The sequence below is a fragment of the Magnolia sinica genome, chromosome 3, assembly GCF_029962835.1.
Source record: "Magnolia sinica isolate HGM2019 chromosome 3, MsV1, whole genome shotgun sequence".
NCBI lineage: Eukaryota > Viridiplantae > Streptophyta > Magnoliopsida > Magnoliales > Magnoliaceae > Magnolia > Magnolia sinica.
In genome coordinates this window covers 112064631-112352988 of record NC_080575.1, presented here as the reverse complement: position 1 = coordinate 112352988, position 288358 = coordinate 112064631, and the positions used below count along the sequence as shown (strand labels likewise).

Here is a 288358-nt window from a genome sequence, read left to right as displayed (position 1 = left end):
ACGAACGCGGCTGAGACAGAGGCAGCCGACACCAACTATCCTACAGAGGGAGAGTAGTGTGAGGTGCCACGACGCTCATATGGTCATACTAGTTGAAGGATGCCATACCGTAACCGCAGGGCATTCATTGTTAGGCACATGGATGAGCAGCACAGATGACTTACACGACTGGAGTGGCTTTCTGAGGCCATGAAGAAGGGTATCGAACAGGTCAAGCATAAGATTGACACCCTTATTGCCACAATCACCTACCGGCATGATGATTTCGCTCCGCCGGATTGCGGTCCGTCCAGCTAGACTGAATTTAGTCATGTCTGTTGCTTGTGCATCAAGTATCTTTTTGGGATGCCAAGCCTATCGGATATTATTTTCGAACTGTTTCTTTAGATAATGGCATGAATTTTACTTTGACTGATGCAGGGGACATTGATTTTAGTGCCCAAACTTGGAGTAATACATCTCCAATGACTTGTCATTAAAACTGTCCACCAAGTTTCTATAGATGTGGTATATGCAATACCCATGGATTGCATGCAGGAAGACTTGGGGAACCTCTTTCATTAGACCTTTATGTCGCTCGGATATAATGACAAGACCCTCCACAGACCCTAACACATTGTTAAGATGGGTAAGGAACCAATTCCAACTACTGTTATTCTCTAATTCCCCGATGTCAAACGCAACTACAAATATATGATTGTCCCCATCCAAGGTCATGGCAATGAATAGAACACCCTTGTATTTGCCCTTTAAGTATGTCCCGTCAATGGCCAATACCCTCCGCAATGATTTTTGAAAACTTCGAATATATTGTCCGAGAGCTACAAAACATCTCTCGAACCTGCAAGTCTGTTGGTTAACAAGTACGGCAGTAACTGTCCCTGGGTTGGCCCTCCTCAACTCATGCAAATACAAAGGGAGTTGATTGTAGGAGTCTTTGTAAGACCCCATCACGTGATTAATTGCAAGCTCCCTAGCTTTCCATGCCTTCCAATAACTGATGTGAATATTATATTTCTCTTGCATGGGGAAGATAATGTCACGTGGCCTCAACCCTAGGCGTTGTCCTCCGTAGTACCCCATTCTTGGCTCCCAGCGTCCATACGCCAGATTCCGATCCTGGGATCCTACAAGGAGGAATATTTTTTTTGTACATTTAACTCGTAATAAACACAACCACAAGATTACCCAATTCACAAAAGCAACATCAACATCACATATCCACTAATATAATCAGTTGAGTACAATGCTATAAGGAAATATATAAATCGAAAATCAAGCTCCAGAAGACCACTGCACGCTCCAAGCTCAACAATGCTACAACCTAACATCTCCTGCACGCATCTATCATGCATAAGCTTATAGAATGCTTAGAGGGTGGTGTAAGTGTGTGCACAAGATAAGTGCCAAGTATTCAATACAACGCCATCATCATACAAGGCCAGAAATACTGGTGATCTATAAATCGTACAATATCAGAATAAACAGATATACGAACAAGATCATGAATTATCAGAGTAAACAGAAATACTGACAAAGTCATAAATCACAAGATAACAGAGTAAGCGGAAATATTGGTAAGTGCATAAATTATACAATATTAAAATACACAATACAAATCAGTATAAAAATGAAGAGTCGTAGAGAGCCAAATATCAGATGCAGAGGATGCAATGCAATATACATTCCTGATAAGTAAAATGAATAGCGTCAACCATACCATATGCTGCGGATGTAATGCAACATGCAGTGCAAATGGAATGACTATGCTGGAGTGTGAAGTCGGTATGTAGTACATAGTATCACAAGCTATGGGGTCCATCACAATGGACTTCTATCCAAACTAGTCTCATACCTAATTTGGATGGTCAGACTCAATGTAGTAAACTCCTAATCTCAGGTTAGTCGCGCGCCCCAACCAAAATCTTGGCCATTACGAAGGTACACGTAACAAATAGTCGTGCACCACCAGCCCGAGTGGATAGTGAATGATGAATGAATGAATGAGTATGCAACTACTACTCACTAAGTCCACATATCAGTATGGTTCATCTCTGGGATCATCACCGGGGTTTAGTACACTCCAAATGGCATTGCCGCTCTCCCAGCCACACAGTCCAAGTGAGCGTAAGAAACCTCACTATCCGCCTGGCCAATAGTCTGTCAATACCTATCCGGCATGTCGATAGCGGACCCATTCACGAGCTGGTCAAACTCAGCCTAGTATTGCCCCCTACCCTCGGGCGGGTAAGGCCACACCCCCTCCCAACCGACCACGACACAGTGGGAGACGCGGCCTCCTGGTATTCAGCACTCGAGCGCTCATGTATCCACTCGGTCTCGACGTTGGGGCGTCTCCTGGCCACGGAAGTTTAGAGATTTTCACCCAGGGACATCTATGACGCCCGTATACTAGAATCAAACATTTTCGGTGTCCCATTTGGCCATCCACGATATGCCTATGGAGACTATGACCCTGATGTCGCTAGGGCGTATAGTAATCATAATGCGAGATGCATGAATATGACAATCCAGTTATGCATCAATCCTGCGCATACCGCGTGCTCATGTGAGATAACCTCCGCCTATCAGGGAGTCTCATAACAACATACTCAATGACATATGTAATGATCAACCACATCTCATAACAAACATGCAGATGATGCGTATGGGCAAGTATCATGATGTTATGCTGTCACATACTCATAATTGGTATCAACAACCGGCATCGACAATCGACCTCGACAATGTGGACATTTAACCAACATTACCCCCAAGGAATGGCCCTCATGGATCCTAACATATAGTGGACCCATGACCTCACACAAGGGCCAAATATAGAACACCATGGCCCTTACTCAAGAGCTTAATACATATTACGATAAGCCTCTCACATGGGCCTCATATACATCACAATAGACTCCATCGCCTAAACCTCAAATGCATCACAATGGACCTCAACTAAGGATCGCATATACATCTATATGTCTCGACAATCGGCCTCGGCAATCAAAATCGGCCTCAGTAATCAAAATTGGCCTCGACAATCGAAATCAGTAATCGCCCTCGATCGATAATCAGTCTCGATCGATATTCTGCAATCGGTCAAGATAGATCAAAATCGATAATCAACCTCGATCGATAATCAGCCTCGATCGATAATCAACAATCGGCCACAACAAATCAGAATCGGTAATCGACCTCGATCGGTAATCAGCCTCAATCGACAATCAACAATCAGTTGCGACAAATCAGAATCGATAATCGGCCTCGCTTAATAATCAGCCTCGATCGGCAATTAACAATCAGTTGCAACAAATCAGAATCGGTAATCGGCCTCGATCAATAATCAGCCTCGATCGACATTAGGCAATCGGCCGATCAAGGCCTAAGGGAAGGTCACAGTGTGGACATCTAAACAATATTGCTCCAAACGAGTAGCCCACATAGGGCCAAACATATATTAGGCCCATGACCTTACACAATGGTCTCATAAATCAAGTGGGTCGTATCACATGGGCCTAATGCACATCGCTATGGGCCGTATCATGTGAGCCAGAAATACATCTCGATGGGCCTCATCACATGAGCCGAAATATTTCACAATGGCCTCACTAAATGGGTCGGGAACACATCTCAATGGGCCACAACGTATGGGCCGAGTATATATCACAATGGGCCACGACCCATGGGCTGCAACCCGTGGGTCTCAAATACAAGTGGGCCACATTAATGGGGCCCATATATAAACCTCAGGTGGGCCCTGCTCATGGGCTTCAAATACATAATATGTGGGCCCTACCCATGGGTCTTATACGCATCAAATGGATCACGCGTCATAGGCCTAATACATGTCACAATAGGCCTTGCATCAATAGGCCGCACTAATGGGCCTCGTACTCATCAAGTGGGTTGTATCAAATGGGCAGCAGTAATGGGCCTCGAATACATCACAATGGGCCACGACAATCGAAATCGGTCAAAAATCAGAATCAACAAATCGGTCACGTCAACCGATCATGATAAACGGCCTCGATCACTAATCGGCAATCGGTCAAGTCAATCGAAATCGGCAATCGGTCACGACAATCAAAATCGGTAAATCGGTCACGACAATCGGGTTCGATCGCTAATCAATAATCGGCATCGATAATCAGTAGATAAACAAAGTGGGGTCCATAGGTGATCAATAGATCAACCATAGTATAAAGATCAGCACTCAGCCATGGTTTTATTAATTAGATAGCATGGAGCCATCCGTCTACGATGATTGGGGCCCACTTATTTGGGTTAACCCACTAAGGAAATGAAGAGAAAGGGCCTAACAAGGCCTAAGGGAAGGTCACAATGTGGACATCTAACCATCATTGCCCATCAATGTGGACATTAAACCAACATTGCTCCCAAGGAGTGGCCTACATAAGGAATTCATACACAATATAACGGCCACACATACATCACATTGGGCCTCGCTCATGGGCCTCACATATATTGCATCGGGTCGATTGAGTGGTCCGCTCAAATGGGCCAAACCAAATGGGCCGCTTTAAATGGACCGAGTCAAATGGGCTAAGTCAAATGGGCCAAATGTATTTCAAATCGGGCCCCACCCTTATGTAGTTTGAGATCCGACCTATTCATAATTAGCATAGAGATAGATGAAGTGAAAACCAATTATCCGCTTGGGTGGGGATCACTGTGGCTCAAAAAAAAAGTTTTAAACGGTGGATGTCACTATACCCCATTATTATTGCAAATGGTGGGGTCCACTTGAATTTTGGATCTCACTCATTTATCCCATGCCATGATATGACATCTCAAATGGTTGGACGGTTTGGATACAACACATGTATCAAGGTGGGCCCCACCGTCCAAACAGTGGACTATGTAGATAAAACACATACAACATTGGGGCCCACGCTACAGGGATGGATCTCATGCATTCAGAGTGGGTCCCACCATCAGAACAGTTGGGATGTACACGTACATCACGTGGGATCTGCAAAGCTTGGGATGTTCAAAGGAAGAGTAGCTACGTAGCTGCTAAACGTGCAGCATTTCTGCCGTTAAAGAGGGCAGTGGTGGGTCCCACGTAGGGCCCACCCCAACAAATATAAAATATAATATATTAATGTTATATTAAGTACAAGCATACAGCCTTTTTGCTGCCTTTAAAAGAAACAGAGGTGGTCCCACGTAGGGCCGACCCTTAAGTATATATAAAGTATATATTATATGCAATAAAGTAGCTGCGGTAGTGCAACTATACTACATTAAAGAGGGGAGTAAAGGTGTTCCCAGGTAGGGCCACCCTTCCTAGCTAACATATGATAATAGGTAATATTATAATATAATATAATAATATAATATTAATAAGATGCAACGTCCACCAGGCCCTGGATGGCCTGGACATGCACATACATCGAAGGAGGCCCCACACGAACGTGGGTCCCACCCCCAAGGATGATGGACGGCTGGATAAAACACGTACACTAGTGGGGCCCACCGTAATAGATGGATGACGTGGGTGGGTCCCCTGGACCCCACCGTCAGCACACGCCCGTGCCAATACACATGCTCCATGCTAGTCACCCCTGCAGGGATCAATACCAAGACCTCAAGTGTTGAAACGAAGTATCTCCACTCAGTCTGCCAGTTGAGCCATGGACCTGGGTGTGCACGTGCACCAAGGAGGGCCCCACACGGACGTGGTCCCACTGCCCAGATACCATGGACGGTTTGGATAGAACACATCCACCATGGTGTGGCCCCACACGTGGGGTGGAGGGCAAGGATGGGTCCATGGACCTCAATGTCCATGCACACAAGGATGGGTCCATGGACCTCAATGTCCATGCACACTCCCCTGTTAGCTACTCCCACTCTCAGCCACACTACACTGATAGTACACCCCATGTCAGTCTACACTTCACCGATAGCCAGCCTACGTATGCTGGACAGTGTGGATTACACACAGGCATCACAGTGGGTCCCACATGGACGTGGCCACCTGATTTTGGATCCAACTAATATTTGTGTTTCCTTTCATCCCGGCCTGTGTGACCGTCCGGTCGTGCAGGCCCCAAATAGGGATTAAGGTGGCCAAACAGTTGGATGGCATGAGTAAAATACGCTCATCTTAAGTGGGCCATAATCATGGAAAGAGAGAGAGAGAGAATTCGAGGATAACGAAGGGGCCCCGCCACTACGGGCCCCTCTTGCATATAATCATACATCAAAGTGGGTCCACATATATGGACCCTTAACTCAAAAGAAATGAATGAAAGACAAAATCTAAGATCACCCACCTTACTCTTCTTCTTCCCATATACTCCAATGCCTTTCGGAAGCTCTATCAATGGTGAAGATGACGATCTAGAAGTTGGATTGGTGGGGATATAAGGTGGGAGATGGTTGGACGTCCATGATTTTTTTGCCAAGGAGAATGAGGAAGAAGGAGTGAGGGAGAGGTGAAGGTTTCTAGGCAATTAATGATTTTGACTTTTAGGTAAAAGGGGAAGGGGTGGTTGCTTGCAAGGGGTTATGGCTAGGGTAGGGTAGGGTGATGTCACCCCTATGGTGACATCATAGTAATTATTTTTTTCTAGGGAAATACAACAACAAGGGTAGGTGGGTCCCATGATCAAGTGATCAATGACCTAAATAGTGCACGGGCCGAATCTCATAATCTGAGCGTCGCATTGACGCACAAGACGCGTCGTTGGAACCACGACGACGGCGCGGTCGCAATGACATAGGTCTCGTTTTGAGTCGGCTCGGGTTTACAGGATGTGACTCAAGAGCGTGCGCCAATGCTATCTACATGTCGCGGGTTGTCGAAATTCGACTAGGAGGGCCGTGGAAGTTATGGAATGATACGGGCTAGGATACGGGTCTTACATTATATTTCTCTTACATGGTGAAGATAATATCACGTGGTCTTAACCCTAGGCGTTGTTCAATGCGGCTAATAACCAGATCACACGCTAACTTACTGCTGGCTTACCGGTGATCGCTCTTCATCCAAGTCATGCCGCACCTATGTTTTGATGTATATCTCCGTATTTTGAATATACCTGTATCATTCACCCGAGATGCATGAACCCTCCATTCGCATGCATCTTCGAAGCACACCGTGGTAAATCTGCTTGAATTTGAGTATTTTACCCTATACTGGAAATTATTCCGAATTGCAAATTAGCTCAAAACATACTGGCACCGCCTCTTGTCCTTAAACGTTTGCCCAACAGCTATATCGGTCGATTCACATAACAAATCAGTGTATTCTAGTATTTTTACATTGGTGAGTGCATCATCATCAAACGACACGAGAACTTAACGAGTCATGAGGTTTGATGTTTCGAGCAGGTCTCGAAGCGGAATGTCACTTACACGCACAGATGGGATGGTAGATGATGATGGCAGATCTTCTATTGATGCTAACGGCGGTGTCTTGTATTCATAATTACTGTTAATGTCAAGTGCACCACTGACTTGGCTAGTCACGACATTTGATGTTTGCGACGGCTCGAGTAATTGATCATTGCATGCTACCACTTGTAGTGGAGAATGATTGTATTTGAATTCCACGCCATACTCCTTACTCACACTATCCACATATGTTGTGGTATTGATATGTTGCATTGTTTCGATGACTAACGGGATGAATTTATCCAAATGCTCAAATTGGTAAGACAAGAACTCTTTGACGTCATCGTCGTCTTCGATTTCAACTGGAGGCATTGATTCGTCAGTGCAAGGATTCAATACTTTCATCCTAATATCACAATCTTCTGGTCTACTCTTAATAATCTTGTAAATTCTAGATCGAAGCTCCTCGTACGTAGTCTTGAGACGTAGTGTCATTTGTTTTGATGTTCCACCCGTGTACGAGCATCGCTTGTTTTCAAATTCTAACTCCCCGCCAAAAGAGCACATGATTTTTGTAGCCATTATCTGAAAACCAATACAATGACACATTATCAATGAATCGTAAATCAATGGAACCATGCCATATGACAAAACTCGATTAAATAATGAAGGACCAACAGCTCAGTTTCTATTATAGATGAGGATGATAAAGAGCTTAAGGAAATGAACAATAAGCTACACATTTATATTTCAAAAAAACAACCAGATCTTATACGGATTAGGCCTTCATCATTAACGAATGGTTTCAAGTGGTGCTTGTTTAATTTTGTGACGCTATCTATCATACCATTCAGCAAGGGAAGCATTATCAGATTGAGCAGGGCACACATGAAATTTAGCAGGGCAACCTGAAATTGAGCATGACAAAATAGAAATTCAGCGGGGCAAACAAGAAATTCAGCGGGAGTAACATGAAATTCGACAGGGCAAACTAGAACTTCAGCGGGCAAACATGAAAATCAACAGGGTAAATCATCAATTTGAGTAGGGCAAACAAGAAATTCAGCAAGGCAAACTGAAAATTGAGCAGGGCAAACATGAAATTTAGCAGGGGTAACATGAAATTCAGTGGGGCAGACATGAAATTCTACAGGACAAACTAAAGATTGAGCGGGGCAAACATGAAATTCAGTGGGGCAAACAAGAAAATTAGCAGGTCAATCTGGAAATTGAGCAGGGCAAACATCAAATTCAGTGGGGAAACATCAAACTCAGCGTGGCAAACTAAAAAATCAGCGGGGTAAACATGAAATTCAGCAGGATAAACTAGACATTCAGCGGGGCAAACATGAAATTAAGTGGGGAAAAAAGTGATATTCAACGAGGCAAACATGAAAATTGAGTGGGACAAACTGAAAAATTCCACGGGAAAATCCGAAACCTTAGCACAGCAAGCATGAAATTGAATAGTGCAAATTGAAAATTGAGCGGAACAAACTATAAATTTAGCTATGCAAGCAAATATTAAATCAAGAGCACATAGCATGATATTGAGATGGGCAAACGATAAATCGAGCGAGCATATCATGATATTGATGTGGGCAAACGATATTTCGAGCGAGCATAGCGTGATATTGAGTTGGGTAAATATTTCTTCGAGCAAGCATAGCATGATATTGAGTGGGGCAAATATTAAATTGAGCGAGCATTGCATGGATATTGAATGGGCAACTGTAAATTGAGCGAGCATAGGATAATATTGAGCTAAGCAAACATTAAATTGAGCAATCCTAGCATTATATTTATCGAGGTAAAAATTAAATTGACCTTATCTGCCATGAAATTAAGCTGGGCAAACATTAAATTGAGCGATCTTAGCATGAAATTTATCGCGGCAAACGTTAAATTGACCTTATCTACCATGAAATTAAGCTGGGCAAACAGTAAATTGAGCGATCCTAGCATGACATTTATCGAGGCAAACATTAAATTGACATTATCTACCATGAAATTAAGTTGAGCAAACATTAAATTGAGCGATCCTAGCATCAAATTGAGCAGGTTAAACATGGAATTCAACGAGCCTAGCATGAGATCAAGTGAGCTCTAACATGGAATTGAGTGAGCTTCAAATTGAATTGAGCGAGTTTGACATAGATTCAATCGATCAACGCATAAAATTAATTAAGCCTAACGCATGAAATTGACAAAGCCTAACACATGGAATTGACCAAACTTCGCATGCAATGCAATACCATTGCACGAGTGTAGCATTTTTTTCAAGATCTGTACCTCCGACTGCCGCAGTACCAGTCAAATGCAGGTTGAAGAGAGGTGCTTTAGAGTGACGGAATATTTTGAACCTTTTCAAGGAGATGCAACCAGTTCGTGGGATTTCACATAACCCTAGCTAAGATGAAAAATGGCAAATGTAGAATGACGATATCTAGATGGATATCTAGATGCTTCACTGAGATTTCAGTCAGGAAAATGAGAAGAAAACCCTTCGTACTTCAGTTCTTCGTTCCAAGAGAGTGTAGGGCTGGAAGCACCTATTTTTTTTTCTGTTAAGGGTAGTGAAAGCAACGCTGAAAGCAATGCAGTGAAAAGAGTATGCAAAAAGGAGGGGTATTTTCGTCCTGAAATTCGGTCTCCGCACATGCAGGTCTAGCAAAACTAAGTTTGTATTCTTCCATAAAAACAGCTGGATAAAAGGTGGGGTCCACAGTCCTAAATTTCTCAACGTTACTTTGAATTACTTGTATGCTACATCTAAAATTTCCAAGTAGGTACCGGTATCAACCATCACACTCACACTCTTCCAGAATATCAAGAATCCTTATAGCCAAGAGATTGCTAGGACTCTTTGTTATTTTCATTTTTTTAACCTTTAAAAAACCATGTATAGAAAAGCCATGAGGCCATTTCATGGCAAGTCATTGCAGAATAAGCTTCTTCTTCTTCTGAAACTGCTGCACGCGAGGCCCACTGGGATGTGCTTAAGGCATCTAACCTGTCCATCACGGCCTCCCATCATAAAAGTTGGGCGCCCCAAATCCAGGATGGTTCAACCACATGAATCTGAAGGTTTTTTGTATATGGTGTGGCCAACGTAATTAACAATTGCATTAGCTTGATTTTTGGACATTTCATCATTACAGTAGGGCTTACATAATGCATTGTTAGATAAGTTTCTTTTGGATACATCGAAAATAAAAAATAGAAAAATAAAAATTATCACTAGGCTGAATCACATATAAAATACGCTGTCCTTAAAGCATGATTCGCCCCCTTATCAACTGCTGATGGGTTACAGGCGAATTGCTTTCAAGATAAGACAAGCCTTATCTGGATCCAGCGTGCAACAATCACGATAGGTCCACTATGGAACAATTTAATGCAGTAGATTTATTCTAGCAGACTTAGACGATGGAGATGATAACAGTATTCTAAAAATGAAGCTATGGACTGTATCTGATTTGATGGGAGAGATGGTGTGTTGAGATGATGAAATCGGACTAGAATAGTCCAGTTTATATAGGCCTCAGGTTTAGACCAGTTGCTGTGTGATATTCAATGGTCCAGAATGTTTAAAAAATATTTCTGGACGTTGTCCATTAATCCCAGACATTTCTGGTCACTAGATCTGTAGATCTGACCGTTGGATCATCATGGTCCCTCCGTTTTCAGACCGTTGTGGCTTTTAAGGTAGCCATCCGTTTAAGAAACAGCTGGACGTTTCAGATTTAAGATCCGATAGGTCTCAGTCACCTATAAAACTCAGGCTCATTTCTAACATTTCAGATCCACATCGCCCTAAGGCTCTGACCAGACCCATCGCACCGCAATCGCACCGTCTCGGGCAAGGTCGCGAGGGAGCGACCAATCTGCAACACGATGTGCACGTGAGAAGTGCAAAGTGCGCCATCTAGCGCCACTATAGCCACACTGCCTCACTGCTCACACCTGTGCCTGTGCCCGAGCCCGAGCGCGAGTGCGCGCGAGCGTGCGTGCGTGTGTTCCAGTGTGCACAACCCGTGTTTCATCTCCTCCAAAAAGCTCTACGTAAGAATACCCTTCTCAATATCTCATATAAACCAAAAAACTATTCTTTGCATTTTCGATGTGGGACAAAGCACACACACTGCACTTTTTAATTAAAAAATTTTAAAATGTATTTTGGTGACAAAATCTCGAAATTTTAAAAAATTTGAATTTTCATTTTTTATTATTTTTAAACCACTGATTTTCAACAATCCTCCACTGGTTTTTAAAATAATGAAAACTCTACCAGAATAATAACAGTTATTATGCATAAAGAAAGATATCTTGCAATTTGAATCTTTCCTTAGTGTAAGCATTTTAAAGTTATTTCAAAATTTTTAGTTGTCGCAGTATTGAACCAATTATTCCTTTATGATATAACCGAAAATACTACACACATAATAGCTTTGCGTTAGGTGTTCTTTTATAATCTCACTTAGTACTTTTAATGGTCATGTGCTTATCCTGTTTCATGAACGATCCCGAGATAACTCTAAGTCTCATGAGAAGCGGCACCACTTCTACATTCACATAGGTGAAATCCTTCCAGTGTTTCCATTTAAAACTCTTGTCCTGTTTGACTGGATTTCATTAAGAGTTTAATACTCATCCCTCTTTATAACGACCAGCATTATCATCCTGGATGAGGTTATCAATTTATTTAGTGCTGAAACTTTTCACTTATCAGTGAATTATTGTTACCCATTAAACCCAATATTTAGAGATTTTCTAATTTAGGGTTGGATTTCTTTCACTGGTGAAACTTTAAGTAAAGAGTTTCAACCTCATCCCTCTAGATGTTGTCCTCACTACCTCTCTCGTTAGAGGTTTAGTAAAAGGATCAGCCAAGTTATTACTTGACTTTACATATAAGATCGTAATGATTCCATCTTGAATCAATTGTCTTACATAGTCATGTCGCAAACTTATGTGCCTGGACTTCCCATTATAGGTACCACTATAGGCTCTTGCTAGAGTGGCTTCACTATCATAATGAAGTGAAACAGCCGGTATAGACTTCGTATAAAATGAGATTTCTAAAAAAAGATCTCTTAACCACTCAGCCTCTTTGCCTGTAGCAGCTAAAGCTATGAACTCAGATTCCATAGTTGAGTGCGTTATGCAAGTTTGTTTCTTAGATCCCCAAGATACAGCTGCACCTCATAGGGTGAATATCCACCCTGTAGTGGACTTGTTGTCCCCTGCACTCGATATCCAACTTGCATCGGTATATCCTTCCAACACTGCTAGAAATTCTGAGTAAAATAGCCCTAGTTCTTTGGTTTCTTTAAGATAACCAAGAACTCTACTAATTGCTTTCCAGTGTTCAACACTTGGATTACTTGTAAACCTACTTAGTTTACTCACAGCGTATGCTATATTCAGTCTTATGCATTGCATTGCATACATAAGACTACCTATAGCACTAGCATACTCTAGTTGTGCAACTGCTCTTCCACTGTTTTCTTTTAACTTGATACTTGGATCAAACGGGGTCTTTGCCTCTTTAATTTTCAAGTGATTAAACTTGTTTATTATTTTCTCAATATAATAAGACTGGCATAATATAAAACTCCAACTATGTTTTTTAACTTTGATACCTAATATGGTATCCACTTGTCCAAGATCTTTCATTTTGAAAACTGAAGAGAGAAACTTTTTGGTTTCAGTTACACTTTCCACTTTATTACTGATTATTAACATATCATCTACATACAAGCATATGATTACAATATAATCATTACATACTTTTGAATATATACATTTATCAGCAATATTGTGTTCAAAACCATAAGATAGAACTTTAGAATCAAATTTATCATGCCACTGTTTTGGTGCTTGCTTTAATCCATATAAAGACTTAACAAGTTTACATACTTTTCTTTCATTTCCTGGTAGAACAAACCCTTCTGGTTGCTCCATGTAAACCTCCTCATCGAGATCACCATTCAGGAATGTTGTCTTCACGTCCATTTGATGGATATGAAGATGATGTATGGATGCAAGAGCGAATAAGATCCTAATCGATGTTATTCGAGCTACTGATGAATAAGTGTCAAAATAATCAATTCATTCTTTCTGTCGAAAACCCTTAGCAACTAATCTTGCTTTAAAAGTTTGAATTGTACCATCTGTGTGATATTTTTTCTTAAATACCCACTTACAACCTATTGGTTTAGAACCTAAAGGTAGATCTACCAATTCTCATGTTTGGTTAGATGTTATAGAAACCATTTCATCATTAATGGCTTCTTTCCAAAAAGCGGAGTCTCTTGAAGACATAGCTTCACTAAAGGTTTTAGGTTCATCTTCTATAGTCAAAACCATAGGTATTTTCCTAATCACCTTCTCTCTATCACCCTCAACTAGATGAAAAGAGAGTTGTTAGGAGTCTATTTGATCAGGATCAAGACTCTTTTCTACTCTTGCTCTTTGACTCCTACAAGGTTCACTAGGAGTTTTCTCTTCTATTTGTGTTTCTTTTATATTTTCATTAGGAGATTGAATCTCAGCATTCTTTTCCTCAGCGAATACAGAATTCTCAAAGAACTCTACATCTCTAGACTCTATGATTACATTGGAGTCTAAGTCTAGAAGTCTATAGGCCTTACTATGTTATGCATATCCTATAAGGATGCACTTGATAGCTCTTGGTCCTAATTTAGCTCTTTTAGGTTCCGGAGTTCTGCAATATGCAAGACACCCCCACACTCTAAGATACCCTATGTTTGGTTTTCTTCCTTTCTATATTTCGTATGGAGAGGTCTTGGTTTTCTTAGATGGAATTTGGTTTAAAACATGACATGCAGCCAACAGTGCTTCTCCCCATAGGTTTAATGGCAACTGTGCTTGTATTAGATTGAGTTGACCATTTATACTAACGTCCTATTTTTTCTCTCTACTACACCATTTTGTTGTGGTGTATAAGGTGTTGTGCATTGATTGATTATGCTGTGTTCTTCACAATAGTTAAAAAATTCATTAGAGAAATATTCTCCTCCTCGGTCACTACGAAGGATTTTAATATTTTTATCTAATTGATTTTCTACTTCAATTTTATAGATCTTGAATGCATTAAATGCTTCATCTTTCGATTTTAAAATATATATATATATATATATATATATATATATATATATATATATATATATATGCATATCTCGAACAATCATCTATAAATATTATAAAGTACCTTTTACCTCCACGGGTAAGAACGCCATTTAGTTCACATATGTCAGTATGCATTAGGTCTAATATTTGAGACGATCTCTCAACGCTAGGGAATGGTTTCTTTATTATTTTAGACCGTATGCATACTTCACATTTATCTTTGTCACTATCATTGTATGATATTAGGTCGTTCTTAGCTATGAGTTTTATGGTACTGTAACCAATATGGGCTAGTCTACCATGCTATAACGTTACAGACTCAATCATGTAAGCAGAAGAATTCATTTCATTTAAAGAGAGTTTGATCATCCCATTACAAGCGTATCCCTTACCCACAAAGTTTTCATTCTTAGACAAGATCAGCTTACCTGATTCAAACACAACCCTAATCCCAGGCTTGCCTAAGAGATCCCCTGAGACAAGATTCCTTCTTATGTCTGAGACATGCAGTACGTTGGTCAGGATTACCTTCTTTCCAGAGGTAAAGAGTAATTTCATGGTTCCTTTGCTTACAACTTTCGATCGTCCTTCATTTTCCATTTGAACTTCTTGACCATTGGTCTCATTTTCATAGGTTTTGAAAGCAGATCGATCATTGCATACATGGACTATGGCACCTATATCATACCACCAACCAGGAATTTTCTCTTGAACTAGGTTCACTTCTGTGACCATGAGTACGATTTCATCGTCTACTGCATTAGCCTCTTTCTTAGCCTTTTTTCGGTCCCTACAGACTCGGGCGAAATGCCCGGTCTTGCTGCAGACATAGCAAGCTCTCTTAGGTTTGTCGTTTTTCTTCTTTGGGGTTTTCTTGAATTTTCCTTGATCTTTATTAGGTTTAAGGGAACCAGCTTTCTCATAGGTATTATTTTGGGATGTCTTTTCTACTGCGTTCACCTTGGATGAGGATGCACCATTAGCATCATTCTTTTTGTCTCGGTTACGAGATTCTTCTTCAATACGAAGATGCTTCTGGATTTGTTCTAGGGTGGACTCTTCGGATTTATGCAGTAGTTTCTTCTTGTAAACTTTCTAGCTCGGAGGCAACTTTACGATTATTGCTCCGACTTGAAAGGATTCAGGAAGATCGATTTTTATGACTTTTATTTTATTTACAATAAGCTGCAGTTCTTGGATTTGGACAAGCAGCGGTAGATTGTCTACCATTGTAAAATCGAAATACCTGGCAATTAGAAATTTCTATGTACCTTCCTCTTCAGCCTTGTATTTGTATTTCAGTGCGCTCCAAATTTCTTTCGCTGATGCGGTCCTCGTGTACAAATCATACAATCGATCAGAGAGAGCATTGAGGATGTGGCCACGACACAACAATTCATCTTCTTGTCTCTTGAGCCTAGCAACGATCTGTTTTAGAGTGTTAGTGTCCTTTACTTCAGGCAGAGGCTGGAGAGTCAGGTCCAAGATGTAGAAGATCTTCAGAGCGGTCAGCAGGAATTTTAGCTTGTCCTGCCATTTAGTGAAATTTGAACCATCAAATCGGTCCAATCGGATCAGATCCTGGTTCATCGTTTGATTGATGCAACACTTTTGGTGTCCATAATCACGCTTTAAGATTGTTAGAAAAGTTTTTTTTGGATACACCAAAAATAAAAAAATAGAAAAATAAAAATAATCACTAGGCTGAATCACGTATAAAATACGCTGTCCTTAAAGCGTGATTCGCCCCCTTATCAACTGCTGATGGGTTACAGGCGAATTACTTCCAAGATAAGACAAGCCTTATCTGGATCCAGCGTGCAACAATCACAATAGGTTCACTATGGAACAATTTAACGCAGTAGGTTTATTCTGGTAGACTTAGACGATGAAGATGATAACAGTATTCTAAAAATGAAGCTATGGACTGTATCTGATTTGATGGAAGAGATGATGTGTTGAGATGATAAAATCGGACTGGAATGGTCCAGTTTATATAGGCCTCAAGTTTAGACCCATTGCTGTGTGATATTCAATGGTCCAGAACGTTTGAAAAACGTTTCTGGTCGTTGTCCATTAATCCCAGACGTTTCTGGTCATTAGATCTATAGATCTGACCATTGGATCATCATGGCTCGTCCGTTTTCGGACCGTTGTGGCTTTTAAGGTAGCCATCCGTTTAAGAAACGGCTGGACGTTTCGGATTTAAGATCCGACCCTTCTCAGTCACCTATAAAACCCACGCTCATTTCCAACATTTCAGATCCACACCGCCCTAAGGCTCTGACCAGACCCATCGCACCGCAATCGCACCGTCTCGCGCAAGGTCGTGAGGGAGCGACCACTCTGCGACATGATGCGCACACGTGCGAAGTGTAAAGTGCACCATCTAACGCCACTACAGCCACACTACCCACGCCCACGCCCGTACCCGTGCCCGAGCGTGAGCGCGAGCGCGCCGCACGTGCGTGCATACGTGTGTTCCAGTGCGAACACGCAACCCGTGTTTCATCTCCTCCAAAAAGCTCCAAGTAAGAATACCCTTCTCAATATCTCATTTAAACCACAAAACTATTCTTGGCATTTCCGATGTGGGACAAAGCACACACACTGCACTTTTTAATTAAAAAATTTTAAAAAATATTTTGGTGGGAAAATTCTGAAATTTTGAAAATTTTGAATTTTCATTTTTTATTATTTTTAAACCACTGATTTTCAACATGCATAGGTTGGATGGCATATACAAAACACAGTGGGCCCACCTGAAAAATATTATTTATTTTTTTTAAAAAAAGCTTCATATATATGTGGTGGCCCACGTAATGGTTGATCGTCATGATTTATGAGGCTTCATATCTCCTTCTAAACAGGCTGGTTGTCATACGCATACTTAAGTGGGCCTAAGCACATCACTTGTACAAAAAGCATATTCCAAAAGAGTCTGCCTCAAAAGTCTTACATGCACCGTGATGCCAAATAAAAATAATAAATAAAAAACACGTGGACCTCACCACTAGGTGCATTTTAAATGACGTGTGGTTCACCTTATCTTTGATGGGTAGTGAGTGGGTGGCTCACCTACCCCTTATAAGTAGAAGCCTTCTAATCGAAATGGTACATACAAAAGGACTCGAGGGCTAGAGTAGAATCTCTCCATCTTCCACCATCTATCGATGGCGCCATCCATCCCCACAACATATGCAAAATTCACACTAGTATTGCTTATAGCAATTGTAGTGGGCCACTCCAACGCTGAAGGGAGGAGAATGAAGGAGACCAACATGGTGTTGTACTTGCAAGACTGGGTAGGTGGGCAGAATGTGACGGCCACTACGGTAGCTGGAATCAACGGCACCAAATCAGGCGTGCTAAGCTTCGGGACTATAACAGTGATCGACCATGCGCTAACTATAGGCATTGATAGCCGATCAATGCAGGTCGGACGAGCTCAAGGCATATATGTAGGTGCTGCGATGGATGGTAGCAGTCTACACTTTCTCTTCTCCATCGTCGTTACAAACGGCCAATACAAAGGCAGCACGCTAGAGATCCAAGGGCCGGATCCGATATTAGTAAAACAAAGGGAGGTGTCGGTGGTGTCGGGCACAGGCATGTTTCGCTACGGCAAAGGTTATGTCATTATAGAGCGGGTCTACTTCGACCCAATCACACTCAATGCAGTTCTCAAGTTCAATGTAACTGTACGGTACCCTGTTAGGTCCGACATGCATAAATAAATACAACAATATTAGTGAAAATAAGACTAAATTTCCCTTAAGGATATACAACTCTACTGCCTCTAAAATGATGGGCCACCTTTGAATCCCAACCCAACAAATTTTGAAGAGTGGCGATTCAATGGAGGAACTTGCATAAGGGGGTGGAAGACACATAATATAAATCTGGGCATAAGGCACACATGTCAAAGATACAGACCATTCATTAGGCGGGGAACACTATAAGCATGTGACAGACAAGAAATAATGTAGGTCTGCTAACTAAGCAACTCAATATTGATGAGAAAAATCAGCAAGCAGTTATAGAATAAGGTCCAAAAGTCCAATTTTAAAGTAGGTGTGGCTCACAGTAACCGGCCAATGCCATTGTATTTGGTACATTTAAGTGTTCTCAGTGTGCACGATGAATGGCTCAAATAGCTGATCTGTGTGTGCTGTATGCCCAGTTCTCTGATGAAGATTGACTTTCAGCACCCATTATGACTAGCTCTTTTTTCTTTTTTTCTTAGTACACGCTCACCCACACAACTACAACTACATGGGCACTCCAACCCATGCCCTGAGCAATGTGTTGGAACCCAACTGTTATCATTAGCTCACACATGCTTTCCACCCCTAGAGAAGAGGAATCACATGCTCAATGCGAGTGTGTGCAAAAGTGCACTTGGCCCTTTGTTATGATGGTGCTCAATATTCAGTCATCCAGACCATTGACTCGTTGAGCCCCACCCGTGGATGAAACAAGCACCAAAAGTAAAAGCACGGACTACCAATATTTTCATCAAGCCTCCGCCTCACACTAATGTACATGACACACGTGTGGAGATACTGGGATGGTTGGCCTGATAGACCTCCAAATTGACAGGCACTAGCTCAATATCTGCAGTACTCACTAAGACCTAACCATTAACAATAAATTAGAGACAACTTACAACTTTGTCAGACCCCTTTTCAGTTCATCAAAGTGGGGCCAACAGTTCAGAGATCCAGACACGGCTCTGATGGGCCTAGCAAGCCCATCAGATCGATGCTCTGGAGGACCAACTCATGATGCTGCTGCGGGCCAAACTGAATACTTTGATAAACCCACCCATGCTGGTTAGAATAGCTACACTGTCCCTGGTTTTTTTTATATACTAGTGTCAAAATTCACTTAAGACTTACCTCATAAAACAACAGCACAGGCAGACCCAAGCAATCCTTGCAGTCTAAAACCAAGAAAATCGCCAAAACACAAGCCAGATTAGATTTCTCCAAGTACGAAATAAAATCATCAGCACAAAATACCAGTAAAGAAGGAAAAAAAAAAAGACAAAAAGATAAAAGAAGGTGGCGTGAAGCAGCCTTATGTGTTCTTCTTGCTATCAGAGTGTGACAATCTCCGGTCAAGTGACTGCAGCTGGTTGCGAAGGTTTTGGTTGTCCTCCAGCAAACGGTCGTATTCAAGGAGGAAACCTTCAGACTGTTTCCTTAGAGCCATGGCATTAGCCTCTGCAGTCTTCGCCTCTTTGTCTCTTGTCTCGGCTTCTGATTCCAGCTGCTTAACCTTTGCCCGCAGACTGGAAACTTCTTCCTCGAATGCTTTCTCATCCAAGCCCCCGCCTTTTCCACTTTCGCTCTTATCCCTGTTCTGCTTCTTTGCAGCCTCCATGCTTTTCCGTGTCATACGCAATTCCCTCATATAATGATGTAGCCGGTCAATTACCAGTGCAAGGAACAAGCAGTAACCTACACAAAATCACCAAATTTTACTTGGGATACACATCTTACTTGGGATACACATCGGCAACAACAAAAGAGGAGCCATTGACTCAACAAGTGCAAGTACAGCTTAAAAATAAAATAAAATAAAAAAGGACTGAGAGAGACATAAATTTTAGCTTGAACTAAAAGGAAGGTATTTCGCACGCACAAATTCCTATGGGAACATTTTTTCAAGATCTGAACAACTCATCCAACAGACCACGCTGTATGCGAGACATGGCCAAAAATTGTAAAATTTCCACAATCCCAGCCACTCAATTAGCATAGGGCCCAAAAATGTGGGTGATCACAGTTCTACCTCAATTCAAGGGCTCAGGATCATCCAAGAGGCTGGAACTTTTGGGGCAAGGCCCATATTTGGTTTGGTCTGGAATTTTACACGTCAGCCTGGTGACCAATGGAAATGAGCAACTTGCTTTCAGTAAACTTTTGTTGAGCTGATGTGCAAATCCTAAATCATTCTCAGATAGAAAAAATCAGAAGTGGCTAATGTTAACAGAACAACAACCCACCCAATGTGTTCAGCAGTGGAATTTGTTCAACAAATAGATTTTCATGGAATCCTGCCGGGCTGCCCCTAATAGCAGGGACAAGGCTATAGTGATGAAATAGATTTTCATGGAAGTCCTCAGCAATCATCAAGTGCTAGCACACAACTTCAAACCATATCAGATGCAAAACAGGAACCGTGAAGACCAAGCCTTGCAAAAGTTCCTAAAGACTAAGTTTCTGAAACTCAAGAGACCAGTTTCCAAAATCTCAAGTCGTCAAGTTCACTTCCATATCAATATCTCTAACTATACTGCCTGAATTATCTCCAAAAGATTCGGTTATACTCCATGGCAGACCAGAACCCAGGTTCTCTTCCTATGATCAATATACCATACCTAATTCCATAATGCATGTCCATACTACCTGCTAGCTAGACCATCGGTCAGCTAATTTGCTTCCCCTTGAACATGTGATCCAAAAGTAAGCCAAAAACATCAAATGTTAGACAAATGCCGAAGAGGGAGAGATGGCACATTGATCCATCTAAACCATGTTAAGGGAACATTTGCATTGGAGTACATGAGAAAATATTCTACTACTACCACCAAAAAACAAAATCCATATTCATGAAGATGATGAGTGGTCAGCAGTCCTTCCCTAACCTCACCTAAGGGGAAAACAAATAGCAAGAACGCGCACATCAGTCCCACATCAGAGCAGCAAAGAGATCTCAGAAAACCTTGGCTAAGCAACACAAAAAACTCTTCTTCTTCTTTTGAAAGATGAAAATCTCTTATTGATATGCACAAGAAACAGCTAACTGTAGTCACCCTTCAACAATGTCAATAAAAATTTACTAAAGCACGTCTGATCACCCTCTCCAGTATCACCTCCACCTTGAAAGTTCCAAATATTTTTTTTGAAAGGTAACACTACCAGGGATTGAACCCTGGATCACTCATGCACACTATAGTCTCTACCAGCTCATCAAATGAGCGGGAGACAAATATTCTTATACAAATCCTCCAAAGAATTAATGTTGAAATGGGAACAAAATGTTCATCTCCAATAATACTAGTTGTTGGACCTTTCAGTGCAAAAACCAACAGCTCTCATGGCAACAAAGAAAGACACTCCAACCCAAGGTTAAACTCCCTCATTCACAACATTGATTAGTAAACTGCTGTGGCTGTGAAATCCCTAAAGGTGCACACTCATCCAAAAGTAGGAGTCATCAATTTTTCTCATAGGGCTCTCTGAATGTTGCCCCCTTGCCTTGTGATGATCACCCCAAAAAGTCCCACTGAAGGTGTTGAATGACTCGGCCCTTATCCTCCCCATGTGAGGATAAATTGCTCCCCGGACTCCTGTCATGAGGATAAACTACATCTTGCCACTATTTGCAACCAATGTCCCACCATCCTATCCAGCCTCTCCATACAAGGATAAACCATATTACATCCTCGTGCATGTTGCAAATTGCCCGGCAAGTGTATGCAACCCTGGAAATCATCAGTCTCCCTGTAAGAGGATTAAGTGCATCCAAGCATCATGGTAGTGACCCTTGTCCCAACAGCACATCGCACTCCACACAAATAATCTGCCTAAACTGCCTAATGATTGCAACAATCCCGCTAGATGTTTTATGCATCCTCCCTGCATGAGTATAAACTACACCATGCATTATGCACCCGTGTGTGAGGCACCTCGCCCAACCCCACTGGTACATTATCAACCTCCCTGCATGAAGATAAACTACATTATGCACCTGTGTGCAAGGCAACTTCCCTTGCAAGTACTTCTTCATCAACCTCATGGCGCAAGTATAAACTGCATCACATCCTGCCTGCTGAGTACCTTGCCCCAAAGGTTTGTGTCATCGACCTCCCTGTATGAGGATAAACTGCATCACATACTGGCGCATGTGATGCATCACCCAACAGGCAAAACTTGCAGTCTACCATCACCTAAGAAGTCCCACCGAGCATTTAGCACCGCTTGGCACTCAGCCTCCTCGCACGAGGATAAACTGCATTGAACACCTGTGTGCATGGAACACTACCCCATTGGTACACCTTCAGCCTCCTTGCATGAGGCTGAACTACATTGAACACCTATGTGTGTAGCACTTCAACCCCCAAGTACATCCTCAACCTCCCTGATCAGGGATAAACTACATTCAGCACGTGTGTGCATGACACTGCCTCACAGGTACCTCTATTAGCCTCCTTACCAGAAGGATAGAACTACCCTCCTACGTAAAGAGGAAACTGCACTAATGTCCCACCGGATGTATGGTGATTGACTCATCAACCTCCCAGCATAGGGATAAACTACATCCAATACTTCCCACCCTCCAAGCATGAGGATAATCTACATTTCAACCTCCCTAAACAATGTGAAATTGTTTGGGCCTCTCCCATTGGCGTGTTGAGGCCTTTTTGATAGCGTTGAAGCTCACCATGGGCCAAGGTTTGTGTCGAACCATGAAGCAAGTGTTGGACCTGCCATCTTCACATCAAATTAAGAAGCAGGCATTGAGATCATGCAGCAGGCGTCTACCCCAGAAATATCCCCAGCCTCCAACTTCAACTGCTCCCGGCGTAAAAAATGTAAACTACTATGGGCATCAACACCGTGTTTAGGAGTAGAGGGGTATTGTCCAGGGGACACATACATCACAATTTTCAGCCAATCACCACTTGTCACGTGTCCTATCAGAGCATTGAGAACACTACGTGTTCCTTAACCCCTTCAAATCTATATATACCCCATAGGGGGGTCACATTCAGGGGATAGTTGAATCAGCCCCTTTCTAGCTCCTTTCCCTACTGTCGTTCTGTGGTAAGAGTGGAGCCTCCTGGCCGCCCTACAAAATGTGTAGGAGTGCGCCAGCATCCCACACCCTCCTGGGTCTTGACACCCTCCCAGTGACCTATCGGTGCCAATCTGACTAATGGTTTGTACCATGGTCAAGAGCTCATGCTTTTGTGAGTGCCTTGCACCTAGTGTACTATTAGGTCACCAAATGACATCTCGACGCCGATCTGACTCATGGTTCAAACCACAGTCAAGAGCTAATGTTCACATTGCTGTGAATGCACCACACCCAGCATACTAGAAGGCACTCCGAGTGACCTCTTGATGCCAATATGACTCATGGTTGGAATCATTGTCAAGAGTTCACAGCTTTACACATGCACTGCACACAGAAAGTAGGAGTTCACACCCGACCACCAACACATGGCTAGCCAAGGCATCCTACAGCCCTCCAAGTGTCCTCTCGGTGCCAATTTGACCTATTGTTCATGCCATAGTCATAAGCCTATCCACTAAAAGTGCGCCACACCCAGCACATGGACTATCACATATGATCAGGCAACTCATAGCCATATAAGATCAGCGGTCCACCATGCTCTATATCTGATGGACATTGTTGCACTCAACAATCCATCTTCGGAAGTCCCAACCAGGTTACCGCTAATACCCATGGGCCATCTCCTCCATTGCTCTATTGGATCAACATCCAAGAGCATCAAACATTATCCCACCAACAGCTCATGACAAAATACAGCCAAACGATGATGGGGACATCACGCGCACATGCACACGCACGCCGCCCCCTACGCACATACATCAAGAGGAGGGCCCCACCGTCGATCTGGATCGATGACGACGTCCAGAGAAGGCCTCCTAGTTAGAAGACGGAGTTTTTGTTCGTTGGAGTGGGCCCGATAGTCAAGTAAAGCCCATCATGGAATCTCATGATCATGGCCCACTAGTCTGATTGATCTCATATCTTAGATTTTACTTAATAATATTATTTAGAATATCATGGACGGATTAGATTTCTTTAATTAGTTTTTATTTTGGTTTACTTCATTGCCAAGTAATAGGTTGCGTACATGGCGCGAGTTTGGGGTATAGGTTTTTTCTTATAAATAGGCACCCCTTGTACCTTTTTTACTCATTTTTACTCATTAAAGATTAATAAAAAATTCCTGCATTTTTTTTCTACTCCTCTGAGTTCCTGAGTTGTGGAAAAATTCAATTGGGTGCGAAGCCCTCCCTTCATCGAAGGGCTAACTACCGTGGTACGAAGCCACATTTATCCCAATCCGCCCCTATCGCCTATCATCCATACTTCTCACCTTCTACAGCCATCCTCGCCTCGAATCCATCAGTTTTTGCAACAGATCTTCTCCCTACAGCCAATTTCCAGAATCTGGCCCCGCAGGAGGGCTGAAACTTCGGCGGAGCACCACGTACAGCCCGTAGCTCGAATCGACCCGAAACTTGGGGGGTTTGGAGCCCACCCCTAGCCAACTAGAGCCAAAGAGTCGGTCTCCAAGTGTGGGACCTCTTCGCGCGTGCGGCCAAGCCCCTGCGCACGTGCGTCAGGCCTGGCCCGCTGTCCGCACGCGAGAACCGTCTTCCGGTTTAAGTTTTCTTCTTATTTTACCCTCTCATACCTGTTTTTTTATAAACCCTAATCCTAGATTGCATTATCCTTAATTTATTTGCCCATTTTCTCACCCTAGGATTCCTTGAATTAAAATTGGTGAATCCCTTGGATTAGGAACTGATTGTTGTGCATGTGTGGATGATTATTACTTATCTTTGAGCATCGTTTGGTTTATAATTTTTTACAGATCCAGCCCTAGCCTGTGTAGGCCTGAACCCGTGCAAATTCCCCTTGTTTGAATGCTTGAGCTATTGTGTAGGATGTGGAATTAATATGGATTGTTTTGAATTAGTATGAACTAAAGCCTGAGATCTTGCATATCATATTTAATTTTCATGTTTTACATCAAATTTGGTATCAGAGCTTAGGATTCTTATAGGGAATGCATCACATGTTTAGGGTTTAGTTTGTTTACGTCCATCATACATCAAGTCTCATCACATATAGCTATTTAGAGATCCATAAATCCTGATATTAGTTGCTGAAATTTCAGTTATCAGGAAGCCAGCGATTCACATTGCTATAACTTTCTGTTACTCCCTTATTTTGACAACTATATTGCTGGATTTTAGTAGCATTGCGTATTTTTTCTCATATAGAGTATCATAGGATCATTTAGTCCCGTCTAGTTGCATATAGTCGTAGTAGAAGGTCCTTAGGTTGAGTTAATAGTTGCATGCCTACACGTACGGGTCGTGGTTTTAGTTTGCACCCTACACTAAACATGGAGCAACTACAAGAATCAGTGGACAAGTTAACCCAGCAAGTTGATTCTTTGAATAAGCGCTTGGAACAACGTATAAATCAACGCCTTGACCAATTTAATGACTAACGCAAACCCCACCATTGGCGAAGATGTCCAATCTCAGGCAGGTGGTCAAGAGGTTAGACCGAGGACTGGAGGCGACCAAGGAGTTGGTCGTGGGCGCGCACCTGTGTACCCACCCCGCGAGGAACTTCATGACCAATATGACCCAGACGCGCAACTCCTCAAGGGAGTTAGAGTAGATGCCCCTACGTTTGATGGTCACTTAGACCCTAAAGACTTTTTAGATTGGTTGGCGGATATGGACCACTATTTTGAGTAGTATGACATGTCGGATGCTCGTCAAGTCCGATTCGCCAAGATGAAGCTTGTGGGTCAAGCAAAGAGGTAGATGCCCCTACGTTTGATGGCCACTTGGACCCTAAAGCCTTTTTAGATTGGTTGACGGATATGGACCACTATTTTGAGTGGTATGACATGTCGGATACTCGTCGAGTCCGATTCGGCAAGATGAAGCTTGTGGGTCAAACAAAGAGGTTTTGGACGACAGTAGAGCGAAAGAAAGAGCGAGAAAGCTCCCAATAATCCATTGGAGAGAGATGAAAGAAACGCTTAAAGATAAGTACCTTCTTTTCTCTTATCACTTCCGGTTAATTGAGGAATGACAGTCTCTTGGACAGGGTTCCATGAGTGTTGCTGAATACATTGAGAAGTTCGAAGAGTACTTAACCCGTTTTGAGGTTGATGAGGACCCCACCCTCACCCTTGCTCGATTTAAAATGGGCCTCCGTTCTGACATTAGAAGAGAATTGCTCGCCAAAGGCATAGACACTATTAAACAGTTGTATCAAGTAGTGTTAGAGGTTGAGCAATACCTCAAAGCATCTGTGGGAAGGCAGTTTGACTTTCACGATTCTAATGCTAAGGCCAACCCTTTTGGGGCTAAACCTAACACTGGATATCAAAACAAACCTTCCAACAGTTCTCAGTCCAAACCCAAGGATGATAAGGGTAAAGAGATTGTCGGGTCTAGCTCGCGTAGAAGTGGAGCAACTAAGTGTTTTAGGTGTCAGGGGTTTGGTCACTTTGCCCACCAGTGCGACACGAGAGAGGGCACCAAGGTGCTCCTTATTGATGGGCAAGTAGAAGTAGTGCCCCCAGAGAGTGACGGCGAGGAGGAAGAATATGAGCCAGTAGAAACCCCTAGTGATGAGGAAGAGGGAGCGCAAGAGTCTGCGACCCTCGCAGTTGTGCGTTGCGCCTTTGCTCAAGCCAAGAACACTGACGATTGGCGCCGCAACACGATCTTCTATACTTATACAAGATGTGGGGAAAAGAGCTGTAAGATTATCGTGGATAGTGGTAGTTGTGTCAACGTGGCATTAACTAGCACTGTGAGCCGTTTGGGCTTGAAGCTTGAAGCCCATCCTCAACCATATAGAGTGTCCTGGATTGATGAAACTTCCATTCCAGTCTCGCACCGTTGTCTGGTTTTTATTCAGTTTGGATCATATAAAGACACTTTAATGTGATGTTGTTCCCATGGATGTTGGCCATATCATTTTGGGTAGACCGTGGCTCTATGACAGGGATGTTAGCATATTTGATCGTTCAAATGTGTGTACATTCTGGTTCGAGGACAAGAAGGTCAAGCTAAATCCACTGCCACCGAAGAACACGACTGGAAAAGAGTCCGTCACACAGAGTGTTGCAAGCGGATCAAAAGAATTGAAGGAATCAAAGTCCAAGTCCAAACCACTCCATATTCTAAATGTCAAGGACTTTGAGCGAGAAACGGATGAGGATTCGATAATATACACCCTTATGGTTACGAAGTGTACCAGAGGCTAGTGCAGAGTCACTTGCTAAGGCCATTCAGGTAGTACATGAGTTTCGTGATGTCTTTCCTGATGATCTACCGAATGAGCTTCCCCCTATGAGGGACATACAGAATGCCATTGATTTAATCCCTGGGGCGACTCTACCAAACCTCTCGCATTACAGAATGAACCCAAAAGAGCACGCTAAGTTGAAGAGGCAGATTGGCGAGCTCCCAGAGAAGGGCTTCATTTGAGAGAGCATGAGCCCGTGTGTTGTGCCTGCCCTTCTTACACTTATGAAGGATGACACATGGAAGATGTGTGTTGATAGTAGGGTCATCAACAAAATCACAGTCAATTATCGGTTTCCCATACCGCGTCTTGGTGATATGCTGGATATGATGGTCAATGCTACTATCTTCTCAAAAATTGACCTCAAAAGTGGTTATCACCAAATCCGTGTACGCCCTAGTGATGAGTGGAAGACGGCCTTCAAGACGAAGGACGGGCTATACGAATGGCTAGTTATGCCTTTTGGCCTTTGAGTTAACTAACGCCCCAAGCACTTTCATGCATGTGATGACCCAAGTGTTGAAGCCCTTTATGGGAAAGTTCCTAGTCGTATACTTTGATGATATCTTGATTTATAGCATGACCAATGAGCAACACCTCAACCACTTGAGGCAAGTTTGTGGGATCCTTAAGGCTAAAAAGTTGTACGCCAACCTAAAGAAGTGTGCGTTTTTGTCTAGTAGTGTGATCTTCTTAGGTTTTATTGTGTCAGCTGAGGGCGTATTGGCGAATCCCGAGAAGGTCAAGGCCATCGTCAATTAGCCTGAACCCCGCAATATTCATGAGGTGCGTAACTTTCACGACTTAGCTACCTTCTATAGGCGGTTCATTCGAGGTTTCAGTTCCATCATGGCTCTCATCACGGACTGCATTTTTTTTTTAAAAAAAAAAAGGAGAGTTTCAATGGACTAAGGCAGCTTCAAAGGCCTTCAAGGAAATAAAGGTAAGAATGACCAAAGCTCCAGTCACGCGACTTCCAGATTTTTCAAAAGCTTTTGAAGTCGCATGTGACGCATCAGGAGTCGACATAGGAGGAGTACTTAGTCAGGAACGGCATTCTGTCGCCTTTTTTAGTGAGAAACCGAATCAGGCGAAACAAAGATATTCTACCTATGACAAGGAATTCTATGCGGTAGTGCAATCACTGCGCCATTAGCGTCATTACCTATTGCCGCAAGAATTCGTCTTATTCTCAGATCACAAGGCCTTGAGATATCTGAACTCTCGGAATAAATTAAACCCTAAACATGCCAAGTGGGTTCAATTTCTTCAACAGTATACTTTTGTGCTTAAGCACAAGGCCGATGTAGAGAATAAGCTGCCGACAGGTTGAGTCATCCAGTCGCATTACTCAATTCCATGAGTGTCAAAGTCACGAGCCTCGAGCGCATCAAAGAAGAATATTCTGAGTGTCTAGATTTTAGAGTTGTGTATGTGTTGTTGTTAGAGAGCCCTTCAGGAGCTAGCAGTGAATACTTGATTTTAGACGGGTACTTGTTTACGAGTGACCGCTTGTGCATACCACACACCTCCCTCCACAATTTTCTTATATGAGAGTTACATTTAGGAGGGGTTGCAAGTCATTTCGGTCGAGATAAGACCATTGCCCTAGTGGAAGATAGGTTTCATTGGCCAAGCCTCAAACGAGACGTGGCCAAAATTATAGGGCAATGTTGTACTTGTCAACTGGCAAAACAAAGGAAACAAAACATGGGATTATATACACCTTTGCCAGTCTCATTCATCCCTTGGCAAGACATCAGTATGGACTTCGTGCTTGGACTCCTCAAGACTATTCGAAAACACGATTCCATATTTGTTATCGTGGACCGTTTTTCTAAAATGGCCCATTTCGTTCCTTGTTCTAAGACTTCCGATGCATCTCATATTGCCAAGTTGTTCTTTAGTGAGGTCGTCAAACCGCATGGGTTACTAAAAACCATAGTGTCTGACCGTGACGTGCGATTCATGAGTTACTTTTGGAAGACACTATGGCACATGATGAATACTAGGCTCCAATTTTCTTCTGCCTACCACCCTCAAACCAATGGTCAGACTGAGGTGGTTAATAGGAGCCTGAGAAGTTTGCTCAAATGTTTAGTAGGGGAGCATACCAAGTCATGGGACGTCGTACTACCCATAGCCGAGTTTGCATTTAATAGTTCTGTCAATAGATCCACAGGTCTAAGTCCTTTTAAAGTCGTTACTAGTTATAAGCCTAGGAAGCCTATTGATCTTTTCCCTATGTCATTGTCCCATAGGCCATCAAAGTCTGCAGAGTCTTTTGCGCATCACATCCATGCATTGCATCAAGAAATCAAGCGAAAGATCAATACTAGTAATGAACATTACAAATTTTCTACAGACCAGCATAAACGTTTCAAGAACTTCAATGTAGGAGACTCTGTGATGGTCCGCATTAGGCCCGATCGGTATCCTCAGGGGGTCATTCGTAAATTACACGCACATAGCACCGGACCCTTCAAAATTATAAAACGAAACGGTCCCAGTGCGTATGTGGTAGATCTTCCACCTTCCATGGGAATTAGTTCTACATTCAATGTGGAGGATCTAATTGCTTTTCAGGGGACCCCTGATACTTTGTCCAACCCTTCGCTCACCCATCCTGATTCTCCAGATTTGTCCCTTGATACATGGCCTCTTCCTGACTTTTCTTCACAGCCTTTATCTCTCATATCTAACCTTCACACACCCAGAGAGGTAATAGAGGATATCTTAAACCATCAGATAGTTTCAACGTCGAACGGCAGGTTTCAGAAGTACCTGGTTAAGTGGAAGTCACGCCCAGCTTCAGACAGCACGTGGCTCACTGAGGAGGAGCTTCAGAGACTTGATCCTGACATCTTGGAGCGGTTCAGGAGTTTTGTTTCGCCAGTGGCGAAATCTTCGCAGCCGGGGAGAGTTGATGGGAACATCACGCGCACACGCACATCGCACCCCTAAGCACGTACGCTAGGAGAAGGGCCCCACCGTCGATCTGGATCGATGACGACGTCCAGGGAGGGCCTTCTAGTTAGAAGACGGAGTTTTGGTTCATTAGAGTGGGCCCGATAGTCAAGTAAAGCCCATCATGGGATCTCATGATGGTGGCCCACTAGTCTGATTGATTTCATATTTTAGGTTTTGCTTAATAATGTTATTTAAAATATCATGGACGGATTAGATTTCTTTAATTAGTTTTTATTTTAGTTTACTTCATCGCCAAGTAATAGGTTGTGCACATGGCGCGAGTTTGGGGTATAGGTTTTTTCTTATAAATAGGCACCCCTTGTACCTTTTTTACTCATTGAAGATTAATAAAAAATTCCTACATTTTTTTTACTCTTCTGAGTTCTTGAGTTATGGAAAAATCCAATTGGGTGCGAAGCCCTCCCTTCATCGAAGGACTAACTACCGTAGTGCAAAACCACATCTATCTCAATCCGCCCCCATCGCCTATCATCCATACTTCTCACCTTCTACAGCCATCCTCGCCTCGAATCCATCAGTTTTTGCAGCAGATCTTCTCCCTACAGCCAGTTTCCAGAATTTGGCCCTGCCGGAGAGCTGAAACTTCGGCGGAGCACCATGCACAGCCCGTAGTTCGGATCGACCCGAAACTTGGGGGGTTTGGATCCCACCCCTGGCCAACCAGAGCCAAGGAGTCGGTTTCTAGGTGTGGGACCCCCTCGCACGTGCGGCCAGGCCCCTACGCACGTGCGTCAGGCCTGGCCCGCTGTCCGCACGCGGGAACTGTCTTTCGGTTCAGGTTTTCTTCTTATTTTACCCTCTCATACCTGTTTTTTTTATAAACTCTAACGCTATATTGTATTATCCTTAATTTATTTGCCCATTTTCTCACCCTAGGGTACCTTGAATTGAAATTGGTGAATCCCTTGGATTAGGGACTGATTGTTGTGCATGTGTGGATGATTATTACTTATCTTTGAACATCGTTTGGTTTATAATTTTTTACAGATCCAGCCCTAGCCTGTGTAGGTCTGGACCCGTGCAGATTCTCATTGTTTGAATGCTTGAGCTTTTGTGTAAGATGTGGAATTAATATGGATTGTTTTGAATTAGTATGATCTAAAGCCTGAGATCTTGCATATCATATTTAATTTTCATGTTCTACATCAAACGAGATGCTTTCCACAGCTAGAGGCACTTAATACTTCATGTGGATAGGAGAGTCCCCAAGCTTCATAGCTAAATAGAGTCAATGTTTTAAATAGCTTATGCTGCGTGGCGTAGCTTAGACTTAGCACAATGTAGCTTGTGATTTAAATCAGTTCAAGCAACACAACAAGCCACGCTACCCACTATGTAGCCTCCTCTACACGCTACATGGCATCCACTACATGTTATAACAGTAAAAGCAATTAATGTCTACAATTGTCTATCACATTTTGCTATTTTTACTAAAAATTTATTAATGTTTTCATTGATTTTAGTGGAATGATATCAGCGACAGTATTAAATCAGTTAATACTGATTTAAATCAGTTCAATTTCCCCGGGAAGAAAAAAAAAAAGTATTACATCAGTCCGTTGCTTTTTTTAAAAAAGTTAACAAAAAGTATATTATAAACAAGCATCAAAAAAAAAAAAAAAAAAAAAACTGTACAGAGGAAGGGTGTGAAACCACCCAAACTAATTACATGATAAAAGAATAATCAATTTCCCCTCCCAAGCACGAAACCCATTCAATTACCAGGCCCCTTGCTTTGAAGACGACCCTCCCCATAGAGTGGCTCAAATTTCTAAAGCATCTCCCATTCCTTTCTTCCCAAATAGCCCAAACCTTGCCAAGAGACACAAATGCCAAAGGACTTTCAAATCCTCTGAGTTCCACCCTATGCCAAGACAAAAAGAAGAGATCAATGGAGTTTAGGCAAACCCATGTAACCCGGAATGTGGATAGGATGCCATTCCACAAAAAGGAGGTTGTGGAGCAATGCATAAAGGGATGACTAATCAATTCCAAATCAGCCATACACATTAGACAAACATTTGGGAGAAACATTCCCCGCTTCCAGAGGTTTTCCGCTATCAAAACTTTGCCCCGGCCTACCAACCATGCAAACGCCGCAACTTTCAAAGGAGCACCATATGACCTTGGTAGCAAACACGCCACTAGAGGGTTTCCCGATACCTCCGGCTTGAAGCATCTTATAGAAGGATCGAACCGAGAAGCAACCCTACTTGTCCAATGGCCAACACATCTTATCCTTTTCACCAATAGATGGATAGCAATGTGTAATATGATCCAACAAGGAGCTCAATTCCCCACCTCTTCTTCGGACATGAAGAGCCGACAAGGAGGGATCCAAACTACATTGTTTCTGCTTCGAAAGAAGCAACATCCCACCTTGTCTTCAGACATGAAGATGGATTTGTTGTTTGCGGTCCAACATTTTGCTCAAAGCCTCGACCACCACCACAAAAAGGAGAGGGGATAGGGGGTCTCCTTGTCTCAATCCACGCCGAGGTTTGAAAAAAGCCTTTAGGTGAACCATTGACTAGGACCAAGAATCTGGGTGACCTCATACTATAACGACCCTTTTTTTTACCATATAAGACCCTAACCTATTAAGAGTAATAATTTGATCTTGTATTTAATAACAAAAACCAAGAACTTAACCCAATGGTAGAGGTAGTCTCAGTGGTAGGAGAGGTCAGAGGCTAGAGTCTTAACCCCGCAGTATTTAACTTTTTGCAAAATTTTACAAAACCCCAGTGGAATCTTTTAAATCCAAGGCTCTCTCTATTTAAAGGGGGGAACTGCAGAAACCTTAAAACCCTAAAAACTTAAGAGGGGATAGGGGGTCTCCTTGTCTCAATCCACGCGAGGTTTGAAAAAAGCCTTTAGGTGAACCGTTGACTAGGACCAAGAATCTGGGTGACCTCATATTATAACGACACTTTTTTTAACCATATAAGACCCCGACCTATTAAGAGTAATAATTTGATTTTGTAATTAATAACAAAAACCAAGCACTTAACCCAATGGTAGAGGTAGTCTCAGTGGTAGGAGAGGTCAGAGGATCGAGTCTTAACCCTGCAGTATTTAACTTTTTGCAAAAATTTACAAAGCCCCAATGGAATCTTTTAAATCCAGGGCTCTTTCTCTATTTAAATGGGGGGAACCGCAGAAAATTTCTACAGAAACCTTACAACCCTAAAAACTTAAGAGCAGACAAAAAGAGAGAAGGTCTATGAAGAAGAAAACTTCGCCGATAAGTCCCTAACCGTCTTCCTTTCTAAAATTTTTTGCATTTTGGTTCTAAAAACCTAGATCTAAACAACGAACGAGGTGGATCAACCTCACATCCGTTGTTTTGATCTATGGAGAGATCTAAGAGGAAAGGAAGGAGGCTTTGCGCAGAATTAGTGTCACAGAGATCGAGTGGGCAATCCAGCCATGTCGGTCCAGATCTATCTGAATCAGAGAATTAGAAAGACTAAACAGTACCATGACCTTAATTCTGGAAGTGATCTGACTGGTAGATTGCCCACGGTGATCTATAGGTAGTGTTGTTAACGATAATATATTTTCTAGAATGGTTCCAATTAACGGTTGTAGATTCTGAATATTTCATATCCGAACGATCCATTGGTGTTTCCCAATTTATCGATGGAGAAATCATTGGATGGTTTAGACCTAACCCCTGTATTGCTTGAATCCCTAAAAGTCAAAGTTAGAGAAAAAACCCTAAAATTTACGGAAATTGGATTGTGTTTCGGAACCCAGCCAACTTCGGTCGATCGATCAAAGCGGGTGTTCGATCGATCAAAGCGGGTGTTCAATATGGCTAAAATGCATGTGATCAAATGGGTAATTGCATTAAAGGCTATTGCCCATTTCCCTAATAGTTTTTTTCAGAAAATTATCAATGTAAAATAATAAATAAATAAAAGTTTTCTCTAAAGGAATATAATTAGGGGTGTACACTGAGTTGAATCGAGTCAAGCTGGCCTCAGCTCGACTCGGCTCGGCCACTAGCTGACCCCAGCTCGAACTCGGCTTGGCTCAGTCCTCGAGCCTCACTAGCCAACTCGGCTCAATTCGGTCAGCAACTCGGGCCAGTTTGGGGCGAGTTCGAGCCAAAATCGAGCCTCTGCGGCATTTTCACAAATCACATGGCCCGAGTTGCTCGAACCCCCTTCGTGGGTCCCAAATCACATGGGCCGCCCACCTCGAGTGTGTCCCCGCATCCCACGGGCTACCCCACTCGAGCCCAGTGTGAAATGCGCATTAATTACCCCTGGTAAGGAGTCTCGAACACGAGACCTCCCCCGTGGGCCCCAAATCGCATGGGTCACCTACCCCAAGTGTGCCCCTGCATCCAACAGGCGACCCCACTCGAGCCCAGTGTGAAAATGCCCCTGCATTACAACTCCACTACTTTGAATGAATTCTCAATTCTACAAATCCTAGTCTTCCCACATATTCATCTAAACATACTCATTTCTACAACAACCTCTAGTCACGTAGCTTTCTAACTGCAAAACACTTACTTCACATAGCATAGCTGGTCCTTCTAAAATAGATATATGGATGATGTTCAAATGTTACATTTGTCCTATATTAATACATAAACAAATTATATTCAGGTTAACTTTCCTTGGTTCCACATTCCACAGAGTACCAAAAAAAAAAAAAAAAGACCTGACCCAAATCAAACCTTCATTCTTAAAGATATGATCGGCTTTAGTTGATTTTTCTTTTTCTTTTTTTCCTTCTTCTTTTGAAGATTGGCTTTAGTTGAATCTTATCGCCAACCAATTAAGATTGGATGTCTATGGAAAGTAAGGTCGCAGGTACCCTCCTTTATTCGTCAAGAAAGGAGTGGAGCCCACTTGCTTTGACTATTTAGAGGGGAACAGGTGACCCACAGCTCAATTGGATGGCTCCCAATTCCTCAATCTTAAGGTCGTCCGGACCAAAATCTAAAAGAGATTCACCAGGTGAAATCTCAATACAAGTGTTCCCACCAGATCATTCCCCAAATAAATCAAGAATCATCAAACTTCACCCTATCCTCTCAAGATTAATTTTAAGAATGTTGATTTCATTGTGAACTTGGCTAAAGACATTAGCTTTCGACAGCAGTGAGTCTGCATTGGTAGACAGTGTTGGATAAATTGGAACAATTCATCTCATAAAGCAGAAATGACCAGATTGCAGTTATCTTCCATTCTATTCATTTTGACAGACAAGACTCCAAATTGCAATTATGCTGTTCTTGTTGAATCAGGGGTTAACAGTACAAATCCCAAAGGTAATTCCAATTCGATCATTTCCTCTCCATCAAACGCAATTCCGTTCAATTCAATTCAATTCAACTACAGTGATTTTATTATTAACCTACAGTGATTTTATTATTAAACTTCCATCTGAAATCTAGGACTGTCCAAGATCTCACCATCGCTAAAACCCTAAAACGAAATGCAGATCATCCTGGACCTACCAATCTCTAAAACCCTAAAATCCATTCCTCATTCATTTCCAAAAGATTAAATCAACCGAAATCAGACAACCAGTTCCACACAATTCAGCTCCCAAAAAAGAAGTACAAAACAAGAAGTGGAAACATAAGCAGGAAAGCATGGAAATAATACCCATCAGCGACGCTTCTAGGAGATGCCTGCCCATGAGAATCTCATCCGTGGTGGTGACGGCGCCAGCTTCGTTGGATCGCTTCTGTATGTTCACAATGCTGTAGACGGTTGAAACGAACACGATGAAGACCGTGGCGGAGATCGTCTTCACCATCACGGGCCCGCGCCCGCGCTTGACCCGATCCAACCCCATGATCGCCAATTTCCGAAGCGGGGTCTTCACTAAGAGGAGCACGATCAGGGCCGCTTCGGCGAATAGGAGACTGAAAAGCAGATTAATCATCTCTTCTTCTTCTTCTTGATCTGATTCAACGACTAAGAGAGAGAGAGAGGGGGGGGGGAGGGAGAGAATTGTTAGAGAGTTTAAAAGTAGGGGTGATGAAGGATGGGAGAGGTTTTAAGGGTGGATGGGAGGTGGAAAGGTGTGGGGCCCACCGGGGTGGGGTTTGACCATTCTCTACCTTTTGAGAGGACAGAAAGGGGAGTGGAATTATGAGGAATGGTGGAGGAAGGGAGAGGAGAGAGATGAGAGGAAAAGGAGAAAATCAGCTGAGGATGTTTTCACGTTGGTTTTGCTGGGGTGGCGATCGACTTGTTTTCTTGGGACACTACACCATCTTGAATCGTTCCGCCGCTGGGGACCGAAGGATTTGAAAGGTGATTCGCGCGAGGATCGAAGATGTGATCTTGACGACACGTGCGATTCGCGCAAGGTTGCGCCCGTTGAACATGGGGAGCGGATTAGATGATACCCAAGTCCACCAGAGTGGGTGGGACCCCTGGCTGTGGGCTAACAGTGATATATGTGCCTTAAATCAACACCGTCCAACTGTTTTGAAAGCTCATTTTAGGGCATGATCGTAAAAATGAAGCAGATTCGAATCCTATGTGTACCATACCACAAGGAAACAGTAATGATTGAATCCCCACCATGTAAAAAATCATGGGGGCCACCGGAATGTTTATTTGTCATCCAACCTGTTGATAAGGTCACAAAGAGCTGGATGAAGAGACCACACAAATATCAGCTCGATCCAAAACTTTTGTGGCCCACAAGAAGTTTTTAATAATTGATTACCACTGTTAAGGTAGTATGGTCCACCTGAGATTTGGATCTGCTTCATTTTTTTTGGATCATGCCCTAAAATGGGTTTTCAATAAGGATAGACGGTGTGGATGTAGTCATATACATTACAGTGGACCCCACCCACCTCCGTATATCCGGGGTCTCAACTAATACGGATTAGCTACTGATTTGTTGAGTAGCCAGACTAAGTAACGTTATCAAGCTCGGGCGCCCACCATGATGTATGTGCAGTATCCATCAATCCATCCATTTGGAGAGATCGTCTTATGGCATGATACAAAGATTCAAAGCTGGAGTGGACCTTGGCACAAAAAACAGTGGAGAGAGTGACACCCACCATTGAAACCTGCCTAAGGTCTACCTTGATATTTATTTGAGATCCTACCTGTTAACAATATTTATTTGAGATCCTACCTGTTAATGTGTTAACGCAAACATGAAAGGAGTGAAAACACAAATATCATATGATCAAAAACTTTTGTAGCCCTTGAGGGCCTGTTTGGTTTTCCATAATCTAGGTAAATCGATATAAAGTAGTAATTATTACATTTTTTTCATTTGTTTGAAAATGAGCGACTAATTTCACCTAGAAAATTGGTCCAAAAATGTTGACTTAAATTTGTGGCCCCACCATAATGTATATAATATATCTGTGTCGTCTATCTACTTTATTAGAATATTTTGAAGCTTAATTCGAAAAAATTAGGAAGATCTAATGTCCAATTGGCCCACGTGAAAGGAAACGACTTAATTTGTCCACTGTTGAAAGTTGATTCATTTACTGGGCCCACATTGAGGTTTATTCACCATCTAACCCGTTCATAGGGTCACATGGACATGGATAAGTGAAAAATATAAATATAAGCCAGAACTAAAATTTCTAAAGGCCTCAACAAGTTTTTAATAGTAGGCATTCAATTCTCATAATTTCGTGTGGTGTGATTCACTTGACTTTTGGATTTGCCTAATGTTTGGGCTCATGCCTTAAATTCATTTGGCATAATGAATGGGCGGTGTGGATAAGCCACACACATTATGGTGGGCCCCATATTTATTTTACAAATTCCACGATTTAAGTGCTTAAAAAGTAATTAGTGAAGTCAGCATTGGGAAAGATGCAAGTAATTACCTTGGTAAATAATGATTACTTATTTACAAGGTAATTACACTTGAGCCAGAAAACCAAATAGCCCTAAAAGTTTTTAATGATCGGTATCACTCTCCCCATTGTTTTATGTGATGGGTACACTTCAGCGCATGATCTGAATCATTCTTTGGATCATGCCTTAAAATGATCTCTCCAAAATGAATGGACGGTGTGGATACAAAACATACATCATGATGGTGCTCAATAAACTTGGTGATGTCACTTCACTAGCAAGCCCCGTGTGTCACTACTCAATTGGCCAGCGGAGACATGAGTAGCCAGGACGCGGCACCTGGATGGTAATTCGTCTAGGCAGGGCTCTGTGGGGCCCATCATGATGTAAGTGTTTTATCCACTCTGTTCATTGTTTTTATCAGATCATTTTAAAGTATAATATTAAAAATGAAGCAGGTCCACAAATCTAGTGGACCACACCAAAGGAAGCTGCAGTGATAATCACACTCACCGTTGAAACCTTTCTAAGGGCTACCGTGATTTTTTTTACCATCCAACCTAATCATAAGGTCATCTAGACGTGTATGAAATGAAAACATAATATTAGCTTCATCGCGAAAACTTCTCCAGCTCCTAAGAAGTTTTAATGGTGGACGTTCAATCACCACCTTGTGGTCCACTTAATCGCCTATCTAAAATTTTTTGTCTCATATATTAAAATTATTTGAAAAAGCCGATGAACAGCATGGATAAAACACTTACGTCACAGTGGACCCCACAGAGCCCCGCCTGGATGGTCGGGCGGCATCCGAGTATCCAGACTCGTTATTGAAGTTACATCACAAGTTCAGTGGGGCCCACCATGATTGTATCCACGCCGTACATACATTTGGAGAGATCATTTTAGGGCATGATCCAAAGAATGAGATAGACCTAAGGTGGAGTGGACCCCACCACCCAAAATGGAGGGGAGAGTGATGCCCACCGTTGAAACTTTCCTAAGGTCCACCATGATGTTTATTTGAAATCCAAATTGTTCATATGTTAACGCAGACAAGAAAGAAGAGGGAAAAAAAAAATATCAGGTTGATTGAAAACTTTGTGGCCGTTGGAACTTTTTAATGGTGGCCGTCACTCTCCCCACTGTTTTCTGTAGTGGGGTCCACCTGAACTTTGGATCTGACTCGTTCTTTGGATCATGCTCCTAATATGATCTGTCCAAATGGACGACGGGTGTGGATACAGAACATACATCATGGTGGGCCCACAGAACTTGGTGACGTAACTTCAGTACAAGTCTACTCAACCCGTCAGTAGCTAATCCGCGTTCTGTCAGTAGCTAATCCGCGTCGCTCCTGATGATCATGTGGATCGCATGTGAGCCTGCATTAGCCGACAGGGGTAAGAAAACGCGGTTGGAATGGACGCGGATTGTGTACACGGGAAATTCTGTGGGATCCACGTTGATTCATGTGTCTTATCCATACCGTTCATCTGTTTTATCAACTGATTCTATGGTGTTAGACCAAACTTGAAGCATATTCAAAGCTCAAGTAAACCACACCAAAGCAAAGAGTAGAGATAATGAATTCACCATTGAAACCTTCCTAAGGCCGACAGTTATATTAATTTGACATCCAACCTATTAACAACGACAAAACACATGGATGAAGGTTTTTTTGAAAAAAAAACAAAAACAAATATCATCTAAAACTTCATTGGCCCCAGGGGAATTTTCAATGGTTGGCATTCACTTATCACTCTTTACCGTGGTGTGGTCTACTTAAGATATGGATATACTTCAATTTTTGGTTCATGCCTTCAAATGATATGAGAAAAATGGATGGGTGGCATGGATAAGAAACATGCATCAAAATGGATGGGTGGCATGTATAAGACACATACATGTGGATCTCCTAAAGTTTACTCAGTCAAGTCAGTTGGATTAAAAACATTACCCAATCGGCGCCGGTTGGAATAAAATAAGAGGGAGAATAAGAAGACCCACGGATGGCCAGCGGATTATGTGCGGCCCCGTCTCATCCAAGTTTGATGGACGGCGTGGATATAATGAGGAATGCACGGTGGACATGCATTAAAAACTTCTTAATCCCACTAATCCTCACTGTATGTTTATATATCAAAGTTACATTGGCCATGCAATGATGTATTTATTATATCCACACAGTTCATTTATTTGGCCAGATCATTTTAGAGCGCGGAATAAAAAATTAGTCACACCCAAAGCTCAAATGGACCACACCATAAATTGTAGGAGGGATAATGATTCTGATTATTGAAATATTCTTAAGCCCACCCAAACGTTTATTTACCATCTAATCTATTCACAAGGTTGCGCATACCTGAATGAAGAGCAAAAACAAGCATCATTTTGATTCAAAACTGATGTGACCTCAAAAGGGTTTCAATGGTAGACATTTGATCCCCACTGCTTTTTTTCAAGTGTGGTCCACTTATCTTTGGATCCGTCTTATTTTTAATATCAAGCCTTATGATCAGCTCGCCAAATTAAAGGACAGTTTGGATATAACACATATCTCATGATGAGATCTAACGTCAACCCACAAGCAAGGCAGGTGTGTGGGTACACCAGCCAATCCGCTTCCGGTAAAATAAATAAATAAATGAAAAGGTATATTCAAAAGAAAACATTAAGGATTGAACGTTTGCGCTTAAAACACTCGCAATGCAACTAAAGTTTTAGATCAAGCTACGATTTTTGTATTTTCAGTTCATTCCAATATGAATAACATTACAAACTGCAGTGTCAATGACATATAAGGGGCATTATGGACTAGGCAGGTTTCAACCGTAAGCATTTTCCATCCCACTTTTTCGTTATGGTGTGGCCCACTTTCAAATTTGGCTCATGTTCTAATATGATCCGAAAAATTGATGAATTGGTGAATTTCTACAACCATCATGATAGGCCCACCTAGCTTCTTGTAATCTGAGTGGTGATGGATGCGTTAGTAGGCCACCCTTAACTTCCAGGGGATGGTTTCCTGTGATTTTCCACCGCCGTTTTAAAGGTAATGTCGGCTCTTCAACCGTACACAGTAAATGGTCATACCCCTTCCCGACTATCCAAAATGCGGGGCACGATGTGTATGGGACGTGTTTCTCAAATTAAGCTTAGAAGAAATCCTAACATTGGCTATCATACATATGGTTAAAAGCAAAATAATAAGTGTGTGTGTGTGTGCGTGTGTGCGTGTGTTAAAAAAAAAAAAAAACAAAATAATGAGAGGTCCAGATTTGTGTAGAAAAATGAGACGATTACTAACTTACTATAGTATGTAATGTCAGTGTAACATTTTGGGAGTTTTATAAATAACTACCTAATTAAAATAAATATTACATTCCTGTCTTTCTTAAGAAAGGTTTTCAAACACCTTAACATACCAGAAATTGGATCGCCTACTAAGTTACTTAGTACGATATTATTGAGTAAACTCTGTTGGGACCACCATGAATGCATGTGGTTTAACCACACCATTCATTCGTTCTTCCAGATGATTTTAGGAGTTGAATCCAAAATTGATACATATCCAAATCTCAAGTGAACCATACCACAAGAAAAAGTAGAAGTATTGATTTCCACCATTGAAAACTTTCTAAGGCCCTAGTGATGTTTATTTGCCATCCAATTTGTTCATGAGATCACATAGACATGGATGAAGAGAAAACACAAATATCAGCTTAATCGAAAACTTCTTTGGCCCCCAATAATTTTTCAACGGTAGATGTTCAATTCACACTGTTTCCGGTGGTGTGCTCCACTTGAGGATTGGATGCACTCCATTTTTGGTTTAAGGCCCTAAAATTATCTATTAAAAGAGATGGACGGGGTGGATAAAATGTATGAATAACATTTGAGCCCTCAGGCATACTGAGTTACTCAGTACGCTATCCGCTTCCAACATTCCATCCCTTCTAGTTATTTCTTAACAGCAAGTGGGGTGGGTGTCGAAGCAAATGGGTGGCTACATAGGTGGGCCCCACTGTAATAGTCAGGGAAAATTCAACTTGATCATCCGTTGCATCACTTCATGTTAGGCCAAGCGCACAAAATCAATCCCATACATCATTCAGGTGGACTGCAGTGAATAAAGCAATAATCACTAGAGCTGGGCATCGGTCCGGTTCGGCCCAGATTGGGTCCAACTCGACCAGATTCGAAAATTCAATGGCCTGACTCGAACTCGATCTGATCCGGAACCGAGTCTGGGTTATCTGACTCGGGCCAATCCGATACATGGTTAGCCTAACCCAAACCGAGTCCAACTCGGTCAGGGAGCCGAGTCGGATCGGGTTCGGTAGGATTCGGATCATAGGAATTTAATCTAACTGTTTCATCTGGTATAGTCCACTCTAGCCTTTAATATATCTCCTTTTTATGCTCAAGGCCTAAAATGATATTTCAAAATGGATAAACGGCTTAAATAAAGCATATACATCAAGGTGGGCCCCACATGGCTCTGAAAAAACTATCTGTTACTGTATTCATGTTTTTACCGAACATATATATTAACGTGCACTGCACGAAAGCACATTGAGTGGTGACTTTTTTTTTTTTTTAATACAGTGAGTGGGGACTTGCTGTAACGACCTGAGCAAGTTATGTGGGTCTCATCATGGGGTATGTGTTATATCTAAACCGTCCATCCATTTGGCGAGCTTGTTATAAGGCTTGAGATGAAAAATAAGATAGATCTAACTATCAAGTCAACCACACAAAATATATAATGGTGAAAATCATTCGATGTTGTTACTTGTGGTGTGGTCCAGATGATCTTTGGATATTATTCATTTTTAGATAATACTCTACGATGATCTCTAAAAATATATGAACGGTGGAAATATAATAAATACATCACTATGGGACCCATATAACTTTAATCTCCTTTGAACTGTTCGTACAACTCGAAGCTCGAGGAGCGTCAGTCTCGCCCTCGCACGGAAACGGATTAGCTACTCCCCCTGCCACGGTGCCACCAGCCATTGGCTATTGGTCGGTGCTCTGTGCTTCATCCATGCCTTTCATCTATTTTTATAGATTATTTTATGATATGAAAAAAATAAATGAGATATATCTCAATCTCAAGTGGATCACATTACAGGAAACAGTGTTGAATAAACGTTGACCATTAAAAACGTTTTAGGGGCCATAAAAGTTTTGGATCTAGCTGATATTTATTTTTTCCCTTCATCTAGGTCTTTATGACCTAATCAACAGATTGGATGTCAAATAAACAGTACAGTGGACCTTAGGAGGATTTTAATGGTGGATATCCAATTATTATTGTTTTCCTGTGGTGTGGTCCACCTAAGATTTTCGTACCTTTTTTTTTTTTTTTTAATGAATCCATAAAATGATCTGTTAAAATGTATGAACGGAATGGATGAAACACATACATCATGGTGGTTCCCACAGAGCACTGACTAGGGGAGCAGCCAATCCGTCCCCTCGCACAAAACTAGCCAGTTAGCTTGAGGCTAGTGCAGTAGCTGGCGTGTGGTACTGACGGACCACGTGATCCACGTCCAACTTCCAAGAGGATGAGTTTCAGCGAGAACGGATTCGCTACTCCCTATTCGATGATCTGTGGCCCCACTGTGATGTATGTATTTCATCGATGTCGTTCATCCATTTTTACGGATCATTTTAAGGCTTGATACAAAATATTAGAGGGATAAAAATCTCAGGTAGACCACACCACAGGAAAACAATAATGATTAGATATCCTCTGTTAAAATCTTCTACAGGCTTCGGGTCGGGTTTGGTCGGTTCGGGCCGGATCCTTTCGGTTCGGGTATCCGGGTTGGATCGGTCCAGATCAACCTCTATCCAGACTCGACCCGAAATATGATCGGATCTGGGTTGACAGACTCAATCAGGTCGATCTAAGTCGTCAGTTCTGTTCGGAACGGTGCCGAGTCGGATCGGATCCACCGGATCGGGTCCAAAATGCCACCTCTAATAATCACCCTCCAAACTATGTTCTTTGACATGGCCTACTTGAATTATACTAGGACGGACTTTTCGATCTCATGCCTAAATTTTTGTGTACCATCTAATAGTTGAAGTGGATTTCAAATAATCATCATAGTAGGCCTGCAAAAATCAAGGGTGGACATGTCTTTCCTAACGATTTCTTTGATGTGGCCTACCTAAATCACAAGTCATCCTTATATTTTGTTTATAGGCCTAAATTAGGACCCGAGTTAAATTGAGTTGAGTTTGAGTTGGAATCTGAACCAAATTGAATCAACTGACTCGACTCTAAATTTTTTTGATCTCCAAAAAACAACTCGACTTGCTTGAACCCAGCTTCAAGCCAAGTTGAGTCGAGTTGATCGCGCTAACTCGGCTCAGCACTAGTAACCAGCAACTTTTAAACCATGGGTGTTCAATCACCGCTGTTTCCTATGATGTGGTCCACCAGTGATTTGGATCTATCTCATTTTTTTAGCTCATGTCCTAGAATTAGCTGAAAAACTGGTTGGATGACATGGATGAAACATATACATCATCTTAGGGTCCACGTAGCTTTTATGGCACCGACCAGCAAAGGGGTCACTATCGAATCCGAACAAGATGGGTTTGAAGGAGTGAAATGGAGGGAAAGGATTTCATGGATTCCATGTAGCCGACTGCAAGGGTAAATACTTACAAAAATTAAATCTTCCAAATCGTGGGCCATCGGTAGCAGTCATGATCCAAAAACACAAGATTGGAGTAGAACCATTAATTTTGTAAGGGTTGACTACTTTTCATTTTAACCGTTCATTAGATGTCGAGAAATTTATGACTGTGGGCCCCACCTTTTATCCATTGGATATTCTTGAAACAATACAAACTTAACATAAGCACTTAGACCTCTTCGTACAGATGACAAATTCCAAGATGAAAATACCCCTCCTTTTCACGGAAATGGATTGGGTACGCCTCCTGCCACCCGCCAATGGCGAATCGTCAGTGGTATGTGGGCCCCACCATGATGTTTGCTTTTCATCCATGCTGTCCATATATTTTTCCAGATCATTTTATGGTATGAGACCAAAAATGAGGTATATCCAAGTCTCAAGTGTACCACATTACAGGAAACAATGTTGAATAAGTGTCAACCATTAGAAACTCAGGTGGAGCCCACTGTGATGTTTGCGAGAAATCCTTCCCATCTAAGTTCATTCATAAGGTCACAAAGACCTGGATGAAGAGGAAAAACAAATTTCATAATGATCCAAAACTTCTGTAACCCCTAAAAAGGTTTCAATGGTAAACGTTCAATTCCCCACTGCCTTTTACAATGTGGTCCACTTGATAGTTAGATCTATCTTATTTTTCATCTCAAGCCTTAATATGAGCTTGCCAAATAGATGGACGGTTTGGATATAACACAGGCCTCATGATGGGACCCACAAAAGCAACACATAAAAAGAAAAAAGAAAAAAAATAATACAGATATTATATATATATATATATATATATATATATATATATATATATATATATATATATATATATATATATATATATTACTGGGAGAACTTTTTTTCCCTTACATTTTTCTCTAATACATAATTATATAAATATGTATATATAAGTATATAAAAATATTTTTTTATCTTTTAATTCATTTCTTTGTCCATGTATTCAACAAGCATATCTCCTAAACTAGAATGATTTGTTTTTTTACACACGCACACACACCTCCACACACTCACACTAGTGGAATTTCATCACCTATGGATACTCGAACGCTTGACCAGGTGTTGAAACTCCTAAGAGTCTACCACCCGGGCAAGAGTAAGGATCTAAACTAGAATGATTTGCTTAACGTACCATATATGATTTTGGGGTAGGAGAAGCCAATTTAGCGGACCAAGCATGAAATTCAGCGGGGCAAACATAAAAATGAGCGAGGCAAACATGAAATTCAACAAGGCAAACATGAAAATGAGCGGGCCAAACATGAAAATGAGCGAGACAAGCATGAAAAAGAGCGGGGCAAACATGAAAAAGAGCGGGGTAAACTAGAAAATCAGCGGGGGAAACATGAAAAGCAGCGGGGCAAACTAGAAAAACAGCGAGGCAAATTGAAATATGAGCGGGGCAAACTAGAAAATCAGCGGGGGCAAACTGAAATATGAGCGGGGGAAACATGAAAAGTAGCGGGCCAAACTAGAAAATCAGCGGGGGAAACATGAAAAGTAGCGGGGCAACCTAGAAAAACAGCGGGGCAAACTAGAAAATCAGCGGGAGAAACATTAAAAGCAGCGGGACAAACTAGAAAATCAATGAGGGAAACATGAAAAGCAGTGGGGCAAACTAGAAAAATAGCGGGGCAAACTGAAATACGAGTGAGACAAACTAGAAAATCAACGAGGGAAACATGAAAATTAGCGGGGGAAACATGAAAAGCAGTGGGGCAAACTAGAAAAACAGTGGGGCAAACTAGAAAATCAACGGGGGAAACATGAAAATCAGCGGAAAAAACATGAAAAGCAGCAGGGCAAACTAGAAAATCAGCGGGGGAAACATGAAAAACAGTGGGGTAAACTAGAAAAATAGCGGGGCAAATGAAATATGAGGGGGGTAGACTAGAAAATCAGCGGAGGAAACATGAAAAGCAGCGGGGCAAATTAGAAAATCAGCGGGGGAAACATGAAAAGCAGTGGGGCAAACTAGAAAAACAGCGGGGCAAACTGAAATATGAGCGGGGCAAACTAAAAAATCAGCGGGGGAAACATGAAAATCAGTGGGGAAAACATGAAAAGCAGTGGGGCAAACTAGAAAATCAATGGGGGAAACATGAAAAGCAGCGGGGAAAACATGACATGCTCTATTTAGTCTTTTTCTTCCCTCGTCAATATAACAAATCCATTATACACAAACTCAATTACAACAAGCTACCCACCAAGAAGTTCACAAAACCATGATCCCTATATCTTGGAATGCTAGCATGGAAAGCCCATTGTAGAACATCAATCCAAGCTGCAAATATGGACTTTTTTAACTGAGCCCACTTGAGGATTTACCAATTTTTTCAAAAGGAATCATAAGGTCCATGCCCAACTATGCAAGTTTGATGGATCTAACTGTGACAGCACCCCAAACTCACATAGATTTTAAAGTTGCTACCCTCAAACCTTAGACACTTCTTTAGTTGTACGTTGACCATTACATAGTTTTATGTCACTAATTAGAACATTAAGATTATCATATTGAAATTTTCTATACTACTCTTTCCAGAATGAGACTGAACAGACCTGTCTAAATCATGGATAAATGATGTGGATTCCTCACAAACATCACAGTGGGCCCCACCTAGCATCCGAACTTCCTCCAAAGGTCTCTCATAATCCGTGCTTGACCTCAAATCCCAAATCGTTCTCTCATCCCAAACCCTTAATTCTTGTTCTCCCTCTCGCTGCGTCTCAAAGCCCCGAAGCCCCAAACCCTCTTCTCTCTCTCTCTGTTGGCATTTTTCAGGTATTTTCTTATCATGAGCTTTGATTTGTTTTTATTCTCTCGAAATTAAGGGATTTTTCTTCGTGATCTTCAATTTTCAGCTGATAAAACCCTCCTCTCTCTCTCTCTGGTGAATTTTCTCTCATTTTCAAGTTTGCCCCGTTAATTTTCTAGTTTGCCCCCTCATATTTCAGTTTGCCCTGCTGATTTTCTAGTTTGCCTTGCTCATTTTCATGCTTGCCCCGCTCATTTTTCATGCTTGCCCCGCTCATTTTCATGTTTCCCCCGTTGATCGGCTGGTAGTCTACAAACCGTTTTCATGAAGAAACACGATGCCTTATGAATATCATCCCCAACTGCTTTCTCATGTTTCCCCTGCTAATTTTCTAGTTTCCCCCGCTCATTTCCATGTTTCCCCCGCTGATTTTCTAGTTTGTCTCGCTCATATTTCAGTTTGTCCCGCTGTTTTTCTAGTTTGCCCCGCTCATATTTCAGTTTGCCCCGCTATTTTTCTAGTTTGCCCCGCTCATACTTCAGTTTGCTCTGCTCATATTTCACTTTGCCCCGCTGTTTTTCTAGTTTTCCCCACTCATACTTCAGTTATGATGTATATCATACTTTAAGTTATGATGTATAGCATACTTTAAATTAAAGCGAGCTTAACATAAGAGGGAGCGAGGAAAACTAAATAGCATACTTTGGAATTTTTCTGCATAATCGCCGGAATTGTAAGTTATGATGTATAGCATACTTTATAATTTTGGTGGATGATGAAATGAACTTTATACTTTGTCCCACAGTATTTTCAGTTTGTCTCGTTATGCTCGTCGATCAAGTTCAATGCACATAAAACTCAATGCTTGACAATTGCTTTAAATCTTGAATTTCATGTTTGCCCGTTGAATTTCATGCTTGACCCGTTCTTTTTCATGCTTGCCCCACTCTTTTTCATGCTTGCCCCAGTCATTTTCATGCTTACCCTGCTCATTTTCATGTTTGCCCCGCTGAATTTCATGCTTGCCTCGTTCATTTTCATGCTTGCCCCACTCTTTTTCATGCTTACTCTGCTCTTTTTCAAAGAGCTTGAAACTGGTATGGATTCCTTCATTGTAGCTCGAATGCCACAAATCGTTCATGTCATTAGCTAGCGTTTGAACTACACAAACTTAACTTGAAAAGGCTAGTTATGTGCAAACCTTAGCATTTGGTTGAATATGTAGTTGTAGTCACTTTCCAAATTCACTCGGTGTTTGGAAGGACCTTGAGAAAGAAACCCAACTGAGAAGCTTTTTGTTACCTGAGTTTATACCTCAAATATCCCATTGTTCTAATTGTTTTAACCAATTGTAGAATCCATTAGAATATCAATTTTTGAAAATTTAACTCAAGGGCCAAATGCAGGGTTGAGAATACATGAATAAAGCTTCCATGGAACTTTCATTCTATAAACATGTCTGAGGATACATTTAAGACTATGTCATATAAGCCTTTTTAACGTGTATGGTAATCTATTTAGCCTTTTAAGCATGATAGGCTATACTTAGGTAACTGTTGCATTAGTTGTATACTCTGTACTGATATTTCTCTTTATGGTAGTGTAATAGTGCTTGAGGAGGTTGGTTGACTAAATTAACTTCACCTACCCCAAAATCATATGTGGTATGTTAAGTATATCATTCTAGTTTAGGAGATATGCTTGTTAAATAAATAGACAAAGAAATGAATTGTCACGCCCTGAAATTCGGTACCCGAGTTGGCCAGACCCAGGTCTGAATCCCAGGTCATGATTTAATATTAAACATTCACAACTATACTTAATCAATCTCATTACAATAACAACGTTCATCAAATATAACCTTTAACTATTACAGCCTAAACTCACTTCTAAATTCTTGTTATACATTTTTTTTTCCATCGGTACAAATAAAAGACAAGTAAATTGATGATTGGATCTTCACTCCACTTTGCCCTTGACTAAACTCTGATGCCCTGAAACACTGTTATTTTGGGTATGAGCACAACCGCTCGTGGGATCTTATCCAATCAAATATGAAATTTCTAGATTTATATTAAACGAATAAATAATAAAAGTACTTTCTCAAATTCCAAAACATGAATCAAAATATTAAATATTTCATATGACATGAATGCGATGCTGGAATCATAAGACGTACTGAATGCCACACTATCATGAATTCAATAATAAAATTAAATAATCATCACATCTTACAACACCGTACCTAGGTGTATGGCCACGTTGCATTAACGCCCACACACCGGTACCTCATGGTGAGGGACTCATTTATACGTTAGCTAGTCAGACTACTGCTCCAGTTATACCTCTGACGTATGTCCGCGCACACAATTGTACTCATACACCGTACACAAAGGAGACTCCGAAGGATCCAACGGGTTCTAGGGTCTTTCACCCAAGGGACACGATTGCCCTACTTGCTAGCTTTAGGGTATCTCACCCAAGGGACACGATTGCCCTACTTGCTGGCTTTAGGGTCTTTCACCCAAGGGACACGATTGCCCTACTTGCTAATACCACAATCATTTTCTCATTTTTCTTTCTTTTTCCATAATTTCGTAATCAGTATAGATGAATATATGTCATGAATTATTCCAAAATCAGTAGAGAAATAATTTAATTATTTAAATCCCGATACAACAATTCAAGTTTTATACAAATGTACAGAAATTCGATGCCGTAAAAATTCAATTCCTGAAATTTACTGAAACATCAAGCTATCTTCTTTGTCCTTTTAAAAAAAAAAAAAACCAAAATTTAGAATCAAATTAATTAATATTATTTTAAACCAATTAATTTAAATCAATTACTTTAACATAGATTTAAGGTCTAAATCTTAACACCAAATTTCAGAAATAAAAGTTAGATTAAAATCTAACTCTACAAGTTAATCAGATTCAGTGAATGCTAAAATTTAGAAAAGTAGATATTAGGTATAAAGGAATTTGACAATATTAATTTAAAGTCATTATGTCAAATAAATAAATTTTTTAAAATATATAAAATTAGAAAGTTCATAAATGGAGGAGAATCACCCACCTGATATTTGGACCGTCGATTTCTGGACTAGATCGTACGCCCACGACCTACTTAGCATCGCATGCTAGATCTGACCCACGCTTACGCTCTCAACGAGTTTCTCCCACTGAAACAGCACATAGCATTAACTTGCTGTCTACACTCGCTGGATGCGTGAGAAGTTGAGTTTCAGGACACTATCTACCAAAAGAAAATAACACATAAGTGGTCTATTTGATGAATGGTTTGGATTTTAGGTTAGTCTATTTAACCATGGCTATTTCCAATCACGGTTTTCTACTGTTCGTGTTGTTAGGTTGATATGGTATGTAAGATGAATCACTATTTTACAATCGAAAATATCAACAATGTAAATTTTTATTTCTAATTAATAATTCTACATATCATTTTGTTAAAACTTTAATAATTCAAATACTTAAATAAAATATTATTTTTACTATTATTTAATTTATGAATTACAATGAAATAATGTACAAGAAATTTTATTTAAATTCTAACTTTAATTAAATTAAATTTTTTTTACTTAAATAATGTTATATATTAGCATAAAAATATTTATTATTTTTATTCACTAAATTCTAAAATTAAAAATTTTATTTTATTTATCACATAAACTTAACAAATACACATACACACACACACACACACACACACACATATATATATATATTAAAATAACTTGATTATTTTATAATAAATTTTAATTTCTCTTTAATAATTCATTGAGAATGTATATTTAGGTTTAATCGATAAATTATTTAAATTTTAATTTAAATAAAAATTTTGAACTACAAGGAAAATAAATAAATAAATATATATATATATATATATATATATATTTTAAAGTTAAAAATATAATATTATACTTTATTAAAATTTTAATTTAATAAGGTTTTAAATATACATTAATCACTAGAATTTGAAAATACAGAAATCTAATCAATTTAGTTTCAATTCCAAAATTTTAAAAATTTTCTTAAACTTAAGTTCATTTAAATTTAATTTAATTAACTCTTCAAATTTTAAAATTAAAATTTGAATTTTAATCTTTACAGAACAAAAATTATTACACTGATTTCTATATTATAACATTAATAATGTAATTAAATTATTATTTGATAATTTAAAATTTATTATTATTATTATTTTTTTATCTAACTATTTAAATCTAAATTTAGAATTTTATTATTATTTATTTTTAAATCTAAATTGAATAAAGTTAAGGAAGATATTAATTTGGACTTTAGATACATTATTATTATATAAATTATTTGTTATAATATTATGTCAGTATGATTAACATTGTTTTATAATTGACTATCTAAATTAATAAATTTACTTTTGTTTGATACATTTAATATAATTATTATATTACTTTTATGTTAAATTGTTAATATCATCATTTACATAATTTTTTTAAAAAAAATAATAAATTATATTTATTACAACTTTTATATATTATCAAATAAACTTTTCTATTTTGTTACTTATAACATAATCATATAAATAATATTAAATACTTATGTATTAATTATGTAATATAATGTTATCCTATACATGTTTACTTTAATTATGTTATATATTTTGTCATTTTTTTTTGTAACCTACAATTATATTGTATTACTACTATATTATTATGAAACATAATATTTATATTTTAATATACCTTAATGATCTTATAAACCTTTTTATTTTATTATATATCTTATTATATATCATATTAATACTAATTACATATTACAATTATAAAATTTATGATTTGTTATTATTATTATATATTTTTATTTTATTTTCATAATCGTATTTGCTTATATATACTTATCAATCTTACATCACTTATATTCACAATTCTGCATAATGAATCATCAATACTTTAAATAGTTAATTATATGTTCTGTTTGTACTGTAAAATATTGTAAGATATTATAATTTATTTGAAATTTAATTTAATAAAAAAATTTTAACAGAACATTTAAGAATTAATAAAATAATTTTAAATAAACTATTTATTTAATTTTATAAATTTATTTAATTTTATTTGTATATAAATTATTTCAGTATTAAATATTTAAAAAAGAATAAAATAGAAATTCCTAAATAAGTAGATTCCCTACAAAAAAAATAAAATTAACTGACAATAATATTTCTACGAAAATTTAGATTAAATAAACATAATCATAACTGAAAATGATAAATTTCATGTTAAGATCACCTACTTTAAAGTCTGATGATCCGGCCCCGCTTTGATCTCTCTCTCTCTTGATTTACAGAGCTCTCTCTTTCCCTCACTCATTTTTTTTTAATGTGATTGATTCCTTCGATTCTTTCTCTTTTTTTTAATAAATGAATGTGTAATGGAATAGAGGAGTGGAAATTATGGGACGGTTTCATTTAGTGAGAGGTTTGATAGCCATTACCGTACAAAAAGGAAGGAAAAGTGGAGAAAGTGGATTAGTCGTGCGGAAGTATAACTTTTATTTTTTTATTTAATTTTTATTTTTTAAGATATGGTGGGTCCCACTAACAATAATTTAAATCTACTCCGTCCATCATCTCGGCCTGGCCAAGAGAAGATATAAGGCAAAAAATGAGGCTAATCCGAAACTCAGTTGAGCCACACACAAGCGGACGGTGGGGTTGGTTCCCACAAAAAATGGGTTGTTTTTTTATTTTTATTTTATTTTTTAACAACAATCTAGTGGTTAAGATCAGATTAATCTCAGTGCACAATCAATAGTTGATGTTGGCTAGATTTGGATTAATTAATAATTAAACAGTGATCTTAAGTATATGAGTTGAGAGAGTGTATTATAAATAAACTTATATATATATATATATATATATATATATATATATATATATATATATATATATATATATATATATTCTACCAAAATCATGTAATCATTAATGACATTAATTAATAGTTCACACAAGCAAAACGATCACACATCAACGGTCACAATTTACATGAGCTGATAGATGCATGTGTGCATGGGTGCGTGGATGTATGCATGGGTCTATGTGTGTATACTCCAATGAAGGCAATTGTACATACATTTATGTGTACGCACGTGTACCAAAATTCTGGGTCATTACATTCTACCACCCTTACAAGAATTTTGTCCCCAAAATTCAAGCACACCCACCAAAAGGGCTGATGAAGATACTCTTTATAATCAGTTGTGTGTCTAGATGTTTACTACATTCCATGTATAGTAGTTTCGTGTGAGTACAAGCGTGTATAAATTACTACACAAATTTGGGTTATTACATGAATTGTGAATTAACTTTTACTCGTAATCTTCATATGGTTAACTCTACTTGATAATCTCATAGTCACTTTCATGACAAACTACATAAATAATTGTGTTCTTTAATTTTCTCCATTGCTTTCACATTTTCAATCAACCGTATGATTGTGAGTTCATAATGGTTTCCTACCTATTCAAATAAACATGAAAATCAAAGCCAACAGTAAAACTTGGAGAAGAATGATATGATCGTTGACAAGATAATATGAATAGTACTCTCGGGTCTTGAGTTTATTCAACTGTGACGCATGGTTTGGTGACCCAGGCCAGTCATCTAATGGGTCATACCATGAACCAAAATTTTCTTAAAATTTTCCCTGTAAGTAAATCATTCTAGTTTAGGATTCTTACTCTTGCTCGAACATGAAATTTAGCGGGGCAAACTGAGCGAGACTCCACATTTCATGTTTCCCCCGATCAATTTCTTGTTTTCCCCGCTGAATTTCATGTTTTCCTCGCTGAATTTAATGTTTCCCTTGCTGAATTTCATGTTTGGCCCATTCAATTTCATCCTTGTCCCGCTCAATGTCAAGGTTCCCTCCTTCAATGTCTAGGTTCCCTCCCACATATGGGGTTTTAGTGTATATATATTCTGATGAAAATGGAGAAGTATTGAACATGATGTATTACAAATAAAACATCATTGTGGAGCGTAGCAAGCGTAATCGGATTGTGTACTGAGTTAGTCAGTACACTCCCATTGTACTAAGTAAACTCAGTTGGGCCCACATTGAATGTATGTAGTATATCCACGCCGTCCATCCGTTTTTCCATCTAATTTTAGCGGTTTAGCCCCAAATTAAAGCATATCAAAAGATCAAGTGGATCATACCATGGGAAACAATGGGCATAATGATTTCCACCGTTGAAACCATAGTGGGCCCAACAGTGATATTTGTTTGTTATCAAACCTATTCATAGGATCATATAGACATGGATTAATAGAAAAAACAATTATAAGCTTGATCCAAAACTTCTGTAGCCCCTAAGAAATGATTAGCAATAGAAGTTCAATTCAAAATTTTATTTAGTATGGTCCATTTGAACATTGGATACGTTTAGATTTATCGGCTCAAGCCATGAAATTATCTGTTAAGTTTGCCCCCCTGATTATCTAGTTTGCCCCGCTAAATTTCATGTTTGCCCCGCTCAATTTCATGTTTGCCTCACCGATTTCCTAGTTTGCCTCGCCGATTTCCTAGTTTGCCCCGCTGATTTTCTAGTTTCCCCCGCTGATTTTTTAGTTTCCCCCGCTCATTTTCATACTTGCCCCGTTGATTTTTATGTTTGCCCCACTGATTTTCTAGTTTGCCCCGCTGATTTTCTAATTTGCCCCGCTGATTTCCTAGTTTACCCCGCTGATTTTCTAGTTTGCTCTGCTGATTTTCTAGTTTCTCACGCTCAATTTCATGTTTGCCCCGCTGATTTTCATGTTTCCCCCGCTGATTTTCTAGTTTGCCCCGCTGATTTTCATGTTTGCCTTGCTCGATTTCATGTGTTGCCCCGCTGAATTTCTAGTTTGCCCTGCTCAATTTCATGTATGACTGAAAGTTGGGTGGGTTCAACCCGACTGCCCGTAACTGACCCGATATTAGGTTGGACTCGGACAAGATATATCGGGTCCAATCTCAAGCTTGGGCTATAGAAACACCAACCTGATAAAACTTAGGTTGGGCTTGGGTTGAGGTCTCAAGTTGCCTGACCCAACCCGAACCCGATTAATATATTAGTCACTTATAAATTATAATTGAGTGTGGATTGTTTGTGTAGAAGGTACACTAGTGATGTCGGGTCTCATTTGTCCACGTCATTTCCAAGGACTCAAGCTAACAAGATATGCCGGATTTCATTCTCCCAAATAGATTGCGTGATATGCTACATGACTTTTTAAAGGAGTAGTCCTATGTTTTAGCTTGGTTTTTTAAAGAAAAAAATGAAGTTCTTTATGATGAATAATCATGTATATAATTAATAAAATCATAGATACAAAAAATAAGTCATATATTGAAATATGATAAAATAATGTAATAACGAAAATATTAGCACGTATATACCCGACCAACCCAATCAACCCGTCGAGCCCTCTTAGGTTGGGCTTGAGTTGAGAATTCCCAACCTAAGATTGAGTTAGGTTGAGTCAAGGTTTAGGCATAGGAACCTTGGGTTGCGTTAAGGTTGAGCACCAACCCGAACCAACCCGCCTGACTTTCAGCCCTAATTTCATGTTTGCCTTGCTCAATTTCATGTTTTCCCCGTTAAATTTCTAGTTTTCACCGCTCAATTTCATATTTGCCTCGTTGAATTTCTAATTTGACCGCGAAGTGATTAAAATTGACCACGAATTGAATGAAATGGATTTTCGACCATCGGCCTGATGGAATCTTGAAAAATAACTAGGTTGGTTGGCTAAATTAGCTTCTCTTGCCCCAAAATCATATGTGGTACGGTAACTAAATCATTTTAGTTTAGGAGATATGCTTCTTAAATAAATAGACAAAGAAATGAATTAAAAGATAGAAAAATATTTTTATATATTTATATATACGTATTTACTTAATTATGTATTAGAGAAAAATATAAGGGAGAAAAAGTTCTCCTTGTCAAAAAAAAATAAAATTGCCGGACTGCCACGGCACTCCCGCAGGTTCGGCGGCACCGCAGCAGTCTGTTGAACTTTTTTTTTTTTTTTTTGTTATATTACTTTTGTGGGTCCTATCATGGTCTGTGTTATATCCAAACCATCCATCTATTTAGAGAGCTCATATTAAGGCTTGAGACTAAAAATAAGATAGATCTAACTATCAACTGGACCACACTGTAAAAGGCAATGGGGAATTGAACGTCTACCATTGAAACCCTTTTAGGGTTACAGAAGTTTTGGATCATTATCAAATTTGTTTTTCCTCTTCATCCAGGTCTTTGTGACCCTATGAAGGAACTTAGACGGAGAGGATTTCTAACAAACATCACAGTGGGCCTCACCTGAGTTCCCATCGCCGGACCGTCCGTCAGCGCTCGTCTCTGCACGCCAGCCAAAGGAAGGCAGGGGTATTTTCGTCCTCAAATTCGGTGTCCGTACGAGGAGGTCTAAGTGCGTATGTTAAGTTTGTATTGTTTCGTAAATACCACTGGATAAAAGGTGGGGTCCACAGTCGTAAATTTCTCTTAGATGTCGGCTAGCCGAGCAATTAGTACATCGGTTCAGTATCCACGATTTGAGTGGTTTACATGCATGCCACGTGTACGAAAGTACTTGCATGAGCTATTTGATACACAATCAAGGTAGAGGGCGCGGCTTTGGTGGATCCCGGGTGGGATCCCTGACAGTGGGGCCCACCGTGATGTATGTGCCTTATATCCAGGCCGTTCATCCACTTCGAAAACTCATTTTAGTATATGATTCCATAAACAAAGTAATCCAAATCTCAAGGGAACCATAATACAGGAATCAGTGGTAAACGACCATTAAAAATCTACCGTGGGTTACAAAGGATCAAGCTGATATTTTGGGAAACGGATTGGCTACTCCCCCTGACACCAGCCAATGGCTGGTGGTCGGTGCTCTGTGGGCCCCACCCATGATGTATATGCTTCATCCATGCCGTCCATCTATTTTTAAAGATTATTTACTGTACAATACCAAAAATGAGATATATCCCAATCTTAAGTGGACCACATTACAAGAAACACTGTTGAATGAGCGTCAACCATTAAAAAACATTTTGGGGCCATAAAAGATTTGGATCAAGTTGAATTTTGTTTTTTCCCTTCATCTGGGCTTGTATGACCTAATCAACATATTGGATGTCAAATAAACAGTACAGTGGGCCTTATGAGAATTTTAACGGTGGATATCCAATCACTATTGTTTTCATGTGGTGTGGTCCACTGAGATTTATATCCCTCTCATTTTCGGGCTAAAGCCATAAAATGATCTTTTAAAATGGATGAACGAAATGGATGAAACATATACATCTTGGTAGGACCCACAGAGCACCGACCATCAGTCACGGGGCTGGTGTCAAGGGGAGTAGCTAATCCGTTTCCGATATTTTGGTCGTCTCTGGACGCGGATTAGATACTGAGCAGCGAGAATAGCTACTGAAGTGACGTCACCAAGTTCTGTGGACCCCACCATGATGTATGTGTTGTATCCACAACATCCGTTCATTTAGAGATATTATTTAAAGGCATGACCCAGAGAACTAGGCAGATCCAAAGCTTTAGTGGACCCTACCAAAGAAAGCAGCAGGAAGATTGATGCCCACCGTTGAAACCTTCCTAAGGCCTACCATGCTGTTTTTTCGAAATAAGCTGTTCAAAAATTTAAAAAGACATTAAAGATGGGAAAAAACAATATCAGCTTGATCGAAAACTTTTGCGGCCTTATTAACGGTGGTGTCACTCTCTCTGCTGTTTTCTGTGGTGGGTCCACTGGAGCTTTGAATGCGACTCATTCTTTGGAAATTACCCTAAAGTGATCTCTCTAGATGGATGGACGGCGTGGATACAAAACATACATCATGGTGGGGCCACATAACTTGGTTACGTCACCTCAGTAGCAGTCTCGCTACTCAACCTGTCAGTAGCCAATCCGCTCCCCTTCATCCAGGTCTTCGTACTTTATCAACAGGTTGAATGGCCCATGAAGTTTTTAATGGTATAGATTCAATGATAAGTTTTCCTGTTGTATGATCCACCTAATATTTGAATCTGCTTCAATTTTTTAATCATACCCTAAGATGAGCTGTGAAAATGGATGGACGAGTGTAGATATAAGGCACATACATCACAGTAGACCCTGCAGTTTGGTGGATCTCCAAACCGCGCCCAAGGGTGGGAGAGCTAAACAGACACGTGGAATGCATGTAATAATCCCACCAAACACTCGACACAGTCCAAACGTATACGTGGAGGAATGCGTCCACTCACCCAACTATCATGCACGTGTAACGGACGTAAGCACAAGTAGTCCAATAAATGGGACCCACTTAATGTGGCACGCTCCCCTATATCAGATCTATTAGATGAGGATGACATCGACATCTGGTCCGCAGGCATTGCACTCGTGGGATGGGAAAATGGCGCGTGTCCGCTCCACGGAGAGCTTTTGAGCACTGGGAGTTCTTTGATACTCTGGCAGTATACGACGCTTGATACACAGGTACTGACCCAATTAACATTCAATATTGGGGTAACTGCCGCTAAGTCCTAGATTTAAAATCAGAATAATGGAGCAATCCTAACCTGTGATTCGTGGACACTCGTTTGTCGAAATGGGTCCATTAGATATTTTCGATTCTAACCGTCCACCAAATGTTTTGCCGGTCCGATCTCCGATAATGAAATGAGCGTGAATCTTTGTTCGTGATAAATCTAAACGGGGACCATAAATTAGACCAATTTGAATTAATTACATGCCAGTATGCAATTGTTGAGCAATTTTTAAGTGCCTGCGTATCATCTATCACTCCGCAAGAGTATCCAAGTGTCGTCTATCCTTGGCATTTGGCAAAGACAACAAAAATCACGAAAACGATGACTCTTAACATCACCGATCAGAGATAAGTGCTACACAAAGGTGAGTTGCAGACTGCTTTTTGTGAATCGCTCTTTTTAGTTCAGCTTTGCACGTATGGTGAGATCTTCGACCATTGATTTTCTCCTCTTCTTCTTCTGTTTAAAAAGAAAATTATATTTTTAATGTAGCCCATCCATCATGGGTCCTTATATATGAACAGTCTGGATCATCTCATGATAAGAAGCTCGCATCCGTCCATTCTTGGTTGCAGGAGTATGAATGTACATCCAAAGTGGTATTGATAACCGTCCACTATAACTGGACAGGTAGGTTGTTGCAAAAAATATTGATTTTAATAAAATATATTTCAATAATAAAATAATATATAATATATAAAATGTTGTTTTGAAAAATACCTTTCTGTGGGTTTTTTGGGAATAGTCTCATGTGGAAAAGGGAAGAGAAAAATCTGTGGTTTATATAAAGGATTTGGAATATTATAATATTTACCTACCTAGTCTGTGGACTATGGACCTTGCGTGTTCCAATGCGCTCGCGCTCGGGCACGGGCTCGATGCGAGGGCGTGGGCATGTGAGGCGGTGTGGCTGTAGAGGCGCTAATAGCGCACTTTGCACTTCGCACTTCGCATGTTAGCAAAGAGACTAAAGGACTGAGAGAGAAATCTCTTAGTATAAATAGAGGGACTGAGTCGCGGTGTGACTAAGTGGCTATGGCGGGTGACTGGTTAGCAGAGAGTCTAAAAGACTGGGAGAGAAATCTCTCAGTATAAATAGAGGGACTGTTGCAGCAGAATTTGTAACAGCTGAGCCATTAGTGCAGGGTTCAGCTGTAACTGCTGCATGACTAACCCAACAGTTAGAAAACGACTAGTTGTTGTCTCACAACAGTCAACATGCAGCAGATTAATGACCCATGCACAACAGTCAGAAAGCGGCCATAAAACGGCTAGTTTTCCAACAGCCAAAAATAGCTTAATGAAATTTAAGTCTCTGGACCATAACCCCCTAGCCACCATAGCCTATAAAAGGAGGGCCTGGATGGGTTTCCAAACCATCTCAACTCACTCCAACAAACCCATACGAACTGATACATCCACTCATATATTCTAGTGTTTCCAGCAACATAGTAAGGCTTAAACCTTAGCTTGAAGAACAGATCAGCGGTGTGGTCTAGGACGGTTCAACTAAACCAGTGACTGAAACTGACCTGTGCAGAAGTCGAAACTACTTTTTCTCTTTTTTTTCTTCTTCTTTTGGGATTTTTTTTTTTATACTGTAATACTACCAGAAAGTGTGTAATTGAGTTCCATTTGGTGGGCCTTCGTGTTTGCTGAACGCAGACCCACACCAAGCTCTTCGTATCCTAAAAGTTGTTTGCCTGTAACCTATCAGCATACTCAATTCACTTGAGTAGGGGCAAATAACGCTTTAAGGACAGCGTTTCAAACGTGCTTCAGCCTGTCCTGATTTCAGATTATTTTGTAATTTTTGGTTTTCACATTATACAGAAATAGATTAATCTATATAATTTCCAACATAGGCCATATTACTCCACACTCTATTGTATCAATAGTAAAAGAAAAGCTGGACTGTGAAAGAAACAGACGAGCTAACCACAGCTTTTGTATTCCCCATTAGACTTCAACGTGCGTTTGCCATCCATCATTAAATTCTGAAAACCCATACGCAGCATATGTCACATGCATGCTTCGAATGTAAACCGTCCAAATCATGGCCCCTAAGAAACAATGCTTAGGAAATGACGGTGTTGTACCCTATTTCTCGCTATCATGAGAAAGCTTGACATGTACCATTGCAAGAGGATTAAGAATGAATAGAAATATCTTTTAAAAGTTGGAGTGCTTTCTGTGAGATTATAGCTGACATAAATCTAATTATATATCTTAATGGATGGTTGATGGAATATTGTGGTTGATAAACAATAAATATTATCAATTTGTTTAAGATATAAAAGATAACCTAGGGCAACAAATTGTAGAAATGAAACCATCATAAAGAAAAATATAATAAAAGAAGAATTTAGAAAAGAGTAGAAGTTAAAAAGACTTTTGAATTGCTGTAAACATTGCAATAATAAAAGAACCTGAAAGATTTAACTACAGTAGAAATCTATAAATAGAAAAAAAATGTAACAAATAATGATTATCTTAAAAATCAATCAATCAACAATAATCAATCAAATATATCAATTTATCTTTTATCTTAACTCATTCGAGGATAATTTTTACCATAATCTTTATTGAAATTCAAGTTTATGCTTATGTACTGGATTTGTTATTTATCTAACATCAAGCGATTCTTCCAAAAGATGCATTTTTGCTATTGTTCCCAATGACTATTGGGAAATATTTTGCTTCTGGTTGATTTATCTAACACCAATGATTGTTTTATTATCATTCGATCGTAATAAACTTTTACACGTGGTTGAATAAGCAATCAATCTTATTATAATCTAATTATATATGTTTATCTTGGTGTTTGGGGTCAAAATTGTTTGGTTTGAATCGAGCCGCTATATCGATTCTGACACACCCAAACAATATATCTATTTATCTTAGCACTAGGGGTCAAAATTGTTTGGTTAAGGGACATAATGTATCGGTTTATCTTAGCGTTTGAGGTCAAAATTGTTTGATTTCGATCGAGACGCTATATCGATTCTGGCCTACTCAAACAATAGAAAAGAAACGAGGGACCAACAAATGTACGGTAAGTAACCATCACAATGAATCGGAAAGAAAACACAGCAAACTGACCAAATTCATCCATCAAAACCACAAAGATCAAGATCATCAAATCTATATACAGTTTTTCAACTGACGCGCTATCTACCAAAGTACCCAAGATTTGGACGATCCATATTAGTGTGCACGTGTCCCATGCATACCAAGAAGGAGTTTCCACAACTTTTTAAGTTCACTGACTCACATTGTAGACCAGCCCTTTCACCGAAGGATGCTGCTTTCCGTCCCAAAGGAATCCAAAAGAGGATAAAGTTCAAAGTGTGCCAATAAAGAATACGAATTTAAGAACTTGGAATTAGATAAAAGAAGATACAAAGCATCTGGGCCGTTCCTTGCCTTGAATTGCAAGGATCCCTCCCCTTTACAGCCCCACAGACCGTTTAAAACCGCAAATCCAATATCCATCCACAAGGAAAGAACCAATACCATGCTACAATTCCCATGTATAAGATATGGCATTGCCAAAGCTCATCTTTCATTCCCACTCAAAAACGATTCCTTGCTAAGGTCCTACTTTCTATTGATCTAATCATCTGCCAAGATCAGCACTTTCAGTTGTGTGTGCTAAATGGCTAATCAACAGTTAAAGCCCGTTGCAGGTGGCCTACTATTTCTCAACTTGTGTATGTACATCATCGTATGCGCCATTGGAGGGTGGGCCATCAACAACGCAATCGATCATGGTTTCATCATCGGTATGCTACGCTCATTACATCATTTTTAGTTTCTAGGGACTAAAATAGGATTTTGTTGGGTGTTAAAATTCAATTGCATTGCACGTTTTCTAGGGCCTGATTTTCATATGACTGGCACTTATGTAGTATTTGGGCCCACATAGACACAGTTCAGGCCCTGAACTGCATGCCATTGTTTCCATTCTCCCTTTATAAGTGGGCCACACCAGACCAGGCCAGGCTAAGCAAAATAAAATTTTGAGTAGAGACCTGCCGGGCCCACTAAAACCAGTTTAAAATCTGGACCGATGCTGAACCCCGATTCTAACATTGTGGTTGTCATGTTTGTTGCTATTTACGGCTATCAATGGGCGAGGATGGTCCATCAGGATTTCAGGACAAGCTCACCACATGATGTTTATGGGTTTAGTTCCTTAGGCCGTATGTCGAGTTCTATTTTTGCCCAAAACATAAATGGGCTAGGCCCTTGGCTGTATTTAATGACTTTTTCTAAGGCCATGATCTAGGCCATCTTACATCTGCGTGAGCCAGCCCATCAGTTTCAGGCCAACGGTCGACATCTATCCCAAAATTTAATGGGCTGGTCTTGGACTGATCTCAGTCTGGCTCAAGCCTGGCTCGACAACCCCAATTTTCTTTTCTACTGGTAGTGTCTTTGATGAAATGTAACCTGAGTTTTTGTTAATGCAGGCCCGGGGCTTACACTTCCAGCCCATTTTTCGCCAATTTTCTTTCCTATGGGAAATGCGGCCACTGGATTCTTCATATTGTTTGCGTTGATCGCTGGAGTGGTGGGGGCCGCTTCGGCCATCTCTGGATTAAACCACTACCGATCATGGAACACCAATAGCTTGCCATCAGCAGCATCATCGGCTATAATTGCATGGACTCTAACTCTCCTCGCAATGGGGTACTTTTTCCTTCCTCGTTTTTTTTTTTTTTTTTTTTTTTTTTTTTAAAATAAACTTGCTCCTAAGCTATATCTCATTCTTTTAAATTCACATGCAGTTTGGCATGCAAGGAAATTCAATTGGAAATTAGGAATGCACGTCTGGTAAGTGGCACGGCTGCCTTTTTAATTTTCTTTTCATCAATATATTTCTTTTTTTCTTGCCTGAGTAAAAGATAATTTGCATTATGTGTACAACCAACATAAAGCTTTTACCACAACTTTTAATAAAAAATTTAACTATATATATACATATTGAGATGGTTAATTTGAAAAAGAAATGGATTTGGTTGGTTTTGTAGAGGACGATGGAGGCGTTCTTGATTATTCTCTCGGCGACGCAGTTCATATACATTCTGGCTATTCATGGGGCGTGGTAACCGCGAAGATGAGATAAATTGGAATAGTATTTTGGAAAGTGGGAGGTATTCATATGCGTCTGGATTTTCAGTCTGTTGTGGATTTATGAATGCATGGGTTGGTTCTTGTGTAGCATTTTATTTGGATTTATGTGGTTTGTTTTATTGGATTTTTTTGTTCAATGTAATAAATGTAATTATTTATCAATTTAATGCGTGATTTTATTGCATTTGGTTTTTTCCATATTTCTTTCTCCTTCTTGATCGTGTCTTTTGGATGATATCAACCGTCTGGTTTTGTTGGACCACTGACTTTGGTACAGAGAGATTTAAAGGCTCTATTCTGATGTTTTAAAAGTTAAAACACAGATCTGACTGGACCTGCCGACTGGTTGGGACCAGAACCGGATGGCCTTTCCTGGCTGGGTCACAGCTGTTTTCGAGATATAAGTTACCATGACAATTGTGGATGAGCAGGGCCATTGATCCAATTGATGGCATCAAATGAATGGTGGAAGAAAGTTTCTCAGCAGATCAAATCAAATAGGTGAAATCAGATTGGCATATGGTCCATCCGCAATGTGTCCCACAAGGGAATCGTAATATTCTGAACAAACGATGATTTGGTCCTTAGATGAGTCCACTCAGAGACAAGTCATGTTGAGTCCTGCCTTTCCACTTATGCAGGCGCCTAAATAACACTTATACCAAAAGTATGTAAGACTAATATTCCGTATGTATTATATTTACTTTGTTTATCTACTGCGCCCTCTCAAATTCAAAAGTTGCGTGGCCACACTATTGGAAAAGAAAACAATGGAATTGGACTCACACCATTGAAATTTTCTTGGGTTCCGTTGGGATGTTGGCGTAACATCCACTAGGTCATGCGTCTAACATGAGCTCAGACAGGAGGAAAGCTCAATTCGCATGGGCGGTAGAAATAGTGGGCTTGAACTGTTACCATTGAAACTTTCTTGAGCTCGTGGAAGTTTCGGATGAGGCTGATGTTTGTGCTTTCCTTCAGTAATTGAACCTTGGTAACTGATCCGATGGTCAGGATCATCCAATATTTTGAATTTGGATATTCCCATAAAGGGTCACTAATTAGATGGCTTAGATTCAAATTCTTTCTTTGTGGATGTCACTCTGCCGTCTGAAAATTGCTCTAAGAATCCTACAGGAGTTGTCGAGAATTTTTTTAAATGGTGGTGACTCGTATCCGATTTTTTCTTTTCTTTTTTCAATTGAAAATTTTTACTCTTCACTGTCGATTTGATAGATACCAAGTGGACGGCCTTGATTGCTCGATTTGTGTGTCTTTCGAGCTCTACTCTATACAACTTCGATGGTGTTTGGTCGTCCATGTGTCCCACACACATGGAAGATCAATGACCCGAGCATCTTGCAAGTGCTGTTATCAGAGGGTGACTTATCGTGGATGAAGTAATCTTAAGAGAAGATGGAGATAAACAATCTGATTTTGCTCTTGAGAGTTTGACCACTCTTCTTTCTTTTTAACCATCCATTTAACAGCCTTCAACTGGATGGTAGGATTTTCTTGGTCAGTGTGATTGTAGAGTTTTTCTTCAGGCGTGGTGTGTGCCACAATTTCGAACCATCCATTTAACAGCCTTCAACTGGATGGTGGGATTTTCTTGGTCAGTGTGATTGTAGAGTTTTTCTTCGCGTGGTGTGTGCCACAATTTCGACGGTCTTGATAGTTGCACGTGACTGCCACATGTGACGAGGATGAGTCTATATTTTCAAAATAGTGGTTAGCTATCACATCGGCCGCTCACATGGATTAGGTGAGGCCCTTGACTCATGGAAGACGTTGCGGCCCTTACCCTGGGCCCACCTTGATGCACGTTGCAACATCCCATCTAATTAGCACGGTGTCCTCGGGCATCCACGTAGGATTGTCCACAGGACCATTCGTTTAAACCACTCACTATGGGTACCACAAGTTAATTAATCTAGGATTAGCTCATTAGAATAGGCCAGACGGGTCATGACAGGACTCGGTGTGGGCCGTCAAGCCAGATGGCTCGTCTGCACTTAGCAACAGCCCGTACGGGCTGTACCGCGACGTGAGAAAGTCAGAAAATTACAAAAATTCAGGGAATCATAAAACTTACTGGGCTTGGGGACCATCGTGGACCACCGAACCGGTGGACACCCAGAAGTGGGATCTGACATTGGCTAAATGCACCCCACCAATGCCAGGATCGGAATCTGGCACTTGCAAATGAAATCGAGATACCAGACTATCCAACCGTCGGATCTCTTTTACATTTATGGTGAAGGTCTAATGAATTTTCCTACACTCGTCCACAAACTCCGGGACCCGATCGAGGATCGGTGACCGTTGATCGCAAATTGGACCCGTATGACGAAACCCCAGATCCGATCGTCCCCAAATTTTGCATGGCCCTTCATCGGGTCATGGAGCAACTATCCTATGAATGTTATGGCCAGAGGGCTACCAGAACCGCTCCAATCACCGAAATGGCCCCAATAGGGTCATTTAAAGATCGGAACCGTTGACTCAAACCCCATAACCATTCATTCGTTTGTTCCCAAATTTTATATGGCCCCTCATTGGGTCATAGAGCACCTACCTACCAAATTTGGTGGCGGGAGGGGTGTTAGGGCTGCCCCTAAGCCAATATAGAGTCCTAGAGGGCCATTGTGGGCATTTAAAGAAACTTTAGGCCAAAGGGCCCCAGTTTAGGAAATAAAGCCCTAGCTCTCTCATAATTCCCTCCTTTACTACAACCACCAAGGAGTAGAGAGAGAGAGAGAGAGAGAGAGAGAGAGAGAGAGAGCAAATGAGCAAAGGAGAGAGAAGAGAGTGTGAATGAGAGTTAGGAGGACCTTAAATCAGGTGGGGTCCAACGAAATCAAACCCCACAACTCCCTACATCTTCTCCAAGAAGAACTCCTCATCCACGATCGCCATTTTCACTTCGTTAATCATCTAGGTAAGATCCATCGCCCATTTTCGTTAAAACCCATGTGATTGAGAAGGGATTTGCTTGAGTTTTAACACACAAATGTTGTTGTAGGGATTCCGGCCGATCAACCCCCAAAATCCACCCTCCTAGGTCGATTCTACTCCTTCTACAAATTCGAAGGTGCGGACTATTATTCTTAGGTGGCCTAGTACCAATTTTAGCACGAGCTTAGTGATTTTGATTGCTTGGATGTTATATTTGAAAGTTTAGGGAAATTCTAGGAATTGTATGTTTGTTGGAATTGTATGGATTTGCATATTTGTCTCTCTCATGATGTTGTTCGTGTTTCTCACATGATTTTGTATATGGATGATTACATGCTCATGCTGTGTTGATTTCTTTCATATATTGTTTCTTCATAGTATGTATGATTTCATTACCCTTGTGTATATGATTTTCTAAGATGGAGGAAGTGCTTAACTTCCTCACACACACCCACATCTCACATGCACTTGTTTCATGATATTATTAGCCTTGCTTGCTATGAGAATCTGAATTGTATGTGAGAAGTATGAGGACATAATGTTGTTTATGTTAGGTGATACATTGGTAGTCGGCATGCTATGAATCACTATGTGTACCCTTGGGTTGGTGAGGAATAGGAGGAGAGCGAAGGTGGTTCCGTTGGAAGGACCGCTTCGAGGCTAAACCCATGGGTTTGGGCGAGTGCACGTGGGCGACGGTAGTTAGACTACATGGGTTGCTTGCACCTGATACCGTTCCGTCACGTACTTGCCTGGACTCATGCGATCTAGTCTACGGGCTGACCAACCTTGTTTGTTAACCCTGTTTGCTCACATATGTATAAAACCTGATCCACCCTACAACCATTGTAGCTCATCAATAACCCACTTGAAACTGGTCCACAGCCTTGTAAGCCGGGCATAGTGAAAAGGGACGTTGTGTCCGAGCTGTCGCGCTGAGGTGTTACGCCTCCCCGTAGTGACCGCGAGAGATCCTTTTTCTCTCAGCACTCCTCACGTGCTTGAAGTCGGGGATGAGGAGCTCGAGGAGATCACGGACCGCGGGGTCTCGCCCTCACGCGTTGGGGGGTCTTAACCCCGCAACCAGTTTAGGGCATCGATACGTGGGGTGTATCAGATTCCCAAGCCTGCTGGATGAATGGACATAACTAATAACTCAGCCAACACGATCGCATTGCATCGCATTAGCTAAGGTGGCGACTCAAAAGTCGAGGTCGCTCTAAGGAAGTGTGGTCATACGCGATCGTTAGATAGAGTCACTCGAGGTAGCATTGTGGCGAGGGCATGCATCATATCACCCCGCATACATGCATTTTAATAAGTATTGCTAAGTGTTGATGATTGACTGTTTTTCATTAAGTTCATATTATAATTGATGCCTGTTATAACTTGAGACTAATAGCACCGACTGAGTTGATCACTCACTCCCACTCTCGGATGATGTTTTAAAACACCAACAAGACCCGTTCATAGATGTAGGTGACTCAGGGCTTGAGGAGCCTTGTGAGGCGAGCTTCGACGAGAAGGACGAGCTATCCTATTTTCAGTTGATGGACGACTCTCCATCGGCTTGATGGGCAGGATTGAGATTGCTGAGTAGTGGGCTCAGCCTTATTCTTTTTTTGGGCATAGTATTATTTTTTTTTTTGGTTGGACAACGCCTTGTGCGACCCATTTATATTTTTGGACTTGTATATATGATAGATTTCTTTCATTTCAGTAGATTTGTGTGGTTGTGCTTCATGTTCCAGGAAATTTCGGGCTGTGCATTTAAACCTGATTAAATGCATTAATGAAAATCGGTTATAAGTGACACTCGGGAACTTGAGAGTCGAGTGTATGCACGACCCCCGATTTCCAGGGCATTACACATGTATTCTCAATTTATGCCGTTTATTTGTTTTTTCATATCATTTTAGGACATTATTTGAAAAAACAAAGTAGATCTAATTTTCAGGTGAACCACACAGTAGAAAACAGTGGTGACTGAAGGTATTATCATTAAAAACTCTTTAAGTTGGGCCTTAATGTTCCGGTAGTATTCATTTGCCATCCAATCTGCCAATAATGGCACATAAGCCTGGATGAAGGGAAAAACAAATATCAGCTTAATCCAAAACTTTTATGGCCCATCAGTGGTCAATTACCACTATTTCCTATGATATGGTCCACCTGATAATTGGATCTGATTCATTTTTGAAATAATGTCCCAAAATGATTTAGAAAAATTGACGGACAGTATGGATACATAATACATGTATCAAGATAGGCCCCATGGTAAAGGCTCTCCCACAATCTGCCTAAAGAAGGAACTATGACTTTTCATAAATGTTTGAAAGGTACACCTCAGATATCAGGTGAAATTCAAATTGATAAGACATGTTTTGAAAGGAAAGCTTTGTAGCTCATATTACATGTGTTATAGGAAAATATGGGCTGACTTCTAAAGAGGCAGACTCGCCTCGACAAATTAAGTGGACAGGTCTAAGCAGGAACACCTCCGACCCCAGTTAAGGAAAGCGTGACTCGGCCAATTGGTCGGACTCGCCATAGTAGGTCGGACGACAAAGGCCAATGAATTAAATATCGGCTCGTCGATAACAGCTCATCTAACTCGGTCTGGTAGTAATCAGAGTTCAGCTCCCAAGTTCTTTTGTAAGCTTTCACATCAACCCGGAACCCGGAAGAAGCCATTACACATCCCATCCGTTGGCTCCGACTAGGATCAACTCACCCATGAGCTCGGATTGTCGCGAGTGAGACTTAGATTTCAGGGTCGGCTAGGATGAGAATATGGTCAACGATCACTTTGAGGAATTAACTCCAGTAGTGTACGTGAGGAGTTATTTCTGTCACACGATCGCAAGGTAATTGCCAATATTAGCACGAGCATCATTCAAGCCTAATGGCTGTAATTATGCCAAGTATGACGGACGCGATCATTACAAACAAAAGGTATAAACATGAGACATATCTACAGGAACATGTTCGCAATATCTGATACCTTAAACCTACGCTACACTACTTAGACCAGATTCCTAGCCTAACTTTAGCATCGGAGGGTCCCTTGCTTTAACCAAGGTTTCCTTTGTTGTTCTCTTGTGCAGGCTAACAGGGCTCGATTCAAGTGCTCAGAGCTCAGCAAAGAATGAACCAAATTTTACCATCAACAATATGTATTATAACCATGTTGTCTAGATCATTTTTCGAAATGAACCCAAAAATGGAGTAGACCTAAAGCTTAAGTAGACCAGGCTACAAAAAGCAATGAGGATTGAATGATAACCATCGAAAACTTATTAAGGGTTATAAAAGTTTTGAATCAAACTTAAATTTGTGTTTTCCCTTCATCCATGTTTACGTGACCTTACTAAAAGGTTGGATCTCAAATGATCATTATTGTGGGCCCTATGTAGGTGTCAATTATGAGTCATTATTTCCACTATTTCTATTAGTGTGGTCCACCTTAGTTTTAAATTTTCCTTAGCCCATGCCTTAAAACGATCTTGCATAATGAATAAATGGCATGGATAAAACATATACATCGTCATGACGTCCGTGGAATTTTACCACCTGTTATCTTACTGCTTCAGTTTTTCAAATCAAAACGTACCAAAGATGTTAATATTTTACATCCAATTTTACCAAGTAATGAATGCTAAATTTTGGACAAGTTTCATGTGAAATCAATATTTCCCTCTCAGATGATATTACACCGACTGAATTAATCTAGAACACTTTGTTCTATGTACGGCCGAAAACACCCAAGCCTGTGGGGTCCATCAAGTTTTACACGTAAAATCCACTTCACCTATCAGGTTCTCTGGTCGATCTTAGGCAGCTAGGGCCAAAAATCATCTATATGGATATCTCATATGAGCTACAGTACATGGAACAACCTGGATGACATGGCAACCTTAGGTTTGCCGGTGTAACTATCGAAGTGCGTATCTTTCATCAAACATGACAATGTTAATCAGGTGTGACTCACAAGACGAGAATATACAAAAACCCATCCTCATAGAAGCCTCGGGCGGGCTACCCTGTGTGAACTTAGCATTTTTAAGAGTAATTTTACATTTTTTTTTTCCCTATTAGTGTGGGCTCATATGAGTTTCTAATCAGTCCATTTTCTTTACTTATGTGGCCAAAATAATACTTTTTGCCTGATGCATGGAGTGGATTTTACATATACAATATACAATATTGTTGATATTTTAATAGTCTTATGGAATATTCCCGTCCATATCACATTGCCTCGTTTCTTGATAAATGCATCTCCACCGATTGTCTGACAAATGACGAGGGGTTTGGTTTCTGACATGTTTGACTAATTACACGGCATACTGCACTTCCCTCTGCACAGTATACGTTGCAAAAATGTCCGGTGATCACATCCATTAATATTGTGGGCCATATTTTGGATTGGATTTTGATAACATGTGGACCATTGGGGTCATTTGGCACCATGAATTTAGGGGATTCGAGGGTATTTCAAATTCATCAGTTATTTAACAAAGTTCATGAGAGGGTATTTCAAATCTTCTCCTTTAGAGCCCGTTTGGATCTTAAGTTACTTATGACACAAGTAACTTATCTTACTTTGTATTTATTAAAAAGATACATATGTTTGGTAAACAACTACTTATCACCTCATTCTTTCTTTCATTTCTCTCATGACTCTCTTCAACCACTTATGAAAATTAGAAAAGCTAAAAGAAAATATTAACTAAATTTAACTAAAATGATTAAGTACTTTTAAATAACAAAAATTATTTATAATTAATCATAAATTAAACTTATTTATCTATTGCTATAATAGAAAAAGTAACTTATTTGGTAATATCGAAACCGGCGGGTAGTGAGTTTTGCAATCTCTCTTTTGCTTCAATTATTTATTTATTTATTTTTTATTATTATTATTTTCAATTTCAAAGGTTGGAGAGTTGCACATGTAGTATATGTGTCGATAATCTATTAATACTAATCTATTTATCAACTTATTACTAAAATTACCTTAATAAAATGATCTAAGTAACTTAAAATTAGCTATGTAAATCAATGGTTAAAAAACGTTGGTTATTCAGTTCTGATCCTATGCTTGTGGCCAATTAAAGATTTAGAAATTTCTTTATTTTTAATTAAAGTATATATTCTAATAAACTTATTATAGCCATTTTGTCAAATGTTATATATATACATTATTTAATTAGGATTTTAAAGTTAATTTATTAATTAAATTTAAACTCCTCTTAATATTAACATAATTTAAGTGTGCGTGTATATATATATATACTCTAAATCCAGATTTCCAAACTCAACAGCAGAATCCAAATCCACACGGTATTCCAAATTCAGGTATTCCGAACCCACGGTGCCCCTGCGACGTGAGCTGAAGTAAGCGACGGCACCATACAAGATCTGCGTGGCCCATGTTGCGTGATATCCATTCTGTCCATAATTGCATCTCTTCATTTTCACTATACATAACAAAAATAAGCTAGATCCAAAGCTGATGTGGGCCACACCTTCAGAAAAATTTAAAATCACGACCAAGATCTTTGAATTTACTATGCGTGGCCCACCTAAGTTCTGACATGTTTTTATTTATTTATCTACGTCCTGGTGCGGATTATTTGATGGACTGGGTAGCATGTAAACAACATAGGGGCCCTTGAAAGGTTTCCATGACGGGCGTTACCGTCCCCACTGTTTTATGTAGTGTGACCCACATGAGTCTTGCATCCGAATGTTTTTGAATCTCAGGTCCTAACCTGAGTTGTCTTAAATGATAGAAAGGAGCCGATATCGTCCCTTCCAGCAAAAGGTGGTCCAGAAAAATCCGGTCCCTGTCCTCACATCGACCGGACACAAACAATGAATAATAATAATCCATCGATAATGCATTTCATCCCGTGCACGGAATCGTCTACAGCCCGTCATACGCCGCTCCGTAAAATATTTAAGCTCTGATGGTCCCACAATATATTTTATATGAAAATCCACTCGTCCATCAGGTAAGAAACCTTATTTTTACCGTAAATACAAAATATCGTACGGATCAAAAACTCTGATGGGCCATAAGAACATAAAAATGTGGAATTGCACCCAAAACATCAAAGTTCACATGGTATGGCCCACATATTTTTTTATTCAGGCTTTATTTATTTTGAGTTTTCACTTCATCTTTGCGAGTTACATCTGGTTGATGGGTTCGATGAAAGATACACACAATGTTGCCCACACGAAAACCAATGGTTGGCCTCCCATCCTATGATGGTTTGATGGGGGCGTTTGGCACTTGGTATTAGATGTGATTAGGAGGGATAGAATTGCATTTGGTCAGTGCAATTCCATCTTTGGTTGATTTCGTTACATGAAATTGCATTTGGTCTCATGTAGAATTTTTGTGAATTTTGAAATCTATCATACATGTGGGCCTCACATTGATGCATGTGATAATCCATGTTGTTCATCCATATATATGTGTACATGTGAGCAACATTTGTTCCAAATTTGGTTCATTGATTACAATTCTATGGTCCATCAAACATGATTTTGCTTAATCTAGTGTTTTCTCCTAGTAAAAATTTTATTGAACATGAGATTAGATGGCTACAATACCATGGTATTTCCTGACATGCAATTATTGAGCAATAATGATGTTAATTCCATCTAATGCAATTCAATTCCATGAACCAAACACGTCCATAGTTGAGGATGGAACTGACGGAGGGAGTAGATTTTACGTAAGTGTGATCAAGGCAACCCCACCTAATGGCTGTCCCTGATCGGTCACACGTGTATACTTTTTTACACATATTATGCGTTTCACCTCTTTATCAGCTCCTCACCAGAATTGCCCTACCATGATACCCACACGTAACACCAACCTTCATCTAGCGGCTCAGAATTGCAACCACCCTTTCAGGGATAAGGAACGGCTCAGATAAAAATCCACGCCCTTTCTTAAGAAGGGGTTATTTAGTACTCTAGCCAGCTTGACGCTTGATACACAGGCATTTAGAATAGAACACGTTTTGCTTATGTTAACTCAAATTAAACAGACTGCACCGTGCAACTCATTGTCGCGGTGTAAAACAAATGAAGGAGTCGTAGATCTACGAGGAGTTTTGTTGGTTTCAAGAACAGATGGTGTAAAGCATTGCCGCGAAAGTTTGGTATTTAAGAAAAGTCGGTTCATCTTTTTTACAATTAGTTTTGAATTATTTTATTAATATAAATAGAAAGAGGATTGAAAAAAAAAAACTTAATCCTAATTAACTATTAATTATTGTGTTTACCATGAACTTTCACCTCAAGTGTATTACATTATATCATCCCCGTTTCGTGAAACTGCTTTTGGTTACTCTTAATATTAATTTTATTATATTTTTTCATGACATTATGTGCAAACCAATGTAGCCTTAACATTGAAATGTATCCCGGATGCTTGCTCTCAATGCTTTTTAGGGTGCATTTGATGCACTCTCTAGAAATTTCCATCAAGGGCTTATCCGCTTTTCTAATTTTCTAAGAATGCAAAGCAAATGAGTTATTATTATCATTTTTAGGTATTTGCTTAAACAATAGTTATGGGTTACAAATCAAGAGTCAAATAGAGTGTACAAGAAGGAAGTATGTAAAGTAAGATGTAATCGTTATATTTTCATGTTATAAAACTGGTAGGGCCTGTTTGGCCGGCTGGATTAGATGGGCCTAGGTGGGATGGAATTGCATCTGGTCTGATGCGAATTTCACTTCATGTTTGGGAAGAATGGAAATGCTTGGAAGTAGGTTAGGTGGAATCGCATTGAGTCTCGTGCCAATTTCACTCAATGTTAGCAAGTTGTGTAAGTCCTACCATGATGTGTGGGCAATATCCACACTGTCCACTCATTTTTTGAGATCATTTTAGAGCATGGGCTAAAAATCAGGTACATCTAAAGCTCAAGTGGACCCCACCATAGAAAGCAATGAGGATTGAATACTTATCGTTGAAAACTTTTTTAGGGCCACATAAGTTTTGGATCTGCCTCATTTTTAAGCCCATGCCATAAAATGAGGTTACAAAACAAATGAACGGTTTAGATATAATACTTGTGTGTCATTCTTAGTAGTTTCAAATGATGGTGGGTATATCCTTTTAATGTACCACAATATTACAAACAAAGCAGAAAATTAAGCTTTTACCATGGTAACATGGAACAATCCCTCCCTGGGTAATAATTATGTTTTTTGAATCCGATCCCACCTAATCCTTTCCAATGCAATTGGCCAAACAGGCCCTTATAATCCACTCTAATCTTGGAGTGAAACAAACATGCATTGTAACCATCATTGTAGTGAAATGTAAGTAATATCACGGCATAATTATAAAAGTAAATAATCTTTGCTCATTTACAACAATTCATTATTGTAATTGGAAGGTCAAATATGTTCTAAATTGAACCTTTGGGATGAAAGTAAGTCATTTTTTGGATGTTAGTTAAAAATAAAAACAAAAATGAATTTTTTAAGATGTGGACCACTTTTAATGTTGGTTGAGATCTGGTGAGCACTTAGACACCGCATTAAAACCTTGAGAGTAACCTATTTGTTTTTTCATCAATTAGGTAGTTTTACCATTTATCATGTTAGAAATTGAAGAGTTTTGAACGCTATGCTAAGCAATGGACACTTTTGCTACTGAACCATTTTTTCGCAAGTTTACTAGTGTTTTTTGTTTAGACTTGTTAATGTCTTAATTTATTCTTTGATTAAACTAGCATTTTATTAATTATTGACTTAAACCACATATGATTTGTCAAACATTGCTTAAATGGTATGCTTTGTTTTTTTTTTTTTTTTTTCATTTATTGATGATTTCTCATGCTGATTTGTCCATACTATGCTAACTGCTAACTCTGATAGTTGATATATATATATATATATATATATATATATATATATATATATATATATATATATATATAGATGTGTGTGTGTGTGTGTGTGTGTGTGTGTGTGTGGGAGTAGAGAGCTTAGGAGGTCTTACACCTTGTTTAGTACTTTAGAATTAATGTGAGATTGAAGGTAATTAAAGGTATATACATTAAAACGCATTTGACACCGTGAAATTGGAAAAAAATGAAAATACACATTTTGATATGTTTTGAAATCATTTTGTTTTACTGTAAATTAGAAATAATTGGTGTAAAAGAGCTTATTTTTACAAATTAAAGGCTAAATAATCATACAAGTAACAAATGTATCACTAAGCTGCTAATCTATTATGCATTTGTCACACTAATGATCACCCGAAATACTATAATTATCATCTGCATCATTTAAATCACTCTAATAAAATGAATTGAATTGTTTAAACATTGGTCATCTAAATGGATGGTTAATAAACATTGATGAGTCACTTATTTGTAATATTTATATTTGTAGCTTGACTTTTTTTTTTTTTTCGGCAAAAGGATATATTTTAATGGGCTTATTATCACCAAACATCTTATATGTACACTAATTTAGAATATCAAGGTTAATTTAATTAACCAAATTCAGATTCCCGTAGCTATGCTAAAGGATGTCAATACATTCTACTTACAGTCATCCCAACACAAATTTAGATTCTTAGGCATTTCATATTAATGTTACCAAATAAATCGGATAATTCCATTTCACATGATTTCACTGTAATTGTGAATTCGATTCGATGCATTTTAATTAGAAGGAGGGGATGAATGAGTCCGCAGAGGTAACAGGAAACAAGGGAGTTGATAAATGAGAAATTTGCGACTGTACGACCCATTTATGGCCCATTTAGGAGACTAAGCCCACCTCATTTTCCTTTGCGAGAATACGCCCCAGCTGTACGGATGGCTTGCCAAAGGTCGAAAATGCCCCCGCTTGTTCCTTCAAGCGGATAGGTGGTGCTCGAAGACGAGCGCTGACACTCCTCGAACTTCGAGTTGTACGAACGGTTCAAAAGATATCAAAGTTACATTGGCCCCACAGTTACGTATTTATTATATCCACAACGTTCATCCATATTTCAAGATCATTTCGGAGCATTATCCAAGGAAAAAAAATCATATCAAAAGAGCAACTGGACCACACCACAAAGAGCAGCAGAAAATTGATTTTCACCGTGGAAACTTTTGTAGGGCCCACCATAACATTTATTTTCCATCAAATCTATTCATAATGTCACAAAGACCTGGATGAAGAGGAAAAACAAATTTTGTAATGATCCAAAACTTCTGGGACCCCTAAAAGGGTTTCAATGGTAGACGTTCAATCTTCCACTGCCTTTTACAGTGTGGTCCACTTGATAGCTAAATCTATCTTATTTTTCTTCCCAAGCGTTAGTACGAGTTCGCCAAATAGATGGACGGTTTGGATATAACACATACCTCATGAAAGGACCCACAAAGGCGGTGGGGATTACAACAGGGAAAAAAAGAGCCTGGTATCTATGACTACGGATTATAACCGTAGAGATAACTACAGCCAATGCTTTCTCAATATGTCCTCTACTACGCATCGAAGGTCTTTCGATATGTACTTCGATATATCGAATATCTTTCGACTAATCGAAAAATGTCCAAAACTGTCCAGCAACTTTGCATAAAATATCCTGCAATTTTCGATTAATCGAAGTGTATTCGATATGTATCGAAGATATAGCTACAGATTATAGCTGTAGCGATAACTGCAGTCTGTAAAAGTCTATGCAATTTTTTTATTTTTTTATTTTTTATTTTTTACATGGAGAACTTTATTCTACCTACAATTTTCTTTAATACATATTTATATAAATATGTATATATAAGCATATAAAAAAAAATTCTCTCTTTTTTTCATTTATTTCTCTATTCATTTAACAAGAATATCTTCTATACCAAAATTAGTTACTTGATGTACCTTATATGATTTTGGGGTAGGAGAAGATACTTTAGCCAACTAACCTAGTTATTTTCCAAGATTCCATCAGGTCGATGGTCGAAAATCCATTTCATTCACTTTGCGGTCAATTTCAATCAATTCGTGGTCATTTCCATGCATTTCACCGTCAATTCCCTCCACTTCACGGACAATTCCATGCATTTCACAGCCATCCCAAACTATTTCGTGTTGATTCACGGTCATTTCGAGGCATTTCACGGTCAATTCCCTTCACTTCACGGTCATTTGCATGCATTTTTTGGTCAATTCGCATCAATTCATGATCATTCCCATGCACTTCACGGTCATCCCAAACTATTCAGTGTTGATTCACGGTCGTTTCGAGGCATTTCGCGGTCAATTCCCTTCACATGCAACTGACCGTGAACTAAAGGGAATTGACCGCGAAATGCCTCGAAACGACCGTGAATCAACACGGAATTGTTTGGGATGACCGTGAAATGCATGGGAATGATCATGGTTTGAAGCGATTTGAGCGCGAAATGCATGCAAATGACCGTGAAGTGAAGGGAATTGACCGCGAAATGCCTCGAAACGACCGTGAATCAACAAGAAATTGTTTGGGACGACCGTGAAATGCATGGGAATGATCATGGTTTGAAGCGATTTGAGCGCGAAATGCATGCAACTGACCGTGAAGTGAAGGGAATTGACCGCGAAATGCCTTGAAATGACCGTGAATCAACACGGAATTGTTTGGGACAACCGTGAAATGCATGGGAATGATCATGGTTTGAAGCTAATTGGCCGCGAAATGCATGCAACTGACCGTGTAGTGAAGCGAATTGACCGCGAAATGCCTCGAAACGACCGTGAATCAACACGAAATTGTTTGGGAAGACCGTGAAATGCATGGGAATGATCATGGTTTGAAGCGATTTGACCGCGAAATGCATGCAAATGACCGTGAAGTGAAGGGAATTAACCGCAAAATGCCTCGAAACGACCGTGAATCAACACGGAATTGTTTGGGACGACCGCGAAATGCAAGGGAATGATCATGGTTCGAAGCGATTTGATCGCGAAATGCATGCAAATGACCGTGAAGTGAAGCGAATTGACCGCGAAATGCCTCGAAACGACCGTGAATCAACACGGGATTGTTTTGGATGACCGTGAAATGCATGAGAATGATCATGGTTCGAAGTGATTTGACCACGAAGTGCATGCAAATGACCATGCAGTGAAGCGAATTGACCGCAAAATGCCTCGAAACGACCGTGAATCAACACGGAATTGTTTTGGATGACCGTGAAATGCATGGGAATGATCATGGTTCGAAGCGAATTGACCGCGAAGTGCACGCAACTGACCGTGAAGGGAAGCGAATTGACCGCGAAATGCCTCGAAACGACCGTGAATCAACATGGAATTGTTTTGGATGACCGTGAAATGCATGGAAATGATCATGGTTCGAAGCGATTTGACCACGAAGTGCATGCAAATGACCGTGAAGTGAAGCGAATTGACCGCGAAATGCCTCGAAACGACCGTGAATCAACACGAAATTGTTTTGGATGACCATGAAATGCATGAGAATGATCATGGTTCGAAGTGATTTGACCGTGAAGTGCACGCAACTGACCGTGAAGGGAAGTGAATTAACCGCGAAATGCCTCGAAACGACCGTGAATCAACACGGAATTGTTTTGGATGACCGTGAAATGCATGGAAATGATCATGGTTCGAAACGATTTGACCGCGAAGTGCATGCAAATGACCGTGAAGTGAAGCGAATTGACCGCGAAATGCCTCGAAACGACCGTGAATCAACATGGAATTGTTTTGGATGACCGTGAAATGCATGGGAATGATCATGGTTCGAAGCGATTTGACCGCGAAATGTATGCAAATGACCGTGAAGTGAAGAGAATTGACCGCGAAATGCCTCGAAACGACCATGAATCAACACGGAATTGTTTTGGATGACCGTGAAATGCATGGAAATGATCATGGTTCGAAGTGATTTGACCGCGAAGTGCATGCAAATGACCGTGAAGTGAAGCGAATTGACCGCGAAATGTCTCGAAACGACCGTGAATCAACACGGAATTGTTTTAGATGACCGTGAAATGCATGAGAATGATCATGGTTCGAAGCGATTTGACCACGAAGTGCACGCAACTGACCGTGAAGGGAAGCGAATTGACCGCGAAATGCCTCAAAACGACCGTGAATCAACACGGAATTATTTTGGATGACCGTGAAATGCATGAAAATGATCATGGTTTGAAGCGATTTGACTGCGAAGTGCATGCAAATGACCGTGAAGTGAAGCGAATTGACCGCGAAATGCCTCAAAACGACCATGAATCAACACGGAATTGTTTTGGATGACCGTGAAATGCATGAGAATGATCATGGTTTGAAGTGATTTGACTGCGAAGTGCACGCAACTGACCGTGAAGGGATGCGATTGACCGCGAAATGCCTCGAAACGACCGTGAATCAACACGGAATTGTTTTGAATGGCCGTGAAATGCATGGGAATGATCATGGTTCGAAGCGATTTGACCGCGAAGTGCATACAACTGACCGTGAACTGAAGCGAATTGACCGCGAAATGCCTCAAAATGACCGTGAATCAACACAGAATTGTTTTGGATGACCGTGAAATGCATGGGAATGATCATGGTTTGAAGCGATTTGACCGCGAAATGCATGCAAATGACCGTGAAGTGAAGCGAATTGACCGCAAAATGCCTCGAAATGACCGTGAATCAACATGGAATTGTTTTGGATGACCCTGAAATGCATGGGAATGATCATGGTTTGAAGCGATTTGACCGCGAAGTGCACGCAACTGACCGTGAAGGGGAGTGAATTGACCGCGAAATGCCTCGAAACGACCGTGAATCAACACAGAATTGTTTTGGATGACCGTGAAATGCATGAGAATGATCATGGTTTGAAGCGATTTGACCGCGAAGTGCACGCAACTGACCGTGAAGGGAAGAGAATTGACCGCGAAATGCCTCGAAACGACCATGAATCAACACGGAATTGTTTTGGATGACCGTGAAATGCATGAGAATGATCATGGTTTGAAGCGATTTGACCGCGAAATGCATGCAAATGACCATGCAACTTAAGAGACTAGAAGAAGCACACTATGAATACAACTTGGATAACATGGAGTGTGTACCGACATGGGTGTGTACTAACAAGCTAACTTACAAAAGCAAAACAAAAAAATATATATATATAAAATTAAAAAAAACACATTAGAAAAAAAATGAAAAAATTACACTTTAATATATCGAATAGAACACGATATATCGAAACTCTTCGATATAATCGAAACCTAATCGATTAATGGTAGACTAAGTTGTCGATTATATCGAAACCTAGTCGATATAATAGTAATAAGTCATCCTTACAACCGACCGATATATCGACTATTATTCGATTGATCGAAAATGGTCACTCACTGTCCAGTGACGAAATACTTTTTAAATTGTATTATCGATATAATCGAGTAGATGTCGATATATCGACTAGATTTCGATATATCGGAAATTGTCAGAAAATGTCCAGCGTCGAACTGCTTTTTTAGTGCAATTATCGATTATATCTCCGATATTTTGATATATCGAAGTAAGTATATATCGAGTAAATATCGATATATCGAAATTGTACCTCAATGGTCCAGCAACCAGAATCTTATTGACTGGGGAAGAGTTTCAAGTGGAGGAGGTGAGCCACCATTCGCTGATCGAGAAGCTCGATTTAAATGAAGAAGGGGGAGGAGATGGTGATGGAATCGAGGGTATATTGTTGTATGGGTCAATTGAGAATGATTGTCCATCATCATCTGGTAAAGAATCTCTATTGATCGAAGTGCTCAAAGAAAGATATGATAATGGATTGGAGGATGTGATATTGCATTAGTCAATAGAGAAATCATCAGGTGAAGGATTTGAAGTGGAAGTGGACCACCATCCACCGATCGAAAGGATTAATTTGCATGAACAAGGGGTATGAGATGATGACAAACGCAAGGATATATCATTTGATGAGTCAATAGAGAGAGGGCCAGTTTCATCATCTGGTGGAGGATCTAAAGTGAAGGAGGTGGGCCACCATCTTAAAATTGAGGATATCTATTTGCATGAAGGGGGAGAAGGAGATTGTAGTGATTTAGAGGGTGTGTTATTCCATGGGTCGATAAAGAACGAACCACTATCATCATCTCAAAAAGTATTTGAAGCGGAGGGAAGCCACCATCCACCAATCAAGGGTCTTGATTTACATGAAGGGGCAGAAGGAAATGGTAATACACTGGAGGGTATGTTACTCCATGGATTCATAGATAAAGGGCCACCATCATCTTCTGGTGAAGGATTCCAAGTGGCGAAGGTTCCCTACCATCTGCCTAGCAAGGAACCCGGTTTACATACAGATGGGGGTACAAGAGATGTCAATGGGCGAGAGAGTGCATCGTTCAATACATCAAATGGGAAAGGATCCCAACCGTTGCCTAGTACAGGAAGTGAAGTTGATAAGGTGAGCCATCATCAGCAGATCGAAGAACTTGGGTCACATTTAGCAACCACAAACGGTGTGGTAGCACAACCAAGGAAATGTTCCCAATCTGACCAACAAAGGCATTGGATGACAGGAGGTAGTCGATCACAGACAATTTCGAGGCATTTCGCGATCAATTCCCTTCACTTCACGGTCAGTTGCATGCATTTCGCGATCAATTCGCTTCAAACCATGATCATTCCCATGCATTTCACGGTCATCCCAAACAATTCCGTGTTGATTCACGGTCGTTTCGAGGCATTTCGCGGTCAATTCCCTTCACTTCACGGTCATTTGCATGCATTTCGCGATCAAATCGCTTCAAACCATGATCATTCCTATGCATTTCGCAGTCATCCCAAACAATTTCGTGTTGATTCACAGTCATTTCGAGGCATTTCGCAGTCAATTCCCCACACTTCACGGTCATTTGCAAGCAGAGGGAATGAAATGGAACGTCGGTTACTTAATATAAATAAGCTCACAATTTCGACATATCGAATAACAAACGATATATCAACCGAGAAACCAACAGTCGAGCAAACGGCTTATGCCTTTCCAAATATTTTTCCAATCGAGAGGACTTCGATATATACCGACAAGTTATCCGATATATCGACAGAGTATCGATATTATCGATAATTTGTTTAAGAGGAGTAGTTCGTTGCTGGACCATCGAGGAACATTTTCAATATATTGATATTTACTCGATATATCATTACTTTCATATATCAAACTACCGGCGATATAATCGATAATTGCACTAAAAAGACAGTTTGACGCTGGACAGAGTCTGACCATTTTCGATACATCGAACTACTCTCGATATATCGACAGCAGATATATCGACATCTACTCGATTATATCGATAATACAATTTAAAAAGCATTTTGTCGCTGGACAGTGTGTGACCATTTTTTATCAATCGAATAGTAGTCGATATATCGGTGGGTTGTAAGGATGACTTACCATTTTTATATCGATTAGATTTCGATATAATCAATAACTTACGATACTAATAATCGATTATATTTCGATTATATCGAAGTTCGATATATCGTGTTATATTCGATATATCGAAGTGTAATCTTTCCTCTTTTTTTTTTCTAATATTATATATATATATATATATATTTTTGTTTTGATTTTTTAGATTAACTTGTTAATTAAGTTGCAATTGCATTCAGTGCTTTTGACTTGGGGCCAAAAATAAATGTTGCAGCAAATTGGTTGGCACTTCCTCATTATGAATATGCTTACTAGGAAACGTCATCCATCATCATCATCATCGCTTCGAGGCATTTCGTGGTCAATAAATGTTGCAGCAAATAAATGTTGATTCACGGTCGTTTCGAGGCATTTTGCGGTCAATTTGCTTCACTTCACGGTCATTTGCATGCATTTCGCGGTCAAATCGCTTCGAACCATGATCATTCCCATGCATTTCACGGTCATCCAAAACAATTCCGTGTTGATTCACGGTCGTTTCGAGGCATTTCGCGGTCAATTCGCTTCACTTCACGGTCATTTGCATGCACTTCGCGGTCAAATCGCTTCGAACCATGATCATTTCCATGCATTTCACGGTCATCCAAAACAATTCCGTGTTGATTCACGGTCATTTCGAGGCATTTCGCGATCAATTTGCTTCCCTTCACGGTCAGTTGCGTGCACTTCGCGGGCAAATCGCTTCGAACCATGATCATTCCCATGCATTTCACGGTCATCCAAAACAATTCCGTGCTGATTCACGGTCGTTTCGAGGCATTTCGCGGTCAATTTACTTCACTTCGCGGTCAATTTACTTCACTTCACGGTCATTTGCATGCACTTCGCGGTCAAATCGCTTCGAACCATGATCATTCCCATGCATTTCACGATCATCCAAAACAATTCCGTGTTGATTCACGGTCGTTTCGAGGCATTTCGCGGTCAATTCGCTTCACTTCACGGTCATTTGCATGCATTTTGCGGTCAAATCGCTTCGAACCATGATCATTCTCATGCATTTCACGGTCATCTAAAACAATTTCGTGTTGATTTACGGTCGTTTCGAGACATTTCGCGGTCAATTCGCTTCACTTCACGGTCAGTTGCGTGCACTTCGCGGTCAAATCGCTTCGAACCATGATCATTCCTGATGTTTTATTTAAACCAACCTGATTTAAATGATTTTAAACTCGCAAGTATACGAATCGGATGTAGATATGGTACGTATTACGAGATCGTTCCCACGAGGACTGGTTGTCACAATTCAAAATTAAAGACTCTTCTTAACTAATCCAACAAATATTTGAGATAGTAATTGAATAAACTAAATAAAAATTAATGGAAAAATAGCCAAGAGCAATAAGGAAAATTCAATTAAGGAGAAGACTAGGACTTTCGAATCCACCCCTAATTATCATAAACCTTATTTTATCTGTTGATTCACCCTAATCCAGATTGATATCAAAATAAATAAAGTGCACTCTATGTCCTTGGTCGGGCACACAGAATGTATAATTTCTTAAAGCATATGGATTACATCTTTCCATCCATGGTCAGGCATGAAGAGATGTAAATTCCTGTTTCTTCCTCTAAAGGAACCTGTTCATGGTCAGACACAAGTACCTAGATAATGTTCCAAACAACATCCATAACTAGACTTTGGTTAAGCTCCTAGAATGGAGAAGCACAAAACTTTCAATTAAGCATACTAGAGAAAGAAACAAATCAATTAAATTAGGATTAAATCAACAAACAAGGACTATTCAAGTTGGAGGCTTCATCTCAGCCCTAGCTAAGGGATTTAGCTATCCATGTGATCAGTTAAAAAGTAAGAAAAATAACAATGATGGAATGAAAACATCCTTCTAAACTCTTTCTTCTCTTTTCTTCTCTTTTCTTCTCTTTTCTTTTCTTTCTCTTCTCTTTCTCTTGTCTTTCTCTTGATTTCTTTCCTTGCTCTCCTCAAAACTCTCGATTTCTAGCCTTTTTCCTCCCCCTCTTTTTTTTCAAACGACCCTTCTTTCCTCTTTCTTATAGCAGTGTAGGCGGTGGAGAGACGTGCTGGAGAATAGAAACTGGTGGAGGAATGGGCAGCTATCTACGCAGCAACAGCGGAAGGTCTTCCGCAACCGCGTGCGAAAGGTTTCCGTTTCTGTTTGAAATGAGTTTCCGAGATGGTATATGTTCCGAATTTGATTTGGACACCTAAGATACGGTATTGGCCTCCTGAAGAATCTTCTGAACGGTCTGGATCATGCATCTGATGGTCATTGAGATCACGGAACAGCCCGCAAGTCGGTCTGCATGCGGATGCGAAAACAGGGATTGCACTGTTCGCGCTGCGACGTTGGTGGGGCCCACATCGTTGCTATATAGATAAATCCAACCCGTCCATTGGATTCAACACAAAATTTCGGACGAGAATGGACTGTTTTCACTGTCTGCTGATGCAGCCCACGTGATTTCGCTTCTTGCCATCCATTCTGCTTTTGAACGGTTAAAAACCGATCTCTACTGTCATTTGAAATAACGCCACCTAGGCGATAGTAATATGGGCCATTATGGTCTAATAGACGGTCCACCACGAGTCGTGATGGTGGCCCACAACAGGGGACCGCAAGTCCCTGTTTCCGTTTCTGCGAAGCCGGGAACGGCAGTTTCCTTTTTTTTTTAAATTTCGTCGGTCAGCGCCTGCTGACCAACCTTATGTGTATGGATGCACTGCCGGTGTGCGTCCACACTGTGTGCATGCAGTGCACATGTGAGGTCCATCATGATGTATGCACCAAATCTCCTCCATCCATATGATTCTCCATATAATTTAAAGCGTTGATACTAAAGATGAGCCATATCCAGGGACCAGGTGGGCCCCACTTAAGGAATTATAGGGCTGATCTGGCCGTTGGGCCACTTCTCGAGATATCCAATGGTTGAAATTTAATATGTACGGTTTATTTATGGCCTCCAGGCTATGCATGAAGTTTCGAGTCAATCGGATGGCGGGAACCATATGATCTTGCATTCTGGACCATTTTCGGGCCTTCTTAACGTGAACGGCTTGATTTCCTCGGGTCCCTGGCATGTGAATTCTTCAGTCTTAATTCTCTGGAGTGCGTCCCTTGCTCTGGTGACTTTGGAACATCAAATCTACGCTTGTAGTACTCTTTTTCCATCAACGCTCCTAATTTCAACCTGTAACAAAAATATTATTAAAATATTCCATTAAGCATTATCATGTATGTAAAATCATGCACTAATTAGGGTCTGATATGCAATATTCGACCCTCATCAATTCCCATGCATTTCAGGGTCATCCAAAACAATTCCGTGTTGATTCACAGTCGTTTCGAGGCATTTCGCGGTCAATTCGCTTCACTTCACGGTCATTTGCATGCATTTCGCGGTCAAATCGCTTCGAACCATGATCATTCCCATGCATTTCACGGTCATCCAAAACAATTTCGTGTTGATTCAAGGTCGTTTCGAGGCATTTCGCGGTCAATTCGCTTCACTTCACAGTCATTTGCATGCACTTCGCGGTCAAATCGCTTCGAACCATGATCATTTCCATGCATTTCACGGTCATCCAAAACAATTCCGTGTTGATTCACGGTCGTTTCGAGGCATTTCGCGGTCAATTCGCTTCATTTGCATGCACTTCGCGGTCAAATCGCTTTGAACCATGATCATTCCCATGCATTTCACGGTCATCCAAAACAATTCTGTGTTGATTCACGGTCGTTTTGAGGCATTTCGTGGTCGGTTTCTTAAGTTGCACGGTAATTTGCATGCACTTCGCGGTCAAATCGCTTCAACCATGATCATTCCCATGCATTTCACGGTCATCCAAAACAATTCGTGTTGATTCACGGTCATTTCGAGGCATTTCATGGCCAATTCGCTTCACTTTAGGTTAGCTTGTTAGTACACGCCCGTGTTGGTACATACTCCATGTTATCCAAGTTGTGTTTATAGTGTGCTTCTTCTGGTTTCTTAAGTTGCACGGTAATTTGCATGCACTTCGCGGTCAAATCGCTTCAACCATGATCATTCCCATGCATTTCACGGTCATCCAAAACAATTCCGTGTTGATTCACGGTCGTTTTGAGGCATTTCGCGGTCAATTCCCTTCACTTCGCGGTCAAATCGCTTCAAACCATGATCATTCCCATGCATTTCACTTCACCATCCCAAACAATTCGTGTTGATTCACTCGTTTCGAGGCATTTCGCCAATTCGCTTCACTTCACAGTCGTTTCCATTTCGCGGCCAATTCGCTTCAAACCATGATCATTCCCATGCATTTTACGGTCGTCCCAAACAATTCCGTGTTGATTCACGGTCATTTCGGGGCATTTCGTTGTCAATTCCCTTCACTTCACGGTCATTTGCATGCATTTCGCGCTCAAAGCGCTTCAAACTATGATCATTCTCATGCATTTCACGGTCATCCCAAACAATTCCGTGTTGATTCACGGTCGTTTCGAGGCATTTCATGGCCAATTCCCCTCACAGTTGCATGTGAAGGGAATTGACCGCGAAATGCCTCGAAACGACCGTGAATCAACACGGAATAGTTTGGGATGACCGTGAAGTGCATGGGAATGATCATGAATTGATGTGAATTGACCGGAAAATGCATGCAAATGACCGTGAAGTGAAGGGAATTGACCGTGAAATGCCTCGAAATGATCGTGAATCAATACGAAATAGTTTGGGATGGCCGTGAAATGCATGGAATTGTCCGTGAAGTGGAGGGAATTGACGGTGAAATGCATGGAAATGACCACGAACTGATTGAAATTGACCGCAAAGTGAATGAAATGGATTTTCGACCATCGACCTGATGGAATCTTGGAAAATAACTAGGTTAGTTGGCTAAAGTATCTTCTCCTACCCCAAAATCATATAGGGTACATCAAGTAACTAATTTTGGTATAGAAGATATTCTTGTTAAATGAATAGAGAAATAAATGAAAAAAAGAGAAATTTTTTTTTGATATGCTTATATATACATATTTATATAAATATGTATTAAAGAAAATTGTAGGTAGAATAAAGTTCTCCATGTAAAAAAATAAAATAATAAAAAAATTAAAAAAAAATTGCATAGACTTTTATGGGCTACAGTTATAGCTACGGATCTACGGCTATAATCCGTAGCTATAGCTTCGATACATATCAAATACACTTCGATATGTATCGAAAATTGCAGGATTTTTTACGCAAACTTGTTGGACAGTTCTGGACCTTTTTCGATTAATCGAAAGACATTTGATATATCGAAGTACATATCGAAAGACCTTCTATGTATAGTAGAGGACATATTGAAAAAGCATTGGCTGCAGTTATCTCTACGGTTCTAATCCGTAGCCATAGATACCAGGCTCTTTTTTTCCTGTTGTAATCCCCACTGCCTTTGTGGGTCCTTTCATGAGGTATGTGTTATATCCAAACCGTCTATCTATTTGGCGAACTCGTACTAACGCTTGGGAAGAAAAATAAGATAAATTTAGCTATCAAGTGGACCACACTATTAAAGGCAGTAGAAGATTGAACGTCTACCATTGAAACCCTTTTAGGGGTCCCAGAAGTTTTGGATCATTACAAAATTTGTTTTTCCTCTTCATCCAGGTCTTTGTGACATTATGAATAGATTGGATGGAAAATAAATGTTACAGTGGGCCCTACAAAAGTTTCCACGGTGAAAATTAATTTTCTGCTGCTCTTTGTGGTGTGGTCCAGTTGCTATTTGGATATGATTTTTTTTGCTTGGATAATGCTCCGAAATGATCTCGAAATATGGATGAACGTTGTGGATATAATAAATACGTAACTGTGGGGCCCATGTAACTTTGATATCTTTTGAACCGTTCGTACAACTCGGGAGTTCGAGGAGTGTCAGCGCTCGTCTTTGAGCACCACCTATCCGCTCGAAGGAACGAGCAGGGGCATTTTCGACCTTTGGCAAGCCTTCCGTACAGCTGCGGCGTATTCTCGCAAAGGAAAATGAGGTGGGCTTAGTCTCCCGTTGATAAATACGAAGAGGAGACACTCACGAGTCCACGGTTTGAGAGAGAGAGAGAGTATACATTACGGTGCTCTCTCTCTCAATTTATTTGTGAAAATCATCCGTATAAAAACGTCAAGCAGGCCACGCTGGTTTTGGTAGCAATTTTATGTCGTTAAATGCTCTGATGGGCCATAAAAATGGTAACAATCTGGAATTGCTCTTAAAACATTTAAGATCATGCCATGTGGCCCCCATGATATTTAATTCAGGCTCCCTTTTTTATGTTTTCATTTCATCCTTGTGAGTTACACTTGATTAACGGGTGTGATTAAAGATATACGTCGCGGTATCCACACAAAAACCTATGACTGGCATCCATCCCCATATTCCTGTGATGTTTTCAATTTGAGCGGCAGATATTTCGTCCAGGGCATATAATGGAGGATAGAACCTGATGTACCTACAACATGGTGAACCCCGCAAGCTTGTGAGTTTTACTCTTTCAGAAAACAGGTGGGGTTGATGATTTGGGCCCCACCGGTGTGGCCAAGGCAGCCCCACCTAACGATTATCCCTGATCTGTCACACGTGCATAGTTTTACACGTATCCTGCGTTTCACCTATTCATCAGCTCCTCGCGAGAATCGCCCCGACACGAGCAAGGAGCACCGGCTTTCATCCAACGGCCCAGGATGACACCTACCCTTCCAACAATAACGAACGGCTCAGATAAAAAGTCCACGCACATTCTCGAGAGGGAGTTATTTGATACTCTAACTAGTATGACGTTCTACACACATGCACTTGAAAATAGAACACGTTGCATATATTAACTTAAATTAAACCGACTACATCGTGGAACCCACTGTCACAAAGTTGCAATCCAAAAATCATCTTGGTTCAACAATCCTGACCTCCGATGTGCACGTTTCGTGTTAGACCCTTGGATATTTTCCAGTTATAACCGTCCAATAAATATCCATCAATCTGATTGTAAAATAACGAAATAAATGCAAGTTTTTGTGAATGATAGATCTAAAATAGTAACCCTAGTTTGGACGGTTTAATTTAATTTACTTGCATGCCACGCAATCTTTAACTAATTTGGAAGTGCCTGCGTATCGTCCATCACACTTGTCCAGAGTATCAAAGTTTTATTCCCCTCGAGACGGATTTCTATAAAACGACGAGTAGCTGCAACTAGAGAGTCTGAAAGGTGGTTGCCTCTTTTCTTCTCCGATTCTCTCTCCTCCTATCGGTAATGCCGTCTTTCTCCCATTTATCCAAATTTCTGTCATTTTTCCATTTCAGCTTTTCAAATCCAAGCTTCGATCGTCTTGCTTTCGTATTTTTATGCCTGATCTTGTAATATATTTCCATCTTAGATTCCGTTTTTTTGCCATTTGAAAAGCACCGCGAGTTTTCTTTCTTCACTGAAAACCCTGATTTTTCTACTCTGGAATTACAGCCATAATGGGAACTGGATTCAGGGCGATCGCAATCTCTCTCTTCATTTCCTTCATCGTGCTTCCTTCTCTTTTTCTTGTTTCCGATGCGGACCTGGTCCGAATCGGACTGAAGAAGAGGCCGTACGATCTGAGAAAGCGGCTCGTCAATCAACTGCAATCGCAGGATCCCCGATTGTCGGGAGCTTCTGCTCGGAAGTATGGCCTTCGCAGCGATAATAGTCTCGGAGGTTCAGACTCTGACGAGGATATCGTTCTGTTGAAGAATTATCTGGACGCTCAGTACTATGGAGAGATCAGCATCGGCTCTCCTGCCCAGAAATTCACTGTGATCTTTGATACTGGGAGCTCGAACCTGTGGGTCCCATCTGTAAAGTGTTATTTCTCGGTGAGATTCATTGCTTCAATATCTCCGTTCTCTCTCTCTCTCTCTCTCTCTCTCTCTCTCTCTCTCTCTCTCTCGGATAAAAACAGTTGAAGAGCTGTGATCGAATCTATGAGGTGATTTGGTTGTTTTGTGTTTGGATGCAGATCGCGTGCTATCTCCATTCAAGGTACAAAGCAACGCGGTCGAGCACCTACACGAAGAATGGTTTGTTTTCCCATCTTTTCGAAATTATAGTGTGGTTGATAGATTCGACTGTATGTCTTTTGGTTAACTAGCATTTATTATATGGATTTATAGGAGAATTGTCGAGTTTTAGCAGCTGCTTGTTTAGATGTACATGGGGATGACAGAATGTGAAGTACCCATAATGGAAGTTTGTTATGTTGAATCTTACTGGAAGTGGGTTCGCCTGCCTTTGTTTCGTAGGAGGTGGCGTGATCAAGTGAGCCCACTTCCTATGATTATTCTACCTAGAGTGAACTTTCACTGGGTGTATCACATCAGATCATCCCCATTTCTTTAAGCTGCGTTTGGGTGCACCTAATATCATGAGATTTCAAGATTTTTTTCCTATGACATTAGGTGCAACCAAACACAGCCTCAAGGTTTAAATGCATTAGGGATTTAGGGTATGCTTGGGTGTTGATGCTTTTCAAGGTGGATTATATGCGCTCCACCAAAATTGGCATCTGGGAGACTTCAGCCCTGACTTAAGGCTATCCAGATGCCAGATTGGAATGAAAGTGAGCCATTTTTTGGATGCTGATTAAAAAAAACTAAAAACAAAAACACAAGGATGTGGACCTGTTTAGCGTCAATGCAGATTTGGCAAGTTTCCAGATTCAGCCTTGAGAGTAACCTATGGATTGTTCCGTTGCTTATCAATTTGGAAGTTTTATTGTTTATAAGTTTGGAAATTGAATAGTTTTGAGAGCTATACTCAAGCAATGGATGCATCTACTATTGAACCATTCTTTCTCTAACTTATCAGTACTTTTAATCTAGTCTTGTTAATGATCTAGTCTGTTCTTATTGATTATTCACTCCAAATCGCATTGAGATTTGTTGTTAGGCTTTGCTTAAATGGTCTGCCTTGTGGTTTTGTGTTGATTGCTACCGGTGTTATTGTGTAAATTTCTGTTAGTTCACGTCATAACGTCATATAGTTTGTTGGTTGATAACTTTTTTTTGTGTGTTTGTTGTGATTTTTGGAGAGAGAGAGAGAGAGAGAGAGAGAGAGAGAGAGAGAGAGAGAGAGAGGCACCAATTTACACACTGTTCTCCAGAGGCACCAATTTACAGACTGTTCTCCAAACAGAAATGATGAATTGCCAGTCCTTTTTGCAATTCTCTGCTTGTATAATGAATTAGCATACACACTGTTCTACGAACTTCGTGTGAGATGTCTATGGCATCATCATGTAATTCTCTGCTTGTATAATGAATTAGCATACACACTGTTCTATGAACTTCGTGTGAGTTCCTGTGCATTTAATTTCAATGCTAGGGCCACATCTATGTCCCAGATCAGGCTACTTGGAACCTTCGATGATTTGGAATGAATTTTTAGACATATTCTAATAATGTTTGGTTTCAACTTTTTTGTGTAGGGAAACCTGCTGAAATTCACTACGGGACTGGATCTATTTCTGGTTACTTGAGCCAGGACTATGTTCAAGTTGGTGACCTTGTTGTCAAGGATCAGGTTCGGTTGTGTGGATTTCGTACATATGATGAATTGTCTTCTCTTTGGAAGGAAAATGGCTGCATGGCTCGTACTCATATTTATAATGGAAATTTCTGTCAGGTCTTTATCGAAGCTACTAGGGAGCCAGGCCTCACATTTTTGGTTGCCAAGTTTGATGGCATACTTGGCCTTGGATTTCAAGAAATCTCAGTTGGGAATGTCGTCCCCGTATGGTATGCTGGTGAATCTCTGCGATTAGTTTATTTTATTTCTGGTACAATGAAGTGTGCTTGCTTTACCTAAAGACATGGTGGTATGGTACAAATTATGCTACTTGCTTTATTGAGATATACAACAAATGGTAGCATGGTATCAAAAAATGGTTACAAAACGGCTGCAATGTATTAGTAACGGTGCATTATTTATGGGGCTGTAGCAGCCGTTACCGAAAAAATGGTCCGTAGCAGCTGTTACTGGGCCGTTAACAGTTTTTATTTATTTATTTAAATTTAAATTGGCCGTGACAGCCTGTATCATAATGGTAACGGCGGTAGCCCGGTGCATTATTTACGGGGCTGTAGAAGCCGTTACCGAAAAATTGGTCCGTAACAGCTGTTATTGGGACGTTAACAGTTTTATATATATATATATATATATATATATATATATATATATATATATATATATATATTTGCCATGATGGCCTGTATCATAATGGTAATGGTGGTAGCCCGGTGCATTATTTACGGGGCTGTAGAAGCCGTTACCGAAAAATTGGCCCATAACAGCTGTTATTGGGACGTTAACAGTTATATATATATATATATATATATATATATATATATATATTTGCCATGATGGCCTGTATCATAATGGTAATGGCGGTAGCCTGGTGCATTATTTACGGGGCTGTAGAAGCCGTTACCGAAAAAATTGGCCCGTAACAGCTGTTATTGGGACGTTAACAGTTATCTATCTATCTATCTATCTATATATATATATATATATATATATATATTTGGGGTGGTAGGACCATATGTCCCCCGGCGTTTACCGGTTTACCGGGCACAGTTACCATTACTGAATACCCTGAATGGTAGTGAATGCTCTTGCAGGGATGGATTGTTTACTATCAAATGCTATGTTATGGAAATGGTCTTCAATCACAAGGCTGGCTTCTGATTAAGGTTTTGAGTGGTACATGATTCATTATATGTGTGGACTGACTTATAATGTGGACAGGTACAACATGATCAATCAAGATCTGCTTAAAGAACCTGTTTTCTCCTTTTGGCTTAACCGAGATGCAGATGAAGATAAGGGCGGTGAAATTGTATTTGGAGGGGTTGATCCTAACCATTATAAGGGTGAGCATACATATGTTCCTGTAACGAAGAAAGGTTACTGGCAGGTGAGTCTTCCATTACATTAGACCATTCATGTACCGCAAGCGATAAACTATTACACCACTATTCTGCTCCATACACGCATTACTTATAATTATAACCTTCCATTTTCAGTTTGATATGGGAGATGTTCTTGTTGGCAATCAAACAACTGGTTAGCAGAAATTTATTTCTAGCCCTTTTTTCCGTTCTAACGTATAGTGCTTCTGTTGTAAGGTGCAAGACCTATTTGTGCTATGATAACATATAAGCCTCTTGATTTTCAGGATTCTGTGAAGGAGGTTGTTCAGCAATAGCAGATTCTGGAACTTCTTTGATTACAGGTCCTACGGTATGTATTACAAATTTTGTTTCATGTCATTTGGTTACTATTAAATGTGATATGCTTTTGTGCAGTAAGTTGCTCTGTTTTAGTGATTAATTTTTCGTCTTCCTGATCTGTTTTACTCTGATGACTAATTTGTAGACCATTATCACTGAAATCAATCATGCTATTGGGGCCGCTGGGGTCGTTAGCCAGGAGTGCAAAGCAGTTGTTGCACAGTATGGGGAGTCGATACTGGACATGTTGATTGCCAAGGTATGGCTTGCTGTTTTCTTTATGCGCAACATATTTGGGATCTTCCATTTTAACATGGCATTCCCTTTCTGAACTGCTGGTTTTACTCCAAGAGGTTTATGTTGATTCCTTGATTATTGGGTTGTAACTGCCACAGGAGCAACCCGAGAAAATCTGCTCTAAGATTGGTCTGTGTGCTTTTGATGGAACTCAAAGTGTTAGGTCAGTATCATCTTTTGGTTCTTACATCTCTTTATGTTAGGTTATGAGTTGTATTGAAGCCATGCATTTAATTTGTATGCTAATTTCAACTGGACAGCATTGGCATCGAGAGTGTTGTGAGTGAGAAGAGTGGGGAACTCTCTGTTGGTCATAGCGATGCTATGTGCACTGCATGCGAAATGGCAATTGTATGGATGCAAAATAAGCTCAAGCAGAACCAGACAGAGGAGCTTATATTGAACTACATTAATCAGGTGGAGTAACCTCAAATAGTGCATTGTATTCTGTGATAAGGTTGTCTGTTTGCTAATGCCCTCATCTGCATTGCAGCTTTGTGAACGACTGCCAAGTCCCATGGGGGAATCAGCTGTTGACTGCAGTAGCCTTCCTTCGATGACCAACATTTCATTCATTATTGGTGGCAAAATATTTTCCCTCACTCCAGAGCAGGTATCATGGGTTTTTGTAAAATATATTCATTTGTATACATTTTCATATTGACATGTGATTTCTAGTGAAATGGCCATTTGTCTCATCCTTGTCTGTGATTTGATTGGACCTCCATTTTACCAATGTCTCGAGGACTTCTTTGAAATTGGGCTTTGTTGACATGGACAAACCAGTGCCACACTCCCAGTCAAGGCTCACCTAGGAGTAGGACCCTATCCTTTCTGTTCAGTCACCTTTTTCTCTTAAATTTGGCCCTTTTTTTTTTTTCATTTTTTTCATTTTACATATTAATAATAAATTTTAGGCTTATCATTATCACTATTTATGGTTGGGGCGTTTTTCTTTTTCTTTTTTCACATGCAAGTAGCTGCAATAATGTCTTCTAAGGGTTAGTTCAAGGCTTCGAGGGGGCTCGGGCAGGTGACCCGTTATCACCTTTTTTGTCTGTGGTGATAGCGGAAGCCTAAAGCAAGATGTTGCATAAAGTATTGGAGGTGGGGCTCATTAGCGGGTTCAAGGTTGATTAAGCAACATTTTAAATCTCACACTTTAGTTTGCAGCATTATTACTATTTATGGTTGAGATTCTTTTCTTTTTAATTTTTGGATTACAAGTAATTGCAATAGGGGTCTCGTATGGGCTATTTCAAGGTTCTGAGAGGGCTTGGGCAAGATGACGTGTTATTGCTTTTTTAGTTGTGATAAGGGAAACAACCCTAAGCAAGATGTTGGATGAAGGATTGGAGGCAGGCTTCATTAGCGGGTTTAAGGTTGATAAAGCTGCATTTCAAATCTCTTATCCTCAGTTTGCAATTGACACTATTCTCTTTGATGACACTAAAGTAGTGAAGGTGGATAATTTGAGAAAAATAGTTAGGTGATTTGAAGTGGTGTCAGGATTGAAGGTGATCTTCTTAAAAGTGAGATGTTGGGAGTTAGAACCTTAGAGGAGGTGAAGAAGTTAGTGGATGTGTTTCGAATTTAGATATAGTGTTCGGTTGTACCCCTCTTTTATAACTTGGTCTCCCATTATGTATTAGTAAGCCTGCAAAGCATCTGCAGGACAAGGTTATAGAAAGATTGGAAAGGAAATCGTCAAGATGGAAAAATTGACACCTCACATTGGCAGGAAGATTGATGTTGCTCAAGGCTGGGCTTTCGACTTGGCTGCTTTGTTTTAGGTCACCTTTTTAAGTGTTTGAAGTCTTTGTTGAACATGTTGGAGAGGTTAAGGCGATTTCTTGTAGGAAGACATAGGAAGTTTCATCTGTTGAAGTGTGATGAGGTGTGCAAGCTTTATGGAAAGGGAGTGGTAGGTTGGAGATTATGAATTTAGGGGCTGTTTGGCATCTCTATTGATGAGAACTTATTTGCGTATTCTTTAAAAAAATAAGCTCTTATTTTGGAAATAGACTATTTGGTAAAGCTCTAATTTTAGTGCTTATTTTTTATTTTTTAGATATTAGCCAAAAAGCTCTTAAAAAATAAGTGATGGGGAGGGCAATTTTTCTTTAAGAGCTTATTTGGCTTAAGCGGGTAGACGTTTTTGGTTAATTTTTGGATAAGTTTGTCCTTAAAACTTCTTAAGTAATTCCCATCTTACCCTCGTCTCTTCTCTTTACAATCTCCTTAAGGAGGACCCACATGATGAACAACCCATATTGAAGGTGGGGCTCCACACGATGAATGGTACACATAATGCATGGTCACATCACTGGTAGGTCCCACATGATGGATGCCCCACATCAAATTTTGGCCCCACATGATGGACGTCCCACATCAAAGGTGGGACCCACATGATGGGTGGTGGACATTGAAGGTGGGACCATATCATGGAAGGTTGACATCGAAGGTACGCTCACATGTTGAACGACCCATATTGAAGGTTAAGGACCTTTACTGTCAAGATTTTTTTTTCCTCGGGGTGTAACTGTCAGCTGCTTTCTCGGCAGCCTATCTCTGTCTTTTGCCTTTTTCCTTTTAATGAAATTCTTCATCTTTCAAAAAAAAAAATATGTTGAACAACCCATATTGAAGGTTGGACCCCACATGATGGATGGTGACCATCAAAGGTGGGTCCCACATGATGGATAGCGCACATCAAGATGTGGCCCCACATGATGGACTGTCCACATCAAGTGGGCCCCACATGATGGATGGTCCATAACAAAGGCGGGACCCACACAATGGATGGTGGACATCAAAGTTGGGCCCGCATGATGAACGACCATATTGAAGGTGCCCCCCAAATGATGAGAGACCCACATAAAAGTATGTTGGGGCATGATGGACCATCCACGTTAAGTGGGCCCCACTTGATGGAAAGTCCACATCAAAGGTGGGGACCCACATGATGGATGATGGACATGAATGGTGGGCCCACATGATGAAAGGCTTGTATTGAAGGTGGGGCCCCAAATAATGAATGGTCCATGTCAAAGGTCAACCCCTAATGATGAATGGTCCACATCCAAGACGAGCCTCACATGATGGACGGTCCACTTTGAAGGTTTGGCTCACACGATGGACGATCCACATCAAAGGTGGGCTCCATATGTTAAGAGGATCCACATTCAATGTCCGACATAATGGATAGCCCTAATGTCTTAAACCATGAGATCTGTCAAAACAATCGTTTGGATTGCTCTTATGATGAAGTTGTTGTAATCTTTAAAAATGACATCAACTACTCCTAAAAACAGCTCTTATTTGATCGTTTTACCAAACATGCTTATTTCATATAAGAACCTTTTTTTTTTTTAAAAAAAAAAAAACCTAATTTTACCAAACGAGCTTATTTAAAACAAGTGTTAAAATAAAAAGAGCTTATTAGAGTACCTTTTATTTGAAAAGCGCTTGAGTAGAGATGCCAAACGAGTTCTTAGCCTTGCTTGGTAAATAGCTATGACAATTTAGCATAGAGGAAGGCAACTTATGGAGGGAGGTGGTAGAAAGGAAGTATGGTGTCATAGATGGAAGGCCGTGGACGGAGGATTCTTTCTTCTATAGAGCTTCGGCACTATGGAAGAGATTATGAGGTTAGAACCTAAGTTCAAGGGGGGGTCAGATTTTCTCTAGGTGATGTTTGACGATTTGATTTTGGGAGGATGTTTGGATAGGTGAGAGGCTGTTTGAGATGATTTTCTGAAGCTAGTCTATCCTTGGAGGCGATCGTCTCCATTTATCGTTGCTATTCACTTTCAGGTAATGGAATCGTATGGCTTCAACTACATCAAAGGAATATGTCAGAAAGTGAACAAAAGAGTTCATTTGCTCTCTGGAGCAGCTTCATTGCATTCGGCCTTTGTTGGGTGTTAACCGTGTTATAGACTTGTTGGTGTGGAATAAAGGAAAGTTTGGTCAATTCTCGGTTAGCTCTTTTTATTGGCTGCTTTTTGGGTTGCCTTTTGAAAGCACGGTGGGCACACTACATATGTTTGGTTTTATGGTGCCCCCTTGAAAGTTGATGCCTTCAGCCTTTGCTGGGTGCGAGGGACTCGATGGTGTGGAATAAAGGGAAGTTTGGTCAATTCTCGGTTAGCTCTTTTTATAGGCTGCTCTTTGGGTTGCCAGTTGAAAAGCACAATGGGCACACTGCTTGTTTAGTTTTATGGTGCCCCCTTGGAAGTTGTTGCCTTCAGATGGTTGGTGAGGAGGAATAAGGTTCTCAAGGTTGATAGCCTTCAGAAAAAGAAGATGATTACTGATGTTTGTATGATGTGCATGCGAGACGTTGAATCGGTTGATCATCTTTCGTTACATTGGCCCTTTTAATGGTGAGATGTGGGAGAGGTTCGTGGAGGCCTTTAATGTGTTGTGGGTGATGTCGGGATCTATCGATAGTTTTTTTTTTTCTTCTTCTTCTTCTTCTTCCCGCCATGGGGGTTGGGTTTCTCATGTATGCAGTCAGCTCAGCAGATGTGGGTTATATAGAAGTTGTCAATGCACACACAATCTTTTGGTGGAGTCGTTGGAATTACTAACGCTAGTTGATAGTACAGGGACATTGAAGTTGGCACTGATGGTACAACTGTACAAGTGACCTCTTTTGTTCTAGTCAAGTTTGGGGATAAAAATAAATTAATAAAAACAAGAGGCAACAAGGGATGAGAGTGTTTGTGGAGATCCATGGGAAGGAAACAAGGGATGAAGGAACATCCTTTTCCTTGCAGATGAAGAGAAATGCATCAGTAGCTAGCTTGGTGGATGCTCACAAATATCCATGATAAGGTGTTTAAGAAAGTAAGATGGCAAATGGCATTTCCTCTGATGTTATAAATAGAAAATCTGTAGCCAATTCCATAGAATCTTACCACATATTTAGCTGGAATGATGCCTAACGTGCCCATGGAAAAACATAACACCTTGCTAACCTTTGACCTCCACATGAAACAGGAGCAAAAGGGGGGAAAAAATCAATTAGCGTTTACCCTTATCTTTTCAATTTTTTTTTAAAAAAATCATTAATGACTAGATTTCATTAAAAAGAGGAGAAAAACATGAAAGGGCAAAGGCCTAGGATGAACTGCAATGCTACCTGAGAGGAAGCAATGTGGTGCACTGTGGTTGACCATGAATGCAATGCTTAACCAAGAAGAAGAAAATTTTGCTGATATGAAATATAGGATTCCACGAGCGATGACATGGTCATGGCTTTTATACTGAATGCAGCAGCGTTTATTGTTGAATACGTCTAATCATGTAATTGCCTTAAATTGTGATGAACAGTATGTTCTTAAGGTGGGCGAGGGAGCTGCAGCTCAGTGCATTAGTGGATTTACTGCTATGGATATAGCTCCTCCCCGTGGTCCTCTCTGGTATTTCCTGCTGCTGTTTCTCTACTCAGCATTTGCTTATTGTTCTCATGATGGTTGCAGTTCCTTTTTTTTTAAAAAAAATTAGTATTATTATGTTTTAATTTTTTAATATAAGATGAGGTTATATATAGAGAAGAGAGGTGTCTAATGTCATGTCGGGTTGCATGCAGGATCTTGGGTGATGTCTTCATGGGAGTCTACCATACGGTGTTTGACTACGGAAATTTGAGAGTTGGATTTGCAGAAGCAGCATAGACATTGTAAGTATTGCCTTTGTTCAAACGCCATGTTCCCCTCAAACGATTGTTGATGTTGGTGCGTGATACTTAATGGTACTGAATATGTACATATTATATACAATTTACTTGGCTTTTATCTGCATACACTATCATGAAGGGTTGTGGATTTACTCATGCAATCCCATTGCCTTTTTATATGACTAGTATGCGTGTCCTGATTCTGCCTGATTCACTTGGAATTAGTTGGGTTCACTACTGCTACATGATCTTCAACTTGGCTTCATAGGGGCCTGATGTGGCTCCTGATTTGTGTACTGTAGGTCGATTAGATTTGTTGAATTTAATGACCGCATGTTGGAAAGGTCATGGTAAGCCCCGCATGCATGTCATAGCCCCTGGTTTTCTGTTCTATTCTTGGGCTGAAGACTGCAAAACTTGGTGGAGAGGATTTTTTTTTTTTTTGGAGCGAAACTTTGATACTCTGGCAAAGTGGTGATGATTAGCAGGCACATAGAAATGGAACATGTGGCATACAAGTCAAATTGAACTGTTCAAATTATGGTTCCCAGTTTAGATATACCATACCCAAAATTACACACTTATTTTATTATCTGACTATCAGATTGGTGGATATTTATTGGATGATTAAAAATAAGAAAATATCAAGCGATGATATTTCAACAAAAAATGTCCTCAAGCAGAGGTTAGTATTGTTCAAGTAATCTGATTGTGGGCTGGAGCAAGGACGGGGGGTTCCACAATTTAGTAGGTTTAACTTGAGTTAATGAGTTAATGTATGCCACATGTATAACTTCTGAGTGCCTGCACATCAAGCCTCGTACTGTCTGAGTATCATATAACCTCCATATTAGACATGCAACCTGCCTATGATGAGAAGTGGAGCTCATCATGCGGTAAATCCAGACCATTTGATCTGTCATATCCCATCTTGTTTACTGTGGGCGGGTAGTATCCTTGAAAGGACAAATGATAACCGTTTGATTTATGGCCTATAGATGGATGGTTAAAGAAATGCATCAACAGTCCACAACTGAAAATGCTTAGATTTGGTTGCTGGAGTTGTCCAATGTGGGAGTTTTTATTTTTGGGTTGCCTGCCATCCACGGTGGGATGCAACAGATTATGACCTGGATCACTGGACAAGAACCCACATCTGCATGTGCTACGCAAAGACACCGAGGGCCCGTTTGGCCGGGTGAATCCCCGTGGGATTGGGAGGGATGGGATGGATTTTAAGGTAATGATGGTGGTGTCAGTGCATTGGTTTAAGATCCTTGCTATATCCCTGGACAAGTTCACTGGATCCGTTTGGCACGCCTGGCATGTCCCGGGATTTTACCTTCCAATCCGTCCAACCAAGGGATGGGATCAATTTTAAGGTAATGATGGTGATGTCAGTGGATTGTTTTAAGATCCATGGGATTACTTATATCCCAGGACAAGTTCACCGGGTCTGTTTGGCTCGTCATGCATATCCCGGGATATTGTGATCCCATCCCTCCTAATACAGTGGGATCAGTCCGGCCAAACAGGCCCTGAGAAAAGATGGTGGTTTCTGTCAAGGCTATGGTGGCACATGCTATGCTATTCCTGGTGCTTTTGTGCTGATAGCTGAGCTGACCGTTTTTTGGCCTGAGGCCGCACCGTTAAAATGGTCCGAACCACAATTTATTGCCGGCATTCAGCTGGTGGGTCATGAACGAGTTGCAAGATGCTTAGATGACTGAAACCCAAGATGCATGTGCTGCGCTAGGGTTTTTAGCTTTTACAATTGGGGCCCGCAGTCAATGATCAAGATATCATATGATGGGATCTGCAGGGTCTGGACCGTTACTCAAAACTTCTGCCGGATTGGAGGAACCTACCGATTGAGCCCAATGTTTTTCTGTTGCTGGAGTATCCTGTTTGCAGGTAGTTGATTGGTGGTTTGGGATTATTCCAGTGATGAAAATTTGTAGAGATGTCCCATCCACTATGGGTTCTATCGGATCAACGATCCCCGAGGGATCTTATGATTCGTAATAAGTCTTGAGCTAAAGTTGCAACCATTTTCATGGGCTAAATTGAGCTAAACGCCCACATAATTGGTTCCAGATGCCATTGGTGTGGCCTCTACAATGTAAAACTCGTTGTCATGAGCCCCACTATGGAGAGCGTGGAGGAACTGTAACATCAATCCATCTTAGGATCTGTACTGTCTGTCCCGTTGCAAAATTTTCTCAAGGAGTAAGGACCCGTGGTTTGGATGATCCCAACTGTGGATGGGAGATACCCAAGAAACGTCATAGATTCGAAGTTACTGGACATCCGATCTCTGGCCTCCGGATTTCTACTCTCTTTTCCTTGCTTAGACTTGTAGGGAAGCGGATCAGGTGGTTTGTCGATGTGTTAGGCTCTGTGGGCCCCAATGTAATGTACGTGTTTTATATCCGTACAGGGCATGAACCCAAAAATGAAGCAAATCCAAAGCTCACGTTGACCATGATTGAACACCCACCGTTAAAAGCTTACTTGTGCCGCACAAGTTTTGGATCAAGCTGATATTTGTGTTTTTCCTTCGTCCAGGTCTGAGTGACCTTATCGACGCGTGCTCAGACGAAAACACATTATGGTCAGCCCTAGAAAGGTTTCAACGGTGGGTTTCATTATCCCCACCGTTTCCTGTGGTGTAGTTCACTCAAGCTTTGGATCTGCTTCATGTTTTGGTTCATTTCTTAAAATGAGCTAGAAAACGGATGGACGGCGTGGATATAAAACATTTACATCACGTGGCCAAGCGCCCAACACATCAGCACACCACTGTTGGGGGTGTTCGCAACACAACTTTTTTTTTTTTTTAACACACGCACACACACACCCCCACACACTCACGCTGGTGGAATTTCACCACCTATGGGTACTCGAGCCCTTGACCAGGAGTTGCAACTCCTGAGAATCTACCACCCGGGCAAGGGTAACGACCCAGTGTTGGCAACCCAACCTAATAGGCGGCGGACTTGTCGTATCAATGACACATCCATCTAAACCATGGGGTGGGCCCCACTTGTTGGTGAGACGTCTTATCGATGGAAACGGATTGGCTACTCCCCCAGCCACCAGCCATTGGCTGGATGTCGGTGCTCTGTGGGCCCCACCATGATTTATGTGTTTCATCCATTCCGTCCATCTATTTTTATAGATCATTTTATGGTATGAAAGAAATAATGAGTATATCTCAATCTCAAGTGGACCACGTTATAAGAAACAGTGTTGAATGAACGTTGACCATTAAAAACGTTTCGGGGGTCATAAAAGTTTTGGATCAAGCTGATATTTATTGTTTCCCTTCATCTGGGTCTTTACAACCTAATCAATAGATTGGATGTCAAATAAACAATACAGTGGGCCTTACGAGGATTTTAATGGTGTATATCCAATCATTTTTTTTCCTGTGGTGTGGTCCACCTAAGACTTTTATTCCTATCATTTTTTTTGTATCAACCCATAAAATGCTCTGTAAAAATGGATGAACGGAATGGATGAAACACATACATCATGGTGGCGCCCACATAGCACCGACATCAGCCACGGGGCTGGTGTCAGGGGTAGTAGCCAATCCCTCTCCCTTATCGATGGCGCATATATCCAAATCATGGGCGGGTCCCACTTATTGGCGAGATGTTTCGTATCAAAGGGCACATATATCCAAACCATGGGTGGGTCCTACACATACGGATTTGGGTGCTGTTGTACAGTCGGATATCAAGGGTATGAAGTACCAAATCTTATTTTCCTAGCTGCATAGCTTTACACGCGGCTTTATACACGCCACGACGCCAATCAAAAGCGTATACGGAAACGAACCCACTTGGAGATGTTGCTCTTGCTATGGATTTTCAATCCCCATGTGTAATTTTTTTTCTCTCAAAAAAAAAAAAAAAAACAAAAAACCATGAGTTATTTGATACTCTGCTTCGTGTGACGCTTGATACGCAGGCACTTTGAAAAGCAGACTGAAATGTGGATCTCACTGTCGCTGAGTTATGGAAAAAAAAAATCAGATTTGTTAGAACAATCCTAACCATTGATTTGTAGACATTTGTTTGATGAAATAAGACTATTGGGTACTTTTCATTTTTGACCGTCCAATAAGCGTTCAACGATCTGATAGTCAGATAATAAAGTAAACCTGATTTTTTTATTCTTTTACGTTTAAACTGATACTCAAAATTTGGAAGGTTTAAACGAATTACTTATGTGCCATATATGCAATTTCTAAGTACCTGCGCATCATCTATCACATTCTGCCAGAGCATCAAAGTTTCTTCTCTAATAATATTAATAAATATAACTAAGAAATGTTTTGGTAAAGAGCCGTCCTGATACACCCCGATCCATAGCTCAACTGGCAGACTAAGCGGAGATACCACGTTTCAACACTTCAGGTCTTGATATCGATCCCTCGTGGGGGTGACTAACATGGAGTGTGTGTACTGACAAGCTAACCCTCCAAAAAACAAAAAAAGAAAAAAAAGAGCCGTACTGACATTTGGATGCCATGCGTGTCAGAGATGTGTTCCAGTCATCGTGTATAAGGGTACGCACAAGAAGCCATCTGCCTAAAAATCAGTTGAGTATACTCGTCAAGTAAGCCACCTGGTGGACTTCTTTTTTCTAACCGTCCTTTTCTCCAACACAGGTGTGTGACGTCTGGTCATTTGACCCATATAAATTTTTTTTTTAGTCCAGTGCATGGCACACTGTGGATTACCTCTGAATGGTTCATCTGATACGCTTGCCATCCAATGGTGGGAGCGAGGCCCTTCAGGGTGGCTGCGATGTGGCGGACGGCTCCGCTTTCTATCAAACTCCTCGCTGATTAACGCGGATTGTGTAGCGAGGAGCTCATCACGCCATAGTTTGGATTCTCTGTGTAGATTATCTGTGCGGCTCACCGTGATATTCACGCCGTCCATGGTTTTTTTCAGCTCATTTTACGACATGAGCCCAAAATTGAAGCATATACAAAGCTCAAACGAACACACTACTACAGGAAACAGTAGGAAGTGAACCATTACTGTTTTGAATCAAGCTGACATTCGTATTTTACCTTCAACCAGGTCTGTCTGACTTTCGAAAAGTTTGAATGGCAAATAAATATCATTCTGGGCCCTATCAAGGATTCTACTGATGACAGCATTCTCCTTGCTGTTTTAATGTGGTGTGGCCTACTTTGACTTTGGATATACTTTAATTTTGGGCTATGCCCTAACATGAGCTGGAAATCCTAAAATAAGCTGAAAAAACGGATGAATGGTGTGCTACATCATGGTGGGTACCACAGAGCCATCCTTGAGCGTGATGAGCTGCTCCTACACAGTCCGCATGGCGAGTTGCGTACTGACATGGCTACTTGACGGAGCTCTGTGGGCCACACAATAATGGATGTGTTTTATTCACTCTGTCCATCCATTTTGCCTCATCCAAATCTCAGGCGGACAACAAACCGGGAAAACAGTGGTGATTTAACACTTACCAATAAAAACTTCCTAATGTCCATTCGAATGTGTATTTGCCATCCAACCGGTTAATTAGATCACAAATACCTGAATGAATGGGAAAACACAAATATCAGTTCGATCCGAAACTTCTGTGCCCTTAGAAGTTTTTAGCGGAGGGTGTTTAATCACCACTGTTTTCCATGGTGTGGTGTGGTTCACTTGACATTTTGATCTACTTCATTTTTGGGCTCATGCCCAAAATGAACTGAAAAATAGATGAACGGTGTGGATAAAACTTATATATGATGGTGGGCCCAGTAGTGGAGCCACTGGCATTGTCGGTAGGCAATTCGTAGCCCCATCTGTCCAATTCGTCAGGTGGGTCCCACAGTGAATATGTCCTTTCCTATAGGGTGGTCCAAAATCAAGTGGAACAGACGTGGAGGCCATTGGTCCTCATCCTTTTCTAATATGTCCAAAAATCAAGTGAGGGCATACGTAAAGTGGGCCACAACTGACGAATGGCGTGGAGCTCACCCACGTATGTGCTGTTGAAATGGACCGACTCCTACATTCCATGATCCCATACAACCTCATCCTTCTAATCTTCCAGAGTTATGGGATCCGCACCCTATGCCTTGGACGGTATACGCGTTCTTTCAGTTCGGGAAAGTGGGGCCCGCAGTTCCGTCATCTGTACCACTGGTCCACTGCATCCCACGGTAGAGGATGAAAACACTTGCTTAGATGGAAAACCCACTTTTATATTGTGCAGAGCTTTTGAAATTGCTGGTATGTATAACCCCACAGCTGCCAGTAGGACCCACCGGTATGTGATTCAGGCCGTCCATTAGTCTGTCCCACTGTGTGGATGCCCACCCCAGCCCAACAATCAAAACAGTACGTCCTATTTTTATTTTATTCACTTTGATACTCTGGCAGTGCGTGATGGATGTGATACGCAGGCTGTTAGAAATTAATCAGAAGTTGCTTACGTGGCATGCAAATAGTTCAAACAAAGCGTCCAATTCATGTGCACCAATTTAGACGTACCATGAACGCAAAATTACTCTTATTTGGTTATCTAAATATTAAATTTCTGGACATTTATCGGACGGTTAGAAATGAAAAACTAACCTGATCTTATAGTGTAACTTAAAAGACAGTGGATTCCACAATTTAGGCTGTTTAATTTGAGTTAATATACTCCACGTGTACCATTTCTAAGTGACTGCGTATCAAGCATCATACGCAGCCGGAGTATAAAATAATTCCCTCAATAAAGAAAGAGACGATGACATCTTAGGGTTATCTGTGGATGATGAAAAGCGAAGGAGCCAAACCGCTAGAAAAACACCATGGGCCATGTGCCCTCTTTAATTGCTTGATTGAGACCCTAATCCAATTGCCATTCTTCATTCATATCCAACCTACCTTGTTTTCTTCTCCTATTATCTCTCTCTCACCGGTGGGCCCCAAAATTCTTGCCTTTTGTCCATTTTCTCATGAGGTGAGCCCCACCCTTTGAATGACAACTGATTATGCTCAGGGAGAGAGCTCTTTCGGGAGTGCAGCGGATTGCGTACTGATTAAAATCTGTGGGGCCTACCTTGATTTTTGTATTTTATCCACTCCTTCCATCTATTTTATTAGATAATTTTAGATCTTGAAGCCCAAAATAAAAAATATCCAAATCTCAATTGGACCACACCATAGGAAAGACTGTCCATTGAATGTCTACTATTGAAATATAGAAGTTTTGGATCAAGCTCATATTTGTGTTTTCCCTTTATTCGTGTCTATGTGATCTTATGAACAGGTTGGGTGACAAATAAAAATCATTGTAGGCTCTGGGAAGGTTTCAACGGTGCAAATCATTATTCACACCTTTTCCTGTAGTGTGATTAAATTAGCTTTACATATGCTTCAATTTTGGGATCAACCCTTAAACTGAGCTGGAAAAACGGATGGACGGCGTGGATAGACCACATATATTCACGGTGGGACCAACACAGTTTAGTCGGTATGATAAAAGCGTACTGAGTTACTCAGGGAGTATGATTAAGTAGTTCGGATAGATGGTTTGCTACCGCAAGACTCTCGGTCTCAGGTGAAACAGCGTGATAATGATGAGGCGGCTGTTTACAGTGTCTGTTTGCCTCCATTAAACTCGCTCATTCACGCCGATCTAGACCGTCCACATTGTGGGTTCCATTTCTGGTGAAGCATGATTAATGATAATTATCAGATGATAGTCGCACATAAATGGTGGCTACTAAATGGTTGGTTCAAAAGAAAATTGATCAGCTACACGAATTTGATGGTAAAACTCCGAGAGTTAAATGATCTTATTGGTCAGATTCTATGATACTTCCGAAATCGGATCCACGTTCTGAACGGTGTAGATTGGCATTCATGAAATCAACAGCTGAGACTGATGCAGGGGCTGTTCAACATTTTTGGGAGTCTTAGGCAAGTCATATAAATGAGGCTTTGAGAGTGAGAAGTTGTCAGATATTTGAGAAGTTGTTTGCCTATATTATTTGGCAAAAAAGTAGAAAATACTTTGAGATCAAGAAAATGCTTTGCTTAGCAAGTAAGTTGGTTATATTGTGCAATTGTTTTCTTATTTAGCAAAAAGTAAAAAGAACGATCCACTCACTAATAATCTAATTAAATATTGGTGTGCACTGTACCATTAGAAAAATGAAGTTAGAATTTAATTTAGAAAAATGTCATTAGAATTTAATTTTTTAATAACTTAATTAAAAATAAAGTAAGTAGTCGTGGCCATTGGAGGAGAATTTATTGGGAATGATGGCGCTATTTTGAAAAAAAATAATAGAGTTAGACTGTTATTATTGATAGTGCTAGTTTCTAGGATTTGTTTTTTATTTTTAATTTTAAACTGGTAAACTAATTTTTAGATGTTTCTATTTTGTAGGCTTTTCAATCAATTTTATTTGAAAAAATTTAGATATTTTTTTTCTTCTTAATTTTAATTTTTTTTTATAATACAGGACCTTCATAGTGAATAAATTTTAATTTTACTACAATACGAGGCCTTCATAATTGAGGGGCTTAGGCGATTGCCTCACCTACCTACTACCTACTCCTTAGAGCCGCCCTGGGCTGATGAATCGCCACAACTTTCTGAGTTGTGTGACAAACACGAATAGTATAGCCATGGTATAAAAGCAGCCCCATCTGAACCTCGAACAGTAGCAAAACAACATATAACAGTCTCAACCATCTGTTTTTCGCCCAAGCTTGTGGCGCGTACCTGTTGTATATGTCAAATCCACCCGTCCATCAGGTTCTATCCTAAATTCCAGTATTTGGTAAAAAAAATCAGCGGGATCCAGTACTTGGGTGGGAAACACCACAGGGAAAATAGGGATGGTATGCCAACCACAGGTTTTCGTGAGGGCATCTTTTTATTAAACCCGTAAAGCCTCACCTGGATGAAATGAAAACACAAAAATCAGTCTAATCCAAATTTCAGGCGGGCCGTGTGAACTGAGGTTTTAGAAGCAGTTTTAAATTGTTCCCACTGGTGTGGTCCATCAGAGATTTTTATCGGGCTCATCTTTTGTATGTATGGTACAAAAAAACGTTGCTCATCTGATGAACTGAGTAGATTTACATAGAAAATGGAGGGACCCACAGAGCTGGGGTGTTTTATGCAGCTGCTTAAAACACAGGTAGTAGACGATTCCGGTCAGCAAAACCACAAGGGAGCAACGGCCCACGCTTTAACAGGCTGAAGTCTTCGGGTCAGATGGTTCGTATTATCACACCACTGCAGTTTTTGCCGATTTGGTCCCTCCAACGTTAGCCCATATAATGAACAGCCCAGATTATGATGTGGGCCTAAATGTGATATAATATTGATGTAGAGCGGGTCGCAAATAACTTCATGGCCAAGATGGATCAGAAAAGGCCCGGTCGATGACAGAAGTGATCCGGACCATCAGACCTTAAATATGATGGTATTTCGCAAATCCGGCTTGCACAACTCGGCATAGCGCTTAGAATAATAAGGAGAACAGTTTGGTGAAGCCAAATAGGAAACTTACTATTTATAGTAAAAACGGAATTAAAAAAAGAAAATGACCGTAAATCTGATGGTATTTCACAAATCCAGCTTGTGCAACCCGGTATAGCGGGGTTGGGTAGCTAAAATAGCTTGTTCTACCTCAAAATCATATATTTTACGCCTGATAATTCATTCTAAATTGCAAGATATGCCCGATTTAAGGTCTAATGGTTTGGATCACTTCTGTCGTCGACCGGGCCTTTTCTGATCCATCTTGGCCATGAAACTGTCTACGACCCGCTCTAAATAAAATATCCCCTGTCATTGAACGTGAATTGTAGACCAAGTAACTCAACACTAGATAGCGCATCGAGTAAACTCTATGAGGCCCACCATGATGTGTCTTACTCACGCCATTCATCTTTCTTCCCCCTTAGGGCCTATTTGGCCGGGCAGGTTGGATGGGATTGGGTTGTATTAGGGTGGATTGCACGGCTTTCAAGATGATAAATGAGTGTGTCAGTGGATTGTATGCAATCCACTGGATTGCTATATCCAACGGCCAGCTAGTGACATGTTTGGACGGGTGGACGGCCGGGGGAATGCTACAGCAGATGGTGTTTGGCCGGACGTGGGATTACATGCGACCCATGGGATTGGCCGGGCGTACTAACGTTATTGGAAAGGACGGTTATAACCGTTTGGCGCCAATGGATGGATTGCATACAATGCTTGCCATCATGCACGTGGTTGGCAGTCTGTGCTCTCTGCACCCAGCCATGATGTAAATGTTTCATCCATGCCCTTCATCCATTTTCACATATCATCTTACACTGTTGTCCTAAAAATTAGAGGGCTATATATCTCAGGTGGACCACACCACATTAAGATATACCAACAATCCCATTATTTTACTAGAAAATTTCACAATATGATCTGTTAATGAATGCCATACAGGCCTAGATGAAGATATAAAACACAAATATCAAAGAATATTAACTGCATGTGGACCCCATTGGTGTGTTCAAAGGTCGACCCTCATTCAACACTGTTTCCTGTAATGTGGTCCACCATGACATTTTTGGATATATGTAATTTTTAAAATCCCACCGTAAAACGATGCGCAAATGAGGACAAATGTCATGGATGAAACATATACATTGTGGTGGGTCCCACAGAGCACTGACCAGAAGCCTGTGCCTCGTGTCAGTGGGAGTAGTAAGTTCCGTCGCTTACATTGAGATGCCTATAGCATGTTCGGGTCATAAAATAGTGTGGGGCCTACTGATGTATGTCTCATCAACGCCGTTAATATCTAGTTTATTCAATCAATATCACCATCACCATAGAACATGTCCACGTATCCGCATGGACCACATCATGTGATAGTGGTGTGATACAAATAGATCCCTAAAAATATATGGCAGTCGAAAAAAAAATGTATGAAAATATGAGAAACAAAAGACAACGTCAAACATAAGTTGTGCGGGAAAAAGAGAGGAAAAGAAACAAGTGACATATAAAGAGTTACAGTCATCCGTATTGGGCTAGAATTTAAAAATTACAAGGATGACAAGAAAAAGGACACCGACGCCAACTAGAAGAGCACAGAACAACTCTCCATCTGATCGGGCTGATGGGGGAAGATCATCAGTCGACACGGCCCTAGAAACCATGTTCGGCATTGCCTGTGCCGTCTGCATCGTCTGTCGGATGGACGAAGACGAAGAATGACGGATGTCCAGCTCATCAGAAAATGCGGCAACCTGAACAGCATGAGAATTCGTGCAAGGTCTCGACGGTGCACATGCCTTATTGAAGTGACCGTCCCAGTATGCAACTGCCTCTTTCCAGTTCCTGAATGTGCGGTGTCTCGCTCCACTAAAGCCCTCCACCTCCAACCAAGACTGACAACGAAAACACACTGAACTTACAATCCAACTTACTCCACATTGAGAAAATAATCAAAGTAACTGCCCACTGTAAAGTAAACAACTATTCATGAAGAACAATCCACTTCAATTTCAGCGAAATTAGTAGAGTATAAGACAAATTTCAACTTTATGCATATTGAAGAAAACCCATATGATAAAATATACGAAGCCAATTAGATGATTCGAAGTTGATATTGAATGAAATTTCACACAACATGAGAAACAAAATCCATATGCCCAAATAATACCTGAGAAACAGAAATTCGCAAAATAGACTCATGTGAAACAACAAGATACTTAATAAACGGTGAAAAAATATGCAATGCCCTTCAGAGAAATTCCACATACTACAAGGAATGTGCAAAACAAGATACTTCATAATCTTTGCACAAACACACCGCCTGAGAGATGCAGTGAAAATGCATCTGCAGCCCAATTTGCCATGTCTTAAGTTTTCAAGGGTGGGAAAATGACCCTTGCATCCCTTTTTTTTTTTTTTTTTGGAGAATACATATTACTGTTAACAAAGATTTCATCTCACTAGAATTGGACAAAAAATACACAATTACTTCTATCAGGAAATGAAAATGGAAGTGATTCAAACAATGATTAATATTGGTAGTGTAAATCAAATCTTAGAAATGAAGTTGTGGAAAATGCAACAACAGATAAGTGGCAACAAGGAAAACAGACTAAACTTGACAAACTATCGTATTCCACTTTGAGATTCAATCGAACTAACTGCCCATTGTGAGTAAACAACAATTAATGAAGAACAATCAACATCAATTGGAATGAAATTAGTAGTGTATAAGAAAACTTTTAACTTTATGCATATTGAAGAAAACCCATATGACAATCTGTGACAAAGATAGTCACATGAGTTGAAGTTGATATTGAATGAAATTCCACATAATATGAGAAACAGAATCCATATGCCCAAATAATACTTGAGAAATAGTAAAGCAAAATAAACCCATGTGAAACAATAGGATAGTTAATAATAGATGACAACATATGCAAAGATATGCACAACAATTCCATAGACTACAAGGAATGTGAAAAACAAAATCCTCAGATGAATGCACACACACACCGCTTGACAGATGCAAGAAAATGATTCTGCAAGCAATTTGTCATGTCTTAAGTTTTCAAGGGTGGGAAGGTGAGAAGCATCCTTTTTTGTGAGAATACATGTTACTGTTATCAACGATTTCATCTCACCAGAATTGGACGGAAAATACACATGTACTTCTTCCAGAAAATGAAAATGGAAGTGCTTCATACACTGATTATTATTGGTATTGTAAATCAAATATCAGAACTGGATTCTAGAGAAATCCAACAATAGGGAGTCCACAATATGATAAGTGGTAACAAGGAAAGCAAACTGCACTTGACAGATTATCTTATTCCACTTTGAGATTCAATCGAACTAACTGCCCACTGTGAGTAAACAGCAATTCATGAAGAACAATCAACATCAATTGGAATGAAATTAGTAGAGTATTGTCCAAAATTCAACTTTATGCATATTGAATAAAACCCATATGACAAAATATGCTTAGATAGTCAGATGCTGTGAAGTCGATGTTTAACGAAGTTCACATAATATAGAAAACAGAATCCATATGGCTCAAATAATAACTGAGGTACATTAAAGTAAAATTGACAGATGTGAAAAAACAGGATACTTAATAACAGATGGTAAAGTATACAGAGATATTCAGAGAAATTCCACGGATGACACTGAATGTGATAGATTTGGATACTTAATAATCTTTGCACAAATACACAACTTGACAGATGCAAGTAAATGAATTTTATGATATTTGCCATGTCATAAGTTTTCAAGGGTGGAAAAGTGAAGACACAGAAATTTATAAGAATGCATTCCACCTTTACTTGAATTCATCTCAATTGACTTAACAGAAAATACACATGACCTCCTCAGCAAATGAAGATATCAGTGGTCAAGCAATGATTAATATACTTAGTTTAAATAAACATAATATAATTGGATTCCAAAGAAAACCAACAACAGTAAATCCATCTGAGATCACTGGTAAGAAGAAAATTTAGAAATTGATTTTGAAGTCCAATGAATAGACATATGAGATCTATCAATGTAACAATAGAAGTAAAGACAGATTCAAATAGAACAACAACGGATTGGTGCAAGTTAGAGAAAAGACTACATTATCTAACATATGCGATATACCAAACTAAAGAAACCCATGAAAAATCATAAATCCCCGAAATATATACAGAGAACCTAAAAACCCCCTAGATCATTTCAACGGCAAAGACTTCGACAATCAGAACCTAAAAGCCCAAAACCTGAGATGTGTTATAGAAGAAAACTCAGACAGCCATGCTCCAACAACAAATCCACCGTCGGAGTTATAAAAACTTCAAGAAAAATCATGTAATGCAGGGAAATACATCACATGTGTATACATTAGATTAAAACATTAGGAATAACATGACATCATTCTAAGACCTATGAAGAAGAAATCCAACAGCACATATATATTTGGACTTCTAACGATGCCATGGCAGCCAGCTTGACAGACTCAAATGCATGACATTTGGGCCTGTTTCACCATGAGCTGAGAGGGATACATCACAAGAAATGAAAATAATTCATGCCCCTCTTAGATGTTAGAGAAATTAACAATTCCTGGAACATGTAAGACATATGCACATGACATAAGGGTGTTTCATGCTCGGGGGCAAGGAAGACAATCTGCCTCAACCCGACCACTCCTTTCAGCTCGCGATGGCAGACCCGGTCATCCGAAAACAGCCATCGCGCACATGACATAAGGGTGTTTCATGCTCGAGGGCAAGGAAGACAATCTGCCTCAACCCGACCACTCCTTTCAGCTCGCGATGGCAGACCTGGTCATCCGAAAATAGCCATCGCAGGTTGAAGGCACCTTTTATAGGGCGATTTCGCGGCAAAAAAACCATCCATCTACCATATCTCCCGCCACAAATGCATACCCTGAGAAATTCCATCTTCAGCCCGTACGATGGACTGTCGATGGGAGTGAGATGGGATGGAGAAGAGATTGTAATCCATCGATGTATCCAGCGCGGGATTTCGCAATCCCAGATGAAGCCGTCCGAATCCAGCATGATCTGCAGCAGATCTTCAATCCCTCGCCGCCCAAACATAGGCCCATATGGAGGGGATGGGATTTTGAAAACCTATCCAACCTACTCCACCCTACTCCAACGCTCCTCGCTCGTCCAAACACGCCCTTATTGTACATTAGCTGAAAATTGAAGCCTATCCAAAGCACAAGTGGACCACACCATAGGTAAACAGTATTCAAAATTCCTTGGCGGCTAGAGAAGTTTTGGATCAAGCTGATATTTGTGTTTACTCTCTATTCATGATGACTCAGACCCTATGGAAAATTCAACGGTGGATATCGTTATCCCCACAATTTCTCATGGGTTTGTTTGCTTCAGCTCCGTATATGCTTCAATTATGGGTTCATGCCTTAGACTCAAGGTAAAAATAAAGTAGACGATTGTGATGTGACAACATACATACATCATAACACGCCCCCGCCAAAATTAGCCCGTTAGCATCTTTTCTCAACGCGCATTCACGTGGATTGCGTACTGACCTCGCCAACAACGACCTTTGTTTTTTTTTGTTAGCTTGTTAGTACACCCCACTGTCATTTGAGACTTCACTGTTAGCCACCCCCACTAGGGATTCAACAACGACCTCTCTTACTGTCCTCCAATCGTGGTATTTAAAGTGTTCTACAGGCTCATACAAGTAGCTCATTTAATTTTTAAATTATTGTTGTGCTCGACAAATCCAAATCTAAGGTGGATCACATCACCGTGATTGAACACCCACAATTCAAAATTTCTTTGTGACTAGAAAAGTTTTGAATCAAGCTAATATTTGTATTTTACCTTTTTCTAAGTCAGGTTAGATGGCAAATAAACATTACAGAGGACTGTAGCAGAAGTTTCTAATGATGGGTGTAAAATCACCATTGTTTTCCTGTGGTGTGGTACACCTGATACTTCCTTCTGCAGCATTTTTGGGCTCATGTCATGAAATGAGCTGGAAAATGGATGGACGGTGCAGATCAAACACGTATTGAAATGGGTCCACATGGCACTGACCAGTAACGAGGTCGGTACTGGCAGGGTCAGTATACATGCATGCCTATTGTGGACGGTGGATAATGGATAAGGTGGCTTTAGTTCACATGTTTCACATGTTCCGTGCAGCGTGTGCGGTGAGGTGGGTGTGGAAATATTGGATATGGGAATAGCATCCGTGCACCGTGCTTTGAGAGGAGTACTATCTACTCGCGCGCGTGAGATGGACGGAGAGCATCACACCACATGAACCAACGTCGCATACGTGTGGTACATTTGGAATATCCATTGCGTGCGGCCCACCATTAATGCTCACTGGCTATAAACAATCAGGCCGGTCATGTCACCAGGTAAGCCTGTTGGGTACAAAAGTATGGACCGTTGGTGTCGGTTTCTTTATGCCGTCCAGTTCTTTCGATCATTATAGCCCACCTGATAAACCGCTTGGATCGATCTTACTTATCACACGTGTACACCATGAAAATATTGGCTCTTGTCATTTATTATACATGTCGGCACGAAAGAAAGTTCCACAAAGCTGGTGTAAAACCAACCGTGCGTATCATAGAAGCTACGTTTTATTAAGAAAATCATTTCGCGTCAAACGCCCATAGTAGGGATACCCGGTGGGCGAATCTGCTACCATCTGATCGCTGGAAGTAGGCCCCACTTGCTTTGACCTTTTCGAAGGAGGTGAGAATATGAGAACAAGGTGGGGCCCAGTCACGATTACTCCGATGAGCGGCACACTTCCAATACGATACTTATTCTAAAAGTGCTGCACGGGACCTATCAGTTCTGTGCAAGGAACACAACCTGTACAGCAGGGTCACGCTACCGTGAAAGTTGGATGCACGAAAATCAATCAGTTCTGACCGTGCACCTGAATTTGGACGGATTTTGGGTTATTTATGGTTTTCAATGCTGTCGCCCACCTAATGATTGTATGGACCTGATTTGCGGCTGATCCCATTATCGTTGCATGTTAAACGTAATACACAGGTCGATGAATGCCGTATAAAACGAGATAGCAGGCTTCATCACATAAAACAATAGATATCCGTCCAAAAACTTCCAAATTTATGAGGTGGTCCGTGTGATAATTTGATTGGCTTGACTTTTGGGGCCTCTATTTTGGATCGTAGACCCTGATGGGTTGCTTGGTTGGCGTAGGCAGGACGGGACAGGCCGAGAAAATGATAGTTATAACCAATAGCTAGCAGACCTCTATTATGGGTGTGTACCCTACTCATCGGTCTCCAGGAAAATTATAGTTAACAGATTTACTAGGCTCATCTTGCCAACTAGGGTAGCATCAGAGGGCACGAGTCCATATGAGTGGGGACACAAGATTAATCGTGACCTATAATGAATAGGCCCATATTGAATGGACCATTCACCAAAAATCTCTTGTAGTCATAAACCAGTTGTTTTTTTTTAAATTTGCGCACACCGTAGTGGGATTTCACACTATAATAGGTACTTGAACCCATGCTCGTGTTGAAACTCTTGAGAATCTACCACTTAGGCATGAGTAATTACCTTCCATATTGAGAGACCTTAGCCATTCAATATTGGGCACAAAATATCTCTTTGTAGGTCATTGATCCAACATTAGGATTGTCCCACATACCACATATCTATGCTCAGCCTCGCTTCTAGCTTTTCCATGTAACTAAGTTACTTTCAATCAAAGTATAAAATCTAGACACATATAATTGATTAGTCGCATAACCAGTCAAGTTAGTATCACGATAAGTATTAATGTCAAGATGACCATAATCAGAATATAGAATGCCATCTTTTGGAGCTTACTTGAGACAATGAAGAATGAAAATGACTTGGACAACTACAATATGGTGGGGGAATGATTTCTATATAAATTGGCTAAAATCAGTCATAACATATGTGATGTTCAGATGAGTAATAGTTAAATAAATGATGACTTGGAAGCAAACAATTGATGATTAACTTCAATTGGTGTATATGAAGGGGAACAATTACACCCTGATCCATAGCTCAAGTGGTAGACTGACTGAAAGATACCCCATTTCAACACCGAGGTCTTGGTATCGGTCCCTAGTGGGGGTGGCTAATAGTGAAGTGTGAACTAATAGGGGAATGTACTAACAAGCTAACAAAAAAAAAAAAAAATGGGAACAATTTAGCATGTCAGAACTATAAGGAGATCCAAGGTATACTTTTATTAAGATACAATAATGTCTCGTTTGACACCATGGATTTGGGAGGATTTCAAATCCTTGGGTTGTTTGGCACCATAAGTAATTGAGGGTTTCAAATCTCCTCAACAAGGGGGTTTGAAATCCAAGGTGAGACCTTGAATTATATTAAAATTCATTCCCATAGTTGCATGTGTAACATGTATATCACTAGACTATTAATCTATTGGACACATGGTCCACTAATGATATCCTAAAATAATTAGATTATCAATTACTTTAATACGATGATCAACACCGTCCAAACATTATCAATGTAAATCAACGGTTAAAGATCATTAGTTAGTCACTTGGATGTGATCTTGTACTTATGGCCCATCGGAGACTTGGAATTTCATCATTTTTTGGCGAAGTATATATTTCAGCAGGATTATTACAACCATTGTGTCAAAAGTCACGTGAGTTCATTAATTAAAGATATTAAAGTTGATTTAGTAATTAATTTCAAACCCCTACACATATATTATGAATAGCTAGCTACTTTGGAATAAAGTTGATTCTCAATCTAAGGTGCCAAACACACCAAGAGGATTTCAAATCCAGGGGGTTTTGAAGCCACGCTCTCAAACAGGCTGTTATGCTACTGCAAACATTCCAAATCCTTAGTTTTAATGGTTCGAGTGAGAAATTGCTTAATGGAGGCAATTTTATTAGGATGATTATCAGTCACCACCATAATATTATCAATAGATAAAACACGAAAGAAGTCTTGTTTTGCTTGACAAAGACATAATAATTCACTGAACATCTCCCAAATCCAAGTTGAATGATAGATACATAAACTGAAGGGTTTGGAAAAAGGCCGGTGTGAGATACGGGTTTGGAAAGAGGGTAATGCGGGCCTACAAGAACAACAATCAGACAAATTAAATCCGTTTGATTTAATGATCCAGATCCGACGGCTATAATACCATATAATTTAAGAAAATTTGGAATGATCATTCATCTCGGTTTTCTATAAATTTATAGAGAATGTTAGATTAGAGAAAAAGAAAAAGAAAAAAAACAAGTAAATATGAATAAAGAACAAATATGGAGTGAATTATATCATGGTCACTTTTGTCCACGGATCATATTACTCTCCTTCAACGAAATAATAGGACACACATCTACCATAGGGGCTCCATAGTCTTTAAGAATGGATGCCAGCTGGACGAAATTAATTTGGCTGACCGGTGACTAGAAAACGAGACTTGTCTCTCTCCCTCTTTAATTTTTTATTTTTTATTTTTATAACAGAGATTGTGCTTATAGTCATCCAAACCATTGATATGAATGGCCCCCATTAGCCTATCTATCTGCCAACAATATCGGATCTGTGACCCATTCTCAGTTCAACATGGACCGTCGCCGTGTTTTAGTATTAACCGTCTACTTCCTAGCCACGAAGGGTGAGGAATTTCCAGCGTACGACCCATACACCAGCGGGACCCATCAAATCAACGGTTCAGATCACTAAATCACAAGCTCCAAGGGTACAAACTAACAACAGTAGCAAACTGTACACATTCAGGGACCCAGCACTGGAACAGTGATGGACGGTTAGTGACCACCGACTGGACTACTAGAAAATATATCAGATCCGTCTCACTTTTCATAATTCTCGAAAAACGGACTGCATTTCTCACATGCCGATTTTAGTGGGAAAAAGCAAACGACAGATCTTGGAACTTCCTTTGGTTGAGTCTGCCGTTATGTTGACACCACCATATATGGCTTCTTTTCTTGGTCAGGTGAGATGCACTAGAAAAAAGTGGTCTCAAGTCCAACCGGTTGGACCACATGTTACGGTCCAACCAGCGGATGGCTTCAGACCTGTTAAATGCATGTGAAATCCAACTCTTTTAATAGGTTGATCGCAACATTAGGATCACGTAATATAAAAACAGGCCCCATCTGTCCAGTGTGTGGGCCACACCGTAGAAGACAATATCTAGCCATTGGTAAATAGAAAAATACCAGTGTGGTTGGACTTGAGATCCTCTGGAAAGAAAAAAAAAAAAAACGTATTTTATATAATGCAGAGCCCTGGATATTGTACAGTAGTGTCTGGGTCTGCAGTTTTTACAAGTGGACCCAATTTTTCAATGATCGAAACCGTTGATATTATGGGCCACGCCATGGATGGTCTACCAATGAAAATATCGTAAACCTTTCAGTACGCAGCCAACATATGCGGCAATGATGCTCACTCATCCAGTAAAAGGACAACTACTTTAAAGGGTAGAATCTTCCGATCTAGGGAAATTTTGGTGCATGAACCTTCGACATTGAGTCTCGTTTCATCAACGTTTTGGATCACTAAACTATAGGCCCCACCCGTGGAAACTAGGTGGGGCCTACTGTGATGTTGTGAGAAATGCAATCGTCCGTCCATTTTCGAGATCATATTAGTATACGAGATTAAAAATTGGCAGATCCAATACTCAAGTTAACCACACAACAAGAAACAGTGGGGATTTAACTCCCACCGTTGAAACATTTCAACATTCATGAGGGCACACAAGTTTTGTATAAAACTAATATTTTGTGATTTCAGTCCATTCCATTGGGAATGACCTTATGAAGGGCTTGGATGGTCCCATAAAGTTTCATTGGTAGGCATTTCCCTTCCCATTTTATATATTTATTTATAGTGTGGCCCACGTGAGTTTTGTATCGGCCTGATTTTTGGGTTCGTGATCAAACATGAGCTAGCAAAATGGATGGACGGGGTGGATTTCTCACAAAGATCACGGTGGGTCCTATGTAGCTTCCGCGGTCAGGGTTCGCCCCACGTTACAAATCTAGTGGGCCCACCATATACAATGCCTTTAAAAATATTAGTCAAGGGTGTTTCTTTACTAGTAGTAGTAGTCGCGATGTGGGGATGGAATTGACGGTGGGAGTGTTTGAAACGTAGAGAAAGCGTTTGAAAAATGGTAGGCGCGATGTGCCCTTTACATTATAAAACTGCGACTGAAGGCGATGAGTAGCTTCCTAGAACAATACCTTTCATGAGATAAAAAGATATTGAAATGGGTTTGAACTGTACATTATCCCTGAAAATGGGACGTTTTTTGTTTCTTTTCTTTTCTGGCGACCGACTGGACTGTTGGGATGGATTGTGTTCGCACTCGTTTTGTTTATCGTCACTACAGTGCAGGTGTGCCAGAATCCATACGATGGCTTGATTCAAGCCTATCAACTTTGACCCAAGTGCCAAAATAAGCTGGTAAGTCAAATATAAACATATATGACCAGAATTTGAGAAGGTTGGTCACCTATTCAGTTACTTGCAGAGTTTTGTAAGGATCATGTGATATTTGGATAGTGGGATTTTCTCTCCGAAAGTGGGTCATGCTTTATCTTTCACAAGAAAGAACTTTGTAATATATTATTGCAATCAGACAAAAGAAAAAACTCATAATCAATCTTTAGTTATAGTTGTAAGAATGCGTCTGTTGAAAGAACTGCTTAATATTAGATAAAAGACAAATCTAATATATGAGTGTATATTTGAATTACAACTAAAATAATTACCGCCATTGAATTACTTTATTCCGAGATAAAAGATAGATTTGTTTTGATTTAATTATGTGTTGAATTGTAGATGATTTATGCTCCATAAATTTCTTCTACTATTTATAAAGTTCTACTAAATAGATTATTCTTTTAAATATTTTTTATCATTACTCATGCGACTACGATAGTTGAAAAGCCTCTTTCTAAATCATTCTCTTATTACGTTTTCCTTTCGAGACTGTTCCTCTTTTGTTGTACAGGCTTTGCATCTTGGACTTTCTTAGCTGTGTTTCTCTCTCTGCTTGGCTGTACCCTGCTTCCGGATTCTTTGTTGCATCTCGCCTCACAGATGCTTTTCGAGAGACATTTCTCTCTTTACTCGTTAAACTTTTGGATAGCTCAGCCACGTTACTTCATTGACCATCCAATGACGTATAGTATTGGATTTATGTCAGCTATGATTATGCAAAAAACACTCCACATGTCATGGAAAATCTTCTCATACACCTCATATTTCTCTCTCGTACAATACCACATGTCGCCATCCTATTGGCCTTTTCCAAAATGGCCAGAAATAGGGATTGGCTTATTTGATGATGATTTTTCATGAATCGGCCTATCATATAATGGAAAATGACATTTATAGCTCTTTGATAAGTAGGCATTTTTTTTATTCCAAATGACATTGCGACCTAACAAAAACCTTTCAAGAGTCCAGGACATTTAAATGTTGTCTTTGGAACGTCCTCAATTGTAATGCTTATTTAGTTATATCGTAAATGGCTACCCATAAATGAGACTATATGACGTCCTGCAGCTCAATCGATTAGTTGATCAGATATGGGCATTTCATACTCATCTTTTAGTATGGGTCAGTTTAAATTTCTAAAATCAATGCAGACTCTGAGTTTACCATTTTTTTAAATAATTGGTATCACATTTGAAATCTAATCGGTATATTTGATGGGTTTAATGAAACCTATTTTCGAAAGGCATTCAATTTCTTCTTTTATCCTTTGTGTGACTTCAGCTGTCATGCACCTAAACGGTTGTTTATACGGTTGAAAGTCTTCTTTTATAAGTAACCTCTGTTCGACTAAGTTTTAGTCTAGTCTAGGCAACTCATGATAGTCCCACACAAAATAATTAGTGAACTCCTTAAGCAATTTACCGAGTTTGGTTTGAATCTGTGAACCCAAAAGTCCACTGGTAAAAGTAAGATTGTGATGTTGTTATGTTCCCAAATTTACTTCAACTAAAGGATCTTGAACTTGAGCTTGACAAACATCCAATTTCTCTGGTGCTTACTTTAAATCCTTCAACTCAATACTATCTTCGGTTACTTGATCGTCTGATACTGATATTTTAGTCATATCAACAAAGCACCTGTTATCATTTTTTTCCAGACACTCCTCGAGTTGTTGTATTCTGTCCTTGAAATTGGCCTTAACCGAAGGTCGTTTCATCATGAAATTTCTTTTATCATGTAACTTATAGTTGTACGGAAGAGAATTATAGCCTTTGACAACTCTTCATTCAATAATATCATTATTATGATATCGTGGAAAATATTATCTGGATTGAGTCTAGCATCGATCCCGATTGGCTTGCCGTTCATGTCCCATTATGTAAATCATATTTGTCCGATCTCATTTCTATAAAAATAAGCCTCGGTCACGTTGGACATGGCTAAGAATGAGTTGTTATTGAACAAAACCAATTCTACTTTATCTTGATTTCAGAAAATCATAAATTGATGTAGTGATGACGGAATACACACAAATGACGAAGTGTTCGACCAATAAAACACCTTGTGTTCGTGTGATTTCTCCAGAAAAATTGCTCATCATTGTTAGTGCACTGATTTGTGTACCTTGTTTGTCAATCATGTGCGTATTTGTGTTAGGGAGTCAGTTGAGCTCTTAGAAACTGAATACTAAAGACATATGAAGACTTAAGCATCGAGGAAGTAAAGAACATGTATATGAGGTGCCTTGGTGACTCTAATCCTTAACCCAAAATAACTTATAGTACTCTTTATATGATCGTAAACTTAATAGGTAAACTTTGTTGATCATCCTTTAGCCCTAGAAGCTTAATTAGAACATGATAATAAGGATAGAAAATGTACAAAGCTGCTATGACATCATATGCTCAAAATAATAGCTTTTAAGCGTTCCTTGATCCCATCGGTCGACTGTCGATGGGACTCGATGAAATCGACTGACCACTCGATACGATCAAAGAATCAGTCCAGCAACCCAACATATAAATTCTTGAATATTCTCGATGATATTGACGGACTGTTTGATCCTATTGAATTGCCATTTGATCGGATTGACAGGACTGTTAACTTGTTACTGCAAATCATTTTCTTATAAAAGGGCATTCAGTTCTTGAGCAAAATGATGAGTTTTTGGTGTAATAGAATCCTTGACGATTCCATGTTCATATCACCATCCTAAGCCTATAAACCAATGAATTCCAAGTGATCATCTTCCTTGATATTAATACTTTAATGAGGATTCTAACATCTACTTCGAAAATGACTTGAACTCCATTTTCTAGACATTAAACTCAAACTTAGTGGCAAATCATTTGTTTAAATCATATAAAAGACCCATTTAGGTGAATTCCCTAGGATTACAACATTCTCATGTGTTGTAGGAGATTCAACCAACATTTCATCACCTTGATCACCTTAATGGAGTATCACATATAAGGTGTTTGATTTCGGAGGTAAATTATCATTGACATCACTAATCGGAGGAACATAAGGGGAGATGATTAAAGCATAAGAGAGCATCGATCAAGCAATTTGAGAAGACGCTATAAAATGGACTCAATCCACTAAGGGCCTATTTGATTTTTGAGGTAAGAGGTAATTAACTGGTAAATGAGTAATAATTACTTACCAGGTAATTACCGCATCGTTTCTTACGCGGACGTTGACAGCTTACCTTTTTGGCGTTAAAACCCAGGATGACTGCCAAATGAATATAGGACCCACTATGATGTAGGTGATGTATCAACACCGTTCATCCTATATGTTAGCCTCATTTAGGCCATGAACCCAAAAATGAGGTAGATCCAAAGCTCCAGTGGACCACTCCACAAGAAACAGTGAAAATTGAATGCTTGCCATATAAAAATTTATGTAGCCCTCAGAAGTTTTGGATGAAGCTGATATTTATGTTTACCCCTTATTAATATTTTTATGACTTCATGAACAGGTTAGATGACAAATAAACATTAATGTGGGCCTAATAAACAAAATAACTTTCAATGGCAGACATTTAAGACCATTGTTTCTTGTGGCATGGACCATTTGATCATTGCATTTGTCTCAATTTTGAACTTAGGCTCTAAAATCTTCTAATAAAACAGGTGGACAATGTGGATATGTCATGCATATCATAGTGGGGTCCACAAATGTAAGTCAGCTTTTTTGGACCAATTTTCAAGACGAAAATACATTTGAAATTTCAAACAGGTGAAAAATGTAATAATGACCCTTTTCAAGGGTATTTCCTTGATACACAAAAATCAAACATGCCCTAAGTTGTCAACTGTAAAAGGGGAGATGATTGAATCATAGGAGAGCATCGATTAAGTAACTAGAGAAGATGCTATAAAAGAGGCTTATTCCAATAAGTAAGTTGTCAATTGTAAAAGGGGAGATGATTGAAGAATATGAGAGCATCGATCAAGCAACCTGAGAAGGCGCTATAAAAGAGGCTCAATCTAACAAGTAAGTTGTCAATTGTAAGAGTACACACACTCTTTCCTTGTATAGTGTTAAGTGTAGAGTTTGTAACCCAAACTCACATAGATTCTTGTGTAGGACCATATCGCCACTACTACAGGTGACTATGTGTTCAAGTCATTGAGTAGACCATTGATATATGTAGGCCATCGACATGGTTGTGTATGTTGTAAGTCCTTATCTAGGCCACCGACATGGTTGTGTATGTTGTAAGTCTTTGCGTAGGCCACTGACATGGGTGAGTACATGAGTAAATCCTTGTGTAAGTCTTCACCTTTAGGTTAGAAGTGAACCAGATTTAAAACATCCGATAGTGAATACTCTACACTCAGACAAAGTGCATCCATCGAAAGTGGAGTAGAGAAGCTGAACTACTATACATACTTGTGTTTGTAATTATGAAATGTGTACATTCTTATTCATGCATATGTGTTTGATTAAGTGAATCATATGAATGCTTGAATTGAATTGTATGGTTATGTCTTTTAATAATTAGCTTTTCAGAAGGGGACCCATGTTCAACCATAACAGTCGACTCATTTTTAGCTTCTTCCTTAGATTTAAAGGAATCATGTTGTATGATTATGGGAGGACCCAATTCTTCTACATCTCCTTTTATCTTGTTTGGTTGAGATTATTTAATTTGAAAATTTAATGGTAGTGTCAGCAGTATATTGCAATCCAATATAACTGGTGATAATGACCTAAATTATATTACTAAATTTTAACATTACCCCCCAAGTGTTTTCAAATTTGGTTACTTGTCGATTTCATTTGTAATTTTAAACTCCATTTCCGCATTTGGTTTAAATGAGGCTTGTTCTAATGATTTTGTTTTTGCATGTAAGTCTTCAATAAAAATATCATCCGAAAAGCATTTGTCGTTGAAGTATTCAATCGATATTTCAATATCTATACTTTCTTTTTCGAGATTCTGGTTATTCTTAGCTGATTCAACTTTTACATGAAGCTCAACTATATTAACCGATATTTGTTCTTCTTTTGGTTTTAAATTTTTTAACCTTGATCGTATTTGCATACACTTTATATGAGATTCTCCCTATATAATGACTAACTATCTTCTTTTAGCTGTATTGACTAACATTGCTTTTGAGTGCGTGTTATCTCATTCGGGACCCTTAACAACATTGGATAATTCAGTCTTTTCCAAACTCCCTCTTAAGTAGTATGAGGTCTAATCATCATTTGTCTCTAAATAGACTCAAGATGATTGCTAGAGTATTTAACCATTTGTTGGTAAAAAGAGTTATCTTTTTCAGTATTTTAAATAAACAATGGCTTTGCTCGATAGTTTGGTCGATAAGCTCGCCTATTTAGTCAGATTGGCTTTGCATATTGCTCACACAGGTACGTCCTTTGATAAGTAAAGTTTATCATCTTTGGATATGCATCCAGTTTTTTCAACCGTATGCGTAGATTTTGTAATTTTCTTCTCAGCATGCTATTATTCCTCAGCCTAATAATATCTTTGAGATCTAATGTCATTTTTTTGTCGTGGCCGAACTAATCTCTGAGGATTAATGGTGGCCACATTGATTTCTATAATGGATGGAAACATATCGGTATTGATCAACATCGCTTCTTTTTCTTTTTTTCAGAAAACTTCAACAATCTTTGGTTGATGCTGTTTTGTATAACATTCATGAAAACAACACATTTATTAATAGAATGCGAGTGAGTTTTGTGCCATTTACAGTAATTAATTTTCTTCAAATCCTCAGTTGTCAGTATCTTATGGCTGACAGGAACTTTGATAAATTTATCATCGGGCACAATATTAAAGATTTCATTAGTTAGAGTAATATCAAAGTTGTACATCCATTGAACTTTCTGATTGGACGGCGTGGTTGCCTCTGTTTTAATTACTGTCGAGTAGACAAATAGTTATTTAGCCATAACTTCAATTACTGCAATATTATAATTAAAATTATAATAATATGTCCTTACTGATGCATTCTTTTATCATATCAACTCCTGAAGAGGAGCATTATATCGAGATACATTTTTAGTTAGATCCTTGAGATCTGTGAATTCTATCCTGATCAACTTCTTTCGAAGCTTAAACTCTAGATGATCATGGGCTAATCAGACAAATTATACCTTAGTTGTAACTACATTGCATTGTCTTTTTGCTCTCTCAAGCCCAATAATATAATTTTCAACTGATTATCCTCGTAATTACTGAAAACATGAAAGATCGGACATAAAAATTTTTCTGTCCTTATAAAAGAATTATGCATAAAGTTTATATTCCATCTCCTGCCAAGTTTGTATAAAATTTAAGAATATATTAGAATACTAATAAAGGGTACTTCAGTTAATGAATGGTTGAATAATTACAATTTATAATAATCATTGTTGGATAATTCCCCACATAATATGATAAAATAACACACACACACACATATTCTATGGTCGATTAACTGGTATCATTTGTAAATAGTGTAAAGTCTTGTTGATAATTCCTTAATAGTGGATATTGTCGGTCAATCCAATCATAATAAGGCTTGTGATAAACTAGAGTAGTAGTTCGGTCGAGAACATGCCTTACTACTTCCTAGACTAGTTGTACAATTTGATTACGGTCCCAATGTTGTTATGTAGCTATTGGAGGTGGTTTCAGACCAATCTAATATTATTCTTTATTATAAGGTTGATTTATCGGCAAAGGTTACCCCTTAAATATCCCTTAATTTCTAACCTTAGGGCTTAAGTTGCTATTCTCACACTTAAGACGCTTGAAATCCACAAGTTTTAGCGAATTTCATGTCTTGCACTGGAATGGGTACATGAATAGGTGGTGTGTTTCACCATGGATGGACATCCTATGGCACTGGCTGTGCCGGGGTGTTGGTGCCAGATTCTCAAAAGAACTAGTGTTGACCTATTGATGAGGTGTAACAGGTGCCCTTTCGGCAAACATATTCACCAGACGGTTCATGTTATCAGCATGGCTAACCATCCTATTAAAGGTTTTTGTCTGAAATCGTGATTATTCAGCTTGAAGACGTGATAATTCTGTGATGAGCTGAACTGATCTTTGAACTTCCATTATCCCTATTGATATAATCTTTAGATATTCAACTCAAGATGTCAATGCCCTATCTGGGTTTGGTGGTGGTGGAATAGGCACCAAATTGGGTAGTAGATTCACTTGCTCAGATACATGTTGTACTTGCAACTCTTCCTCTTGAGCAATAGTAGCTGGTTCATTAGCTACAACACCATTAGTATATGATGAAGCATTATGACCACCCATTCGACTCATGATTTCACATTATTAATATACAAGTAAGTATATCTATAATCGGTGTCCCACCGGGTGTGCCAAAAGTTGTCGGCATTCCGTTTACTTTGTCATGTGTAGTGTATAATTGATATAGCGGCTTGATTCAAACCGATCAACTTAATTTGACTCCAAGTGCTGAAATAAGTAGATACGTTCAATATGAATGTATATAACTAGAATCTGAGAAGATCACTCGACTACTCAACCACTTGTAGAATTTTTTAATGATCAAGCGATAATCAGAGGGTAAGGTTCTTCCTCTGAAAGTAGGTTACGCTTTACCTTTCATAAGAGATGACTTTTTAGGTGCAATTAGACAAAAGAAAAAACTCACAATCAGTTATTAAGAGCAACTGCAGAAAAGTATTTCTTGAAAAAACTGTTTGATATTGGATAAAAGACAAATCTAGAATATGAGCGTAGATTTGGATTACATCTAAAAGAATTATTACTACTGGATTATCGCTACTCCTAAAATAAACTAAGATAAAAAGATAGATTTGTTTTGATTTGGTTGTGTATTGGATTGTAAATTATTTTTGCTATGTGAATTTTCTCTACTATTTATACAGTTCTACTGTATGGCTTATTCTTCTAAATATTTCTATCATTCCTCTTGCAATTATGGTAGTCTAAAATCTCATTCTAGATCATTCTCTTTTTATGTTTCCATTTCACAATTGTTCCTCATCCGTCGGCCAGGATATGTATCTTGGACTTTTTCGGTTGTATTTCTCTCTGTGCTTAGCCGTATCCTATTTATGGACTCTTGGTCGCATCTCGCCTCTCAATTGCCTTTTATGAGATATTTTCTCTCTGCTCGTTAAACTTTTGGATAGCTCTGTTCAGCCATGTTACTTTATTGATCATCTAATGATGTGTAGCATTGGATTTATGCCGACTATGATTCCACAAAAAGCTCTCCACCCATCTTAGAAAATCTTCTCGTACACATCCTATTTCTCTCTCTATTGAACAATGACACATGTCGTCCTCTATTAGCTTTTCCAAAACTGTCAAAATTAGGGTTCAATAGATTCATCAAATGAAAGTTTGTGCTTTGCAGGTCCACAATGGTGCCCATCCTTTGAATGGATTGGATTGGCTTGCATGTACACCGAATGCACATGCGGTGGATAAATGAGGGTTTGGTGACTTATGATGATCACATTGTATTCTACAAGAAAACATCTTCAGCCACCACAATTACCACGCTTTCTCTAGTATGATCCACCAGGGATTTGGATATGCTTCATTTTTTGGCTCATACCCTAAAGTGATCTAGAAAAACAGATGAACGGTATGGATGTAGAATATATGCATCAAGGTGGGCCCTACAGTAAACGCTGCACTTTCTTGGGTGAGGCTGGGGCGCACTAAACCCACTCCTGACGTAGGAGCGTGTCTGAGTGGAAGTGCGTGTGAAAAGAGGCATGAAAAGCATCTTTGAAACTGCTCTACTTTTACCGCGTACAAACTTCAACGTCACAGGGGCGGATTATCTGCAGCCCCAGCCTCATCTAGAGGGTCATTGATGCGGATTGCATGTGTCCGGGTATAGAAATTTACTACATCTACCTCATAAACAGCGTCACCTACCTGATGAGACCGACCTTATTTTCGTGGTATCTGATCTTCATGAAGGGCCCTATCATTTTAACGGTCCTGAGTGATTTTCTAAAAATTGTCATCTCTACAAATCATCGTGCAGCTGTTGTAGGTGATCAGTTTTCAGCGTGACGTTCGAGTTCCAAAATTAAAGTGGGCCATAACAAGTGGTTATAGATTTTAGGAATGACTGTACGTTGATCCTCTGTTGTGTCCCACGTGAGTTTTTGATAGGATGATCCAACGGTGAGGATACATTGTTTGTACTACACGTAAGCATCACGAACACGGCCTGAAAGCATGTGATCATTCCCCTAAGACATGGAAGAAAAAAGAAAAAGAAGGTTGATGTGGTGGCTTTAAAATCCACCGTCATTGGCTTAAAGTCCACTGATATTCTTTATTTTGGACCGTTGTTTGTTGGTCTGAAGTAGATTGCCTGTGCTCCATTCCCTCATTTTTCCACGTTCTTGGTTGGCAGCCAGCCTTGCTAACTGATACGTGTACATTTTTCGTCAATACAAATCTCAGTCAACCCAGCATTTTCCTCACCAAATATTCTTTTATTTTTATTTTTAATTTTTAAAAGACTTGTATTCTTTATTACAAGTAATTAAACAATATAGCGGCCCCCAGCTTGTCTAAGTTATAATCCAGCAAGTCCCACCCATAAACAAATCCCCACCGTCTGATCAGTGGACTTTTGATCCATGATGCCTATAAGTCCGTAATAATACCATCCAAGATTGACCGATCAAGATCATCCAATTGATACCATTTTTCTGCCTTTAATCTCTGTGGCCCACCAGGTCGACTGCTGTGTAAATTCTCGTATTCAAATGGAGGTTTGATATTTTCCTTAAAGCATCTTTATCTTAGATGGGGTATGCACGTTTGGAAGAAAAGACAAAATCATACAATGGAATGGACCACATGATACTTTCCTTCCTGACAAAGACAAACGTAAATACCACTTTAAATGCCTTCTTTTGTCGACGTGGTCGGCGTACAAGGGTAGCCTGTGTAACTGTGAAAATCTTCCCCCTGGTGCGGATTGTATACATGCTAGAGATCCACGCCGTTCATCTGGTAAGGTTCGTTATAGATTTTCTGCATATCAAATCTCAAGGAATGCACTGTCAAGTGGGCCAAGCGTGTATACCAATTTAGACTGTTGAGCTTTTTCTTGTATCTAGTTAGACTCTCATGATAATCGTACTAAAACCAGGTTATGTTGACAGTGTTCTCTGCATAATGCACAATGAACGGCTAAGATCTCTGACACGTGTTCCACCCACTTGATAGCAGGGCCCATTTGATTCAGGATGGTATGTGAAATGGTAAACATTTCCTTACCGACTGAGTAGCTATTGGTCGGTGCTCTGTAATCCCCATCAAAGGAGTACGTGATTGAATGGCCACTATTAAAAATTTGCAGGCCCACACTCAAATATCGGTCTGATCCAAAACTTTTGCGGCTCCGGGAAGTTTTCAACGGTGGGCGTTCAATCACCTCACATACATCATGATGAGGTCCACGGAGCACTGACCAGTAGTGAATGGGAGCGGATTAGGTGAGACCCCGGATAGACTCAGGTGGGTGGACCCTTGACTGTGGGGCCCACTGTGATGTATGTGACTGCATCCAGGTGGACCATAATATAGGAAACAGTGGTAATTGACCATTAAAAACTTGTGGGCCACAAAATCTTTGGATTAAGCTGATATTTATGTGGTCTTTTCATCCAGATCTTTGCGACCTTATCAACAGGTTGGATGGCAAATAAACATTCTGGTGGCCCCATGAATTTTTTAATGGTGGGGATTCAATCACTAATGTTTCCTGTGGTATGGTCCACATAAGATTTGTATCTGCTTCATTTTTAGTATCATACCTTAAAATGAATTTTCAAAACGGTTGGACGGTGTGGATTTAAGTTACATACATCACTGTTAGCCCCATAGTCAGGGGTCCCACCCACCTGCGTGGATCCAAGGTCTCACCTAATCCGCTCCCGTAGTGAAGTGGAATTTTTATTTTATTTTTCCTCTTTTGAACTCGTGTTCGTGCGGTCGCACATTTTGCCCACGGAAACGAAAAGTGATGTACGTCAAGGATGTAAAGTTAGGGGCTTTGATTTTGGCGTGCTCTGATTTCTCCACCGTCCGTTGTTAGGCAGGAATCCTAATGCATGATTCACGTTAGAAACACATCAAGACTTCAATCGGCATCGGGATTCCCGCTAACCATATATGAAGGGTGAGAGATAGGGTAAACTGAGCCAGTGATATGCAGGATTCTTCTAATCTGGCGATGTATTTTAACCATCCAAACCATTTATAAGATGGGGCTCACATGTATGCGGATCAAAACATCTCTTAAATCGAATTATTTTAACCATGTGAAGATCGAACTATTTTCCAATAAATATGGGCCGGCAATCTAACTGTAATGGGTCATTGATCAAAGGTTATTAGCTTTCAATCTTTTAGCCTTTAAAAAGAAACCCTAATCAACTTTTCAACTTATCAGATCAATGGTTTCAGTTCAGAACCATGTCCGCAAATGTACGAAATCCAGCACGTCAGCAACCTTGCAGTCGGCTGATTAGCAGGACTCTTAACGTATGAAAGCAGGTAAAAATAAAACGTGTGGGAAGAATCAAGGCCGGTGCCTTATCTTGTCGGTAGGGTGAGAATAAACCGTGTAGCAAGCGTAAAAGGATCCTGTGCTTTCACTTGCATCGAAAGTATTGTATACTCCATCCACAATGGGGCCCACGGTTTAGATGGACCAGATCTGGATGCATTCTTGCCACGTGTACGGTGGACAGGTTACCACATTTAGTTTTTCTCTGGACCATCAAATCAATTAGGTAAGCCGAACCTATTGAATATGGACAGTATTCCAAACTAATCATGTGTCACATGCAAATATTCGTAACAGAAAATCAAAATTTTCCTGACTTTGTTTGTTTTCAGTTTACGAGAAATCACCCACACCTAATTTCCAGTATGTGTGAACTATAAATGCTCTTCTAATCTCGAATTGGACGGTTATCATGTCTGGTCCATGCCACATGAATCGATCAGGTGGTCCACGATCTTGCAGGGAGTGTTGCCACACTGCCAACCGTCTGATCAAGATTGGATGGTACGATCAGACTGAAAATTTGATGAAGGTGATTAGGCATCCAAAAAGGGAGGCGGATTGAGTCCTACCCCAGGACGGTAATCCGTCCGGGCAGGGCTCTGTGGGGCCCACCGTGATGTAAGTTTTTTTATCCACGCTGTTAATAGTTTTTCTCAGATCATTTTAAGGTATTAGCCAAAAAAAGAGGCAGTTAAAGGGCTTAAGTGGACCACAAAGTGAGGATTGAATGTACACCATTAAAAAGTTCTTGGGAGCTGGACAAATTTCGCATCAAGCTTATATTTGTTTTTCCACTTCATCCACGACTGCATGACCTTATTAATAGGTTGGATGGTAAAAAAACATCACGGCGGCCCTTAGAAAGGTTTCAACGGTGGGTGTCATTATCACTGCAGCTTCCTTTGGTGTGGTCCACTGGAGCTGTGGACCTGCTTTACTTTTAAGAAAACACATTAAAATGATCTGAGAAAAGCGATTAACGGTGTGGATAAAACACTTGCATCATGGTGGTCCCCACAGAGCCCTGCCCGCCCGGACGGGGGTAGGACGCAATCCGCGTCGTCCAAAAAGAACATTGAATATCAATTTCCTTCCCCCAGTTTGAATTTTCATAGTATTTTCTAGGTGGGGTTTTGATAGAATCCTGTGTGGCCAGGATACATCCGTTGATCGCTGCCGAGCAGCTAGCATGCATGTCCCTCAAATCCGAACTGGCCAGATCTTGGATCCGCTGCAGATTAGTGGTGTATTCAAAATCAGATCCGATAATCCTATGACTGTGGAAATTTAATTTGCTTGTAGAATGCCGTTGGTTTGCTACTTTTGTTTTCACCGTCCAGTAGATGTCCACATTGGACAAATTAGACACGTGTTCTCCGTGTATACTTTGGGTTCAAATCCATCTACATGGGTCCCTCTATGGATTTTAGGTACATGCCAAAACTGGGCCAGGTTTAGGGAAAATTCCTCGAAGTTTTTTTAATTTTTTAAACATGACTAAAGATATGCAATTATAAATAATATCTCTGTAACGAGCAAATGGAATTTTTTGCCTATATAGTTAGTTTAAAGAGATTTTATGTGGATGGTGACCTACCCCCGACCTGTCTCAAGATCGGAACGAGCGGGAGCTCTGAGGGTACACGGTGATGTATGGGTTTTATCCACACCGTCCAGAAACTTTGTCATATTGTTTTAGCTTATAAGGTAAAAATTAGGTAGATCTAAGACTTAAAAATGAGGTAGATCTAAGGTTCAAGTGGACGATATGACACCTACTGTTGAAACCTTCCTGAGGCTTACCAAGATGGTTACGTGCCACCCAACAGATTCACAAGGTCACGTAGACTTGGATGAAGGGAAAACACAATAATATGTCGTTTTGAATTCTTAAGCTTTGGAAAAGTTTCCAACAATAAGAGTTTAATTCACAGAGTTCACCTGAGCCTTGTACCTATCTCAATTTTGAGCTTATACACTAAAATAAGATGGCAAAGTCAATGAACAAGTTATGGATTCGCAAGGTCATAGACTTGAAACGAAGGGAAAACACAAATATCAGTTAGATTTCTCAAGCTTTGGAAAAGTTTCCAACAATAAGAGTTTAATTCACAGAGCTCACCTGAGCCTTGTACCTATCTCAATTTTGAGCTTATACACTAAAATAAGATGGCAAAGTCAATGAACAATGTAGATAAAACCCATATATCATAGTGTAGCCTTAGAGCCCTTACCAGTTTTGATGTAATGACCCGAAAAATTTCGTGCCAAGACCCGAGTACTACCTCTATTTTTTTTAAAAGTTATTTGTGGGTTAATTAGCGTTAAACTTGATTGCTTGTGAAATTAGCATCAATCACTTTAAATTTGATCTGCAGGATCCAAAACTTGTAGAATCGTTAGCGCTATGTTACTCTGAAATCTGGGATTCAACGCTAAATCCAGTTGCTCTTAGAAATTTTTAGAAGCTTTGGATCGGACCTAGACCGCGCGTCGAAAGTCCGATAGCGATGATCTTAGACATTTATGGTCACCATGTTGGACTTTACCATCACCTCAAAAATCAAGTCCAGATGATGTCTAGGGTCGATTTGATTGAGTCCGGAGTGAAGAGTGTGAGAACGGTGAGAAATTAAATATGATTTTATGAAATTTGAGTCGTGTCGCTTGCGCGATGATTTTAAGCAATCTAACCGTTGGATTCTAACCCAATTTCACCCTCGGATCAGAGAAGATGGCCCAGGTATGTCATAGTGCTTGTGGACCTGATCGAGTTTCGGTGACCGTTGAATTGAGAGTGGTCCGCCACGGCTAAGCTGTAAATCCGATCAGTACGAAAACTCAGTCTGACCTAGATCCATGGTCAGTGAGCTTAAGTCCGACCGTACGTGGAGAAAGGACCACCGGAAGTGTTCCGTTGGATCGAGAAAGGCCTGATTTGGTTATAACCTAAGTATACCTTGGCCCTGGGGCTATTTTCATCTATTTTAGGCCTATATAAAAACCTTAAAACCCTCACTCTCTTTTCCATACGAATTTCCTAACCCTAACTAAGAAAGAGAGAGAAAAGGAGAGAGAAAGTGAGAGAGAAGTTGGTGAATCATTGGAGATTATTTCTTGTTTCCCTGCATCCTTAAACTATCACTTTTGAATCGTTATTTCGGCGATTCTAAGTTCATCCTTGGGTAAGTTAATCTAACCCTAACCTGTTTAGAGCTTAGAATAGTCTATGTGTTGATGTGGCTTATTTCTATTCTTGCCTTAGATTATCTAGTCGCCGTTGACGAAGACATATCGTCTGAATCAGTTTGGTGTGCTTTTTCTGGTTTAAGGTGCGGACTATATTCGTATAGATTATGGTTTTCAAGGCTTTCAATGTCAGATAATGATTTATTATTGGTATGGATGCAATTTCACATGCCAAATGCTATATTTATTTTGCGTTCCTAATATGTTGTGTTATATTGAGATTTGTGTATTCTATGTATATGTAGAAAGTATCGTATACGTATAAAATATAAACATATGTTTGCCATGATTATTTGTCGTGTACTTGTGCTAATTGTATGTATGTCAACTCCTTGGCAAAAGGAATTGTCCAAATGCGTGTATTCCAACATACGTCATATATGTTGAACTATGTAGTCTAATTGTTTGTAGAAATGTCTGAATGGTCTAAAGTGCAATATATTATCCTATTTGCGAGCATTAAGAAGCGATTCTCAACTCTCCTATTGGTGTGTATGATTTCCTACATGCAAGTTACATTCTTTGTTATTTAACTTCAAGTATCATTTATGTGTAAATCCATGTTAAGTTGATATTCTTCAAATGCTCACATATTATATGATTTGAATTGTTGTTCCATTACTGTTCTAAATTGTATATGCATATCTGTTATAATGGAATGTGTTTGGGACTATGAAGTAGTCAAGGAAATCGGTAATCGGCCTTGAGTTCGTGGCTGAGGTTGCTTTCGTCACGAAGGACGTGATTTGACGAACTCGAGTCGTATTAGAGTTGTCGGCAGTGGTTTGGCCACATGAAGTGTTTGCGCACTCTATGTCGTTCAACCCAACGTGCGCTCGTGCTAGTCGAGTTCGTCAAGTAACCCGATTGTCCGATGTATGTTCACCATGTATGGACGCTATTGTTTGAATCTACGGTACCAAACTTATCGATAAAATCCCGTTAACCGTTGTACCTTGATTTACTAAGACTCATGAGCCGGACATGGTGGTATGGGACACCGTGGTCGAGCTATCGGCCTACGCTGGGGTGACGAGCCTCCCCGTAGTGACTAGTGAGCAAACCAGACTTGTGAGCTAATTATGGTGGTATGGGACACTATATTCGTGCTGTCGGCCTACATTGATTGGTGACGAACCCTTTGTAGTGACCTCGAGCATACCTTGATACTGCATTAAGGCGACGAATCTTAGAGTAGTAACGAAGGTATGATAGGCGTGCATTGATTGGTGACGAGTTGCAGCGACCTAGAACCATATGATAGTATGAGATGGCCTAGGACTGACGACCCTAGAATGGATCACTGTGTGGAAATTGATATGAGGAAGGTACCTTAGCTTTCCAATCTTGCTGTATGAAAAGGACTAATAATAACTTGGTAATCATGTTCATGCACCTCATTGTAAGTGCGTGGAAGTCGGTGGCACTGCGGGAGGTTGTCATGTGTAATGTAAGATGAAGACGCTGAGGGAGTGCAGGCGAGGGCATGTATCATTTATACATACATCCTTGCATTAATAAGAGTACTTTAGACTTGTTTAATTGTATTGCCTTACCATTATTGCTTGATCGATTTGATATCATGTTAACTTTTACGGTATTGTTCTACTGAGTTCATCACTCACTCCCACGTTCTGGGGCGGTGTTGTACACACCAACCAAATTCTGTCTTAGATGCAGATATTGACGCGACCCCTGAGGCAGAGCAGGAGTTCGAGGATGATGAGGCCGTGTTTTCTTTTATGCAGTTCTCAGGCGAGTTCATGTGAGCCATGTCCTGATATGCGGGAATTCTGAGTTTTCTTTTGGAATAAATGATTTCATTTTGATTCTTGTATTTTTGAGAGCAACACTTGTAAGTATGACCTAGCATGTATACGTATTTCAAGGACTTACACATGTACACATATGTTTCTTTAAGTCTTCCGCTTGCGTCTTTCACTTATCCCTGAATTATGTTTGCAATTTGGCTTAATCTATTCCATGTTTTATGTACTCTTACAGACAACATACATTCATCATTAAATATGTTGCATAAGTGATGTTTTGAACCTCGGGAGCTGAGTTATGCTCGACCCCCAAATTTCAGGGCGTTACATTTGATATGGAGATGGGTGGGATAGGACGCGTTGAAAATCGGATGCCTCAAATTTATGTTGAAACAGGAGGCCATTGACTTGTCGACAATTTGGTTGACAAGTCAAAGGATATTGAAAATATTCAGTTTTTTAGTAAAACTCTTGGGACAATTTTTGGAGTTTTCCATAGGTTGAAAATTCTGGTCGATAAGTCAACCTGACTGATCAACACATTTTGACTGGTCGAATCGACAGGTCAATGGATTGCGCAGTTTGCGCAGTTTCATGCAATTTGTTTTTATTTCCGTTTTTTACTTATTTATATGCATGTAATTGTGATTAGGGCAAGGGCTAGACTTGTTTAAGGGTTTGAGAGGATTTTGGAGAGAGAAAAAGCTAGGTTTTTTTTTTTGGGACTTTGATTTGGTAAGGTTTTATCTCGTATAACTTTGTTATTCATAGCACATTATCATTTTGTGCTATGATTTTTTCCTGCAAGATTTTTTTCACATAATTTCAAAGTGTTCTATGTTGGATTTGTTTATGCAATTGTGAGTATTTTGTTTGATTCCTCTATGTGTGGTTCCACGAGTCCCAAGAAGTGGTACAGGAGCTAACGTTGGCAAGAAGATCAAATCTAAAGACAAGATATCTATGGTATCTATCATGAAGTTTAATATAGAGAAGTATTTCAGGAAAAAAATAATTTTAAATTATGGAAGTTGAAGATGAATGGCTTTTTAAGTCAGTAAAGATTGAAAGACGCGCTCCTTGAAAAGTGATGAAAACTATGCAAGAAGAAGAGTTGAATAAGTTAGATCAAAATGAAAATATCTCAATTCAATTGTGTCTAACAGATGAGGTCCTCTACATTGTTATGAGAGAGAAGACTGTGACTGATACATGGTTGAATTAGAGAACATATATTCAAAGAAGTCTCTTGAGAATCGTGTGTATCTAAAGCTACAATTGTTCAATCTGAAAATAGCTGATGGGCTGACATTGAGACAGATGTAGATGAGGCGATGAAGGATGAAGATAAAACATGTATTCTATTAAATTCTCTTTCAGAATTGTATGAATCGTTCAAAAACTCTTTGTGCACTGAAAAGATGACCATTATCATTGAGATCGTTATCTTAGTTGTTCAGTCGAAGGTGATAAGAAAGAAAAGCGGTGACATGCGTGCTTCTACAGATGCACTGATTATGAGGAGAAGAAATTCTGAACGGGATAGATGATTATTGCAATCAAGATCCAAATCTAAGAGCAAAGTCAAAGACAAGTTGAAGTGTCGGAGTTGTGATATGATATGACACATGAAGAATGATCGTTAGAATCCTAAGTCTAGAAAGGAGAAATTGAAGGGTTCTTCCAAATAAGCTAACACTGAGGAATCCAGTTACAGTGAGTGCGATGGTGGATTTTAGATAACATGCTGACCGTATCAAAATTCAAGTATTTTAACAATGAATAGATTTTATATACGAGGGTTTCATATTATATGACTCCTCATACGAGTTTGTTCACCAGTTACAGTGAGTGCAATGTTGGCTAGATGTTTATGAGCAATGAGAATGTCTGTAATGCGGCTGGTGTTGGATCAGTGCGCATTAAGATGTTTGATAACACGGAGCGTATCTTGACCGATGTGAGATACATTCCTGAGTTGAAGAAGAGTATGATATCTCTGATTGCAGTCGAGGCACCTGGGTGCAAATTCACTAGGTTCGATCATGTTCTTAAGGTTTAAAAGGGAGCACTCGTAGTCATGAAAGCATAAAAGAATGGTAACCTGTACAGGTTGATTGGGCGCACTTCATCGAGCGGAGTTGCAGTGTCTGTAGCTAATTTCACGTCCGCACGTATGTGGCATGCACACCTAGGCTACAAGAGTGAGCGACGCATGAACGTACATGTTTGTATATGCGTTGATTTTAGTATATGCGAGCATTGTATATATGGTAAATAATTAATGTTATCTTTTAAGTTCAGGAAAAATGTTTGTAAGGGGGTTCTGGATTATGTGTATTCTGATGCATAAGGGTCGTCGGCCGTAATTTCTGAAGGAGGGTCGTTATAGTTCGTTATATTCATTGACGACTATTTTAAAAAGGTGTGGGTTTATTTTTAAAAAAATAAATTTGAGGTTTTCACTAACTTCAAATAGTGGAAGGCGATGATGAAAAAAATAGTTAGAGCGAAATGTGAAAGTGTTGATGACAGATAACGATGGGAAATTTACTTCTTGAGAATTCAATCGCTTTTGTAAAGATGAAAGATCGTTAGTCACTACACAGTGCGCTACATACCAGAATAAAATGGTGTGGCTGAGCGAATGAATTAGATTCTCTTGGAGAAGACACGATGCATTATAAGTAATGTTGGGTTGAACAAGAAAATGTGGACTGAGTTCGTTAAGGTGAATTAGTTTCATTCTACGGTTATTGATTGTAAAATTTAAGAGGAATTGTAGAGTGGTCATGAGGTAGAATTCTTGGGGATACGAGTATTTGGTTGCGACGCTAACTCTCACGTACCGTCCTTTAAGAGATAAACTGGACCAAACGGATAAAAAGTATGTATTTGTCAGCTTTGGTGATGGTGTGAAGGGGTACAGGCTATATGACTAGGTCACAGAAAAACATTCTTAGTTATAACATCAAATTCGATAAGGGATCCTTGTTCCATAAGGATGAGCACAAGGAAGCAGAAAAGTTGGTTGTCGACATTCGGGATTCGTAGGTTACTGGAAAGATACAAGGATGACTCGAATATTATATTTGCCCTCATTATAGATGAGAGAGACCTGTCTACATTTCAGAAGACTCTTGACGACGTAGATGCCAAAAAGTGAAAAGTGACGATGCATGGCGAGATGGACTCCTTGTACAAGAATGAGATATAGGAGCTGATGGAGCTTCTTATTAGCCATAAAGCGATCGAGTGTAAGTGGATCTTCAGGAAAAAATAATATATATATATATACAAGGCAAGATTGGTAGCAAATAGATATGCTAAGAGAGAAGGTGTCAACTTTACTGAGATCTTCGTACCTGTGGAGAAGCAAGTATCTATCAGATTCGTATTGGCGCTGGTTGCCCAATACAATCTCGTGCTAGAACAAATGGATATGAAGACTGCTTTCTTACATGAAGAATTTGAAGAACATATTTACATGAAGCAACTAGAAGGATTTGAAATACAAGGGACAGCAAACAAGGTTTTTAGGTTGAAGAGATCGTTGTACGGCCTAAAACAGTCACTTATGTAGTGGTATAATAAATTTGATTCTTTTATAAAGAGTTAAAGGTTTACAATGAGTGAGTATGATCATTTTGTCTATTTCAAGACATCGAGTGATTGAAAATTCATTATCTTGGTACTATATGTTGATGATATGCTTATCGCTAGTCATATCATATCTGAGATCAACATACTAAAAGCTCAGCTATTAGGAATATTTGATTTGAAATATTCGGGGGATGCAAAGATAGTTCTCATCATTGACATACATAGAGTTAGGAAGAGGAGCAAGCTATAGTTTTCTTAAGCTGAATACATTTAGAAAGTATTGGTGAAGTATGAGATGGATAAGGCAAAAGTTGATCATCATTCCACATGCGCCTCATTTTCAACTTTCTTTTAAGCAGTATTCTGAAACAGATGAAGAATAACATGTTATGTCTCGTATGCCTTATTTGAGTGCGGTTGGGAGCTTGATGTATGCCTGTGTCTGTATTAGACCGGATATTTCACATGCGATGGGTGTTGTTAGCAGATACATGTCTAACCCTGGCAAACAACATTGGAATGCAATGAAATAGCTACTTCGATATATTTGAGGTACGCAGAATTACGTCTTAACACTAGCACAGATTGAGTGAAGAAGGAGTGTGCACGAGAAGCGATGATTATGGAGGTATGATGGAGATGAAGTAGAGATGGAAGATTGAACATGCTGTGTTACAACATGAAGATTAGAGTTATGGTTTAGATTGTTGAAAATCAGATGCCTCAATCTTTGCTGAAATATGGGTCATCGACCAATTAATAGTCTGGTTGACAGGTTAAAGGATATTGAAAATATATATTTAGTTTTTTGTCAAAACTCTCTAGACAGTTTTTGGAGTTTTCAACACATCGACCTGATCGATCAATGCACTTTGACCAGTTGAATTGACGGTTCGACGGATTGCGCAGGTTGCGTGATTTTGCATGATTTATTTCTTTTTCTATTTTTTACTTATTTATGTGTGTGTAATCAGGATTAGGGTAAGTGATAGGCGTGCTTAAGGGTTTGAGAGGGTTTCAGAGAGAGAAAAGGCTAGGTTTTTTTTTTTTTTTTAATTATTTTTTTTTATAGAGAAATCTCAGAGCTTTGATTCGGTAATGTTTTTTCTCTTGTAATTTTATTATTCATATTGCATTATCAATTTGTGCCATGATCTGTTCTCGCAAATGTTTTTTCATATAAATTCCAAAGTGTTTTCTATTGGATTTGCTTATGCGATTGTGATTACTTTGTTTGATTCTTTCCTGTGTGTTTTTACGAGTCCTAACATGATGCAATCAGCATTCCACAGGCACATATGACGTATTTGAAAAATTCTAAAAATTTACATGCTTAAAGATTAACTTGGATTTTAGCCGCATCAAATCGCTCATTTTATGATCAAGAGCCCACACCATAATCTCGGAGGCCATCCAACAAAGGCTATGTGAAGCCCACATCCTTCTGTACATTTGCCATTCTACCTCGTGTTAAGACATTAGTCAAGCAACAAAAGATCAAGTGGGTCACGAGATTAGAAACTTTGGGATAGGTTTTCAGCCGTTGGAGACCTCTTTATTTCTCCCCTTCGAAAAATATCTTTACATAATTTCTCTCTTTCCACATGTATTGCATGCATTGCACGTGCCACTTATCCTAATCTCTATACATAAAGCTAACAGTTATGGACGATTTTACTTATAAAGTTAATTTTGAAGAGTCTTCTATTAGTTACAATATAAATAGGATATTAGTGTCATTTTTTAAATGATTTTTATTGGACCGCGCGAGTCTAGATGTGATTAGGACTGTTTTGACATGAGTCTTGATTAATATGACCCAGTCGAGCTTAATCTATGCCGCATACCAACTGTATAGCGGGTAGCCTCATCTGTACTCTACCTACGGTGGGGTCCACAGCACTTTATCAATACCCTTCTTGATTCAACTTTCCATGACAAATCAATAAATTGCATTGATGGATGACAAGAAACCCATTTGCATTTTTCAACGTTAAGTAATGGATGGTCCATGGTCTAAATATTTACAACCAATAAGCATTTATTTCAAAATAAGAGGTTTAAAGTTCAAAAATTCAACTTCAACCAACTCAAATCCATAAATTTAATGACTTCTCGAAAGAACGTGACTCGAAGAAACCTGAGTGTATATGTATCATAGTTGAGAAATCTCGGGAGATTTTCAGATATTGGAAATAACACTGGAAATTAAATATTAAAAAATATTTATTATAAATTAATTAATAAATTTAAAATTTTAAAGTATGTGTAATACGTATTAGTTTTAATTTGAAAATATTTATTTCGTTAAATTTGAGATGGTATCCCTCTAAAATTCCAAAATATTTGATTCGTAAGATTTTGAAAATCTCGCGAGTGGTTTGTGTTTGCACAGCTTATCAGGGCACGCGGATTTCGTGCGAAAGCCTTCCGCAGGAAGTTCCTGCGCTTGAAACATAGGTGAGGCCCACTGTGATGTTTGTGAGAAATCTACACCGTTTATACGTTTTTTGAGATCATTTTAGGACATTGGGAGAAAAATGATCCGGATCCAATACTCAAGTGGGCCTAAAACATGATATTCGTGGGATACAGAAGTTTTGAATCACAGTTGAAATATTCGTGGCGATACAGAAGTTTTGAATCAGGATAATATTTTTTTTGCAGTTCATCTCAGTAGCAATGATATTATGAACGGTATGGATGGCATGTAAACATCACTGTTCACCCAGGGAGGTTTCAACGGTAGAAATTTCCCTAATCATCTTTTCATTTAGTGCGGCCCACTTTATTCTTGGATCCTTCTCAATTTTGGTCTAAAGTGCTAAAATGATCTCAAAAAACAGATGGACGAGGTAGATTTATCAAAAACATCATAGTGGGCCCCATATAGGTTTCCAGCGCAGGAACTTCCTGAGAGAGACTTTCGCAGGAAATCCGCGTCCCTTAGTAGGCTATATTTGCCAGTGGCGTATAACCCGGATTGGGTGAGACCGGGAAAACACTCACTTCGGTTAGTCCGTGACCGTGGGCCCCACCTTGATGTATGTGTTATATATACACGCCGTCCATCCGTCTAATTATGATCATTTTAGGGTCATGATCCCAAAAAATTAAGAGACCGAAATATCAGGTGGACCACACCAAAGGAAACAGTGGTAATTGAACAACCACCATTAAAAAATTTCTAGGGTACACCGTAATGTTTATTTCCCATCCAACCTGTTGATAAGATCACACAGATATGGACCAAGAGCAAATACAAATATCAGCTTGATCCAAAAATTTTGTAGCCCACAAGCATTCAATCAACACCGCTTCCAGTGGTATGATCCACCTGAGATTTGGTTCTGATTTATTTTTGGGCCCATCTTCTAAAATGAGCTGGAAAATGGATGAACGGCGTGGATATATAACAAATACGTCAAGGTGGTCCCAATGGTCACTGCCTCACCGAAGTCCGTGTTTCCTCATAATTCAAAATGCGGATCATGCGGTCCCTATTGCTTTTTATGATCTGTAATTAGTACGATCCTGGACCCTTGTGCTTTGCACAACATACTTGGGTTTTCGTTTTCAGCGGTAGAAGTTCAATCCCCACGGCCTTCGATCTGCCTTCTTTTTAGGGTCATGCATGCCTTAAAATAATCTCCAAAATAGATGGACGGTGTGGATAAAACATATACATAACGGAAGGCCCCACGGATCCCCTGACAGGACCGTCCGTCTCTAGCCAGGTCCTGGTGGGGTATCTAATCCGCGCCCTATGAGAGGATGGTATAGAACAAGATTGGTATACTCGGCTTTTAAGTTTGTATTAGTGGGTCCACGGTTCAGTGATCCAGACCCTTGATATGTTGGGTCCATTGCAAAAGGATCGTATCCCAAAATAATCCCAGATTTGAATATCCTTGACGCCATCTAGAAGCGCCTTTTTGAGTTGAACGCGTGCATTTCGATTCTCAGCCGTCTATTTTCAAGTAATAAATTAAAGGGTTAAGATTGTTCCATTGAAAATATCTTAAACATGGACCATCCACCGATAAGATCCCATTGAAGATTATCTGAGTATACTATTACACTGGGATCGCATTGTCTATATCAGATACCTCGTGTAACCCCCCTTTTCAATTTTCAACGGTCCGAAAATTATAAAATCCTCGGCGGCATTCACAACAGCATACTTGGGTTTTTATGTTTGTACCAATGGGTCCATGGTTCAGTGATCCAGACCATTGGTCAGCTTTGTTTAGTCTTTACCCCCACCTTGGATGAACATACGGTAGAATGTCCCAGACTGGATCGTGGACCCTTGCTAGCAGCAGTCCATCTATGGTGGTGATCAAAGTACCGACGGTCTAGATCACTGAAAATTGGACCCCACTTGTACATTCTGAATAGTCAAGCACCGCGCGGGTAACATGATAACGGAAGTGTTTGGTAAGGACGCACGTCTGTAAAGACCTCCACGTCCATACGCTGTAACTGGTGCCAATATGTCAAACGTGTAAGAAATCCAAACTTTCCGTCAGGTGGGCCATACTGCTTAGATGTTTTGCCGTAAAAATCACGATGCTTGACCCCTCAGGTGGTCATGGTGTGTTAAAAAAAGATGAATTCATAAACAATTCTATTTTTAAAGTCTTCCATTTGTGTTGCATATGGCCCACTGTTGAGTTTAAGGGGACTGATCACCTCTTGCTATTTTACCATCTTTCCCGCCAACATGGCACTTCTTTTTTTTTTGGAAATCAGAACTGTAGAAAAGACAGGCCCACTATCAAGATCACCCTCCTCTAAAATCCGGTTGATCCACTCACTAGGTTGGCCATAACTGTATGTTGAGTCAGACTGTCAGTCGTCCATTGGTTCCAACAGTGTGGCCCACCTAATGAGCAGCTGGCCTGATTTTTTTTGCCACGTGATCTTCCTGGTGGGTACTACCGTTTCCATGGTACTGATGTCCCTTAAAAATGGCATGTTGGCGTAAATATGGTACCATAGCATAAGATACCTTGGCCGTAGGTGATCGCCTCGGAGTAAAATAGCTAAATTTTTAGGGTTGAAAGTCTAAATAGCGTGACCCGAAAAGCTTAGGTATCAGGAAAATGGGTAGAATTGACACGTATGACTGTATATGGATGGACAAGGTTACGTATACGTGTGGGCTTCGTAAAAACACTCGAAGACAAGGGGCGCGGATTGGGTACTACCCCCGCCAGTACCTTGCTAGAGACGGACGGTCCATCAGGGGCTCTGTGGGACCACCGTAATATATGTGTTCGATCCAATCGGTCCATCAATTTTAAAATATCATTTTAGGGCATTATGCTAAAAAAGAGTCAAATCAAAGGCTCAAGTGGACCATACCACAGGAAGCACTGGCGAAAAATGACCATCACCGTTGAAACCTTCCTAGGCCCACTGTCATGTTTATTTGTCATCCAACATGTTCATAAGATAACATAAATATGGATGAAGGGAAAACATAAATATCAGCTTGATCCAAAACTTCCATGGCTCCCCAAGAGGTTTTGGGCAGTAGACATTAAATCCCCACTGTTTCCTATGGTGTGGTCCACTTGAGCATTCCATCTTCCTCATTTTTTGGCTCATTAATTAAAATTAATTTTAAAAATAGATGAACACGTGGATAAGATACGCTGGGTCCTATAGAGGCCATGACAGGACTGCCCGTCTCCGATTAGGTTCCTGATGATGGTAGTACCGAATCTCCGCTCGAAGACAAGTGAGTCGTAGTCGAAACTTCGGACTCGGTCCCACCTGGACACCGAAAGAGTCAATAAGGAAAAACGAAGAAGAGAAAAAGTACCCGGCAAACAAGATCCATCTTTGAAGAAAAGAGCAATTATAGGATCCCTTACCCAAAGCGTTCCACGGGATACTTATTTAAGTTTTCCATCCTTACAAGTGGGGCCCAACATAGATGGACACTCCTAACCGTTTTATTTAATGGCTACAGATAGATGGTTGATAAGATAAAACACAAATCGGCTGACAAATCTACCAATCTGATCTTCACAATGGACCCCACTCTTCCGAATAAGAATCCACTGGGGCCCACATACTGAGTGCTCCATTGATAAGAACCGTCCATGTTTCGGACTCTGTGCCGTGCGGTAGAGTCACGGGTAAAAAGCTTGGGCTGTGGTACGAACCTTATTTATTGTAATAGAAAGAAATTATAAAAATAAAAATAAAAAAAAGGACGGCTAAGATTATTGGGCCAGCTTCGCCTGTGAGCACAGGGGCAAAGGGATATTAGTGCTTCCTCCTCAAGAAAAGCACGGGCGCATTCACACGTGCCTGTCTGGATCGGGAGATGTAGACAAGGGGGAGTAAGGTCAAAGGAATTGCGTGGAGGGTTCGTGAAAGGGAGGTGGGGCCCACAGACGTCTACGCTGAGTCGCGAGGATACATCACGTGGGAAGCGCCGGGCCAATCGGGAGGGCCTCTCTTTTGGAACGGGTCAATGCTTGTCTTGACTCCCTCTCCCTCTCGTGACGGAAAGTCCACGGAACTCGCTCGCCGTCTTCGTGCCGTGTGGCATCACCTTCCATTCATCTCGCGCCAACTGTCACCTGACGCACCACCTCACGTCATTTCCTCCCTTCCAATTTCTTCTCGCATTCCACTCGCTCTCCTCACACGTGCTACTGTGCCACTTTTTTTTTGGGATCTTGACCGCTCATCTATAATTAGCCCGGTTGTGAACGCACGTGTCAGCCTCAGCACATGTGTTCCATATCTCTGTCGTCCACCACAAACGGTATATGTATGATCCGTGGATGGTTCAAGACGTTCCGCGTATGTTCCGTGTGGGTCGACTGGTAGGCCGTTCTGGTCATCAGGTGGCCCCTTGAGTAAGCTGACCATGTATAGATTTTTAATCGTTGATTTCCTCAGACTACGGTGATGACTGATCGGGCCTTATTTTTGGGTCAGGTAAGAAAGACGGTGGGTCCACCAGATAGACGGAGCGGGTAGTACGCAATCCGCGTCCCTGGTGGAGTAGGATTCAGTTTGATGTTACCGCGAGTAGCCATTGCATATAGTCCACGTCAGACGGATATAATTTCAAACCGCGAGTCGTTGTTCTGTATCCCCATCACACCCGCCCTTTATATTGGCGTGGGAACTGCTCTTGGAAAAGACTTCAAAGACTTCCTACTTCACACCCTTCTCTCTCTCTCTCTCTCTCTCTCTCTCCTCCTCTTCTTCTTCTTCTTCTAAGTTTCTTGCTTTATGGACAAAGGAGGACTCAGTATCGATTCAGACTCGCTCGGATTCTTCGTGTCTCAGCCTAACTCGTTCTTGAACGCAATTCACCATCAAAAGCGTAAGCGCGAATTCATGGACTTCTCAATGAATCTTAATTACAGAGATGATCCGGCAACAGCAACGATGAATGAGAAACGAGTCAACGAGATGGATTTCTTCGCTGAGAAGACCACATATCGGGCACAGGAGTTCGATGTTAAGGCCACGAACTTCGACAATATCAAGAAGGAAGACTCGAATGAAGGCGCGAGGATGAATTTCGGTGTAAATGTGAGTAATTCGATTTATTTTTTATTTTTTATTTTTTATTTTTATTTTTTAATTTTTGTATTTGGGGTGATGCTGAATTCTTGAATTATCCCTTTTTTTCAAAATAGACGGGTTTGCACCTTCTTACTGCGAATACGGGCAGCGACCAATCGATGGTTGATGATGGGATTTCGTCAAATGTGGATGAGAAAGAAGGAAAGAATGAGGTAAGAACAAAAACATTTGAATTTATTAGTTGGATGCATATTAGGTAGTTGTTGGTTGCACAACTGAAAAATGAATTGCAATAAGTAGAAATCACAATCGTATTACTTTCAAGCTGATCTTGAAAAGAATCTAAATGCAATTTTAAATAATTGCAATTTGTTCATATTTACTGTCTATTGAACAGGGTTATACATTTCAACCAATACTGCATCTAAATATCAATGGAATTCGTCGATTATTGTTTTGTGCTAATCAGTCTGCATACCATTCTTTCAGTTAGCAGTATTACAAGCCGAGCTAGACCGCATGAATGAAGAGAACCAACGATTGAGAGGAATGCTAAGCCAAGTGAGCAGCAATTACACCAGTTTACAGATGCATCTTGTGACATTGATGCAGCAACAAAATCCCAAAATCGAGACCGTCCAAAAACATCAGGTAGCTTTACTTACAAACTTGGATACTTTTATGTTCTAAACTCACCTCTCATGGTGATTTAATTCTACGGTTGTCGTCGTTTCAGAATATGGATGAAACAATAGAAGAAAAGAAACATGTACCGTTTCAGACTGTGGATGAAACGACAGAAGAAAAGAAACATGTAGTAAGAGGTGGCGGCGGATTTTTAGTTCCAAGGCAGTTCATGGATCTTGGTCCAGCTGCCACCGCTGAAACAGATGAGCCTTCTCAATCTTCATCTGAAGGGAGGAGCCATGATCAGTCAGGATCGCCTCGCAACAACGTAGAAGTGGTATCTAAGGAAATTCATGTACAAAACAATACCAGCAATGGCGACATAGTTCCATTAGATCACGACAAGAAAGACGCCAGCGACAGTAGAGGAATCGGTAAAGAAGAGAGCCCGGATCAGGCATCACATGAATGGGCTCAGAACAAGCTTCCCAAATTACCACCATCGAAGAATGCTGAACAATCCACAGAAGCCACTATGAGGAAAGCTCGAGTCTCCGTCCGAGCACGATCGGAAGCTCCAATGGTAAGAAATCAATGAATCATATGAAATTCATTACCAATCTCAATTGTCAATGATAGCCGTTTGTTTAATCGAAACGCTTCCTTTTCACAGATCACCGACGGATGCCAATGGCGGAAGTACGGCCAAAAGATGGCGAAAGGAAACCCATGTCCCCGTGCTTATTATCGTTGCACCATGGCTGCTGGATGCCCCGTTCGTAAACAAGTAAGTTTCAATGTAATTACATTTGATCTATGATTAAAAAATGGGCCCCATCAATCATCTTAATTTATTAAATGATTAATCCAAACCGTTGAATTGTTACAACCAATAGGTTCAAAGATGCGCTGAAGACCGATCCATTCTCATAACTACATATGAAGGCAATCACAACCATCCACTTCCTCCTGCAGCCATGGCTATGGCATCAACCACATCAGCTGCAGCATGTATGCTGTTATCCGGATCAATGTCGAGTTCCGACGGTCTAATGAATCCGAATTTCCTAGCAAGAACGCTCTTGCCTTGCTCGTCGAGCATGGCGACGATATCCGCATCCGCGCCATTTCCAACTGTTACCCTCGACCTCACTCAATCTCCCAACCCTTTACAATTCCAAAGGCCACCTACTCAATTCCAAGGGCCATTCCCAACCACCACTCAAGCTTTTGGACCGCCACCACCACAGCAGCTGCCGCAGATTTTCGGCCAAGCGCTTTATAACCAATCAAAATTCTCAGGCCTTCAGATCTCGCCGAATGTGGATCCAACACAATTCGCGCAGCTGCAGCAGCAGCAGCAGCAGCAGCAAACGCCACATCCATCATTGGCGGACACCGTAAGTGCAGCGACAGCGGCCATAACAGCAGACCCGAATTTCACTGCAGCTCTAGTGGCTGCGATCACTTCCATTATTGGCAGCGGCTCCCATCAGACTGGCAGCAACAGCAACAGCAACAATAACAACAATCTCAACAGCAACAACAGCAAAATCAGCAGTCCAAACTTTCCGGGGAATTAAAAGTTTATCAGTTCATGTTCTTGTTCTCTTCTTTTTTTCATTTTCTTTTATTTTTTTGGGGAGAAAAGAAAATGAGATAATAGATACAAATGCATTCTTTTTTAATGTTGTTATTATCTACGTTGAAATAATGATAATAGTATTGTCTGTGGATAGATCAATCTGCATATTGATTGATGGGTCGTTGTTTTTGTTTGTTTTTCCATATTGGAATCCAATCAAAATGCATTTTGATTGATTGTTGGGGTCGGTTATTCCGAGTCAAATTCAAAATGCAATTGAGAAATGAAATGGGTTTGTTGGGGTGAGATGATTGCGAGTCAAGAAAAGCGTCTCGTACACGTGTAGTAGATAAAGCATGAAGTTGATAGGCATGGAGTTTTACTTTGACACGGATGTAGCTTGTTTTGGAGATTTATCATGAAACTGAGAAGTGGTATTTTGGTTCTGCTCTTGTGGACTGGAATCCTTTACAACACCTAACCTATGTGGGGCCCACCTGTTGAATATATGAAAATCGAATCCGTACATCGTGTTTTATCCTTGAGTGTAGGCCCTGGGGAAAATAATCAGAGAGATTCCCTACTCATGTGGGCCACACCATAGGGAGCAATGGGGATTGGATGCTAACCATATGGTTGTGTGTGGGCCACCATGGTGTGGATGTTTCATCAGACCCGTTAATCGGGCGTGACTTACCAAGATGAAGTTATAGGTGTATGTGGCCCATACTGCGTAACTCGTAGGTTTTAGGTGCAATTTTTGAACTGTTCCCAGTAGACCATTTGATTTTGTTTTTTTTATATGTAGTAACAGTGTTTTGTATGTACGGTTCAAATAATGGAGTGGATTTACATATAATACTTGGTGGGCCCCACAGTTCATGATTGTTTAACACGCTGCGGAAAACAGGTGGTGCGGAGACAATTCCGGTACATTGGTTCTGGTGACGTGTGAGACTTGAGCGTGCATTGAATACACGTGATGCATGGGCTGGATCAGAACCCTTCATTTGTTAGGTCCAATAGCGAACGAGCGTTGATCCCAGAATCCCACCGTTAATGCAACTGTAACCCTCTGAATCGTGGGGGTGGCTAACATGGAGTGTATGTACTGACATGGTTGTGTACTAACAAGCTAACACAAAAAGTCAAAAACCCTCTGAATCGGGGACTCACGAAGACACTGGTTTCCGATCATCATATACAAGTACCACTTGTGCAGTACACGACCTGGTGGGGAGGACGAGAACTCATCACCCACAGCCGGATGTATGCTAGCTTGTCATATAGCCATTGGGTAGGATATCGCTCTGAGGCAGACAGTCAAGTGATCCACACCGTTGAATCAATGGATAACCAATGATCTGACTTGATATATATGTTGGGCCCACCCAATGATCTGGTTATCCAGATCTTCAAGAAGGTGATCTTCATGATGGGGTCTTCCGTTTTAGTGGTGCGGATTTCCTACATAAGAGGCGTGTTGGTGGAAAAAGTAGGGCTGCATGAGAAGTTAGCATGCTGCCGGATGTAGGTTATTAATTATGGCCGCGGATTCTCGGCTCTATTTCTGCTCGAGGGGACTTTCTAGGTTGCTTCGTGGATTTGCCTTTCAGCCAATCAAATGAAGATTCGCTGGTGAGTGTTGACTAACGTACGGACGGATGTATTCCCGATATGATACGGTAGGACTTGAAGAAATGGTACATTGTGGTTGAGCCATATCTTCGCAGAATACGTCGCAGGCTGATGTATCAATCAGAGCTATCCATATGGTGGGCCCTATCATCGATACGTAGTGTTTCAAAAGTCACACGTCTAGACTGACTACTCTACTAGCTTTTCTCACTTTCCCATTCTGTATGCTGGACTGTTCAACTTAATCTGTTTTGAAATGATACTTTGAAAGTCTATAAATTAGATGGTTAGGATCGTCCAATTTCTACTTATTTGGAAAAAAAATAAAATTTACTATTGACTGTAAGGGTAAAAGACACAGCTGATGTCAGATGACAGGTTATCTTACAGCGTGTGTTCTAGAGAGATGGATGTACCATATCCCTGTTCTCTAAGTCCTGCAGGTAACGTGTGTTCTAGAGAGATGGATGTACCATATCCCTGTTCTCTAAGTCCTGCGAGTAACGTCTGTTCTAGAGAAATGGATGTACCATATTCCGGTCCAGCAAGTTTTCCAATGGGAACAAACCATCTGCGGACGCGGATTGCGTTTGCGTCCTACCCGGCCAGTGTCTAGCCACGAACGGGCAGTTCTGTGGGTGGGCCTACCATGATGCATCTGTTTATCCATGCCGTCCGTTTTTTTTTCTCAGATCAATTTAATGTATAATCACAAAAATGAGGTAGATTCAACGTTCAAGTGGACCACACCACAGATAGACTCTTGCATTTAACGTAACTGACATTTAATGCAAACCAAGCTTATTATTTGATGTGGTACACTTGAGCGTTGGATGTACATCATTTTTGTATGCATAACTTAAAATTATTTGAGAGAAGGGATGAGCGGCGTGGATAAACAGATAGATGACAGTGGGCCCGCCCACAGAACTGCCCGTTCGAGGCTAGAGACGTGCGGGGGTAGTACGCAATCCGCGTCCTGCATTTGCGGAAACGGATTGGCTACTCCCCCTGACACCAGCCCGTGGGCTGGTGGTCGGTGCTCTGTGGGCCCCACCATGATTTATGTGTTTCATCCATTCCGTTCATCCATTTTTACAGATCATTTTAGTCTTGATCCAAAAAACAAGAGGGATATAGCTCTCATGTGGACCACAACACAGGAAAACAATAGTGATTGGATATCCACCATTTAAATCCTCCTAAGGCCCACTGTACTTTTATTTGACATCTAATCTGTTGATTATATCATACATACTCAGATTTCGGGAAAAAAACAAAGATAAGCTTGATCCAAAACTTTTATGGACCCCAAAAAGTTTTTAATGGTCGACCTACATTCAACACTATTTCTTGTAACGTGGTTCACTTGAGATTGGGATATACCTCATTTTTGGTCTCATACCATAAAATGATCTAGAAAAATAGATGTACGGCATGGATGAAGCACATACATCATAGTGAGTCCCACATAGCATCGACCACCAGCCATTGGCTGATGGCAAGGGGAGTAGCCAATCCGTTTCCTGCATTTGCTAGTTCGTATTCACCGTGCAGGCTGCTGTAATAGTTAATCACCAATTAAGAATAGCGTCCCATCCACTCAATAAATGATGCAGTCGTAGACAAATCCAGACCGCCCAATTGAGTTACCGATTGTGGATGGACAACTGTCGATACCTGTGTTTCCATTGAATTGGAAACACCACTGTTTTGGGTTTAACAATGCATTTGATAGCGACCAATTGGATGATGGTAAGCATTGCTCGATCAGTGTGATTTTTTGAATGGTTCTCATAACTGTTCATCCGTGCTACATGTGAGAATGATGGTCACCAATATCTGGAACACGGCAGTGAGATCTGCAAAGTGCAGAAGGGCAGGAGTTAACTTTCCTAACGCTTGCATTTCATACGTGGAAAGGTAGGGACTCGTGTTAAAGATCCAATCCGATCCTAGAGTAGATTGCTCATCAGGCTGGTCACTCTGCATCAGATTTGGTAGCCGGGCTGGTCAGTCCGCACCAATGGTTGGGCCAACCCGATGAGTCAACTCGTGACTCGAGTGAGTCAACCCGATCTGATTATTAGCAGGGTGACTGCGTCAAGATGAACCCAGATTGTACCGCATTGGATCTGACTTGCCTGACTCCGGGCTAACTTGGCAAGTCAGACCCGCTAGAAGGTGACTTGGTATCAAGACCTGTTAGAGGGTGAGTCGGTGTCAAGTCTTGCCAAAAAAATAAATAAAATAAATAAAATAAAATCAATGGTCCAGCAGGAGTGGCCCACCAAATGAACTAATGGGTATGCATTAGCCAGGGTCCCTACTCATGGCTCACTCAGGCTCAGTGGTAGATTTTGTGGGTTTCAACATCGAGGTCATCGGTTCAAGAAGATTACAATCATCTTTCCACAGAACTGGGTGTTTCCTCGTATTGTATTGTGTTTTATACTTAAAAGGGAGATGTAGGCTTTCTTCTAACAACTTTATTAACATTTGGCAGGCCTTCTTAGTGTATTAAGTCAGTGGATCTAGCCCACGGCATGCCCAAATCCTTGGCTGACAGGTTCGGCTGCCATCAGACTCGGGTCACTGAATTCATAGGGTTCAACGCCTAAAACTCGCTTCATAGTGGCTCCGATCCATGCCCCGTTTCATGGGGAAGCTTTAAGTAGCTCTATCTCATTATATTCAATACATATCTGAATTACATTCATTTAAAATCCATGTCGCTGCATAACAGGGCGTCATTCAATTGAAGATAGTATCATTGACATAAGACGTCATTTCTAGTCTCTGTTTATAGATGGAAAGTTAAAAAATCATTATATTATAATTGAGAAATTGCAATACAAAAAGAAAAGAGTGAGGTACGACGTCCAATTCATAGACCCACATCAATTCCAGTTACTCCAAGGCTTTATTACTTGCATGTTGCACAAAAAACAGATATTTTGAATGCCAGTGAAAATAGATTCAACGAAAGACAGTTTTTACTGCTTTCCATGCACCCTTAATAAAAAAACAAAACAAAATAAAAAACACTACAAGTACCTTTCCTTGGAACCGCCATTAAAAATAAGGACGTTAGATCATGGCTGCACCCGGGCATGCTTCAACCTGGCCCAGACAGACCCAGCTCTGACATTAGTTGCTAGGCAATTGCAAGTGCGCACATCTTTCCCAGCTTACTCTGAAAGGATATAAGACGTGAGAAATTATCACCTGCATCTGACTGGCGTGTAAGGCATCTTCCCCATGCAAAAGGAGGGGGCACCATGAAATTCACTTCTCTCAGAAGTAATACTGATCCACTCATCGCACAGACCATGCCTAAACATTCATTCAGACCATCAGCCCTCCATTTATTTAAACCGTGTTGGCCACCTGACGAGCAGGCCGCCCTGATATTTGGGGTCAACTATCTACATGATTTGGATGTCCTGCATTCTGAGAAGCAAATCACGGATCCCCTTGCAAGCTCGTGATACCTTCTGTATGGTGAGAAGTGGAAAGAACTTTATTATTATCTGTTCTCTCTTGCAAGTTTCAAAACTTCATTGAATGGAGAAAGGGAAGATTTTGAACACGAGGAGTTTGATATTCACCTCATGGGGTAGGATTGCAGCCATGCTAACAGTACAACAAGAACAACCCATACTACATGGTTGCCAACAACATGGCCCGGATTTTTGCTCTCAGATCATCAGGAACCTCTGTGGCATCGGATGATGGTGGCCGATCATTGTCCACCATTGGCACTGATTTGTCCTGAAGATCATTTGCACAATCCAACGACCTGTCTCTCTCACCATTATCTTCAACTCCACTGGTATCCAAATGGTTCTCCAGCTTTTCAACGATCTCACCCTCCTCAATCTCACGCTCTGTTTCTGCATGACGTCTCCTTCTGCTGCGCTTGGAAGACCTGCTTCCGTGCAGATGCTCATCTTCAGAAGAACTATGGTGGTGCTCTTGTCGATGGTGAGAATGACTTTTTCTATACTTGCGATCGTTGTCTCTGCTATGGTGTGAAGAATGGTGGTCGGACCGATGCTTCTTTCTGGAGTGCTTATGATCTTTCTCTGAGTCTTCTTCATGCCTTCTAGATCTTGACCTGTGCTTCTTCCTTATCCTCCGCTCTGCATCATGATCATCTTCAGAATCATTCCTCGTTTCCATCGTATCCTGGCCACCGACCTCTACAGGTGCTGAGCTACCTTCTCTTTCTCTGGCAATAAGATCAGGAAATTCAGCACCAGAGACATTCAAAGCAGCAGCAGCAGCAGCAGCAGCCTGTGAGGAACAGGGACGTGTTGCCCCTGCCTTACAACCAGAGGACTCCTGTGAATCCAAAAGGGCAGAATCTGATTGCTTGATGGATAAATGAGGTAAGAGTTCACGTGAATGGTGGGTGCCACCCTTTATCATAGCTGCAAACATCTTGGCCCGCTTCAATCTCTCCACCTTCTGCTTCTGCTCTCTTGTCAAGCAGGCTTCAGAGGAATCAGCTTCGCTGGCAGCTGCAAGGGCTGCTGTTTTTGCAATAGCCTTGGCAACTGACACATTACTGGTTCCGCCACCTTCTTTGTCTAATGGTCTAACAGCTTCGGACAATCCAACAGGCATAGAGAAACCTGGCTCCCCATTAGAAACAGGCTTTGAGATGGAACTGGGCACATGACCTGACAGGGGGAGACTGCCAATGCTTGAGGTACGCGCACCCTCACCAATACTGATGCCTGTACCAGAATCATCAAATGATGTCTTTGGGTATGTATCTGATTTGGGATGCCTATGACCTCTTGTTGCAGCCAGAACAATAGCAGCAGTTGCATCCTCACTCATTCCACATTGTCGTTGGATGGGTTTGGAAGATAGGTCTTGTGCATCCTTCTTTGGCCCGCCAATAATCATTTTAAACTTCTCTTTTCTCTCGGAAACATGTGACCCGTTCGATTGGTTTGCCGTGTTTGCCACATTTCCAGCAGATCCTTTGGATGGTGCAATGTCTTTGCTTTTAGACCTACCCATCTCTCGAATTTTTTCCTTACTAGATGCATGGCTCCGTGAATCATGTTTCTGAGAAGCAAGACTCTTCCCTGGCAGCTTTGACTGAAAAAGGAGAGCAAAATGGGAAGCATTTAGCAAGAGAGCAAGACTGTTGCATTCATAAATGGAATATTCCCTCATACAGATTCATAGCTGAATTTTCAGAAATCAGATCATTGTGAATCACAAAATTGCAGAACCAAGCACATTCAAAACAGGACTTTGTGATTTCAACTTTATACTATATAAAAGTACCATGTGATAATGAGGAGAAATATTGAAATGATCTATATATATATAAAGGATCAATAATTCATTCATAGTTTCCATTACAAAAAATAAAATCACTCATACTTTCAAGTATTTTCAGCTAAAGCATGTATTTTTTAAGATATCACTTTTATTTAACCTCCTTTTCTTAATTTCATCTAGAAATATCAACATTGGCATTGCCCAGAAGTTTAACCATTTACACAATTCCTTTGCTCCGTACTATTTTGCTTAAAGTTTCCAAGTCTTTGCCACTTTATCTAATTTGTAGATGTGCCAGCACTCAAGTTCTCCATACTATTTCAGTTTGATTTGACAAGTACACGAATCCCCTTCATTATGAAAACAAAGATTTGCGGCCTGAAACATGTGCTTATGACTGCATAGGTGACTTTCCTGAACGTGAAGCAAGCAAAATCCATAGAAACTGAACCATGCCTATATGTAGTTTTATTGTTCTATTTGAGTGACACTAGTATCTCAGTTTCAGTGAAAAAGATTTGCGATCTCTTAAATATACACGATGACCCCCGGTGACAATTGTTCGGTGTATCTGGCAGATATGGAAAGATCATACTCCTATGATTTTAATTTTATCAATCGTATGAACGAATAGTGACCTTAATCTTATCTTACTGTATTGCTGATCTCATCAGTGCCTAACAATACTTAAAAGGTAAATTGCATATAAAAGTCTAAAACATTAACCTGCAATACAGGTTCCCACAGACCACGTGAATTTCAAGGTAAAACAAACTCAAGAGGAATTATGTGTGTATCATTGTCATAGATCCCAAGTTCAAGAAATGTTGCCAGTAGTCAAACCAACATAAAAATAAATAAATGAATAAACAAGTAAAACAAAGTAGTTGGTATTTTTGTAAAAGTTAGAATTACAAGGTATTTAGGGTCAACCTTAGGAAATAACGCACCTCTTGAGCTTTTTGGAGAACTTTGAGATAATATGGATGATATTGGTTCGATGGCAATAGGAATTTGAATTTCCCATTTGTACTATTTTGTTCAATGAGGACTGCTTCAAACTCTCTCCCATTTCTCAGAATAAATTCAGCTATTTTGTCTACAGCTTGTCTTATGGATGATGGAGGCTCCAAAATGAAAGGTTCTTCAACCTCAGACATGCTCAACATAGGAGTGGTCTGTGGCTTATCCACAGAAAACTGAATTGAACCAAAGGTTTCAGTTTCTCTTTTCTTGCTATGAGTACCAACAGAGACTGCAGTAACACAAGGACTCCTTTTGGGTGATGAGGCTTTTTTATTGGAAGCAACAGACAGGTGCTTGATAGCTGCCTCATCTTCCACAGCCAAATAGGTAGAAGATTCTGCTTGATTTGATCCATGCGAGAAGGGAATATTGACAGTACCAACAGAATTACCAGGGTCCGTTTCTTTAGATTCTGACACAACTTGAAGTGCACCATCCTCATCCTCACCAGATCCATATACAGATCCGAGCAGTGACAACGCCCCACCTGCCTGATTCTGTCCACTCTTAACCTTCTCTTCATCTGGAGGTTTAAGATCGGTTTCCGCTTTCAAAAGTTCCTGGTGTTCAACAAGGAATCTAAAGTATGCATGAAGATGGTGGTCAGGCATCAGAAACCCAAATGTTGGGTTGTCTCCCTGTTTCACCCTCAAGACAATTTCCGACTGTCCTCCATGTTCACTGACAAATGTAGCAGTTCTTGCAATGATCTGGTGCACCTTCTCTGTAGGAGGCTGCAAAAACAACCAAGAAAAAAGCATTGCTGTCAACAATGGCAGCATTTGAGATAATCATAGTATTCAATTCTTGCAGTTCCTACTAAATCATTTCAAAAGACATGCATTGGTTCTCAGGATATTCTGATACAAGTAAAAAGAATGAGAAGCATGAAGTTTACGAAGAATAGTTCATCCCAATTGCACTAAACTGATCGTCCGGATGACATCTCTTCATAGAGTGATCCAATTCTATCATTCTAATCCCACCTGCACTGTCCTTTTTGGTCATGAAACAAGGAAACTAGGTCCCACAAATGGCAACCTTAGGTCAGAACTTCATTGCTGCTCCAAGCATCTGAAACTTAGACATAGTAAGCCTTAGAATAACACACTTGTCTTGGAATATTATCATATGGCCAGCTTGAAGAGGCATTAGTAGCAATCTACAAACAACATAACCTACGTTATATGCAAAACAAATATATCCAGTGAAAAAACATATATTTACGGGTGTACTCACCAGGTTGTTTACTAGGCTTTCAGGCACAGGGAACGGTGGATGGAAACCAGGAAATTCCAACCCAGGATCAGAATTCTTCATTCCACCAGAAGCACAGGTGCTTCCATATGAAAATGCAACAGCTTGATAAGTGCCGCCAACTGCAAAATCTGATGCTTTGTTTGTTTCTGCACAATGGCAAATAGAAAATCTTAAATCAAATTTACATTTTAACATGTCACTTCAAAATGCGTGTGCTAGGTTATAAACAAGCAATTCACTGCAGACAAATGAAGTACAGAGAATAGGTAAAAAGCTTCTTACTCGTCGCTGTGCGAGATGCAAATGAAGTAAATTAGGCATCCTCCCTGCAAGCTCGGAAATGCATTGTATTATCCAATATCATCGTGATACATATTAGCAAGTAATTTCTTATGGTCAGCATCATCAGACCAAAGAGGTAAAGTACTTCCCGAAATTGACATCTACACACGGCAACATCCTTCCACGGAAAACTAAGCAGACCAGGGAGAAGAAAAGAATCGCCGTCCTCTAATGTACCCAAACTATCAGAAACCATCCTCCAAGGACCAAAGTCATTAAGGATTAAAGTACCCCATGACTGTTAGAATATTGATAAAGATAAAAAGAATCAAAAGAAGATAAATATCGACATTTGAAAAAGGCAAATCATATGATATACTGAGAACTTTCTAGTTATACTTTATGGGCCCGTTTAGTGTGCATTATAGTGCAGTTAGCACAAACATAGGACCATCTGCATATGTAATTTTGTTTTGGTGCCTTGATACACTATTCTCTTAGCGTAGTTAGCAAAATAGCACTACGTCATGCCTATTTTCTCCGGTGTTAATAGCTGCACCATGCTGACTGCTGGATTCAAAGAAAAAGGCCAATCCAGCTATTTTGATAAGTCCATTTAGCATGCCTCGCATAGCCATGTGAAGGGAGGTAATGTACATGAGATCCACACTGTTTATCAGGTGTGCAGAATCATTGCAGCCCAATAAACCAGGCTCATCCAAAACTCAAGTGGACTGGACCATAAAGAAGAGTTGGGGTGGTCATGCCTACCATTACTTGTGCCAGGCCCACTGTGGCATGCATTTGCCATCTAATTCGTTCATTTGATGTGTACTACTAAGATCGAAGGACACTCAAAAAATCAAGATATTCCAAAATTAAGGTGGGCCCACCATGTGAATTTAGATAGGCAAGATTGCACACTGTTCCCTTTGATTTGGTCCTTATGGGTTTTGGGATCAGTACAAAACATGGGGTGGCTCATCTGATGTATGCTGTGGGCCTTCTATACACAAATTATTACCCCCCAAATCAGCAGTACTGGAGTAGGCACCTCTATACACCTACCACATTCCGCCTATGCAAGTCACTGTAGATTTCGATTTTTATTTGAAAGGGAATACAATGGTTGGAGTAGGATGGTTGATGCACATGCACTTAAAAACTGTACGTGTCATGATTATAAGACAATCAGGACATCAAGACCATACAGAATGGCGGAGCATGACCAAAAAATTGCACTCATCCTCCCACACATGCAGACACGTGAGAAAGTATCCAGTATTAAAAAGCTTTGCACCATCCACACATGCTTATATGGATAGGTAGTTGCACTGCCAAACACCATATATTCGTTGTCATCATAACTGTAATTGTTTTCCGAAGAGTCATAACTTTAATCATCATAATATAACTATATCCAAACACCACTATCCACACATCTGGATGACGCATGCAAAGTGGACCCAATAGGAAGTTTCTCCATCAATTCGTCCATATGATGCTCGTACCAATAAGCCACTTCTCTTCATCCCATTTTCATAGAAATCATCTTAAGCAGTACAGGAAGGGGAAATTCTATTTTATTATTTTAATGACAAAATTGGTTCCAGATTTATAAGAACGCATCCAGTTATATCAATTCTTAACCAAACACATTGAAACAACCTCCCTTGCATTATTTCCAAGTAAATTACATCAGGCATCCTCAGCGACTCTCATTAGTTTTTTCTGGTCTCTTTGTCAAATTTCCCCACTACCCAGACTCCCAGAGGGAGAAGGTGATCCTAAAGTCAATGTGCAAATACCAGATGGGCATTGCCAAGGTAGAAGTGGATGGAATTATCCTCGTTAGTGAAGCCATCACCCAAAAATCTAATGATTCAAAAGTAGCCTGGCTCTTTAGAGTAACCTAAAACAGAGGACCTGAGGATTTTCACAAGATAAATAGATTTCAACAAGAGATAGCATAAGAAACTTGAGACCTGAAGATCTGCCAGCTTCCTTGGTATGAAACCTATCTCTTGCCTTATTGTGTCAAGACTCAAGAACTCGATGCTCTGAGCATTGTTAGGATCAAAGCAGTCATCGGTAGCATGATGCTTAGTTAATATTCAACCACTATAACAAGGCATTACCAGATAAAGAGAGAGGTGTTTGAAACCATTAAGGGTACAGGATTCAAGGGATCTTTCTGTGGAGTTCATACGCTTTTCAAGTGCAATTTTTTACTTAGGTATCACCTAGTACCATATGGGCCACCTATTAAACTGATTGACTGAAAGTCCTTTAGAGAATTTTAGCCAAAATTTTAACGGAAGTCTTGGCCACACAGCTTTGGAACATTATAGGAAGCATCATTTCAGCGAATCAAAGTGCCTTTGTCCCGGGTCGTTAGATCTTGGATTGCGCATTAATTGCTCATGAACGTCTTCATTCTAGGCACAACGGGGGAGAAAAAGGTATCACATGCAAGCTAGATATTGAAAAAGCATGCGACCGTATCAATTGGAGCTTCCTCAATTATATGATGTTGAAATTGTGGGTGGAGGTGTTGGATTCGGGAATATGTTAGCCCGGCCCATTTCTCGTTCTTATTATTGGCTCCACCAAAGGTTTCTTTAGAAGCTCCCCGGGCCTTCGGCAAGGAGACCCTTTATCTCCTTTTCTCTTCTTCCTGATAATGGAGGTGTTAAGCAATATGCTCGGGAGGGGCCGAGAAGGAGGTTTTACTCGAGACTTCTTGATTGAAGGTATGTCATCTCCCATTTCGCACCTCCACTTCGTGGATGATACGCTCCTCTTTTGCGATGCTTCATAGGGCATGGAGGAGAACATTTGCACCATTTTTAAGTGTTTCGAAGTTGTATTGAGCCTTAAAATCAATCTTTCCAAAAGTAAGATGTTCGGAGTGTGGATGGAGCCTCAAGAAGTGGAGAGGTTGGCTGAGATATTCAGTTGCATAGCCAGATTGCTTCTGGCTACCACTGTGGGGTGTCCACTTTGTGTGGGTAAACCCGACAAAGAACTTGTGGTATAAAGTGGTGGAAAGAGTTCAGAGGATGCTAGCTAGATGGAGAAGTAGATATCTCTCCCTTGGCGATTGGATCACTTTGATTAAAGTGGCCTTGTCCAATCTTCCTATGTACTCTGTGTTGCTTTTCAAATGTTCGGCGTCGGTGATTTCAAGACTTGAGAAGCATAGACATTATTTTATTTTATTTTATTTTATTTTATTTTTTTTTTTTGGGGGGGGGGGGGAGTTAGCAAACCATATGGGGCAGGGGGGGCCAGTATCAAGACCCTTAGATCCATGAACATTTGTTGCTCGAAAGATGTCTTTGGCGGCTTGGGGAGGAAGATGAAGCCCTTTAGAAAGAGGTTCTCACCAGCAAATATGGCCTCTCGAGGAAGGATTGGTGGACTAGAGGCTCATTGCTCTATAGGGCCTACGCCTTGTGGAAATATGTTTCGTCAATCAAAGACTCTTTCTTTCAAGGAGTTGGGTTCCCTCTAGGCAATGGTGAAAAAATCAGCATTTGAGAGGATGAATGAGTAGGTTCTTATGTATTAAAGTATGAATTTCTCTCCACTTTCAATTTGGCACTGGATCCCTTTGTTTATGTGGCAATTTGTTTCTCTCGCATTGGTGGGATGGTTGTTTGGGAACCCCATTGCAGACATTGTCTATGTGACGAGGAAGTGGATGATTACGTTGCCTTCTTGGAGCGTATTCACTTTCTTGTCCCTAACAAAGACGTAATAGACAAAAGGGTGTGGAAAGTTGATTTTTCGGGCCGGTTCTCGGTTAAATCATTTTTCTCCTTTTTGGGCAGATACGTGCATCCTATTGAGTGTTGTACTAAGTCTGCTTGGTCATACCCTGTTCCTCCAAGCTGCATTCAGGTGGCTACTGGGAAGAAGGAGAGTCCTCACTATAGAAAACTTGAGAAAAATGGCTATGGTTATCCTGAATGTCTATTGCATCTGTATGCGAGATGGAGAGTCTATGGATCATTTATTTTTTCCTTGCTCCTTCCTGAATCTGATATGGGCGGATATCTTGGGTCGGTTTCAAATCTGGTGGACCATGCTGAATTCAGTGGATTCTTGCTTGCTAGCGTGGAACGGTATCAATCTTCCAAATATCAAGAGATCTCTTTGGAGAATGTCTTTACTCACCATTTGGTGGGAGGTTTGGGAAGAAAGGTATGCTAGGTGCTTTGACAACTCCAAAAAGTCGACGGATAGCATCTCCCTAAGATTCAGATTGTTGATTTTTGAATGGACGGTGTCCTCCCCCAATATCAAGGGATGTAATCTGGATTTCTTAGTTGTTTAGTTCGGTAGCTGTCCTTGCCTCTCTTTTTGTTTTTGCTGGTTTTTTTTTTTTTTGGTTTTGCCATTAATAAATTTCATTACCTTTAAAAAAAAGCACCATATGGGAAATCTCATTCTATGTGAAAGACCAACTTCTTTGTGGAAAGGCATGCAAAACCTCCGCTCTTTATAATATGCTAGTAGAATTCTAGTCAATGATTCTCCGAAGGTAAAGACTCTCAACAAGATTCAATATGATTTTCAAGTAGAATGGTGTTGACTATTTTTATTTTTATTTTTTTTTTAAGGAATCAAGTTGTGTGAATACTGAATACATAAGAAAATGACCAGTGTTGAGAATTTTAAGTTTGGCCTCCTACTCAAATGTGTTAGTAAATCAAGTATGCAATGCATTTCCATAAATACATTGATAAAGAAAGGATATGAACCGTAATTGTCCACCAATGCTCATCTAAAAAGTGTGAAAGCACTTTGTGACTAGCATCAACGCTCTAAAATGGTATGTAAGCAGCGCTGAAGCACTTAATGGTTAGCATGAGATAAATGTGCGGAAGACCAATATCTAGCAAGATATTACAGCGGCACGTTTGTACATCTACCAGACAACGACAGCCAAGACAATCCTAGTCAATGGTTATATGAATCGATAATTGAAAATTTATGCAATTCCACCCATTTTTCCTACTAAGTATACATTTGGATGTTACTGTTTCCCAAGATAGATAGCATACATACACTAGATGGAAATCACAAGTGCAGAAGAAATGAAAAACTATTGAAGGAAAACGAAGAAGCTTGCATATTGCAGGTCCCATTTTCAACCTTGCCCAAAACAACAAGAGTATTGCATCTCCCATGCAACCGCTGTCAACCCCAATTTGGAGGGTATGCCCAAACGCACCCTGGTAGGGATGATTCTATTGCAGTTTTCGATGAACGGTGATAACTATCTAATCCAACATCTTCTAAGCATCTAGGGAAATTAAAAGAATCAAAAGTAGAAATAATATCCCAATCGCAAGTACAAGCATTCATTAAAAAGGTTATTGTGATTTTTTTCTAGTTATTCTTCCGAATTAAAGCCAGAGTTCAGTCGTTTTAATAAATTTTAATTATCCAATTCCCTCAAATCCCAAAGAGTTCGTTTAAACAATGAAATTACTGAAATTTGAAGCCCTAAGATGGAGAATTTCACAGAAATACCATGTAAACCATTTGTAGCTGGCTGCGAAAAAGATAAGAGAGAAGAGAAGGGGCAGAAACGAACCTTCAGAAGCATTATCTTCGTGGCAGTCGTCGGGAGGAAGATCTAGGTATCGCTCGCGATCGAGATCGGAGAGGGAGACGCCGTCATCGGGATCGGAGAGAGGAGGGGTGCGGCGTTTCGTGAAGGTGGGGAGGCTGTGGAGGAGATGACGGACGTCATAACGGTCAATGAGGAGGGAATTCCAATGGATCAGGGCTTCTTGGGAGTTAACGAAGGCGGCCATGGCGTCGTCGTCGAAGAGGAGGGCGTGCCGCCCCACCACCTCCATTTCCATTCTCCAAACCCTAACCTAACCCTACCCTCGATAGATTTTCAGGAAGAAGATATGTAGACGCAGCAACGGTGTAGAGAACGGTTCCGCTTCTCTTCTCTCAGGTTATAACGGGGAGGAATGGAGAGTCGATTTCACGCGAGGTGATATAAAAAAGGGTGAATCGCGGGCGCGCGTGCTGTCGTGGAAACATGTGGAAGTGATCCTGGCCATCTGTTAGGGAGGGCCTACCCTGAAAATGCCATGGGCCATTGATCAGGAGGGCCACATTCGTATGGGGAAAGGAGAGCTGGTAAAAACGCCATTGTTGATCTTTGTTTGGTGTCCATTTGTGTCGTCGAACATGATGAGCGGACCTGGCTGGATTTTGAGAAAAAAAAAAACTGTGATATTCTGCTGAGAGTGATGGATGGTCCATTGCACCGGAAGCGGATTGGCCAGTGACCCTGCCACTAGCCAATGGCTGCTGATTGGTGCTACATGGGCCCATCATGATGTATGTGTTTCATCCACGCCATCCATCTTTTTTCTTCTTTTTTTTTTTTTTCCGTATCATTTTATGACGTCAGCCCAAAAACGAGAGAGTTCCAATTTTCAAATATACCACATCACAGGAAACAGTTTTGATCAAGCTGGTATTTGTTTTCTTCCTTTGTCAAGATTAGGTTTTTAAGGGTGGACGTTTAATCATTATTATTTTCCTGTGATGTGTTCCATCTTTGATTTAAACTTGTTTGAAGCAAGTCCTGAAATGATCTGAAAAAAGTGGATGGGCGTGGATAAAACGCATGTGTCACCCATAGAGCATGTACCACTGGACCCCAGCATCACTGTAGTTACTTTGAATCGTTCACCTAGCATATAAATAATTTAAATAAAATAGTCCAAATGGTGGTTCCAAATTTTAGATTAGATCATGAAAATAAATTATGCTGTTTTTTAATTAGAAAATTTACCTAATCTAGTTACTTAATATAGAATTCACGTAACTATCTTTTTTTCTAATAAGCTACCTTGCTAATCTAAGCTTTGACAGTCTGTCGTGCAAGCAAAAGCATTTTGGCACCTAGACCACCAAATGTCACCACCACCAGGCGCAATGCTGAAACGAGAGGTGTACACAAGTTGAACCGTGCTGTGCTCAGCCCAACTCCGCTCGGTCCTTGTGTTTGACTGGCCAGCTCGGCTCGATTCAGTCAGCAACTCGGGCTAGTTCGAGCCGAGTTCAAGTCAAGATCAAGCCACGTTCGCCTGTGCAACATTTTCACAAACACATGAACTACACCTTCAAATTCTCACAGTATGCCAAACTGCAACAGCAATTTTACAGGTATTTCATCAAACACCTTGTAGGCAATATCAAAATCAAGAAAAAAAAGAAAAAAGGGTATTTGTTTCATGTACATACCTTTCTTGCCACCCGCTGACACTTCGTTGAGTCATTTCATCAAACACTTGGTGAGCAACATCGATATCAAAGCAACCGAGTCACCGAACTGGTTCGATCCGACTCGAGTCGGGCTCGGGCAAGCTCGAACTTAGCTTGAAATTTTTTCAAGCTCAAAAAATCAGCTCAACTCAGCTTGAACTCAGTTTCGAATCGAGTTGAATTGAGTTATTTCAGGTCGAGTTGAGCGAGCTAACCAAGCTAACTCAGTTCATGTACAGCCCTAGCTGAAACTCTGCTCTAAGCTGTATAATTGGAAATGGTGTATTAGGCAACACTCACCCTCCAAACCTTTTCTCTTAGTGTGGCCAAATTATGAATGACCTTTTTTTTTTTTTACACCCTAGGCCTAAAGTTATGTATGCATTTAATATTTAAATTGGATTTTATATAATTATCATGGTGGGATCCATAAAATTTAAGGGTGGGTGTCTCTCATTCCAACTATTTCCTTTTGTGTGGCTCACTTGGATTAGCCTAGTTTTTTTTTTTTTGCCTTGGACCTAATGTATGATTACACATCTAATAGTTGGAGTAAATTTTGCATACACATCATGAGCCTTTACATATGTATCATAATGGGCTCCCAAAATAATCAAGGGTGGCCTCCCTCTCCTAACTTCTTTGGCTGATATATTAAAGATTTTGGTGGAATACCCACCTTTGATTTTTAATTTTTTTTAGGGCCACCATGATGTGTATGTAAGATCACTCCAATCATTAGATGTGTAATCCCACGTTAAGCCCAAGGCCAACAATTCGGGCTAGCATACGTTTCACAAGGGCATCAAATAAAACAATTGGAAGAGAAATGTGCACGCATGTTTTTTTTAGGCCCACTAAGATGATTATATGAAATTCACTTTAACCATTAGATGTCACACCAAAATTTAAGCTTGGACAAAAAAATTAGACTCATCTGTGATTTTTATGGGCCACACCAATTAAAACAGTTTGGAGGGTGAGTATTGCCTTGTACACTATTTTCAATCATGTAGTTCACTTGAATCATAGATGGAGCTGAGTTTTTGGTCCTCGGCTTAACATGGGGTGACTCACCTAACAGTTTGGGTGGATTTCACATAAACATCATGGTGTGGCTCGCTGCCCCTTTACCCAAACCACTTTAATAAATTTAAGGAAAAGTACTCTAATGATAATTATTTACTTCAATTGGAAATCATTTTGAAAAAGGTATTGGAAAAATTAAGTATGTAGTTATTTGTCAAAAAAAATAAAATAAAATTATCATTTATCCATAGGATGGGTGGGCATTCATTGATACGAAATACTGAAAAACATCTTAGACCCGTTTGTTAAATCTGAAGTCTAAAGACTGAATTTGAAATCTGAAATTTGAAGTCAAAAAACTTGTTTGATAATTATGGCTAAAGTTTGAAAATTAAGTATTGAATTTGAAATAAACTCTTTGTTAACAAACATCTAAAATGTCTGAAATATGTTAATTTGACACATTTGCCACTATCTCCCGTTTCGAAATATTTTACATTATAAAATTTTTTATTTTTTATTAAATAAAAATAAAATTATTATATTTAATTCAAATAAACTAAAATACTTAATAGAAAGCTAAAATATCACTATTCATAAGGCCCTCAATTCTTCTTAGCAGGAAGATTGTCACTATGCGTCACGTAGGCTTGAGCACCAGTAGCAACAAAACCTTCAAATAAGGCCCACATAATTGGTGAGACGGAACTGGTGAGACAATGGTGCTCACCTCGGGTGCATCCGAACACATGTGGATTGGGTAGGACGCGGATTTCACAAGAAAAGCTTTTGCAGGAAGCTCCTCCGCTGCGAACCTATGTGGGGCCCAACATGATGTTTTTGATAAATCCACTACATCCATCCGCTTTGTGAGTTCACTTTAGAAGAAGAGACCAAAAATGAGCCGGATCCAATACTTAACTGGGATGAAAATGTGAGATTTGAACTGCCACGGGTGAAATATTCATGGGGCCATGGAAGTTTTGACTCAAGCTAGTATATTTATTTCCAGTTCATCCCATTATCAATGGTATGGATGGCATGTAAGCATCACTGTCCTTTGCTGCAGCCCACATGACTCTTGGATTCTGCTTATTTTTTGGCTTTTATCCTAAAATGAGCTCAAAAACCGGATGTACATAGTGGATTTATCAAAAACATCGTGGTGAACCCCACAATGGCTCCCAACATAGTAACTTAACTGTGAAAGCCTGAAATCCGCGTACAACAGGGTACCATGGATGTGGATTTCCTCTTCATAAGAAGTTCTGTGCAAGGATGTTAGGTGGGGTTCACTAGAACATGTATGTAAGAAATCCATTCCGTCCATCCATCCATTCTATCCATCCACTTTTCGAGCTCAATTTAGGACGTTCAACCACAAATAAGGTAGATACAAAACTCAAATGGGTCACACGTGGGGAAATTAGGAAAAGAAGTTCATACAGTTAAAACCTTCTTAGGCTCCACCTTGATGTTTATATGCTATCCAAATCATTTATAAGGTCATTCCCAATTGGATGAAGTGAAAACACCTAAAATATGGCTTGATACAAAACTTTAATGGCCATAAAAATGCTTCTGAATACCCATTGTTTCCTCTTGTATGACACAATTAAGTATTTGATAAACTTTAATTTTAGTCACACGTACTTAAATGACCTTGCAAAACGGATGGACCGGGTGAATTTCTCAAAAACATCTTGGTGGACCCCTCCCAACTTCATTGGGCTCGATTTTCCTGCAAAAGGCTTCATAAGGAAATCCCCGTCTGGGCACTACTTGGACATTAGCTACTGACGGGTTGAGTAGCGAGATTCACTATTGAAGTGACGTCACAAGTTTTCTGGGCCCACTATAATGTATGTGCTTTATCTACACTGTTCATCAATTTGGAAATATAATTTTAGGGCATGAGTTAAAGAATGAGGCAGATCCAAATAAGTATTTGACCCCACCACAAAAAACAGTGGGGAGATTGATGCTTACGTTTGAAACCTTCCTAAGGCTCACCATGATTTTTATTTTGAAATCCAACCTGTTCACAAGTTAACACAGACATGAAAAAAGGGAAAAAATAAATAACAGCTTGATCAAAAACTTTCGTGGCCTATTTAAGTTTTTAATGGTGGGCATCACTCTCTCCACTGTTTTCTATGGTGAGGTCCATTGGAGCTTTGAATTTGACTCATTCTTTGGATCTTCACCTAAAATTATTTTTTCAAATGGATGGATGGCGTGGATACAAAACATACATCATGATATCATGATGGGGCCAACCGAATTTGGTGACTTCATTCCATTGGTGAGTCTCGGTACTCAAACCTGTCAGTATCCACTCCACGAATGCGGAAACGGATTGGCTACTCCCCGGCCACCAGCCAATGGCTGGTGGTCGGTGTTACATGGGCCCCACCATGATGTGTGTTTCATCCGTGCCATCCATCTATGTTTCTAGATCATTTTATGGTATGAGACTAAAAATGAGGTATATCCCAATCTCAAGTGGACCACATTACAGGAAAACAGTGTTGAATGAACGTTGACCATTAAAAACTTTTTGGGGGCCATAAAAGTTTTGGATCAACAGATTGGATGTCAAATAAACAGTACATTAGGCCTTAGGAGAATTTTAATGGTGGATATCCAATCACTATTGTTTTCCTATGGTGTGGTCCACCTAAGATTTATATTCCTCTCATTTTTGGAATCAAGCCCTAAAATGATCTTTAAAAATAGATGAAACATGCACATACATCATGGTGGGCTCAAAGAAGTGCTCCATGTTAAAAGTTGGGATGTTTATAACACAAGGGAGAAAATCTCTGCCACAAAGGACAATTTTGGATTAAAAAAAATAAAATCACATGGCGCATTCTTCGTTCCCCATTAACCTAGACTCTCATCACAATAAAATTTCAACATAAGACTCCCATTATAGAAAAATTTTAACATAAAATGGTGGAACGCTTTCCTTTTACTGTATTAACAAACACCACTAAACATGGAACATTTTCCAAATTTCGCTTTAAGTACAAAAATTTAGCGTTAACAAACAGGCTCCTAGAGTTTCAACTGGTTGGGTTCTAAGTATATTACCCTTGCTTGAGATGACCTGATTTAGGTCTCACAAGCCCGACCCTTTTTAAGTCTGGGTTTGTCTTGATCTTGAAGATTGCAGTAGGGGTTGAAATGGGTCCGGTCAACCCCATGGGTCATTGGACCTAACCTAACAACTAATGGGGCTATGCTCAAAATCCGGACTCATAGAGCAATGTTGGGTTCAAAAGTTTGACTTAAATTGCTTAACAGGTTTGGTCAACCTGAATTGATAAACAGGTTGGGTCTAGCTTATCTTGAAATCAACCGGATCGATACCCAATATTCAAATTACTCTCTTTTAGGTCATATTCAAATAGAACCAGTCGACCTTCGACTAGACCCAAACTGCACTCAACATAAGATAAAGTATTCAATTATATCTGTTGGGTGGAAAATTAGTTAAGTCGGATAGGTCGACATACAGAATGGACTAACTCTACTAAATAGCACAGGTCTTTAAAATTCGAGCCCCAAGGGGCTTCCACGTCTAGAAACAGGCCGACCTTCAGGGAGGTCCATGCAATTGTAAGGACACTCGAAGAGAACACAATGGTAAGATCACTTAAATGGCCAATTAGCAACCTAGCCCATAGGTCGATCATAGGTTGACTATATGTCGGCCATAGATCAGAACTACCCTCACAAGGCAGTTGCCCATTGAACGACATTCGACATAATCTTTATGATTTATCCTTGGATTAACAGCCTGAGAATGTCTCCAACAACCCGAAAATCTCTCTCAAGATCTTCGGAGGATCAGATCAGATTCGAGAGTCTCAGATAACAATGATCTTGGGAAGATCCCTGATGAATTCCAAGCAGATTTATCCCCTATATATTGGGAAAGACTCTTCAAGGTATCATCTTTCTCCTATTATAAATAGAGGTATCTTCAACCAATGTAAGATACGCACATTCATATCCTAATACTTGACTGGTGACTCTTTTCCAAAAGAGATCCTACCCTACTAAAGACCCAATGTTCTGACTTAGGCATCGGGGGGTCCCTTGTACAAACCAGGGTCTCCTTTGTCTCTTGTTCTTTTCTATGCAGGTTTAGACAGGTTAATCAGGGAGGGTCTACCGAAAAACTGCATCAACAATACTAGTTGTTATTTTCTTTTGGGCTAGACTATTAGTAATTGTTCGTTGTTTTCCAAAAAATGCTCACCAATCCAATATTTGTAATAATCTAGATTGATGAATAATATACTAAAAATCACACTAATTGAATTGTCCTAACTATTTGATTTTATCCATTGAATTTGGCTGACGGCCCTTATTTCTTTTTTTCTTTTTTTTTTAACCATGAAATTCGATGGACACTACCAATTGGAAAACTCAATTGTAATTCCAACGCCCAACTCACCAACCCAAATCCAGCCTAGTTCTGCACAACTCATAACTCGATTTTTCAAGTGGTTTAAAAATTTGTATTAGTTTTTGATACGTGTAAAAGTTGTGAGTGTCTTCATATCAAGTGTCATGCTATGTCAAGTATCAAAACTCTCCCTCTACTCACAAGTCGTGTTAAAGCCCAAGAGAGGGAAGGAAGATTTGAACGGACTCCTACACTCGCAGTAGGATATAGATCTAGGGCAATCATCAGTAGAAAAAAATTTGCCCTGGTAGTTTTAGGAAGTAGTGGGATTTGATTGGGCTACATGCCAATGGGGTTCTTGTGAAGCACGTTGGATACAGGTTATGTCCTTCCCTCACCCATCTCTAGCCCCAAATGGGCAGATATGTAGGATGCTCGCAGTGAAGTACTTGTTTATCCATGCTCTCTATCCCTTTTCTTGTATCATTTTAAAGCATGATACAAAAAATCAGACGGATCTAAACCTAGCTGCTCTTGCAACATGCATTTAATGTTGAAATATCTTGACCCGTCATAGGCTGGAACAGTTTTAGGCATACTTTAAAGGCCTCTAAAGAATAAGGTTGGAAGAAAGCTTATCCCACCATTAACCCAACCATCGACGTAATTCAACTGCTTTTCTTTCTAACAGTGACATGTGGTACAATCAAATCCTATCATGTTCCCACACCAGTTAAGTGGTGTTGGGTGTCACCAATCATTAGCTGGGTTAGACCAAGAACATGTGACTACTTCGTCGAAAAAAAGTATGTCGATGCAAAGTAACCATAGCATACTGAGCAAACTCTATTAAACTCACTATAATGTATATATCTTATCTACACTGTTCATCTGTTTCAACAATTCATTTTTCATTTTAGGGCACTTGCACAAAATTTTAGCATATCCAAAACTCAAGTGGACTGCATCACTTTACGGTTGAAACCTTCCTAAGGCCCACAGTGATGTTTGTTTGTCATCCAACCTGTTCATAAGGTCCCATGTCTGGAAAACTTGTGTGCCCTTGAGAAGTTTTTAATGGTAAGCATTTAATTACTACTATATATTGTGGCGTGGTTCACTCTAGCTTTAGTTACGCTCAATGGTAAGCATTTAATTCCAATTGGAGAAATGAATGGATGGTGTGGACATAGCATATTAAAAGTACACTTAATATGCAACTGTGTCGCACTTAAAAATGATAGATCAGGTATGGTCATGGGTGCTACTGTGTACTTACCTCGCCAGTCCCTAGTAGGAGGTAAAGCTAGGCATCAAGTCGAGTTAGACCGATCGAGTTAGGGCTAACCCGACTCGATTTGGTTTTGAAATAGGCCTGACCCAAACTCGACTTGACTCGGTACCGAGTCCGGCATGCTTGAACTAATCCGAATCCGGGTCTAGCTTGTACTAATCTGAACCGAATTCCGACCCGGTCAAAAGTACTGAGTCGGTTCGAGTTGGCACCAATTCAGATCGAAAGATGAGGGAGGGAGAGAGTGTAGAGAGAGAGAGAGAGAGAGAGAGAGAGAGAGAGAGAGAGGAGGAGGAGGGTGGTGATGGGTGGCTGACGACTTGGAAGAGGAGGGTGGGAGGGAGTAGAGAGGAGAGAGAGAGGAGGAGGAGGGTGGTGATGATGGTGGATGGTTGTCAGGCTTGAAAGAGGAGGAGGATGAGGGAGGAAGATAAAGTTTAGGATCGGGTCAGGTATAAGGTTAGATATACTTAAAATTTATGGTTTTTTTATTATATATATACCCAAATCCGAGTCAAATCAGTTTCGTATTGAGTTTTGGGTCAAGTTACTTGGTAACTCAAAATCGACTTACTCTAAATTTAGATTTGGCGAAGCCTACTCGGTTGGAACCAACTCACCCATTCGATTCAAATCGAATCAGGTCCGAACGAGTCGGACGAGTCAAGTTAGTCAAGTCGAGTCATCCCGTGCCCGCTCTAGTAAGAGGAAACGGATTAGGTGAGACCCCCGATCCATCGAGAGTGGAACCCCTGACTGTGGAGCTTGCAGTGATGTATGTGCCTTAATTAAATCCACGCCGTCCAACCATTTTGAAAGCTTATTTTAGGACATGATCCCAAAAATGAAGCAAATCCCCTACTCGAGTATACCTAGTATCTTGATATCAGTGGTGTCCCATCTACATCCTCACCGTATCCTCGATCAGTTTTTAATGGTGGGGCCATGACTGAAGTTAATGATCCGAACCGGTGGGCCCCGCCTGGCGTGGAAATACTTGGGGGACCGTCCCCTCTTCATCTCCGCTGTAAGTGTGTGCCGTGCAAGTAAAATGTTCTTGATTGTTTGGTCCAGTGGGCCAAGAGCAAAAGCGACAAAGTCGGCGCAATTGTCCGAACCATTGCTCATTTCTGGCCCCACAGAGATGGGCCACGGATTGATCTTCAAACTGAGTAGCCAACCGTTTCTTCTTTTCGGATCGTATTTGCTTCTCCTCTCTTCGCTGCCCTCATTCAATCCCTTCTTTCCACGCACAAAAGCAAAAGTCGAAAAGCAAAAAAGCAAAAGCTAAAGCTAAAGTGAAATTCTTATGTGCCTTGTCTCTGCGTAATGGTGGAGTGGATTAGGTGCGGCCCCAGCCTCAACTACACAGTGCGTCCCTGACCTTGGGGCCCACCTTGATGTATTTATTGTATATCGACGCGGTCCATCCATTTTTAAAGATTATTTTTTTATGCAAGATACAAAAAATGAATTAGATACAAGTCTCAGATGGACCACAACATAGTAAAAAAGTGGTGATTGAACATTAAAACTTCTTGTGGATAATAAAAGATTTGGATCAAGCTGATATTTGTTTTTTTCCATTCATCCATATCTATGTGACCTTATCTACAGGTTGGATGGAAAATAAACATTATAATGGGCATCAAGATGAGCCTTAGTAAGTTTTTAATGGTAAAGGTTCAATCACCACTGTTTCCTATGGTATGGTTCATCTAAGATTTATATCTGATTAATTTTTGCATTAATGCTCTAAAATAATCTATAAAAGCGGATGGACCGCGTGGATATACAATACATATATCAAGGTGGGACCCACGGTCAGGAACGTAGGACCGCACCTCATCCGCCCCTGCTGAATAGTTACATGCAGTTGTTCCCTCTTCTCGGTACATGTGTGTGGTAAAACTTTCTGGTAATTAGGACTGTTGATCTGGTGGGCCAACACTATGGTGGGCTATAGGCCTAACATCTCAGTGATTAGTCTGACAAAAACCCTTCAGATGGTATTAATTTTGCAAGTTGAATTTGGACCGCTGCTTTAAGCGTTCCTTTTCAGGATACTGATCTAACGGTTTCTACAGTCCAATCCCCTTAATTTTTCTACGCATAGCCTATTCACCTCTTATCCCACCAATAAACCGCTCCGATCGCCAGATCAACTTCCATTTACCGTTCCTAGCGAACTGCACGAAACTTGCATGCAGATACCCGCAGATTAGCACTCCTTAAAGCTAAAACAAGAGGAGCTGATACGATAGAGTCGTCTGCACCTTTTCCCGACCACCTGTCAGATAAAAATGTGGATCTGTACCGTAAACCAGGTTCATCCTACCATCGATGGCCCATGGTTAAAATATCATCTTAAAAAAATACTCCTAGTTATCTGAGCGTTAACCTTCAAAGAAATCGTGAAGGGTTGAAGTTCATTAGGTGAAAGTTTAAAATAAAGGATGAATTATTAGTTTTATTTTAAAATCATTGTTCATCAAGCAATGTACCACTACATATACTGTTCCAATCTATCCTCCATTCCTTTCAAGGTGCCTCGATCGTATCATTTCTCACTAAAATGCTTTCAATCTCTTGGCCATTAGCGTGCGTTCGAACTCTGTGGGGCCCACCCTAATGTGTGAGTACCATCTAAAATTTTCTTCCAAATGCTATTTCTGGATTCCAAAATCCATCCTGATACATACCTCAGGTGGGTCACACCAAAGAGAACAATGGGGAGGGCGATGCCCACCATAGAAACTTCCAAATGAAATGTGGGGTCCACGGTGCTTTTAATATATTATCCAACCCATTCATCGGGTGATTCCCATCAGGATGAAGTGACATACCGAAATTAAAGCCATTCCAGGTTTACTTGGGCCACGAAAAGTGAATATATGGATTTTAGGTGTGATTGTAATTGCTCCCGTGGTGTGTCCCACCTAAGCTTTTGACAGAACGATATTTTCCACGTACGGTTTCCATATGGAGTTACACGAGATTTACGGTTTGGATTCCAAATAAACATCATGAGTGGGCCCTACGCTACTCGAACGCATGGTAATCACACCATGCATTCAAGACTCATGTCATCATTCCCCGTAACGAAATGCTCTGAGAAGAAGAATCTATTTCCTTCGTAGAAACCTCAGACAAGAATCCCAATTTCCTCTCTTTGTTGCTTGCACCCTCTCTCCTTTCACCTCTCTCCGTCTCTCTCTAACCTCCAACATGGCTTCTCTCTCCATTTCACATCTCTTTCTCCTCTCTCTCCTCTCCATCACCTCTACCACATCCCAATCCACCCTCTGCCGAACCTCCTGCGGCCACATTCCCATCAACTACCCTTTCGGCATCGACGATGGATGCGGCAGCCCATACTACCGTAACATCCTCTTCTGCTCCAATTCCACCACCCTCGAATTCAGGACACCCTCTGGCAGATACCCAGTTCTCCGAATCGCTTATGACGATCCCCACATCATTGTATCCGATCCGTCCATGTGGAACTGCAACGATGGGGCCCGCTTCCGTCCCACACTCCCCTTCAGCCTCGACACCAGCACGCACTTCACCCTCTCCCCACAGAACGAGTACCTCTTCTTCAGCTGCGACGTTAATTCCGTCATCGTCAAACCCAAGACCGCCTACTGCGAGCGGAATCCAGACCAGTGCGGCTCGGCCTGCGACAGCTCTAGCTATCTCTGCCGGAACATACCTGAATGCCCGTCGGCCCTGAACCGGAGGCCGACGTCTCCGTACTATTCTACCTGCTGCTCGTATTACCCCAAGGCATCGCAATCCCTGCGGATGATGCTGGAGCACTGTGCGACGTACACAAGTATATACTGGAAGGTTTTAAGCGTGGCACCGCCGTATGATCAGGTCCCGGAGTATGGGATCCGGATCGATTTCGACATTCCGGTCACGACCCGTTGCCTGCAGTGCCAGGACGGTACGAAGGGTGGCGGGACGTGCGGGTTCGATGTGGCATCACAGAGCTTCTTGTGTCTCTGTAATCAAGGCAATCTCACCACTTACTGTACAGGTATATGATTTTTTTCAGTTTTCCTGGTAGTTTTTTAGATTGTTTGGATGCTTTTTCTGTTTCTTCTCCATCTAGTCATAGTATGTGAAACAATGTGCAATTCCATGGGGAAGTATTAGGCCAGGTGGGATCCACTTCCTATCGTTGTCTGATCGAGATTTCCTTGCAGTGGCCTTCTGCTATCGGTGATCGCACTGGATTTTTTCCTTCATTTCTCTTACCGATGGATCTCCACGGATCGATTGTACACGTGGCACATGATGGTCGATACGGAATCACTGGTCAGAAGGGCCACAGTGCTAACGTCTGATCCGTTGCTTAAAAATCCAACCTTCCGCCAACTTTTATATGGATTACACTGTATTTACAATCTTTCGGGCGGTCTATACGGGCGCCGATTCGATACGGACAAGATCAGTAGCCAAATTACTACTGAAGTGACGTCACCAAGCTCTGTGGACCCCACCATGATGCATGTGTTGTATCCATACCGTCCAAACATTTTTTAGAGATCGTTTTATGGCGTTACAAAGAGAATGAGATAGATCTAAAGTTCAAGTGGACCCCACCATAGAAAATAGTGGGGATAGTGTCATCCACCGTTCAAAGTTCTTAGGGGCCACAGTAGTTTCCGATGAAGCTGATATTTTTGTTTTCACTTCATCTATCTCTATGTTAACTTATGAATAGGATGGATCTCAAAAATACATCACTGTAGGCCTTAAAAATGTTTCAACGGTGGGTGTGATGGCTCCCACGGTTTTCCGTGGTGGGTCCACTTGAAATTTAGATCTATCTCATTCTCTTTATAATGCCATAAAACGATCTCTACAAATGGTTGGACGGTATGGATACAACAAATGCTTCATGGTGGGGTTGACGTCACTCCAGTAGCGATATGGCTACCGACCTTGTCAGTATCCAATCCGCGCCCGTCTATACCACTACCATGCCCCAAGAATCCCCTTGACAGGACAATCTGGGACTTTTTTGTGGCATGGTACATCTTCGGTGGGACATGACACATCAACGATCGAGATTAATGAAGCATTGGCTCAATTAGATGAAATTGAAAACTGTGTTCTGGCCCCTTAGGAACATCCCCAACATTTCCCCATTCAAATGCAATATAAATAAGAATATATCTGTTTGGAAAAAATGTTCCCACATGATCAATATAGTTCAAGTCAAAATCATAAAACAAGCTAAATTAATATCCAAAAGATAACGAAAAGAAGTAAAAACAAAAGTATAAAGATTTGTGTGATTAAGTAATATAATTAGTTCACATGTAATAATATTGACCTTTCTACTTCACTAAATAAAATATAAAATAAATATAAGACTCACTTATTGTTCACTCCTAAAAAATTCTTAGGAAAAAGTACTTCAGAAAATGAATTAATGAAATACTCCTCTGCATATGATTCCCTTTTGTAAAAACATCATGAGAGAAAGAGTACAGGCATCTCCCTATCGCTATTGGAGTACATACGTATATACTTAGAGAAAGGAGAGCACGTTTCTCACCAAGCGTCACGTAGAGGAGAGAGGAGTAGCATCTCCCTATCCTTTTGGAGGCGTCACTATCATCCTCACGTCGGTGGAACTCCGCCACAATTTCCAATGCAGGCTTAAATATTAAAAAAAAGGAGTTTAGATGGTGTCATCTCCTTTGATCAAAATATATGTATATATATATATATAAAAGACATTTTCATAATTAGTTTTGTGAAGATGCAACAGATCAATTGATTTTGTCAAATCCTTGTTAAAGCCACACTCCTTGTGATAGTTGATTGTCTTTTTGAAATTTGGTGGTAGCGTATTCTCCTCATGTATGGCCCCTAATGCAATGCTGTTGTCCAGACTGGGGCACATTGTAGATGGAACAGATCTCTAAAATTTCTAAAATTACAATGATCAAGAAATCTCAACCATCCAGTGGATGGTTATAAGTAAAACAGGGAGTGGTTAAAGGTATAGTCAAATGATCATATCATCTAGTCAATGTAATCTTTTGGTTATGCTCCACCCATAACTGGGTTAGCAATTTCATGTAGAGAGGGTTGCGGACAGTTATATGGCCAAGATGGATCAGAAAAGGCTTGGTCGATGTCAAAAGTAATTCAGACCGGCAGACCTTAAATCAGGCGTATCTCGCAATCTGAAATGAGTTATCGGACGTAAAATATATGATTTTGGGCTAGAATGAGCTACTTTAGCCAACTAACCCAGCCATGCTGGATTACCCAAGCCGGATTTACAAAATACAGCGAGATCGACGGTCGTTTCCTATTTTAATTCCATTTTTTACTATAAATAGTAAGTTTTAGTTTGATTATACCTCTTCATCTGTTGGGCTTTAATTCTGTTTTTACTATAAATATTAAGTTTTAGTTTGATTATAACTCTTCATCCGTTGGGCTCTAGGAGTTGCGTCTAATGTGAAAAGAGCTTATAAAAATTAGGAGAACGACTTCGTAAAACCAAATAGGACACTTACTATTTTTGGCCGAAAACCTTGCGCGCTAGTAGACGTCTATAAACTAGTTTACTATTTATAATAAGTTACGAATTCTAGGAGTTTTAGTTGTAGTTTGATTCTGATTTCTTCCCCATTGGTTGGTACCCCTATTTAAAGTGTTGTAAAATTGTTTTTATTCATTCATCAATCAATTTTAAATTTTATAGAATTTATTTTACATTTTGCTTGCTTTCTTTCTCGTGGATTCGAGAAGTCTCTGTGAGGAGTCCAGGGAAGTTCCGTGGATTTGGGACAATTATTCCCTTGAGGAAGACGGTGCTCGAGCTCCAGTCCTCCCTTGCATCATGATTTCTGTTGTCTGGAAATGCCCAAGAACTATGTCATGCACAGGATCCAAAATAAGAGAGCGCCTTTTTTTAAAATGGTGGTGAACTATCACACAAGTGTCAAAAGAGCTATGAGCATCTAGATTGTCAATTTATTAGTGAAGATGGAAGAGTTGCTCTATGTTGGATCTTCATAGCCAAAGGAGTTTACCTGTTTTTCATTTGTGAAATTGTTCTGACGCTATCAAATTGAATTGCAGCAAGTAGTCTAATAAAACTGAAATCGCGAAAGGGCAATTACCTTCCAAATTTCAACTCGTCGCTTGAATTTGGGGGCTGCTTCCTTGTCATGGTTACGAGGAAACACCATTGATTTTATCATTGAATGTTCGCGATTCAATTCAAATGCAGCCCCTGTTTCTTGTAAGCTCATGTAATTTCGTTCTTATTCTTGTGCAGATGTCGTCTCCTCTGGGCATGAGAGTAGGGTTGGAGTGATTGCAGGTATGAGAGAGAGAGAGAGGGTGTGTGTGTTTATCTACAATGAATCAGATGGCATTTACTAGCATTTGCTTGGTGATGTTCTTAACAAGTTCTCAATCTTTAATGGTGGTTCATTGCAGGAACTACCACTGCAGTGTCGGTTGCAGCTGTCGTTGGTGTAGGAGCTGTGGTGTGGTATTTGAGGAAAATGAGACCAAATAAGGTGGTAACATGTGGAGTTCAAAGCAATGATAATAGGCTATTTTGAAAGCAAACGACCGTTATTGTTGTTATTCAGCCTACTGATGGCATTCTTGATATATTTGTTTTGAGTTTTTAGATAGAAATCATCCCTAATGGGGGCTCACCACATGTTTTTTTTTTTGCTTTATTATTATCAGAGTTTAAGAATCCATGTAATAAATATAGACCAACACGTAGAATTTCCTCCATTTCCACCACTGTCGCCACTGTTGTCGTCGTCATCATCATTGTCATCCACCAAGCTTCACTTTTCCAACCTTTTCCACTTCAAAACACACTTTTAGGCAGTGTTTGGGAATACCATAAAATCTTGGACAGGAAATGAGGTCTTGTAGAATCCTACTTATCCTACGTTCGTGAAAAACATGAAGGCTTGAAACAAGTTTTCCATTTTCAACATTTTTCTGAGAAAAGCTTGGATGTCCATATTGCTCGAAAAATGAATAAGAGAAAAAAAGAAAGGAATTAAATGGACTACTGTTATAGAATCTGCGGTTTCTCATTTCCTAAGTATTCCATGTTAATTTTCCATATCCATGGTTCGGTCTTCCAAAGTGTCCTCAGAAGAGATCTGAACCGGTCAATGTATCTAGTATCAAACACCCATGCAGAGATTCCGCAAAAGGCAAATCTGATTCGGCAAAAAGGGCCCCAGCAAGGATTAAAAATCAGTTTTGTTGCATTGTATCATTTACCATTGATGAAGGGTTTGTTTTTGGGCCCAATACAGCAACTGCATTGTTCATGGACAATACCAGTACTCAATTCGGGTGATACGTATCAGTTTCAGACGACACACATTAAACCACGCTCGGAAAGCCAAAGGAAGCAGCCCGCAGGGGAGAAGATTCACCCATAGCAGACAACAAACTTCTGTTTGTGCATAACACTTGAACAATTTATGAATCATAACTAACAAACAGCACTAAGGGCCTGTTTGGATGCACTGAAAAAACCAGATATCAAATATGAAACCCTCGTTTCGATTCTAAAGCCCGCGTTTTGCAGCATGTTTGGACTGGACCCACCGAAGTTTTAGGCGATAAATCGTGGCAATTGGTTTTTGATATAACCACAAATGCTGGTAGTCGACATTATGCCCAAACGGGTCCTAATTTTGACTGATATTATCAAACAGAGAGAGAGAGAGAGAGAGAGAGAGAGAGAGAGAGAGAGAGAGACTGAAAACCCAAGCACACTGTAGATGAATTTACTTTCCAGTGTTCTGGCCTCTCACCGTATTGGAAGATTAATCCATTGGATCACTGAAAGAGAGAGAGAGAGAGAGAGAGAGAGAGAGAGAGAGAGAGAGAGAGAGAGAGAGAGAGAGACTGAAAACCCAAGCACATTGTAGATGAATTTACTTTCCAGTGTTCTGGCCTCTCACCGTATTGGAAGATTAATCCATTGGATCACTGAAAAAGTTGACCCATGTGTAGAAACTGAAAACCCAAGCACACTCTAGAAATTGTCAAGCTGCGCATTGTGTGATGAAAAACTCTTGTGCCGAGCTTTGTAATAGGGGATTGCATGGAATGCACTTAATTACTCATATGTTATGATTCATGCAAATATGATGAGATTGCATAGGAGTTGGTCAATAACCCATTGAAAAAAAAGGTAATGAGAGCCCAAATAAGGTCTTGCAATTCTATCTGACTCATGTATGAACAAATCGGTCAAGGCTTGGCTATTCAATATGCTAAGGTTGCATGGAAGTTGGGATAATGTTGTTGTAACTTGTAAGTACATGAGCACTAGTATAGTACTGTTTGTGTACTAGGAAGTTATTTGAGATGGTAGCAGCTTCAATCCCTGCTTACCTCAACACACCAAAAAAAAAAAAAAGAAAAAAAGAAAAAGAAGAAAGAAATGAAACAAAGGTCTGAGGCGTAAAATGGTTGGTCATTCAAAAAAGGAAAAAAGGAAAAAGAAAAAGAAAAAAAAAAAGAAAAAGAAAAAAAGAGAGAACGTGAAAGTACAAGTTAACCCCGTCGACCCCAAGTCACTGACCCACTGACCCGGTTGACCCCAACTCGCTGTCCACCTCTTGAGATCACGCCAATTGGGGGTTAGAGCTACGGCTATCTATGGCTACAGATTATAATCGTAGTGCTATGCACTTGTTATTATTATTATTATTATTTTTTTAAACTTTTACATGGAGAATTTTATTCTACCTACATTTTTCTCTAATACATATTTATATAAATATGTATATATAAGCATATAAAAAAAAATTTCTCTCTTTTTTTCATTTCTTTCTTTATTCATTTAACAAGAATATCTTCTAAACCAAAATTAGTTACTTGATGTACCATATATGATTTTAGGGCTGAAAGTTGGATGGGTTCAACCTGACCAACTTGTGACCGACCCGACATTGGGTTGGGCTTGGGCAGGATATATTAGGTTTGGTCTCGGGGTTGGGCCATATAAACACCAACCCGATAAAACTCGGGTTAGGTTCGGGTTGAGGTCTCGGGTTGCCCAACCTAACTCGAACCTGATTAATATATAAGTTCCTTATAAATTAATTATAATTGAGTGCAGATCATTTGTGTTTAAGGCACAAGAAATTCCAATGCCGACTGCTGTCATTGGTCCACAAACACCAACCCGATAAAACTCGGGTTAGGTTCGGGTTGAGGTCTCGGGTTGCCTAACCTAACTCGAACCTGATTAATATATAAGTTCCTTATAAATTAATTATAATTGAGTGTAGATCATTTGTGTTTAAGGCACAAGAAATTCCAATGCCGACTGCTTTCATTGGTCCACATCATTTTTCAATGACTCAAGCTAACAAGATATGTCGGATTTCCCTCTCCCAAATAAATTGCTTGATACAAAATACGACTTTTAATGAAGTAGTTGTCCTATATTTTAGCTTGTTTGTTAAAAAAAATAAACTTATTATGATAAATAACTACATATGTAATTAATAAAATTATAGGTGCAAAAAATAAGATGTGTATTGAAAATACAATAGACTAATGTAATAATGAAAATATTAGCATATATTTACCCGACCAACCTGACCGAGCCCACTTGGGTTGGGCTTGGGTTGAAAATTCCCAACCCGAACTTGGGTTGGGTTGGGTTAGGGTTGAGGTATAAGAACCTTGGGTTGGGCTACTGTTGAGCACCAACCCGACCCAACCCGCCCAACTTTCAGCCCCATATGATTTTGGGGTAGGAGAAGCTACTTTAGCCAACCAAGCTAGTTATTTTCCAAGATTCCATCAGGTTGATTGTCGAAAATCCATTTCATTCACTTCGTGGTCAATTTCATTCATTTCATTCACTTCGCGGTCATATTCATGCATTTCACGGTCAATTCGCTTCACTTGACGGTCATTTTCATGCATTTCACGGTCAATGACTGTGAAGTGAAGGGAAATGACCGTGAAATGTATGGAAATGACCGTGAATGAAACGGAATCGTTAGAATTGACCGTGAAATGCATGGAAATGACCATGAAATGAAACGGAATCGCCGGAATTGACCATGAAATGCATGGAAATAACCGTAAAGTTAAGGGAATTGAGCGTGAAATGAAATGGAATCGTCGGAATTGACCATGAAATGCATGGAAATGACCGTGAAGTGAAGATAATTAACCGTGAAATGCATGGAAATGACCGTGAAATGTAACAGAATCGTCGGAATTGATCGTGAAATGCATGGAAATGATCGTGAAGTGAAGGGAATTGACCGTGAAATGCATGGAAATGACCATGAAATGAAACGGAATCACCGGAATTGACCATGAAATGCATGGAAATGACCGTTAAGTGAAGGGAATTGACCGTGAAATGCATGGAATTGATCGTGAAGTGAAGCAGAATCGCCGGAATTGAGCGTGAAATGCATGGAATTGACTGTCAAGTGAAGGGTATTGACCATGAAATGCATGGAATTGACCGTAAAGTGAAGGGAATTGACCGTGAAATAAATGGAAATGATCGTGAAGTGAAAGGAATTGACCGTGGAGTGAAGGGAATTGACCGTGGAGTGAAGGGAATTGACCGTGAAGTGAAGAGGAATCGCCGGAATTGACTGTGAAATGCATGGAAATGATCGTGAAGTGAAGCAAATTAACCGTGAAATGCATGGAAATGACCGTGAAGTGAAGGGAATTGACCGCGAAATGCATGGAAATGACCGTTAAGTGAAGGGAATTGACCGTGAAATGAAATGAAATCGCCGGAATTTACCGTGAAGTGAAGCGGAATTGTTGGAATTGACTGTGAAATGCATAGAAATGACCGTGAACTGAAGGAAATTGACCGTGAAATGCATGAAAATGACCGTGAAGTAAAGGGGATTAACCATGAAATGCATGGAATTGACCATGAAGTGAAAGGAATTGACCGTGAAATGCACAGAATAGACCATGAAGTGAAGGGAATTGACTGTGAAATGCATGGAAATGACCGTGAAGTGAAGCGAAATTGTCGGAATTGAGTGTGAAATGCATGGAATTGATCATGCAGTGAATGAAAATGACTATGAAATGCATGGAATTGGCTGTGAAGTGAAGACATTATTTATTGTAAAATGATGTCTTCACCATTCACAATGAAATCACTATTAGGAAGACATCATTTACTACAAAATTTTGACAAAATATACAACACATCATTTACATCATTTCACTATGAATGTCATCATTTACAACAATTTACAACATTTCACAAAAATTTTCGATTCCTCTCATGCCTAAGATAAATATATCATATTTTGAGGTCACTCAGGCAATCATAGACTATTAACTTCCTAAAGCTGGGAGTGAATTGTTGCAAGTCTGTCCTTGACAAAATTTGATCGTTGCACAAAATGTCAACATATTTCATGACAAAAATGCCACAATCATATCCGTTCGTCTGCTTTGGTATATAAGTATCTTCTCTGACCCTCCAAGCATTTCCTTCTAACGCAGACATATCTCCTGTGGCATAAAATATTATAGGCAAGGCCTCCATCAGCTCGATATGTTCCCCGTATCGACTGAGTGCCCTCGAGTATAAACTGTCAAGTATAATGATTTCTTAGTCTCGAGGGTGAATGGCCATCAGGTACCAATGACTGTTGGCATGATTGACCGGTACGTATGTTTGTCCACGTTTGACAAGATAAGATATCAATATCCAAAAATTATAGAAATGGGTATACCTAGCATTGATAACTTGTAACGACACCATTACCTCTTCATGCTGCCACATGACCTTCTCCCCGTCACGAGGCTTAACAATGCTGATCACAGTGAGTTTTTCTAGCCATTCGAATAATAAATGCGTTTCGTCATTGCTAACATCCTGATACATTCTCAATGTCAACATTTGCGTGCCAATACATGGCTATTACAGACAACATACCAAATTAGAACATATATAATATAATGAAATAACATAATAACTATGATCCAATTCATACAGTTACCACAAAAATGTGGGATAGAACTTGCAGTCCTTTGTATATAAAGTAGGAAATGATCGGTGTCTTCTCTCTAAGAAATCAACGTACTTGTCAATAACCTAATCAATAAAGATGAAAAATTAAACTTTACTCTAATATAAGTGTTCTTAATAAAACCATGTATGTATATGTGTGATTTACTTACCACGCTATCAACCCATACATTTTTCTCTCATATGGTCTTAAACCAAACAAATTCTGGTGATTCTTTGTTTGCATTGGCCCAACTTTCCAATTTATGTAGTTTGTCCTCCGATATTACCCTAAATAGATCGATCTTAGCCTCAAAGGGTATCAGAGAAGTAGGAAATTTTCTCTGTTTCTCATTATTGGCAACGTTGCTTGGAGTAGTTTGCACGGCAGAGAAGTAAGTGAATGGAGAACGCTTGTAGACAGACGGCTTTACCACCCTCTTAGGTCTCCTCTTATATAATGGAATAGAATGCAGTAATTTCTCACATATATCAATGCCTAACACATCCTCATCCTCCTTCTCAAATTCTTCCTTCTGATTCTCTAACTCTTTCTCCTTTCAAAACTAAATCTTCTCTATACAAAACGCCTCCATCTGCTTCTTCAACTCCGCCTTACCCTCCTCCAACTCTTCCCTCTCATTCTTCAATTCTTCCTTCTCCCTCATTAGCATTTTTCTCTCTTTCTTCAAAACCGCCCTCTTATTCAACTCTTCCTTCTCTAACCTCAAGGCTTCTTTCGGTTTTAGCATTAGTTCAACCCCCTTAAATACTACTTCTCTCACACTCTCCATCGATTCTTCTCTCTCTTTTAGCGTACATTTTAGAAGCTTCAACTCTTTCCCGTCTCTCTCCAACTAAAGCCTCTGTGCCTCCAGCTCCTCCCTATCTCTCTTGACTCCCCAGTCAATTGCAATCCCACTCCCTCTCCCTCACCCTCATCAGTACTCTTTTCCTCTCCCCCTTCTTCTCCCTCTCCCTGCCCCGATCTCTCTTCTATATCTTCATCATCTTCATCTTTAGTGCCCTACAAAATGAAGCAATATATGTATTAATTATATAACATGTTAAATTAAATATAAAATATCAACATAAAAGAAGACGTTTCTGACATCTTACGTCAAATCTATCATGAACCAAATGAAGGGCCTCCGTCTTCAGCTCCTCAGTGGTAGGCTCTAAGATAAGAACAATCCCAATCTGTAAGAAAACATCTTCATTTTCATGCTACAGAAACACATACACACACATATATAAATTTGAATGAGTGACCACTTAGCTTCATAGAAATTAACTTACATCTTTACTCTCTAGAATTTGATGAATCTTCTTATACCTCCAACCCTTCCATCCCTGATATTGTATGAATCGTGAAATTTGGAAGGGAACATATGAAATTATACATTGTCAGAGAGCCGATACTCTCTCAAGGGTTCATATCTATTACAATAAAATGACAAGATAATCTTAAACTATGAATTAAAATAGACAATGAAAGAATCCTTACTTGTAGCGAAAATATGCAACCGATGACATTGTAATGAGGCCCCTGAGATGCCATCAAGGCACTCTCGATCCCTTCCGTCATCGTCTGGAATGCCAAATTACCCCAAGGGTAGATATTAAAGTCTTCCAACGAGTCGACAAGGCCGATAAAGTTTGTACAGCATATAATATTCGTGTCGGTATTGCTAACAAACCACTCTACACATAATATTAGGGCTACCTTCACGACATTTTCGTGCTTATTACTATCAACTATCCTATTGAACAACTCCTCTACATATTTTTTTTAGGATAGGATATTCATTGAAGTATTTTTCTCTTATTGATTTCTTCGAACGATGGATATTGAGTATGGAGAGGTCACCAGTCTTCAGTGCTGTTATTAGGGTGAAGTCCATCTCGAAAAATTTTATATGGTTCCCCTGTATCTTGAATACAAGTTTGCCTATATATTTCTCAATAAATGAGTGAAAAATGGCTCATATATACCTAAATGATGGAATGTGTAATAAAAATGAAAATGAAGTCTGCCTAAATATATTTAATCTAGTGTTATTCTTCTCCAACCCACTCTTCACACTATCAAACCACCATATCAAAGAACATCTGCATAAGATGGCGGGGGCTGACTCGCCAAATCCCTTATGCAAGGGTTTGTCATCTACAAGGATGAATTAGAAATTATATCAATGATAATATTCAATATTTAATAAAACGTAATGTGAAAGTTGACTTGTTGTGGTGAAAATTCATAAAGTATGGTGTGAGTCTGTGTTGAGTGTCAAATATTGCATATTATAATTTCTAATTCATCTGCAAGGATGAATTAGAAATTATATCAATGATAACATTCAATATTTAACAAAACGTAATGTGAAAGTTAACTTGTTGTGGTGAAAATTCATAAAGTATGGTGTGAGTCTGTGTTGATTGTCAAATATTGCATATTAGACCCTAGTTATTACCTGCTTTTACGAACATGATATTGTTTAATGCCATATTTTAATCATGTTTGTGCTGTAAGGTGAATTTAAGAGCTTGGACTAAAAGCATGGAATTAGCACTCCAAAGTCACCAAGGCAAGGGACAGACTCCAGGGGACCGAGATCGATGATTTTACATGGCCGAGATTCAAGAAAATCACGTGTGTTAGACTAAAGAGGCCTGAAAGTCGTCAAGAATTCAAGATAACAGGGTTTCCGCCATCCGATTGGTTTGAAACTTTATATCTAGCATGAGGACTCTAAATTAATTGTACATGTCGAAATTTATCCCTTGGATCCCTTTATAAGTGGCCCAATGGACAGATCAGCCCACATATCAGCGATCTGGGGCTCACATGATCTCTGGATATGCTTTAAAATTAGTCTCGACAGTTTAAATAAGATGAGAAAATGGGTGGACGGATCAGATCTCTTATTAACATTACAGTGGACCCCACATTAAGTGGAGTGTGCATAGTGCACATGTGCACTAGCTGTGCACTGCAACTCAAAGTTGGGTCAAACTGACTTTGACCCGCAGCAGCTGCCAAAAACGGAAACTTCCATTTCTTCTGCGTGAAATAGGGGCACCGTTTGAAAGTCGGTGGGCCACCATCATGGCCCACATGGACAATCCAATCTGTCCATCATGAAGATGAGCTCGAGAAGGTCAAACCCAAGTCGACCATGTGCAATCGTGCACACGCACACGCCCGCTACAGCAGTCACAAGAAGGCCATTCCACCGCATTTAAAGCAGTACAACAGATGTGATTCTTTGGCCTACACCAATTTCGGATAAAAAACTTGGTTTTTCGGGCAAAGATTCTACGAGGCAGCTAATGGACGGAGTGGATTTCTCCGTCGACATTGATCATGTGCCCCACCACTCGTCAGCGTAAGAGAATTGCATAGAGTGCGCGCGTCCGCAAGAAACGGTGCGATTTCATTACAAAAGATGGGCTAGGAGCAGGGGATGATGATCTTGGACCGTCCAGTGAATGCAGCACACGTCCATTACCCGAAAACATAGGATTTCCGATGTTGGAAGGAAGATTTGCATGGCGATGACGATCGAATGAAGAGCCATACGGGATTAACAGCAGGGAAAACGGAAGCCAAAACAGATTAATCAGGCCAATCCAAACCGTCCAAACCCTTCACATGGGGCAACCGATCATCACCAAGGACTCTGAATGGGATAGATCATCCAATCAGATCCTTCTCTTGTGCAAAATCTCAGTCGCGTTTGTGCATTTCTTGCTGTCCCAAATAGAGTTTGCGCAAGAACCTGTGTAGCTTGGAGTCGGTTCTCCAAACCGACCTAGCCACTGCCCAAGCATCAAACCCACTCTCTTCCAGCCTTCCATACATCGTCTTTCACATCTATAAAAGAGAGGGAAGAAAGGGAGAGAAGCCATTCATTCTTTAGGACTAGTTTAGAATTTTCTTTATTTCTTTTTTGTTTTAATTTTGGGGAGTTCCAGCCGCATCATGGCTGGCTAAACCTCTTAGCTAGGGCTAGGAGGTGAAGCTTGTGCTGTGATGGGTGGTACTTTACAGATTTGATTCATGTTATGAACCGATGTTGATTCTAGTTTGATTAATAGAAATGCCTTTAGTTTTTAATGGTTTTTTGCGACTGAAATTACAATAGATCTGCGATGGCTTTGAGTATTTCCTTTGCATTATAGGGTTTGTGAATTTGGGAACCCTGTTGTTTACCATCGTCTCCTGGGCATAGTTGGATGACGGAATCCTTCCTAACATTCCTACATCCCTTAGATTACATGTGAATTGGTTTAATTCTGTTGTTTGCTTTGTCTCATGGGCATGGTTTTGTGATGGAATCAACTCTAATTCTCATACCTTTCATCTCTTTGAAAACTAGATCAAAAGAAGTTCAGATTGAGTTTAGTGATATATCTTAAAACTGGATGAAGATGAGACTCGAAGTCCAATTGAGTTCATGAATCAAGCGTAGATCTCCCTGATCTCTATAAGTGGATCCTCTGAATCCCTAGTTTCCCACCTTTAGATTTTTCAAGTTTTAGTTAATAATCCACCATTACTCTCTTAATTCTTTCTGATTTAGATTACATCTTCGCCTAGTTCTAGTTCGAGTTATTTTCAAAATACGTACAAGGTTCAGTCCCTATGGATTTGACCTCGGTCTTACCGAGATTATTACTACATCACAACCTTATACTTGGGTGTGAACAGTCTGCCGAGTCGGCGGTCAGTTTTTGGCAAATTTCAAATGAAAGTACAAGACTTATTAGTGAATTTTCACAAGTTTTGGGCCTGTTTCACTCACTTTGGACCTGTTTCACTCATTTATCAGTCAATTTCATGTGGTTGTCGGTAAATTTATACCAAGGTTGTCAGTAAAAAAAATATCAATATCAAGCAATCATCAGTCATTTTGACGAATTCCATGTCAAGTGGTCAACTCATAGGTCACATTCAACAAGTCCAAGACCAATTTCACTAAGTTATGGGTCAATTTTTAGAGTTATATGTTGCATTTTGGCCGAGAACGTCGTGAAATTGACTGTGAGTGGATTTGTCTAAGGACGGTAAATGACCGTTAAGTGAAGGGGATTGATTGTTAAATGCATGAAATTGATCATAAAGTGAAGGAAATTGTCCGTGATATGACTGGAATTGAACGTGACGTGAAAGGGATTGTCCATGAAATGCATGCAATTGACTGTGAAGTGAAGGGGAATCGTCGGAATTGACTGTGAAATGCATGGAATTGATCGTGAAGTGAAGGGGAATGGCCGACAATGACTATGAAATGATTAGAAATGACCGTGAAGTGAAGGGAATTGACCGTGAAATGCATGGAAATGACCGTAAAGTGAAGTGAATTGACCGTGAAATGCATGGAATTGACCGTGAAGGGGAATGGCCGGAAATGACCGTGAAATGATTGGAAATGACCATGAAGTGAAGGGAATTGACCGTGAAATGCATGGAAATGACCGTGAAGTGAAGCGAATTGATTGTGAAATGCATGGAAATGATCGTGAAGTGAAGCGAATTGACCGTGAAATGCATGGAATTGACCGTGAAGTGAAGGGGAATGACCGGCAATGACCGTGAAATCATTGGAAATGATCGTGAAGCGAAGGGAATTGACTGCGAAATGCATGGAAATGACCGTAAAATGCATGGAAATGACCGTGAAGTGAAGCGAATTGACCGTGAAATGCATGGAATTGACCATGAAGTGAAGGGAAATGGCCGAAAATGACCATGAAATGATTGGAAACGACCGTGAAGTGAAGGGAATTGACCATGAAATGACGGGGAATGGCCAGAATTAAGTCAGTTCACGGTCAATTTAACTCAGTTCACGGTGATTTTAGCTCAGTTCACGGTCATTTTAGCTCAGTTCACGATCATTTTAGCTCAGTTCACGGTCATTTTAGTTCAATTCACGGTCATTTTAGCTCAGTTCATGGTCCTCATCAATAACTCAGTGGGTCCTCGGTCTGTTAACTCAGTTGGTGCTCAGTCTCTTTCATGGTCTTCGTTTAGTTTCATATCTCATTTCATTCTTTATTTAAAAAACCCTCAATGTGGGCCATTTGAGTCTTGATTTTGCTCATTTATCAGGACATGCCATACCATTAAGTATTTTTAAAAAATGAAAATGGATTGGGGACCATGCGCATATATAATATAATATACAATGGGGTTCACAAAAAGAAAACTCAATATTTTTTAAAAATGAAAATGAATTGGGGACCGTGCGCATATATAATATAATATACAGTGGGGTCCACAAAAAGAAAGCTCAATATTTTTTTAAAAGTAAAAATGGATTGTGGACCATGCACATATATAGTATAATATACAGTGAGGTCCACAAAAAGAAAGCAGGGATTTAAATATACCTGCCATTCGAAGCTTTTTAGATGGATTGACCATTTTTCGTCCTATCTTGGGCTCAAAAAAGTCGAAAAGGACGTGTGTGGGGTGTGTATTCTCAACCAGATAAAGGGGAAAGAAGAAAGCAGTAAAAGGAGAGTTTTACTGCTAGGTGGACAGTCAAAGAGGGAGAGAAGTAATCAGAAAATGATAATCTACGGTTAGGATGAAGAATCAGAGAGAGGAAAGAGGAAAGAACCAGGTTTTTTTGGGTAGATACGCAGCTGGCAGCGTGAATAAGGTGTGTCGGAGATAGGAGGGGCATTTTTGACTATTGGAAAGGTGTCGGGACGTATGGGGCTTCTTCTGGTGAAGTAAAAAGAAGTGGGTTTATGTAGGTAAATGGGCCATAAATGGGTCGTACGGTGGTAATTTTCTCAAATTAAAACTGGGAGCGGATTGGCTGGTGTACCACGGAAGCCAATTGCGTCCTACACGGGTGGGCAGGGATCTGTGGGGCCCATCGTGATGTAAAGGATTTATCCACTCCGTCCATCCATATTTATAGATAATTTTAGATTATGAACGCTAAAATAAAGTGGAACCAAGACATTAAGTGGACCACAAAGTGGGGATCGAACGTCTACCGTTAAAAATTCTTGGGAGCTGCAGAAGTTTCGGATCAAGCTTATATTTGTATTTTAACTTCATCGAGGTATACATGACTTTATGAATAGGTATGAATAGGTTGGATGGTAAATAAAAATCATGCTAGCCCTTGAAAAGATTTCAAGGGTGGGTGCCATTATCACTGCAGCTTCCTTTGGTGTGGTCAACTGGAGCTATGGACTGCCTAAATTTTGACACTGTACCATAAAATGATATGATAAAAGAGATGAATGGCATGGATAAAACCATTACACCACGGTGGCCCCACAGATCCCTGCCCGCCCGGATTACCGGGGGTAGGACGCAATCCACTTCTGTGGACAGCACGCCAGCTATATAGCTGTTGTAGGTACGTGTCGTGCGCAGACGAGCACTGAACGCTCCTCGAGCTCCGAGTTATACGAACAGTTCAAAGGAGATCAAAGTTACATGGCCCACAGTGATGTATTTATTATATTTACACCCTTCATCTATTATTTTTAGATATCATTTTAGAGCATTATCCAAAAAATAAATCATATTCAAGGATCAGCTCGACCACACCACAAATAACAGCGGAGAAAATGATTTTCACTGTTAAAAAATTCTTAGGGCCCACCATATTGTTTATTTTCCATATCTAGTCTGTTCATAAGGTCACAAAGACCTGAAAGAATAGGAAAAGCAAATTTCATATTGATCCAAAACTTCTGTGACCCCATAAAAGGTTTCAATGGTAGACGTTCAATCTCTACTGCTTTTTGCAGTGTGGTCCACTTGATAGTTAGGTCTGTCTTATTTTTCATCTCAAGCCTTAAGAGGAGCTCGCTAAATTGACGAACGGCTTTGATATGACACATAACTCATGATTCGACCCATAGAACTTGCTAACATCAATAAATCAGCTATATAACTGCCGTAACGTACACCGGCCAATCCGCTTCCCTTAAAACCTGAGCAAGAGAGATTTCGTTTTTACGAACTTGGTAACATCAATAAAGCAGCTATATAGCTGCCGTGACGTACACCAGCCAATCCGCTTCCCTTAAAACTTGAGCGAGAGAGATTTTGTTTTTCCGAAATTCTCTTTTCTTCTCCAGAAAATCTAGCCGAAAGACACTTCCACATGTAGATCTTGAGAAAAACCAAAGGTAAGAAAGCTTTTTTCTATATATTTTTTATATTTATTTTAGTTTTTTTAATGTTTTTATAATAAAGAAAACAATAGCTATTTCTTATATTTCGTCGGCATTTGGAAGAGAAACGAGAAGTTTCGATATCGCCGGTTCAGCGACCGATAATATCGTATAATGAAAACACTAGACTGGACCCACCGAAGTTTTAGGCGATAAATCGTGGCAATTGGTTTTTGATATAAACACAAATGCATTATGCCCAAACGGGTCCTAATTTTGACTGATATTATCAAACGGAGAGAGAGTGAGAGAGAGAGACATATGCCATATTTTACTCCTCAGCTCTTTCTCCAAGTCATTCAAAACCAATGTAGAAGCGCTCACCATCTATTCCAAGTGCAGACCCTTTTACTCACATCAGGCCTCCTCCACCCACATTTTCCTATTTCAAATTCAAATCCAAACAGAAATTCCAATGCAAATGCTACTTCAAGAAGCACCTTCTTCTACAACACTCTCATTAGAGCTCATCTCCACCTCCAAAACCCCTACAACAGCCTCCTCCTCTTCACCCACATGCTCGCCCATCCCTCCCCACCCAATAGCCATACCTTCCCTTCTCTCATCCAAGCCGCTTCGTCGTTTCCGCCCACAGGAAAATCCATCCATGCCCAAGTCATCAGGCGTGGACTGTCGCTCGACCTGTTCGTTAACAGCTGCACCGTCAAATTCTACGCGCAGCTTGGGGAACTTCCAGACGCCCGCCAGACTTTCGACGAAATTGCCTGGCCGGACATTGTCTCCTGCAATTCCATGCTGGATGCCCTCTGCAAGAATGGAGATGCAGATTCCGCTCTCAATCTGTTCGGTCGGATGCCCGAGCGTGATGTTGTTTCATGGACTAGTATCATTAACGGGTTTGCAAGAAACCGGCAGTCCCGCGATGCAATTCAGTGGTTTGGGAGGATGATTACAATGCATGAAGTGAGACCCAATGAAGCAACATTGGTCAGCATCCTCTCCGCTTGTGCAAATTTAGATGGAGGAGCTTTGTATCAAGGGAGGCAGATCCATGCTTATGTTATCAAGAGCGAGGTTCCTGTAACGACTTTTTTGGGGACAGCATTGATTGACATGTATGGGAAGAGCAGTTGCTTGGGATATGCTTGGAAAGTGTTTAGGGAAATGACTGAGAGAGGGGTGTGTACATGGAATGCTATTATCTCATCGTTGGCTTCTAACAGTAGGGAGTTAGAAGCCTTGGACGAATTTGAGAAGATGAGATTGGAAGGAATGCAGCCGAATGGGGTCACATATGTCGGGTTGCTGACTGCATGCGCACGAGCTGGGCTGGTGGAGTTGGGGCTGGAATGGTTCAACTCAATGTCGCAGGACTATGGGATTGTTCCAACAATGGAGCATTATGGGTGTGTGGTTGATCTATTAGGTCGGGCAGGGCTTCTGGAAGATGCGGCCGAGTTTATTAGGAAGATGCCGATGGAGGCAGATGCTACAGTTTGGGGTGCTCTTCTGGGTGCCTGTAAGGTTCATGGGAATGTAGAATTGGGAGGCGCTGCGGGGCAGAGACTGATTGAATTGCAGCCAAGACATTCTGGGTGGTATGTTGTGTTGTCAAATATGTATGCAGGGGCAGGAAGATGGGGCGATGCTACTTTGTTCAGGGAACTGATGGCAAAGGAAGGTGTGAAGAAGAGTGCAGGGTATAGTAGACTGCTTGATTTATGAGGTGCTATCTGCATGTAACTTTTGAGTTGGGGAAAAGGGTAGGCCCTCAGGATATCCGAATTCACTATAAAAATGGCTAAGCTTAGGAGTCTACATGGGAGACATCGACTACAACCAATAGCTACTATTGAGGTTGATTTGCAATCATCAATTAGTTACGGACTGATGATAGGGAAACTCTTCAGTGGACACTGAGACCATCCAGCTCTATTGGAACCTAGAGCCCACAGGATCCATACCTTGAAAGATGCATTGGCGGGACAATCCTGACCATCAGACGAGAACTGATAAATAGGCACTAAATGATGAAGAATAGGTTATAATCCCAGCCTCATCCATGTGTGTTACATCAATGCATTTGGTATGGTTAGAGGGTTGCAACGAAGTGCTCCCAGTAGATGATCTTAAAAGAGGAAGATGATTCTTCCAAATGTCTATGTTATGTGTTTCCAAGATGTGGAATTTGGTCGATCATCTAGTCATTCATTGTTCCTATGCATTTGGCTCAGTTTTTCTCCATGTGGCCCAGTGATGTTTTTGGTAAATGGCAGAAAGAAGTGTGGTAGTTGTGCTTACTTGCGGAGATTTGGTTATTATGGCTTGAAAAGAATAATCGGTGCCTTAGGAATCAGGTGGGATAGGTTTCAGAAGTATTTAAGAGTGCTAAATCAAATGTTATTGAATGGGCGATTGTGTCCAAAGCAGTTGAAAAGTTCCCAGATAGTTGGCTTGAGTTATAATTTTGTTTTGGCTTTGCATATATTTGTAAATTTTGGCTTAAGCCATTTGTCAACAAAATTTTCCAATGTTCAAAAAAAAAGAAGAAGAAGCATTTGGCCCAAGGACTTCTGTTTCTGAAGACCAAATGGGGCATATTAAGTAGATAAGGTAGAAATAAACTAGCAAGTTTCCCACATAAAAGTGTCAGAAATAAATGGTTGTCGTAGTAGCCTTGTCCCAGCTATTTGTTGCTGGCTTCAGAGGAAAAAAATCGCATTTAGATAAAATGGCAGCTTGTTCAGTCTTAGGCATGAGTATAAGAAAGATTCAGTTTGAAAATTTTTCCCTTGTTTTGAAATCTGGTGAGTGGAGTGGATTCATGATGATACAATATTTACAAATCTGTAATCTATGAACAGGTGCATTGTCCAAGTACTTCGGTTTACATGATCTGCTATTTTCTTTGCAATATTAACCAAAAACTACTCAACAACAACATTTCTGATGTGGCGAATTATATATCCATCACTGAAAAGGACTCACTCCCTTGCAAAGTTGCAAATGCGAGTGCACTCTACCTCTAGCAATGGGCACCACTCTCCATCCCATGGAACTTTCACTGTCTCTGTGATGATCAACAAGCCATGCCCTCCATAATGCAAATTTCAGCTACTTGGGATCTTAAAATGCATCATCCATTGCCGGAGAGAAAATAAGTAAGAAAAGCCACAGGATTTATCACAATTTATCTTCTCTGCCGTCAGTAGTGGGAAGTAGCCAATAAAGAAACCTACTTTAGTCCCTGGAACCCAGAGTGTGGTGTATCTTGGACAAAAGCAGCGGCTACATCCTTTGTAAGTGCTGAAATCTGTTTGTCTACTAAGTTCACTGTGGAACGCAGGTACTTGTCATTGGCATGCAAACAAGACTTTGCAATCTCAATCAGTTTCTTGCAAATGAGCGACATTTCATCACTTGCCTGCAAAATACACAACATCAAGTGCAGGAAAAATATTTAAAAAAATAATAATAATCACCAGATCCTCTGCAGCTTTACTAATATATTATATGATTTAACATTAACTGTGACTGAATATCCAAATATCATTTTTATCACTCCAAAACTGCATGAGCCGAGAAACCTACTTCAAAAGATGAAATGATGCAATTGCAAGCTTCGAGTGCCATATTTCCACGGGCAGCCTAGATGTAAGCATTACCATTCCAAACTTCAGTCAGTCTATCCACGAGATATCCTCTGACAGAGAAAGGGGAAAAAATACCCACAAAAAAGGACACTTACAGTGGATGACTCCTGTTGAATACCATCAACCACATTCTGAAGGGCAAAGCTCGAAATGGACACAAGTTCTTGAGAATATGATGGCTCTCCGAAAAAAAGTTGGTCATTGCTCACAACCTGGATTAGAAGGGCAAGCAAAACGATTATGTGACAGAGAATTCCAAGGAACACACAAACTTCATTATGATAATAATTGCTTGAAATTTATAGGGCATCGTAAGGTCAGATAAATCCTTAGTAGATGAGTTTTTGGAGACAGGTATAATGAGGGGCATTTTCACACCGGGCTCGAGTGGGGTTGCCTGTGGGATGCAGGGGCACACTTGGGGTGGGCGGCCCGTGTGAGGCGGGTGGCTCATGTGAGGCGATACCCATGTGATTTGGGACCCACGAAGGGGGTTCGGCCGACGTCCTAACCCATGAGATGCGGGGCCTGGGCTATGAGATAAAGGGATTAATTCGCCATGCTCTAACAGTTCGAGCTTTTAGAGCAAGAGATTAATTGTCCTGCATCAAATTGGTATATCAAAGTAGTTCTCTTAAAAGAAGATTTGTAGCAGTTAACATTCTGATTTTGGGCTGTGGAAAAATCACAAATTACTGACATCATTATAGATTCAAAATGTTAGTAAGAGTTTTGAATGCCATGACAAGACACAGGATCTAGAATGATTGGTTATTTGGGATAACACAGGAGCACGTATACAGGAACATATATTCCCAATATCACAGTAGTAATATTGATCAGCAATTTATTAGTAATGTGCATTCTTATATGTCCATGTGCCTTATTCAGTCAACGGTTATATTCAATGTGGAATGGTGATGGGTTCCATAATAAGACTTCTCCTGGCAGGGATAGCAAACATTAACGCTAATATTACATAGTGGGAACTTTCTTAATAAAGTGTTCTTAATCTCCCTTCCACTTTGACTTCAAGAACTATGGCTGGGGAGAAGATCCAGATTTTCATGGTTATTTCCGCTAGCAACTTGGCTTGGAATGGAAATCTTCATCATGGACAGCCAGTAAAATGAAGATGGGTAAAGCCTAAATGGATGACCCACCACCCACTGCTTGGAAGTTCAATGTGAATGGAAGGTAATCTGTGTCATGCTGGTAAGGTGTTCTTAGGGACAATAAAGTACATGTCCAGATGTTGTTCTTTGGTTTCCTAGGCTCGAAGGATGATTTGCAGGTGAAAGTATTTGCTATTCAGCAAGGTCTTTGGCTTCCTAAATTTTACTTTTCTCCAGCCCTTGTATGAGGAAGGTGCTGCTAATGCTGACAAACAGCCATCTTCACTGATAAGAAATTGTGGACTCTGACAAAATCTTGACGCTTGGATCCTGTACTGTTGTAGCCTTCTCTCATATGGATGAAGAGGCTATAATGGCACTGCTGAACTTCTTGCAAGGTAAGGAGTCGCGAGAGGGCCATTCTTTGTCGCAACCTCGCCTCTCGGGGTGATTTTGCTTTTTTCTTTGGATAAAATTAAGTTTTCATAGAAAGAAAGGGAAACAAAGCCAGAGTTCACTCATAAAATTTTCAAGCAAGAAAAGCAAGCATCTGGAAGACAGCTGGTACATGTTTTATGGTCATTGATACAACATGAGAACATCCAACTACTAGTACATGTTTTATGGTCATTGATCCAATCAAATAATCTATCGACCATACATGTCACAACAGGAGAATTCATACCTCTCTATTGCATGCACAGTATGGAAGCTTATTCTGGGATAAAGTTGCTGATAAAGAAACAATTGCACAAAATGTCTTTATCCTCGATGCCGGAGTCATCCTATGCCAATGTGTCAGAATTCAGAAATATCAAATTGATAATGTAGCAAGAAACACACAGATGGCAATAACAAAACCTCCTGTGAAAGATTTACCATGACTGAGAATTAACTAAAGACAATATATTCCTTGGGATGTAAGCGATTCCTTCTTCAGGATTACCTTCAATCAGAAGAACTTTAGGTAAGAAAACGGTGCCCTGAGAAACTTGATGTAAATCTATTATGCAGGGAATTCATTCGAGAGCAACATCATGGTCTCCTTTTCTGGTATAATAGGTTTTGTATGTCTTCATAGATGAGTTAATTCTACAATCATGTCAGAAAAATGATGCATGTGGGTCAAGGTATTCCATAATGATAATGGTGGCTGTAACAGTCACTGCCATTACTGTTACGCTACAGGCCATAACGACCGTTATGGATTTTTTTTTTTCTTTGAAAAAACGTATTTCAGCCCTGTAATGGATCGTTACGAACTGTTACAGACCGCCACAAGTCAATTTTTCCATAGTGGCCATTATGATCTTGCAACGCATAACAGTTACCACAGGGTACCATTACGTAACAGCCGTTATAACTGTTTTGGATTACCTTGATGTGAGTTGCAGATTTAGTTCAATCTTCAAAGTAAAGACCACAATACCAGATCCATATCCATACACATAATGGACAACAGATGATTGAAGAAGTTGCCGGGATAAAGGAACGATAAAGTTTATATATATTTTTTTAAATTATTATTTTGAACAATCAATTATGTTCACTTTGATCCATATCATGAGATAAACCTGTGTCTTCCATTTTTAAAATATTTTATGAAATAATCAACTATGCTTAAAAGTAAACTTGTATAATATCTTATAAAAAATGAAGTGCATGAAGCCATTGCATTAGTGAATTATCAGGCAACATTATTCATATTAATGAAAAGCATATCAACTTTAGAGAAAATTAGGACAAGTTACAGAAGGATTGGATAACCTGGAACCATAACTAAGAAGCTGCATATTTTCCGTGTCAACGAGAGCACACCACCTGCATCAATCGTTGATCTAGAGCCTACATGAATACGATAAGACCACACACCAATCATATTAATCTCGAATGGCCAAAATGATAATAAAGCATGGGGATAGTTGATCATAAGTGAAGTTGAAACAAAACACTCTCTGAAAAGAAAGACAAAGGAAAATTGCAATGAATGCTGAGGTTTACTTCATATAAATAAAATGCACTTGCAAGTCCCTTTACCAGCATTGCTGGATCATAAGAATCCAGTTGTGTTTCCTCATATAATCCTTTCCAACAAAAGATTTACATCTAAATTATAGAAGTAAAAACAAAAAACAAAAGAAAACAATTTTGCTAAAAGAGTTGTTGAGGTGCAACTGACATGAACATCAGGAACTTAAATTCTTCCATGGACTAAACAGTAAGCAGAAGCCACCCAAGAAGAATACATTTTAATTACATAAAACAAACCTGGGGCAATCTAGGGAAAAGCTGTTGAAGCCACATGCCACATCGCAGCTTCAAAAGGTCCTTTATATAGGGAGGAGCTAGTGTACCTTGTATAACCTACTCGTGCAACTAAACTTCTTACAACATAGGACAACATTATGACAAACAACAACCAAACATAACATTGGAAATTTGGGTTTTTGCTCTTGAAATATCTGAAGTGTCTGGACTATAGAATATATATATTTTTTTTTCTTCCAGTTAGCTTATTAGTACACACCCACGGTTAGTACACCCACTAGAGGTAGAATGTGAATGCTTTCGGTTTCTTCCATGAGAAAGAAATAGCACCAAACAAAAATGTTCCTATTGTTCAACATACAACTCAAGTCATCTAAAATAGATCTTGCACACCGGAGTGTCAAACTGTCAACATTTAAGTCAGCATGTTAGAATTGTTTGTATTTTATGCACGTGATTCTGCGAGTAAACAAAATCCTGCAAGGTCACACGTGCATGTTTGTAAGTAAGAGCTGTATTTTGGGGCCTCTTATTGTGGATGTAGATTCTACAAGTGCAGCTTGGGCAGCCAAGAGGTGTACTACACCTTCAAGATTGTGCTTTATGTTGGTAACAGAAAGGCAAAGGTTTTGACTCTTTAAGTATACTTCCATGAAAGAAAACGAAAAAAAGATGCACGCATTTTGGCTGAGAAAGGGGTCTCATGATCTTCTCTTTGAAGTGGAACGCTTATATATTTTCTTAACGAACATATTATAAATTTTATCCCTTAAGAAATGTGATTCCTAACCAAACAACGAAAAAGGAAAATAAAAAATTGAAATACTTTTTGTTACAAAAAAATAAATCTATCCTACAGTTTGGAAAAAATATACTACTGTTCATGTTCAATAGATGCTTTGCTATGCATGCCTTGTAAGGCTACCTAGCAAATTAAAATACTGAACATATTACAAATAAATAATCCCAAATGGGTAGGCCAAGCCTGCCAAGTTAAATAGCAGACAAGCTACTAAGTACTACCTGATGCAGGAAAATTAACCACTTGCTCTAAAAGCTTGAATTGATAGAGCATGGTGAATCAATCCCTTTATCTCATAGCCCAGGCCCCACATCGCATAGGTTAGGACCTTGGCCGAACCCCCTTTGTGGGCCTCAAATCACATGGGTTCCGCCTCATACGAGCCACCCACCTCACACGGGTTGCCCACCCTGAGTGTGCCCCTGCGTCCCATAGGCAACCCCACTCAAGCCCGGTGTGAAAATGCCCCTGTATTAATCATCCCTGGTGAGGAGTCTCGAACACGAGACGTCCCGCTTGATACCACTTTGATGCAGGAAAATTAACCACTTGCTCTAAAAGCTCGAACTGATAGAGCATGGTGAATCAATCCCTTTATCTTATAGCCCAGGCCCCACGTCACATAGGTTAGGACCTTGGCCGAACCCCCCTCATGGGCCCCAAATCACATGGGTTCCGCCTCACATGAGCTAGCTGCCTCACACGGATGGGGCCCGCCTCACACGGGCAGCCCACCCCGAGTGTGCTCTTTCATCCCACGGGCAACCCCACTCGAGTTGGGTGTGAAAATGCCACCTACATTACAAACCCACTTATTTTAGATAGCTTACAAGAAAATATGGACAGAGCAATAGCTTAGGCACTTACATTCCTTAAGAGCAAATGTTTAGCAAGAGACTATCAATGGAAGCATTAAACTACAAAATTCAAGGCTAGTCTATGAAAACGCTCTCATGCTTAGGCATCCACCACAGAATTCATTCCCGAAAAATGTGGAAGAAAATAGGCAGCAGATATTTGCTATTCTTGTCTGGCTGTTTGCTGTCATGTTTGCCACTTTGCTAAGAATAGAGCGGATGGGTTAACCAAGGAAGGTGTGGAAAGGCCTAGTCTTTTGGTTTCAGTTGGAGGCATGTGGGCTGGCCTATGGCTTCAGTTATATTCGAGTTTATGCTTTTCCACACTGCTTTGTTTAGGTCACTGTGTTGTGCTTTGTGTTTTTCATTCATTATAAAAGTGTGGGAGAAAACAACAGGCCAGTCATACACAATGCTCGAGACTCCACAACCCAATCTGCCAACAAACCACTCACCCAACATAACGCATTAGAAGAATCACCTTTCATCACTGCAAAAATACATGGATGAGAGCTTTTACTCCAGTTTATCGTGGCTTCACTAGAATCACTAGAACCAATTAGACTAGAGAAGACCCTGAATGCAAATAAATTTCTTTCTTTACTGTTTTTGTTATTTTTTTCTTCTTTTTAAATAAATACCCCTTCATCATGATCATCGTCGTCGTCTACTAAAAAAAAACACGAAAAAAAGAAGAAAAAGAAAAAGAAAAGAAAATATCATCACCATCTAAGCCTTATCCCAACTAATTGGGGTTGCTACACAAATCATGCTCTACTGTTCCACTCTTTGGAATGCCATATTTTCAGGATTCATGATGAAGTTACGGCAAAAGTTTCAAACTGCCTGCCAACCTATTGCAGTCATCCTTTATTCGGGCTTGGGATCGGCAATGAGATCACAAAACTCCCAAGAGCACCATGTAAGAGTCTATTACATAGGTTGATGGAAATCAATGAATTAAATAAATATCCCTTAATTGATAATTTAAAAAAAAAAAAAAAAACAACAAGAAACTTCCCTTTATTGACTAGGAAGTGTGAGGGTATAGTCTATAGAGCCGCTCCATAATTGCACAAAAATTGATCATCGTCTCCATGAGGGTAGGTCAAAAGCATCAGATGATCCTGGTGACTATTTTTGGTTGGTAGGTAGATTTAATTTACTTGACAATTACTTGGCTATGTATAACTTATGCAGTCAGCATGGTCAGTCACTTCATGCATGCCCCTTGTGCTCATCGCCTAAAGGCAGTATATCGCATTCTTCGACATCTAAAAGCAACAGCAGGGAAAGGTCTTCTCTGATCATGGTCATCTGAATGTGTGTGGTTATAGTGATGAAGATTGGACAGTATCATATGATGATAAAACATCTACTACTGGTTTCTGTACTTCCACAGGGGCAATTTGGTATGCAGGAAAAGTAAGAAACAAAATGTTGTTGCTCAATCATCTGCAGAAGCTGAAAACCCGGTGATGGAGAATGTTGCTTGTGAACTTGTGTGGTTGAAGACTCTTCTTCTTGAGATGGGTTTTGAAGTTGGCCGACAAGCAAGCTGCAATTCACATTGCTACTAATCCAAGCTTTCATGAGAGGTCGAAGTTATTAAAGTGGATCGTCACATTGTTAGAGAGAAGGTGATGGAAAATTTGTTAACAATGACTGTTCATTTGAACAATCAATTAGCCGACATCTTCGAAAAGGTTTCAAGTCGTCATTGGATAAGAGAGTGTGTGCAAGCTGGATGTGTGATATCTATGCTCTAGCTTCACAAGGAGTGTTAGAAGTATGTGAGCATGTACAATGTAATCGTACTCCAGTGCACTAAATTTTGTATGGCTCCAATGCTCTTGTAGGACACCTTGTGCAATGTTTATCTTTTTCATTAATTATCCCTTATTAAGATTGTAAGTCTAATTACTCATATCTTGTAACCTCTCTACATATAACTAAAGGAAAAGAGAGATGATTGATCATCCTTTTGTATTCTCTCGCATTTTCTCCTACTCTTGGACTTTTGGACTGTGGAAAAAGAATAGAAAAGAAAAGAAAAAGTAATAACTATCTAATGATTATTTCCACTAGCACTATCGAAACATGGATTCCCATGGGCTCCATTTTTAGGACAATTGATGAGGACATCACGTACACCTTTGCATACGTATCAGACAAGGAGGTGGGCCACCCTGATTTCTCCGTGGCTAGGCGAGTACCCATGATCATGTTGAAGACCCCATGTGTATGTGCGGGCATCTGTAAGACCCCCCACTGGGAAGATGCACATGAGCTACTTTAGGGAGTGATTTGGACCGTCGGATTTAAGGGACGTGACAATCGGCCATTGGATCGCATGGATTACATGATCGGGGCATTGATCGTGGACCACTTTCATCATCATAATACATAGTTATGTTTTACGATTTAGTTTATGATTGATTTATACTTTGGACGCCTTACGAGTGATTTTATTTGATTTTTCATTAGATCAGGGTTATTTTGGTCAAAATTCACTAAATAGGGTTTAATCTGTAATTAAGGAAAAGTTCTTGAGGCTATATTAGTTTTTTTTTTTGGGGGTTGACCTCCTCATTGCTAGTTTTATGAAAAAGAAAGGGAGCTTCTTTGTTTTCTCCATAATCTTCATGTGATGTGAGGATGTCTTCCATGCAACTTGGAAGGAAGATTGATGCGAAGCTTATCTTCATCAACAGAAGTGTGAGACTTCCTTCTATCCCCACACCCATATACCTTTATTAGCAATTGTGGTATTTTTTCAAGTTTCTTCCTTCTTTCTTCTCCCTTTCTCCAAATCCATCAATAACCTTCCGATTCTCCTCCTTTTTACCTTCCTGGCAAACCGAACCCTAAAAACCCAAAACCCAACCTGCCTAGCTCACACGTGTGACCGTACGGCCACACGTGTGAACCCATAGGGTTGGCTGTACGGCCCCACCCATGTATCTTTGGCCTTCCACTACCTATACAACAAAACCCTATCTTCTCTAATCCAAACCCTAACCCTAAACCTAAAAACCCCAAATCTTCCTATTTTCCCGAGTTACCAAACCCTAGATATTCGCATTCTTCAATTAAACCCAAATCCCTACATTCCTCCAATCCAAAACCCTTTAATCCCTTTACACAATTTACCCCATTAACCCTAATTCCAAGTTTTCCCCAATTTCCCTAAACCCAAATATCATCCTACATAGTATTAGGCATTTCTTTTTTTAAATAGGCTTAACCCTATGCTATTTGGATGTTTCTATATCCATTAGATCCTAGTTCCCCCTATTTTAATGGTCTTGTAGGATGATGCTTGGCAACCTAGGCTTGAATTATGCATGATATCCTTTTAGAATCATGGTATTTGTAATGATGGTAGCAAGTTTTGTGATTTTTATTAATTAACTTAATTTTTCTGATTGATCTCTCACAATATTTGAGTTCATGCATCGGTTCTACATCAACAATGACCTTCACCCAAAAAAAAAAAAAAAAAAACTCTTTGCAGTTTCTCCAATCTTTCATCTACCTTGACTAGATTCTTGAAGAGAGATGTGCTAGGCTAGGAAATTAGAGAGAGTGGCCTTGGTACAAGCAATTGGGATCCCCCCCCCCCCCCCCCCAAAGATAACTTCTTTTTTGAAATGCTTGATTATATTTGGATACCAGGTCAACAAAGCTCTTGGGTCAGTCCCAGGGGGAAGACAAAGATGAATGCTTAAGCGAGGATTCTTTACATCTTAAATGAGAAGTGATCTCCCTCACCATCTCATATGAGACACCAACCCCTGCAATAAAACTTCTAGAAGAAGTTAATTTGGAGACCTGAACAAGCTTTGAGGCATCTCAAATTGGCTTTGATAAGATTGGACATCAAATGCTTCACAAGAGGATAGTATCATTAGTGCATTGTAAATGGGAGATGGGGTTCCCTGTCCTCCCCACAAGTAAGCCTTTATGAATATCAAATCTAGTGGCCGCCTGAAGTAACTTCCCAGGAACTTTCTCAAGATCAGAGGAAAGGCAAGAGTGGATTGAAAAAAACCTCCGGAACCGCTGAAGCAACCTTTCAGGTACCCATTAGTAAGGATTGAGAAGTGATCTGTTCCCAGTCACTATGCATGATTCAATCTATTTAATCCAATTGCCCAAATCCCAGTCTTCCCAATAGATATAGAAGGAAAGAACAATCAACCCTATTGCAGGCCTTTTCCATATCAAATTTGCACGTGATACTTTGGTCTTTATGTCTTCTTTTAGAATCACACACTCATTGCGATGTGGACTGCCTCTAAAAATTTGGCACTCTTTCACAAAAGCACCCTGGAAAGGGGTGAAAATTCGCATATGACTTTGTTCAACGTAGTAGAAAGAACTTTAGCTAGGAGTTTATATACAATCCCTACTAGGCTGATTAAGGGAAAATCTAACACTTCCACTGCTCCCTTTTTTTTTGGAACAAGGAAATGAAGGTAGCATTTCCACCTTTATGAATGCTACTTCTAGCATAACATTCGTTAAAACCAACACAAGATCTAACTTAACATTTCGTAGAAGAAGAAAGCCCCTAGTAAAGCCATCAGCCTAGTAGGAGTTTATAAACAATCCCTACTAGGCTGATTAAGGGAAAATCTAACACTTCCACTGCTCCCTTCTTTTTGGAACAAGGAAATGAAGGTAGCATTTCTACCTTTATGAATGCTACTTCTAGCATAACATTCATTAAAACCAACACAAGATCTCACTTAACATTTCGTAGAAGAAGAAAGCCCCTAGTAAAGCCATCAGGCCAAGGGGCATATCTCCTTCATGTCCATGACCACAAACTTGAATTCTTCTACCTAAAATTCTGTCTCCAGCTATGATGCTTTCTTATGAGAATATATAGCTGAAGGCAATGCCATAAAGCAAAGGGTGTTTCCATCCTCATGGAGATTTCAAAATAACCTCATCACTACCTCTTGACGTCTCTCCTCCTTTTCAATAAAGTTATCTCTAAGTTTAGAAATATCATTTTGACTTTGAAGTCTCTCCTCCTATTCAATAAAGTTATCTCTAAGTTTAGAAATATCATTTTGACTTCTACGGGCATTTGCAAACCAGTAGAAGAAATGTTTTCATTATCTCGAGCCACCTGGCTCACAATTTTCTTCATGAAACTTCTTTGAGATAAAGGATATTCACATACCCCAATTTACACATCTCCCTACATAGAGCCTGAGATGGATCCAGATGCTTCCTCTATGTCCACAATCTCGCATTCCAAGATAACCTTCTTCCTATCATTCAGGATTCTTGGTGATTCTTTGTTCCAAGCCTTAACTTTTGCTTTCATAGCTTGGAGCTTCTTCTCAAATCTATAACCCGCCCAATCCATTGAAAGTAACCCCCACATCTCATCAATCTGAACGAAGACAGGAACTTTGAGCTAGGAATGGTCCCCTTCAATAATCCTAGCCTCTAAAGGAATAGTTTGGAAAGAATGGCACAACCAACATCCAGAAAGTGGTCTTCCCAATGTTTCGAAACCAAGAATTTGTCGAGTTCACACTTAATCTGCCTCTAATACATGTTGGACCAACTGAACAAGCCTCCTTTATCGACATCAATGAGTTCATTAGCATTTGTAATATTGGTAAACCTTCACATGATCATAAGATGTCTCACCATCCACAATTGTGGTTGCGAATCTTAACACGCATTTCAAAATGAACCTTTCTTTTCGAATGGCAACAAAAATGGACCTTTAAAAATTGAAATTTTGAAATGATGCCAGATTTCTGCCAACCATCTTTTATTAATGAAATGGAGAAACAAAAGGCGACAAAAGAGGAAGCGAATCCCTAACCACAAGGTTATGGAGACTAGATCTCTTTATGCTTAAATCATCCGTATAAAAATTTTACATCCCTACAAGGATGAGAGAAGGCGACCGAGATGGTTTCCCTTGAACTCCCTGATCTCCTCTGCTCATCATGCAAAATGCTTAGGGTAGATACCCAAACATTAGTCGACTCGCCTTCAAATTCAATTAAGTTTTTTTTGTGTGTGTGTGGTTTTTTTTTTTTTTTGGGTGGGGGGGTTAGCAAGAACTAAGCCATGCCAGATGTTGGCAATGGCAAGTTCCACATTTAAGAAAACCATCCAGTTTCATGTTTAAGCAATCCATTTGGGAACTTGTGACTCCTTTGAGGCACTGCTGGGAGTCCGCTTCATTGTTCAAGTGGGATCATGTAGCTAGGCTAGCTAATTGTCAGTGGTTGAAACCTATCAAGTGTTCGCGTTCATGAGCATTGAGCAAAGATGAGGCCATGAAGCACATTAATCACATAAGTTCAGTGACATGCTATTTTCGATATTCAAAATTCTTAATACATTCAAGATTAAATTCTTTATTCAACAGAAGATGTAATAAATGATACTCGAGCAATATAACTATTTATATCGCCCAAATGTTGCATGCTGTAAGAACAGACAAAACTAACCATCCGCCAGCTCCAAACTTTGCAAAGTGCTGATTGCTGAATCAATGACTCCATGAGTGTGTGAAACTAAACCACCCAACAAAGCAGCCTGCAGTTTAGAAGAAGGATAGTGTCAAGGACTTTGAACAATATGCCACAAGTGGAACAAAATATGATAAAAGGAAAATAGCATTACCTCTGCAGTTTCAAGAAATAGATTCAAACGAGCAATGGGAGCTGAAATTGAAGGTATTGTAACTTCATTGAATGCTATACAAGATCTGACAAAACCCAAAATCTTCGATGCATCTTTGACAGCTTTAATTGCTAAATAATTGCTAGAGTGAACAAGAGTTTCCTGTCAGTCAAAAGCAAGAACCAAATAAGATAACCTAGAAAGAAATAGATAAACAGGATGGTCTCAGACCAGATTTCACACTATCAAATCCATCCATAACCACACAGACTTCGTGGAAAGAAACAGTTCACTGGTTCATTTACACATTCAACAGCAATGATACAGGTGATGCAACAGGACACATTTTAGGTTGAATTATACGGTCCTGATGCATGGAGACATGAATGGTATACTGATGCCCATAGTTTGCTGATCCAGAATGCTGAACTCATGAGCCCATCCATTGCAGGATGAGCCAAAAAAAATTCAAGACCATTGATCCAATTGCTTTACAAAAAACACTCTAGTCCAAAATCTCTGGCGGCGGGGCACAATATCATTGACCACTATTTTTTTTTTCTTTTATTTTATTTCTCCCTCCCTCCCCTTGAAATCATCTTCAAGACAAAGCAAGACCCTTGCCCCGTTCTTCATCAATTCACTCCCTATTAGAACCTAGGGCTGTACATCGAGCCGAGTCGAGTCGAGCTGGGCCAAGCTCGGCTTGACTCGTCCGTGCTATACTCGAGTTCGAGCTCGAGCTCGAGCTCGCCCTCGAGCTCAACATTGAAGCTTGGCTTGTTTGCCAAAGCTTTCGAGTCGATCTTGAGTCGAGCTAGTGGTTCGAGTCGAGTCGAGCTTGTTCATATGTCAACCCAGCGCCGAACCCGACCCAAACCTGCACCCGACCCAACCTAACGCCCAACCCGACTCAACCCAGGCCCCACCCAAAACCTTGAGAGAAGTCGAGCTGGCTGATTCGAATCGGGTTGGGAGGGAGAGCTGGAGAGGAGATCAGGAGAATGACAGAAAGAGAGAGATAGAGAGGGGCAGAGAGCTCCTCGGGCGGGTGGAGATGGCGACGGGCGGGCAGCGGGGTGCAGGCTGCGACGAGCTGGGTAGGGTAAGGGAAAGAGAGGGAATGGGAGTCGGGTAGTTTTTTTTTTTGGTTTTAATTTTAATTTTAATTTTAAAGTTATATATATATATATATATATATATATATATATATATATATATATATATATATATATATATATATATATATATATATAATATTTAATATTAATATAATATATATTACTCGAGCCGAGTCGAGCTTCAAGTCGAGCTTGAGTTGAAATGCACCATGCTCGAACTCAACTCGAGCTTTAAAAAATAAGCTTGACTCGCCCCGAGTCGGCCTTTCAAGCCGAGTCAATTCAAGCTGACTTGAGCCAAGTCAAGCGAGCTTCTCGAGCTAGCTCGACTTTTGTACAGCCCTATTAGAACCTCTGGAAACTTTGCATCCTAGAGTTTTTCATATAAAAGCAATAAAAAAAATTTCAGCCTCATCCCATTCCTATCTGAGCAGATTCTTGAGTTGTTGCAGTACTTTCTTCAGTAAAATAAGTTTAAAACACTGCACCATAAATAGGAGAGGCATCAGCAAAATTGATTTATTTCTTTTCTCTAAAATCTAATAACTGGAGTATAGGTCATGGCCATTTCAAGTGCTGCTAAAACAGTCATGGAGGAGAAGTGCAAAATCTTCAGCATCATAAAATATAAGCAGCATTATGCATTATTCCATACTTTCAGAAGTACAATGAAAACTGTAGAAATGCAAGCTAATATCAGGGACTAAAAGGCCTAAAGATGACCTGACGAGTGGAATGGCGCATTATGTAACTCTTACACTAAAATATTATCAAAAACTGAAAATTATGATAGGGGTATCAATTCTTATCCTGGTTGCTTCTTGCAAGGTTGCAACTTTTATCTCTATAACCTCTTTTTTCCTTTCATTCACTCGAGACAAATGGCAAGAGAAAATCTAGAAAATGCAATTGAAATTGTATATAATGAAGATAATGTATTGAATCGGTAGGCCCAATAAATTGTCAGTGAATGTGATTACAAACCTTAAGCTCATTGATACTACCAAAAGCCGTGCGGCATTCAACTAAAAATGTCAAGTGACTTTCTAAATCATCTCCAAAGTCCACCTAAACAGGAAATGGGCATACATAACAGTCACTCTGTGATCTTCAAATCCATAACACAATTTTAATAATAATATAATCATTTACCATCTGGACAAAACGAGAAATGAGGTGTGCCGACTGTTGATGAACATCATCTTTCATGCTTCTAAAGTCTATACTATCATGCAGAGCACGGGAAATTTCGAAAAGTAACTGTATGGTTACAGGATCACGAATACAGCCATTCCTGTCCAATAAAATGTGGTTAGAATAAACAGACATGAATATATTTCACACCAACAATTATGAGGCACGCACAAAATATATGATTACATATACATAAAATTCCTTCTTTGTTGGAATTAATATAAATCATATGACTAAACAGTAGAGAACATTGATGGTCACGGCGAGTTCCATTCATAACCAGATAACTTTCAATGAACTTTTGGTGATAGTGACCCCCGATACCATCACTACATCAGCATATTTATAACATTGTTAGTAATGCAGGGGCATTTTCACACCAGGCTTGAGTGGGGTTGCCTGTGGGATGCAGGGGCACACTCGGGGTGGGCGGCCCGTGTGAGGCGGGTGGCTCATGTGAGGCATGCCCCACCCATGTGAGGCAGGTGGTTCGTGTGAGGCGGGCCCCACCTGGTGTGAGGCGGTTGGCTCGTGTGAGGCAGTACCCATGTGATTTAGGGCCCACGAGGGGGGTTTGGCCGAGGTCCTAACCCATGAGATGTGGGGCTTGGGCTATGAGATAAAGGGAATGATTCGCCATGCTCTAATAGTTAGAGCTTTTAGAGTAAGTGGTTAATTGTCCTGCATTAGTTAGGTTATTTTGTAATAATAAGCCAAGAAATATGAAACCTCTTTTATGTAACTGTAGAGCAACCAAAGTCAGATACCTAAAACATGCCTTGTTGGTTAAGCCATGCAAAGTAGGTAGTTGAGATGCCTGAAGAAAAATAGTAAGGAAAGTGTACAATCCCACAAAGCTGGATATTCAGAAAGAACATGGTTAACCAGTTTCCTTTCCACCACCTGTTTTGTATTTAGTCCATATAGCTTCTCGTTTTGTAATAAAATGGTAGCTAGAGTTTTGTTCCAAAAGATTTTACATCTTTCTCTCATTTTTTATTATATTTATCTACCATACCATATCATTTATTCTACTTCATATTTATCTGGAAATGTTCTTACCCTATGTATACTTAAATGAACTAATATTTTACTACTACATTATTCAATACTAGCATTGAGTTTTACAGAAAAAGTAGAGAGTGGGTGTCAAGATTGCCATACATGATCATTCATGTCTGCCTAAATAGCAAAACACTTTTCCTAATGTCAGTGATACAGTATGGAGACAGCAGAAATAAATCAACAAACATACCTTGTTGCTTTAGTTAGGATATGCATATTGACAATGTTGCGTGAGATTCCGTGCATGATATCCAAGATCTCAACAAAATGGTTCTACAAAATAACCAAAAAGAGAACAGATTAAACTATCTAAATATTCTTTAATGGTAGTTAAAGCATGTGGTACACATGAAAAGACTAGCAAGTGTTGAGAGTAGGACTGCTCACGTAAAAATACATATGAAACTTTCATAACTGAGGGTTAATTTTATCTCGACATTGGCTGGATTTTTCATGCACAGCTCAGGTGGGACCGGAACCAGTACATCCGCAAGACTTGAGCCCGAGTCTCCCCTTTAGAAGGGGAGCATGCACGACCAGCTAAGCTAATGAGCTGGATGCTAACTTGGACCAATTTATTGAAAAACTAACGAGGGTTGAGAGTAGTACTTCTCATGTAAAAATACAAATGAAACTTGTCATAACTGTGGGTACAAGTCTATCTCCACATGAAGTTTAGAGCTAGATTAAATGAAAAATTGTTAGGACAAAAAAAAAAAAAAACAGGGAACCTAGATAAACTTCAAAACAAATAAATATTCAATTTAAGTGAACTACATTAAAGACACTTTATGATGGAAAAAGATTTCAAAGAAAATCACTCCATAATAAGCTCAGAACAAAGACAAATCACATAACGGATATTAGTAATATGGCATTGCCAAAAGATCATTAGAAAATATTGCACGTTCACAATCAAATAGGTTTGTTGAAACCCCAAATGGATAGTGGTATGGAGATGTCATCATCATCAAAGCCTAATCCCAACTAATTGGGGTCAGCTACATAAATCCTTTTCTGCCATTCCACTCTATCAAGGGCTGAGTTTGGCATGCCATATTGTTCGGATTCATGTTGGAATTTATGGCATAAGTTTGACACCTGCTGCACCTCCTCCTTTATCCGGGCTGGGGATTGGCAATGTGAGCATAAAACTCCCATAAGCACAATGCAATAGACTATTACATAGGTTGATAACAATCAAGAGGCTATCTAATAGTCCACTACCTAGGTTGATTACAATCAACGAGTGAACATAGCATATCATTGTGGAGATGTCATGGAAAAAAAAAAAAACTATACAATCCATATCATTGAGGGCCCAAATAACCAAAATCTTCATACAAAAGCATAACTCAAGAACCAAACCTCATTCTCGTTGCCCATTCTAGTCCTAAACCACCTGCTCCCACAATAGATAGTTGACACCCAACTCCATAAAGTTCACCTTTAACTCAAATTTAATTAAGGTATGTCAAGTTTTTAGGATAAGGCTTCTCTGCAAAATGCTTGACTTAATCTTGGAAGTTTTAAGATCTGTATGAACTCTATAATTCAATGGAAAAAGGAACAAATATGAAACAACACCACAAACTTAAGCATTTAACTTGTGGAAGAAGCTATATGGATTAAAGTGTTGAATGGGACAGAATCCTGAGCCCTTCATCAATGGTTATGCATTTCTTATATCTTCAATATCGAGTCTAATAGGGGAATGTGATTCTCGCAATATTATCAAATGGGTGTCAGAGCAAGGTTTTGTTTGCCCTCAAAGACATTCAAAATATGTAATTTTCCCCTGTTATGATTAAGGCAAATAAGGTTGCCAATTCTCTTGCCAGAGATGGAATGAAGAGTGGGTTACTTGCGCTAGTTGATGCCAAATGGTCCAAACCTCTTTGCCTCTTTCTTAGCTTTTACATTTTTCTCTTTCTTCAATAAAATTTCAGTTGCTTATCAGAAAATGTTATCAACAAAACTGAAGCCCAACATGCAGAAAAATGCCACTTCTCAAAGACCCATTATTAAATTACATGTATTGGCATCATGGAGAACCAAGTTCAACATGTTTCTTTTCTAATACAACACTTCGAAATATCCTAGGTGAAGCATGCATCCCCGTAATAAATGAAGAGTTATGAAAAAATATGCCACATATGCAACATTATGTTGACATGGCTTCTGCCACTGTGATGCTTATTGTGATTATAATTGCTAAAACTCAAAACAATCAACTTCATCCAACTTACAAACCAACTTACAACTAGAAAGAACTGTTGTTACATACTGCCACTACAAAAGCTAGCACATGCTCAACAAGAAATTGATGTCATGCTGCTGATATTGCATTGAGGAAGAATCTTACCAAAGCAAATGCCTCTTCCAAATCACTCAAATGAGTAAGAATCTTAATCAGAATGGATTGTAAACTTTCCATTTCATTTTCAGTGGCTTTTTTATTAGAAGCACGCAGTGAAATACCATCTAAAATGATCGCCAGATAGTTACCCTGTCATTGAGATAGCAATTTTTAGTTGGAAACTAGCACGGAAATCATACATCATGCACACATACAAAGATGTACATACATGTATGCATGCTTTCTTACATACATCCACTCATGCATGGAAAAAGAGCTTTGATAAGCATACGAATGTACAAGGCAGCCCATCAAGAAGCCACCATGTGTTGGTGCTGCACACATGTGAGATACAACCTGCTCATCAAGTAGGTCCCATCATGTAGATGCTGTGGCCCAGGATTAGTCTGGTCCACTCATCAGGTGGGCCAACAAACAAATGGGCAGATGACAGAAACTTGGCCAAGTGATTCTAAGCCGTCCTATTTCTGGATTTGTCATCCATGCGAATGGGTAGACCAGACTAATTTCTGCTCCAGGGAATTTACATGATGGGACAATCTGATGAATGGCTTGGATCTCATGGCCATATGCCACACTCGCAAATGTGGTTGTGTTTAGATTAGATGCCTTATACATGTTTTTAGGCTTAGCAAAGCTCCTGAAAATATACAAAGCTTCATACTGTCATTGACCTTATTGCATGTCCACTAGAAATATCATCTAAAATGAAGTTATGATTATCTGAGATAGTATGTGAATCGTAAAAGAGAACTTATACAAGTGCAGCTACAATACTCAAAATATGAGACTAAAATGGCAATATCCATGCACAAAACAAAAGAACCTAAGCCACATATTCAGTGAATAATACTTTAAAATGCCAACATAAACATCTAATGACCTGGAAAAAAAAAAGGTTTCATGACAAAAACTCCTGTTCACATTCCACAGAGCATGAAAAGGAGAGATACAGGTCAAAGAATATCCTTTGTTAGCTCAGGATGAAATGAAATAGATAGAGGAATCTAGGAAGAGTCATTTGATCAAGTAAAAACCAGCCAACTGATTCAATTGGCAACTGGGATCCTTATCAAAGCAAAACCCTTTCTTCCAAAAAAAAATAAAAATTGTAGCTACTCTCATTCTCTTATCCAGTTCTATCTTGGGTTGCAAACAATCATACACCTTGCTGAGTCAACCTGGACTATGTGCTTAAGTGAGCTTGTACCATGGATGGTTCTAAACAGATCTCTCATTAACTGATATAGAGAAAAATAGTATTATAGTATTAAAGAGCTGGTTAAAATAACTAAACATGTGGTAGAACAAAACATCAAATGCATACCTTCTAACTAACATTTCATAGACTTCAGGTGGAAAAAGGATAACCAAAGCAGGTATTTTCCACAATAATTCCTGGTTAATTAAATTCATACAATAAGATGGCTGATGGCTCATCTGGAATACTGTCGGAAATTTACTATTATTTCTAGAGACTTCAAATTTACAACACCAAAGTGATAATAGATTGAAACAGCTTAGAGACTGCTTTAAATCCTGGAAACAGACAAAACTAATCCCTGCAGGTTTACCACAACATGGACAAATTATCATGGTAAAGAATGAAATAATGCAATATGTGTGTGTGTGTGTGTGTGTGTGTGTGTGTGTAAGTTTTGTGCACAATGGTTTGGTTTCAGGGATTTGGTATTTTTATAACATAAAGTGGTTTTTTTTTTTTCTTTCTAAGATGACTTAGTACTAGAAGTCAGCAAATCGAAGCAATCTCCTGTTCAAACCTCCACTGGCAATAACCAAATATTGACTAGCTAAATTCAGCCTAAGTGAACAAGAGCTTTGCTAAGCCCAAAAATGTGTACAAGGCAGCTCATGCACATGCCACCACAAGTCCCAGCGTAAGGTACAGGGGCAAAATCCAAGTTGTCCACCAGGTGGGATTGACTACCTAGATGTAATTGCATGGAAATAAATATGTTCCATTCAGCAGGTGAGCGATGATTTTAGAAGCAGTTGGATGGGTAAAAAAACTTCAGTCAAGTTATTAAAGTTTTTTGAAGTCACATATTGGTTTCATAAACTGTGGCCCACCTGATGAGTGGACCAACCTGATTATTGGGCAAGAGCATCTACATAGCAGTACCTCTCCAATGAATGGATCGGAATTTGGATCCCATACCGATTTGCCAAGTGGTGGATGTATGGCATGTGCATGAGCTTGCTTGTACATGTGTGTGGGCTTAGAAAGTTCACTGAACAAAATGAGATTTTAACATAGTGCTGGACTAGTTGTATAGGTAGTAAATTAACAACATAATCCGATGCCATGATTTCAAAAAAACTAAGTTCGCTCTGAATTTTGAATATCCAAAGCATAAGAAAAACAACAAAAGAGGAAAATTTGCCAGCTTAATCTAATAGTTAACCTCATCTTTAGAATGCCAATGCAGCAAGAAAAGCTAAAGAAGTCAAAATGTAACAAGAGAATATGATTAAAGACCGAATGGAATCATTAGAACAGAAAGAATGGAAGTAGATGAAAGAAACCAAACGGAAGATCCTTAGTCATGATCCCATTAAAAATACCATTTGAAGTTGAAGGACAATATCCAAGTAAGCATCTGCAACCTTCAAATACTCATTAAGGTCATCATATCGAGTAAACACCTGTGGCAGGAGATACAATAGACACCAGTGACCCGACTAGAATGAACAAAGAAATGCATAACATAAGACAGCGGATATCAAACTAACCTAGTTATTTTTCCCACATCAATAACGTAGCAGGAAAATGGATATAATTTGAGGAACCTAGTCCTTCAGTATTTGAATGCCTCAAATTGCTAATAATTTATTAAGTTTATGCAATAGCAATAAGTGGAAACAGTTGTTAGTTAACAGATGGATAAAATCTCTGCCTAAGAACCAATATTTGAAAATAAGAGTATACCAATTCAAACATGTGAATGTGTATGAAAAGGGTAGAAAGTTAGAGAAACATAAAATTTTTTTTTTTTGAAAGATGACGATTTTTACTAAAAAGGGGAACTAAACAAAACAAAAAAAAGAGTGGGGGGCAGCGGCAAGGGCACTGAGACAGCGACCCAGCAACCACCCTAAGAATTACAACCCCTGATTATGGGGCAGCCACAGCCCATTCGCAAACTAGTCATCGATTGCAAAGAGAAATACTACCCATCGTCTTGATGGAGTTATCGAAGCACCTAGCATTCCGCTCTTCTGAAACCGCCCACCAAAACGCAAGCAGGATCATTCTCCAAAGAGTCCTAATGTACTTGGGAAGGTGGACTCTGTGTCACGCAAGCAAGCAACGATCCACCGAATTCGGCATGGTCCACCACATTTTGAACCAGCCCAAAATATCCGACCAGATCAGAGACAAGAAAGGACTGTAAAAATAGGTGATCCACTGTCTCCTCATCTTGCGAACACAGTTGGTGATGATCATGGCCCCTTTCCTCAAGTTGTCAATGGTTAGGAGTATCAAGCCCAATTGATTGCAAAAATTCCCTTCAACAGGAGCGTTGTGAGCCGTAGTCACGTGGAGCCGTGTCAAAATCGCCCCTTCTTCTAGAGAATCTCTTGCGAGCAAATACCCCATGTCAGCTTCTCCACGGTCTACCATCACCAGTTTCTAGCCTGGATCTGCAATTTCTTCAGCCGTCATCGCAATGGAGGGAGGGGGATTGTAGTCGAGGGCCTGCATCGGCATCACGAAGCTATCAATGGTGCAAATCTACAGCTTCCAAGCTTAGACTGAGGGCGTTAGGCCGTTAGCAGCTTTCTCCAGCTCTAGGTCGAAACTTTTCGAATGGGGAACTAGAAGTAAACTCCCGTTCCGCAAATTAACATGCGGAAAAAGCTCTCTTGTGCGACCAGAAAAGGTTCGTGCAGGAGATTTATTCATTTCCACACGCAAAGCAGCCCGAGAGAGGGCTGACATGTGCCAATCTACATGCGTGTGGGATATAGTATGAGGATTGATAAACTTAAAAGTTACCATTCAAAAAAATGATAGCAAAATAACTAAAATTTTAATAAATTCTTAAAGATACGAAAATCTTGATAAATAATATGGTAGGCTGATTATTGAGGATTGAGATATACTTAGTTAAAAGTTGTAGGGTTACTGACCCACATTTTTGTAGCCGGTTCAGTCCAAACTGGACTGTCTGACCAACTAGTCTGGGCTCTGAAACATTCACTTTGGTGTGTTTCTCATGAGAAATCCCAGATGGGAATTACAGGTGTTTCCTCGATGAAAACCCATGTAGAAGGACATGTAGGTCACTACAGACTCCTTGCTTCATATAGAGGACAGAGCCCATTAAGGTTGATAATCATTCTGTTGCTAAATCGCCGGGAAATAATTGTGCTACTAAGATGGCCTTTGTGACTAGGGACAATAAAATTGTCACAAAATGCTCAAAATCGAAAAACCGAAAAAAGAAAGAAGCAGAGTATGTATTGACAATTAAGATGGGAGAACCCTCACATGTTTACAAAGACTGTAGGAGGATAAATGCAAGAGCAAAACAGAAACCTGCATTACTAACGTAATAAATACAAGCTCGAATACCTGAAAAACCTTATCCAGTATGGCACTGACAGAATCCAATTGGGCTTTGCTTTCACAGAGTTTAAGTCCAAGCAGCCTGTAGTTCAAATACTGTATGCTGACATATCAAAAACTGCTTATAAAGGAGCACCTGTTACAATTACTAACATGTCCAACATAAAATGGTGAGATGTTCATGTCACTTTACCTGATCAATGGAAATATCCTTACTGCACTCAATCAGATGTACAATCTCCAAGGCATTACTATAAACAACTTCATCTGGAAGTTCCTTGAGGAGGTGATACAAGACTATTGAAATAAATGGGACATTCCCAGTCATCTTTGATAGATTCGTCCACAATCCAAGCTCCACAAGAATATCATTGACCTTCCACTACAATGGAAATTTCAACCAATTAAATATAAGTGTGTTGTACTACTTATATTTGCAGTTAGCAACTGAGAAAGGAATAAAAAAAGAAGAAGGATATGTACATATAGATATGAAGGGAACAAGAACCAAGAGACATGAGAAGCATCTATTATGCATGAACATAACAAATAATGGATATCATAAAGCATTAAGGCAACTCATGAACCACTTCAAAAGAGAGGTGTTAAAATAATGGCTAGCTAACATTGAAAGTGGACCCAATTCATGTTCTAGCGAAGAGGTGTCCGGTTTTAGCCTAAGAGACGTGGTTCTAAAAAATGACAATTTCAATGAGGCCATGTTAGATGTATCGCAAGTCGTAACTGTATTAGCTCCTCTGATATATAGGGGTGTGGTTGTCACAAAGAAAGGCTCATGTCGGTCTGTATTGACACTGATACAGTCCTAAGGCCCATTTCGAATTTTCTTCTCAATTTTCCACTCCATTTGAATCATGAAGGAAAGTTAGAAGGTCATTTTAGACTAGATCTAGGTCTATCATAAGGATCAAAACACAAGATTTAACTGGTATTTGATTAATCAAAGCGAAATGAACTATTTTGGCAAAGTTGGAAGAAGGGATAAACCATCACCTTTTTTTTTTTTGGGGGGGGGGGGGAAGGGGAGGTGTTTCAACTTCGTGGCGTCGTATTTCAATGTAGTGGGTCCTAATCTACCAATCCACGGTTGATTAATGTTCAATTAGGGCCTATTTGGTTGACACTAATTTAGCGGTTCCAGCTGACAGATGTCGTCTTATCAAAGAAAGGTCTTAAACACTATCCATGCCATGTCAAAAAAAAAAAAAAACACACACACACACACACACACAAATCTTGTGCTTTTCACTTCTCCTATTTTCATGATAATTTTCCCAATTAGCCCTTATCTGATATACACTCCTTATCGTGTCATTTTTGGGCATAACCAATTAGCCCCCAATAACGACATCTAAAACCTTGGTAAGAGATGGTGATGATGACCAAAATCTATCCAGGACAATCACATTCCGTGATTTGGCAATTACTTTAGCAGCAAATTTTTAAAATTATATATATATATATATATATATATATATAAAGCAACATCAATGGAGAAACCACAACAAAGTAAAATGGGGGATCCTGCCAAGGAGTCAAAAGGGTCGACTGTAATCCTTATAACTCAAGCAGGACAAGCCTGATACGGTCCTAAGGCCCATTTCGAAATTTCTTTCCTAATTTTCTTCTCATTTTATTTCACTCCATTTGAACCATGAAGGAAACTCAGAAGTCATTTTAGACTAGATATAGGCCTATTCTACAGATCAAAACATAGGATTTAACTGGGATTGGATGAATCAAAGCGAAATGAACCACTTTGGGAAAGTTGCATGAAGGGATAAACCATCATTTTTTATTTTATTTTTTGGCTTTTTAAACTTCTTTTTGTTGTATTTCAATGTAGTGGACCCTAATCAACCAATTCATGGTTAATTAGTGTTCAATTAGGACCTATTTGGTCAACATTAATTCAACGGTTCAAGTTGAAAGACGTCATCTTATCAAAGAAAGGTCTTAAACAACATTCATGCCATGTAAAAAAAAAAAGACATGAATCTAATAATTTTCAGTTTTCTCCTATTTGATATACACTCCATATCATGTCATTTTTGGGCAAGGCCAATTAGCCTCCATACCAAAATCTAAAATCTTGGTAAGAGATGGCGGTGATGACCAAAATGTATGCAAGATATTCATGTTTTGTGATTTGTCGATTATTTTGGCAGAAAATTAAGAAAAAACACCATCAACAGGAAAACCACAACAGACTCAAGGATTTAAATGTTGACCTCGAAAATGGGGGATTCTGCGAAGGAGTCAACAAGATCGATTGTAGTCCTTCAATTTACATACTGGAAAACAATGAGATAACTCAAGCAACACAAACCTGATACAGTCCTAAGGCCCATTTCGAATTTTCTTTCCTAATTTTCTTCTCGTTTTTCCACTCCATTTGAACCATGATGGAAACTAAGAAGATTATTTTAAACTAGATCTAGGCCAATTATGAGGATCAAAACACAAGCTTTAATTGGGATTTGATGAATCAAAGCGAAATGAACCATTATGTGAAAGTTAGAAGAAGGGATAAACCATCATTTACTATTATTATTATTATTATTTATTTTATTTTATTTTTTGGGGCGGGGGGCGGCGCTAATCCACCAATTCATGGTTGATTAGTGTTCAATTAGGACCTATTTGGTCGACATTAATTCCGTGGTTCAAGTTGAAAGACGTCATCTTATCAAAGAAAGGTCTTAAATAGCATTCATGCCATGTAAAAAAGAAGAAGAAAAAAACAACGTAAATATACTACTTTTCATTTTTCTCCTATTTTCATGATAATTTTCCCAAATTTTTTGAACCAAAAAACAAAGTCATATGCATAATCTGATATGTATTCCGTATCGTGTCATTTTTTGGCACATCCAATTAGCCCCCAATACCGACATCTAAAATCTTGGTAAGAGACGGTGATGATGACTAAAATCTACGTAAGATAATCATGTTCCGTGATTTGGCGATTACTTTAGCAGAAAATTAAGAAAAAACACCATCAACAGGGAAACCACAACAGAGCCGAGTAGGTTTCGGATGTTAACCTCGAAAATGGGGTATTCCGCGAAGGAGCCAATAGGATTAATTGTAGTCCTTCAATTTATGTACCAAAAAACAATTAGATAACTCAAGTAGGACAAACTAAAATATTTAATATACCCTCATGTTGGCTTAATCCCTAAGCAAAAACCTAGTAATAAAGAAACATCTAACTAAGCTTAATTCACATTTATTTAAAAGATTTATTATTATTATTATTATTATTATTATTATTATTATTTTTAAAAGACAACTAACTCTCATATAGGTGTTGGGCTCACTAAGGCAAAACTGCTCAAGTATCACAATCTCGATCCTCCAAGGCCAAAGATGGCGACCATCCTCTTCAAGAGGAGTTCCCATGTATGGTCTTGCCCCAGATGGAATGGTCTCTGTTGATCATTGTTTCGACACTTCTAAAGGTTTGGGTGTTCGGTGCCCACCATGCAAAAGGAATTTGTCTGATGAGGAAGTGGAGTTTGCTCGGCTTTTGATACGTCTTCCTCATAGTAGACCGTGGTCTAGTGTGCAGGATTCCGTGGTGTGATCTAAATCTGGCCATTTCTCAATTAAGTCCTTCTACAAGGTGCTCTCGGCTAGGTCATCTCAAACAGGGTGTGCCCTTACTTCCCATGTTTAATCCAATAGGACTCCCCCAAAGGTGGCAGCTTTTGCATGGCTTGTTGGAAGAAACAGAGTGTTGACTATTGATAATTTGCAAACAACATTCAATGGTGATACCCAATGTTGCATTATGTGCATAAAGGGCATGGAGTTAGTGAACCAGTTGTTCATTCACTATGTGGTGGCTCGGACAGTTTGGAATGGATTCCTAGCTATATTCACTATGCATTGGGTGATGCCGGTCTCTGTTGAAGCTTATCTTCAAGCTTGGCACAGAGAAGGGGTGGAGGAAAGGAAGGGTAGCTTGGAAGCTAGTCTTGCTAGCGATCTTGTGGTCTCAACGGGGGGAAAGCAACAACATAATCCTTTAGGACACCCATGAGCCAGCGAAGGAGGTCTTTAAGAAGGCCAAAATCCTGTCAAACAGGTTAATCGTATTTTTGCCTTTCGCGCTAGTGAGTGGCTAGAACAGGTGGGTCTTTTGTTGTAAATATTTCACCCTTCGGTGTTCTTTAATAAAAATTGCATTACCTTTTGAAAAAAAAATGGTGACCTATTTAAGCTGCTGGTGCACTCACAATATGTATGTTCATACAGTTCTCATGTTGGATTTCACCATAATCTATTTAGTCATTTAGTGGGGTCCATGGGTTGCTCACATGTAAAAACCTGGTGGAGCCCAGGTCACCATCATCATAATGAGACTGATCTCATCCCCTGGCATAATTTTGTCCAAGGCATCCGCATCAAAACTCCATAGATCAACCTGCTTGTTACCACTGAAAGCGATACTTGGACAAGGCCTTGGTGAAGAATAAAAAGAACAATCCAGGCAGCTATCCTATATTTAGTAGTCCAACCCTAAGGGAAGACTATTAGCTTGATAAATGGATTAGTGCATAGACTGAGAACATTATATCAGTGTGGCTATGATGTATAAACCCTTACCCTTTAAACATAAGGACTACAATTCAGAACACTTTCTCAGGGACTAAAACCACTAATCCAATTTCCTGATTGAAGAACTAAAGCTCCATCAACGATGACAAGTGAAGAGATTCAAACTCCAAATAGTACTATACATAATTGAATAATGATGTTAGAATGTATTAAATACAACTTACAGCACACAACAGACTTTTGGAGAATAGAGCATTTGCATAAAAGTAGTACATGCTAACAAAAAGCAATTGTGTGTGTAAAGTTGAATTTGATTAGTTCAATAGTTGGACCATCACATAGGTGAGACACAAAAATGAAATTTCAACATCATTTTTGTATGCAATGGACCCAATCATTACATGAATAACTTTCACATTTGCCCCACTAACCTGAAAAGTGTGCTTAAATATGCATTTTGTAATCCATTCAATGGTAGGCTCCAACAAGGCGATAAGCAACTTTCTATTCTCAGAAGAATTTCCATGACTGCTTTGATTTCCCGTAATAATCCGTGTCAATAGAGTAGTGATGTCCTTAATTGAAATAATGAGAAATCCTGTTACAGAATTCCAAAGGAAAAAAAAAGAAGAAAAGTTACAGATGAACAAGGAAGAGATCATGGACCGTTAAAAGAATGAAAAAAAGCATCGATTATTTGATAAACCATTAAGTATTGCAATTGAGAAGACTAGGAATCATTATGAACAAGCCTATCAATATGGGCAAAAAGGAAATCCTGTGTTGAATCATCAGGCACCTGGCATTCTTTTTTCCTTTAAAGGTAAGCACCTGAATTAATGGTAGTAAACATATGAAATTCTGAACATGAGGTGGAGTATTCCATCTCTTCTCAATATGACGAAGCAGGCAACTTTTCCATTCCAATGGAAAATTTTAAAATGAGACAAGATACTGATTTGTTGCCTAAGCACAATTTATTACTAAATAGACCACTGGAAAATAATTGTTCAATGCCAAAAGATATAATTTGGAACTTTTGATTGTGAACAAGGGAAAAGTGTTCCATAAGTATCCAATCATGTGATCCAAAAGCATCTCTGGCAATAATATAAGGTGCGAAAGAGAGCTGAAGATCTCTCTCGCCCTCTCTCAAGTAGTCAAAGGTCAACATTTATTTCCATGTACCATGTGGCATTAGAAGGGAAATGGCACCAATATATATCAAGGCCTTAATGAGACATCCAGGGTTTTTGAAGAAATCACGAAAATAGGAGGAAAGACAGCTGTGGGTACTAATATCATGCATGTGCTAAAAATGTTATGTGGCACAAGACATAACAAAAAGAAACTAGACACTATCGATCAAAATCTTCATGGTTGCACTTGCATCAAGATTCAGCTTATTCCAAAAACAATAAGAAGCTCCACATCATATGGATCACCAAGAAATGGACAGGTTTTTCACCCTCTCCACTGATTTTTTTGGTTATAACATGTTGGAACTAAAATGCAACCAACAGAAAGCTTATCCATAAAGATTAATGTTAATGCAACATCTTAATCATAATACCTTTTCCCAGCTATTTGGGGTTGGGTTTCTGTCTCCAAAAGGCACTATCTGTGGTAAGTGAAAAAAAGCCTTCATAAACTTACAACGCAACAAACATTGTTCTACTTCCCTGATTGGTTTAGAGATAAAGATTTCGCCGCTGCTAAAGCATTCTAATCTTGCTAGGGACACAACATTCTACTATTAGTTCCTAACCAGCTTGGGTCAGAAGTCTTCCTACAGAAGAAGACATGACAGAATGAAGTAACTTTGTTTACAGTAGCACCAAGTGTGGGACATTATACAAAACAAGGAACCAAGTCTACGATATAATCCAGCACAAGAAAGAACCTGATTATTGTATGGTGACTTGGTGCATTTTGATCATAATGATGTTAATTAAGAACCAGACTAAAAAAATTTGGTACAAACACAAGCATTTGAATGGGGTCTGACATTAACCACAGGAAGTTTGAGGATTTTGGTCACATTGTTTCAGAAACATGCTAGGGGCATTAGAGGGATGATGAGAAAGGTTAACATATCAAACAATTGAAGCACTATGAATGTCAATGTTCTAAATATATAGTACAGGCTGAGCAAAAAGTTTTCGCTCATGTATACAAGTACTGGAAAAGTGGCATGTGTGGAGAGGAGTTAATCTGCAAATAGTGGGAGAGTGAGGAGGCTAAGTAGTTGTGAAGAGTGATTTTTTTGGTGCCCTAGATTCATATGATGGTTCACCATCATTTAAAAACTGGTGGCAATTGGCCACTCCTCAACCATACACATGACGTATTTGTAGGACAATCTAAACCATACAAATTGTGACCTAACTGTGGATGGAGCATAGCCTAAAAACCTACATTAAGAACATGATAGTTTGCCCTTAGAATTTGAACAAGTCGTTATTTTACCTCAACAATCCATTTTATAGCCATCAATTGGATGTGGTTACGATTGCCTGATTAGTATGATTTTAGAGATATAATCCATCCATACTATGCCCCACAATTTGGGTGGGGTGGATGGCCATACGTGAGAATTACATGTGAGAAAAGGATAGATAGTTCTGTAAGTTGTGTGATAGAGAGGAGGGAAAGTGGTTTCTAAAAGCAGGTTTCTTTGGTGGAGAATACACTTAGCACACAACAGGCTTCACCTAATTACTTAAATGCCTGTTCTTTTGCCTAAAAACCCTTCCCATGTCCTTTAATAACATGAAGTTTTAGCCATTTGAAAAACTAATTGCTTGGAATATCCTGACACTGGCTGCTCGCATTATATATATTAGAGACACAAATTTATATACGTAGGTATGCAAAATTTATCCATCTTCCTAAGTAGTAAGAATCTGCAGCTATATTCCAGTGCTAGTGTTTATGGATGATAATTTTCATACTTGCACGAATGGATCTGAATTTTTATAAATGTGTTGTTTATAGGCATATAGATGCACATGCATGCTTATCTCAATGAAAATCAATGTGTTCTACCTATATCACATGGAGGTAATCTCAGTGCACAGTGGGCCAAATATAGACGGCAGTAGGCAGATGCTATTGGATCTGCTACACCTCTTATCATCATAGTCAAACGCTGAAGGGTATCTGTGTAGCCGTCGTACAGGAAGCGGTAACATCGCAAAATGGCCAGCTCCAAATAACTGAACAAAAATCAAATTAAAGAACAGCCACATTAAAAGCATTTTAAGAAAATATTTTACAGGTATGAAAGCACTTGAGCCAAATGATTGACATTTATATTTACTTGACATAAACTTGAGTTGCTTTGAGAGTTAGTCATAGCACTTTTCAGTATATTCTAGTAGTCAAGTATCTATGCATTAAGAGTCTACGATCTTCATTGCATGCAAAACACTAGACTACCAGATGATAGTCCATCCCAAGTAATGTCAACTTAAACAGTTGAACATAAAATACATAGCAGCAGCAATAAGCAGATATGGCAACCCATAGCAGCAATATTTGCAGACACCTAAATTCAGCAGTAGCTACCAAGCAAGAAACCAAAGGTCCAACACACATGGCCCCTGGTTAAAGTATCGGTTTTGTGTTCTCAATGTAATATCATGATTCACACTTTGGAAGCTGTGGAAGAACAATTGGTACTTTGGCAGCGTACTGCAGTCATGTTTTTTTTGCTGCCCTTGCATTCCATATAATAGACAATGCCAATGTTGTCAGTGGTTTAAGAAACGCGAAAGTATATACAAGATGTTATTGTCCCAAAGCATGATAAAAGAAAAAGATATTATAAACCCAGAATTAATTTCAGGGCTGACGATATCTTGTACCTGCCAGAATGATCTAAATAAAGATAAGTATCATGTTGTAAAGAACCCATTTTGATTGGGTTAACAGAATGATGCATAAAAATAAACATTCAATCGCATCTAGTAGCCTAAACATTTCTCCAAAGACAACAACTTAAAGCCCATCGCCTGTAAGAACCATCCACCTGTACTTTCCCAAAAAAACCAATGCAACTTGCAATAGCCAAAAACCTCCCAATAACAGTCCAAATGTCTCCAATCTTGAACCCTCATCTTAAGCCATCTGTAGAATCCTATCTTAAGACATTCTTAAATCCTCCCATAGCCAAATTCTAAATATGGGGAAGAAAAAAAAAAAAAAAAAAAAAGCAAAAAGAGGGATTCTGGTTGTCAAGAAGAAAGAGACAAAAACAAAGTGTCCTACTAAGGAAAATTAGACCTCTTTTTTTTTTTTTTTTTTATCCCCTTTCTTTCTTCCTTTTTTCTTCTTTTGTGTGTGTGAAAGATAAGAACCTTGTGCACGGTCAATATTAAAAACCAGAGACCTTCTCATCGTCAGCTGCATTAGGCTCTCTTGGTGCACATTGTTAAAGAAACAATGATATTAGCAATTTTATCGCTGATTCCAAAGTGTCAGCTAATCTCCACAGGAAGCTCTGGAGGACACCCACCAGTTACTGTTGGAAGAATCACCTATGACGACTAGTCACTAGAGGCCTAGCCACTACACTCTTTCAGGCTGCAAATGGGTCAGGCTAAGTCTGGTTGAAGAGTGTTCTAGATCCATTTAATAATCAGGCCTTGATTTCAGCCCCAGGCCCGACCTATTTTATTTGGGCCAGGTCCATGTTGGGTGTAATTTGACAAAAAGCAAGGTTGGCTCAGGTCTGATCAGATCCAATGTTCGAAATATTGGCATTGCACTATGTATCGCACCCTTGGGATATAGATACGTATCGGTTATCGCACGGGATATATCGTTTGTATCACATAATTTATCGCACTTTTTGGGAAACATGGGGAAACATTGAGAAAATGGTTGAATTTTTTAATGAAACTTTGGGGATTGTTAAAAAAGTCCTTAATACACACTTTTAAATCATAACATCTCAAAAAAAAATTATGCACATAATAAATTTCCTTTGTATAGGGTCCTAAGCTATGCAATGTTTAACTGAACTAATGTAACTATATTTAAATTGAATGCATGACATTTATAAATATATCAAAGTCATGTATGAAAACACAACCAATTCATTGAAAAGCAAAAGAAGAAGTAAAAATTGAGAAATATACATATCAATGATGGGGACTGGATGTGGCCTAGACCCACATAGAGTTGTGTGGTGGCTCGTAATCATCGTCTCCATCTCAGCAGGGCTGGGAATAGTACTGCTGCTCCACAAATCGACAATATTGTGCCCAGGTCATAGTAGAGTGTTACCAGTTAAGATACTCCCTGACATAACGTTAGTACTCATCCTCTCCGAACTAAATCAATATGCCCATCCATGGGTACTGCGTAATCATCATAATCTGTGTCTGATATGGATCTAGGAAGGGCACATATGAAGCTCCTTGGTATCCATATTGCTAGCTATATCCATACTCTTGCTCATATCCATGCCCATTGCAAAAGTGAACTCCTGACCATAGTTGAAAAATGATGTGCCGTAACTACTGGAGTCACTCGCTGCATATCCACTAAGTCCATATCCATGCCTATATTGTGGCGTAGAACTTGAGCTACTCTCCTGTGACTGTGATCCATATCCATATTGTGGCCTGTAACTCAAGCTCCCCTCCCTCATCCGTGATCTAAATCTAGAGCCACCTTGCCTGTCACGAACGCATGTGTCCATCATGCATTTTGCCAGCAGTTTCTCAAAATCTGAAAGTTTCTGAGTTTGCTTTATCTTCAGTAGCTTTTGACGCGTGTGTCTTATTATAAATAAGACGGGATTGTGGTTCTTCTGGGCGAGAACCATGGTCAGGGTCTTCCATGGCATGATCGAAATTCTTTTTCCCAATGAAAGGGCTAAGAGGCTTCTTATCCTGACTCCCACCCGCGCCGCCACCATCATCATTGTTATTGTTATCAGAGTCATCATCACCCTTATCGTTGCCATCCCCATTAATGGACTTATCCCCCGCATCACTCTCTGACTCAGTCTCGGTGTCAGACAATGCCTCCCCGCCACATGTCCCGCGTGATAGTGACTGCTACGGGCTGCCATCCGGACTCTTCGTCAATGGGTCAAATGCCTCATCAGAAGACCTCTGTTGCTCCACATGTGCGTCAACATCAATCTCTTGTGTCTCTACCTCCACCGCAACATGTGGCTTTAGTCGCCCATCCGATGTATCCAAGTCATATGACCTGATCCACTGATAAACTGGGTCATCCTCCTCATTCTCAACATATGCATGATGTCCGGCCGTCATCAGGTCTGGTGGATCTTCCTGCGCTTTTCTTCTTGCTTTCGCGCGAAGCAACCTCTCTCGTAATTTCATATTATAGTGACAATATACTAGCTTCTAAAGCCTCTCATACCCTAGTCTATTACGTTTATTTGTGTGGATGGGGGAGAATGTACTCCAATTCCTTTCACAGGGTGACGAGGACACCGTCTGTGCAAGCACACGGACAACCAATTGTTGTAAAACCTTGTAATCAGTCCCGTACATGGACCACCATTCGCCTGCATATCATCTAAAATAATATGAAATATAAGTTTACTGCAGTAACTCATATGCCATCATAGTGTTCCTTGACTTTACCGTAGGGTGGCACCCAAACATTCCAACCGCGTTGCGGAATCTAACAATCTGTTGTTGGCATATAGCAATCAAGATAAGTATGGAATGGTTGAGATGAAGATAAGGAGAATGTAAGTGTGAAACATATTTACCTCACTACCAAAGGTGTCTTTCTCCGTACAGTCAGGGAATAAGTGATCATATAACTCATGTACAACCCTCTTTAATGAATTATCTTCATAGAGATTCCGGCTGTAATGGTATTTGGGATTTAGGAAATACGCTGAAAACCAACATCTACACATCAGTACAACCCTTGTTTATTATTGCATATAGAAAAAAAAAAAAAAAAAATCTATATAAGTACTTACCAGCCTGATGTAGTGTAGAGAAAGTGTCATTTCCTAATGGTCGTCTATTATTGCATGCACCCACTTATATACGTTAGGAGCTTTAACCTTGATAGCCTCTTTCATCAGTTGTATGGACAAATATAACCCCATTGACAAATTTGTCTCATTGTCCACCATCCTCAACACCACATAAATGGGCACTAGAATACTCACTACACATAAACGAGGGTTGTACAAATCCGTCTATGGGGTCGCTGTATCCGTCCATACGGCTGATGAAAGAGGTCATTAAGGCTAAAGCTCTTAACGCATATAAGTGAGTGCGTGCAATAATAGACGACCGTTAGGAAATGACACTTTCTCACCCACTACATCAGGCTGGCAAGTACTTATATGGATTTTTTTTTATATGCAATAATAAACGAGTATTGTACTGATATATAGATGTTGGTTTTTAGCGTATTTCCTGAATCCCAAATACCACTACAACCGGAATCTATATGAAGATAATTCATTAAAGAGGGTTGTACATGAGGTGTACGATCACTTATTCCCTGACTGTACGGGAAAGGCACCTTTGGTAGTGAGGTAAATATGTTCCGCACTTACATTCTCCTTATCTTCCATTCTATACTTATCTTGGTTGCCATATGCCATCAATAGATTGTTAAATTCCACGACGCGGTTGGAATGTTTGGGTGCCACCCTGTGGTGAAGTCAAGAAACACCATGATGGCATTTGAGTTATTGTGGTAAACTTAAATTTCATATTATTTTAAAAAATCTAAATTAATGAAAATTTTTATGATATGTAGGCGAATGGTGGTCCATGTACAGGACTAACTGCGAGTTTTACAGCGATTGGTTATCCGTGTGCTTGCACGGACGGTGTCCTCGTCACCCTGTAAAAGGAATTGGAATACATTCTCCCCCATCCACACAAATAAATGTAATAGACTAGGGAATGAGAGGCTTCAAAAGCTAGTATATTGTCATTACGATAAGAAGTTACGAGAGAGGCTGCTCCGCGGACTGGACCTGATGACAGTCGGACAGCATGCATATGCTGAGAATGAGGAGGATGACCCAGTTTACCAATGGGTTAGGTCAGATGACTTAGATAAATCGGATGGTCAACCAAAGCCACATGTTGCGGCGGAGGCAGAGACACAAGGGATTGATGTTGACGCACATGTGGAGTAGCAGAGGTCTCCTGATGAGGCATTTGACCCATTGACGAGGAGTCCGGAGGGCAGCCCGAGACTGTGTCAAAGAGTGATGCGGGGGATGGGTCCATTGATGGTGATGGCAGCGATAAAGGTGATGATGACTCTGATAACAGTAACAATGATGATGATGATGATGGCGACGGGGATGGTGGCGGTGCGGGTGGGAGTCCGGACAAGAAGCATCTTAGCCCTTTCATTGGGGAGGAGAATTTCGATCATGCTACGCAGGACCCTGACCATGGTTCTCGTACAGAAGAACCATGATCCTGTCTTATTTACAATAAGACACGTCAAAAGCTACTGAAGAAAAAGCAGACTCTTAACTTTCAGATTTTGAGGAGCTGCTGGAAAAATGCATGAGAGACACATGCGTTCGTGACAGGCAAGGTAGCTCTAGATTTGGATCACGGACAAGGGAGGGGAGCTCGAGTTACAGGCCATAACATGTATCTGAATCACAATCACAGGAGAGTAGCTCGAGTTCTGTGCCACAATATAGGCATGGATATGGACCTAGTGGATATGCGGCGAGTGACTCCAGCAGTTACAGCACATCATTTTTCAACTATGGTCAGGAGTTCACTTCTGCAATGGGCATGGATATGAGCAGGAGTATGGATATAGCCAGCAATATGCATACTAAAGAGCTTCATATGAGCCTTTCCCAGATCCATATCAGACACGGACTGTGACGATTACGCAGTACCCACGGATGGGCGTATTGATTCAGTTCAGAGAGGATGAGTACCAGCGTTATGTCAGGGAGTATCTTAACTGGTACTACTCTACTATGACCTATGTACAATATTGTTGATTTGTGGAGCAACAGTATTATTCCCAGCCCCGTCGAGATGGAGACGATGATTACGAGCCACCGCGCAACTTTATGTGGGTCTAGGCCACATCCAGTCCCCATCATTGATATGTATATTTCTCAATTTTTACTTCTTTTTCTTTTCAATGAATTGGTTGTGTTTTCAATTTTCATACATGACTTCGATATATTTATAAATGTCATGCATGCAATTTAAATATAGTTGCATTAGTTCAATTAAACGTAGCATAGCTTAGGACCTTATACAAAGGAAATTCATTATGTGCATCTTTTTTTTTTTTTTTGAGATGTTATGATTTAAAAGTGTATATTAAGGGCTTTTTTAACAATACCCAAAGTTTCATTAAAAAATTCAATCATTTTCCCAATGTTTCCCAAAAAGTGCGACAAATTATGTGATACAAACGATATATCTCGTGTGATAACCGATATGTATCTGTATCCCAAAGGTTTTTTTTTTTTTTTTTACATATGCACGCACACCCCACACACTCACGCTAGTGGAATTTCACCACCTATGGATACTTGAACCCTTGACCAGGTGTTGAAACTCCTGAGAGTCTACCACCCGAGCAAGAGTAAGGATCCTCTATATCCCAAGGGTGCGATACATAGCGCAATACCGAAATTTCGAACACTGGGTGCCGCTACGCACACGTCCGCCACATGTGTCATGCTAATGATACTTCAAAATAATCCAATGATTAGCTACATCACTAAAATCACACCAAAAGAATTATCCAAATTGTCTAAAGGATGGCTATATAAATGGACGGTCAAAAAAGTTGGCAAGTTGCTTGTTTGTGATCCTTACATTTGTAGCTTACCTGAGGCTCAAAATTTCCTCATTTTTTGCTAAAGCATATATTTCAGTGGGCTTATTACAATCATTCTATTAAATATTGCATATGTACGCTAAGTTGGGATGTTAAAGCTGATTTGGGATGTCGCATATACTCCTACGAATATACCGAAAAAATCAAATTCATTCCAATTCCTCCCATACCCCCATCCAAACAGAAAATTTGGATTTCAAAAACATTTTATTTACATTCATCCAAACACAACTATGTAAGCCATTTACTCCCAATTCATTTACCTCCAATTAAATTTCCCATTTACCTCCAATTACAAGCTCCAATATTGTTGTTTGCCTCTCTACTCTCTAGTCCTTGAAGTGGAGAAACCCCCTATTGTTGTTTGCCTCTCTACTCTCTAGTCCTTCAATAGATATGTCTATGTTTTTTTTACAGAAGCAACGGAGAAATTTTATTAAGAAATAGAAAAAAGAGAAAATAAATAGAAGCAAGAAAGAAACAGAGATCTACTAAGTAAGCAGAGCAATATTAACCCCCTAAAAAACAAAGATCATAGCCTTTCAAACCCTTGACGTTAACCGCCCATTCAACCAGCAACCTCTTGGCTCTAGACCTAATAGCGGAAACTGAGGACGAAGAATCGTTGAAGCATCTATCATTCCTTTCTATCCAAACTGACCACCAAATTGCCAAAAATGGCCATTCTCTAAACGGTGGTTCTAGATTTACTGAGCCTAAAACCATACCCAGTAGATAGGAGATTATGGGCCGAATCTGGGATACACCACAAAATGTTGAAACGCAACCGTAGGCAGAAGTCGTTCTAGATTTGAGAGATGAAGGGACAATGCACCAAAAGATGATCCACCGATTTCGCTTCTCGCATACAACATAGACAGATATTGACAAGCATCATACCTCTCTTTCTTAGATTATCTATAGTCAGGATTCTGTTATGGCCCACAAGCTACCCAAAACAGATAAATTTGGGGGGCACCGGGAATCTCCAAATGAAAGGGGAGGCAGCGACATAAGAATTTGGAGGGGAGAGATAAGAATAAAAAGATTTGACCGTAAAGGAGCTTGACTTATCTATCCTCTAGATAAGCATATCAGACTCGGCATTTGCGGCATAGTGTCAGAGATGCAAGTTAGAAGGTCCAAGAACTCGAGGATCTCGCTGTCTATGAGATTTCTAGCACATCTCACGTCCCAAAGTGTTTGAGCAGCCGATATAGAGTAGCGGTCTGAAATAAATATGTTCTTAACAGGAGCCAGCCGGAAGATATTAGGGAACCGAGACTTCAGCGGAGCGTCCCCCACCCAAAGATCTTCCCAAAAACGGATGGCTAACCCATTACCCAGCTCGAAACTAATATTTTGGAGCACTACCTGTTTTGACTTGAGAATACCTTTCCATAAGTGAGATGCCCTGTAAGATGAGGAATCCTTAGTCCACCAACCACCCTGGGATGAGCCATACTTCCCTTTAATAATCGTTGTCCAAAGGGCATCATATTTTGCTCCTAACCTCCAAGTCCACTTGCCGAGGAGAGCCATGTTCATTCTTCTCAGACTTTTGACATTGGCCCCTCCATCATTGTAAAATTTGCACACTTCCTTCCACTCTAGAAGATGAGTGTTGCTCTGATTTTCCTTTCTGAACCACAGGTAATCTCTTCTAATATTGTCGATGGCTTTCAACACGGACGCAGGGCATCTGAACAGTGATGTGAAGTAGAGGGGAAGGTTGGAGAGGGCAGCGTTGATAAGGGTAAGACGACCCCCCAAAGACAGATAGCGGCATTTCCATTTCGCCAAATATTTCTGGAATTTACAGATAATTCTATCCCACATCATTTTAGGAGGGGAACCCGAAGAGAGGGGGAGGCCAACGAATGTTGTGGGGAAGGAGTCTGCGGGGCACCCTAGGTAAGCTGCATAACTTCCAAGTTTCTCAGAATTCACATTAATACCGAATAACTTCGACTTAGCCATATTGATATGCAGACCAGAAACTGCCTCAAAGCAAAATAGAGCTGTCCGGAGATTGGAGATGAATGTTGCAGAAGCTTCAGAAAAGATGAGGGTATCATCAGCGAATTGGATATGGGTGATGGGATTGGGCAGCCCTGGCATAGCTATACCTTTCAATATTCCTTCTTCTTGACCTTTATATAGCATTTTGGATAAAGCTTCACCGATGATGAGAAAGAGAAGAGGAGAAATGGGATCCCTTTGCCACAACCCTCTCGAACTCTTGAAGAATCCCATTGGGGAACCATTCAACAAAACAAAAAAGTGGGCCGAACCAACACAAGCTTCAATCCATCTTCTCCATTTGGACCCAAAACCCATACGAGCAAGCAAATATTGAAGAAAGCCCCAGTCTACGTGATCGTAGGCTTTAACTATATCCAGCTTACAAAAAATACCTTCCATACCAGACTTCTGACAAGAATGCAGGACCTCGTTGGCAATAAGAGCACAGTCCGTTATCTGCCTGCCTTTTAAGAATGCATTCTGGTTAGGAGAGATTAACTTCCCCATAACTTTCACAAGACGCGTGTATAGGACTTTAGCAAGAATCTTATACGGGCCCCCTAATCAGACTAATCGGTCTGAAATCTGAAAAGGAACTTGCACTTGCCACCTTAGGAATGCGGGTGATGAAGGACACCCCAAGCCCTTTCGACAGCCTGCCTCTTTTGTAAAACTCCTAGATGAATAGCAGAACATCCTGGCCGACCACTTTCCAAAAGGATTGGAAGAAGATAATGGGGAATCCGTCAAGACTTGGAGATTTGTCGCCACTTAGGGAATCAACTGCCGCCTTGACCTCTTCTTCAGTGAATTCAGCTTCTAGGAGATCAACATCGGCAGTCCCCAATCTGTTAAAACTGACATTGTCGAGACGCGGCCTGACCCGAACTTCCGCACTTAACAGGGCTTTGAAATGATTAATTGCAAGATCAGCAATAGCCTACTTATCCTCAATACAGACTCCATTTTCCTTGGTACTGACAATGGTCTTGGACCGGGCGTGCATATTAGTTATGTTGTGGAAATACTTGGTATTTTTGTCCCCCTCTGCAATCCACCTGGATCTCGATTTGATTTTCCAAGACGCCTCATCTTCTAGAGCTCTGGTCGATAGAGTCTGTATGATTTGTATGCGTCTACCCAGGGTATCGTCCGACAATTGAATGCCTTCGACTTCAACATCTGTACGCTGGAGTTCAAAGAAAAGGGCCTCCGATTCAGATTCTCTCTTACATGACTCCTCTTGAAGCCACTCCTTGAGCTTATGTTTTAGTAATCTGAGTTTACATATTAGCCTATGTCCAACAAAACCTTCCACTTGAAAGCTCGCCCACCACTCTGCTATCTTCTGCCTGAAGCCTTCAACTTTAAGCCATGTGGAGTTGAATTTAAATGGTTTTGGCCCCCGATCGACTTCTTCCATAAGCAACATCAGAGGACAATGATCTGAAGTGGTCCTAGGGAGCGCAATTTGGAGAACAGAAGGAAAGGACTCGATCCACTCTGGAGAAACAATAAACTTGTCCAATCTCGATTGAATGGGGAACCTACGACCATTCGTCCAGGTGAATTTAGCCCCAGAGAGCGGAAGGTCGATGAGCTCTTGGGATTGAATCCACTCTGAGAATCGATTCATGGCCGGAGAAACTCTTCTTCTTCGGGAGTGCTCCTCTGCAAACCGAATGACATTGAAATCCCCCACCACACAATACGGACCTGAGAAGGACTGCCTAGCATGAGTTAGCTCATCTCAAACTTCAGACCTACCAGCATCAACAGAAGGGCCGTAAACAGCGGAAAGAAGACATTGAAAATTTGAAGACTTATCTTTAAGAATAACAGACACCGAGAAGGATCCAATCGAAGAGGATTGGAGATCCCAATTAGAAGATTTCCACGCGACCAATATGCCCCTGCAGGAACCTGAGGCGTCGAGCGCTATCCACTTCACATCAGACGCTCTCCAGAGAGTGGCGAGAAGGCTGTCTTTGAATACCGGAACTTTAGTCTCCCGAAGGCAAAGGATGTCTGGATTTTTTCTACTCACAGAGGCTCTAATTAGACTTCTTTTCTGGTTAGAGCCCACCCCCTTGACGTTCCAAGAGATGATCTTCATTAAGCAACCGACCTTCCCTAGTTACCCTGCCTCCTCTGCTTAGATTTGGAAACTGATTTGAGACGAGGACATGGATCCAGTCTCTGGAACTCGCGACTGCTACCGAATTTGGGAGTATGTTTCGAAGGAGTTCGGGGTTCTGAAATGGGTCTTCCTCTATCTTCAATACACTGAAATAAGGCTATGTAGTCCTCCAACCTGTCCCCGAAAGACAATCCGAGAGATCTACCCACATGTCCAATAGCTTCTCTGATCCACCGCTTATTGTGGATTTTTCCAATGAGATCTTCTCTGTCTTCGTCCACTGGATTAACATTAGTGGGTACCTGATGATGCTGTTGAAGGTCCACGCAAATCTGCAGAGGCTCTGCAACAATCACATCGCCCGGAGGATTATCTTGGAAGAGAGTGATGGGGCCCAGCTCAAGAGACTCCCCATAAGGAAAAGGGGAAGAGGGGGATTGCGGACGAGACTGGTAATCTGAATAGGAAGAAGTCGACAACTCTCTCCCCGAGAATTCGTCTTCTGAATCACAGTGCAAATTCTTGTTCGCTGTATAAAGAGGAGAGAGAGAGATTTGGAGACCTCCAGATCACCATTGGGGATTCAGGATGGTTCAGACTATTTTTTGGGAAGTCAGGAAGAGAAGGAAGCAGAATTAACGGCTTAATGGCCAAAGGTAAAGAGATAGGCGGAAAGGAAGGGTCGTTGGGATCAAACGGCGGAAGATGATCCACGTCTAGACCCGAATCCGAAGTGGGAGGCCCGATCGGAATGGGCTGAAGAGGCACGTGCGATGAGCTAGTAAATGGCACGTGTGGAGAGATTGCAAGTGACCCGAGTTGACGAGACGACACGTACCGCTTGGAAGGGCTCAAGGTACTGACATTAAGGGACACGCGTCTAACTTCATTGGAGAAAGGGCCTTCGACTGACTGGCTAATAAATGACCCTGACGTCGGCTAATGACGTGTCCGTCCCGGGACCCTGCACGCGTCCCGGTCTAGAAGAAAATCGTCTGGCTGATCTGCAGTCCCGCACGCAACCGTAGCATGCTTGCCACTTGTCACTATCTCCTTCCGCCGTGATTCGGAGGGCGAGTCTCGAAGATTGTCACCTGTTGCAGAAGATTGGAGTCGGTCGCTGCTGCCGCGTGTCCTACGGATGGCTGGGATGAGATCCCCTTCCCCAATGGGAGCAGTAGCATTGACAGGAGCTTGTGATGGTGGTCCGTTGGAGTATGGGAAATTGGAGCATGTCTTCGTCGTCGTTGCCGGGTCGATCACCGGAGGCGTGGGAGGACCTTCCTTGACTCGCCAGAGGTCTCCCTACCAAGGGTAGACTTCTTCGGGAACTTCACGGACCACCGACAATTCGAGCAAGCAATCGTCAACCATGACCCGAACAAACGGGGGAAGCGAGGAGCTCTTCTTTCTTCTCACCCTCATTTTGATGACGGTTAGCTCCTCTTCTAGCTTTGTCTTATTATCCAGCTCGAGAAAGGACCCCAACCGTGCCGCTATGGAGATGAAAAAATCATCATACCAGAGTTCCAAGGGGACGCCCCACACCTGAATCCAAATATTTTCTTTCCCGAACATGGAGAAATCCTCCCATTTCAATACTCTAGCTACCGGTCCCCCTGAATGTAAATGGCCCGCCATTAATAACATCTCCGGGTTGAGACCTGAGCAGACTTTAACCCACAGTTCATTGTATCCCAAGGGTTTGATAATATAATTTCCGGGCTGAAACCTCGTGGTTTCGGAAATCCAATCTTTCACCTGGGATATGGATGCCCCGCCTTTACTGATGATGACAATGGTATCTTGAAGATCTTCTCTGGCTTTAATGAAATCAGTTTGGTTGATACGGATAGTGTACTCCTCCTTTGGACCAAAAGGAACAATACTAATGGGGTCGGACTTGGGACTAGGCGGAGGAATAGACCCAGTGGGTAGGTTGGACTAGGGGGGGGGGAATATTCGTGGTGGGTTGCATGGGTTGGGAAGGGCTACTCCAGAGGAGGGCATCTTTGAAAGAGGAGCCTTCCGAAATCTCAGGTTGGGAAGGGGTAGGTTTAGGACGATATTCTTCGGAAACAGGGGGGTTTGGGTCCTTCTTCTGAATGAGGCTATTGGGTCCAAATCTCGCCCGTTGCACAAGCAAGGGATGCCCTCTAAATTTCACCCCATGAAGCATTTCCACCGCCCTAGCTAGTTCCTTCTCGGATGACATTCTGACCAGCGCAAACCCACTGTAGGACCCACTTGAGTGATCACTTGGTATCACGACGTCCATGATTGCTCCGACTCGACCGAAAACCCTAGATATGTTAATGGGGAACCACCCCGCCGGATAACCACTAACGTAGAGAGTAGGAAATGACTCCCTATTTCTAGCCAAAGATGAGGGAAGCGGACGGCGGCGAGATACCAGCTTCCAACCATGATTTACGAGTTTCTCCCCATCTGCTTCCTCTTCCTCTGGCGCGGGTGGAACGTCTGAACTCTTGGAGCCCCCATCTTTGATGCTAGATCCCAAACCCTTGTCGTACGTAGACTTGGAGCCGTCGGTGGTGGAATCGCCCCACTGACGAGGGCGATCAATAGTAGTCAGCATTCGCTCACAGCTATATTCATTAGTATCACGCCCCCACCATGTCTTTGTAGGTATCATGACATTTATGTGATGGAATTTAGTACTTGGAGAGCCAGAGCACGTCAAGAACAGCCAAGCTAGCCAGCTAGAAGCAGCTGAAGAAAGCAAAGGATATGGAAACTGTAGCTCGGTTGCAGAAGCGATTCAATGGCTTACAGAAGTCTATGTTATCTCTTCTTTCTGATAAAACTTTCACTGCATCATTTCTTCACCATAGGGCCATATCTAACTGGAATAGATGGTTAATCTCCTCAAAGCTTCCCCTAAATTATGGAGCCAAATGAAGAAATCAAGGTGAAGAAATTCATAGAACCATTCTCCAATTGTGGGAATGGATTGGAAGTATTTGGATGGGAGTAAAAGTCAGAGACCACGATAAATCAATTAAAAAGAAAATATGGACCAGCAAAAAATTAAGTCTTAGTTTCCACCAAGTTATTTTCCTTAGCATGTGTTGAGTAGATACTGGGACCAAAATCAAATAGATGAGGATTTGGCTTTGAATCTACCAAAGATCAGGTGCTATGACAGACTGAATTCAAGTCTTCAGTCCTGATAGAGTTGGAACAAACATCTAGTAAACCATGATTTGGAATTTTGGACAACATATTAGATGCTTAGTTATTAGAGATCGAGGAAGATGTTTTAAATAGAACTAGAACCAAGTGGCTAAGGTGGTGATGCATTCTGGAGTGATGTGTGGTCACTGAATGACAATGAAACTTAATAGGAAGCTTATAGGACAGACATTAGACTGCAAAACATTGTCAATCAGAAGACAACACGAACAGAGGATGAATGTTGTAGAGATGAGGATGTTGGGATGTATGTTTGGGAAGAATGATGCCAGTCAAAGCAACCTAGGAGTAGTCCTAATCGAGGATAAATGACAGAGAGCAGATTAAGATGGTAGGCCATGCGCTAAGGGAACTTTAAGGTTAGATTGTAAAGATACTTCTAATAGTTAAGACAACACAATGATGACGATGACAACGGCAGTGGTGGCAGTGGCAGCAGCGAAGACAACAATAACATGATGGTGGTGGTGATGATGATGATGATGACAACGATGATGATGAGGATGACGAGGACTTGGAGAATGATGAGGACGACGAGGAGGAGGATGATGATGAAGTGATGGTCATGATGATGGTGATGACATTGATGGTAATTATATACATTGCCAAAAATAATTAAGAAAAAAATCTAATACAAACCATGACAAAGATTAACAAAGAACATCATGAGAAGAATAGTTAGGAAAAAGTAACAAAACTATTAGAACTTAACATTCGTGGAAGAAGCTCACGGATGGAACCGATTTTACAGAACCAGTTATTACAGGTTTCCTTGGCATCAATGGAAACATCACTGGCTTTAAAGTTTTCTGCAGTAAACAAAGACGGTTTTAATGAGAAATATTTGTCGTGACATTTGCTTCAGTAGGGTTACAAGTAGTAGCATAAGCTACTCCAAGAAGATCTAAATCATAGATATGGAAAGGAAATAAAAACAATTCATGAGAAATTGAAACCACAAAACAGATAATCCATTTAAAGCACAAATGTAAATTGTGAGTGTGGAAGAAAAAAAAATAAATTTATATATACAATCTAATAATAATATCACAGGGATATGGGCTGCATATTAAGAGCATATGTATATTTTTGTGGCACATGTCATGTCTTGTACAATTATAGGGCCAAACTATAAGGAAATATTTTTGTGGCACATGTGATTTCTTGTACAATAATATGACCAAACTGTAAGGAACATCAATTGTTAAAGGGAAACCATGCTTGTATATTTTGAAAAGGGAAGCCTTGATGAAATATTGAACAAAATTATAATACAATAGACAGGAGAATATGAAGGCCACAGGTAATTCAATTGCACACCCACACTATCTTAGCAGGCAATCAGGAGGTTGGGGTTCCTCCCCGAGGTGGATAATTCAAAGCGATTATGATGGTTGCTCATTTGGGAACTAGGTTCTCAGGGGCAGCTACTTGCATTCGTGATGCAAGACGGATGATTTAACTGAGAATTATGTAAAGAAATTAAACAACAAATTAATTAGAGCAATGAAAACACAAATTAAAGAAAATCTATCAGAAAGTTTAAAAATTCAGCTATGTAACATGTTCGAATTCAAGCTATACGACAGTCCCGCAATGTAGATCTAATAAAATATCAATTAATCAGCATCTATGGAAGGCAGAACTTCTGTCCAAGCATAGGCACTAATCATCATTTAATGGAAGTGCATAACATTGTTAGGGTTGGTAGACTTGGATTGATTTCGAGGTTAAGGAATTAGGAAATAGGTTTAGATTTTCAGATTTGGGAAAATTAATGTTTGGGGATTTGGATTTGGGAATTAGGGTTTAAGGTTTTAGGATTTTTAGGAAACTAGGGTTGGGAGTTGGGGTTTTAGAATTAGGGTTTGAATGGGAGAAACAAAGCATAGAAGGGACGAGAGAAGGAAGGGGGGGTGTTATGCCCATACGGACAATCGTACAAGTCTGTCCGTACGGTCATACAGACAAGATGGTACACCTAGGTATGGCCGTACAGTTATGTGGTTAGGGGCGAGTGGTCAGGTGGAGGTTTAGGTCGGGTTCGGTTAAGGGTGTAAGGGATGGAAGGAGGAAGAAGAAGAATGGAGGTAGGGCTGTTTGTCGATGGATCTTGATTGATGGAGCATCGTGATCATTGGACCGTTAGATCGAGTTTTCACAACATTTGGACCGTCAGATCTTGATCGTTGGAGCATCGTGATCGTTGGACCATCATGATTGTTGGCCACCCATTGGACATGAATAGTTCAAATTTAGTATTTTGATTAGATTTAGTCACTTATTCAGCTATTTGTATTATTTTGGGGTTTATTTTATGTTTAGTTGAAATAGGAGTGTTTTGGACATATTTTAAGTTTTTTTTTTTTTTGTAAAGTCTTTTTTGAGACTATAAAGACTTGGACGTCCCCACCCTAGCCCATGATGGAGCATTTGAAATAAAGTTTTCTTTCTCTTTGCTTTGCGAAGAAACAAAATCTCCTATGATTGGAGTGATTTGGTGTGATGCCATGGAGTAAATCCAAGTTATCCTTCTCTCTCATTCTCTTCATTCAAGATGTATTTCTTCCCTTTTCTCTCTCTTTCTTTCTAAGTTTCTTTTCCTCTTTTTCCATCAGCAAACAGCCCGAATTCCATTCTTCTTCTTCCTCCTTCCATCCCTTACACCCTTAATCGAACCCGACCTAAACCTCCACCTGACCACTCCCCCTTGACCGTACAAATATGCGGCCATACCTGGCCATACCATCATATCCGTACGACCATACAAACAGACTTGTACGTAAAGCTGGGCAATCCTGACCCGATCCGACTAGATCCAACCCGTTCCGAACCGATCCGACGTTCGGGTCGGGTTCGAATCCATACCAATCCGGACCGATTCGACTCAGACCAATGCCCAGCTCTTCAAATACCATCTAAAACCAGCTTGGCACCCATTTTCGACTCCCTCCATGGAGAAAGTAGAGTCTACTAATGAATGGGCCACCTATGGTGCCGATTGCCATAATGGTGCAGTTTAGCAAGAGTAGGAGTAGCCACCATCTGATTCCTTCCCTTGTTTCTAGTGGGAGATTGCGGTTGGTGTTTGTGGGCGTTTGGCTAGCTTCTTCATCTATAATCTCTACTCTGTTTTTAGACATGCTTACAGCACTAGTTCGCATTTCCATCGGTTGTACATGAGTATAGATATATGGGAACCGTTAACAACCGGCCGTCTTGGCAACGACTGGTAGTTGATACCTAGTGACGAAAATACCCATCGGATCCTCTAGAAATACGCAGCCAACCCCTGATAGGGACACAGATTGGGTATTACACCCCCCCTGTCCCAACTCGACACGGGCAGGGGCCCACCGTGATGTATGGGCTTTATGATCCACATTGTCCATCCATTTTTTTTCATATCATTTTAGAGTATAAGCCGAAAAATGATGCGGATCCAAGGCTCAAGTGAACCATACCACATGAAGCATGAACGATAATGACACCCTCTGTTTGTGAGTCCGGATCCTCTATTTGCCAAAACCACGACTTTCCTGCTTTTTTCCTCCTTCGTTGTATAGTGATTGGTCCGTCTCAGTCAGCGATGCAAATTCAATGCATTCCACAATCACATGGTCTAATTACATTGCAACAATCACAATTTTACTGCTTGACGCAAACAGAGGATCGGTATTCTCTGTTGAAAGCTTCCTAAGCCCACCGCGATGTTTGTTCTTGTCCTAAACGTAGCTCCACTCCTTAGAAATTTCCTACGTTTGCCATTTAATTCCCACCGTGGATTTGCCTCATTTTGAGCTTTTTATTTTTTATTTTTAATAATTTAAAATCAAATGGACCGAGCCGTGCCTAATCCGATCCAACTCGGTTTTCCTGACCGAGTCGGACTCGAATCGGATCAAGTCATATGCATTTCGGATCAGTTCGAGTTGGGTGACCCGGACTCGGTCCTGGATCGGATCGAGCTCGGGTCAAACCATTGAGCTTTCAGATTGGATCGAGTTGGACCCAATCTGATCCGACTCGGACCAATGCCCAGCTCTACTTGTACGGCTAGAGTGTTATCGCGGCTTTCTTTCACCAGAGGCAAACTCTTCTCAGCCGAGGGGAGTTGATGAGGACATTCGAGTAGCATTCAGAGTGTACCAGAGGGTGCGGGCTCTGGCCCCAGTTCCAACATCCCTATGGTTGAATGATCATTATATGGAGCCTAGACCACGTACGTAGTCACTCGAAAGACCCCCACATGCATGTTTGAAGACCCCATGCTAGCAAGATGCATGTAAACTGCATATCGGAGCTTGGTGAACACATCTAGACCATTGGATCAAGTTTTCACGTCATTTGGACTATTGGATCTTGATCGTTGGACCATCATGACTGTTAACCACCCATTGGACACGGATAGTTCAGATTTAGTATTTTGATTAGTTTTTATCACTTATTCAGCTATTTGTATTATTTTGGGGTTTATTTTATGTTTAGTTGAAATATGAGTGTTTTGGACATATGTTAAGTAATAGGTTTTTTTTTTGTAAAAAATCTTTTTGAGACCATAAAGGCTTAAACGTCCCCACACTAGCCCATGATGGAGCATATGAAATAAAGTTTTATTTCTCTTTGCTTTGTGAATAAGCAAAATCTCTTGTAATTAGAGTGATTTGGTGTGATGCCATGGAGTGAATCCAAGTTATCACTCTCTCGTTCTCTTCATTTAAGATGTATTTCTTCCATTTTCTCTCTCTTTCTTTCTAAGTTTCTTTTCTTCTTTTTCCATCAACAAACAACCCTGCCTCCATTCTTCTTCTTCCTCCTTGCATCCCTTACACCCTTAACAGAACCCGACCTAAACCTCCACCTAACCACTCCCCCCCTTGACCGTACATCCATGGGGCCATACCATCCTGCCTTATGACTGTATGGACAAACTTTTATGACTGTCCGTATGGGCAGCCCCCGCTCTTTGTTTCTCCCATTCAAAACCTAATCCCTAAAACCCCAAATCCCAACCCTAGTTTCCTGAAAATCCTAAATCCATAACACCTCAAACCCTAATTCCCGAATCCAAAACCCCCAAATCCCCAAACATTTTTTTCCCAAATCTGAAAATCTAAACCTATTTCTCAATTCATTAACCTCAAAATCAATCCAAGTCTATCAACCCTAACAAAGTCATGCACTTCCATTGAATGATGATTAGTGTCTATATGCTTAGACGGAAGCTCTACCTTCCATAGATCTTGATTAATTGATATTTTATTGGATCTGCATTGCTCTAATTAATCTGTTATTTAATTTCTTTATATCATTCTAGGTTAAATCATCCGTCCTGCATCAATTCGAGACTACGATGGATGTAGCTTGATAGAATTCTCCGGCCAGCTCGCTTTGAAGACTCCAGCTTTGCTGAGGCTGCTGCTCTTCTCTAAGCGACTGACTTGCTAGTGTCAAATGGTTTGATGCTTGTGGCGATTGAAGGTGATTCCAAAAATGTAATTCAATGGGCTCTCTCTATTCGCAGTCTAGAAGAGCTTCGGATTTGATTCAAGAAGTCCTGGAGTTATGCAAAGGCCATCCAGTCTCCTTCCATCATATCAGTGGAGAAGCCAGTGATATGCTGATTCCTATGCAAAACCGGGAGCTTCCCATCAATAGCTCATGATATTCTGTTTGAGAAAGTTATAATTGGGGTGGAAATCATTCCCTCGGCTGGAGTGGGTTTCCTTGTGGGTTCCAGCAGCTGGTGGTGCTGCTTTGTTGCATTATTATTGTATCTATGTTTTCTTCACTCCCTTCTCTCTAAATAAATTGATTTTAGCCATAAAAAAATTATGATGTTAAAGTGCAGGACGACTAAAAGAGAGAGTTTCTTAGCAAAATCGGGGACATAAGATCATTATGTAGGAAAATTGGCTTATAGGTGATGAACTTTTATCCTTCAATGACAGCGAATCAAAAATGGAATGGCTTGGTTATAATGGCCAAAAGTTATGGAGCATATGACAACGTATATAGACTCCAAATTGGTTGATCAAGTAATCGTCTTATGGATGTCTTAGTTCAACCAGTGAGATGCTGTCATTACTGGCTTTCTGCTTACAATCTATTAATTAACATGCAAGTTGTAGGATTCGCAGAATGCTTGCACAAACAACCAATCAATGATAACAGTTAATGCGTCTAACAATTGCAAGCCCTCTCACTTAGGTCCCCCAGGATGATGAACATGCAGTTCACTGAATAGCTTAATAGAATCACCACCGAGTGTCTGCAAATAATTAGACTCTCCTCTTACTGGGTTAACACTAACAAGGATTGATAAATGGCTACTAAATCATGAGATACAAGTATGATTAACAGTAACCCAAGTCATGGGATTCCATTGATTTGGTCCAGAATGGACATCTAGAGAGCTGATCCTTCATCAGATCAATCTTGACCATCAAAGCGGTCTACCTCTTCATTGCATAATACAGATCCTTGATTAGGACCTTAACATGGGCCTCATCTTCGATTGGATGACGTGTAGCCATTTGGTTGTATCAGGGGTTTTTAAGATCTATGATTTGGTTCTATCAGGGGTTTTTGAGATCTTTGATTTGGTTGTATTGGGGGTTCTTGAGATCTTCGATTTGTATTAGCATCTCCCATCCATCATCTTGATGGATCTTGGTAATTTCTTTTCCTTCCATTTTTGTTTTTTTTTTTTTGTTTTTTTCTAATGAATAATCCCTTTTGTTGCCTATTTGGAAATAGTAATTTAGCCTAGAGACTACAGAATTTAGATGTATGACATCAAATTTCTAGTTTCTTACCCATTTTATGAATGCTTTCACTTAATGTTAGTGGGCATTTGTTTGGCGTCCATGGCCATATGAATGTGATTTCACAGATAAGGAGAGAGTTAAATCATATTCATGTCCACATCCACATCCATCTTTCATAGACTCAAGAATCCCCACTTTATACAGGCAATTTGATTAATTTACCACAATCAATTGAATTGAATCAGAGGATGTTAGAATTCAAAAAAAATAAAAATAAAATAAAAATAAAAAGGAAGAAGAAGAAAAAGGTGCAGATCTAGACCTGGCAAACAGCATATTAAAGTTCCATTATCAGAAAATTCTGCCCTTCTTTTGATGCGTTCCCACACCATATCACCAAGCATATCCATTACATCTGTAACTAAAATAAATAGTGTAGGATAAAATTGTAAAACAGATGTGTCCATCAGGAGCCTGGCAACCTGCACAAATAAAAGTATTATTGCATGGCAACTGTACAAATAAAAGTATTATTGCCTGGCAACTGTACAAATAGAAGTATTTTTGTGCAAATAGGCTAGACTTCTATGATAGTTCACCGCCATTTTGACTCATCCAGCTCATATGTGGCACCCAAGGACAGATATCCAGACCATTCAAATCATGGGGCAGATTATGGATGGAGCATTTATCTACAATTATGCAGATTGAGAAATCATAATCAGACAACTGATTTTCAAAAAAAACCAAAAATGATGGCCATCAATTTTTATTTTTTTAAAGTTAAAAATTAAAATACTGAGTACCCAAAGTCCTCGCTGGAAGGGCCAGCTTAATAATCAAGGAGTAGTTACACACTTACACTTAGCCCTAAATTGGCAGCATGGAAGGGCCAGCTTCTAACCATTGTGGGCCAGGCACAACACATAAAGTCCTCGCTGGTTCATCAGAACAATTGTCTAAGATTGCTAGATCGAGCAAGCAACGCACTATAAGTGACATCTGGAATTTATACAGTCGAAAACATTGGCGATACATTGGCAATACAAACGACATCTGGAATTTACACAGTTGAAATTATTGTTGATACATTGGCGATGTTTAGTGACATATCTCCGATACCTGGAATTTCTGATACTACCAGTGTTATCAGTATGGCTGAGCTAGAGATAAAAATAATATCGAGGATATTATCGATATATTGAGGATGCTCTGAAGAATGCTTACAACCCAAAATTTGGATTATTTCCTCATCTGAGGATGAGATTGGTGGACATTCTTGGACAGTTAAGACAGTTAAGAATGAAAAATATCCAATGGTCCTGTTTCAATAAACAAGTGTCCACGAATCAAAGGTCAAGATCGTTCAAGCAATCTGATTTTGGGACCGTGAATTAGCAATAGTGGGTTTGACAATTTAAAAGATTTTCTACCCGCTAGCAAAGGGGACTGCGGCTTAGGTGGGTCCAACCATGATGTTTATGTGAAATCCACCTTGACCATCAGGTGTGTCACCCCATGTTAGGCCTAGGACCCAAAAATCAGCCCCATCTGTGATTTAGGTTGACCACACTATAGAAACAATGTACAAGGTAATGCTCACCCTCCAAACTATTTCTCTTGTTGTAGCCCACTTGAATCATGAATGGGCCTGATTTTTAGGCCCATGCCAAAATTGTGGTGCGGCATCTAATGGTTGGAATGGGTTTCATATAATCAACCCGGTATATCCTATAAAAATCAAGGGTGGACATCTCTCTACCAACTGTTTCCTTTGGTGTGGCCCACCTGAATCACATTGGTCAGCCTAATTTTTTGGCTCTAGGCCTAACTTGAGATTAGACTTCTAATGGTCGGAGTGGATCTCATGTACATGTGAAGGTGGTCATAGAATATCAAGGGCATTCAAGCTTTCAATTTTATATATATATATATATATATATATATAAAAGCTAAAATCAAGGACTCCCACCTTTATTTTTATGGGGTCGGGGCCCATCGTCATGCAGTGTGTGAAATCCACTCCGACCATTAGAATGTAATCTCAAGTTAGGCTCAGGGCCAAAAAACCAGGCTAACCAGTGATTCAAATGGGCCACACCAAAGGAAACAGTTGGTAGAGAAATGTCCAATCTTAATTTTTACTGGTTCCACAGTGATGATTGTATGAAGTCCACTCCAACCATTAGATGCCACACCAAAATTTACGCATGAAGCCCAAAAATCAAGCCCATTCGTGATTTAGGTGGGCCACATCAAGGGAAATAGTTTGGAGGTCAACATTGCCCTACATTATTTCTAATAGTGTGGTCCACCTGAATCACGGATAATGCTGGTTTTTGGACCCTAGGCCTAACTTGGGGTAATGCACCTAGTAGTTAGGTGGATTTCACATAAACATCACAGTGGGGCCCACCTAAGCAGCGCCCTTTAATCACCTAACATGCTTGGTGGTCAGAGTATTAAAGGCTTTGCAGCCTTTTGTTTCAAAAAGGTTGCAGGCAGCAGCCGTGCAGAGAGAGAGAGAGAGAGAGAGAGAGAGAAGAAGAAGAAGAAGAAGAAGAAGAGACATAGTAGAGAAAGGAGGACTGGAGGAGGAAAAGGAGAAGAAGAGTAAGAAGAGGAAGAACATGTATGAGGTTTTTTCCCCCTTTTTTTTTTGAGTTTTTCCGGTCTCCTCTCTCAGTATCGACTGATATATCAGCCAATATTATCCATACTGCATTTGCTGGGCATGCCAGCTAAAGCGGATTTGAAAAGAGTAGTCCTACCCCTAACGAAAGGTAGAGACCCTTCAAGACAAAAAGTTGTCCACTCTCTCAGTTAACCCAGTCCATGTAGAAGGAAGAATTCCAATTTTGCATGCAATCTCCACAGCATTTTTTTTTCTTTAATGGGTAATGAAAATTATCTATTAACGCCAAGAACTACATCAAAGGGAATGAATTCTAGCTCCCTCTTTCACTAGAGCATCAACCATCAAATCAGCATCCCCAACAACAAGGGAAAACGAAATGTTTAACCTCAAGATCAAGTGTCTAATTTGGGAAGGAAAAGCGAGCCTCCAAGGTTTTTGATCATGAGTAGACCAAAGTGAAAATGTTCATCGCATACCTTCCACAGCTAATGTATTGGATACAACAAAAATAATTGAAGACCCTGCCAAAGTGCTTTAGACCCCACTTCAATCAGGTCCATCCCGTGGGGCAAAAAAAGGAGATGATGATATGTCTTCTAATCCCTAAGAGTGCCTCCCAGCCTGGATAAACTCAAGAAGGGGGTTGCCAGAGTAGCCCCTCAGAGTTCAGTTTCCACATCCCCATATACGCGACCTAAAATAGATTTCTCTTACCCAACTCCAACCAAATTAGTCATGTCCCAATTGGTGAGAAGGTTTGAATGAAAGATACGTACAAATTCCTTAAAAGAGCCTACTAAATAAGGCAACCTCTATTTTTGACAAACAGATTATGTCGAGTCCTCTGCTTATTCTCAAAGATCCAAATATTCATCTCCATCCTGCGAAAAAGGAGAAGCAGATACTGTCTTTCCAATCTTTAAGAGTGCCTCCCAGCTTGGGTATACCTGAGTTTCCAAAGAAGACCATAGAGTTTTAGCTTCCACACCCCCATCAGTGACAGTGCGAAATGGATTTCTCTTTCTTGCCTCCACCCAAATTAGTTTCCATGTCCCAATTGGTGAGAGCATTTTAATTGAATGCAAGATACCTACAACTTCTTTCTTCATGCAATAAGATACCTAATTACCTATAAATTCCTTTCACGCAAAGGCCCACTAGATAGGTTATAGGTATCCTCTAATTTTGACAAACAGATCATGCCGAGTCATTCCCTTAGTCTTGAAGATCGACTATATATCTCCTTTGAGATACCAAAAGAATGGTTAGGTGAAGTAATTGCCAAAGCACTACTCCCCTTGCGCAAATGGTTCCCTATTCCAGCTTCTGAAAGAAGCGGAAACCATTCCTTGGAGCATCCAAGAGATCTTGAACGACTTGAAATTTTCACCCAAACGATCAAGTCATATCGAAAATAACAAAAAGATGGTCAACCGTCTCGTATGCAACCATGCACACACAAAAAAGCACAAAAACTCTGCCTGGTGGATGACGTGAGGCAAGGAAAGAAATAGTAAGAAAAGTTGCCCCCCAGGGGCCAGTTCCACAATGCCACTTTGAATGAAGACCTCTTCAAGGAGACCCAAGAGTCTTGTGAACTCCTCAATTTCATCCTCCTTCCAGATTCTTCAGAAAGTAATCTTCCAGAACATCTCCCCATGAAGTCACAGCAAATCTTTTCCCAAGGTCCTTTGTAGCTGTCACTCTGTAAGAATGTAGCACTAAGGATGATAAGGTCTTATCTCTCCCCCAATATTCTCCCCAACTCTCACATCCCTTCCTTTGCTAATATGGTACCCTCCGCTCTCCATGAAAGTTTGACCCACATTCGTAAAATCAGCAAATTTGCATTGATTCTTCAACACAGCCGAACAGAACATCTGATCCTCCACCACAACCTGCCACTCATTTGAAATTATACACATCAATAGCATCAAGAGAATAGAAGCCAAAAACATAATAGACCACTTTGTTCAATAAAAAGCAGGCCAACAAAGATTGAACTCTCAGATGACCAAACAAGAACATAGCCAAAAAATTATTTAAAATAAATAAATAACGGTAAAGCCAGAAAAGTTGCATTTTTCAGGTCACAATTTCAACACCAGCAATCTTAACTTACATGTGGAAAAACGAATGTTCACATTTACACATCAACATTCCATCTCCAACAGACCAAAAAAAAAAAAGAGGTTAGCCTTCAAAGAACATTATTGATACATACACAATTAAGTTTGGTATCCTTGCCTTGATAGATAATCTAAGAGATGCTACACGGTCTTCGGCTTGCCATGCACGGCTTATCTCATCTTTAAGTTCATGTAATCGTGAAATGTATTCTTGTCGTGTAACAACTTTGACCTCCTCTTTAGCAATTCTTTGTGGATATTCCAGCTCCTCGAGATGCAGACTGGTCAAAGATTTCTCTGATGCAACAAAGTTCCACATCAAATGTCTCAAGGATCCAATGGCTATTCTGGCAAACTATATTTCAAGTAGCAACCAAAACAAAATGAAATAATATCCTCCAGTGATCAAAACTTTTCCAAGTGATGCGACAGAGATGTCATACCTTTGCCACCCTTTATTATAACATCAGACATCTACAAGAACAAGAAAACCTCAATGTCACAGGAGTACGAAAAAGTAAAACAAAACAAAACAAAGGTCTTATTTCTAGAAGAAAAGATATGTAAATGTGGACTGTTGGGCTATTTTGCTTTTCTTTTCTTTTTGAAGGGTCATATGGACGCTGGAGATAAACAAGGAAAACCTTTTGAATTACAGAGACATCACAAACACCTTGGAGTGTAAACTGATAAAAAAAATACTGAAACAAAATCATGATTCCAAATAAATAAATAAAGGAAAATAAACCAAACGTACAAAAATGATTCCATTATGTTTTTTTTTTTTTTTTAATTATTATTTTTAATGTTCCAAAAAAATCTCAAACTACAAAACATTGGTCCGAAAAACAAATGCCTTAAGTACTGCTGAACCGGAGTTTAGTTTTAAAAATCACTTGAAGAACTACCTTCAATGCATGTCTCACCAGATAGGGTATCACTTAGAAAAGTGGGTAAAATATTCACAAAATAAGATTCCCCCAGGAGAATGAGAAGCTCACTGATGAAATAGAAACGGTTTGGGCGAGGGAAAACTTTTGCATCAAGGATCTCCTAAAAGCGGCCCATCCTTTTGATGACAATTGATTTGCTTCATTTGGGGATTCTCTTATAGTAGTTTCATGTGTATTCTGTACATTCTGGTCAGAAACCAAATTCCCAGGAGGACCTCTTAAAGGGTCATAAAAATCACCCTTCTCATGATATGCAGAATCAACCTATCATGGAACAGAATAGAATTATTGGTCAAGCACAAATAAGCTTTTGAGGAATGCCTTCAAGTAATTTAAAAAGAAAAAAAAAAAAGAAAAAAGGATTGAACATGTATTATGAGAGAAGATCAGTGGCTCTCATGCGCTTATGAATTGAATGTTGATGCATGGACAAACTGATCATTGGATGTAGACCATCCATTAGTTCCAGCCCACACCTCATGGACCAGCATGCAAGTATTACACAAGTAGAATGATCCCATCCATCCACTTTTCTTTTTCTTTTTCTTTTAGAAGTATCCATCCACATTATGTCCTCTCTAATAGATATTTGACTTCCACGCCAGGGGTGGGATGCTTAGGATAGTCTAAATGAAAATAATTCTTGAGAACCATACTCAATCAAAGAGAGGATCCACCAAATCAGTGGTTCAATTGTTGAATGAACAATTTTTCCACGAATGATCTTGACTTGACCTTTCATTTTATATGCTATTGATCAGATGGTTAGAATCGTCCACTCAGTGTAATTTTTTTCCTGGTTGCTCATGAAAAGTGAGCTGGAGCAAATGGATAGTGTAAATTGATTAATTATAAATAGAGATAAATATATAATGCTTAATCACTTCTCTAGTTTGATCACAGGTAAATCATGAGGATCACAAGTCTACATGTGTCACATCATCTAAGCCTTACCCACTAACTGAGGTCAGCAATGGATTATATATATATATATATATATATATATATATATATATATATATATATATATATATATATATATATATATATATATAATCCTCATGACTTACAGACAATCAAATCTGAGATATGTGGCAGGCTCGGTGAGTCGACTCATTTTTTAAGGCCAACGAGTCAAAATAGTGTAGATACGATGGAGACTGAAACTGGACATGATTCGGTTGAGTTGTCCCATGTTTTCAAGCAACTTACTAGCTCCAAGTGAGTCATGACCAATTTTAACTTATGTTTTAGAAATCTAACTCTCTCAAGTCCACTGAGCCAACTCAGGACTTGCATGAGTTGGCATTGAAGTTAAAAGGCAAAAAGGGCATTATGGGAATAGGAATCAAATCTATTGTGAGTAAACACCAATTTAACATATGTGTCAAAAACCTAAAGCTCCCGAGTCTACTGAATCAACTTAGGACTGGCAAGTTGGCATTAAAAGCTAAAAGGGGAAAATGGGATTATCGGAATAACATTAAACACTCTATTTATGTTATCAATAGCATTTTAGGGTTTGATTTCTCTCTGTCTCCCTCACATGTTTGTTGGCCCTCTAGTATGGCAACCAAATGGACCCACTAACAGTGGAACCAACACACTCCCTGTGTAGTTTTCACTGCACCCATCTTGCAGCTACCACAGTTTGCATGCAGTTTGTAGTTTGCACTATAAGCTCTTTGCAATTTGCCACTACTTGCAGTTTGCAGTTTGCACAATCTGAAGTTTCTTCTTCATCTTCTTCTTTATCAGTTGCAGAATCTGAATTTTTCAGTTTGGACCTCGCAAATTTTTGCAACTCACCAATCGCCACTGGTTTTAACATTTATCTCTAATTATGTATGTTTATGAACAAAACTAAAAAATACATGACTCACTCAAGTCAAATTCTGTGGGAGGACCGAGTCAAGTCCAAGTCCTGAGTTTATCTTCTTCTTTTTTTTGAAAGATGAGGAAAATATATTAAGAAAACAGAACAGAGGGAGATCCTCTCCATACAACAAGAAAAGAAGAAAAACAGGAAAAACAAGAAAACTAAAACAGACTAAAATAGAAACAATGGCAGGCCCACGCCTGGCAAGAAAACCCTCAAAACCCCTTAAGGAGCCCAATCCCTAAAGAGAGAAAGAACTGTGGAAAAGAGCCCCGCTGAAGAAACACTTTTATTCCTAAAACATCTGTTGACAAGTCCCGAGTTTGTCAACCATGTCAATTATGTAAACAAACTCACTCACACTACTTAACAATCTAAAGACTCTAAACGAGATAGAATCTTCATGGTTATGATTGTGAAATCCAACAGAAAGAGCTACAGAAAAATTCAATGCTGCCATTGCCAGGTAAGGAGTAGGGAAATCGGAGAGGAAAAGTTTTGATGCCAACCGTCCACCTTGCAGGTCCCACATTAGATTGCCCATTGGCCAGAAATCACCCTGAACAGACGATCTGTACCATCCAATCAACAGTTTTTGAATGTTGAATGTTGATCAGTACCCTTTTTCTTTTAACCATCCACTCGCAGGTTCTTGATTGAACTGAGATGAAGTATGATCGACATCCGATGAGAGCAATTTCTGGGGCGTGGGAATTACAGAATTGCTTATTTTGAGATTCAAGCAGGAGTGACGAAAATACGAATGGAATATGATGAAATTAAGGATCCAGTTCGAATAATTTATAGAAAGGAAATATATGGAAATGGGGTTAAAGATTCTCTGATAATTGAAGGGGAATTGCAGAAGAAATCCGAAACCAGGCAAGAGAGGAAACGAGAAGAGGTGAAACCTGGTGGGAGGAACGGTGAGCAGCGAGAGGATGATTTTCGGTGGGTACGCGAGGAAGCGAATAGGCAGCTTGCTCGGCGCCGTAATCTCGAGCTCTGAATTTTATGCTGTCCACGACCACCGTCATCTCTCTCTCTCTCTCTCTCTCTCTCTCTCTCTCTTCCAGGTTTATAAACCTCCGGATGCAGCTTTCTCTCTCTTCCCAGTTCATAAACCTCGAGAACCAGCTCTCTAGAGATGTTTCCGAGGCGGATATTTCACCATACGACAAATAACGAGCTGGGCCTAACAGAAGCGTAGTTGAGGGCCAATCGACCATCTCGTCTTGTCTGGAAATCCAACGACCAATTTACCGAAGGGTGGCATTGGGCCGGATAGCCCACATGACCTAACGAGCCTGACCCAGCTTTGGAGGGGGATGGTACCTATTAGCTTGCCCCATGTATCGGGGCTTGGGCTCAAGTCATTTTAGCCCAACCTAAACTAGCCTAATCCGACATTATATGTATATGTGTTATAGTTTACAAATATGACATTTTAGGGAAATTCAAGGAGATGGGATTTTTATTAATTTTCGGACCAGATTGGACCCAACCCAACCAAATTTTTGGGTTGGGTTTAGGTCTGTTACTTGCTCTTGTAAAGTTCGAGCGGGGAATGGACCTTAGATCTCGAGTGTATGGTTCGGCCCAACCCTATCATGGCCCAGCCAATTGACACCCCCTACATTTACCATAGGGGCGGTGATAAGGTTTGAAATGGGCGTGTTATGTAATTACTGTTCACCACCCATACCGTTAAGCATCGCCCCCCGTCACCCGGTATCAGGATGTTTCAGGCCAGTACAACCCTATCATTCATAGGCCATATCAGTACATGTGTGTTGATACATACCAGTTTTGGATGATACTTCAAACCTTGGGTGGTAAAGGGCCAGACACCCTAAACGCAGGGTCGGGCTCAGTCTTTAGATCTATGCCCGATGTTCGGGCTGGCCAGGCCCGGCTCATTGATTAATGGTCCAGTCCAATTATCAAGTGAGCCGCGGAATGTGCATGTGCATTTCAAGTCACTCGTTGTAGGTGAGCCAAGTTCCGATGAAACAAACCGTTTGTATTACGAGAATCGTTGTGAACGGAGGGGAATTTACGGAGGGGAATTTAACAATGTTGCTTACGGCGCCAGGCATTTTCCACCCAATTAAGGCTGGTGTCGAGCCAGATTTTAGGAAACTAAAGCAAAGCTAGGCCTAACCCCAGCTTGGCCCTGGCCTAGACTATTGGGGACCCTGATTTACAAACAGCACGTGTGTTGGCTAGGCAGCTGTGTGTGACATTTGAGAGTCACATAGGTGGCAACACATGTGCCAGCTGGCAAATGTGTGACATTGAGCCGTACATAAAGTGCCCCTGCCGAAAGGGTGCAAATGAGTTGGGTCGACCCAATGGGTCATTAGACCTGCCCTGTCAATAAGTGGTTTTGGGTCCAGAAGTTCGGGCTCATTTACCAAATGGGTTAGGTCCTGGTCCTGTTAAAATCAACCCCACTAGACTCTGACCCAAACCCAGCTTTTAAAGGGATTGATTACTCTTGCAAACGCGAGTGAACTGGGGCCAAGAACGCTGCTTCTAAGTGATTGCCAATGGTGGCACAACCAAGTATGTTAATTCAATTATCAACTTCATGGTGATAGACGCACAGAGATCTTGGAAAATCAACTCTATATATAACATTTTTATGGCATGGATGCAAAAATAATCCCGCAAGGTTAGCCTAGAAAATTATTTACACTCCGGTCAACATTTCATTACTCCAAGACTAGATCAAAAATTACTTGTGCATGCATCATGCGCGTCTGCTTGTGTTCCCTCCGGAGCCCAAATTTCAGGTTGATCCAAGAATTAGGTGGACCAAATCATGAGGAAGAATGTAAAAGCATCCCTAAAACTTTCACTGGATAATAGGGAAATTCGAAATCATACATGAAATCTCGGTATTGGTCGAAGCTCCGTGGACCTCACTATGATGTATGTGTTTTATACATGTCATCCATTTTTTATTTTTTTTATTTTTTTTTAAAAGCTTATTTTAGAGCATAAGATGAAAAATGAGGCAGATCAAAAGCTCAGTTGACCACATAATAGGAAAAGGAGTGGGGATTGAATGCCTGCTGTTGAAAACTTCTTGTGGGCCACATGAGTTCTAGAGCAAGCTTATTTCTGTATTTTCTCTTCATCCAGGTTTACGTCACTTTACGAATCATTGGATGGAAAATAAATACCACCTCGATGTGGGCCATCCCATCATGTGGGGCCCAGCTTCAATGTCCAATGCCCATCATGTGGAGCCCACCTTTGCTTTCGACCATCCATCATGTAGGCCCCACCTTTGAAGTGGATCGTCCATCACACTAGCCCACTTTGGAAATGTGCTTTTTACCATTACGGGCCAACCTTTGATGTATGCTATTCATGCGTGGGCTTACATTAATTTGGGATTATCCATCATATGGGGCCTACCTTTTATCTGGACCATCCACTATGTGAGCCTCACCTTCAATGTGGACAGGCCACCACGGTAAGGCCTCCTTTGACATGCATAGTGGGATAGAGAAGTAGAAAAGTCATAAGTTAAAAAACTTTAAATAAAATTACTTATTTAAGACAAAAATTACTTGTAAAAAAAAAAAAAAAAAACGGAAGCTAACTTAATTACTAAACATAATTTAAAAGGTAACTTATTTAGAGGTATGCAAATGGGACCTAAGTGTGTCAACCGTGATGTTTGTGATAAATCCACCTAGTCCATCTGTTAGGACATGATGAAAAACGAAATAGATCCAAAGGACAGGTGGCGGTATAACAGGAAAAACAAGGTCTGAAAATTCATATCCACCGTGTTTATATGCCATACAAATCGTTCATAACGTCATCCTTGCAATGAACTGAAAACACAATAATAGTGTCCTAATCCAATGGCCCATAAATGTTTAAACGGTGGAGGTTCAATTCTCACTGTTTCCTATCGTGCAGCCCACTTGAGTTTTAGATCTAACCCAATGATCTGATAAAACAGGTGGGCAGTGTGGATTTCTCGCAAACATCACATCAGGCCCCGACTAGCTTTTAAGTGCAGGAATTTCTTCCCCAGGGTGTCGCAGTTGCGCGGATGGCAAGCCATAACCTGTAGCAATCTGATGGAAGAACCTGTTTCATACGCCCATGTATTTCGGACAGTGTAGCTACCGGATAAGTGGACTGTCCTGATTTGCTAGCGAGCAGAGCGCCTGATGGACGGCTTGGATCCCACGTACATGTGCCAACATATAGACAGGCCCGGCTATACACACGCGTGGGATTAGACTAATCACATTGTTTAGCCGAGATCAGGTGACATTACCCTCTTTGTCAGAAAACGATGCGTGTGACTGAGAATTGAGAAAGCATGTAAGTAGGCACCTTTGATGGAAGAATCAGACGTATAAAGCTCGAGCATGTGGCTTATTGCGGCTTTCATGGAAATCCACTGCTTTTGAACAGCGAAACGTCGAAATGAAGGATATCGTTTTTTAGCTTTGAAGCAGCATTTCAGCGTAAATGACTACCGAAGTATTAAGAATCACAATGTAGCGTAAAATATCAGTAGCCCCAAAAGCACCTCTGCTCAGTCCACAAATGCCAACCTGGAAGGTTTAGGACATCTGAGCCGTGTATCAGGTGGACTCCACCGTAAAGACGATCCAGTGTGTTCATCAGGCCCATCCATTCATCAGACGGGCCACCCTTGTAAAATCACAGTCAGCGGTTTAAAAAAAAACTTTCAGCGGTGCACTTTCAACGTACAAGTGTTGCCTGCCTGATAACTGGACCAGCCGATCTTTGCACAGTTCATATTCATAGTGGGACACCTTCTGCACGTATCAAACGTTCCACACACGTGCAAGGTTAGCACATATGCATCACGTACAGCTAACCAGCCTCTCGTCTTGCTAAGCCAAGTAATATAAATGCCATGGTGGAAACAAATCCAATAACAACTATAGCCACTGGTAGAAATGGCACATAATGCCTGTGAAAAAATAGTTTATTTGATTAAAGACCTAACTTCATGACAATAATTACCTAAATACCATTTCTTTAGCTTAAAAACCCATCTCATATCTGTTTATATTGTACAGTTTAATCTTCTCCAATAACTAATCACAGGATATGATAATTTTCTGTCCACAACAATAGAGAAATTTTGTTTTAACCAAAGAAATTCGCTCTCTCCCTCTCTATAATTATTGAAAATGAGATGAACGGTCATGATGAATAATATCAAACATAATTTGTTAACTTGTATAAATTAACTTAAACTATAATTACGAATTACATTTAGGAAATCTCTCAGCCCACAAAGAGGAACTTGCAAATGAACTGAGCCCCACATAACAAATCACACGGCGGCTTTTATTCCTTAGGAATGTATGACGAATCTCATGTCCTCTCAAGCGTAATTGCACATGCCATATATGCAATAATCGCTTTTTGCGCATCGGTTGTTGCATCGACCGCAATGCCTCTTGTCGAATGAAAGGTAAACGCATTCCCCCCTACAACAAGCCTCAGTGTATTTGCACATTTTCCCGCAAACTCCACAATTCCCGCGGTCCGTTATCAGGTTCACACACTTGTTTCTGCAACAGCTGGGACCAGGGCTTCCCCGGGGTAGGCAGATATCTGGGTTCTGCCAGCATTTGAGCGTTTTCGGTTTCTCCTGAGCGAGAAAGCGGCTTATCCCTCGGAGAGAAGATGGATGGTCTTGAGACGATGGGAGGTTGGTCGGGATGGAGTCGGCCACTTCATCCACCGTAACCGTGCCGGTGCATGCCATGATTAGAGCCATGGCTATAGCCATGATGAAGATGGTCTTGACCAACTTCATGGTTACAAAAGGGAGGATAGAGGAGTCAGTGCTATTGGGGTGAGAGAAGCTTGGGAGATTGATGGATGATAGGCTTTGGGAGGGAAGAGGGGGGAGATTTATAAGGTGAATTTGGCCAGAGGGTTTGACGCGGGAGATGCGGTTGCCTGTGGTGTGGCCCAATACAAGGACCGTTTATTATTAGTTATTGTATAGGAGAAATACAAGACCGTTGGTTCAAGTAAAGGGTTATTAGGCTCTTTTCAACTTTTTAAGAAATCAAATAAAAGCGGCAATGCCAACTGCACACGGAAATGCATATGCAAGCAAGGCGCATGTGGGGTTACTTGATATTGTGGCTGTGTATGACAGAGACTCAGAAATGGTGCACGTCGCATATATTAACTCAAATTAAACCAACTAAAAATAACTTATTAACTTCAGATAACTTAAAAAGTAACTGATTGGGCGGTATATATACAAGGGGCCTTAATTCTGACCCGATTCTTAAATGCTGCACGCGCACATTTGCAGCCCTATCAGCGGGGCATGATATCCATGTGCCATGTTTGAACGTGTATGGGCAGGGTTCTACACGCATGTACGGTTTGCAGAACTGTGGAGTATGGAGTAAGCGCAAGCTTATTTAGCGTGAGTTTGTTACAGCCTAAAGAGCAAGGAAAGACGCCATTCCTAGAAATAATAATAATAATAATAATAATAATAATAATAATAATAATAAGAAGGAAGAAAAAGTAGGGCCTTTCCTTTATTATTTTTTAAAATTTGATTATTTCTACCGTTTTGTGTTGAAGCTAAAGAAAGTGTGTGTGTGTGTGTTTTTTTTTTTTTTCTGTTTCTTTATTATATTTATTTTATTTGAGAATAAAATAAATATTTATTTTATTTGAGAAATATCCTAATGTGCAAATCACACGACCCGAGTTCATTGCACGTTAATCTCACCAATGCCCGGTTTTGATTAGTGGTTAATGAGGGTTGGGGCCTATTTGGTCTGACTTTTATCACGTATTTCATTGCCGTATCTTTCATGACAGGTATTATACAGTGCGAACCGAGAGCATGCACTGGACCCAGTTTAGACGCGAATTCCTATGCCCTGACCATGGGCAGTTCCTGTGTTGGAAGCTATGTGGGGCTCATAAAGATGATCATGACAAATCCTCTCCGTCCATCAGTCTATAAACATCACAATAAAACAGGAGAACAAAAATCAGATAGATCCAAAATGCAAGTGGGCCACACCACACCAGAGAAGTTTTGAATCAGTATGACATTATCTGAGTGGTAATAACCCTAGGAACAGTTTGGATGGCATATGAACATCATGGTCGGGTCCAGGAAGGTTTCAACCGTGGGTGTTTCCATTATCATTGTTTCGTGTGGTGTGGCCCACATCAGTTTTGGATCTGCATTATTTTTGGATTCCTCTCTTATTGTGATGTTTAGAAACTGACGGGCAGTGTGGATTTATGACAGGCATATCTGTGGGCCCCACGCAGCTTCCAGCCACAGGAACTACTTGTGCGGGGCACAGGCAACTCGTGCCCACCCAGTTTTCACAAGTGGGGCCATGTTCCAGTGATCCCGATCGTTGATATTCTAAGTCCCGATGTGGAGAGTACACAGAGGTGATTTGTCTGTAACCGTACGTGGATCTCAACGTCTGTTTATACCTCTCCACCTGTTTCACCAACTCATCTTAGGCCCAGGCCCAAAAATGGGCACGGGTTAGATGGTGTTGCCTTCACCACCTTAGCATGGGTGCTGTGATGTGTTGGGCGCTGTGGGGCCCACCATGATGTATGTGTTTTATATCCATACCATCCATCTATTTTACTATCTTATTTTCAGGATGGACCCAAAAATGAAGAAGATCTCAAGCTCAAGTGAAATATTCCATAAGAAACCAAGCGAATAATCACATAATCTGTGCGTTGACACCACGGTTGAAACCTCTCTAGAGCCTATTGTTATGTTTATTTGCCATCCAACTTACTGATAAGGCCACATAAATTGGATGCAAGGAAACACAAATATAAGCCTTATCTAAAACCTTAGTGCCCCAAGAAATTTTTAATGGTGGTTTTTAATCACTATTGTTTCTTTTGATATTGTCTACTTAAATGCCATTGTTTCTTTCAGTATTATCCACTTGAACTTTGGATTTACTTCATTTTTGGATTGGTGCCTTAAAATAAGCTAGCAAAGTAGAGGGACTCCGTGGGTATATATAAATTTCATCACAGCCTCTAATATCCAATACTTCACCACACCACTAGTAGGATACCCACCTGATTTATGTCGGCCCAAACATGAGGCAAATTCAAACTCTTAAGTGTGCCACCAAACGAGAAACACTAAGAGCTCCTTTGTTTTTTCAAATTGTATTATAGTGTTAGTGGGCTGTTATTATTATTTTCTAATATTTGTTTAAACAAGTATTCAAGCACATAAATTAAAGAACAAATGCAGATACGGTGACAGACATAAATGCCATTGTAATCATTATAATTTTAATTTGTATCATCTATACTATTAGAGCTAATAATAAAATTATGTAACCTTTGTAGTTAAATGTAGCTGATAACACTAGACAAGTAAAACATTTTTTACTAGCTGTAATAAAGCAAAACACCCTCTTTAAGACCTTTCTAGCCTTTGATGTTTATATGCCCTCAAACTAAATAAGGTTAATTTCCACATGGATGATGGGAATACACAATTATAAGCTACGTAGCTCAGAAAATAAAATAAAATTAATGGTGGGATTCAATATCCATTGTTTCTTGTGACGTGGCATACTTAAATTTTGAATCAGTCTTAATTATTACAACACATTCAAACATGAGCTTACACAAGAACGGCGAGATATGGCCACAATTGCTAAAAATTAGGGATTTGACCCAACATCGTATCAATTCGAGATCAGAGGGTGACCCTCACACGCCAATGCGCATGGGGTCGCGTGTGGGGTAGCATGCATCACCACAAAATGCGAGCCTGTTGATATGACACGTCGCCTAATCAGAACAATATTATGATTTCTCATAAGGAATGCTGATTACCAGACGCGAATTGCCTCCAGCGGGGAGCGGATTAGGTGCGGCCCCGGTCTCACCCAACAGGGTATAGCCCTGACCGTAGGGCCCACCTTGATGTATGTGTATATATCTATTTTTTCCTATCATTTAGGGGCAAGAGACAGAAAATGAAACACCGTTCTATAGGAAACATTAATAGTGATTGACCCTTAAAAACTTGTGGGCCACCGAAGTTTTTTATCAAGCTTATATTTGTTTTTCTCCATCATCCAGGTTAGGTGTGACCTTATCAACAAGTTGGATGGCTAATAAACATTAGGGCGGGCCCTAGAAAATTTTAATGATGGGCATTCAATTGCCATTGTTTCCTGTAGCGTGGTCTACCTGATGTTTGTATCTGATTCATTTGGGGATAGTGCCCTACAATGATCTGGCAAAACAAATGGACGGTGTGGATATACTTCACGTACATCAAAGTGGGCCCACAGACAGGCCGCACCTAATCTGTTCCCCCATGAGCCCGGCATAAAACTTTATCGGTCGTGTGACATCCACTCTGCACGTCAGTTTCTAAATCGTCTCGTGTTAGGATGTGATTCTAGAAATGAGGCAGATCCAAAACTGAGGTGGGCCACACCACAAACAACAGCAACGATGGGACACTTAGTCCCGGAGATCTTGGGTCTGGCTGATATGCATTTTCATGGAAATCACCTTTTGAACGGATTGGATGTTCCCACCGTTCATTTGTTTTGCTAACTCATTCTAAGACATGAGCCCAACAATGACACCCACCATCAAAAATTTCGTAGGGCCACTATGATATTGATTAGCCATTCAACCTACTCATGAGGTCACATAGACCTGAGTAAGGAAAAATGCAAATACATGCTTGGGACTTTTGTGCCCCAAAAGTTTTTAAGGGTAGGCATTTAATTAACATAGTTTGATATTCACTTAAGATTTGCTTTGTTTTCAGGCTCATACCATAATATGAGCTGAGAAAATAGATAGATTACATGGATAAAACATATATAACTGTAGGCATACGACGCCTGCCACCAAAGATACCTCCTGGTGGTACTATATTGCCACCAAACACCAGAAATTCCTGCTGTCTGAAGCTAGGCGGGCCACCGTGGTGTTTGTAAGAAATCTATTATGTTCATTCGTTTTGTCTACTCATGCTAGGATATAAACCTAAAAACAAGGACTCAAAACTCAAGTGGGCCACGTATCAGAAAATAGTAAGAGGGGAATGCATATTGTTGAAACCTTTCCAGGTTCTACAGTGATATTTATATGCCATCCAAACCGTCATTCCCACTGGGATGAATTGAATCTACAAAAATGTCACCTGATCCAAACTTTGGCGGCCATGAATGTTCCAATGGTGGAGTTCCTCCCAACTGATTCCTGTCATGTTGCCCACTTAAGTTTTGGACCTACCGAGTTTTTCTGGGGGCTCATGTCCTAACGTGAGCTGAAAAATGGATGGACACAAAAATCACGGTGGGCCCACCTAGGATCGCAGGCAATGCATTGGAAGTTCATAGGTTTCCTATCCTACAAGTCAGGCCAGCCCATTTCTCAACGAGCAACCCATCACTGTGAAAAATGGAAAAAAAGGATGGATTTAGAGACGGTTCTGGACCGTCTCTAAAATTGCTTGGTTTAAAGACACTTTAGAGACGGCTGTAAACCGTCTTTAAAATTTTAGACGGCCCCTGACCATCCTTAATATTGTCTAAAAAATTTGAACGTCCACAAATCATTTAAGACGGTCGTTGACCGTCTTGTATGGGTCATTTGAGACGGTCATTGGCCGTCCGCATTAGAGACGGTCCTTGACTGTCTTATATGCAGTCATCTCATTGGCCGTCTCTATTAGAGACGGTCATTGGCCGTCTTTTACTTGTAATCTGAGATGGTCCTTAGCCGTTTTATAGTCCTGGCAAAGACCGTCTATATTAGAAACGGTCCTAAACCGTCTCTATTGGAGACTGTCAAAGACCGTCTCTATTAGAGACGGTCCTAGACCGTCTTATAGCCCTGTCAAAGACTGTCTCTACTAATGGTGAAGTCAAATTTTAAGAAGCCCAAAAAAATTATAAATTTCAAAAAAAAAAATTGTTGAAAAGCTTAGAAAAATAATTAACAATGTTTAAGAAAAGTTTAAATTTTGAAAAAAAAAATTTGTAATTTTATAAAAATCTAGATTTCGAAAAAAAAAAATTAAGAACTTTGAATAATGTTGATAATTTTGAAAAAAATAAAATTCGATAAAAAAATAGTATTTTGAAAAAGAAAATTAAAAAATTAAACAAAATTGTGAAAAAATTAACAAATTGCAAAAAAAATATATATATATTTAAAAAAAAAAGAAAACTAGATTTTGTATTTTGACAAGAAAAATTAAAAAGTTATATAACAAAAGTGAGATTTAAAAAATGATATTTTGAAAGAAATTTTAAAAAATTAAACAAAATTGTGAAAAAATTGACAAATTGTAAAAAAATATATTTTTTAAAAAGGAAAACTAGATTTTGTATTTTGACAAGAAAAATTAAAAAGTTATATAACAAAAGTGAGATTTAAAAAATGATATTTTGAAAAAAAAATTAAAAATTAAACAAAATTGTGAAGAAATTGACAAATTGTAAAAAAATATATTTTTTTAAAAAGAAAACTAAATTTTGTATTTTGACAAGAAAATTGAAAAGTTAGATAACAAAGGTGAGATTAAAAAAATGATATTTTGAAAAAAAAAAAATTTTAAAAATTAAACAAAATTGTGAAAAAAATTGACAAATTGTAAAAAAAAATATATTTTAAAAAAGAAAACTAAATTTTGTAAAAGAAAAATGTTAAATTTATTTATAATGAAAATGATATTTAGTTAAAAGAGTAAAAAACATATACATTTTTTTAAAAAAATGTTAAATTTATTTGTGAAAAATAAAATTACTAAATTATTAGGCACATCCACTAATTGAACCTTTAATCATTTTTGGACAATCTAATCAGTTCAAATTAAAGAGTAAATAACTTCAGATGTTTAAATCAAATTTCACTGAAATTGTTGATCAATCTTGTATGCCCAATATCTTTATCATATGTAGCATGATTGAGGCGAGTAACTAGTCAAATTGAGAGTATTGATCAGTAAAATAGAGTGAATGGACTAGACATGTAAAATGGGCCAAATATTCTTGTTAAAATTGTGACCCAACTTACTGACCTCATGAGCACCTAAGAATTGATGTTAGTAAGTTTTGTGGGCCCCATCAAGATGTGTGTCGAACATCAACACCGTGGATTTGATGTGTCCCTTTAGGTTATAAGATATCTCAAAAATCATCGGTAAACGAAACTCAAGTGGGCCATACCATTTAAAACTATGTGAAGGCATCCTAAAAAATATAAAAGTACTTGGTGGGGCCCACATGAGTTTTGAATGCGGTTGAAACTTGGTCTGACCCCTCATCCAAGTGGGACACACATAATGAGTGGGTTGGATATGTGAATCACATTTAGGCAGGCCCAATATATGATTATGAATGTTTTAAGGAAACCTTTCTCCACTACATTTGAGTTACTTGTTTCCTTTACCAGAGTAAACTCTATGGGGTTCACCATTATTTATTTATTTTATCCACTCCGTTCATCCATGTTAACAAATAACTTGAGGTCTGAAGAATCAAAAGAAAGCATATCCAAAGCTCAAGTGTACCACACTATAAGAAATAGTGTGATTGAACCTCTACCATTGAAAATTTCTTGGAGGCCATAGAAGTTTTGGGTCGAGCAAATATTTGTGTTTTTTCTTCATTCACATGTTTTTGATATTATGAACAGGTTGGAGGGCAAATAAACATTACTGTGGGCCTAAGGAACGTATCAACCTAGAAATCATTATTCCACACTGTTTGGTGTGGCATGGTCCACTTGAGCTTTGGATTTACTGAAAATTTAGGATCAACCCACACCGTTCATCCATTTTTCGAGATAATTTTAGAGAATTATCTAAAAAATGAATCATATCCAAAGATTAAGTGGACCACACTACAAATAAGGGGAACGGATTGACTACTCCCCCTAATACCATCCAATGGCTGGTGGTTGGTGCTCTGTGAGCCCTACCATGATGTATGTGTTTAATCCATGTCGTCTATCTATTTTTAAAGATCATCTTACGGTATGAGACCAAAAATGAGATATATCCTAATCTTTAGTAGACCACATTCCAGGAAACAGTGTTGAATGAGCGTCAACCATTAAAAAACATTTTGGGGCCATAAAAGTTTTGGATCAAGCTGATTTTTGTTTTTCCCCTTCATCTGGCCATGTATGACCTAATCAACATATTGGATGTCAAATAAACAGTACAGTAGGCCTTAGGAGGATTTTAATGATGGATATCCAATCACTATTGTTTTCATATGGTGTGGTGCACCTAAGATATCGATTTATAGACTTTTCATTTTTGGGATCAAGTCATAAAATGATCTTTATATACCTCTCAATTTTGGACCCCACCATGATGTATGTTTTGTATCCACACCTTCCATCCATTTGGAGAGATAATTTTAGGGCAATGTCCAAAGAACGAGTTAAATCCAAAGCTCTAGTGGACCCCAGCACAGAAAACAATGGGACAGTAATGCCCACCATTAAAAACTTCTAAAGGCCACAAAAGTTTTTGATAAAGTTGATATTTGTGTATTTCCTTATTTCATGTTTTTTTAAAAAAAAAAAAAAAAAACTTTTGAACCAGTTGGATTTCAAATAAACATTCCAATGGACCTTAGGATAGTTTCAACAGTGGGAATCACCCTCCTCGTTGTTTTCTGTGGCGGGGTCCACTACAAATTTTTATCTGTCTCATTCTTTGGCAAATAACTTAAAGTAATATCTCAGAATGGATGGACGGTGTGGATATATGAAAAACCATGAGAAAACCTATTTTTTAAAATATATATATATATATATATATATATATATATATATATATATATATATATATATATATATATATATCGTAATAATATATATGGAAAAAGGTTCTTTACGTAGAGCTCATGGGAACTCCCCATGAGGTCGAGCTGTGTGGGCCTCACCATGATGTGTGTCAAACATCAACACCGTGCATTTGATGGGTCCCCTTTAAATTATGAGATATCCCAAAAATCAGCCGTATACGGAACTCCGATGGGCCATATCATTTAAAATCATGTGAAGACATGCCTAAAATATATAAAAGCACTTTGTGGGCCCCATCTGAAATTTGGATGCGTCTGAAACTTGGTATGACCCCTCATCCAAGCGGCACACACATAATGGATGGGCTGGATTTGTGAACCACATCTCGGTGGACCCAAAAAATAATTATGAATGTTTTAATGGAGGGTAACCCCTCTCAACTTTTGTTTGTGGTGTGGCCCACACAAGTTACAGATTGACTTGAGTTTTAATCCTTGGCCCCACCATGGAATGGTGCATCTGACTGATGGGGTAGATGTTTGACACCCATCATGATGGGTAGATGTTTGACACACAGAAAATGGTGATGTCAATTAACGATGGACATCCAATCACTACTGTTTTTCCTGTGGTGTGGTTCATGTGAGATTTATTTCGAGCTAAATTTTCTTTTATCAACATTAATTTTTTTTTTACAACTAGATGTATGGTGTGGATTAAACACAAACATCACGGTGAGGCCCATAGAGCCCTATCAGATCCAAAGCTTAAGATAGCGTTGTTATTTGCACGGTGAACAGTTGTGAGTTTTGTATTTTAAGTAAAATAGTGGTGACTTGTTCATGGAAAAAGTGGGTTTGAGATATGGATATCCAGACCATCCAAATAATGGGTCTTGCTGTAGATTGTTTATATTTATAATTTTCTTATGTAATAGTATCTTAACCATCAAGTAACTTGAACCTTAATTGTACGGTTGTGAAGACCGTTTATTTTATAAATTATGGAAAACTCACATTTTCCGGATTTGAATCTTTTATCCCATTTCAGAAGAGGAATTTCCAAATCCCTCTTTCGACCGCCATTTTCTTCCTCTCCGTTCCCTCTTTCGAGCACCCTCTTCATCGCCGGTCGAGATTGGGCTGTGAGTCTTTCGAGCGCCCTCTTCCTCACCAGTCACCGTGCAGAACCATCTCAAATAGGTGAGGATTCGCATGACTGCACTCTACATTTCTGTTTCTTCGATCATCAGTTTTGTTGCATAGAAGATGGTGCACGTTTCATTTTAAGGCAACGTTTCATCAACGCCTGGCCCATCTAATGAGGTCCCTAGTTTCTTCGATCTCATCAGTTTTGTTGCATAGAAGATGGTGCACGCCATTTGTTTAATGTCTGGCCTCAATGAGATTTGTGTTTAATCCCTATGAATGATATTATCAAAATTTTATTTTTTGGAGAGATATTTTTTGAAATGCTTCCTTCAGATCTAAAAATGGTGTAGGATTCAAGTTCTTCTTTCAAATGAGCTCTTGAAATGATTAGATCCGAAAGTGGAGTTTTTTTTCCTGCAAAGTTTGAGAGATTTCATATGTACGTTGCAAAGTTCCTTTGAATCACTTTCTAGAACTGAAAATGGCGTACAATCCCTTGAATTGATCTTGGAGGTTCTGTTTTGCAGGAATCTGAGAGAATTGCATCTTTTATGTTGAAAATGTCTTTGAAGTGATTATTCCTGAGTGCAACTTAGATATTGCCTTAATTTTCCAGATATTTTACATGAATTTATGATACATTTTATTTTCATTTCCTGCTAATATGACATTATGATGAAATTTAAAAAAATTAAATAAAAATCGCATTTTCTATGGTTTTTCCTTTTTTGGAAGAAATTGTGGTGAATTACTGCAAGAAACTCGATTTTAAGCTCATGATTATAAGCTAAAAATAATAATTTAGTTAGTTCCATTTTCTTGTTTTATGGTAGGCATCATTGCAAGTTATATAAGAAACTCTTTTTTTTTCTTTTTTTTTTTTAATCCTTTTTTTTTTGGAGGAACGAAATGTGTGTGTGTGTGTGTGTGTGTGTGTGTGTGTGTGTGACTTTAATTTCCTTTGATTTCCTGATTCTGGAAAGCTCACAGGGAAATTAGATTAGTCGCATGAGTTTACACTAGATTTCCCAAGGAAGTTGCAGTAATCTTTTACATGAATTAGGGTGGTGATTTTGCATGAAGTTATCTCTATTTTTATTTTCCTGTTATTTGAGATTGTGATGATGACCTTGAAAAAGAAAATTGAACTTGCTTTGGTTTTTCCCATATTGAATCAGATCATGGCAAATAAACACAAGAAACTCGATTTTGCCATCAGTTTCTAAGTTTTAGAGGAATAAGTAGCACTCATACATGTCTTTGGTAAGCTTTTGATTTCCTCTTAATTGAGTTGTGAGGATACAGTTGAAAGGAGTTAATGCTTTAATTGATGCTAAATTTTTTCTTCTCATCTTTGAAAGCGATCAAGAATATTTTAGGAAGCCCAATTTTGCCTGAAATTCCAGGGTTTGGAGGAATTAGGTGTGACTTTTAGATGAATTCATCTTTAAGTCACTTTCTTTTCCTATACTATGAGAAATTTTTGATAAATTTGCTAGCATAGAAAAATAATAATATTTCTTTTTCTATAAAAATTCACAAAAAACCAATTCAAATTTTGTTCAAGACAAGTTGCACTCAGGTATTTCGCTTTTGAAGTTTGGTATTATGGAGAGTTTCCACTATGCATGAACTATTATAATTAATTTTTGTAAATAAATTGTGCAGGATGATAATGATGTCTGGTATAAAAAATAAATGAAAAGAAATGTCATCCTGCATTAATTAAATCCAATTTTTTCATGTGTATGTGTGCATGTTTGGGTCTTGCAAGACTGGAATTCATAGTAGCCACTGGCTTTTAAATTTATCTAGAATTTTTGCCAAATTTAAGAAAATATTAGATGCATATATTTGGATTGATGAGTATAATCTTTGCTACCATCTCTGTTGCTGCTGCCAAAATTTCCAGATCCTTCTTGAGTTACTATTTCTTCACATCTTTAGCAACACTTCTTTTTCTTCTTGAGTAATCATGTGCACATTGTAAATTTAGAGATTTGGTTCTCAAGACAAGTCATTGAAGAGGATTTCTTGCTTGGCGCCTATTACTTACACACGAGAAGATACTCATTGAAGAGGATTTCCGTGTGGACCGATTCTATCAGAGCAAAGATTGTTCTCTTTTCTTGAACAATCCTCTGTTTAAGAGTGTAATGTTGGATACAATGGATTGTATTGTCAATTATTTCAGTGCAAATTGGAAAATTCTTTAGCTACATAATCATAGAAACTAAAATTGATTTGATTTAACTCAGCCTTTCATGGGTTTTGTTCTATTATACTAAACAGGCTTGTGCTAGGAATCCTAATCATGCATTCATGGGGCTTGTCAGCAAGGGTCTTGAGCTATGGATATATTAGGTATGAAAATTGCACTTTCTAAAAACTGATTCTTTTCTGATTTTCTGGCAAAATATTGCAAAAACTGGTGCAGAACTCAAGATACCTGTCATCCTTGATCCCTACTCTGATTAATTGTTTGTTCGTTGAGTTTGGAATTCCCAAAACACCAATTCACACAGGGAACAATGTAGTAAACAATTCCACTGAAATTCTTGTTCCATGCATATTCTGTTTTTAGGCTGTTTGCACAGAGGGGAGTGTCACACATATGCTAGCAATAGTCCACTGTGTCAGAAGATCCAAAACCTTCAACTGGAGTATGGCAAACATATTTTCCAGTTCAGGACTGAAAATTAGGCAATGTGTTTCTTGAACAGAGGATCTGCCACGTGTGAAGCTCAGGTACATAGCTTACTATGAGCAGTCCTAATAACAGGGTAGCATAGTAAGCATAGCATCCAATGTTTGTATGTGATCGTTCCTCATTAATTAGAGAGAATTTTCTTATGATTAAAAGCAGGAATCGGGTCCTGGGTTGGGCTATTGCGTCACCATCATCAACATATGGCTGATTTAATGGCCATGTAGCCACATTTCCAACATGGGATATTTATTGGAAAGTTAAAAAGTGAAAAATCCAATGTTCCTGTTTTAACAAAAAAGATGCCCACTAATTCATATGTTGGGACTGTTCAAACAATATGATGTTTGGAATGTGTCTTAGAAGTGTAGCAGTGTTGCCTATTTTCATCCATCGTTTTCGTATGGGCCCACCATCTTGTATGCAAGCATTTTGTAACATATCTGCTATCACATTGTAGCAGCCAGTTTGAATGGTTGCATGGCAACTGTATCTAACCTGAAAAATCCTGTGAACAAATGGTGTTATGGTGTTGTTCTTATTACGGTGGGATATCCATTCCTTTTTAAAATTAGAATCTAAACTGTCATTAGTTATGATTGCTGCAGCCAAATTTTATTCATTGTTTCTTGTTCTGAACTTGGCAACATAATAAACTTCATGTGATATTGAAATCAGTTTCTTCTTGCACTAGAAAAAGACTCGAGCAGGGTCTTTTTGGTTTTTCGTGTTATCATCAACATATGGCTGATTGAATTAAAAGCAGGAATTTCTATTTTGTCTAAAAGAAACTACTGATGTCCATCTTCTCGGCACTATGTCCATCTTCCAAAGCTGCCAGTCTTCCTTCTTCACATGGGTATTTACACTACCTTTTTTGTCAGGCACAATTCCAGCTGAGACAACGACCACCTTCCCTAGGAAATCAGCCAGCTCTACCACCTCTCCATGCATGTCAATTGCATCAGAGGATCTGTAGAAAACACTGCAAAAATGGCATCCATCAAGCTAGAGACTGTATGCTAGTTGGCAAGGAAAATGTCCAAGTTGTAATTAGTATAATATGTACCAAGGAACTGTTTCATTTGTTCCTTTTTTTTTTTTTTTTTCATTTTATGTTTGTCCATCTTTGTAATATGAGTTAAAGTAGAAGAAGTTATTTTATTGTGTAGGCTTGAGAGGAGGTCCATAATGTTTCGCTGGGGAGTTCACATGGGTGCATGATCAAAGCTTTCTACCAGGTGCAAGCCACAATCTAGCTTCTATTGCACATAAAATTCAGGTAAGTGAGTCTAACTCACCTTGTCTAATAGGTACGTAGCCCATTGATGAAGTAAGTTATTACTATTATTTTTTATATATCTATCTAGATTTGGGGGCATAATTTGGACAGTTCAATCTAAGTTACATGTGTACCACAGTGGCATTTTTAATGCCTATGCATCAACCATTCCACTCAAGCAGAGTATCAAATTTTTTTGTATACAAATAATGGCCTTAGTGCACTTGTGCAACGGTATCCAAAGCATGAATGGACCCTCATGGTTGCCAACAACATTCTAGAAGTTTTCTAGACAAATACCTTCATGGTGATCAACAACATAATGGCCTTAGTGCACCTGTGCATGCATGCTTGCGTGAGTATAGCTCACCTCCTGTTAAAGAGGCATTTGTAGGATGACCTATCTAGGAATGCTTTCTATTCTTTAGGTTGTCATGGTAATGATTATCAATTGTGTTGTCGGCATATTTTATTAGTTTTGTATTTTATATCTCATCCAACTTGATTAAATGCTGACAATCATTTTTGTCCATGGTTCTTGGTTTGCAGGACTCCACTTAATGGAGTCATGAGTTCATACTCAGATATGTAACAGGTTTCTAATAGGGACATGAAAACTTGAATGAAAATGAAGTCATCTTAGGCATTTGGTTTTTTTCTTGAAGTAAAAGTATTGCATTTGGTATGCTTTTCTGCTTCTTTGATTGGTTACAAGTGCCTTTAGTAGTCCTCTCTGTATTTGAGTTTCCAATATAATTAATATGATGATCATGATGTTAAGTAGTTATGCTAACTTAGCAAGACTAATGCACATCATATTGTTTGTTTTTCACTACTTCGTTCTTCTGATAATGTGTAATCCTCATAATAACTCTGTTCTTTACTTGAAAAGAAATAGAAATATAGTGGTATCTAGTTCCTTGCAAGAATATAAAGGATGCTGGTTCTGTTTCTTACTCCCACTAGAGTTGGATGTGTATTGTAATTTACAGGACAATATCTTCAGACAGCAGTCCTGTGATTTAGACAGTTTATCTGCCAAGCCCATGGATGACTTGTTTCCTAAAAGTTTTTCCAACCACATGATTTAGGGACAGTTTGGATAGAAATTTCAGTAAAAAAATGTGAAAATAATTCTTATATCTTTAGACAGTTTATCCATAGATCTGCTTGTATTGTAGCTACTTTTCATGGTTGACTAAAATAGATGATGAATGCTTCCTTGTGTATAACATGTTTCAGTGAAATTCATATTAGCAAACTTTTCATTGCATCGGCTAATCTATTGGGGAATATCATATCAAAATACAATGACTTTTATGTTTGGATGAAATATATTATATAACAGCTGTATATCAGGAAGAATATGATGATGTAACAGGTGTATATTGACCTTCTTATAAGGGATGGTCCATGACAGTCCTTTTTAAGGACGGTCCATGACCGTCCTTTTAAAGGACGGTCTGTGGCCGTCCTTTGAAGGCCCATAAGAGACGGACCATGACAGTCCTTTTTAAGGCTCATCAGAGACGGCCTACGACAGTCTTTTTTAAGGACGGTGCATGACCGTCCTTTTAAAGGACGGTCGATGCCTCTCCTTTAAAGGCTCATAAGAGACTGTCCAAGACCGTCCTTTTTAAGGACGGTTCACGACCGTCCTTTTTTAGGACGGTCCATGACCGTCCTTTTTTTGTCAATAAAAACGACGGTTTTCGACCGTCCTTTAAGTAATACGACACGTCAAAATTTGATGGCCCTTGCGACGGTCCATGACCGTCCTTTTTGGTCATTTGAGACGGTTTTGGACCGTCCTTTTTTCGCAGTTTTGGCGTAGTGCATGTGCATTGCCTATAGACCGTTGGTTGCCATTTCTCTGAAGGTTTGTGATTCACGGAGGACTCCCATGGTGAGGGGGTGGAAAAAGTTTTAGGGATCCAGTGGACACCACACGTGTCAGATATCTGGGCCATACATCAGATACTTCACACTACAGTGTGATCACGGCATGCAGTAAAAATCATGATCCTAAATTCATCAATTGAAAGACATATGCACCTTATATATGTGCTGTGGAACTTTTTGGTTTTACTCTTACCAGCTCACCTTTTTTTTTTTTTTTTCACGAGTCTGACCTGCATTATCAGCGGACAGAAATTATCCTTGGTCCATCACATGCTCTCAACACATGTTGCCTGGTGGATGGCCCACCTGATGGATGGCGTAGGTTCTGCACCTGTAGCGTGTACATTAGCTGACTTCTACACGCCTGTGGCTTACGATAGCTTTACTTTCCGATTTCAGTTCTAGCCATAGCTGAATGGTAGATAGACATCCTTTGTTGTAGGCCTGAAATGGGCAGGCCAAGGCCCAGGTCCAACCCATCATCTAAGGGTCCTGGATTAGGCCCAGGCCAAATCAAGCTTGGGATAGACCAGCTAGCTGATCATCGTTAAATAAGTTGGGCCAATCTAAGCCTAGTTGTGGAGAAATTAGCTAGATATAACGTCAGATCCAGCCCGATTAGTTCTGGGGCTCAATTCTAAGACCCAAGGTCCAACTACTGGACTTCCAACATATAACTTGGGCCACATGGATATATCATGCCTCATGCTGCGATGTGTGTGTGACATCCACTCTACCCATTAGCTATGCCATTTCAATTTAGAAAGCGAGCCTAAAAATAGGAAGATCGAAAAGCTAAAGGAGGTCACACCCACCATTGGAAATTTCTTTAGGCCCATGGAAGCTTTGGAATAGGACTCATGGTGATGGGACTCACCATATGTGTCACGCCCCAAACCCGGAAATCGGATTCACAGGAATCCTGATCGCCGAATCTGGTGCCGACAGCCTCCGTAGTACCCCATTCTCAGCTCCTAGCGTTCATATGCCAGATTCCGATCCTGGGATCCTATAAGGAGAAATTTTATTTTTTTTGTATACATTTAACTCGTAATAAGCATAACCACACGTATACCCAAATCATAAAAGCAACATCATCATCACATATCCACTAATAAAATCATTTGAGTACAATGCTGAAAGAAAAATACATCAATTGAAAGTCAAGCTCCAGAAGACCGCTGCACGCTCCAAGCTCAACACTGCTGCAACCTATCATCATTTGCACGCATCTATCGTGCATAAGCTTATAAAAAGCTTAGAGGGTGGTGTAGGTGTGTGCACAGGGTAAGTGCCAAGTATTCAATACAATGCCATCATCATTTAATGCCGAAAATACTGGTAATCCATAAATCATACATTATCGGAATAAGCAGAAAGATTGACAAGATCATGAATTATCAAAGTAAGCAGAAATACTGACAAGATCATAAATCATAAGATAACAGAGTAAGCAATATAGAATAGCTATGCAATAAGGAGTCATAAAAAGCTAAATATCAGATGCCGAGGATGCGATGCAATATACAATTCCTGATAAGTTCATGAATAACGTCAGCCGTATTTAGACTGTATAAATGCAGAAACGCAGTAACCCAAAATGCCATATGCGGTGTGAATGGAATGATCATGCCAGAGTGTGAGGTCGGGATGATAGTATGTAGTATCGCAGGCTATGGGGTCCATCACAAGGGACTTCTATCTAAACCAGTCCCATACCTAAATTTGGATAGTCAGACTCAATGTGGTAAACTCCTGATCTCAGGTTAGTCGCGCGCCCCAACCGAAATCCTGGCCATTGCGAAGGCACACGTAATAAATAGTTGCACATTACCAACCCGAGTGGATAGTGAATGAATGAATGCATGAATGAGTATGCAACTCCTACTCACTAAATCCACATATCAGTACAGTTCATCTCTAGGATCATCACCGGGGTTTAACACACTCCAAATAGCACTGCCACTCTCCTAATCGCACAGTCCAAGTGAGCGTAAGAAACCTCACTATCCGCCTGGCCAATAGTCTGTCAATACCTATCCGGCACGTCGATAGCGGACCCATTCATGAGCTGGTCAAAATTAGCCTAGTATTGCCCCCTACCCTCGGGCGGGTAAGGCCACACCCCCTCCCAACCAACCACGACACAGTGGGAGATGCGGCCTCCTGATATTCGGCACTCGGGCACTCATGTATCCACTCGGTCTCAAAGTTGGAGCGTCTCCTGGCCACGGAGGTTTAAGAATTTTCACCCAAGGACATCTATGACGCCCATATACTAGAACCAAACATTTTCGATGTCCTATTTGGCCATCCACGATATGCCTGTGGAGGCTACGACCCTGATATCACTAGGGCATACAGTAATCATAATGTGAGATGCATGAGTCATACAATCCAGTCATGCATCAATCCTGCGCATACCGCGTGCTCATGTGAGATAACCTCCACCTATCAGGGAGTCTCATAACAACATGTTCATTGACATATGTAATGATCAACTACATCTCATAACAAACATGCAGATTATGCGTATGGCATGTATCATGATGTTATGTTGTCACATACTCATAACCGGTATCAACAACCGGCATCGACAATCAACCTCGACAATGTGGACATTTAACCAACATTGCCCCCAAGGAATGGCCCACATAGAGCCAAACATATAATGGGTCCACGGTCTCACATAAAGGCCTGATATACAACACAGTGGGCCTTACTTAAGGGACACATATATACAACAGGCGGGCCCTGCTCATGGGCCTTAAATACATGACATGTGGGCCCTACACATGGGTCTCGAATACATCGAATGAGCCATGCATCATGGGCCATGAATACACCACAATGGGCCTTTCTCATGGGCCTAACATACATCATAATGGGCTCCATAGCCTGGTCCTCAAATGTATCCTAATGGGCCTCATCCAATAGGCCTCATATACATCATATTAGGCCTTAAACACGGCCTGAATGCACTTCACAACGGTCCTCAAATATGGGCTGCATATACATCACATTGGGCCTCAACAATCGGCCTCGATATTCGGGCTCAATACTCGGAATCGACACTCGGGATCGGCCTCGATAATCGGTATCGATAATCAACATGTATAAACAAGGCGAGGTCCATAAATGGACAACTAATCAACAATAATGTAAAGATTGGCTCTCGGCCGTGGTTATATCAATCCGATAGCACGGAGTCATCTGTCTATGGCAAATGGGACCCACTTATTTGGGTTAACCCACGAAGAGAATGGGCCTAACAAGGCCTAAGGGAAGGTTACAATGAGGACATCTAACCGTCATTGCCCATCAATGTGGATATTCAACCAACATTGCTCCCAAGTAGTGGCCCATGTAGAGTCAAACATAAGGTGGGCCCAAATATCCAACAGGTGGCCTCAAATAGTCATCACAGGTGGGCCTTACACATGCAGCACATGAGCCTACACATCGCGGTGGGTCGATACATTGGGCCGCACCATTAACATAATATGCACATCACGGTGGGTCGCATCATTGGGCCGCATCAATGGGCGTTAATCCAACAAGTGGGCTGCATCAATGAGCCACACTAATGGGCCTTATACACATCCCTCTAACATATCATAACGGGCCTTGCATCAATGGGCCGCACTAATGGGGCTCATGCACATCAAGTGGGTTGCATCAATGGGCTGCACAAATGCACAATAGGTAGACCCTGCACATGCAGCAGATGGGCCCCACCAGATAGTTAGTGTGGATATAGAATGCATACATCTAGTGGGTCACACATCCCACGGACGGCGTGAATAAAACATACGTCGAGGCTGACCCTATATGACCTGGACGGTTAGGGTGGAACATATGAGGTGGGCTCTGCTCACGGGTTCCAAATACATTACAATGGGCCTTACCAAATGGGCTTTGAATATATCTCAATGCGCCTCAACCAATGGGCCTTAATATATATCATAATGGGGTATCTGCCCTGGATGGCGTAGATAAAAATACATCATGGTGCATCCCATCCAAATAGTTGGACAGTATGGATATAAAAACATATATATCACGTGGGATCCATATGTACAACGGATGCATCAAGGTGGGCTTCACACAGATGGACTGCATGGAACGAAATACATATGTCACACGGTTCCACATCCCACGGCCATAAATTGGGCGTTGAGGATAAATAAATACATCATGCTGGCCCACACTGCATATGGACAGTATGCTTATTTAACACATATAATAACATATAGTAAGGAGGGCCCCACCGTCCAGTAGCTGCTGGACGATGTGAATATGGAGTGCATGCATCAAGTTGGGCACCTCAAATGGACCACAAAATACATCAAAGTGGGCCCAACAAATGGGCCACAAAATACATTAAAGTGGGCCTCATAACATGGGCCTCCTATACATTAAGGTGGGCCCCACTGGATGGGCCACAATACATCAAGATGGGCCTCCTTACATGGTCATACGTACATCAAATAGGCCACACCAATGGGCCCTATGTATATCAAATGGGCCACACCCCAATAAAAGTGGTGATAATGATTTCCACCATTTAAGTTCCTAAGGCCCACCATAACATATGTTTCCTATCCAACATATTCATAAATTTAACGTAATGATAGATGAAGTGGAACAAATATCAGCTTAATAGGAAACTCCCATGGCCCTTAGAAATTTTGAACGATGGACGTCATTGTCCACTACCTTAAATGGTGGGGTCCACTTGAACTTTAGATCTAACTTATTTTTAGTCTCAAGCTTGCCAAATGGTTGGACGGTTTGGATGCAACACATGCATCAAGGGCGGGGTCCACATGAGCTATGGATCTAACTCATTCTTTAGCTCACGCCATGAAATGAGCTTTCAAAATGGATGGACAGCTTGGATACAACACATGCATTATGGTGGGTTCCATGAAAGCCCACCATCATGTATATATTATATAATATAATATAAAAATCTATATATAATATATACAATATATACAATAATACACACACACACACACACACACACACACACACACACACACACACATCAGCCCCACACGTGGGGTGGTCCCACCGTCCAGGGGTGGACGGTGCAGATAAAACTCATAGGCCAAGATGGGGCCCCACCGTCCAGTAGCTGCTGGACGGTGTAAATAAAACGCATACATCAATTTAGGCTCCAGCGTCCACAGCCGTGGACGGTGTGTATAAAACATATAATTCATAGTGGGTTTCACGTGGGGCTCACCATAGTGTCTATTTGCAATCCAACCGGTTAATAAGATCACACGGGCCTGGATGAAAGGATAAACAAATTTCATATTAATCCAAAACTTCCGTAATACCTAAACAGGGTTTCAATGGCTGACGTTTAATCCTGCTGTTTCCAATGATGTGGGCCGCCTGAGCCACTTATAAAGCTGATTTTCGGGGTGGCCCAGTGCCCTAAGGGGCCCACCCAAATGCACTGTATTGATGATATGACACACATCATGGTGGGGCCCACAGCAGGGACCCACGTCCCTGCCTGATCACGTCCAGCGCAGGACGCCTGCGCGTGCGCATCCTACGGTCTGCCAGCAGTAGAGCTGCCCCTTGCATTTTTGTTTTATTTTATTTTATTAAAAATGTGTTTTTCTGAGGTTTTTCATGTGTGGGGCCCGCATCAGGGGAATCTGACCCAACCATTGGTCGCTACGGCTCAAGACAAACCAAACAAGCCCAGTATTCGATATATTTTAGGGTACAAAAACCTTAGTGTATTTTAACGGCGAAAACCACCGTTTTCCATGCTGTGGCCCGCTAGGAAGTGAAATTGGCTCCATTTTTCAGCTCAACGCCTAAAATGAGCTGGGGAACAGAATGGACGGCTTGGATTAGAAGCATATATCAAGGTGGGGCCTGCATGAGTGGCCCACCCAAAACCCCATTCTTTTTTCTTTCTTTTTTTTGCTTTTGGACATTAATACACCCACTGTCAGCTCACACTTCATAGTTGCAGCATCCAGCGTCCCTAGACAATGGACGGTTGCTCAAAACATACATTTAAGGTGGGCCTCACCCACAGACATGCTGTCCAGGTGGGCCACCCAAATGGTTGGATGATGTGGGTAATACACATCAAAGTGAGGTCCATTTGATGAACGGTTTGGACATCTCACAACCCATTAGATGGGCCACACAATCACATCTTCACACACAAAACAAATGAAAAGAGAGGGAGAGAGAGAGAAGCACCCACCAATCGGCCTTCTTCTTGGACTTTCTTCTTCCATCAATACATCCTAGAGATCCAAAAGGTGCGATTCAACGGTCGAGATTGATTTCGGAGGGTGGAGATGAGAGTTAGAAAGGTGGGCCATACTAGCTCCTCTCATGGAGCCATGGACGTTGGGTGCTCCATGGGGTGTTGTTTGAAAATGGAGAGAGAAAATGAGAGGGAGAGGGGTGATGGGAGAGAGGGATGTAAGGGTGTACTTGGGTAAGGGATAGAGTTGACTTTTAAGGGTTGCTTTTGTACTTAGGGATGGGATAGATTAATGGGTGTACTTTGACAATTGAAGTGATTAATGTGATGGATTTTCTAGGGATTGCAACGCGTGACGTTTTTCCTCGAACTAAACGCAGGCCCACATCTCCTGGCCTGGGTACCGGCTCGACGCGTAATACGCGGCATCAGAACCGCGGCGACGGCGCGGTTGCAATGATATAAGTCTCGGGTCGAGCCGACTCAGACCGACAAGATCCGGCTCAGGATCGCGTGCAGACGCCGTTCACAGATCGCGAGTCGCCGGAATTCGACCGGGAGGACCGTAAAGGCATACGGAACGGTACGGGCTAGGATATGGTTCTTACAATATGAATTGGTTGGATGTCATAAAATCATCATAGTATCTCTATGATACTTTCAATTTCAGCATTTGCATTCCCACATTGCCAGTTCAATCTAATTTTTTTTAAGGGATAGATCTTCCTGGAAAAGTAATGATGAATTTTAGGTCCCAAGAGAACTTTTTGTTGCACAGGCTACCTGCCATAAGTGTCCAGTCCCTTTCTGCCCCAATCAATAACCGCGAGAGCTGGGGCATGTTTGTAGTGGGACCCACCTAGGATAGGTTGCAATGTTGGATCTGGAATCGTCCCTTTAGCCTCTCAATGGACAGCTGATGGTATGACTTAGTATAATGGTGTGGCCCACTCGATGGGCAGATCTGTGTGATTGTCGTTCCAGGTGATCATCATGGTTCGGCCCATCTTCTGTATGGGTGTGATATTTCACATGTGATAATTAGGCAGGAAAAAAGGCTGCGTCATAACTTAATACTATGGTATCTGATCACTTCTCCTAAAAATTATTATTAAAATGAGCATGTTCTTCTCAAACTAGTGTCAATCTAATTTTTTTTAGGCCCGATCAGATTCATGGAATTTTTATTTTAAGAAAATAGTGTTTTTCGGAAATAGCCATTTATAGAAACAGTGAGAAATGAAAAGTTGTTTACCCCTCTATTGTTTTTGGACAAGATTTTCTTGATTTTTTTTTTGTTTGGAAAAAAAAAAAAAAAAAATTTGTATGAAAAATTTATTCAAAGGTGATACTCGTGCCCGTTGAGGATGGATTATAGTATGACACATTGGCAACATGTGGGAGATTGGCAAGCGACGGATGCTTGAAGATGGATAGTATTAGTGGCACATGTGGTATGTTAACACAAGTGGCACAAGTAAAGTGCCTAAACATAGGAAAAAAACCTGAATGGATACAACAAGCAAGTAGAACCAAGAGCGGGCTGGACCTTTGGAATGGTCCCGATAGGCGATGTGAATGCTAAGAAGTCCATGTGAGATAACACGGGCCTGTGTTGTTAACCCACTAAAAAATCTTAGAACGCGGAGTCCAAAAAGAGTAATGTTTGCTAACGCGGAATTTGAAAAGTGCTCCATAATTATTTTTTAGATTTTTTTCAGCAAGGGAAGTTTGGCTTAACAATAAATATAGAATGTGCCCTGCACATCATTCTTAAAAAAATTGCTTCAAATTTACCTATATGCACGTTGCCCAAGAGATTTTCTCTCTCCAAAATGGATTACGTAGTATACAACTCAACTTTTAACTCGTAGAACTCCTCTGGCCCCACCATAATCTATATGTTAAATCCAAACCGTCCATCAACTTTTTCAGATCATTCTAGAGGATGAGCTTAAAAAATGAGGCGCATACAAAGCTTAAGTGAACCACACCATAGAAAGTAGCGAAAATT

At 40.1% G+C, this 288358-nt stretch overlaps 10 protein-coding genes and 1 long non-coding RNA gene across 26 annotated transcripts; 7 read left to right on the top strand and 4 right to left on the bottom strand.

Annotated features, from left to right (window-relative positions):
• Window positions 1-17632: 17632 nt before the first annotated feature.
• On the top strand, window positions 17633-18287 carry LOC131238706 (dirigent protein 22-like). The gene has a single exon (XM_058236321.1). It carries the CDS (start codon window positions 17700-17702, stop codon window positions 18261-18263), a length of 564 nt encoding a protein of 187 aa, XP_058092304.1. The 5' UTR covers window positions 17633-17699; the 3' UTR covers window positions 18264-18287.
• Window positions 18288-19486: 1199 nt separating this feature from the next.
• Window positions 19487-36869, bottom strand: LOC131240752 (uncharacterized). Its single transcript, XM_058239198.1, has 2 exons — window positions 36267-36869; window positions 19487-19991 (listed from the first exon to the last, which is right to left on the bottom strand). The coding sequence occupies exons 1-2, from the start codon at window positions 36547-36549 to the stop codon at window positions 19609-19611; spliced, it is 666 nt and encodes a 221-aa protein (XP_058095181.1). The 5' UTR covers window positions 36550-36869; the 3' UTR covers window positions 19487-19608.
• A 26223-nt stretch (window positions 36870-63092) lies between these two features.
• Window positions 63093-64881, top strand: LOC131238704 (membrane protein PM19L). The gene is made up of 4 exons (XM_058236320.1): window positions 63093-63343; window positions 64034-64253; window positions 64352-64397; window positions 64595-64881. Exons 1-4 carry the CDS (start codon window positions 63217-63219, stop codon window positions 64670-64672), a joined length of 471 nt encoding a protein of 156 aa, XP_058092303.1. The 5' UTR covers window positions 63093-63216; the 3' UTR covers window positions 64673-64881.
• A 26376-nt stretch (window positions 64882-91257) lies between these two features.
• Window positions 91258-101577, top strand: LOC131240749 (aspartic proteinase A1). 2 transcript variants are annotated; one of them, XM_058239196.1, is made up of 14 exons: window positions 91258-91399; window positions 91610-91995; window positions 92139-92199; window positions 93606-93700; window positions 93803-93915; window positions 94925-95093; window positions 95203-95242; window positions 95355-95419; window positions 95555-95668; window positions 95805-95869; window positions 95967-96123; window positions 96200-96319; window positions 101047-101135; window positions 101306-101577. In XM_058239196.1, exons 2-14 carry the CDS (start codon window positions 91615-91617, stop codon window positions 101388-101390), a joined length of 1554 nt encoding a protein of 517 aa, XP_058095179.1. In that variant the 5' UTR covers window positions 91258-91399; window positions 91610-91614; the 3' UTR covers window positions 101391-101577. The 2 variants fall into 2 exon arrangements, with proteins under 2 accessions (XP_058095179.1, XP_058095180.1); XM_058239197.1 differs by having other exon boundaries at window positions 91381-91506.
• On the top strand, window positions 96326-99066 carry LOC131240750 (uncharacterized). Its single transcript, XR_009168861.1, has 2 exons — window positions 96326-98203; window positions 98356-99066. It is a non-coding gene; the product is annotated as an uncharacterized LOC131240750 (long non-coding RNA).
• A 48299-nt stretch (window positions 101578-149876) lies between the features above and the next one.
• LOC131240748 (probable WRKY transcription factor 31) lies at window positions 149877-152643 on the top strand. The gene is made up of 6 exons (XM_058239195.1): window positions 149877-150262; window positions 150370-150468; window positions 150746-150907; window positions 150993-151466; window positions 151557-151670; window positions 151780-152643. Exons 1-6 carry the CDS (start codon window positions 149957-149959, stop codon window positions 152464-152466), a joined length of 1842 nt encoding a protein of 613 aa, XP_058095178.1. The 5' UTR covers window positions 149877-149956; the 3' UTR covers window positions 152467-152643.
• Window positions 152644-156916: 4273 nt separating this feature from the next.
• On the bottom strand, window positions 156917-167986 carry LOC131240747 (uncharacterized). 11 transcript variants are annotated; one of them, XM_058239193.1, is made up of 6 exons: window positions 167590-167728; window positions 161982-162025; window positions 161679-161845; window positions 161368-161513; window positions 160364-161173; window positions 156917-159224 (listed from the first exon to the last, which is right to left on the bottom strand). In XM_058239193.1, exons 4-6 carry the CDS (start codon window positions 161383-161385, stop codon window positions 157770-157772), a joined length of 2283 nt encoding a protein of 760 aa, XP_058095176.1. In that variant the 5' UTR covers window positions 161386-161513; window positions 161679-161845; window positions 161982-162025; window positions 167590-167728; the 3' UTR covers window positions 156917-157769. The 11 variants fall into 11 exon arrangements, 9 of the variants coding, with proteins under 9 accessions (XP_058095176.1, XP_058095174.1, XP_058095175.1 ...); XR_009168859.1 differs by lacking the exons at window positions 161368-161513; window positions 161982-162025 and having other exon boundaries at window positions 156917-157603; window positions 157718-159224; window positions 167590-167986; XR_009168860.1 differs by lacking the exons at window positions 161368-161513; window positions 161982-162025 and having other exon boundaries at window positions 156917-157302; window positions 157718-159224; window positions 167590-167986.
• An 11124-nt stretch (window positions 167987-179110) lies between these two features.
• LOC131240745 (uncharacterized) lies at window positions 179111-183829 on the top strand. Its single transcript, XM_058239184.1, has 3 exons — window positions 179111-180080; window positions 183354-183398; window positions 183518-183829. Exons 1-3 carry the CDS (start codon window positions 179264-179266, stop codon window positions 183643-183645), a joined length of 990 nt encoding a protein of 329 aa, XP_058095167.1. The 5' UTR covers window positions 179111-179263; the 3' UTR covers window positions 183646-183829.
• Window positions 183830-197506: 13677 nt separating this feature from the next.
• On the top strand, window positions 197507-199488 carry LOC131240744 (putative pentatricopeptide repeat-containing protein At1g10330). Its single transcript, XM_058239183.1, has one exon. The coding sequence runs from the start codon at window positions 197571-197573 to the stop codon at window positions 198993-198995; it is 1425 nt and encodes a 474-aa protein (XP_058095166.1). The 5' UTR covers window positions 197507-197570; the 3' UTR covers window positions 198996-199488.
• A 553-nt stretch (window positions 199489-200041) lies between these two features.
• LOC131240743 (uncharacterized) lies at window positions 200042-260307 on the bottom strand. Of its 5 annotated transcripts, XM_058239179.1 has the most exons (23): window positions 260098-260301; window positions 257356-257571; window positions 256798-256828; window positions 256473-256651; window positions 251910-252069; window positions 245530-245626; window positions 230624-230793; window positions 228007-228173; window positions 223182-223370; window positions 222995-223084; window positions 220981-221061; window positions 218380-218523; window positions 216205-216287; window positions 214908-215049; window positions 214740-214823; window positions 212635-212796; window positions 212460-212547; window positions 203806-203883; window positions 202918-202984; window positions 202724-202823; window positions 201019-201135; window positions 200862-200918; window positions 200042-200694 (listed from the first exon to the last, which is right to left on the bottom strand). In XM_058239179.1, exons 1-23 carry the CDS (start codon window positions 260221-260223, stop codon window positions 200506-200508), a joined length of 2817 nt encoding a protein of 938 aa, XP_058095162.1. In that variant the 5' UTR covers window positions 260224-260301; the 3' UTR covers window positions 200042-200505. The 5 variants fall into 5 exon arrangements, 4 of the variants coding, with proteins under 4 accessions (XP_058095162.1, XP_058095163.1, XP_058095164.1 ...); XM_058239180.1 differs by lacking the exon at window positions 218380-218523 and having other exon boundaries at window positions 260098-260302; XM_058239181.1 differs by lacking the exon at window positions 230624-230793 and having other exon boundaries at window positions 245549-245626; window positions 260098-260302.
• Window positions 260308-264358: 4051 nt separating this feature from the next.
• On the bottom strand, window positions 264359-265071 carry LOC131238703 (stigma-specific STIG1-like protein 1). The gene has a single exon (XM_058236319.1). The coding sequence runs from the start codon at window positions 265020-265022 to the stop codon at window positions 264585-264587; it is 438 nt and encodes a 145-aa protein (XP_058092302.1). The 5' UTR covers window positions 265023-265071; the 3' UTR covers window positions 264359-264584.
• Between the last annotated feature and the right edge of the window lie 23287 nt (window positions 265072-288358).

Coding starts and splice junctions, on each gene's coding strand:
- LOC131238706 (XM_058236321.1), top strand. CDS start 17,700: ATGGCGCCATCCATCCCCACAACATATGCAAAATTCACACTAGTATTG.
- LOC131240752 (XM_058239198.1), bottom strand. CDS start 36,549: ATGATTAATCTGCTTTTCAGTCTCCTATTCGCCGAAGCGGCCCTGATC. Junction 19,992..36,266: donor CCTAGAAGCGTCGCTGATGG/GTATTATTTCCA, acceptor GATTTTGTGTAG/GTTACTGCTTGTTCCTTGCA.
- LOC131238704 (XM_058236320.1), top strand. CDS start 63,217: ATGGCTAATCAACAGTTAAAGCCCGTTGCAGGTGGCCTACTATTTCTC. Junction 63,344..64,033: donor CGATCATGGTTTCATCATCG/GTATGCTACGCT, acceptor TTGTTAATGCAG/GCCCGGGGCTTACACTTCCA. Junction 64,398..64,594: donor AAATTAGGAATGCACGTCTG/GTAAGTGGCACG, acceptor TTGGTTTTGTAG/AGGACGATGGAGGCGTTCTT.
- LOC131240749 (XM_058239196.1), top strand. CDS start 91,615: ATGGGAACTGGATTCAGGGCGATCGCAATCTCTCTCTTCATTTCCTTC. Junction 95,420..95,554: donor CTTTGATTACAGGTCCTACG/GTATGTATTACA, acceptor ACTAATTTGTAG/ACCATTATCACTGAAATCAA. Junction 96,320..101,046: donor TTTCCCTCACTCCAGAGCAG/GTATCATGGGTT, acceptor TGTGATGAACAG/TATGTTCTTAAGGTGGGCGA.
- LOC131240748 (XM_058239195.1), top strand. CDS start 149,957: ATGGACAAAGGAGGACTCAGTATCGATTCAGACTCGCTCGGATTCTTC. Junction 150,263..150,369: donor GGATGAATTTCGGTGTAAAT/GTGAGTAATTCG, acceptor TTTTCAAAATAG/ACGGGTTTGCACCTTCTTAC. Junction 151,671..151,779: donor GATGCCCCGTTCGTAAACAA/GTAAGTTTCAAT, acceptor TACAACCAATAG/GTTCAAAGATGCGCTGAAGA.
- LOC131240747 (XM_058239185.1), bottom strand. CDS start 167,863: ATGGAAATGGAGGTGGTGGGGCGGCACGCCCTCCTCTTCGACGACGAC. Junction 161,846..167,589: donor CGAAGATAATGCTTCTGAAG/GTTCGTTTCTGC, acceptor GCCATTGTGCAG/AAACAAACAAAGCATCAGAT. Junction 159,225..160,363: donor TTCTCCAAAAAGCTCAAGAG/GTGCGTTATTTC, acceptor CTCCTTTTTCAG/TCAAAGCTGCCAGGGAAGAG.
- LOC131240745 (XM_058239184.1), top strand. CDS start 179,264: ATGGCTTCTCTCTCCATTTCACATCTCTTTCTCCTCTCTCTCCTCTCC. Junction 180,081..183,353: donor TCTCACCACTTACTGTACAG/GTATATGATTTT, acceptor ATTCTTGTGCAG/ATGTCGTCTCCTCTGGGCAT. Junction 183,399..183,517: donor TAGGGTTGGAGTGATTGCAG/GTATGAGAGAGA, acceptor GGTTCATTGCAG/GAACTACCACTGCAGTGTCG.
- LOC131240744 (XM_058239183.1), top strand. CDS start 197,571: ATGCCATATTTTACTCCTCAGCTCTTTCTCCAAGTCATTCAAAACCAA.
- LOC131240743 (XM_058239179.1), bottom strand. CDS start 260,223: ATGACGGTGGTCGTGGACAGCATAAAATTCAGAGCTCGAGATTACGGC. Junction 256,652..256,797: donor TATAATAAAGGGTGGCAAAG/GTATGACATCTC, acceptor TTGTTGCATCAG/AGAAATCTTTGACCAGTCTG. Junction 221,062..222,994: donor TACTGGATAAGGTTTTTCAG/GTATTCGAGCTT, acceptor CTCCTGCCACAG/GTGTTTACTCGATATGATGA.
- LOC131238703 (XM_058236319.1), bottom strand. CDS start 265,022: ATGAAGTTGGTCAAGACCATCTTCATCATGGCTATAGCCATGGCTCTA.